This window comes from Heterocephalus glaber, unplaced genomic scaffold (assembly GCF_053883595.1).
Source record: "Heterocephalus glaber isolate CG9 unplaced genomic scaffold, H.glaber_assembly_v1.0 deba00001444, whole genome shotgun sequence".
In the NCBI taxonomy this organism is placed as follows: Eukaryota; Metazoa; Chordata; class Mammalia; order Rodentia; family Bathyergidae; genus Heterocephalus; species Heterocephalus glaber.
Genome location: NW_028258297.1, coordinates 16334518 through 16622875, shown reverse-complemented (window position 1 = coordinate 16622875; position 288358 = coordinate 16334518). Strand labels below are relative to the sequence as shown.

Genomic DNA, 288358 nt, shown 5'->3' with positions numbered 1-288358 from the left:
AGGAAGAAATTGAAGAAAATTATCAGCTACCTGACCTGTATTTTTCAGAGCTAGACAATACTTTGGAGATTATTTTGTTCAAAATCACAGTCTGACTTAATTGAGGCAGAGTTGTCTGGCCTGCTGAGAGTTGAAGCTAACAATACTTTTTAGGGCTGCAAAACATTGCATACCAAGGAGGATAGTTAGTATTCAAGAAAAATGCTGAGATAAAAATTTTCATTTAGTAAAAAATTGCTATAGTAACAGTTACTGCTAGACTTTGTAAAAGCTTGACTTTTCAACAGTGGTTCAATGCTGGGTGAGTAAACCTAAGAACAAACTGATCTTTAAGGTATTGCCTAACATATTGGTGAAAAATAAACATAAATTTTAGTTTTATTGTAGGGTGTGGATTTATGATTAACGAAAGGCCTGGGCTATGTTAGTTCTAAAATGGCAGTTTACAATTTAAAATACAGTCACAGGCACACAGTTGATACTTGCTGTTCATTTTGTTGGCTGTAGCAGGACTGCATTTCAGGGTTAAGTCATTGACATTCTATTTGATTTATTCTACTTGATTTTAAATTTTATTAAGCCTGTTTGTTCACTTGCTTATTCTTTCCCTCTGCCTGTCTCATCTGATGCTCCAAACCGAAAGAAAACTGTTCGCTTAATCTCTTTAATAAGGATGATCATTGTGTTTTAAACATGCGTATGGATTGCTGTTATATTCATAGTACCGTTCATGATACCTGCACACTGAGCATATGGACTTGTGAAAAATCTCAAAGCAGAACTCCAGTTTTCCTTCTAGCAGAGTCAGTGTGAGATTTAAATGAGAAAGTGTAAATGTACCTTTATTGCTGTTTTAATATTTTGAATAGCTAAATTTATTACCCGTTTATTCTGTGGTAAGGAGTTTATATTTAAACCTCATAACAACCGTGTGAGGGACCCATCATTATCACCACCTCCACTTTATTAAGAGTGCTTAATGTTCTTAACCACTTACTATTTCATTCATTCAACAAATACGTGTTGAGACTTGTTACCAAGATCTTGTGAAAAGTAAAGCATTACGGAGAGCATAGTTATTTAATTGACTCCTCGGTGCTCCTTCCCTAATGATACAAAGGGAATGAGATTATTGTGTACTCTGTCTCTGCTGTGAGGCTAAGACTCTCTCAAGAAAATTGACTGTGCTATATTAGTTGTTAGTCAGTATTCCCACTGCCCAGAATCATGCCTAGGACAGAATAGGCACTCAGCAAACATTTAGGAATGCAGGAATGAGTGAATGGGGAAAAAAGGGAAGGAATAAAACCAAGCAAACAAACCTCTTCTCAGACCTCTATTTTTTTTCTAACATTGACACATTTAAGAAAAATCACCGAATCCTCTGGTATTAAATTTTTATTGCAGTAAAAACTAGGACAATGAAATCAACATCTTCAATAATTTACTTCAATTAATATAAATCATACACCAAAAGACTCTTGTCTCTTGCTTTCACTCATCCTAATTCTAATATCTAATTATTCTGTTCTGTCATCCTACCATTCTCCCTTCACCTTCTCTATTATACATATACACCAGGTTTTCGTTAGTGCTTTGTTATATACCTTTGGCTGTGACATTTCTTTAGTGAAAAATCTGAGCCAAAACTAGTTCAGATTTTAAAATGGAAGGTGGGGGGAGGCACTCCTCTACTTTGTATAATGTACATAGATATATGAGACTTTTGACCCTAGCTAATAACTGGTCTTGTTTACCAGGTTTCTTTTGGAAAAAAAAGGGGGGGGTGGTATTACTAACTTCATCCTTTGATTTAAATCCTCTTCTATAAATATTAAAGAGAAGAAATGAAATTAATAAATGAAATCTAGAGATGTTGGAAAAAGTTCTTTAGTTTCTCACTTTCTTTTCACTCTTAACAAATAAGCATGAACAAATGAAACATGCAGGTCCTCTTTTCCTTGGTAAATGTTGAATGAATGGGATAAAAGGAAAAAAATGACTATAAATCATTAAAATATCTTTGTATAATATCAACTCAGTAGGTATAATCCAGGCTCTTGTGTACAATGAGCAAAGAATTACAAAATGCACACCCATAACAAGTTGGCAAGCAGCTACATTTATTGAAGTTCACAGGAAATTGTGCTCAGGGCAAGTCCATGCCACCAAAAGATATGGCGCAAAACAGAAAAGTGGTGCTGGGGTGACAGGAAAGCAGAAGCACTGCACAGAGAACACAGCATGCAGCAGCAGCAACTCCCAAATGAATCAGACTTTAGGAATTGAAAGGAACCTCAATCCAGATGCCTCCCTTGAATTTCTAGGTGTGATTGACAGGGAATTGAGTCATCTCAGGAACTCAACACGTCTGTCCCAGAATTCACTGACTTAATTATATGTATGAGATGTACCTTAATAAGGTTGGCATAGAGTAAAGGTGACTGAAGACTAGGCTAGGAGTTCCAATATGCAGGTACTGTCTCCTAGAGCACCAGAGATTTACTTGGTTTTTGTTAATTGATCCTATATATAATATATCCTACTACTCAGGAAGAAGGAAGTAACTTCCTCAGCTCTGTTGTATCTAACTGTACTATCACTATTAAAACGTTGTGGCTTGAGTAATATTTACATCTTCTGTTAGCAGTGGGAATTTATGAAGGGCCCGGAAACAAAACTTCAATAGAGACCAGTGTTATCCTCCCAAAAGAGCATTTTGCTTAGTCTTTATCTTATAATCTGAACAGGCAGCTGTGTAAGCTATGATTAATAGAATGTTAAACTTTCCTGAGGCAATCAGTTCATGGTCCCCATAACCTGTTGTCAGCTATAACTAATCCATGGTAATTGACTCTCTATTCAAATATATACACACCCATTGTTCATTGTTTAAAAAAAGAAGGATTATCTGATCATTCTTAGCATTTATTTCTTCTAAGTTGAAACTGTTGGAGCTTCATGGTTTGGCTAAGCCAAGTCCTTTTTTTTTTCCTTAGCAAGTATATTAAAATATTTCATACAATATTTTCTATTTGGATGAAGAATGAGAAGCAGAATTGTCTTTCATTTCCTGGCACTGTTTTGCCAGATATATTGGCAATCTTAAATATACCAACTATTGGCTAGGCACAGTGTCACACACCTGAAATCCTAGCTGTTCAGGAGGCTGAGGCAGGAAGATCACAAGTTTGAGGCCAACCCGGGGTTCTTAGCAAGACCCTGCCTCAGAATTTTAAAGGTGTGTAGGGGTCAGAGGAAGGGAACTGGGGATGTAACTCATTGCAAGGGAGTACTGCCAAAAACAAAAAAAACCCCAAGTATTATTTTTCCTAGTTTTAAGAAACTCTAGGGCTAATAGTTATAAAAATGAAGTTACATAAAAACAAAGTACAGAAAACCTTGGTTTTTGGGCATAATTCATTCTAGAAACATCCTAGTAATTTAAGCACTCAAAAGTGAATTGCCCCATAAGAAATAATAGAAACTTGGGTGATTCATTCTAAACCCAAAAATACTCATAAAATGATTATAATACTGTAATATAAAATAATAAAATACAATATATATAAAAATTAACCTGCACTTAGCTTTGAAAATCTTTGTGGCTGGTATGAGGGAGACGAGAGAGGAGAGTCATCATGTAGGACAACTATCACTAACAGAATCACTGCAGTCTATTGGCTCAATGGAATATTTTTCTTTTTGTACAACTTTAACAAGGAACCTATTCAAGGACACTTGCTTTTGCCTCCTTTTGAGGATTTTGCAGAAATGTGACCTTGCATTGTTAAACAGATTCATCTCTTGGATTGCTAGAGCCTTATTTGGATGGTGCTTTTCTACAAAATTTTGCACTGTTTCCTACATTTTACACAGCTCCTTAATCTCATTTGAAGCGAAGAATTTCTCTACTCTTTTCTAAAGGTGAGATCTCCATAACCTCTTGCTGTTGTACACAATTATGCAAAATCCCACAGTGAGAGAGAGAACCATTGGCTCAGTTGTGATCATGTGATACTGAGCCAGTGTCATGTAGTACTTGTATTGCAAGAATCACACATTTATGAAGTTGAAATTTATCAGAAATATTTGTTTGTCTTGCAGCACACTTCAGGATGTTATTCACAATCCTAGGTTTTGCTATACTTTGTAACATTTTATATTACTTTGAACCTTTAACATTATTTAGAGAGCATACAAACTATTCCAATGTTATGTAAGTTGTATTTTAGGGTATAGCTCCTTTTTATTGTTACTGATTTCTTTTGGTGACTTTCCCAGTTAATTTTTTTTTTTTTTTTAAATTTCTGAACAGTGTGTGGGTTTCAACAGACCATGATGAAATTGAGAATGTGGCCAAACAATTTGGTGCACAAGTTCATCGAAGAAGTTCTGAAGCTTCAAAAGACAGCTCTACCTCACTAGATGCCATCATAGAATTTCTTAATTATCACAATGGTACAAGTTTGTTTACTCATTTTAGAGTTTTATGTTATTTCTAACTTTATCATCTTACAAGATTTGTTTTAACATTTGAATTAAAGATCTTAGTATTGCTTGCTTGTTAGCAATTTTGACATCTTTTTTTTTTGTCTTCTTAAGAGGTTGACATTGTAGGAAATATTCAAGCTACTTCTCCATGTTTACATCCTACTGACCTTCAAAAAGTTGCAGAAATGATTCGAGAAGAAGGATATGATTCTGTTTTCTCTGTTGTGAGACGCCATCAGTTTCGATGGAGTGAAATTCAGAAGGGAGGTAATCTGTTATCAGTCTTTATTTTAGCTCATTTCACTAAAAATCAGATTCAGGAGACTAAAAAGTAGAGCATATTAGATTCATAACTGCAGTAGGTAATCACATTTATAATTATTTCTAAATCTTTGTTTTAGTCTGTGATTTGATATTCTAATCCTCTTTCCCTTTAGACATCTTCTTTTTTTAAATCAAATACTTTCATATCTGTTCTACACTTGTTTGATATGTTCCATATAAATCATATAGTAATAAAAGTATCTACCAAAGAACTCTGAAGAGCTTCAAGTATAAAATTGTGGGGCCAGGGATTTAGCTCAGTGGTTCCGCTGCCTGCCTCACAAGCGCAAGGACCAGAGTTCGATCCCCGGTACCAAAAAAAGAATAAAATTGTGGAATAGCCTTCCCAAATTTGTAACTCCATATATAAGAAGTGTTTCATAGGGTTTAGTGGGAGTTTGATTGATTTCTAGCTATATAAACTAACAAATTAACATACTTGGGGAAGAAAAAAAGTGATTTGTTAGGTTCAGTGGCATTTGTTGAATGCTTTGGCCTATCATGTGCAAGGTGTAACTGAAAAATACAATGAATGTTTAAGTTTTAAAAATGTGTTACAGGAGAAGGCATATTGCCATTAATCCCCTTCAGAATACCCTTTCTTGTTTGGAACACATCCCATGTTCTTGCCATTTTCTGAAGCAGTTTTGGAAGTCTTCTTTTATGAGTGTCTTTAGTTTTGCTGTCGTGACTGCCTTGATGTCCTGAATCATTCAAAAACTTTACCATACATGGTCATTTTGACTTTGAGGAAGAGCCAGAAGTTCCTCAGTATCAGATCCAGTGAGTAAGATGGATGAGAACACACTGTAATGTTTTTACCAGGCTCTTTTTCTATAAAATGGCCCTATGCAGCAATGTTCACTATATTTTTTGATCATATTTCATAAAGACACTCATAAAAGAGGACTTCCAGAATGTGACAAGAATGAAGTATTTGAAATGAGGGGGAATATTTTAAAGGAGAGTAATCGCAATGTGTCTTTTACTGTAATAATTTTTTAAATATTCACCATATATTTTGATTATATCTCATGTTTTAAAGGAGATAAGGAAGATGCAATGAAACTGGAGATGGTACACAAAAAGATTCCTTAAGATAATAAATAGGATAAAGATGGATGGAAAATAATGACTATCGGAGTGTGAAAAGTGTCAAATCTAGTTGTCTTTTTTCATTGCTGAGACAGAATACCCGACACCCACAAGTTAAAGGAAAGAAAGTTTATTTCATCTCACAGTTTGTAGAGGTTTCATTCCATTGTTGGCTGGCTCCAAGGCAGGGTGGCATAGCAGAGGTCTTCACAGAGGAGAAACAGTCAATAGTGTGGCAGGCAGGAAGCAACAAGCAGTAAAGGAAGCCTTTCTTTCCCTTTTATCCCGTCTAGGCTATAAGCCTTTTGGGTAGTGCCAAGCACACCTAGGGTGAGGTTATCATTATCTGCACCCAGAACTATGCTAAACCAGTCAGTGGGCTAATTTAGTACCACAAACGCTTAATCCCAGTATCACACACCCTAGATCCAGCAAGCTCCGAAAAGCCTCACCTATGAGCATGTGAGGGTCTATGGGGACATCTGGATACATGCCAGCACACCAGTAAAATATACCAATGAATATGTTTATTCATTGATTTCATTCAGTAAACATTTATTATTTTCTATGTGCTTAGTTCTGTTAGGCTACATGTATAATTTTCTAAATTTATTTACTAAATCTCAGAAATAAGATCTAGGAAGGATCTATTAGATTTTAAGAAAACAATTTTGAAGCAAATCAGGGAAACTCAAATTTAAACTAAATATTAAAGTTAATATGCTGTATGAATAAAGTTAGATAAACTCAAATATCTAAAGACTAGAAATCTGTAGTAACAGATCTGTAAATATCTATTAAGGAAATTAAAATTCTTTGTAAAAAATGTCATTTAACATCAAGAGTTAATGTTAGGCACAGTAGCTTTGTCTTTTTTTTTTTTTTTTTTTTTTTGGTACCGGGGATCAAACCCGGGTCCTTGCGCTTGTATAGCAGCCGGCGAAACCACTGAGCTAAATCCCCGGCCTCCAATAGCTTTCTCTTTTTATGTGATCTGTTTATTCCCTTGGAACCGCTTTGAAACAGAATGTTACTAAAGTGGCATTTCTAACCTAAACCAGACTGCCATTTCTTAGGATTCTTTTTGGTTCCTTGTGCATAAAATCATCACTGCTAAAAGTACTAGTGGTTTGATAAATACTTTAAAAAGTATTTATATTCTATAGCATTTTATATCCTTTTTTTTCTTTTTAGTTGCTATGCTAGAACTGTAAGGTGCCACTAGCACCTTACATTAACATTAACACTTGAAATGTTTATAGTGCCAAAGAGTAATGTACCATAAATGTAAAATCCATATTGCATTTCAGAGATTTAAGATGAAAACGTATTATAATACCTCAGTAATTTTTATATTTATTACATGTTGAAAAGATAATATTTTGGATGCATTGGGCTAAATAAAATGTTAAAATTAATCTTGTCTCCTTTTACTTTTTAAAATCTAGCCACTTGAAAATTTTAAATTACATACATGACTCATATTTCTAATGACAGCACTGCTCTAGAGCTTACACTTTATGCTCTTGTAGTCTACATAGAACTAGTATTTTTTAACTTTACAAATAATTAAGAACCTCACACTGGTATACATGTATTTATATCCTGCCTTTTTTACTATTATTGAAACAATCAACCTTTATATCTGTTATTTAAATATTTTCCTCTAATTTCTTTAACATATTTATAACAGGTATTTGAAACTTCCTTATTGGAGATTCCAACATCTGAGTCCTTTGTAGATCTGCCCCATGACTGCTTTCATCTTGATTATGAATCACTTATTTCTGCTTTTTAATATGTCCTTTATTTTATCTATGCCTGACAAAGAGACTGGAGTTATGTGTTTGATATGGAGGGAACATCAGCTTTTTGACAGGCAGATAGGATGAGAGGCTAATTATGTTGCTCCAGCTATGCGTTGAGCTGGATTGAACTACAATTTCAGTTCTCCCCTCCGTGCAGGTGCCTTATCAGAGGACTTACCTGACAGTACTGTTAACCGCCCCCCGACCTTTGCTAATAGGACTTTGAGATCTAAGTGTTACCATATCTTTCACAGCCCATTCCCAGCTTCTCCATGCCGTACTACACTCATTGCAGAAATCCTGGAAACAGAACAATTGGGGCTTTGAGTTTGGATGACAGTCTGCAACCCAAGTCCACAGGGCCATTAAAAATTCTTCTTGCAAGGCTCTGGGTTTGATCCCCAGCACACACACTAAAAAATCTTCTAGTTTCTCCTTGATCTCTTTCTCACCTTCTCCTCATACTCAGCACATGTTCCCAGGGAGAAAGAAACCACTGATCGTAGGAAAGACTTGACCTTCTTGAATTAACTAGTTATTGTTGTCCCTTGGCTGTCACCATCACTAGATCTCATGGGCTATCCATCACTGTAAAACTGTGCTACTGCTACCTGTAGATATTCAAAATATGTCTAGGGGTTTTTCCCTAGATTATATCAAATACTAGGATACAGTGGAACAGTGGCTGTTTTAGTTAGGAAAATAAATAAAGGTTTTTCCTAGAAGTTTTTACACATAGAAGCGACAGCCAAAACGGAAGAAAGATTCTGTAGAATTACAAGCTATTAAACACACACAATTGTGTGCATGTGTGGACATGTACACATATAAATTTAGCAAAAATCAGTATAACAGTGTGAAAATCTAAACCAATCCCAAAGGCTTTATTTTTTATATCAAATTTAATCATTAATGGTGATCTTGTTGAATCTTCATTCTCAAGTATAATGATAAGCATTATTATAGTTCATGTAATTTTAACTACTAGTAAAAATATCTAATAAACATTTACATCAGTATAAAAACTTAAAATTTGATAGGAAGATGCTATTTTCTATAATCTACAAAAGTAATTATCTGCATTAGATAAATAACACATAAAAATTATATTTTTGTAGAAATGCAATTTCTATAGATGCAAATAATGAGAGATTAACATACTCAGATATTGAATGTGGGTATTACATGACAAGTTCCATTCTTTTGATGCCACTTTAAGGCTGCCTTGATGTTCTCCCATAGCATTACATTAATATAAATATTTTAAACCATAATTATTCCAAAATTGTTTATAAAATATTTTTATGTACTATTACTACTTATTGGAAAGCAAAGATATATCATCAAATTATTAGAGATTTTGTTCCTTTAGTCATTTTCTTATTTATCTGGATGTGGAAATAAGTCTACATTTTGAATTCATTTTATTCTCTTTTTCTAAGTTCCTAAGTGAACATTTCATTCAAAGCAGTGTGGACTTAACCATAACATTTTGCTTTTAGTGAATGAAGTGACTGAGCCTCTGAACTTGAATCCAGCTAAACGACCTCGTCGACAAGACTGGGATGGGGAATTATATGAAAATGGCTCATTTTATTTTGCTAAAAGACATTTGATAGAGATGGGTTACTTACAGGTTAGTATATTCATTTTGCAGAATCCTTTTAGACCCTTTTGTGTTGACTCCCAGCAAAGAAGCATGATACAGTTCATACAAGAAAGTATCTACCCCCTGAAGCAATAATTTAGCAAGCTTATCACCTGAGGCATTTACCCCACAGTGAATATACAAAATAACAGCAAGATAAAAAGTGGATCAGATACTGAGTTTACAAATGTCCTGGTATTTTCACATTATTCCATTTGAAATTGTTTGTAATCCGTGTCTGTTTTACAGTTAGGTTGTGATTGTATGGTTGAATACTTTCCATTACTTTGAAAAGAAAAAATAACAAACGTAATAGAGATGAAAGGGCACCAACCTGAGCATCAGGAAAACAAGAATCTAGTTCTGACTAACTGCATAAGCTTGAATGTGTCATTTTACCTGTTCAGATTCCCATTGCTCATTTTAAAATAAAGAAGTTGAATGTCTCTCTCATCTTCAGAGCCTACATGGTTGGGTCATGTATTTGTAATTGGTTCATTTTAGTTATAGCTGTTATTTATTCAGTGCCTATATGTACCAAAGACTATATGAAATACTTTTCCTGGGCTGTCTCATGTAATCTACATAGCAGCTGAAAGAAGTGGACATTCCTATCCCAGTTTTACAGAGGAGAACGCAACTCTGAGAAAGGAAATAATTAGGGCAAAAAACAGCTAGTCGGTGGTACTGTCAGGATTTAGATTCCGGTCCACATGTCACTGGAAATAGCCTTTAAAAAAGAGGGGCTGTGGGGCGGGGATTTAGCTCAGTGGTTCCAGCACCTCCTCGTAAGCACAAGGTCGAGTTCCATCCCTGGTACCAAAAAAAAAAAAAGAGAGGGGCTGTGGGTGTAACCCACTAGAAGAGTGCATGTTTAGCATATGCAGGTTCCTGGCTTCAGCCCCCAGTGCCGCAAAACAGAAAAACCTCTACACTCTGTAGCAGAAATTCTCATGGGACTCATGCTCTGAGAAAAAGAGGGAAAAGCATTTTTTTCTTATATTCTGGCCAATATATAGGCAAACTATAAACTGATTTCTTGGTTGAGCTTGAGTGTTCAGGAATACTGTATTTCATACACAGAGATCTCCCCTCCCTGAGCTCTTTTCTAAAGAGGACTTTGGTGTTACCCTTTCCTCAAGTGCGGAGAACAAGGATGTTTATCATCGTAACATTTGAAAAGAGACAATTCTGAAAAATGAATTTTTCTCATAATTGATCTGGCCATCCAAATAATTACCATCAGAGGAAAGGCCCTTCCTTCCCCCTCCCTGGCCCGCGTGTCCCCAGTTAGCTGGCCGCTCTCCTGGAGCTCAGGGACCCCAGGTGGCTCTGTGCGGAGAGGCTGGCCTCATCCCCTCGTCCTGCCTGTTGCTTGCAGACTGGAACAAGGTCTGAAATCCATTACACTGCTGTTGGATGATTGTGGGAAAGACTGCCAGAAAAAAGGGAAATAGGATGTTTATACGGTCCCTGTGGTCAGAATACTGGAGGATGGGTATTATTTCTGCCTTTTTTTCAATCTTAGAAATACATTTAAAGAAACATAGGGAGCTTGCAGTTTATAGAAAGAACTTGAAAACTTAAAATTGTTTTGTGTAGATTTCCTCTAAAAAAAAGCATTCGTGGCACATTACTTATTTTACTAGCTTATTTTTTCAGTATGGTAGAAATGAATCCATTGTTCTATATTATAATAAAAGTTTTTCATATGTGTGAGTGAATGTTAAAAACAGTACTAACAACATTTATACTATCTTTAGGGTGGAAAAATGGCATACTACGAAATGCGAGCTGAGCACAGTGTGGATATAGACGTGGATATCGATTGGCCTATTGCGGAGCAAAGAGTATTAAGGTAAAAAAAAAAAAAGGCTAGCCTTTGCACTAGAACCTAACATTAGTTTTAGTAGATGTATTTAATCTTACTTCCAGATGCCGATCTTTGGCACTCCAGACTCTCAGGGTCTTCATAACTAGTTCACTTGTGTGGAAAAGACATATGTATAAAATATGCCTTTCCATGACATGTTCTGTAAATTGAGAAACACAGTCTGGCTCTACCGCACTATTTATGGTTTGTGGTTCTGGCCCTCTAAGTTGAAGTGTGCCTGTGAAGTAAGTTTGAAGAGTGATGTTTGAATATTTGGACAGAGAATGAGGTTTTTAGTTCACTGATACTGTCCCGATGAGAGGGGATGAATGGTACTGCCCTTGTATTCAAAGGTCTATTTTGGTTTCTTTTAGATTTGGCTATTTTGGCAAAGAGAAGCTTAAGGAGATAAAACTGTTGGTTTGCAACATTGATGGATGTCTCACCAATGGCCACATCTATGTGTCAGGAGACCAAAAAGAAATAATATCTTATGATGTGAAAGATGCTATTGGGATAAGTTTATTAAAGAAAAGTGGTATTGAGGTATGTGCTCCCTGAATATAGCAATATTTTGAAGATTTTGATTTAGGGTCAGAAAACATGTGAGAAACTATGATTTAAAATTTTAGTATTAACTGTTAAAGTAGGGACCAGGGATTTAGCTCAGTGGTTTCGCCACTTGCTGCACAAGCGCAAGGACCCAAGTTCAATCCCCGGTACCCAAAAAACTGTTAAAGTACCTGCAATTTAGCCTTCATGTGCCCAGAAAATTCTCATGCTTTCAGATGAGTAAAGTTAGAAATTTTTAAATCTACAAATAGTATTTCTTGTTTGTTTAATAAGTGAAAACATATTACTTTTAAATAGAAGCTATCTAGTATTTCCCATCTTGATCTTGGAACAAGAAATATTTCCGAGGTCATTGGCATTGGCATTGGCATTTAGAAAAAGGCAAATATTTTTGGATTTTTAAAATGTAGCATATTCTTATGAATGAAAATTCTAATTCAAAATAATGTTTATTTTTTAAATGAAGGCTAATATAATTACTAGAAATCTTAAGTATATGTTGCTGAGCATTACAAGAAAGAGACTGTATAACTCCTCCTGATAAATTAAATTTAGGAAAGTCTTAGATTGGTATCAGACAATGCATGTTCTGTTTTTTTACTTACAGATAGAATCTTCTCCATTGTAGAAAAATGTGTCTTATCTTTATTGAACTATTAGAAATAAAGTACGCTTTGTCTTAAAGTGCCGTTTTATTTAACTGACCTTTCAGGAGGGCAAAGGGAAATTTTGTTGTGAAAGGTTTCTGTTTCCTTTCCTTTCTAATTTTTCCCTTTTCTGCAGGTGAGGCTCATCTCTGAAAGGGCCTGTTCCAAGCAGACGCTCTCCTCCTTAAAGCTGGATTGCAAAATGGAAGTTGGCGTCTCAGACAAGCTGGCAGTTGTAGATGAATGGAGGAAAGAAATGGGCCTGTGCTGGAAAGAAGTAGCATATCTAGGTTGGCACCATTTTATTCAGCCATTCTAAAATGGACCAGATTTATTTATTTTAAGAACAGATTAATAGGAAAGAAAATTCCTCAGATTGGTTTGATGTAAGGAAGAGGAACTCTTCCCTAAGACAGCCTTTCTAGAAAGGTTAGTGCGATAGTAGTCAGCAACTGTAGCCTGGTAGAAAGATCACCAGCATGTAACTAGTCAGAATGCCCTACTGACCAGCCAGTTTGGGTAAGACAGTTCTTCTTCCTCCTCTCTAGGCTGACATACATATTGTCATAGGGCATTATAGACATTGATAAAATAATCTGGGTAGGTCATTAGATATTAAAAAGTTATTATTAATTTTGTGTTTGATAATACTGTGCCACTTTAAAAATATTATTTATTTAGATAATGCTAAAGAGTTTTTAGATAAAATGCAGTGTCTGGGAATCCTTCCTCCAAGAAAACTAGGGTGTAGGAAATAGAGAAAAATATTGATAAGTAATCTAAAACATTCATAATTTTTCACTATGAACTTGGATTCTTCTGTATGTTTGAAATTTTCTAAGTTTAAGTTGAAATAATTCGTAAGCCATACATAGAATTTCTGATAATCGTAACATGCATGGCAAGTACAACATACACTGCATTCTTTCTCTCTAGCAGGTAAGAATCTAATTCCTTAGGGAAAACCTTAGGCCTCAGTTATACTTTAAAATGTTTTTGTTTTGTTCCATCTGATCATTAGTATTCTTTTATGTAGTGCTTTGGATCTTTAACTTTGGTTACCAGAGTTACTTACTGTATTATTTCACAAGGACATTCTTGGTCTCTGACTGTTCCTCGGCCTTTCTTTTGCACAATAGGAAATGAAGTGTCTGATGAAGAGTGCTTGAAAAGAGCGGGCCTAAATGGCGTTCCTGCTGACGCGTGTTCCGAGGCCCAGAAGGCCGTGGGATATATTTGCAAATGTAATGGTGGCCGTGGAGCCATCCGAGAGTTTGCAGAGCACATTTTCCTTCTCATGGAAAAGGTTAATAACTCATGCCAAAAATAGAAATAAATGTGATGTTGTGAAAGAAAGAATACAGCCTTCTTCGGGCACTTTGGTTTTATGTTTGATCTAAGTACAGTTCCATGGTGTAATGTTGCAGAAGGTGTGATTTGATTTGTGATACATCTTAATATCTTTTCAAAGCAAAATCTGAAATTATCATTCCAAAACCTATGAAATAATTCTGCTCTACTTTTCGCTTTAAGCAAGATGACTATTTAGAGAGATCATAATGATCATAGTCTTTCTTAGATTTTTAGTAAATATAAGACATCATCAAAATTGACTTTGTATTGTACCCTGTAAACTGTGTATTTGTGTGCTTTCAATGATGCTGGGGTTTTATTTATTTGGAGACAGTGTGTCTGTAAGACATGCACTTCTGTTCATTAATAAAATTACATTTCATAAACTTGATGAAAACTGCCTTGTTGCTATGGAAGACATTTATCCAGGATTTCTTTTATTTTCTTTAAACACTAACCACCCATTCTTAGGGAGAGACAAGCCACTAGATCCAAAGTGTATAGCATCCGATTGTATTTTAAATATGTATACGAATAGTACATATCCATGAATATCCAAATAAACTCTCATACTCTGAAGGTTAGAGACTGATTTGAAGGAGGCAGAGATAGTCTTCTGCTGTTACCGCTGAGAAAATGGCAATTTTGTGCACTGTATTTGGCCATCATCACAATTTTATGGCCAACACAAAGTGCCTACCTGATTGGATTTCGAGAGTGGGGCACTGTCTCCTAAATGTAGGCACTTAACCACTTCCTACAGGACATTTACATCTCTCAGCAGTGAAAAAGAATTCATGTTCAACTTTGACAAGAAGCAGGCCATACAAGAAGTTCTTTTCCTTGGTCAGGAGTCGATTTGCACTGTTCCCAGTCTGTCCCTATAGGACAGACATACTGGAGGAAATAAAAGAACTATCTTCTACCTTAATTTCCTTTACATTCAGTTCTGGTTTTACTGTTGCCTTTCTGGTTTTCCCACTGTTGAATTTATTTTCTTTTGACCCCTTAAGGTTATTCCCCAGAGATTCTCACCCCAGTTCTTACTTTTTCCAAATGACACGTGTGTATTCAAGGTCTCCTGTAAACACACAGATGACCCTCAAATCTAATCTCCAGTCCAGTACTCCTGTGAGTTCTGGCTGCATCTCTGTTTGTGTCACAAGCGAGACTTGGCTTCCACCTCTCAAATTTCTAATTTTATCATTATTATCATGTTAACAACTTTCTCAAATTCTTTTTATTTGGATACCAAACCTACTAGTCCAGTGTCCTTCCGGTTTACACTATACTACTGCTGAGTTAATGGTTCATGTTTGCTGTTAATCTTTTCAAAGTTTTCTAATGACTCCATGCTGACTACAATACAACATTTTGGTTCCAACATTATAGTCTGACCACAGCCTAACATTACTGATTATTTTGGGTCCCTCCACTCCAATTAAACCTTTGGGTAGCTCTCCAGCAGTGCCTCTCTTGGCTAATTCTTGAGTCCTACCTTTATCAGCATGAGATTCCTCAAAATCCTGCTAAAATACCTCGCAGAGTAATTAGTGCATGTGAGTGTAGCTTATACTGGAGTTCTTATTTTATTTCAGTCACCCAAACCCAAGTACAAGGAGACATTGCTGACCTCACTGTTACTACTACGTCCTGTGTTCCCAATAAGAGAAAATTTATACTCAGGTCTCATATGTAAAGAACTTAAAAGGTTACCACTCCAATCCCTCCAACAAGAAAAACTGCAGAAAAATCAATGACTTCTTGGACTTAACCAGAGTAGAACAAGCAGCTTCTCCAAATCTGGAGAGATAGGCACATCCAGAGAGAAAATATGAGCAGAAGCTGCTGGATTCTACCTACCAACAGGAACACGTAGGCAGTAATTCTCGTGACTTTGGAAGTTGACTGGGGACTCACATGAAACTCTTGGAGGCCACTGGTTTGGGAGACAAGGATGGACACACACACACACACACACAGACACACACACACACACACACACACACACACACACACACACACACTCCCTTTCCCTCCGGAAATGTCAGCAGGTTCTCATGGGAGAATCCAAGGATCCCCATAGTCCTGACAGAAGGGGAGAAAGAAAAACGTGAAACCCTTCCAAACCCTCCCTTATACAAGACTGCTGTCCAGTAGGAAGACCTCCCCAGAGGGCAATATGAATTGTACCCCAGCTGGTAAAAGGGAACTTTACTCCAGCCTTTTAAAAATTTTAATGTAATACAAGTAGATATTAATAAAGAAAATAAAAACACTTTTATGGAAAATAAAATTTCAGGGCCAGGGATTTAGCTCAGTGGTTCTGTTCCTTGCCTTGCAAGCACAAGGACCCGAGTTCAATCCCCGGTACCAAAAAAAATAAATAAATAAAAATAAAATTTCATTACAAAATAACTAGTAACCAGTAAATACACTGTATCATGGTCTTAATATATTTTCAGTTAAATATGTTTACAGATAACACATCTAAGAAAACTATACCTTTTTTGCATAAAACGTTTTAATTATTAAAGTATCTGACACTAGGTATTATTTTGAGCAAATTTCTTCCTATTTCACAAATATCTATTATACATTTTGGTCCTTATGTACATTTTCAGTTCCTCATACCAGAAAGACAATGTGATACTTACACGTATGTTTTATTTATTTCACTTAAGAGTATGATCTCAAGGTACATCCATTTACCTAGAAATGACTCAAGTTTATCCTCCTTTATGGCAGAGTAGTACTCCATTATATAAATAAAAGCCTTTTTGTCCATTCCTCAGTTGATGGGTATTTGGGTTGTTTCTAGGATTTAGTTATTATAAACTGTGCTTCTATAAACATGAGTGCACATATATCGCTGTGGTACGATTCTTTTAATTCTTCTGGGAAGATACTCAGCAGGGGAATATCTGGGTCAAATAGGACCTCCAATTCTAGTCTCACCTAACAGGAAAAATCCATAGTCAACAGAAGTGAATGCTTAAGTAAGTCGGGAATGACAAGGCCATGAGAAACAATAGGGAGCAGTAAAGATCATGCTCCCAAGAAACAAGCCCACTTAAAGACCAAGAGAGTATTTTAGAATGTCCCCTACTTCTCTACCATGCACCATACCAAAAGTGTCCAGTACAGTAATAGTGAATTAAGGCAAAAAAATAAAAAGTTGCGGGACAAAATTTGTCAATGGAGAAATATAAAAAGAAACCTCATTGGCCAAAAATATGTTATCTATTTCTTCTATATGAAATTCTTCTTCTAAGTAAAACATCAGTACATTTGCAACTATAGGATTATAAAGGAAGGTAAAGGTAGTCTATTATACCCTGTTTATAGCCACATAAATAGTTTGGCAAATGTGGGCATTTAAGGCTCTAGGTAGCTAGAAAACTAGTCCAGAATATTTAAAAACTGTTACATCTGTGAAGTTGGAAATACTCTTGATTAAATGATGATTCTTTGAAAATCATCAGTAAGGCAATTTTATTTGTGGGGGCTGCTTACTTTTTCTCAGCAATGAAGTATCTAACATATAAAAGATGCTGATATTTCCTAAAAATAAAAAGATAATAAGACACAAAGGGTGGAATGAGTCTGGAAAGCCCTCAAAATCATATAGTACTTTGTGAGTTACATTAAGGAATTCTTGTTTTGTTCTAAGAATAATGATACAGAAGTCAAAGGGATTGAAACAGGAAAAGCTCTTTAGGAGGAGGTGAAATTTGAGCTGGACCTAAAAGACTGCATAAAATTTCATTGGTGTCAGAGGAGAATCCCAAAGAGAAGAGGTTGGCTGGCACACTGTATCATAGAATTAAAGAGGCCACTGCATACAGGGCCTACTGGATCCAGACGCAATGGTGAGAAAATAAACCAGAAACAATAGGACCAAATTGAGGATGACCTTTAAAGGATCTTTGTGTTGGCTTTGAAATGCCCAACATCTTTTTAGTCCAATCTGTACTGTGACCACATTTTTAAAAATTAATTTTATTGGTACATTGTAGGTTTACAATATAATGACCATATCATTGGAAATTTGCACATTTATATAATCTTTTTGGTTCTTATTTTGTCCCCTGCCCCTGCCCTCCCTTTAACCCCTTCATCCTTCCCTATTTACAAAGACTTTGTTTCCATTTTTTCATTTTCTCATATTAATTCCATTCCCTTCTTTCCTTTCCCCTACCCCTCCCATTTCCCCTTCCCCTTTGCCCCTTTTCTTCCTATTTCACATTATCTATTATACCTTTTAGTCCTTAATTACACTTTCAGTATCTCACACTAGAGAAACTATTCGGTATTTATACATGTGTGTCCTATTTATTTCACTTATGAGTATCACCTCAATGTGCATTCATTTAGCTATAAATGTCCCTAATTCATCTTTTTTATGGCTGAGTAGTACTTTATTTTATAAAAAAACCCCACATTTTCTATATCTAGTCTCCAGTAGATGGGCAATTGGTCTGCTTCCAACTTTTAGCTATTACAAATTGTGCTGCTATGAACAAGGGTGTACATATATCACTGTGGTATGATTCTTTTAATTCTTTGGGGAAGATACCCAGCAGGGGAATGGCTAGGTCACATGGGAATTCCAGTCCTAGTTCTTTGAGCTATCTCCATGCTGATTTCCACAGTGGTTGCTCCAGTCTACACTCCCACCAGCAGTGGAGCAGGGTTCCTCTTTCCCCACAGACCCCCCAGCATTTGTTATTGGTGGATTTCATGATAGCAGCCATTCTTTCTGGGGTGAGATGAAATCTCAGTGTTGTTTTCACTTGCATCTCTTGAATGACCAGTGAGGTTGAACATTTTTCCATATGTTTATTTGCTATTTCTACTTCTTTTTCTGAGAAATGTGTGTTCATTTCAGATGCCCGTTTTTGGATGGGGTCTTTAAATTTGGGTGGTCTGATTTGTTAAGTTCTTTATAGATTTGAGATAGTAGACCTTTGAGGAACAGCAGGTGAAAATTTGTTCCCACACTGTAGGTTGTCTCTTCACACTGCAGGTGGTTTCTCTTGCTGTGCAGAAGCTTTTTAATAAGAAGAAATCCCACTTATTGATTGTTTGTGCTAGTTCACGGTCAACTGAGGTTTTGTTCATGAAATCTTTTCATACACCGATGTCTTCAAGGGTTCTACCTAACCTCTGTTCCAGCTGGCTCAGCGTTTCTGTTTTAATATTTAGATCTTTAATTCATTTCAATTTTAGTTTAGTTCATGGTGAGAGATATAGGTCTAGTTTTAATCATTGGCAAGTTGAAACCCAAACTATCCAGCACCATTTATTAAAGAGGCTATCTTTCCTCCAGTGAGGGTGTTTGGCTCCTTTGTTGAAGATGAGATGGCTGAATGTGTCTGGAGTTATTTCTGCCTGTTCTAATATGTTCCACTGGTCCTCAGGTCTGTTTCTTTGACAGTACTGTGCTGTTTTTATTAAGTAGCTTTGTAGTATAGTTTCAACTTGGGGGTTGTAATACCCCCTGCCATGTCTCTGTTACCTAGAATTGCTTTTACTATTCTGGGTCTCTTCTTGTTCCAAATGAATTTTTGGATTGTTTTTCAAGGACCGTGAAGTATGCTGCTGGGATTTCAATTGGGATTGCATTGAATCTATATAGCAGTTTTGGAAGTATGGCCATTTTCACCATGTTGATGCTTCCTACCCAGGAGCAAGGGATGTCTTTCCATTTTCTGATATCCCCTTCAATATCTTTTTTCAAAGTGCTATAGTTTTCAGAGAAGAGGTCTTTGATTTCTTTTGTTAGGTTGATTCCTAGGTATTTCAGTTTTTTGGATGCTATTGTGAAAGGAATTATTTGCCCTATTTCTTTCTCAGTGAGCCTGTTGTTCGTGTAGAGGAAAGCTATTGATTTTTGTGTGTTGACCTTGTATCCAGCTACTTTACTGAATTTGGTTATTAAATCTAGAGTTCTTGGGGTCTTCTATATAGAGTATCATGTCATCTGCAAATAATGACAGTTTGACTTCTTTATTTCCTACCTTCATTGTGGGGAGCAGTGTCAGCCAAAGAAGCTCCATTTTAAGTTTACCCTCCTTTGTAAATACTTAGGAGATTATGTTATGGGGAACCATGCCCTTGCCAACTCCGATGCTTACCTTCAGAGGTTGCCTTAGAAACAAGATGAATGTTCTGTAACCTCAAGAAACAAAGTAGCCCTTGAGGGCGGGGAATGTTCAGAAAACTGTTAAACAAGGAAGCAGGTGTTTTTTGTATAAAGGTCATGATTAATGACCTAACTTACTGAGTGTATAAAAGAGAGGTGTACATAAACTTGCTTGCTCGGTCTTGGGAGCCCTCCCGACTCTGTCTCTTTGTCTTATTTTCTCAGTCTTCCTTTCCCCCATTCAGGAACCTTCGACTGGTGACGGCTGGTCCGTCACACTTCATTCCTTTTATTTCTTTCTCTTGTGTAATTGCTGTGGCTAATGTTTCCAAAACAATATTGAATAGGAGTGGTGATAATGGACATCCTTGTCTTGATCCTGATTTTACTGAGAAAACTTTCAGTTTTTGACCATTTAGTATGATATTGGCTGTTGGTTTTTCATAGATGGCTTTTATGAGATTGAGGTAGAGACCATCTATTCCAATTTTTTGCAGAGTTTTTTTTTTATCATAAATGCATGTTGGGTTTTGTCAAATGCTTTTTCTGCATCTATTGAGATGACCATATGGTTTTTGTTCTTGGCTCTATTGATAGAGTGTATTACATTGATTGATTTGAGTATGTTGAACCCTCCTTGCATCCCTGGAATGAATCCCACTTCATCAGGGTGTATGATCTTCTTGATGATCTTCTGCATTCTTTTTACCAATATCTTATGAAAGATTTTTGCATCTATGCTCATTAGTGAGATTGGCCTATAGTTCTCTTTTTTGGTTGGGTCTTTCTCTGCTTTGGGGATCAAGGTGATGCTTGATTCCAGGAATAAATTTTGGAGTATTGGTTCCCTTTCAATTTCATTAAAGAGTTTAAACAGTAGTGGCAGTAGTTCCTCTCTAAATGTCTTGTAGAATTCAGCAGTGAAGCCATCAGGACCCAGGCCTTGCTTAGTTGGTAAGTTTTTAATTTCAATTTCAATTTCCTTGGTTGATATTGGGTTGTTTAGAATTTTTAGGTCTTCTTCGTTCAACTTTGGCAATTCATGCTTATTAGCAATCTGTCCAATTCTTTGGGATTTTCCTATTATTGGCCTATAGGTTCTCGAAGTAGGTATTGATGATGCTCTGGATTTATGCTGGGTCCAATGTAATTTCATCCTTTTCATTTCTAATTGCATGGATTTGGGCCTTTTCTTTCCTTTTTCTGATGAGGTTGGCTAAGGATTTGTCAATTTTGTATATTCTTTTGAAGAACCAACTCTTGGCTTCATTAATTTTTTGTTTCATTCTCTTAGTCTCCATTGCATTGCTTTTTGCTCTGATCTTTATAATTTCTTCCCTTGTATGAGCTTTGGATTTATCTTGCTCTTCTTTTTCCAGAAGCTTGAGGTTCACCATCAGGTTGTTTAGTGCATGTGGTGCTGAAGCGAGCACATCATCAAGTTGTTTAGTTGAGCTCACTGTTTTCCTAATATGAGTATTCACTGCTAGGAATTTCCCTTGTAAGACTGCTTTCATTGTGTCCCATAGATTCCAATATCTTGTATTGACATTGTCATTTAATTGTAGAAACTGTCTGATTTCTTATTTAATTTCCTCTGTGACACATTGGTTATTCAGAAGTCTGTTGTTCAAATCTTGTTTCTTTTGCTATTGATCTCCAATTTCATCACACTATGATCTGATAATATACAGGGGTTAACTTCAGTTCCTTTGCACTTACTTAAACATGTTCTATGAGCAAGTATGTGGTCTATTTTGGAGAACAACCCATGTGCAGCTGAAAAGAATGTGTATTCTGATTTTGTGGGATGGAATACTCTGTAAACATCTGTTAAGTTCATTTTTTCAAGAGTTCGATTGAGTTCTAGTATTTCATTACTTATTTTTTGTCTAGTTGATCTGTCTATTTGTGACAGTCAGGTATTGAAGTCCCCCACTACTATTGTATTAGTGGTTATTTGATTTTTCATGTCCATTAGTATTTGTTTTATATAGTTGGGGACACTAGTGTTTGATGCATATATGTTTATGATTGTAATCTCTTCCTGTTGGATTGTTCCCTTTATAAGGATGTAGTATCCTTCTTTGTCTCTCTTAATCAGTGTTGGTTTGAAATCCACTTGATCTGCAAAGAGGATAGCTACTCCTGCCTTTTTTTTGGTTCCTGTCCCATGAAGTATTGTTTTCCACCTTTTAACTTTCAGTCTATGAGTTTCTTTTTGAATTAAGTGTGTTTCTTGTATTCAACATATTGTTGGATTTTGCTTCTTGACCCATTCTGCCAGTCTACTTCTTTTGAATTGAATTGACTGATGAATTGAATTGATTGTTGAATTGAGACCATTAATATTAATAGTTATAACTGATGCGTATTGACTTATTGTCATGAGTTTTTTTTTTTGTTGGATTCTCCACCTTTGTGTTTAATTTCTTGTCATGCCCGATGGATTCATTCTGCTGGGCTTCCTGTTTGAATCTGTTTTATGTATTCCATTTATTTCCTATGTTTGGATTCTATCATGTTCCTCAGCTCCTCTATTTTTTTTTATCTGTGTCCTCTCTGGGTTTATTAATCATGTCTTGCACTATGGGCACAATCTCTGCTGTTATCTGAGAAATTATTTCTGATTTCATTTTTTCCAGATCCTCTTTCATTGCCAGTTCAGGGAGTCCAGGTGGTTGAGTATCAGATTGTTCCATCTCATTTCCCTTTGGTATTGCTGTAGGTGATCTAGGAGTCTGGTTTTGGACTTGTTTATGCATCTTCTTATTTCAATGGGGGGGGGTGTGCTTCTGGAGCCCGCACAGCTCACCTCCTTGGCCCTGGGGGCAGCTCTGCTCCTCAGCGCTGGGGACGGTGATATGGTGGCCCAGAAAGTTCACCTCCTCTGGGCCTCTGTGACCATTTAATTGTCTACTTTGTGTTTTCAGTTCCCTTTGTAAACTTAGAGTAGCTTCAAACTGCACACAGAATAAGCTAAACACTTCCCAGTGTGAATGTCACCTTCCTCTCAGGTGTCTTTCCCCCCCTCTACCCTGATGGTGCAACTGGAAGAGCAGAGCACTGGTCCTCTCCTCCTCCAATGCCTGCCTATTATTCTCCCAAATTCCACTCTGCTCGCACACTCTAGGTGTTTATTGGAGTATCCATTTGCTTAATATGTATCTTTTAATTACAAAAGATCAGAAAGCCTATCTGTTTTGTTGTGGACAGTTGCTTCAGTGTCGTGGATATTTTGATGGGCATGCACATCACCCTTGGGACTGGAGGATTTATCTCCTCAACTGCTGGGGGGGCTGTCAGGAGATAAGCCTCAGCTGTCAGCACCCAGGAAATGCCCGTTCTCAAGGACAAAGCCCGTTCGGATGACTGAATGGTCACAGAGGATAAAAGTCTGCCCACTTGTCCCAGCAAGGGGCAACACTGAGAAGCCAGGCCAGCTTCATATCTCTCAGTGAGGTTAGCTGATGACTCATTGGGGGTGCTTAGGAGCCACCTCTTCCCTCTCCCTACCCGTCCTTGCTGTCCCTTCTGCAAATGTGATCCCAACAGCACACTTTCGAAAACTTCTTGAACATAATCTCCCTCTCAAAGTCTGCTCCTCAACCCAGGGCACCAAAAAGTATTTTTTGATATTCAGTAAGTGAATGAACATGCAAAATACCCTCTACCATTGTGGGATGGGTACTAGGGAAAGTCATCACTGTTACCTGAATTGCTAAACACATTAATTATTTCCTAATTATGTAGAGGACCACGTGTGACTATTGTAAAGTCTTTGATACACTTTCCTGGGTCTCATCTGTTGTTTATTTACTATCTACTGATAAAATCACTTTCTCTATGTCTAAAAGGTTTGTTTATGAATATGACCCCTTTGATAACCTGAAGTCCCTTGTTGGCCTGAACTGGATGGGAAAGTTTTACTACTGAAAATAGCACTTGTAGTTTGTCTGGATTTCACAGTGTTATTTCTGATATATAACCATTTCATGCTTTGTTACTGATTGCTGTCAAAACGTAAAGTACATAACATAGTATTTATAAGCTGAGGAAAATACTTATGTTTTAAAATTTCAATGGTTCACATTTTGGCCACTGGGTGTCATAACAGATCTAGCTTTAAAAGCATGGAGTTTTCACCAGCAGATTGGAAATAACTAATAGAATCTAATGAGATTTAATAACATGTTTTCATTGTTCAAGCGTCACATGGTAAATATCTATATCCACTGCAGGAAATTCTTTATTAAGGATCATTGCAGTATTTACAAGTCTTTCTTCACAACAAATCACATGGATGTAGCTTCTAACAATGTTGGAAGGAGCCTTAAGTGAATAAGGAGGAGGAGCAAGGAAGGAAGACATGAAACAACTGGGCTACTGCCCTAGAGCCCACTAGAAACAAAGACAGACATATTTCCAAAGCTACCAGCTCTGTCACCTGTTTACCTTAAGTCATTAAAATGGCCTCTGTATATATTAACTTCTTTCAAATCTTCACAAACTCTAAAAACTAATTCCTTTTATTTCTTCTATTTTACAGATGTGGAAATTAAGGCACAGGGAGTTTAATAACTACCAAAGGTCAGGCACTAGGTAGAAGATACAGAACATTCCTAAGACTCCAGATTGTACCTTTGGTGAAGGCCTGGACTAGGTGGTATTTCCTCAAAGCATGATTCCTCAGCCACCTTGATCAAAATCCAGTATAATAATCACTAAATATACTAACTGATAAAATATATATTCTAGTCTCACCCCAGAGCTACTCAGAATTTCTGGGATAAAATCCAAGAAATCTGCAGATTACTAAAATCCCGTTAGGTGACATTCATGCACACATGCTGAACTTTGAGAATCCTCTTGCTAGAAGAGTGAATCCAGGAGAGAGGATGGCCCTCCAAAGGTGCAGAGGAATAGAATCCAGGCTCAGAGACCATGCCATACCCTCTTCATCTTCCTCCTGAGTAGAAAGCTGGCCTCAGGTGGTCTCCTCTTGCCGACCCTCCTCTGAACCCACATTTGTTCATCTCGAAGGCCTTCTCTAACTTAGGTGTCCTCAACCCTGACTGCCCATTTGCCTTTATCATTCCGATGCCAGAACTAACCCAGACCAATTGCATCAGAATCTCTGGGGGTGGGGCCCAGAGAGTGGGAGCTCAAATTTCTTTTATCCTCTGTGATTCTCATGTACAGTCAGTGTTGATATGTGCAGTTCTTGAGCAATAATTCTCAAGCTGAATATTTAACAAGTGTCTCAGAAGTGATTGATTTTCATGCTGGTACTCTGCAAAACATACTTTGAGAAACTGTCTCACAGGATAAGAATACAGGGCAGGGAAAGGAGCGCCAAGGAAGGAAATGTGTAAATTAGCATAGTATTTTTCTAGGAAGAATTAAAATGTGGCTGGTTTTCTGGATCCAGGGAGAAGGTAGTATTGAACCAGATGTCAGGGGTCAAGTTGCAGTGCTGGTGAATCTTTGGCATGCATGCCACAGCTGGCTGTTTGTTATCACTGAAAGCTTGAAAAGGTTTGCCATCACTGATAAGAAGCCATCAGCTTCAGCCAGATTCTCTTTCCTAATGCTGACCCACATGGTCAGAAGGTCACATTTTGTGAAAGATGAGACCCCACTGACAGTGTGGACACCCGGGGTACACTTTACACCAGAACAGTTGTGACCCACCATGCCACTGCCTCCCAATTGCAATCTCTAGGGCCCTGTCCTGGACCTCATCCCTGAACCCCCCACACAAAGATTCAGGTCCCCAGAGCCCCATCATTACATATTTTCTGTGTCATCATCACTCTATCTCCAGATGAAATCTTTGAAAAACCAACATTATCTGGCTCATCCATCGGTATTTCTAGGATTTGGTACAGTGCCTGAAGTCTATTCCAAAGCACTCCCTGTTCTTCCTCCATCACCTGCAAACACAATGAGCTCATCTCCCACATGGAAAATCCTTTTCTGCCAGGTTAGCAGAGAGCCTGCAGCACTGATGGGAGGAGTGCAGAAGGGAAGGAATTCATAGCAAAGATGGGACATGAAGTGATCAAGGAGATGATGTACCTTTTGGGCGAGGTTTCTTCCATTCCCCCTTGGGCACCCTGCACCCACTCAAACCCACTCAGTCTTTCTGATTCCGGAAGTTGTGTCCCCAAGGAAGCCAATTCAGGGCGTCGACACCAGGGGTCACTTGGAGCATTCTTCCATCCTACAGAAATAGATATAATTGCCCAAGTTTCCTCTCTTTGAATTTTGCATCTTATGTTTCATAGCAGGAACCTGGACCTGGACAAACTTTAAAGAGCTAAAACTTACAACTGAGGCCAGGAACTTACTTGAGCTTACAGATTCCTGGCCCCAACAGGGTAGATACTGAATGAGACCCACTCTCACACGTACTAATCGCCCTTGTCCCTTGCTTGAGTGGCATCTTAGAAAGAGCACTGTGGCAAGGGTTGTCACCAGAGCCTCATCACTCTATGGGCCTCAGGTTTATTTGCATTTCATAGCGAGCTCAAGGGATTCCAACTTGGGTTTTATGCGTCTCAGAGGGAAAATTTCACTTTATACCACTGGGTACAGAAGCTTTATAACCTGAGTTGAAATCAGGAGCTGAATTCTCACAAAATGGGATAAAATTGATCATTATGATATAAACCAAAAAGAGTGAGATATTTATTGAATTGGCCAGAATTGCTCTCACAGCAACATTAATATAAACATTGCTAATATGTATTTTTACCTGGTGATTTAAAATATTGGTCTGGAGTGAATGAACTTCTTCATATCATTTTCTAACTCAGCTGTGTAGCACCTAGCAAGATTTAGCTGGTCACACTAATTTGTTTAATTAAAACTCCCTTTGGGCCAATTACTCAGAAATATACTGTCTCCCTGAAGTCATCAGAAAGATGTTCTCTTTCTGCCTGCTGAATCTTCCCTCAGTTGTCATTTTTATGGACAAATCCTGGTGGCTACAAACCTTTCACAAAATGAAAGAACAATCCACATGCTGGAGAATCTCTAAAGACCTATATTCTCATCTCTATGAGAGCAAATTTGATGTAAATTTATGTAAGCCATTGAAATAAACGGCAAATTTGAGTTGAACACAGTCATCATTTTAAAAATATACATACACATATTTACCATACACATAGATTGGCTCATATTTATTCTCCTGTTATGACTAACAGACTGAAAATTTCCTTTGCATCCCAAAGATAGTGGTAACAGCCATTCAACGATTAATGATTTGTAAACCCTTATAACTATATACTAACAGTGCTAGAAATTTTAAACTAGTAAGGATAATATTGCAAAGGAACACAAATTTGCTCACAGTTACTTACTCAAATTTGCTTTGTTATAGCTTGAGATGACGATCTTCATACTTTGGAATGGTAAAAATCCAAACCATCCTTATCTAAATGAAGAACATAGTGTTTGCCTCTAATTGGTTTTCTAATTGGCTACTTGTGGTACTAGCTGGATCGCTGGCTCATTGATTCATGTATTGCACAGCTTTTCATCCAAAGTAACCATAATGGCCATTTCCAACTATTTCCTATGCTGATTCTGAGAAACGTAGCTCTGTACCTAAGCATCTAGAAAAAGGACCAATAATCTTTTTATTAAACTGACGTAAAAGTACATAACATGAACACTATTTAAATGCAACATTATTCCCCTTTGACACTGATTTTGTTTCTGTTTAATTTGTGTTTTATAGATGCACGAAGAGTATTTCTATTTAATAGTCTTACATATTATAAAAATATATTACTAAGAAAGAAAAGGTTAACACACACACATTTGTGAACCCCACAAGACTCTCTAGCAGTTTTATTTACCCTGAAGGTGGTGTCTACATGCTATTCTTTTTTTTTTTTTAAGGATCATTTTTAATTACAGGCATTTTATTTTATTTTTTTTGGTACCGGAGATCAAACTCGGGACCTTGCGCCTGCGAGGCAGGCAGCAGAACCACTGAGTCAAATCCCCAGCCAACATGCTATTCTTATAATTTACAATTGATCTTTGCCTACCTTCGTCTTTGAAAGAGAATTGGTAAAGTGTTTCATTATGCACAGATTAGTTCAAGGAGTATATTATAGATAGCAACTGTGTATTGGATATTTTGTAAAGCTAGAAGAAAGGATTATGAATGGTTTTACCATAAAGAAGTGGTAAATGTTTGGGTAGAGACATTTGTTTGACCTGACTATACAATGAATACATGTATTGAACCATAACACTTTGTCCCATTTATATGTACAATTTTAATGTTTTATATATCAGTTCAAAATTAATTTTTTAAAGAAAAGACTGGATTAAGAGATATTGAAGAGCAAGAATCCATAGTATATTAGGGCTCATTTATTTGTAAAGTGGAAGAAAAGCAAATAATTAAATGACTGAGCATTCATGCTTACAGGACCCACAAGCTGAGCCAGTAGATAGAGACAGAAATATGTTTATTCATTCTTTTTTTTTTCGTATGGGGATTGAACTCCGATCCTTGTGCTTGTGCAGCAGGCAGTGAACCCACTGAGCTAAATCCTCAGCTGTTTATTCATTCTTAAATCATACACTTATTGAAAAATTTCAGTGGTAAAAATATTGCATCAGTTCCTGAAGAATCTTCCTATAAGCTCTCCAAGACTTTGCAACAAGATTGGGAAGGAAAGACTTGCACAATGTGAAACAGATTAAGCCATGATGGAAAGGAATATATGATTAGGTTTAAAAAAAAGAATTGACTAATGCACACATAAAGTACTAGGAGAATACAAAAATAGGATCGATGTGGGTTGTGGTATTGGAACTGAGTTTTCTGGAAGATGAATAATTTAAGTTTGCCCAGGAACCCAGCTCATAACCAGCATTTGCTAAAACATCCTTGATGAGTGCCATACTGGACTGTGTGTGGTGGAAGAGACAAAAATGAATAGGATCTGGACTCTAACTGGCAAGAACCTTACAAACTAGAATGGGAGATGGATATTTACCTGCTAATACAAGGTTCTAAACGTTAAGAGTGGGAAGTTAAAATGTAAGGGAAGAGTCACTGGAGAGTCAAAGAAAGAGAAATAAAAGATAAAGAAGGCAAGGAGCCAGGATTATCAGAGCGGGTTTTCCTGGAACTGGGTTAAGGCAGATTATGTAGCGAAATAATGAAAAGGCAAGCTTGGAAGTGAGAGACTACCAACTAACGAAACATTAAGAGTCTTTGGGAGAAAAACAAGTGACCAAAGGAATCAACAGAGAAATAGTGAGAGGCAGTTTGGATGAAGAAATGCATGTTGTTTTGCAAGAATCAAGGAAGTGAACAAGCTCAGGGGGAGGGATCCCGAATTTCTGGAAAGGGGAAAAACCCAGGCAGTCAGTCTCTGGGATAGCCAGCATTGACATAAACCCACTGGGCCACCCGAGTGGTGACTGGTTGTGCTCTGCAAAACGATCCAGGAAGTGGGAAAAGGACAAGTAGTAGGACTGGAAAAGAATTTACCACGGTCGATTTGTACATTCTCCCACCCTACTCTGTCCCACAGAAACAGAAGCACACGCACACCTAGTGCATGTGATTTAAAGCTGGACAGGACAGCATTCCTACGAAATACACATGCCCAGAGATTAAATGGGGCCTGATTACATCCACTCATAGCAGATCAAAGAAAAAGCACGTGATCACTTACAGATATTTTAGCTGTCTCTTGGCCTCTTTAATGAAAGAAACATTGAAAATGTATACAACTATTCCTCCTTTAACAACCTACCCTTTTAATGACTGTTTGAGTTTATGACCAAGGTGCGCTGTTCAAATTTATGACCCTGCCTGGACTTATGACCCTTCTGTATATCTTGTTTATAGACCCTCAATGTCTTCTTTTTGTACAATACACTTGGTTTGTACAGCACTGTAATTTTTGCTGATTGTATGTACAGCATTATACTGTTATACATTACCATACTGCATGTAAGAGCTAAGAAAATAAAGCCAAAATCATTAAGTTTCCTTTGACCATTTCTTTGTTCTGAATATTGCAATGTCCAGACTATAGGCAGTTTTTCATCTAGTGACCAATTCGTTTCACAGGAAGAGTGACTCAGTCATTATACGAGGAATGTCTGTACTGCTATATTTGCGGCACCGAGACACAACTTTTGAGTGATGTTTACGAGTACTGAACTCATGAGGACAGAATAAGCTTTGACAAAATACATTTTCTAAACTTTCACCCTAGAAACACTAATCGGGAAGGGAATTTTAAAATTACTTATGCAAATATTTTCATGACAACGAAGAAGGAATGGTGAAGGTCAATTGTCACCAAACACAGTTTAGACTATTAAACTGTTTTAAATGGAAGCAAGCCAAGCAATGGCCAGCATCTGCATTTACTGCATGCCCTGACTTGCAGGATCAATCCAGCTTGATTTATTTCCCAAACTCTCTTAGCCACTCTCAGAGAAGTCCACGATTCCCAGGCATTCCTCATACAGAGGCTCTTTCCACACTGGCTGTTAATCCTCTACTTTGACTCATACTTCTCTTCACCTTCTTGAACTTCCCAATGGACTCCAGTGAGGAATTTAACAGTCATCAGAGAGATTTTTATATCCAACTTCCTAGTTTCTGGTAGACATTTCCAATAACATGGCCAAAGCAGAAATCTTTATCCACGTACCTCTAGGCCCCCGTCATTTTATCAAGCCTTATATCTAAATAAATGACACTCTCAGATACTGAACTGATTAACCAAAAATCTAGTTTCCATGGTCTATTCCTTTTGTCTCTTTCTCTTATATTACAGTATTATAGTATACAGTACTATCGTGTCACCAGTCTTCAATTCTCTTACTTCAGTTATCATTTTAACGTTGTGAGAAGATATGCAGTCTCAGGGCTTGGTACCTCCATCCTACAATTATTGTTTTTCTCCTCTGCCAGCTTCATCAGATCTCATTTGCTTTACTCCCATGGCTTTGTCATTCCCTGGCCATCTACATGTGAAATTGCAGTTCCAACATAGTTAACAAAGACAACTTAGATCACACTGATTGTTTTTGTCATTCAGTAACCTCATTCATTTAAGGAAGGGAGATATGTCAGTAAGTCTCTAAACAGAGAAAAAGAGAAGAGAAACAAATAGGAAATTGGGAGCAGTTCAAATATATCCCCGAATTAACCCGAATTACATATTGTTGTTTCAAAAATATTTTAAGAAATATGCTTATCTTTTTCACTATGTCACTAGTTTATCTTAGTTCATTGAAAAGACAGTTTTGTGTTATTACCTATTTGTTTCTTTTTTGTAAGAATCTTTCTGGGGTTTTTTTGTATATCCTTTTATTGGTACATTTTAGGTGTACAATATAATGACATTCATTATTGGAGATACGCACCTTTACATACTCACTTGATTCTTATTTTTTCTCCCTTCCACCCCTCCATCCCTCCCTATTTACAAAGATTTTGTTTCCTTTTTTTCATTTTCTCATATTAATTCCATTCCCTTCTTTCCTTTCTCCTAGCCCTCCCACTTCCCCTTTGCCCCTTTTCTTCCTATTTCACATTATCTATTATACCTTTTAGTCCTTATTTACACTTTCAGTTTCTCATACTAGAGAAACTATTCAGTATTTACATGTGTGTCCTATTTATTTCACTTACCAGTATTGCCTCAATGTGCATCCATTTAGCAATAAATATCTCAAATTTCTCATTTTTGATGGCTGAGTAGTGCTCCATTTTATTAAAAAACCACATTTTCTTTATCCAGTCTCCAGTTGATGGCATTTGGGCTGTTTCCAAGTTTTAGCTATTATAAATTGTGCTGCTATGAACATGGGTGCACATATATCACTGTGGTATGATTCTTTTAATTCTTTGGGGAAGATACCCCGCAGGGGAATAGCTGGGTCAAATGAGACTTCCAGTCCTAGTTCTTTGAGGCATGTCTTATATTCTGAGTAACTAGTTTGAAGATAACGATACACTCTATTAACCATTGTTATTCTCTTATTATTTTGTCATGAAATTTTGTTGCATTTTTTCATAAAATAAAAAGTAAAAAATAAAGTTATACAAAAACCCCTCAAAATGTTAATTTTGAAGAAAAAAAATGCATGAAATCAAAAAGAATCTGTTTTATTTGTAACAAACATGAGCATACAGAAGATCTCTGGAGATGTAATTTCTTGTTGAATTATTATACACTTACACAAAGATTCCAGAATTGTCACTAAAAATTTACATTTTTAATTTATAATAAAAATTATATAGGTTCACAATACCCCAAGGTACAAAATAAAAGTGTTTGGCTGAATTAAATGACTCAACCCATTGCTTTGAATTCAGAGCTCAGAGTCATACACAACATATAGTTTTGACTTGCCTTTAAGCCTTGAGTTAGATATTATGACAATGCAAACAATTTGACATGATTTGTGTATTTGTCATTTAGATAATACAATCCTTAAGTAAATTCACTGAAATTTCTTAACAATGTTTTCTAAACTAAAGCTATAGAATAACACTCATTACAGGAGGGAGAGAATTATAGCGACTGGATTACTGTTGCAAATGATTCTGGAAGGAAGCATACACATTCAAAATACTATAAAGAATCATAAATACTCAAGGAAAATTAAAATTTTAAAATAGGAACATAAGGAAATATATAATTTAACTGAATCAAGATAAAGAAAATACTAGAATGCCAAGCCAGTGTTAATGTGAAAGAGTATCCATTTTTTTCATTTTTGATTTTTACCAGTGTATTGGAATGTGGTCGTTTTATATAATCTATCAGTTAGGTGTTTCCAGTAAGATGGTGTTCACCATTGTTATGACACTGGAGAATATTTCTACACAGATACCAGGGAATGTTGAGATAAAAATATTGGTCCAGAGGTCATAGTTATCCAAACAGGCAGAAAACAAATTCTTCTCAGATATCTGTTATTTTAGATAATCTCTCACTTCTTTTGTTGTACATTAATGCAGCTTATCCAACACCTACAGTAATGTGCTCTTTCTCAATAGAAGTCACCTCTGTGCCTTGTTACATATCCTGGAAACAGATATATAATTCAACCATTCAAAAACTGTAGTCTTCCTTTATACTTATAATTTTCTACTACACCAAATTCAATAATACTAGTCTCTCACGTGCGACACTTTTGACACATTCATGAACTGTTTCTCATTGAAAGAAATACAGTATCTGTTTTCCATGTGGGTGAAAAATATTTACATATTCTCCAAGTTCTGCACGGCAGAAAATGAAAATTGGTTTCATTTCCTATTTGTATTAAGAGATCTCCTCCAAGAATCTCGCCAGCTGGCTGTGTTTCATTTTCTCTGTGAATAGTTCATCAAATACTCTCTTCTGCTTTGAAGTAAAGTAGTTTATCCAATCACCCACCACTCCTGGAAAAATTGGAAATGTATCAGTCGAGAACCAATTCAAATGTACAATATTCACAAAAGAAATCAGCTTTATAATAAAAATATGTAAACCCTCATATGTTTTACTACAGCAGGCAAAGTAAACCCTAATCTAATGTAATAAAACCATAAATTAATGTGGACATAATGATATTTCATTTATTTCCTTACTTGGGCACCTGCTTAGCAGAAACTGTGTTGATAACATGCCACAGAGGTGAGTAACTGGTCTCACTGTAAGGAAATTTATTTTATAAGATTACTAATGGAGAATTGGAAAAAACCCCACCAAGTTTCAACATAAGGTGTTTGGTGACAAAATATATACTTCACATGGTCCACCAGCCTCTTCTATAGTATGAATCACTTTTCTCAGTCTTGTCAGCACTAAGCAGCTTCCCATGAGTGCTCAATAAATACCCGTATCTTACTAAAATATCAGACAATGCAACTAGAGCAAAGAAATATATTACAAGAAAGGAATTTTTTATGTTCTCAATAGCTGGTCCACAAAACTAAATTCAAGAAAGACCAAAGAGGAATTCTCCTATTTGAGGGGGAGGGAGGGAAGCATAGGAAAGAGTCCAGTACCTGGGGGAAGATTTCAAAGTTAGAAAAGGACATGGTCTCTAAAATGCACCAATTTGGACACAGGGCTGGCTTCATGAGGTCAACATGCCTGGACCATAGAGAGCAGTATTATTGCTCCTGAACAATTTTCTTTGGTCTCTCCTAGTTCTCCCTTCCAGTTTCTGTATGAGTTCAGTTGAACTATTGTTATTTTCTTTCACTTCACCTGATTTGGTTTGCTTGTCCTGCTTTTAGTTTCTTGTTTGTTCTTTAGGTTCTTTTTAGCTTTTCTTTTAAAAATAAAATCTAAATTAACATAGCAGTTTTATATATATATATATATATATATATATATATATATATGTTACAGGAAATACATATAAACAAAAGAGATAAAAGTCAAAGAAATAAACTCAGCTAATGAGGCTAAGAGATCTGTTGGCCTACATTTCCCCAGATGTTTTTCTTTGCATGCAAATACATCCATATAAACTACATTTAAATATCACAAAATCATAACCTGCTTTTTTCACATATTACACTTTGATTATCTTCCATGTTAGTACATAGACACCCGCAGTACAACTTAGAGTTCAACAGAAGATAAACAACTAATGGCTCAAAGAAGAAATCAAAAGGGAAACTGGAAAGTATATTGAGACAAAAAACAAAACCACCACACATCTAAAACTTATGGGATCTACCAAAAGCGATACTAAACAGGTAAGTGACAGATACCTACATTAAAAAAGAAATACCTCAAATAAACCACCTAACGTCATACCTCAACAAACTAGAAAAAAATCCACTAAGTGTGAAGTTAGAACAAGAATTAATAAAGATTGAAGCAGAAATAAATGAAATAGAGAAACAATAGAAAGCATCAACAAAACAAAGAGTTGGTTTTTATAAGAGATAAACAAAATGTATAAGCCTTTAGTTAGTCTAAAAGAAAAAGATAGAAAACTCAAGTAAATTAGATTTATGGAATTCAAATCTCGATTCCACTGTTTCCTAGCTGTGTGCATTTGGAATATCAGACACTTGATATCTCTATAAAATGTGGATAACATAAATACCATCCTCACATCTACTCTCAAGTTCAGGCAAAAATGACCAAGTAATGCACCTGTCCCAGAGTAAACACTCAATAAATGCAAGCTATTGCTATATAATTATAATTTCCATGATTCCGTAGTAAATGTCTGAATAAATGTGACCTGGCTTCTGACTAGCAGCCATTTAAGTGCATTCTAGGTTTTTAATGTTGGAAGAAATAATGCAACATCATCCTGTCCACATGTCTTTCCACACTCCTGCTTTTAATATGGACTTGGAGTTCTGACGCTTGTATCATTACTCATCACCTTATCTGCATGGTTACCACAATCACCTTCTCAGAAATCAGCTCTAATTCTGACATCAAAATAAAGACAACCACAGGCACAGATTCACCTCTGTAAAGTGAAGAATTTCTCTTAAGAAGTCTGGAGAAACAACTTCAGTAATTTATCTGAAATGATTACTTTCAAAGTGTGGATCCCCGACTCCGATCTCATCTTCCCCCAAAGGAGAGTAAAGTAAATGAATGCTATTGACCCCTTCTTGTGTTTAATTCCTACATGGAACAGCTTTCCTAACGGGTGGTCATGGTGACAAATGACAGTGAAGATGTTTCCACTGTTAGCCTTCTGTGTTTAGACCCAGCACACGAACTGGATAGAATTTAAATGCATTAGAGTTAATGTTGTTAGTTACGAGGATGTTGATATGATTTCATCTGAGGACATTTGCAGGCTTGTTAGTCTGGCAGGTCAGAGAATAACTTTATTCCCATACAGTAATATTCCACAAGTGTGTAGGATAAGAGGTGAGAATATTAATTGCTTTACTAATCACAATCTCAAAGGGCACTGACGAAATACTGGACTCTGGTAAGCATCAGAACTTCCTCATTTCTCACTCTCCTCTTTACCCTGGTCTCTCTCAATCTTTCTGTTTCTCTCCTGTGCTTATTTCACCTTCTCCGCGTGTATCCTTTTCCAAGTTCCTCTGTCTTCCCTGCATCCCACATCGATGCTCCCACGTCGTCTTGCTCTGGTCCTTGGAAAGGTGGCCCTTGTTTCTGCTCCCCTTCTTTACCTCTCATCTGCTTGACCCATCTGGCTTCCATCCCAACTGCTGTGGAGCCCGTGCTCCCAGAATTCAAGCACGATAAACACTTTGCCATGTTTATCCTGCCTTTTCTCCTAATTCTGCCTGATTTTTTTTCCCTTGGATTTCCTTGGGTGATTTCATTTTCCTGATGTTACATTGCATCTCCTGGTCTGTCTTCTACCACTTGCCCCACCAGCCATTTCCACAACCTTACCTGTCTACAGCCTGCTGGTGGGCTCCAGGCTCACTTTTCAGCTGAGCTCCACCCAACAGAGACTCCCCTCCATCACTTATCCTCAACATTTCTGACCTAAACAACTACAGCAATCTCTTTACTGGTCTTTCTGTCCCACTTTTACCCTCTTCCAAACAATTTTCCATCCTGACTTCATTATTTTCTAGCACACAGGTCTGAGCATTTCTAGTCCCTTCTTAAAATAACGAACAGGAAAAAGAAAAGGGAGCTCTTCACAATATCCATCAAAGCGTTTCCTCTCCAAGACCAATATGTATCTCCCTCGCTTTGCTTCACCTGTATACTACTCTCCATGTGAGACCAACTGCTCCTTGTAGAAAATACTACCCAATTGTATGGTGGTCTGAGCTTTTCCTCTTGGTGCTTGTTCTTCCTGGACTCCATTGCTTTCCCATTGTTGTCATGGCAATATATTTCTCATGCTTTTCATCTCAGATCTGCTCTATTTCATCACCCTGATTTGCTAAGGGAAATAAGTCATTCCCTTACCTGTGTTCCTAGTCACATTTGCTCCTGCCATGAGGATAGCTGTTAGTAACCTCTGTAACTCTCTAGATTATGATCCTTTGAAGGAAAAAGCTCTGTTTCATTCACTGTTTGAGTATAAGTTCCTAGAAATAAGGTCTTACTAATAAACATTTACTGAATGGAATTCTCACTTCCTTCCTAGCACTAGTTTTACAAGTATAAAGAAGTAGAAAATGAATCATAGAAAATAATTTGCAAAATTAAAACAATATCTGTTTTACATGGATTGGGAAATATTTGCTTTAAGGGGAATTATATTCAGGTGGGCCAAAGGAAGGAAATACAGTAAATGTTTGTCTTCTGGTGAAAAATCTGAATACATAAATGCAGAACATTTTGCCTCGTAAGTTATAGAATGGTCTCTTTCTACATCTGGATAAACGTTCGCACAGACTTCAGAACAATTCCATAGCTGGATGCACCTCACTGAAGAATTAGTGCAGGGCCAGGGACTTAGCTCAGTGGTGCAGCCGCCTGCCTTGAAAGTGCAGGGTCCTGAGTTTGATCCCCGGTACAAAAAAAAAAACAACAAAAAACCAGAATTAGTGCAGAAGATTTATTTTCTTCTCTTTGTGTTTCCTTGCTGAGAACACCCTTAGGTGACAGTCCCAGCTTTTCTCCCCACTCCTCCTCTCCTTCTGGAGGTGAGTTGTCTGGTTGAGTGAGTTAGGGAATGGAGCATCCATGCTCATCAGCTCCTTTCTCTCCTGAAAAGAATGGTAGTGTGCCCAGCTCTGCTCCAAGCTTTTGCTGCCTCCCCACTGGGGGAGAGGATGACACTTGATTGGCTGTGACTAAGTGCGTGTTTGTACAATTCAGGGTAAAATGTTAGCAAATGCACCAGGCTGCCGACCTGAGGCACATTCATCAAGCAGCGTTATTATTTCCATTACTTTGACACCTATGCAAGTCTCTCAGTTGGCTCTAATCAGGCATGGAAATCTCCGTTTTGGAAAGAATCAAGTCAAGGTTTCATTTAATACACATCCCCGAGGGGGTGAAAATGTGCAATTGCTGTGCAAGATTTGGGGACTGTGAAGGTAAAAGAAGAGATAAAAAACAAAACAGGAGCCATACGTGTGTCTCCATGGGGGACTGGCTACAGGACACCCCCACTACTCCTGCCACAGATGCCAAAGTCCTCAGATGCTCAAGTTGCTTATATAATATAGCACAGTATTTGCAGAAAGCCCATGCACATCTACCATATATTCTCAGTCATTTCCACATTACTTAGAAAATGTAATACAATGCAAATGCTAGGTAAACAGTTACAATACTGTATTTAGAGGATAACAACAACAAGATAATAACAATTCCCTATGAACTACAGTCACAGGTTTTTTCCAAGTATTTTTAACCTGCAGTTGGCTAAATGCAGAGATAAGGATGGTGCTGATTTGGAAGGACAACTGCACCTCCCAACTGAGCCCAGAGTCAAATCCCCGAATCTCTTCCTGCTTACCTTTCCTGAACACCAGGTTCCTGTCAGATGTGAGCGCACAGACGGTATGATTGGGATCGAAGTTTTCTTTGACCGAATTATTTTTCATCTCACTAAATGATGTTTTCCGAGCAATCTTATTAATTTCACTATCATTCACATTTATTTCAAGGAAAGTAGTTATTTTCTTTAAGCTCTTAGGAAAATCCTGAGCAAAAAGCAAAGTTTTTAAAAAATTGAGTATAACTTTTATCAAAGGACATTTGTTCCCTGAAACCTGAAAGCAGAATTCATTGATTATTTCCAGTTTTAACTTAATTTGATTTAAATTTTAATGGTTGAAACATTAAGGAGGACTTACTTTCTTCATTTCTTCATAGAATATAATTAGAATGTTTTTATCATTTCTGTGCTCTTCCCAGCTTAAAACATGATCGAACCAGGATCCATACACAACTAGAAGAAAAGTCAATTGTGTTGTAGTTAAAAACGATGGCTGGATTTTTCCCTCTTTAGCTAAGTAGCCAAAATGAGCCATCTTCTTACTTAGATTCAGGAGTGAGATTTTATTTAAAGAGTTCAATTTTACTACTTTTTCAACTAAATACAATGTTGTGATATTAAGCTAGCTGGCTGTATATTTTAACAAGACTGTTGGTGTTTTTTTCTTATGTCTACACTCTTTTACCATCAGGAAAAATGGCAGCAGAAATGGAGATACACAAGGGGTGATCAAAAAGTACTGTGAATATTCAAAATTTAAAAATGTATTATAGGCAGGACATGGTGGAGCACATTTTTAACCCTAGCCCTTGGGAGACTGAGGCAGGAGGATCACTGCGAGTTCAAGTCCAGCTTAGGCTACATAGTCAGTTCAAGGTCAGCCTGAGCTACATAGCAAGACCCTGTCTCCAAATATATATATATATATATATATATATATATATATAAAATTAAAAAATGAATTACAGTAAAAAACATATTAGCATTAATCTCTTCAAAATACTCCCCCTCACTTTGAACATATTTATTCCATCATTCTTATCACTTTCTGAAAGTCCTCTTTCATGAGTGCCTATGAAGTATGATCAGAAATATGGTGGATGATTAAAAACACAGTGAATGCTGCTGCCGAGTAAAACCCAACAGAAAGACAGGCAAGTAAAAATATTACAGTGCATCTTCATCCACATTATTCACTGGGTCTTTCACCATGCAATTTTTGGCTCTTTGCAAAATGACTATGAAAGACATCAAGGCACCCAGTACAATGAAATTAAAGATACTCACTAAGGAGAACTTAAGAATTGCTTCAAAAGGTGGCAAGAACAATTGCATAACTGTGTTCAGAATGACAGTGAGTATTTTGAAGGTGATAAATGGCAATGAGTCTTTTACTGTAATAAATATTTAAAAATTTAAACACACCATATTTTTCTATCATACCTCATACATTTTCTCAATAATTATGTTCTAATGAGCACATTGGCTCTTGAGAGAAATAGGGAAACACTGAGAATTTATTTTCTTTCTGTCAAATTACATGTTTTCCTATAATCATGGCTTCTAAGCATGAAAGTTCATAAACTTTAAGAAAGACTCTTGCAGTTGTTTTGTTGGTACTGGGGATCGAACTCAGGACCTTGTGCTTGTGAGACAGGTGGCAGCACTATTGAGCTAAATCCCCAGCCCTGCAGTTGTTATTTTTTATATTGGTTTTTGTATTGGTTAAATACATTTAACTTAAAAGAAAATTTAAATTTAAAATTTTATTAACTTATGTAGTTCAAAGCTGAAAACTATAGCCTTAAGGATTTATCTGTAGTTGATATGGCCTCTTTACTGTTGGTATTAAATTACAGTCTTTAAAAAACTTCCAGGGTTTAAAAGTAACATACAACCATGCAAAACAACCTCTCTGGCAACAATGATTAAATACATTTTGGCATCTCATGAAGTTACTCCCTTAAAGCATAATGCATAAAACACAGCAATTTAAAGAGAAAAATGAAAGGTAGATAGTATGAAATAAGGAGAGAGATCTTTTGCAAATGGGAAGAGGACCAAGAGATGAAGGGAGGGGAGAGGGAAGAGAGGGGAAAGGGAAGTATAAAGAATTAAGATATGTTACATTCATGTAGCAATTCTCTACAATAAATGTAATCATTATTTACTACAAACATGTACAAAAAAACCTGTAAAATAATTTTTTAAAAAATAAAATACTCCATATACATCATTCCATTGCATCCTTGTAATCCAAATTTCAATTTCTAATTTACACCCTAAGTATAAAAGACCTGCTCGACCAGTGATTTCCTGTAGATCTGCCAACTTTTGATTAGTTGAGCTAACATTTATTAAGCCATTCTTGTCTGGCAGACATTGTGCTAGACACTTTCGAACATTAAAGCTTGGAATTTTTGAAGTATAATTAACTCCAAACCAGCTGCAATTTTTCATAGCTTTGGTTTTTGAGGAAACAAAGGACCAGAATTAACTATGCTTGTTTAAATGAAGAATCTCTGGGATGGCTGACGTCATTACAGAATCAGCCCGCCATCCTGTGGACCCGTGGGTGACAGAGTGAACTCCTGGAAGAGCTGCCCGGACATGGCCCTTAGCTATCAGCAGTCTCAGGTTATTTCAGTGACTTACACAATACCTGCCCTAGAAGTACTCAGATTGCCATATCAGTGATAAGAGACTCTGATTCCAAGAATGGCCAGCTTTTTCCCAGACACAAACTGTTGCTAGGACGGAGATTGATTTTTCTCCCGCACAAATTTAGAAAGTTAAGTACTGTAGTCACTAGCGCCTCAGACTCCCAGGTCTAACCTGCCCACCATTTTGCACCAGAAGCCTCAGCCCTGTCCTCCTGGATGATATTATTGCCTAAAGCTGCTGAGGCTGTGGAGCCCTTGAGACCTTGAGAGAAGCCAGTGCTCCTGTGTCTAGGTGGCTGAGCAGAGACAGAGACCCAGAGTTATATTACATGCATAGGGGTGGCGAAGCTTGCCCACTATGGTTTTTCAGTGGGAAATACATTACAACATCCCCCAAAATACATTTAAGCACCGCGCACAGCTACTTGGGAGTCAGAGGCAAGATGGTCATGGGTTCAAAGCCAGCCTTGGCGATTCAGTGAGGCCTGGTCTCAAAAAGAAATAAGCAGGTACAGTGATTGGTACATGTCTCTAAGCCCAGAACTCTGGGAGGCTGAGGCAGAACGATCCATGGAGGCCAACTTGAGCAATTTAGTGAGGCCTTGTATGAAATGAACTGAACTGAACTGAAATGAAATGGGCTGGAGAAGTAGTTAAGTTAAACACTTGCCTAGCATGGGAGAGACCCTGGGTTCAATCCTCAGTGCTGTTAAAAAAATATTGAGAATGAGTTTTGGAGTTTAGACTGATCGTAATTTGAAAGCCAGCCTTTCTATTATTCACAAATTAATTTATTTCCCAAAAGGACTTATGTCAGCCAAAGACAGTGGCTGATTGTGACTTCCTTGTACTTCGGGAAAGTGTCTCAGTGTTATATTTGAAAAGTGATTTTTACTAACAGGTTGGAATTTTCAAGTGACAGTATTGTTTAATTTTCAATAAGGAATATTAATATCCCAGTTATTTGTAGACCTTAGCTCTTAGGAAAATTTAGCTTTCAAAATAGAGATTTGAAATCTTCCTTTTATGGCAAATGCTTTTTTCCACATCTTTCAGGAATTAATCCTAATTCCTACAGAATTATCCCACCACCTCCTGGCTTTACCCTTTTCCTGGCTTGCCTTCCTTCTGCTACCCTAAATCACCCTTTCCCTGAATGCTCCTGAGCAGAGATGACTCGCTCTCACCCAACGGATGTGTCCTGGATCTGGGGAGTGAGTCAGATTTCTGGCTTCTAGAAACTTCTAGGATATCTCTCCCTTCCCCTCTCCCACCACCAAGGAATCACTTCCCCTAGGATTCACACTTCTTTAAGACTCTTGAGACACTTTTCAACACATCACTCTTTCCCTCCTATCTCAGTCATAAATCACCCTGTTATCTCCTCTACCGTCACTGAAGACAGAGGGTCGGTCACCACCCAGGTCATCTCAGGTCTCACCATCAGCTGTCATGACTCCACTGGACAGCTCTCTCAACACCTTACTCTGAACATTTTTGTTCCTCGCTGTCTTCACTCTCTTCCCTCATTCCTTCTTTTAACCTTGCCAATACCTTCAACATCCTTGCCACCTTGATGCCAAAAAAGAAAACCAGAAAAAAATCCAAAGCAAAAAAATCCAGTATCAAATCAAAAGATTTTCTTTTCTTCTGTTGCTGCTGAGTGCTGCTCCCTATTTATACCATTGCAAATTCATTTTTCCAACCTTAGGGCTCCAAGGACCCCTAACCAACCTACTTGTTCTACAAGAGCGTTCCAATCTTCACAGCAGGTGTTTCAAATGTGCCATACTTTCTGCCAACCTTCGGCCCTATTCCAATTATAACGAGTGTTTTAGTTTCTGAGAGGTGCTCTGAAGATATAATAGTTGTGCAGAGGAGCAAATCTCTCTGGCCAGAAGTGGCCTAGGATTTATAGAGTGTTAATGCAAAACTTAGAGAGATATGTAGAAGTGAAAAAGGGCTGAATTGCTGAGATAGTTTCATTTCAACATTACTCTGGCATGCTATTACCAGCACACAACTTATAGTTATTGTTTAATTTGAAAGGATAATGTATATTTATACACTGTCTGAAAGGTAAATTAAATGATTAGATAAGTGTCTAGCTATGTCTCTATTGTCTTGTTATAGAAATCAGTCTATATTTGGATGTGGGTGTAAGGTACCATAATGCCTCAGCTGTAAAATGTCCTCTTTAGATAAATACCGACCCGCAACAGCTCTGTCTCAATGTGAAACTATTCTAAAGCCTTCTGTGACTAGTAGATTTCTACAGCATACTTCAGCCTTTGTTTAATTTGACCCTCTAAGTAATCCTACAAAGTAGATCATTTTATTGGCCTTAGTTTGTACTAAGAGTGTAGATCTTGGAACGGTTGTGCCAGTTGTCCAAGTCACATAGGGAAGGCAGTCCAACCAGGGCTTGACGCCAAGCCTTCTCTTTCTCTCTCCTGTTCTACTACACTGTGTCCTCAATTGCAAGAGAAATAATCCTCCCTTCAAAGAGTTGTTGAAAAAGATCTCTGAAATCCAGTCACAGACACATAATACACACACACCACACACACACAACACACAACATCTGTATCTTATTAACAGTGAAAAAGTGAAACTATTTCTCCATCTGAATAGATTTTTCAAGAAAGCTTTAGTAAGTAAGTGACTATTCCTGGTGATGACAGGGTTTGCCCAGCCTGGATCACCCAGATGCCGACTATTTCTAGACGAAATCTCTTTGCAACTCAATATCTATTCATTCACCTAGGAAGGTCAAAGAGAACTATCCAGAATATTTTTTCCAACTATACTCGGCCCTCTTAGATTTTCCTTCCTTCCTTCCTTCCTTCCTTCCTTCCTTCCTTCCTTCCTTCCTTCCTTCCATCTTCTATCTTCCCTTTCTCTCTTCTATCTTCTCTTCTATCTTCTATCTTCCCTCTTCTCTCTCCTCCTTTCTCTCTGTCCCCACTTCCCCATCAAATCCAGGGTACTCGACCACTGAGCTCCACCCCCAGCCCCTTTTCAATTTTATTTTGAGACAGGGTCTCACTGAGTTGCCCAGGCTGGCCTAAACTTGTGATCCTCCCTCTGTGTGGAGCACCTCTGGGTGTGCTTGCCTGCTGGCCCCGCACCACCATACCACCATAAAGATGTGGCCAATTAACAGGGAAGAGTGGAAGCCATGGTGTTAACAATGGCACGTATAAGCTGCATTTCTGGTCTTGAGCAAAAGCAGACTCAAGGTCTATTCTGAAAAAATAATTTATGTATTTAAACTCTGCTTATTCCAAAAATGGAATTGAGGTGGAGGGAGGCATGCTAACTATCTTCAAATATTTAGAAGTTATCATGTGGAAGAGGAATTAATGAGACCAGAGGGATTTTTTTTTTCTGGACAAATTATGGCACAGTGGTAAGGACAATGATTTTGAAGCTGACACCTGAATTTAAATCTTGACTCTGCTCCTTACTTGTTGTGGACAAGTTATTTGGCCTCCCAGTCTGAAATCTCTTCAGCTGTAAAATAAGGATAATAACATCTACCTCATGGTGTTCTAGTGAGGGTGAAATGAGTTCCTGTTTGCACAGCACTTAGCTAAGTGTCCATCACATGTAAGCACATGATAAATGGTAAGAATGAAATAAAATCTTAGAAGATGGAATGTATTATTTAATGGGGTTGGTGATCCCATTGTCAGAATTAAGATGTTCAAGAGCCAGGGATTTAGCTCAGTGGCACCATGCCTGCCTTGCAAGCCCAAGGTCCTGAGTTTGATCCCCAGTACTGGAAAAACAAAACAAAACAAAGATGTTCAAGCTCAATCTGCACAATTTGTAGGGATGTAAGATGGGTGATCCAAATGTCAATTTGGTGTTTAGACCAGATAAAAACATTAAAGTACCTGCCATTTCCTGTACATTATGATTCTAGTGTACCATTAGTTAAGGAGGAAAGTAGAGTAGAAAGAGAAATTGAAATATACCTGCCTGTCTGAAAGTAACAAATCAAAGTTGAAAAATATGTAAGGAAAATAGAGAAATTAGCTATTACCCAACAAGAGGCAGGGTTCTCTGAGGACTCCAAGTTTCTAACTTGTGTCTCTTTCAATTCCTGCATGGTTTTGATATATTACTTTTGTACAGTGTTTGTTTGGCAATTCAGAGAGTTTGATTTTTACAAAAGCACTTCTGACTCCACTTAGTCAGGGACAAGAAATTCAAAGGTTGTGCAGGGTGGTACAAACAAAGTGAGACATGCAGTTGAGTCAAATCACGATTCACTGTGGGGTTTTCATGATAAATGACAGTCTGATGTTTTCATGAAATCAGTTCTCTCACAATTTCTTTTGATTTCTTTGGGGAATTTGTGTGTGCACATTTATATTTTTTGTTTACTTTTGTTTTTTTATTCTCTAGGTAGCTACATTGAAGGTATGTTTCAGACTACCCATCTGCATTCCAGTCACTGTGTAATTATTTCACTGAAAAGACTAGTGGTATATGGGAAAAAAACAGTCCATATACAAAATTAATCTGTTTTGAAAACATTAAAACAATGCAATAAACATCACTAATAAGCTGCTACCCATAGGTGATTAGAAAGACTGTGAAGAGGCAAAGTGAGAAAGAATTTGCTTTAAAAAAATTAAAATAATCTCTTCATTGTATTTTTTTGGGGAAAAAGGCAGTTATGATCCACTTAAACTTTTGGAAATGCTTTTGTTCTGAGCAAGAAAGTTCAGTGTATGTTATAAATTTTAAAAAAACATTCGCTGTATTCACCTTCTCCTCGGAGGAATAGCTCGAAAAATGCAGACCATGTTTCGATGTAAGGAAGATTAGGGTTATCTCTGTAGTAGTGGAATAGGGAAACGGCTGTGTCTTTTGGATTTCTAATGATGTAGATAATCTGTTTTTTTAAAAAAAAATCAATTAACATCAATAACTTCAACAGAAAACATTTTCTAAAAGCAGCAGCTAAACTTACCTACGTAGATCATGATTTGGGGGCCAGCTCTTAGCTGATGATTAAACGCAGTCTTAGTCTAGTGTCTCTTAAAGCTTAATGTGCTAATAATCATCAGGGACTCTCGTTAAAATACAGATTTTGATTCAGGGTGCCCAGGAGGAGGTCTGGCATCCCACATTTCTAACAAATTCTTGGGTGATGTTTATCCTGCCAAGGCCATTCTAAATTTATGTGCTAAATTTGGTCCTCTGCTTTAGAGGCAGACATGGGAAAAATTCTATTCCTTCATGGAACACAAGTACCTTTGAGTTGTGCATGTATCACAAAGCATTTATATACAGTAAAGTTTCTTACAAGGTATCTATTATTTATAGGAGTAATAATGTTTTATGATTTCCATTTTCTACAACTGAATCTCCCAGAGTATCCTGAGATACCCTCCCAATTTCATGGACACTAAAATGCCAATTGAACTTAATTCAATGAATATTTATTTAGTACCCATTGTACACCAGGAAGTGGACAATGTTCCCGATCCAAAGACTATAATTATGAGCATGACAGAAATGGTTCTAGCCCTCTTGAAATTGACAGTCAGATAATTAAACGTGGTCTTGACAATGCAGTGTTGCAAGAGATATAATAGGGAAGATATAGAATGCACTAGGACCATATAAGAAGCCCCCAGAAGCCAATGTGAGAAGTTGGATCAAATGGGAGTATTTACATTCCCATTCAACATTGAATGACAAGCTGCTAAGTACAAGATGTTCTATTTGCTTTTTAGTTGACAATCAAAGTAGACACATTTACTTAGATGAGAACATATTTGCTGAGTCATTTTTAATACATAACTATCTCCCTATATCACGTTCATAGTTCAAGTCTTGCGTAGGTCCACATGCATGGTGCTTGTTCTTTAACTGAGAGATGTGTAAAGGTCACCGAGTAGAGGAATGAAGGACCACCTTTACTGTGCCCCACCCCATATTCTCTCTGTTTCCCAAGAACATTATGGAGTCACTCACACGTCAGGCCTTCCTGAGCAGATTCACAGAAGCCCAGGGCTCAGAGGACAGTTAAAGACCCACTGCCTTAACACAAAAGGGACACAGTAGCTGAATTTAAGCCCAGCCATTCAGTTGGACATATTTGTTTTGGTAAAGAGTTTTTAGGGCTTTTGGAGAATACCCGAAGTTGTATGTCTGCATTCTCTACTGGGAAAGAATGCATCCAATTTATTCATGTTTTGTCAAAGAATGTAATCTAAGAAATCAGAAGAATCACTGGAAGATGTTAAGGGATATAAAGGGAAGGCAGAATCACAGTTTGGGGAAAAATCAAATATTAAAGAAAACATCATGAAAAGATCTAGAAAGCATAAATGTTATGCCAGTGAGTTTTAAATCATAAAAAAGAAGGAACATCAATTAGGAAGAAAATTCATAATGCCAAAAAGTTTGAGCACTAGTAGGGAAAGTTTGAGGGAGGGATGTACTGTCCAACAGGTCCTACTGGAGACCAGGGCAAGCAGACAGCCTCAGTTCCCATTGAGGGTCACCCTAGAAGGGCCATATCTTAAGGCTGTAGCTTCATGCGGTGGCTAAGAAGTACCCTAACCTCTCTGTAACTCAGCTTCCTTCCATTGGCTTACAAAAGCCCAGTGAACTGCACTTGTCACAGCTGAGTGTGAAGCACTGTCGTATATGTCTATATACATATATGTCTATATGTCGTGTCTATCTCATAGACATTTGCTATTGACGTCATTGTGTTACCGAGTTACTGCTGCTGAGTTTAATCAAACTCCATTTCTCCTGTTATACCTCTCTCTCTCCCTCTCTCTCTTTCCCTCTCTCTCTCTCTGTCATCTCTTCATAGGTATATTATATATGTGTATTTATAACATATATACAGTGGATCCTTGATTTACAAACTCGATCAGTTCCCAAAGGCTGGTTATAACTAAGTCAATACAGCGGACAGCTGGATGTTTACCTGGGTACATGCTATAGGTAACAAGAGGCAGATGAATCTTCCACTAACCTAATTAACCCAAAATGTTCGTATGTCAGGCCAGTTGTAACTTGAGGGTCCACTGTATTTCTCTTTCTCCCCCTCTCTCCCTCCCTCTTGGTATTGGTTCTGGTTTCATCAGAAAGAAGTAGGAGGAGGAGGAGGAGGAGGAAGAGTAGGAGGAAGAGGAGGACAATGATATCTGAGAAGCATTTCTCTCAGTGTCTTAGAGTCTTTTTGCAAGGAAAATGTTGAGTGAGTGAAAGTGTAATCAAGTTAATATCCCCTCCCCTGTCTGACAGAGCTGTGGGGGGACAAAGACAAACCCTGTGGTGCTTGATTGTGGTTCACCATGTTTATACACACAGATTCGCACAGAGGAGTAGACAGTGTGCACAGAGCTCTGTGGTCACAAGAGGACAACGTGGGAAGATCGGCTCTGATGCAAGCACAGGTAACTGGCCAGTTGGTTGTGATTTAGGGTTAGAATGTGGCTGGAGTTAGAATTGGAAGCAGCTTCATTACTAGGAAACTTGTTATAACAGTCACTTGTGTCTTGTCTTCGCTTTTTAAACTTTTTTTTTCCTGACAAAAGCAGAAGTTTAAAATGCTCCCTATATGTAGTTCTCTAAAACAAAAATCAAGTTCAACCCTAATGCCATGCTATAGAAAATCACTGGACAGCTTGACATACTTAATCTAGTATTTTTACATATGTGTGTAAGTATGTTTTAATATTCAGTATATGTGAATTTAAAAATAAGGATTCTACCTAATCTTCTCTTCTAAGCATTTCTTCACATAAACATAAAATAAGAGTAAGACAGTTATGAAAATAGAACATATCCTTTAAATTACAACCCACCTTTAAAATAACATGTCAGCTTAAAAATTGCTTGAAGTAACTATTCTTTAGCATTTTACATCACAACTTACAATTTTTCCTTTCCTATAGTATCCCTTGCATAAACGACAGATAAAATAATTAAAATGTAAGTGGCGTTGTCAAGCTGAGTGACAGGAAGAATCCAAGCCAGTTTTGTCTCACTTCCAGGCTCTGCCCTTCACCCCAGCGCTCACCTTGCATTGCTTTTGTTTGATATTTGCAGGGAGCAGGTCATAGCATAAGTGCGTCGGGATCACTCTTCTCTGAGAGTACATTTTTAGCTCTTCAAGTTTAGAAATGTCTCCCAATTCAATAGAAGATGTGAGCGTGATTCTAGCGTTGGGAATGCTCTCAATGATCTCTGCAATCCAGTGAGTGCCTTTACACAAACATAAAATGCAGTGCAGCGTTAATTAAATGTCCCTCTTGGTGAAATGCATATAAGAAAATTAGCAAGTTATAAAAACAACAAATGCCTTGATTTTATTATAAACAGTACTATTACACCCATGGAAAGTGTTGAAGCACTAGAAATGCTAATTCACTTTACAGGCGGAATCACATTTTACAGAGTGAGGGGCGAGAACATTGTTCACACTGTTATCTTGAAGAACTCTATGGTATCATGCAGTTCTAGAGCCTTTAATTCACAAATTCACATGGACCTTTCTGTACATGAGTCTCACTAGTCCTGGAAGCTCATACATCTTCCTCTTTTACTCCCTTATCCTTCTTTTTTTTCTTTTTCTTTTTCTTTTGTTTTGGAGATTGAACCCAGGTGTTGCACATGCTAGGCCAGTGCTCTACAACTAACTGTACACCTCGTCATCTTTATTCTTTTATTTTGAGGTAAGGTCTGTCTAAGTTGCCCAGGCTGGCCTCAAATTTGGGATGCTCCTGCCTCTGCCTCCTGAGTAGCTGCATTTCAGGCACTTTCTTCTGCATCCTCATCCCCTGGTAGCATTGCTTATCTCTCCGTTTCCCCCAAAGGTACCCAGCTCCCACCTTCATTAGCACACGTCCCAAAGTACAATTGTAGGGCTGGTCTTCTTAGTTTATCTCTCTGTTTCCCCCTTGAAGATAAACACTGAATAGTATTTTTATTTTGTGTAGCTACATAGCAGTTGCACAAAGTATTTGGACGATGAGGCTAGACTATATTCAAACATCATAGAGTTATAAGCCTGCTACCATAGAATCTGGAAAAAGTATAACTTTATGTTGACTTTAAGTAAACAGTGAGCATGTTGCAGTGTTGTAGAAAGTAGTAAATTGGAGTAGAGAAATAAAAGTTTGCAAGAGCGATAGAGATGCCTCACTAATTTGAAAGCACTGTCCCTAAAGAGTTTAAATCAGGCCTACTCTCCATTTATCTCCTTATAATTTCAATGAGATACACCATTAACAGTTTTATAGTTGAATAAATATTTAGAGTTTAAACTGTTCTCATTTTCATCATGTTTTCATATTAAGAATATTTTAGATTGTAATGTTAATAAGTTTTAAATATTTATAATTATTATATTCATACCAATGTGACTCATCCTGTAAGGATTTTGCATTATTTTAATAGAATATATTGATTTATTTTGATGAAAGGGAGAGAATACATGTCGCTATGTGCTACTGAAAGGGACTTTCTAGCAGCTTCATATGACAGCAGATGTCAGCTTACAGGCAGCAGTATGTACAGTGGATGTCTGTGAATGATTATCTACATAGAAGATATGTTAGCTACTGCTCCAAGAACACTTAATATATCATACATTACTTTCTAAACTAACACATCAATTTAAGGTAAGATACATCCCCTCACAGAGCAATCTATTAATTTCAACTTTACCCTGAGGTATTCCAGGAGTAACCACTGACCTTGTCTTTGCAGCAATATTTTCCAAAATAAAATTTTTTTTTCAAAAAGCACCCTAGAAAATCTGAAATTTGGTCTTATGTGAAATCTGTATCTTTCCATAGGGAGGACCTCTTGGGCCTCAGATGATGACTCCACTGTACACACAACTCAAATGCAGCTGACCTTGTAGTTTCTGAACTTGTGCTACCAGGTGTGTGCCCTATATACCATTATTTGGGAAACAGAAGCATGTAATTGTACGTTATATACCCTGGCCACCTCTCCAAAACAAAAAGAACATGTAACTAATTTTGATAATTTTCAGAATGATATTATTCATAGTAATCATCCCTTCATGAGTGTATGTGTAAGAATAATCTTTGAGGTAAAATCCCTTTAACAATAAAAATATTTGTAGTTTTTATTAACGCTGAAGAAAAATATTTATAAATCAATCATTAAGTATGATTGAACAAATGCTATTTGGTTATTGCTATGTCTGATACAAAGTAATGATGAGAACTTTATAATGTTACAGGTATTAGACATTTATATATATATGTATTCATGAATGAATTATAAACAAAAGAATTAGTAAGTTTTAATGTTTTACAACTAAACTTTCTTCAGGGCAAATTTTTAAAATGTCTAATGTCATTTTTTCCAGGGGAAAAATTCTGAAAAATAAATGCATAAAAATGATTGTTGTAGTTTTACAGTTGCATTTCTACAGTTTAAAAAATGGATTAAAACAAACTCACCAGATTTTGGATAGGAAACCAGGAACACATCATCTTCTCTTGCATCAAAAGAATCTAAAGAATTAAGAAGTTCTTCTGAAGACATATTGGAGAAGAGGATCCCCTTGAATTTATGGAGAACACTTAGCTGGCTCTGGGATGACATCTTTCATCAAATCTGTCAAAAATTATTTACTGAACACTGACTACACACAGCACAGAGTGAGTATTCTCCAAGATCTCAACTTTAGTTGAGTGACAAAATAATCTTAGAATTACTAAGGTGGCATTCCAACCAGGGAGCATATATATACCACTTGCAACTCTTCACGGGAGTAATTTTTAAACCATAACTGAGCCAAAGTCTAGTGTAAAAATAATGTTATCTGACTTTTTCTGATAACACATTACAAAATAATTTACCAACTTGACTCTGCATAGTTTATGTACAAAGCCATTAAGCTATCAGAATGTAATCATTGTATGAAGATACTACAATTAATCAAGTCCTTTGACCTAAATAGGGAAAGGCTTTTAGTGGCTATAATTAATTACGTCAATGGAAAATGATTAGAAAAATTAGACTTCTACTTATTAACACAGTAAAGGAAATAGCTGGTATTGCCTTTTAAGGAAAGAGAGGAATAGAATGAGCAAAGAGAAATATGAATCTTTCTAAGAGTTGACAGATACACCTGTGACTTTAAGACAAAGCTTACAAGAAGAACTTTAGAAGAGAGAACATGGGAATCAGGACACCCACACCAGAAGAGAGATATGCTGGGGTTTTCTGTAACCAGGAAGTTTCAGATTGAAGTAAATAAACTCTTACCTTTTGTCAATTATACTGCAATATTCCTGATTCAATCACTTATGGTATTGATATGCCCAGTTATTTCAGTGAACCAATTAATTTTTGCCCAACAATCAAAGAAATGAACCACATCTTAATTCAGCACCAAAAAAGTGAAACTCTACTGTGGGAGAAATAAAGAATAAAGATATCTATGACAGTGACAAAAGTAAAATTCAGAATGATCATATACATAGAAAATTCCAAAGTATCCCTAAACAGAACAAATATGTATGTGCATTGGGCCTGGCTGCTGGATTAAAAAGTCAGTACATAAAAAGGAATTGTATTCCTACATTCTAACAAAAACTAATTTAAAAGTAAAGCTTGGAAAACAGAACTTTTTATAATAATATAAAAAAAACAAAACTCTATAAATAAATCTAACAAAAAATATGTAAGGCACTGAAAACTACAATTACAGAGGGGAGTTTAAAAATATTTAAATAAACACAGACATAGAATATTTCCATGCACTATATGACTCAATATTATTAAAATATAAAAATTCTCCTATTGATTTATGAATTTAATAAGTTTGCTAAAAATTCCAACAGATATGCTCTTATGTACATGCATCTGTTTGTGTGTATACGCACGTGTGTGTGTGCACGTAAACTGACAATTAAAGACCCCATGATAGCCAAAACATCTTGAAGAAAAAAGTTCTGTATGCTTATATCAGATTTCAAGATTAACCACAGAGCAGCAGGAATTAATGTACTGTAACTGAGCTCAAGGGCACACATACAGATGAATAGAATAGAATAGAATAGAACAGAACAGAATAGAACAGAGTAAGAGACTAGAGAAAATGACCCACATGTACATGGTTACTTGATTAATTACAAAGATAAAATTCAGTGAGAAAAGGAATTTTTAAAATGAATGGTACTCATTTAATTGGAGCCCTAGGGGAGTAAAAAAAAGATCCTACCTGACATTACATACAGAGAAAAATTCAAGATGAATCATAAGGAATTATTTTAAAAATAAAAATCTTCTAGAAGAAAACATAGAATATCTTTAGAATCTTTAGGAAGGCAAAGATTTCTTAAAAAGCTATGCAAAACTGCTAATCACTTAAAGATTATAATGGACTTCATTAAATTAAGAACCTCTTTTGATTAAAAGTCACCATTATAAAGAAAACCACACGTTTCCAGAAGATATTATAATACACATATTATATACTGTGCTCGTTTTCAGATTCTTTAAAGAGCCCCCTACTAATTAATGTTAAAAAATTAAAAGATCAGTTTTAAAAAAAGTGAAATGTGAAAACACTGAAATGGCATTCAACATTACTAGTCATTAAGAAAATTAAATTGGGCTGGGGATTTAGCTCAGTGGTTCTGCCGCCTGCCTTGCAAGTGCAAGGTCCTGAGTTCAATCCCTGGTACCAAAAAAAAAAAAAGTTTACCCTTCCTGGTCATTTTGACATTGGAGAAGAGCCAACGTTTATATGGTGCCAGATCCAGTAACTTAGGTAAATGAAGACTCACTGTGATGTTTTTACGAGCCTGCCTTTCTATTCAGTGGCACTCAGCATCAGAATTCACCATATTTTTTTTAATCACTCCTTATAAAGACATTCAGGAAAGAAGACCTGAGGAACTGCTTCAGAAAGTGGCAAAAACAATGGGATACACTTGTGTGAAGGTAGGAGTATTTTGAGGGGGTTCATGGCAATATATTTTTTACTGTAATAATATGTTTTAATTTAACATTTATCATATATTTTCATCGTTCCTTATATGTTCTCTCACTGCAGTGGAATTGAGCTAGAAATCAATAGCACTAAGAAGTTTGGGAAATTAACACATTCGTGGACTTTACACAACACGGTCCTCAATAAGTATTAGGCCAAAGAAATTAAAGGGAAATAATAAAGCATTTGAGATAAATAAAAATGAAAAGTAAAAAAATCTAAGAATGACATAACAAAGCTTAAGAGATCCAGTTAAAGCAATGCTTACAGAGAAATTTGTAGCTGTAAATATATATTGATAAAATAAGATATATTTTAAATCAGTAGACTAAATTTCCCCTTTAAAGAACTGGGGGAAAAAAACAAACATCAAACTAAACCTAAAAGAAGCAGAAGGAAACATAATAACTAGAAATTGATTAAATAGAGAGTACAAAGGCAATATAGAAAAAAGCTTAAACCAAAAGTTGGCTCTTAGAATAAAGCTGTCAAACTTTTAGCTGAACTAACAGACAAAGTGGGGTTGAGGGAAAGGAGACATTACCACTTTAAGGAAAGAAAAAATGTTACAAGTGATATATTAACAATCCTATTCTAGGGCTGGGGATTTAGCTCAGTGGTTTCACCGCCTGCTGCACAAGCTCAAGGACCAGAGTTTGATCCCTGGTACCAAAAGAACCCAACCAAACAAACAAACAAAACCCAATTATATTCTATCCAGTTAGGTAATTCAGTTAGGTAATTGAAATGAAGTAATTCCTAGAGAGAAACACACTACCAAAACTTGTCTCAAGAAGGGGAATAAAATACACTATAAGTGAATAGACTGAATTTGTGATAATTTTGTTTTTTCACAAATAAAATTCCAGATTCAATGGTATGCTTGGCAAAATATTTGAAAAACTGACAACAATCCTTCCAAAACTCTTCCAAAAAGTATAAGGGAAAGGAACCCTTTCCAACTCATTCTATGAGACTGGATTCCCCTATTACAAAAACCAGACAACAGTTACAAGAAAACTACATACAAATATCCTTTAGTAAAAATGTTCAATGCAATACTACCAAACCAAACGTAGCAACATAAAGGATTATTCTTCATGACCAAAGAACCAAATTCAACACCTGAAATTTTGTTAATGTAGTATACTATTTAAATAAATACGGTAAGCTGGACACAGTGACAAGCCCCAGTAATCCCGGCACTGAACGGAGCTGAGGCAGGAAGATCACAACTCTTAGTGCCACCAGGGCGACATGGTGAGAGCCTGCCTCAAAATCAAAAAATTAAAAGCATTGAAGAGGTAGTTCAGTGACTGGAGTTCCATCCCCAGTCTTGTCAGCGATGACGAAAAAATCACAGAACCATCTCAATAGATGCAGAGAAGCATTTGAAAGACCAAACTCTCCTTCAAGATAAAAACACTCAACAAACTTTTTCAATCTGATAAACACCAGCTACAACACACTAACAGCAAGAGCCAAGGGTATGGCTCCGGGGAAGAGCACGTGCCTAGTATGCACAAGGCCCCGCACTCACTCCTCTCCAGCATTGCAACCTAAACAAAATAAAACCACAAAAAACCAATGGCTAACATCATATTTAATGGCTTCCTATTAATATAGGTCACTAATAGTTCCTAGGGAAGGTAGCCTTTGGTTATTTAACAAGGGCTGAAAGATTTTGTTTTAAAACTCAGGAAGCCAAACAAAATATATCTCTCATCTAAATTAGAAACACAGGCTATTCATTTGCAGCCCTCCGTAGGAAGTCATTAAAGTTCCTAACAGAAGAATAACGCATTACGAGTTTACTTTGGGGAAATTATCTAGGAGAGTGTATAAAAAGAAGCAAAAGGGGCAGGTGGAGGCAGGCCCAGTCAATAAGGAAAAGCAAAAACCTTAGCTTTTTTTTTTGGTACCGGGGATTGAACTCAGGTCCTTGCGCTTGCGCAGCAGGCAATGAAACCACTGAGCTAAATCCCCAGCCCCCAAAACCTTACCTTTAATTGGTCTGTTAGCCAAGAAAATGGGGCAGTATTTCAGGTACAGGATGGTTAAGGAAAAATTTCCAGGCTGTGGCAGCAGGATATGAGGTTTAAAGGCAGAAAAAAAAAGCAAAATATAAAATGTGGAGATTGTTTACAGAAATAATAAATTCTTGGAAAGAGGTTATTTTTCTTTCTTTTATGGTTTTGCTGAAAGAAGAAGGTGTTACACTGAGTTGAAAGTCAAGATAAAATACCCCAAAACAGGAAATGTTAAGCAACACAAACAATAACTGGAAGTCAGATAAGGAGATTTCAAGAAAGTGTCTCAGGTGACACAAACAAATGACATCATTAACCGAGATGGAGTGAAGATATTGGTGAACGTGGAACAATATTATGATGCAAGTTGTTTTCATACATTAATTTTTCTTTTGAAACTCTTTGTATTGGAACAAAAGTTGCTCCATGACAGAAAATACTCTTCCAACATATTTTCAAGAGTGCTTAGAATGGGCCAGATATTATTCCAGCTATTGACCTTGGATAAGACTGAAAGACATATGCTTTCATGGAGAAAGTGGTAATTCAGAGAGATAGTTTTTAAAAAGTAGAGAAATTAGCAAGAAAATAGCAAGTAGTGATAAGTACAATGCAAAAGACAAAACCGTGGCAGAGCAACATAAACAACTAGGGGATTAGTCTAATTTGGGTAGTCAAGGAAGGCTTTCCTGATGCAGAGCTGGTCTCTACTTTTTATATCCAAGGGATATTTCTCATCTAGAATCTAACCGTGTATTGTTTCTTGAAGTGAAAAGAAATCGGCTCAGGGCAAGGAGCACAGGTATTAAAGAATTTTCCAAGAGAATTCTAATCCTATGAAATTGTCTTACCCAGGAGGGCAAATTCTTGGCTGAACAGATATAGATATGATTAAAGTGCAGTATTGGAGAGTGTCTCCTCATCCATGGTTTAAGTTAAAAGAGGCTTCCAGCAAAGGCAGAGTAATAGAGAACAGACTTACTCCCTATGACTTTAAGACTTTGGACATTAGGCAGTGATAGTTTATCCAATCTGCACTACCACATATTTCCTATGTGTATACAGCTAAAATGACTAAATTGAATGGGTTAAAATTAAAAAGATTGACGATAACAAGTTTTGATGCACTAGGCCTCTCAGCCCTGCCAATAGAAAGGTAAATTTGCATTTTGTAAACCAGCCTGGTAGTTTCTTAAAAAGTTAAGCATGTCCCTGCCACATGATCCAGTCATTCCAGTTTCAGGTATTTACTCAAGAGGAGCAAACTTCCACACAAAGACCTGTACATGAATGCACATAGCCATTTGATTTATAATAACTAACTCCTGAAAAAGTATCCATCAACAAAAGAATAATGTATGGATGTATCAGCACGATGGAATTCCATTTACTAACAAAACGGAATAAACAACTGAAATATTCAACTATATAGACAAACCTCAAAATAATTTTGCTGGGTGAAAAAAAGAAGCCAGATGATAAAGGGTAGGTGTGGTTTATTTTTGTTTACATGAAATTTAAAAAGTGCAAACCTGCATATAATGAAAGAAAGCAGATTAGTAGAAATCCAGGGGTAGGAACTTGGTAGGGATTGGCAGAAGTTAGTAACAAAAACAGGCACAAGAAATCTGTATATGACTGATGTGTTCTTTGTGTTCATTGTGGCAGTTTCACAGGTATGTACAAGTCAGCTGTATACTTTAAATGTGTATGATTTATCTTATACCAATTAAAATATTTACTTAGAATCCAACATCAAAAGGTTATTGCAACATTCTTTTGATTTACTGTGTGTGATCAATAGAGAGCTTAAAACTTGTTACTGAAATTATCTGATCAATGACTCATCTTTACAAATTGTTAGAATGCTTTTTAATTAGAAATTTAAATAGTAGTTATTTGATAGATATAAAACCTACTGGAAATATCATGTAACTATTTTGGGTGTCTTGTTTGCTAGAGTCATTATTTTTTTTGATTCTCCTCTCATTGTCTATACCTTTATTTTCTCCACCTTCAGTGCCTAGCACTTTCTCCCCTACCCACATGCTCATTTCAATGTGCCTTTTCCTTTCTACCACAAAATTTTATCATATCTGCCCCGACCCACACGGCATAGGGTCCAAAGCCAGGGAGAGCGGTGGAAGATGAAGAAAACTGAAAAACTACAAGAAATAAGGATACACATCAAGATTATGCTTCAAAGCTGGGACCAGGTGGAGCCATAGCTTGTCGTGAGCTAATGGCCACCAGGAGTCCCACGCACTCTTTATTTACAGTGTCAGACAAGCAGGAAGAGAAGGTGGGGCAAAATAGTGTTACGTGGCCTAGGCTGAACAGAGTGTGATTGTCTCGTGATCCGGGCATGCGCAGAAAAGGAACAAGGAAGGATACATAGTGTAACTGTCTCCTGGGTCTGTGCCATCCAGGGTCTACAATCTCACTATCTAGTCTGTGGAGGAGAAAGGAAGCAGGGAGGAGGCTAAGGGGCATCTTCAGGCTCAGCCTGCGGCAATATCAAAAGGCAAATTGAACAAACCATCACCAGCTTTGAATATCAGGGCTTTAGTTCCTCATTGGTTGGTTCGGAGACACAAGCTATGCATATGAGGCTCAGTTCTGGAAGCTATTTTATACCTGGACTGTGGGTGTTTCATTAGTTTGGAAGATTGTTTTTCTTCCTTTGAGTCTCACACATGTTTTGGTCCATAGCTACCAAGGAGTTGGCTATGAATAGATGTATTATAGGTATTGGATTGGGAGGGGCTATTAGGTTTGTCAATCAAGTAGATCTTCCTTTGTTGCATCAGCTTGATTGTACAATGTGTTGGGAGGTCCCAACGTTTGCTAAAAGCACCACTAACACCAACTGAAGTCGGGATCCAGGAAAGTATCAAAGAAGCAAACTTTCCTGTCATGAATCGTGAAAGAGGCACCTATGAAAAGCATGGGATTTTATCAGCCATTTGACAAAATCATTGATGGAATGTTCTCAGTACCATATCAGGAACCCAGAGAGAAAAACTAAATTTAGTAAATAAAAGCAATTTCTTCTGTCTCCGTTCTCCTTATAATCCTTATAATGCTTGATTATTCAGAATGCATTTAGTTGGAAAGGTACAACTAAACCTATTTAGTTATTTTTTTTCTTAAGCTCTAACCACTGACCCTACAATGCTGTTTTTTTCTAAGGGGAAAAGTTTTCCATACAATTGAGAGTGATTTCTTTGGAAGATACAGAAACCCTGTTACAGACTTTTAGTCATTGATAATAAAGTTAGAACTCATAACCTTTTGAAATTCCTACAAATAGTGTATTTCCATCTGTTTTTCAGTACTATGGATTGAACCCAGGGCTTCTGCACACAGGTACACCCTCGGCCTTTTTATTTTGAGACAGGGTCTCCCTAAATTGGTCAGTTACCCAGGTTGGGCTGCAACTTGTGATCCTCCTGCCTCAGGCTCACAGAGTGCTGAGATTATAGGTGTGGTCCACCATGCTTGGTTTATTTCTGTCATTTTTGAGGGGCTTAGTGAATTGGCACAACAATTAGAGCAATAAAACTATTCAAAATGAAGAATATATTTTATTTAAAATTAGAGAAGTTCTGTTTTATTTATAACCTTTATTGTGAGGCCATTTAACCCATGGCTACAAATAGAGCCCTAGTTAAAAATTTTAAAACCATTTCCCTTGTCTGATATCATACCAGGATACCACCAATATCCTCCTCCTGATCATTCCTGAGGGTTTCCACAGTATGATCCCAAGTACTCATGACTAATTCAAATTGTCTGCCACCCAATATCCACCAACTACATGTTTGCCTGGGGCAGCCCAATTCTACTTCCTGCTGCTGGGTTGCTGTTTGTGACTACCAGTACTATTGATTGTTCTGAGGCCACAGATGTGATAGAGGAGGATCTAGGGAAATTCTCTCAACCAAGCTGCTGGCCCCCAGGTCCTTGCCACACTGTCAAAGCTCTTCTCTTGATTTAGTGTGATGTGGGACAATTAGTGAATACTGAATGCTACATGTGGCATTAAATATAAACTATTGGTAGTTTCTATTCTTGGTATTGGATGATTAGGTTGCCTTAGATCTATTTCCTTACTGAAAGCAATGATAAAAGACCAATTTTTTAAAAATGCATTTAAGGGTGTAAGAAACTAACAAAGCAGTGAGAATTTTAGAGGCCAAAGTCTAGAAGAAGAGAGAAGTAATGAGAGATGAACAAAGGATCGGGGGTCAACTTTTCCCTCAATGCTGTGGGCAATTTTAAAAGCTAGCCAAGACAAAAATCTGAGCAGAGGTTTGTAGTTTCAGGAGAGTGAAAAGACAATTGTAGGTTAGGGTTTTCCAAAGAGAAAGGGCTTTTGATAAAGGTCTCTTACTCCATGAGTAAGGGTGACTTAAAGTCGATATTCACAAAGAAATAGAAAATAGTCACCGAAACAGAAGTCTTCATAAACTCAGTGTTTAAGGTTTAAGGTAAACTTACCTGTACCCTAACCTCCTATCAAAGCAAAATAAAGTACCCGTGAAGATGTTATAATCCCTGAGTTTAACAATAATTATCACTATAACGTTTAATGTACAATTTTCAGCACTCAATCCAATTAACCGACATACAAAAAAATGAGAAAGAAGGAAAAGAAGGAAACAAAGCTTACGTAAATAGGGAGAGGTGGAGAGGTCATAGGGAGGGAAAGGGAATGGGAAAAAATAAGAACCAAGATATATCATGTACAGGTACAAATTCCCTATGATGAATATCACAGCGTATACCTCAAATGTACCAGTAAACTTAAGGAATAAAAATTTTTTAAAAATTAACTGGCATACAAAAAATTAGCCAAAAAGCAGAGAAAAAGCAAAAAAGAATCAGAAGTATAGGAAACTTTGATACTGAACCTGTCAGACACGGTCTGTATGATTAATAGATCAAGATACTACATGAGTGAAGGGAGAATTCAACAGACAAATTATTCAGCAAATACATTATTTATTAAAAGGCCAATTGGAAATTCTAGAAGTTGAAAAATAAAAAATTGAAATTAAACCTCGGTGAATAATTTAAAATTAAATCACACAGAAGCCAAGAAAGAAGTAATGAACTAGAAGAGTGGGCAGAAATGATTCAGCTGAATCATAGGGGAAAAAAGGATGGGAAACACAGAAAGGAACATAAGAGACACATGAGATACAATGAAAAGATCCAACCTATAAAGTTTAGTTTCAGAAAAAAAGAAAGAAGATGGACCAGAAGCATTTTGAAGAGCTAATGGGCATTACTGTTTTTACTTTTAATGAAGACCTCAAGCTTCCAGTTTAAAAAGGGCTACAACTGCACACAAGATAAGAAAAAGAAAAGTATAAATAGATGCATCTGTTGAGAATTAGATTACTTTAAAAAATCTCACAAGCAGTCAGAGAAAGTTTCCCCCTTCTAGTAAAGTGGAGTGCTTCACAGAGATACCAAATATATGACTTGAAAATTCAGATACACTATACAAACCATTGAGCAAGAGGCCTGAGAGTGATAGAAACTATAAAGACTTGAGGGAGTAAAATTCCAAAGAGGTGGAGCCTTTAGAGGAATCTGGGTTCTGCATTTATTCCTGGAGCTACTTCTTAACCTTGGGGGGCCAGAGAAACCAGGCTCCTGTGTCTGAGAGGGGGAGTCCTAAGGTGACATGCTATTGGAGGTTCTCAAAATGGATTGTAAACTTAAATGTAATGCTAAAACTATATCCTTTTAAAATGGCCAAAGTAATATTTTAAAATTTATTCTTCTTTCTTGTTTTTAATTGACAAATAACATTTGTATTTTTGGGGGGAGTTTCATCATGACGTTTTTCTATGCGTATACATTATGGTAAAACTATAAATATTTTAGAAGAAAACATAAGAAAGTCCTCACAACCTTAGGATATATTTTCTTAGATATCACACAAAATGCGCAACCATAAAAAAGTATGTTAGATTTCATCAAAATTAAAACTTCTGCCCATGTCCTTCAGAACATACTGTAAGGAAAATAAAAGGAAAAGTACAAACTTGGAGAAAATACATGCAATCCATATATCTGACAAAGTGCTTCTTAAACCCTATAATGAAAGCAGCCAAAAAAATAAATTAGCAAGACATTTGAAAAGAAACTTCACAATAAAATATAAACAAGTGTTGCATTAAAAATTGTTCAAATCATCAATTAATAGCAACATGAAAAGTAAAACCACAGTGAGATACCTTTATACACTCACTAATTCTAAAATTTCACAAATTGTCCATAAGAAATGACCATGTAAAGAAACTAGAACTGGTGCCAGGGATTTAGCTCAGTGGTTCCGCAGCCTGCCCCACAAGCACAAGGACCTGAGTTTGATCCCTGGTCCAAAAAAAAAAAAAAGAAACTGGAACTGTCAAATATTGCTGGTAGGGATGTAAAATGGTAAATCTATTTTGGGAAGCATTTAGAAAGTCCTTATCAAGTTAGATATATATCTACAAAATGACCTGATAATTCTACTTCTCTGTATTTACCTAAAATAAATAAAATCAAATGTCAACACAAAGACTCGTTCATAGGCATTTAAAGAAGGTCTATTCATAATAACCCTAAATCAGAAACAAATAACACCAGTAAAATGAGGGATAAGCAAATTGTGGTATATTCACACAATGGGATGTTGTTCTATAATAAAAAAATATAAGAAATAAGAAAAATAAATTTCTCTTATATGCAGCAACATAAGTGAATCTCAAAAGTATTATCTAGAGAAACAGAAGGCAGACACTAATGTGTATGTACATTATTATTTCATTTATAAGAAACTCTAGAGGACACAAATATAATCTGTTATATAAGATCACAGAATTCAGAGGGGAGTTACTGAAAGAAGACTGACTTTAGAGTGAGGAACATATTCTATATTTTCCACGTTTCACAAAAATTCGTAACATTGTGTGCTTAAGTGGGTTTATTTATCGTTTTCTGATTCTACTTCAGCAAAGTTTATTTTTAAAAACTGCATCAAGATACTATTTTTCACCTAGCAAGTTAATAGCAAATTCAAAACTCTGACAACACACACTGTTGGTGAGGTTCTAGGGAAATGGGCACTCACAATGGGCACTCTGGGGAATAAACAGTAGCTTAATCTCTGAGGAGGGGAATCTTATACCTCCAGATATATTTTTAGAATACTTATCATTTCCACCAAAAAAGGAATGAACGGAATGTAATCATGTGAAAAAATCAGAAAGACTCAAACTCAGAGTCTTTGAGTGACTTGAACTCCTAAAACTATCAATGATAAAGATGAAGAATATGGAATAAAACCAGATGAAAGGAGATTAAGAGTTTGACAGCTAAATGCAGTGTGTGATCCTAGATCGAGTGACAGGAAAAAAATCACTCTAACGGGCATTCTTGGGATAACTGGTAAAATCTGACTACAGAGAGTATATTAGATAATAATAAATTAGTGTTAATTTTTGGACTTTAGCATCATACTATGGTTATGTAGGAAATGTCCTTATTGTTAGGATGCATACTTTGAAGGATTTGGGAGTATAGAATTATACTACCTCCAATTTACAAATGTTTCAGCAACAATAATTAGAGAAATAAACAAATAAGCAAACACTGCAAATCATGAATGGTTGATGGCCCTGACTAAAGTTTGTGTGGGAGTAGTCTTTCTGTAAACTTTTAAGTTTGATAGCTCTTTTAAAGTTTAAAAATAAATAAATAAATAAAATGAATCTTCACAATGCTACTTCTCTACCACCAAAGCTAAGAAGGAAAGACAGAATGAGAAAGCAGATTTTTTTTTTTTTTGCTTCAGGCTCCTGGAACATGGATTCATAACTTCAGATGGAATAGCGAGCAGAAGTAAGATGAAAATATGGCCAAGACAATGTGTGTGACAGTAAAGGAAGGAAGCCAGCTTACTGCCACTCTTCTGTTCCGCTACTTTTTTCTTTTCCTTTTCTTTTTTTAACCGCTCCCCCCCCGCCCTTGATTCAATGGGTTGTGAACATTCTCTTGCAATTTTGGCAATATTGGAAAATACACACAATGGTATTAATAAAGACTATCAGTAGCCACAATTATTTTCAGAGCAAAAGATGTCCCAGAATTTACGCTGGAGCTGGGTTGGGTGACTTCTATAATAATACCAGCCACAGGATTAAGACTATATATCAAAGTCACCACCAGTCATCATGGTGTGGAATATCTTGAGGAGGATGACAATGAAAGATTGAAGGGAGGACAGGAGGATAAAAGGAGGACTTGTGATGTGGAATCGCTCTTGTCCCCAGAACCACCTCAGCTGCCCCTCAAGGGAACTTGCAAGAAATGACTCTATCTGTTCTTACCCTGCCTACAAATTTCCAACAGGAGGATCCCTGAGGTACGGGACCTGGTAACTTCAATGGGGAGATGTTTACATTTTTTTCCAATTTAAAGAAATGAGCTGATGATCTAGGCAAGGATTCACCATTCTTGAATTTTTATAATTAAGTCCTATTTTCCAAGTTGTCTGATTTCTCCCTTTATTTTTACTTTCACACATGCTTTATCTCCCTCACAAAACTGTAAATCTATTAAAGGCTAAATACAGAATATAGTAAAACAAACAAAACGGGCTTTGACCTGTTGAGTGTTAGAGCCCTCTAGTGTACAAAGCACCTGTCTAAAGGAGCCCAGGTTAACACGAATAGGAGCAAATTGTCAAGGGAACAATCTCTGACTCAGTCCTTTAGTTCAAGATCCTTTTCTTTCCTTATCACTCTGATTTACTCTTCCGAGGAGAAAGAACAGTTTTAGGGTATTAAAACACATTCATTCTCTGTGATTGCAGCATTTACTTGTGCTTCAGCCTCCTTCCAAGCTGCCTTTTCTTCATCCCGACAGTGGAAGATAAAAGCATCTCACTGACTCTAAGATACACTTCTTTAATGTTTTAACATTACTGACACCAAATTGCATCTTACAATTGCCACTATTACTATTATACTTAGCTATGGAGTAATCCAGCACAGTAGTTATTTCCTACACAGGAATAAATTCAGTTACAGCATTTTACCTCAAGTCAGTTCAGTGATAAGGCATTTGTACGCATCATGTTTGTTGAATTTAACTGCCATTTCAATATCATTAAAAATACATACCACAAGAACAATCATCTCTATACACATGTATACATACAGAGAATTTGGCATTAAGATGTAAGGCTATTGAAAAAAAGACATGCTTATATATACTACTAGTTTAAAAATGCTCATAAAAATTACTATGTTAATGTGGGAATTCTCGGTTCTTTGCTTTTTCATATAAATTATAAATTAAATTACACAAAAAACTCTATAGGTTTTTAGATCAATTTTAGCAACAATGACATATTAAATTATTGAATCTATCCATAAATATAACACATCTTTTAATTAATTTAGGTCTTCTTCACTGTTTTTCAGTAGCTTGTATATTTATTCCATAAAGATTTTTACATTTTAAAAAAAGATTTTTACATTTTATTTTTGTTATAGACAAAAATAAAATATTTTGTTATTGACATTTCATTATATTTGTTGATATAGTAAGTAGTTTTGTTTTTCAAATTATATTTCAAGAGTTTTATTACTTTTAATATAAAATGAAAGTAACTTTCATGTGTTGATATCACATCTGGTGACTTTACTAAATTTGTATATTAATATTACAACTCTGTCCAATTTTGCAAGGTGAATTTACAGATAATTTGATGTTTCCTATCATCTTCAAAAAGAAGAGTTCCAGGGGATTTTATTCCCTTTCAAGTCCTTATATTTAATTTCTTTTTATTTTCTTGTTGTGCCATGTAGGTGCCCAAGGACAAGGGTGAATGAGACACTTCGCTCTTGTACTCTGGTTTGAACGTTGTCTCCACTACTTGCGTCTGAAATTTAATCTCCAACACACAAGTGTAGGGGTGAGGCTTGGGGGGCTGGAAATAAGCGAGCCCCAAAACTTTTGTGAGCTTTGCTTCCAGGAGCTGTATTGGCTGCTCAGGGTAATTATTTAAGAAAAGTCCCCGAGTGCTTCCACCAGTAGAGGAAAAATAGAACCATTATGAAATATGTCAGAGAATTCTGCTCTTCTTAACAAGTCCTGTCCACAGGGAAACAATTTAACCAGATAGTCTACTGGTAATTCATCAAGCACTAAATGAGCAAATAGGAAACATCTAATTCCAGCAGACTTTATCCAGCCTATTGCAGTGTTTTTCAGGGAAAAAAACTTGTAAGAATTTGTGAAGTTTAGCTCAGAGGCACAGGCTATCTATAGGATATACCTAACAAGACATATGGTTGTCATTTATCAATACATTATGTTCAGCTATCAAGACAGTATTACACAAAGCAGAAAACTCAGACTGAAAAGACAAAGCAAGCTTCAGCATCAGACCCAGATGTGGCAGAGATGTTGGAATTATCTGACCAGAAATTGAAAGCTGATATAAATAAAGGATAAAGCAGAGGGAGTATAAGAAGAGAGGGTCAATGTACGAAGAGAGATGGAAATTCTAGGGAAGAGCCACAAGAAAGGCTAAAACACCATAATATCATGATAAAAAGGAAGAATGGGTTTGAGCTGATAGTTAGCCTGGACATGGCTGAGGAAAGAATCATAAAATTGAGACACAAAGAGAAAAAAAAAAAACTAGGACAAAAAGACAGATAATAATATCCAAGAACTGTGCAACAGCTACAAATGTATAATATATATATAATGGAAATACTAGAAGGAAAAGAAGTAAGGAACAGGAAAAATATTTGTCATAGTAATGACAGAATTTCTCCAACTTAATGTCTGACACCAAACTACCAACCCAGGGAACTCATAGAGCCCCAAGCCGGATAAATGCTCAAGTAAATAAATAAATAAAATGATACCTAGGAATATCAGGTGCAAACTATAGAAAAGCAAAGAGAAATAATTCTGAAGGAAGCCAGAGGAGGGAAAATACTCCTTTTTCTGTTCCACCGCTCCCAGCCCAGAGGAAGAAGCCTCCGGGCTGCCATTCCATCTCTCCCAGCCCAGAGGCAGGGGGTTCTGGGCCACTGTTCCACCGCTCCCAGAGCAGAGGAAGGGGTCTCTGGGCCACCATTCCACTGTTCCCAGCACAGAGATAAGGGCCTCTGGGCTGCCATACCACCACTCCCAGTGCAGAGGAGGTGAGCCATGCAGGTGCCAACAGCAACCCTCCACTGTCGAAATGAGAAGACATGTAAATAAGTCTCAAAACTAGACTTCCAGATCACCTACAGCAACCCCAAAAGGAAATGAGATAGAACACTCTAATACTCAACCACCCAGACTCCCTGAACTGGCAACAAAAGAGGATCTGGAAAAAACAAAATCAGAAATAATTTCTCAGATAACAGCAGAGATTGTCCTCATAGTGCAAGATGTGATTGATAAACCTAGAAAAGGAGCTGAAGAACATGATGGAATCCCAACATAGGAAACAAATGGAATCCATAAAACAGATGCAAACAGATTTCCAGATTAAAAACTTCATTGAAAGTTTATGTGGCAGAACGAGCCAATGTGAGGACAGAATTTCAGATATACAAGATAAGATTGCAATTAGTGACCAGGAAAAGAAAAATTGCTTCAAAATTGTAAGGGAACATGAGAAATCAATCCAGCAGGTCCCAGACAATGCAAAGAAGAATAAAACAAGACTTTTTGGAGTCAATGAAGAAACATAAGAGAGTGCAGATGACATGAAAAATCTGTCACAGAAGTAATGGCCGAAAACTTCCCAAGCAGGGGAAAAGAACTTGACATACAGGACTCCAACTAGCCTTGATCAAAAAAAATCTACACATAGGCATATAACTGTTAAGATTCCAGAAACCCAACAGAAGAACAAAGTTCTCTAAGCAGTTAGAGAGAAGAAACAAATCACATACAAAGTAGAGCCCATCAGAATCACAGCAGACTTTTCAATGCAAACACTCAAGGCAAGAAGAGCTTAGAGTGACATATTTCAAGCCCTAAAGGAAAACAGCATCCAATCCAGATTGATGTACCCTGCAGAACTATCTTCCAAAATTGATGGAGAGAGAAGATACTTTCATGACAAAGAGCACTTTAGGAACTTCATGAATACCAAACCAGCATTCCAAAACATTTTAGACAATATCCTAAGAACAGACAATGAGGATTACAACCCCAGGAAGCACAGCAGAATGAATTCATCAGGTGTGACAACAATTTAAATGTAAAAGGGGAGAATCCAACAAAAAGAAAAAGTCATGACAATGATAAGTCAATACATATCAGTTATAACCATCAATGTTAATCATCTCAACTCACCAATCAAAAGAGATAGACAGGCAGAATGGGTCAAGAAGCAAAATCCTACAATATGCTGCATACAAGAAACACACTTAATTCAAAAAGAAACTCAAAGAAATGGAAAAAATGGAAATAAAGTCTTTATAAATAGGGAAGGGCGGAGGGGGTGAAGGGAGGGCTAGGAATGGGGAAAAATAAGAACCAAGATGCATCATGTAAAGGTACAAATTCCCAATGAGAAATGTAAATGTGTTATATACCTAAAATGTACCAATAAAAGAATTTAAGAAAAAAAAAAGAAACTCATAGACTGAAAGTTAAAGGATGGAAAACAATACTCCATGGGACGGGAACCCCCCAAAAAGCAGGAGTAGCTATCCCTTTGCACATCAAGTAGATTTCAAACCAACACTGATTAAGAGAGACAAAGAAGGACAGTACATCCTTGGAAAAGGAATAATCCAATAGGAAGAGATGACAATCATAAATATATATGCACCAAACGCTAGTGAACCCAACTATATAAAACAAATACTAATGGACATGAAAAGTCATATATGTGCTAATACAATAGTAGCGGGGGAACTCAATACCCCACTGTCACAAATAGCCCAACTAGACAAAAAATAACTAATGAAATACTAGAACTCAATCGAACTCTTGAACAAATGAACTTAATAGATGTTTACAGGGTGTTCCACCCCACAAAATCACAATACACATTCTTTTCAGCTTCACATGGTTCATTCTCCAAAATAAAGCACATACTTGCTCATAGAACATGTTTAAGTAAGTGCAAAGGAACTGAAGTTATCCCCTGTATATTATCAGACCATAGTGCAATGAAATTGGAGATCAATAGCAAAATAAACCGAAAGAATTTCATAAACACATGGAAATTGAACAGCACACTTCTGAATAACCAATGGGTCACAGAGGAAATTAAAGAAGAAATCAGACAGTTCCTTCACTTAAATGAAAATGACAATACAACATATCAGAATTTATGGGACACAATGAAAGCAGTCTTATGAGGGAAATTCATAGCAGTGAATGCTCATATTAAGAAAACAGAGCAAGCCCAATTAAACAACCTGATGCTGAACCTCAAGCTTCTAGAAAAAGAAGAGCAGGACAACCCCAAAGCTCATGCAAGGGAGGAAATTATAAAGATCAGAGCAGAAATCAACTCAATAGAGACTAAGAGAACGATACAAAAAATCAATGAAGCCAAGAGTTGGTTCTTCAAAAGAATAAACAAAATTGAAAAACCCTTAGCCAATCTTATCAGAAAAAGGAAAGAAAAGGCCCAAATCCATGCAATTAGGAATGAAAAGGGTGAAATTACAACAGACCCAGCAGAAGTCCAGAGGATCATCAATATCTACTTCCAGAACCTATACACCAATATGATGGAAAACACAGAAGAAATGGACAGATTCCTGAATATGTATGAATTACCAAGGTTGAACAAAGAAGACCTATAAATCTAAATGACCCAATATCAATAAGTGAAATTGAAAATGTTATTAGAAACTTACCAACTAAGAAAAGCCCAGATGGTAATGGATTCACTGCTGCGTGCTACAAGACATTTGCAGAGGAATTTCTGCCACTACTGTTTAAATGCTTCAATGAAATTGAAAGGGAAGCATTACTCCCAAATTCATTCCTGGAAGCAAGCATCACCTTGATCCCCAAAGCAGAGAAAGACCCAACCAAAAAAGATAACTACAGGCCAATCTCACTAATGAACATAGATGCAAAAATCCTTCAGAAGATACTGGCAAATAGAAAGCAGATCATCAAGAAGATCATACACCCTGATCAAGTGGGATTCATCCCAGGGATGCAGGGATGGTTCAACATATGCAAATCAATCAATGTAATACACTATATCAATAGAGTAAAGGACAAAAACCATATGATTATCTCCATAGACACAGAAAACTCATTTGACAAAATCCAACATGCATTTATGATAAAAACCCTACAAAAAATTGGAATAGATGGTCTCTACCTCAAACTGATAGAAGCCATCTATGAAAAACCAACAGCCAATATCATACTAAATGGTCAAAAACTGAAATCCTTCACACTCAAATCAGGAACAAGACAAGGATATCCACTATCACCACTCCTGTTCAATATAGTTCTGGAAACATTAGCCACAGCAATTAGACAAGAGAAAGAAATAAAAGGGATAAAGATAGGACATGAAGAAGTCAGATTGTCATTATTTTCAGATGACATGATACTGTATATAGAAGACCCCAAGAACTCCACCAAAAGTCTTCTAGACTTAATAAGCAAGTTCAATAAAGTAGCTGGATACAAGGTCAACACACAAAAATCAATAGCTTTCCTCTACACTAACAACAGACTCACTGAGAGAGAAATAGGGCAAATAACTGCTTGGACAATACCATCCAAAAAACTGACATACCTAGGAATCAACCTAACAAAAGAAATCAAAGACCTCTTCTCTGAAAACTATAGCACTCTGAAAAAAGAGATTGAAGACAATATCAGAAAATGGAAAGACATCCCCTGCTCCAGGGTAGGTAGGATCAATATAGTGAAAATGGCCATACTTCCAAAACTGCTATATAGATTCAATGCAATCCCAATTGAAATCCCAGCAGCATACTTCATGGACCTTGAGAAAACAATCCAAAAATTCATTTGTGACAAGAGACTCAGAACAACAAAAGCAATTTTAGGTAACAGAGACATGGCAGGGGGTATTACAACCCCAAGTTGAAACTATACTACAAAGCTACTTAATAAAAACAGCAAAAAAACCAGACCTGAGGACCAGTGGAACAGATTAGAAGATTCCAAAACAACTCCAGACACACTCAGCCATTTCGTCTTCAATAAAGGAGCCAAACACCCTCACTGGAGGAAAGATAGCCTCTTTAATAAACGGTGCTGGAGAAATTGGGTTTCAACTTTCCAAAGATTAAAACTAGACCTATATCTCTCACCATGCACTAAACTAAAATCAAAATGGATTAAAGATCTAAATATTAAAATAGAAATGCTGAACCAGCTGGAACAGAGGTTAGGTAGAACCCTTGAAGACAGTGGGGTAGGAAAAGACTTTATGAACAAAACCTCAGTTGCTGGTGAACTAGCACAAACAATCAACAAGTTGGATCTCCTCTTATTAAAAAGCTTCTGCACAGCAAGAGAAACCACCAGCAGTGTGAAGAGACAACCCACAATGTCAGAAAAAATCTTCACCTGCTCTTCCTCAGACAAAGGTCTACTATCTAGAATCTATAAAGAACTTAAAAAATCTGACCTCTCAAATTTAAAGACCCAATCCAAAAATGGGGATCTGAAATGAACAGACATTTCTCAGAAAAAGTAGAAATAGCAAATAAACACATGAAAAAATGTTCAACATCACTGGTCATTCAAGAGATGCAAATGAAAACAACACTGAGATTCCACCTCACCCCAGAAAGAATGGCTGCTATCATGAAATCAACCAACAACAAATGCTGGTGGGGCTGTGGGGAAAGAGGAACTCCGCTCCACTGCTGGTGGGAGTGCAGACTGGTGCAACCACTGTGGAAATCAATATGGAGATACCTCAAACAACTAGGACTGGAAGTCCCATTTGACCCAGCTATTCCACTGCTGGTTATCTTCCCCAAAGAATTAAAAGAATCATATCACAGTGATATATGTGCACCCATGTTCATAGCAGCACAATTTGTAATAGCTAAAACTTCGAAGCAGCCCAAATGCCCATCAACTGGAGACTGGATAAAGAAAATGTGGCTTTTTAATAAAGTGGAATACTACTCAGCCATACAAAATGAGAAATTACAGACATTTATAGCTAAATGGATGCACATTGAGGCCATACTCTTAAGTGAAATAAACAGGACACACGTGTAAATACTGAAGTTTCTCTAGTGTGAGAAACTGAAAGTGTAAATAAGGACTAAAAGGTATAACATAATGTGAAATAGGAAGAAAAGGGGCAAAGAGGAAGGGGAATGGGGAGGGGTAGGGGAAAGGAAAGAAGGGAATGGAATTAATATGAGAAAACGAAAAAATGGAAACAAAGCCTGTAAATAGGGAGGGGTGGAGGGGTTGAAGGGGGGGCAGGGGAAGGGGGAAAATTAAGAACCAAGAGAGATTATGTAAAGGTGCAAATTTCCAATGATGAATGTCATTATATTGTGTACCTAAAATGTATCAATAAAATAAAAATTAAAAAAAGAAAATACTCCTTCTTCACAGAGAAGCAATTATCATGTGTCTTCTTAGAAACCATGTAAGCAAGGAAAACAGGGTGAAATATTTCAAGTGTTGAAGGCAGAAAAAAACTACTCTAGCATTCTGTACCTGCAAAATTATCCTTCAAAAGTAAAGAAGGGTAAGGATATACCTCAGTGGTAGAGGGCTTGCCCAGCACACAGGAGGTCCTGGGTTCAATCCCCTGTGCCCTGTGCGTGTGGGTATACACACACAGACACATGAAAGTAAAGAAGAAACACTTTTGTAGACAAACAAAAATTGACAAAATTTATTGACAATAGGCCTGTACTCAGATCTACATAAAGGAAGAACAGCAAAGAAGAAATAATGGTAAAATAAGCATTTACATTTCTTATTCTTTTTTTTTTTTTTTTTTGGTACCAGGGATCAAACTCAGGTCTTTGCACTTGCACAGCAGGCAGCAAAACCACTGAGCTAAATCCCCAGCCCTACATTTCTTGTTCTTAATTCATCTTATAAAGAAAAGTTCTTTTCAAAGTTAGAATAGTTAACTATGTAGTTGATTATGTTCACCTGTATAAGCAAAATGAATGGCTGCAATGATACAAAAATAGAAGGGAAGAAATGGGATTTTTTCTTATAAAGCAATAAATACGTAGTATAGTGTTATTTAAATGTGGACTTGTGTTAGTTGGAATTGTTTATTGCAAACTTTCAAGCAACTACTAAAAAAGGAAAAATAAGTATACAAAGAAAAAAGAGAAAATGAAATTATAAGATGCTTAATTAAAACTATGGAAGACAGGAAAAGAATTCAAGATAAAAATAGAAAAGAAAGAACAAGGGCTACAAATAGGAAATAGTAATGAATATGGTAGGTATTACTGCAGCTACATTAGCAATCACTCTGAATATAAAATCTACCAATCAAAAGATGGAGCCGTCTCTGAGTAGATAAAAAAACTTAACAATAAGAATGAAACAACCCAATTAAAAACTGTGCCACGGGATTTAGCTCAGTGGTTTCACCGCCTGCTGCACAAGTGCAAGGACCCGAGTTTGATCCCGGGTACCAAAAAAAAAAAAAAAAAAATTGAGCCAGGGGCCAGGGATTTAGCTCAGTGGTTTCGCAGCGTGCTGAGCAAGCGCAAGGACCCGAATTTGATCCTGGGTACCAAAAAAAAAACAAAAAACTGAGCCAGATTTTAACATACATCTCTCCAAAGAAGATACACAGATGGAAAATAGCATATGAAGAGCTGCCCACGTGATTTTTCATTAGGGGTGCAAATTAAAATAACAATGCCACACCACTATACACCTATTTCAACGACCAACTTCAGAATGCTGACCTCATCTAATGATGGCAAGAATGTTGAGCAGCAGGAACTCTCATTCCGTGCTGCTGGGAATGACTGCAACATAGTAGAGACAGTTTGGAGGAGAGTTTGATCATTTTTACGATATTAAATATAGACTTATTATATATCCTAGCAGTTAGGTACCTTGGTATTTACCCAATGAAGTTGCAAACTTATATCCACACGAAAGCTTGCACTTCAAAGTTTATACCAGCTTTATTCATATTCAATGTTTAGTCCTTATTCATTGCCAAAACTTGGAAGCAGCTAAGATGTCCTTTACCAGTGAATAAGTAATAAACTTCTAAACATGCAATATTATTTAGTGGTAAAAAGAAATGAGCTATCAAGCCATGAAAAGGCTAACAAGTGAAACAAACTAATTTGAAAAGGCCATATCCTGCATAATTCACCTACATGACCTTGAGAAAAGTCAAAGCTATGGAGACAGTCAAAAGCTTAGTGATTGATGGGGGTTAAGGAGAGGTAGGGATGAACAGATGAAGCAGAGGGAATTTCGAGAAAAGCAAAAGTACTCTGTATAACAGAGCAACATGCGACCACGATGGACAGATGCCTTGGTACAAATGTATAGAATTTTTAACACCAACAGTGAATTCTAATGTAAACCATGAACTTGGACAATAACGATGTGTAGGCACAGGTTCATCAACTGTAGTAAGTGTACCATTCTTTTGGACTTGTTGAATATGGGAAGGCCATGCAAGTGTTGAGGAAGAGGGTATATAGGAAATATCTGTAACTCCCTCCCCCTTTTTTTGTGAACCTAAAACTCTGCTAGAAAAAATAAAGTCTGCCAAAACAAACACACGAAGGGCTCGTTTAGCTTTGCATGTTTTAGTGACAACCCAGAACTAGTAATGCTGCTATTTCTAAATCCAAAAATGAAACCTCTGTCAAAGTGTTGATATGTAAAGACCTGTTTAAAAAAAAATGAAAGAAGTTAGAGGGTGAAAGAAAAGCACACATGCCATATAATACAATGATGGTAATTGTAGCAAAATCCTCACCAGAAATAATGCAAACTGGAAGAAAATTGAATGATGTATTTAAAATACAGAAAGAAAAACTGTCAAGCTAGAATTCTATTACAGTAAGAATATACTTCAAAAATGAAGGTGAACGATGGACATTTTGAGGTAAATAAAAGCTGAGAGAATTTATTGCTAACACTACAAAACTAGCTAAATTTCATTAGGATTTAGAGAAATCAGACCAATTCTATGGGAAGGGTAAAAGAATGAAATTAGTACAGAAAGAGATATGTATACAAAAGTGTATTGTCATATGCTAATTTCTTTGAAAAAATACCATGTATCTTAACAACAATATTGCATTATGGAGTTTATAAAATATATAGCAGTAATATACATGACAGAAAAAACAGGAGGCACAGAATAAAGTAACCTATTGAAATTTCTTAAATGTATAACATTAATTCATTATACTGTGATTAATTAAAGAGACATACGATCCCTACAACAACTAAAAGTATAATTAAAAGACAACTTGATTAATCTTTTTAAAAGACAAAAAAGCAGCATGAAAGGCAAAAACAATAGAGGGAATCAAAAGAAGATAATAAGATGATAGACCTAAAATCCAACTACATATATCAATAATTACATTAAATATAACAGTGTTAAATGCTCCAACTAAAGAGCAAAAGTTATAATAATAGCTAAAAAATAAGATTCAGTTATATGCTGCTTACAAGAGATGCATTTTTAAAGTAAATACAACAAGCCAGGTGCAATGGTGGGTGTGTAGTTCCAGTTATTTAAGAGCCTGAGGCAGGAGGATCTTTTCAGCCCAGCCTGGACAACCTGGGGAGACGCTGCCTCTTAAAAGTACAAAATAAAACAAAAATGAATAAATAAATCAATGAGTGAAAGCAAAAACCTGGAAAAAGGGACATCACACAAGTGTTAACCATAAGAAATCTGGTGCTGGGGATTTAGCTCAGTGGCACCACGCCTGCCTCGCAAGTACAAGGTCCTGAGTTTGGTCTCTGGTACTGCAAAAAAAAAAAAAAAAAAAAAAAATCTGGTAAGGATTCAATAATCTCAAAGGAAACGTCAAGACAAGGAGTACTACCAGAAGTAAAAAAGAAAAATTCACATACTTATTTTTATATTGATATAATATTTATAGTTTTATAGAAGTTAATGAAAAGGTCAATTCATAAAGAAAATATAATAATCTTAAATGTGTATTTTAAGCAACCAAGTAGGGAGGAGGTCAATTAGGGCAATGAGCCAAGTTGAAACTATGCCTTTATTCACATATTACATTGTCATCAAGAGGCAAAAAGAGACTACTTCCTTAGAGTTTCATTTCTCCCAAGGAATGGTACTGGGTGACAATCTGGGAGATGCACTGTTGATGGGAAAATATCCTACCTCTAAGGAGCCCCAAACCAAAGAGTTCTGTCTCTTTATGGACCTGTGGGCAAGGGGGAAGGAGAAGGGAGAAGGACAATAGTAGAAGAGTACTGAGTCCACATGGAGAAAAGTGTGCCAGGTGAGACCCTTGATAAAGCAGCTTCCACATGGAGATGATGGGCTAAGAATGAGCATGGCTGTGCTGGGAACCTAAATTCTGGAACTCATTGCAGAAATCTCCAATGAATGTTGGTGTTGCTATGACAGCTTAAGGCTTGCAATTGTCTTTGGTCAGACATTAAAGATCACACGAGTTTGCTCTGCTGTTAGACTCCTCAGTGTATACAACTTACAACTGAATTTAAAAGTATATAAATATAAAAATTTAAAGGGAAAATGGGCATATCATTCTTAGAGATTTATACTCCTTTATTTTGTAGTTGATAAAACAAGTGGATAAAATATCAGTAGGATATATGTATTAGTCAGCTTTCTATTACTATAACAAATACCTGAGATTCACCAGCTTACAAAGCAGAAAGGCTTATTTTGGCTCATGGTTTTGGAGGTTTCAGCTCATGATCTGCTGGCCCTGTTTCTTTGGGCCTATGATAAAGCAGAAACGTGATGGCAGGGAGCACATCATAGAGCTGAGCTGTTTGCCTCATGGCCAGAAGTAGGAAAAAAATAAAAGAAGGGACATGAATTTCATAGCTTCCTTTGAGGACATGCTCCAACGACCTAAGCCCTTCCACTAGGCCTCACCTGTTAAAGTGTCCAAAATTTCCATGCTGTGAAACAGCTTCTAACACATGTGCCTTTGGGAGATAATCCGGATCCAAAGTGTGCAATGTACCTGAGCTAAAAACCATCCTTAGCACACTACAGCCAACAACTGGAATATATGTCCAGTTGAAGTAGGTGGGGGATCTGGGGCTTAAAACAAGTCTTAGCACATTCTTTAAAAGAGAATTAATTGGTGATATCAGAATTAAATTAGAGATAAAGAGATACTAGAATACTCCTATATTTAGAAAATTTTAAATATACTACATAATGGAATTAGAAAATATTTTAATTAAAACTAATAAAAGCACAATATAACACAACTTGTGATATAAAATATTTTGGATTGAAAAATAATAAAAGCACAACATATCACAGTTTTTACCTATCCCTTAGTTCCCAGATCCAAATATTCTAAATATAATCTAAATAGCTAATGGGAGAAATTGGTCACTGTTCAAAACATATCACACACCCTGCAAGATGGCACCCTAACCTTTAAAGACAGTGTCCCTTGGATGGTCCTTAAATGAGTCTCTATTAGCCCAGGCCTACTTTGTATGTGGCAGCGGCAATGAGATCAGTGATTCTCAAACTTTTTTTGTTCCACCTCACCCACACTGCCAAGGATACCTTTAAGATAGTTCCCCCTAACTTTTAGAATATCTAAGATTTATTTTGCTCCCCTGATCCAATTTTTGCTCCTTTGGGGAGCTATATCACTCCTGATGAGAATATATCTTCTATTATATAGAAAAGAGTAATACTAGTTAATTCCATTGATATGAGTTCCTTGCTGTTTCTTTTGCTTTTGAAATGCATGTTCCTTGGTCAGAAGAATACTGTATGCTATATGTGATATTAAAATGGTAAACAAGTCATTCCTGTAAGTTCACACATAGTGGTACTGATATAAGCATTGAGGTAGGAAAGGAAGGCCCAGAATAAATAACTATTTAAGTTAGAACAAATGTATGTTCCATGATGGAAAACACTGATAAGTACTCCTTATCATTCAGTGTCTCAGTCTTAACATTTAAAAGAGTTCCAGACAAAATAATATGTTGAGTGGTTATCAGGTAGGCCCTCTGTAATTATCTCACTACTCTATCGCTTATGGGCTTCTGTACAAAGTGGGTCTCATAGAAGGGATGGAGGGTATGTATGGATTATCAATAACCAGGACCAAGGATAATCTGCTTTCTATCACTGCTAAATCTCAAACCAACAATAGCAAAGCCCAGTGTCAAATGTTTGGTAGAGAGCCAAATTGGCAGGAAGTCAAGTGCAGTACAATGTCCACCCTGCCTACTCCTCACCAGTGAATCCTATTCTGTCTCCTTTCTCAGCACATGCAAAGATTGAAATCCTTTTGCCTAATGTCTAGACTGAGATCAATAAACTCTTGATTGCCTTTTAATAGCACTGTTTATCACAATAAAGTTCCCAAATATTGAGGCTGATTTTTTAATTCATGCCCAGAAACCATGACTTTTATGGAGGAAAGCCATAACTTTCATTCTGTCTGTATAAACAAAATAACAAAGGGCTTATTTTCCCATATTCAAAAGCCCTGGAAACTGCATGTGAATTATAATTGAATTCAGTCACCCTATATCTTCAATTCTTTTTACCAACAAGAATTTCACTGTATACCAAAAATAGTAAGTTTTCAAGCAAAAATACAGTCTTTTGAGTTATAATTATCCTCTTTTTAGGTTTGGCAGAGGGGATTCCCAGTATACGCGTTTGGATTCTTAATATCTGTTTTTGAGCACTTAAAACAAAGTAGAACAGCAGGACTCAGTAAAATCTGGAATTTTTTTAAAACTTAATGATAGTTGGTGAAAATGTTAAATCTGTTTTCCTCATATGGTTAGGGTAACCCATATTTATACCAAACCTCTGCTTTCCTCCCCCTTTAAATGATTCAGCTAAACATCAGGCAGATTTTCCATTAGGTAATAGAATATCCTTTCCTAAAATAGCTGCCGCTCAGAAGGCTATGATTTGTGAAAATGAAGTCAGAGGATGAATAAGATCTGTACAGCTCACCTTGATCAATTTCTGAGAAGAAATATACCATGAAGGAGGGACCAAGGTCACTTTTTGTGATGTCAGTCCTTCTGAAAAAGTGGGTGGCAGAACTGGGCCACCAGAGCCCAAGGGAGTGAGCAATTATCTAAATAATTTAGACACGAGGGTACATTTGGACTTCTCAAAGTCACCCACACGAGCAGAAGGAGAATCTAAACGTTTTGCACCTTGTTAGGAATTTATGGAAGTATCTCTAGGACACACACACTGAAACTGACTCATTACAAAAAGGAAAAAAAATGTTATGGTTGGGCAAAGTAGGCTCATTTACATTAATCACATTATATAAATGCTTAATTTTCCTTCTACTTTGCCCAGTAGGTACTTCCTTTCCTCTGAATAAAATCTATCAATAGTAGTCTTATATTATACTTATAGCAATCACAATTCTGTATCTCTAAAATAATTTGCTCACTAAGTAACATGACTTTTCATTCACAAAGGGAAAAAAAACCAGGATAGCAAATAAGAATGCAAAATAAAGCAAGAACAAAAAAGAAAATAGCATTATCAGTATACTTCTGGGAAAGAAAAAGACATCACAAGTTACTTTAAAAAATCATTTTATTCACAGGGTATATTTGCAAAATTTCTCCAAGTAAGGGAGGTAGAGAAATTAAGACTCACTGAACCATTCCACTGCCAGCCCTAATCACAATGAACACACGAAAGAAAAAGACATGTTTTTACAGCAGACCTCCTCCTATGACACTGCATTTAGATTCTGTGGCAAGAAACAATCCAGCAGAGCCAACAGAGATAGATACTATTTTTTTCAAGTCACACTATAAAAAGTGCCAATTAAAGTTTTTTCTTACCTGCTACATTTTATATGAAACTCTAAAAAAATAAATGAAGAGCGTTGATTTTCCCCACACTTCCCACCAATGGAGTTTGGCTTTAATGAGAAGCAGCAATTTCACATACATTTCAAAGGTGATTTCAACTTTACAGTCTAATCTAAAATCTTTTCCAGAATCATTACATCCATGGGCTGCTAGTCAGACTACACTGTATGAGAAATTAGAGTATCTGAGTTTTCTTATTTTCTTCTTACTTCCAGCCTCTGAAAATTTGCTCTGGAGAAGAAGCTTGCACACATGTACAATGATATACAACGTGCAATAATGGAATTAAAAAAGAGACCAAAGAGAAAGCTCTTTCCCAATGTTTTCCAGGCCAACTATGCTGTATGTTAATTAGAGTTCTAATAATATTCCACACTTTTGTTAAAGGCTAAGTAGGGTTTTCAATGGAGCTATCTGTGCCTGTTCACTCCCCTTCTCTCTAGTGTTTCTGACCAACAGGGATACCAGCAGCCATCAATCACCCTAAATTATAGGACAATCAGTCCTATAAATTATGAGGGGATTGTCTATGATGCTCTGCCAACGAGGAAGCCTGTAAGATTCGTGCTGAAGACTGCATGAGAAATTGTGACAGATTGATTTCTTCCTTCCATGAATATGGAATTTGCTGGAGAAACTAATATTCTTCATCTATGAGTCCTCCTGTAGCTATCACCTAAGGGGCTTCCTACCGGAAGGTTCTACCACTTCCACAAAGGATATTTACATACTGTTATCAGATTTCTCCAAGGTCTATCTTCTATTCTGCATTTCTAAAAAAGTCACATTTGCTACATTTATGAGAGTTCTTGCTGATGATAAAGGTACAACCTGGAAAAGACATGGTTACATCTGTAAAGTGACAGAGGTACATGAAGGAAATACATAAGGAAGTGGGAGCCAAGCCAAATTTAAGGCACCTTCTGCTTCTCCCCACCCATCTGCATTCAACCATCAACCTCTTTCCCATAGGCATAAACAACGTAAAGCGTGCGTGTGTGTGTGCACATGCATGCACAAACACGTAAGTGTGTCTTCTTGTATTCTAGAACACAGGTGAAATACATCTAAGCCTGCTTAAGTAAAAATGAATACAAGAGCCTGATATGGATGGAATAGTGGGGGCAGGAGACTAAAGCTCACTTCAACTATGTATAGCATGTGACGACCCTGTTCTACAGGTCAGGTTCAAGGTGACACTTCCTGCTATCAGGGTGTCATCATGACAGAAGATTTAATAAGAATCTTTGGGACTATGTGCCCAAGCGCAGCTGATAGATGGATATGAGACTGAGGTGCCAGATTCATAAGGCTCAGTGACCAAGGAAACCACTGCCTGAAGAAGGGCAGGAAATGGGGGTCCCGAGACTGCCAAGGGCCACAAGTGGTCAGCAGGTGTCTCTCTGTCCTCTCCTGAGCATCTCACAATCTGCCTCTCACACTGCCTCCTCTGGCATCTTCTCATCCTTTTCCATAATGACTGGATGACAAAAAGGTTCCATTCTTAGGACTGTGCATTTAAGCACAGCAGTCTCTTCCTTGGCCTCTGCTTAGGGACCTCTTCTGAGACTGCTCCCAGTGATCTTTTTCAATTGAAACCATGATTTCCTCTTTGTTTTCCATTTTGGTTAAACCTTTTAAAATCACCATCTTTTGTTTCTCTTGTGGTGCAGAGCAAAACAGACATTATCTAGCTCCTGATTTTCTCTACCTTAGATGCTGTGTGAAACATACATTTAAAAATGACAAGTATCTGGAGAAAGTCTAATTATATAGAAGCAGGAAGAGACAGGTCAATATATTTGGGGATTATTCTATAAAACTCCCAAATAGCTTTGCAGCATTGATTAGATCCCACAGCTTCAACCAAAAAGCAAAATCAGTATGAAGTTTAGTACAACGTAGGGATCAATAGGAACACAGAGGAAGCAAGTAAATAAGTGACCATAAAATGTAATTCTTCTTTTGTGCTTTAAAAGAGTCAAGGTCTTTTGCTATTACTCAAATGCTCACAGATATTATGTCAATTTATAATGTTATGTATTCTTTAGGTGTTACAGGAAATCACAAATGCTGGCACCAGAAAAAAGGAAATCAAAAGATATAAGCAAAAATATATTTTTTATTGCAGTGATGAACAGGGTTGTTTGAATAAGCTTTGCATTCATGCATGTGTTTCAATCTATCATCTCTAAGGTATACATAAAAATGCCAAAAGACGAGCCAAGACTGAGGATAAAGCGGTATCCATTTTCTTATAAGGGGAAGAAAAATGCCTATAGATTCAAGTTTCCTTCAGCTTAAAAAATAGGAATTTTATGGTGCTCAACCTACATATTGTGGCCTTGTAATTTCAGGAGTTTATAGACATTCTGGGCTTCAGAATCCCAGTCAGTTGGTTTCCAGGACTTTCAAAGAGGCTGTATAGTAATGAGTGGAATATGTTTTACCTCCCTAGTTTCAAGGACTCAGAAAGTCCTGCTAAATAGATTTTTTTTAAAAAGCCCTCCCTCCACTTTTCCTCATCACTGGCAAGGCTATAATTAGGTTAAGGTCACCAGACTCTTTTGCCACAGGGCACCCACATGTATTTTGCAACTTTAAGCAAAATAATTTAAGGCAGTGCAAAATTTTCAGCTTCTCAGCAAATTTCCATACCACCCCTCTAGTCAGTGTCACTAGCTCAACCTTAAAACCAAGCGAGCCTCTCTGGAAGGGCAGACACAGATGGTCCTGGAAGGCCAAGGGCAAGGGTAGAGACTGCTCAGACCGTTTGAATGCTACAGCTTGGGGATGGGTCAGTTCCTCCCTTCCACTTGCCTCACCCTCTCCTGAGCATACTACAGTAGCAAGTTGTGAAAATGGCTAGTTATATTCACTGCTGACTTCATTACATGCACTGATAAGAGGCTGCAGGGGCCTTGAAATTGTTAACTCACTTTCATCTCTGATGTGTGCTTGCTCAAAAGCCATATAATCTGAGAGTCAATCTCTGTACTGGGAACATGAAGAAATAAAAAGTGTAGCAATGCGATCAGTCCTTACTCCTCAACATGCTTGTCCTTGAGTTTCCACAAGAGTCTCACAGCTACTGATCTTTGGAACTCTATAAACAAAGAGTAGACATTACCTGGTTCTGGTGGGAAAGTATTTATACAACACAATAAACATTTGCTCGAGTTTTCAGTGGACTGGCCTCATTTTTCCTCCTTAGATTCTGTGGGGGAAATAAATCTCTTAATAAAGATTTGTCCTTTAAAAATGTCACAAGGTTGATATTTTCAAACATAGAAATTAAAAACCATAGATGGCTGACTTTCCAAAGAAATAGGAGGTTGTATATAATAAAGTTACAAAACTACCGTAGCTACTGAAAAGCAGTGTTATTGATAGTGTTTCCATTTTGGGTCAGCTACAGCACTCTTATAAAGGTTTTTGACAAATCTGAGAACATTTGTGGCACATTTAGAATCTCAGGTTTCTTCAGTTATTTTCCATTTTAAACCACAATGTCCAGATTTCTACAGGTACAAGTTATATTTAGTCTAAACAAAATTTTAGCCAAAAAAAAGGGGGCATGAGACACCACAAAGCCAAACAAAAGGTATTGTCTGAATATCTGCCACTTCAGATCCTTTACTTCCTACCCTGGTAAAAACAGCTAAAAAGTGAAATAAACAGAGACAAAATCCAAGTGAGTGCTTTCCCAGCTTCTTGTGTGAGAATTATGCAGTTTAGATGCACAATTTCATAGAAACTTTTGGTAAAAATATTCTATATAAAGAACACATATCCATGAGTCCTCTTTCGTATAGAAAATCTTTCATATAAAATGTTAGTTTTTTAACTTATGGAATGATTTAATCCACTTAATTTTACTGTGGTGTGATTATAATGAACATTGTCCTTATTCATGATCATTAAAATCAATGCAATTCTCAAAACAGTGGTAATAAAAATTAAAAGTCCTATCAGAATGTCCATTTCTACTCTCTCCATCCTTCCCTTTGATCCCATGAAACAACTTAATTTTTGTCACACACACACACACACACACACACACACACACGAAAAACCAATCTTAAAAATTAGTCTGATGGTAGAAGAGCATGCTCTCTCTTGGCAGATGCATTGAAAGCAATTAAACGTATTCTCACTCAATGTATCTGCCATAACCCAAATGTGTTCTGAGTCGAATCTTTTTTTTTGGTACCGGGGATCGAACTCGGGTCCTTGAGCTTGCACAGCAGGTGGCGAAACCACTGAGCTAAATCCCCGGCCCTCTGAGCCAAATCTTAAAGAGTCAGGAATACTAAAATAAACTTTCACAAATTTGGAAAGTACTCCCAATTCTAAGGGTCCTAATTTCAGATCAACAAAATTAACTAATGGGAGTTTATAATTCAATTTATTAATAGTAATAGAATATTCCAGAGTACTCTACAGGATAATTCTAAAGACATTCCTACTTAGGAACATTCAATAGAGAAAGATGCGTAACTTCAGGCTACACACACATTCACAAATACACACACACACACACACACTACATACTTCTTTAGTTACATCTAACCAAACACAGAAAAATGTATATATGTGGCATAACTATGAATTATCACTATAAAGTCACACCCAACCATAAGCTACCCTAAGAAAACACTCCCATTAAATCAGAGCCATACTTTGAATAGGGTGAGCATGTATGTGTATCCTTAAGCGAAGATTAAGGTAGAATAATCAAACTTTCATTTTGGTCTAATGCAGGGTTTCTCAACCTTGACATTTCAGACATTTCAGACCAGGCAATTATTTGCTGTCAGGGCCTATGCACCATAGCACAGTTAGCAGATCTGTGGCTACCCCCACATGTGCTAGTAGCAGCCTTGTATCATGATGGTGAAAAATGTCTCAAGACACTGTCAATGGCATTGGAAAGGGAAAGGGAATTGCCTCAGCTGACAGACACAGATTCAATCAAATATAACTGGCACTGGCCACTGCTGCTTTGCATTTCAGAACAGAATTTAAAAATTTACAGACTAGGGCTGGGGATGTAGCTCAGTGGCACAGCACCTGCCAGGCAAGCGTGAGGCCTTGAGTTCCATTCCCGGTAGAGAAAAAAAAAAAAAAAAAAAAAAAAAAAAAAAAATATATATATATATATATATAGACTAAACATTGTGCAAATCTATTGCATACATTTCTATCCCAGAAAATATACTTAGATGCAAAACTTCCAGATAGCATTTTCAATGGAAAGGTGACATATCGACTTTATGAGCTCATTGATTACATTTTAACAACTTTAAAATTTGATGTACTAATCTGATGGATACAGTTGATTAATTTATGTAAGTTTCTGTAGCCCTTTTACATTTTTAATGAAGTATATTGGTAAAAATGTATTCCTTTCCTAGGTAAATACTATAAATAATAGTTCATTAGAGGAAATATACCCAAAAGAGGGCTGTGCATGAATAAATATTTAACACAACTCATTCACAGTACCTTCCATTACACTTTTGCTGCTATATAAGATCAAAATAGCAACCCAGTTTACAAGGAATTACTCTCAAAATTTTAATTTTCCAAGTATCAGTATAATTTGTGTTATGGCAACCAGTCACCATTACAAAAGCTAATTTCTACAATAACTCAACATTCATTTAGAAATCCCCTACTCAAACAAAGCCTCAAACAGGGCTTTGTTATCTTGTTATCTCGCAAGTTATCTCACTACAAAAACATGACACTTGTTTTCACCTCCACAGTTTACTAAGTTTCTACCATTAAAATTGAAGTAGAACATTTTTGTATAGTTTACCTACATTTTAAAGATAATGAGTTTTAGTGTTTCCTTTTAGATTAGGATATCCTAAAGCACAAAGACAATGAGAAAGTTCCATTATCTTTATCTTATATGTAAACACATCTAGTTGCTTATAATCTGTCAACAGAGCTTTCTTGCTGTGTGTTAAGGCTGCTAGACCAAACTGCCTAAGTAGTCCTACCTGCTGCTAAAGAAAGAAAGAGTTATTAATTCATATCCCGTTACTTGTATGAACCATGACTTGTGTGACCTTGCTCTACCCAAAGCCCATTCATCAGATTTGGGTGGGAGTCAGAATGAATGAAACAATTCTGCTCATTCTGGATTAAGCATTTGGGGGTAAGACTTGCAACTCATGCTGGTATGCATATTATAAGCAGCAACCACAAGCTGGCTTGTCTCATATGAACATATACTGTGGCTGCCCAACATCGATTACAGAATTTTTGCCGTACCAGGTCATGTCAGTTCAGCTTTCATGGTTACATGAGAAGGAGCTTTAACTTTGTGTAATGTGTGTACACATCTGTCTGCATCTGGGCACACGTATGATTTATCTTGGAGTGAATACATAGAAAAATGATTTGCCTTCTAGTCTGTCTTCTGCAGAGACTCAGCTTCGTCCTTGTGCTTTACTTCATCTCTGAACATTAAATTTTTGAGGACAATTATGCTCATTTACAAGCCAATAATGCACTTACATTTGTAGTATTTTTGCACTAAAATAATAATAATGCAAACCTAAAATTGAATATCTGTCCTAATGCTGAGTAGGGAAAGTGGCTCATGTTACCCAGACAATGAATCAACACAGTCTAAATTCAACAATGCTTCACATCATCTAAACAGACCTGACAGAAGAGGAAGAAACACTTCTTACTTAAAATTTTAGAAACAGAAGAGAGGTATAGTTAATATAGAATTGGCTCAACAAATCACAATAATCAGCTGCAGCGTTTTGTATCCTTACTATTCAATAAGGTCTTTAAAAATCTACTCCATCACCCACTCTCTGCCCCTAAATAGGACAAAAAATAATAATAATTTTTTAACACCTACAGTGCTAATACCAGTCTTAATAAGACAGGTCTTTTTGAATTATTATTAAGCCAGTTTGTGTTGATCATCAGCAACACACTTTTGCCCTGGCATTTTCTTTATTCAACGTTGATAAGTTCGTCAGCCTCAACAGCTAGAGTTCACCTTGTTTCTGAATTGCATCTTCTGGATCTGAACTATACAAATATGCTTTGCCAACATCGTCATCAGGATTTTCCTAGTTGCAAATCCACCATGTGCTGTAAAATGCTTCACAGGACGTTTCATTTCTTATTTGTCTTCCAAGCCAACATTAAAAGTAAAGTTCTGCTTGAGTTTTTGTTGTTCTTTTCTCATCTTTCCAGTGGCACACATAAATCCATGAGACAACCTGATCACTGCCCTTTGAGTCACATGGAAAACCTAACAAATACCCTGGCTCAGTCCTTTCTTCTTCCACCATCCCTAGGAAGTAGCCTGGAATGTGGGCTCTTCACATGGGTCTAGCTGCATTCTCAGTGCACCAATTTTATGCAGATACCACAGCTGGAGAAATTCCTCTGGCATGGCGTGGAAGCCAGAAAAGGGCAAGACATTATCATAGTAGTGGTGGCTGATGGGCTGCTCATGCATATTCACAGAGAAGGGCCAGAAGCCATAGATAGCCACCTCTTCACAGAGGCCCAGGGCTGCGCTCACTAGAAAGAGTCCTGTGGACAGGCGCTTGGCATGGATTCCCCTACTTTTCCAGAACTTTCCAATGCTACGCAGAAAGTTGGGGTTGGCAAAAAGCACTGTTTGATTGGCACCAACATCTGACAGTGTATAATAAACCCGGAGGGATGGCTCTGTTCCCGTCTTCATAGAAAAGGCAGGCATGTAAATATAACTGTGGTTGTAGACTTTCATGTTGTCCACGAATGTCTTTCTGGACCAGAGGAGGTTCTGAAATCTATTAAAAAGAAGAGGCTCAATTAAATCTCAAGAAAAGAGAATCATTAAAATCTACCCTATTGCTTTCTGATGGAGGAAATCATCTCAGGAAAGCACAAGAGAAGCACTTCATTTGTATTTAAATTCCTCTGTGAACTTACCAATTATTCTGGCTTTCTTACACCCCAGTGCCTTAAACTCAAGTTTAACATTTCTGAATGGAGTTCTTCTGAGAAAAAACACTCTGTACAATTTGTTCTTTCCCAAAATGTATTTGGCCTGGAATGTAAAATGGCTTAGTACTCCCGAGTTCATAAAAGTTATTGGTTGGGATCTTGATAAAAATTACATGTGTGGTCTGATATAAGCACAGGGCTGGTTTCCTGATGTGCAAATCAAAGCAATCACTTCTCTGATTCCTCTTCCCACCAAAATAGGTACTCAGGTTAATCAATGTTGTTGTAGCTATATTACATGGAAAAACAAAGACTTGCTACGATTATTACATAATACAGAGAGTTGCCCACATTGCTTGCTCCAAAGAAATTTACTTTTCAGTGTGGATTACATAAAGATAGGACCTCTGGTTCCAATGGATTCAACTAAAATTTATGGTGCACCCATGATGTGTCAAGACATTGGGGAAATAAAGCATTAAAGAGCCAATTTTTCCTTCTCAAAAAAATTCAAGTCCAATTGTGGAAAAGAAAATATAAATGAGTATAATATCCTAGTGTACATTGATATTTATATAAAGTACTGCAGAATAAAGGTAAAAAAATAATCCTGCCGTGGAAGAGAGACTGAGACCCTTGAAAGCTGCAGAGAGAGGATGGCATTTAATAACCTCCCTTTAGGGAATCAACAGGAAGAGCAGCAACTACCCTGGAAGGCACGGTTTGGTCAGAGGCAAGAGCACATTAGTGTACTGCACCAGAAATGAGGGGCCACTATCCCTGGAATATAGGAGATAGGGATGGCTGGGACCATGGTCAAAGGAAAAGCATTTTGCAAAAGCTTTTTATGTCCCTGTAATTTGTTCAGACACAATGTGACAGTGACTGCTCACGTCACTTACTACAGTTGTCAGTCTGTACCCAAAAGAAGGTATAGAAGATAATCTTGGAAGAGGGTGGGCAACCTGGAGACCAGATAAGAGGCTGCTGAGATAGCTCAAGTGAAAACAGAAAACAGAAAAAACAGGGCGAGCAAAGTCAGGAAAAGGGCAGTGCTAGACTAGGGACTTGGGAATCCAGCTTTCTTCCACAAAAGGAAAGCTACCCATCTCAGACGACTTGCAGGTGGAGCAGCAGCCAGCAGACAGTGGAGTTTTGGCTATGAACAAAACTGTGCCACAACTAGCAGAGGGACATCTGGCTTGGCATGTGGGCAGGCTCATCGTAAATATGTGGAATTAAAATTCGGAATACACAAATCCACAGGATTGTACGTAGCAATCAGCATTATTTACTCTGCTTGCCAAGAAAGAAAGGTGCATTTCATAAACCCACAAGGAAGGGAAATCTTTCGGGCTTGCTTTAAGTCTTTAGCAATTTTCCCAGGCGGCCTGACAGAGAAGAGACCACATGGTCTTCTGGTAGAATCCCTTTACCTTAGCAGAAGCCCGGAAGCACCTCCAAGTGTACTCTGGAGGGTGGCAACTTCTCTAACACGTATTCCTGCTTCCCCTTGAACTTGGGAAGCACCAATTCCCTTATCTCTTCCCTTGCCTGCCCATTTGTTCTGCTCCCTTCCTAAATACATGAGGTTCAATCCCCAGGACCACAAGAAACAACAACAAAATAACACAAATCCTTTCCCAATCACATGGACACATCATCTACAGAAACTCCTGTTTCACTGAACCACGGTCTTCTTCCTTTAGTTAGAATAAGATGCAGAGTCTACCAGTGTCTCCTTTCCTGGATTCTGATGAGAGTGATCCAGGGGGATAATTTTTATTCCAACCGTCCCTGGAAGATCAAAGCGTCATCTCACCCTCTGCATTAACAACTCTTTCCTGGCAACTTCTAATTTTATCCCTGCTTCCATTTGAAGAGAAAAAAATGCTCCTTCTTTCCTTTTAGGTCTTGGGACAAGCTACTTCACATTTCCTAAAAGACCCATGGTCTAAAGTGGGTTTCTCCTTCTTACCATTCATCTCCATATGTACCAGAATCATTCTCTTCTGTACTCTAAACAAAGTTTGAACTCCCCCACTAGCTTTATTAAAGAATATCTGACAATTTAAATATGTATATATTTAGCCAGCTGTGGTAGGGCATACCTTTAATCCCAATATTCTGGGAGGCTGAGACAGGAGGCTCACAAGTTCAAGCCCAGCCTAAGCTACTTAGTGAATTAGCAAGAGCCTTTCTCAAAAAATTAAAAAAAGAGCTGGGGATGTAGCTCCATGCATAGGCCCTGTATTCAATCCCCAGAACTATAAAACAACAACAACAACACTGACAACAACAAATGTGTAGTTGAAGGTGTGCAATGTTTTATATATGTATGGTGAAGTGATTACCACATCAGGTTAGAACCTGAGACAATTCCTGATACAGTATATCTATACTGTTCCCAAAACTACATTCTGCTTCTATCATTTCACCATCAACAATCACAAAAGAAGCTAGTGTATTTTTACTGTTGTCCTTTCTAGCTGATGGCACTGGTAATCTATACCGCTGTAACGAACTACACACTAGGGGAGGATTACAGGGAGCTTCGATAAAATCAGAGCAATCAACACTGATCTTGTTCCCTTTGTGTGGGAGGAAGGGGAGAGGTAACAGGATTGAAGAAAGGGCCTTGTACTTAGCTACATCCCCATCCCTTTTTACTTTTTATTGTGAGGCAGGGTCCCACTAAGTCACTAATTTTCCCAGGCTGAGCTCAAACTCACCATCCTCCTGCCTCAGCTTTCTGAGTACATGGAATGACAGGCGCTCACCCCCATGCCCAGCATTGCTTCCTGTCTTAAAGGTGGCAGATGATTCTTGAAAGGGATAATCTTCCTTATTTGAGTTTTAACTTTAAAAACAGACATTACCCACACATCAGTATTTTTACTCGTTCATTTACAAATGACATTATTTAAAAATTCCATAATTATTTATGGCTTACCAAATATGATTATAAAATTCCACTAGAATTATAAGAGTAGTGCCCTAACTACTTTCCATGCCCTCATTCTATGTGTCAGCCATCCCTGTAAGTGGCTCCTGTACAGTGTTTTTGTTTTCATATACAGATTTCTTATTGGTCATCTGTTTATTGCCCCTGGTGAAGTTCTGCCTCTCAATTAAAACCCAAATTAAGCTTTGTCCTTAAGATTCCTCTGTTCTTCCAAAGTAAGCTTTAAAGATTCTTCTTTATCTCCTCAGTACAAATCAATCATACCCTTCAAGACTGTGTGCACCTTGAAGATTCAAGGCGAATCTTATTTATCCTTTAATATTCAAAACTAGCTCAGAAGAGCTGCAAACTTCACACATGAAAAACTATTAAATACTTGAAAAAGAAGAAAAAGGAAACTAGATCAGTCTATGAATTATTAAAATCATACAGTCCATGAATTAAGAAAAATGAATTAAGATAAGGCTATGATGTTAAAATAAGAACAATTAATAAATATGAATATAGGCATGAAGAAAGAATTTATCACCCGATGCAGACAGGCAGGTCTGCCCACGCCCTACCGAGGTCCTGAGTGGCACGGAAGATGCCGAATCACCCCGCTGCAGACAGGCAGCCACCTGATTCCACAATACAAAGACGCAGAGGACACCAGACCACCAGGCCAAGGTAGTGAGTCCCACTGCTCCCGGCCCAGAGGTAGGGGCTTCTGAGCCGTTGTCCCACTGCTCCTGGTCCAGAGGAAGGGGCTTCCTGGTCACCATCCCTCCCACTGCTCCCAGCCCAGAGGAAAGGGCTTTTGGGCCACCTTCTGTCCTGCTGCTCCTGGCCCAGAGGAAGGGGCTTCTGGGCCACCATCCCTCCCACCGCTCCCAGGCTAGAGGTAGGGGCTTCTGAGCCGCCATCCCACTGCTCCTGGTCCAGAGGAAGGGGCTTCCCAGCCACCATCCCTCCCGCTACTCCCAGACCAGAGGAAAGGGCCTTTGGGTCACCATCCCTACCACTGCTCCCGGCCCCTGTCTCACCTCTCCCAGCTCAGAGGAGTTAATCCGTGCAGGCGCTAACAGCCCCCCACCCCAGTCGAAATGAGAAAACATATAAATAAGTCTCAAAACCAGACTTCCAGATCACCTACAGCAACCCCAAAGGGAAATGAGATGGAACACTCTGATACTCAACCACCTGGACCCACTGAACTGGCAAATAAAAGGGGATCTGGAAAAAATGAAATCAGAAATAATTTCTCAGATAACAGGAGAATTTGTGCCCCTAGTGCAAGACATGATTAATAAATCTAGAGAGGAGCTCAGGAACATGATGGAATCCCAACATAAGAAACAAATGGAATCCATAAAACAGATGCAAATAGATTTCCAGGACATGAAAAACTCCACTGAAAGTCTACACAGAAGAATGAGCCAGTGTGAGGACAGAATTTCAGATATAGAAGATAAGATTGCAATTAGTGACCAGGAAAAGAAAAATTGCTTCAAAATTATAAGGGAACATGAGAAATCAATCCAGCAGCTGCTAGATGATGCAAAGAAGAATAACATAAGACTGATTGGGCTCAATGAAGAAACAAGACAGAGTGGAGATGACATAAAAAACCTCTTCACAGAAATAATGGCAGAAAACTTCCCAAGCAGGGGAAAAGAGCTTGACATACAGATAAGTGAGGCATATAGGACTCCTAATAGCCTTGATCAAAAAAAATCTACACATAGGCATATAATTGTTAAGATTCCAGAAACACAACAGAAGAACAAAGTTCTCCAAGCAGTCAGAGAAAAGAAACAAATCACATACAAAGGAAAGTCCATCAGAATCACAGCAGACTTCTCAACACAAACCATCAAGGCAAGAAGAGCTTGGAGTGACATATTCTAAGCCCTAAAAGAAAACAGCCTCCAACCCACATTGATGTACCCTGCAAAACTATCTTTCAAGATGGATGGAGAAATAAGATACTTTCATTACACAGAGCACCTTAGGAACTTCATGAATGCCAAACCAGCACTCCAAAGAATTTTACACAATATCCTAGGAACAGACATTGAGGATCACAACCCCAGGAAGCAAAGCAGAATGAAGCCATCTGGCATGACAAGAAATTAAATGTAAAGGGGGAGAACCCAACAAAAAGAAAAAGTCATAGCAATGACAAGTCAACACATTTCAGTTATAACCATCAACATTAATGGTCTCAATTAACCAATCAAAAGAAATAGACTGGCCGAATGGGTCAAGAACCAAAATCCAACAATATGCTGCATACAAGAAACACACTTAATTCAAAAGGAAACTCATAGACTGAAAGTTAAAGGGTGGAAAACAATACTCCATGTGACAGGAACCCAAAGAAAAGCAGGAGTAGCTATCCTCTTGGCAGATCAAGTAGATTTCAAACCAACACTCATTAAGAGAGATGAAGAAGGACACTACATCCTTGTAAAGGGAAGAATCCGAGAGGAAGAGATGACAATCATAAATATCTATGCACCAAACACTAGTGCACCCAACTATATAAAACAAATACTAACAGACATGAAAAGTCATATATGCACTAATACAATTGTAGTGGGGGACCTCAACACCCCACTGTCACAAACAGATAGATCAACTAGACAAAAAATAAATAATGAAATACTAGAACTCAATCGAACTCTTGAACAAATGAATTTAACAGATGTTTACAGAGTGTTCCACCCCACAAAATCAGAATACACATTCTTCTCAGCTGCACATGGGTCATTCTCCAAAACAGACCACATACTCACACATAGAACACGCTTAAGTAAGTGAAAAGGAATTGAAGTTATCCCCTGTATATTATCACACCATAGTGCAATGAAATTGGAGATCCACAGCAAAAGAAACTAAAAAAATTTCATAAACACATAGAAATTGAACAACACACTTCTGAATAACCAATGGGTCACAGAGGAAATTAAAGAAGAAATCAGACAGTTCCTTCAATTAAATGACAATAACAATACAACATATCGGAATCTATGGGACACAATGAAAGCAGTCTTATGAGGGAAATTCATAGCAGTGAATACACATATTAGGAAAACAGAATGAGCCCAATTAAACAACCTGATGCTGAGCCTCAAGCTTCTAGAAAAAGAAGAGCAGGACAACCCCAAAGCTCATACAAGGGAGGAAATTATAAAGATCAGAGGAGAAATCAATGCAATGGAGACTAAGAGAATGATACAAAAAATCAATGAAGCCAAGAGTTGGTTCTTTGAAAGAATCAACAAAATTGACAAACCTTTAGCCAACCTTGTCAGAAAAAGGAAAGAAAAGGCCCAAATCCATGCAATTAGGAATGAAAAGGGTGAAATTACAACAGACCCAGCAGAAATCCAGAGCATTATCAATACCTACTTGGAGAACCCATATGCCAGTAAGATGGAAAATGCAGAAGAAATGGACAGATTCCTAGATACATATGAATTACCAAAGTTGAACGAAGAAGACCTAAAAATTCTGAACAACCCAATATCAATCAATGAAATTGAAAATGTAATTAAAAACTTATCAACTAAGAAAAGTCCGGGCCCTGATGGCTTCACTGCTGAATTCTACAAGACATTTAGAGAGGAACTGCTGCCACTACTGTTTAAACTCTTCAATGAAATTGAAAGGGAAGCAATACTCCCAAATTCATTCCTGGAAGCAAGCATCACCTTGATCCCCAAAGCAGAGAAAGACCCAACTGAAAAGGAGAACTATAAGCCAATCTCACTAATGAACATAGATGCAAAAATCCTTAATAAGATACTGGCAAATAGAATGCAGAAGATCATCAAGAAGAATCATACACCCTGATCAAGTGGGATTCATCCCAGGGATGCAGGGATGGTTCAATATACGAAAATCAATTAATGTAATACACTATATCAATAGAGCCAAGGACAAAAACCATATGATTATCTCCATAGATGCAGAAAAAGCATTTGACAAAATCCAACATGCATTTATGATTAAAACCCTACAAAAAATTGGAATAGATGGTCTCTACCTCAAACTGATAGAAGCCATCTATGAAAAACCAACAGCCAATATCACACTAAATGGTCAAAAACTGAAATCCTTCACACTCAAATCAGGAACAAGACAAAGATGTCCACTATCACCACTCCTGTTCAATATAGTTCTGGAAACATTAGCCACAGCAATTAGACAAGAGAAAGAAATAAAAGGAATAAAGACAGGAAATGAAGAAGTCAAATTGTCATTATTTGCAGATGACATGATACTCTATAGCAGACCCCAAGAACTCCACCAAAAGTCTTCTAGACTTAATAACCAAATTCAGTCAGGTAGCTGGTTACAAGGGCAACAGACAAAAATCAATAGCTTTCCTCTACACCAATGACAGACTCACTGAGAGAGAAATAGGGCAAATAATTCCTTTCACAATAGCATCCAAAAAAGTGAAATATCTAGGAATCATCCTAACGAAAGAAATCAAGGACCTCTTCCCTGAAAACTATGGCACTCTGAAAAGAGAGATTGAAGATGATATCAGAAAATGGACAGACATCCCCTGCTCCTGGGTAGGAAGGATTAATAGAGTGAAAATGGCCATACTTCCAAAACTGCTATATAGATTTAATGCAATTCCAATTGAGATCCCAGAGCATACTTCACAGACCTTGAGAAAACAATCCAAAAATTCATTTGGAACAAGAAGAGATCCAGAATAGCAAAAGCAATTCTAGGTAACAGAGACATGGCAGGGGGTAACACAATCCCCAACCTGCAACTCTACTACAAAGCTACTGTGATAAAAATAACATGGTACTGGCAAAGAAACAGACCTGAGGACCAGTGGAACAGATTAGAAGATGCAGAAACAACGCCAGACACACTCAGCCATCTCATCTTCGATAAAGGAGCCAAACACCCTCACTGGAGGAAAGATAGCCTCTTTAATAAATGGTGCTGGAAAAACTGGGCTTCAACTTGCCAAAGATTAAAACTAGACCTGTATCTCTCACCATGCACTAAACTAAAATCAAAATGGATTAAAGATCTAAATATTAAAATAGAAACTCTGAACCAGTTGGAACAGAGGTTAGGTGGAACCCTTGAAGACATCGGTGTAGGAAAAGATTTTATGAACAAAACTTCAGTTGCCCGTGAACTAGCACAAACAATCAACAAGTGGGATCTCTTCTTATTAAAAGGCTTCTGCACAGCAAGAGAAACCACCAGCAGTGTGAAGAGACACCCCACAATGTGGGAAAAAATCTTCACCTGCTCTTCCTCAGAGGTCTACTATCTCGAATCTATAAAGAACTTAAAAAGATCAGACCTCCCAAATTTAAAGACCCAATCCAAAAATAGGCATCTGAAATGAACAGACATTTCTCACACAAAGAAGTAGAAATAGCAAATAAATACATGAAAAAATGTTCAACATCACTGGTCATTTGAGAGATGCAAATGAAAACAACGCTGAGATTCAACTTCACTCCAGAAAGAATGGCTGCTATCATGAAATCAACCAATAACAAATGCTGGCGGGGCTGTGGGGAAAGAGGAACCCTGCTCCACTGCTGGTGGGAGTGTAGACTGGTGCAACCACTGTGGAAATCAGTATGGAGATACCTCAAAGAACTAGGACTGCAAGTCCCATTTGACCCTGCTATTCCACTGCTGAGGATCTTCCCCAAAGAATTAAAAGAATCATACCACAGTGATATATGTGCGCCCATGTTCATAGCAGCACAGTTTATAATAGCTAAAACTTGGAAACAGCCCAAATGCCCATCTACTGGAGACTGGATAAAGAAAATGTGGTTTTTTAATAAAATGGAGTACTACTCAGCCATAAAAAATGAGAAATTAGAGACATTTATAGCTAAGTGGATGCACATTGAGGCGATACTCTTAAGTGAAATAAATAGGACACACTTGTATAAATACCAAATAGTTTCTCTGGTGTGAGAAACTGAAAGTGTAAATAAGGACTAAATGTATAATAGGTAATGTGAAATAAGAAGAAAAGGGGCAAAGGGGAAGGAAATGGGAGGGCTAGGGGAAAGGATAGAAGGGAATGGGATTAATATGAGAAAATGGAAAAATAGGAACAAAATCTTTGTAAATAGGGAGGAATGGAGGGGTTGAAGGGAGGGATGGGCAAGGGTGAAAAATAAGAACCAAGAGAGACTATGTAAAGGTGCAAATTTCCAATGATGAATGTCATTATATCGTATATCTAAAATGTACCAATGATTAGAATGAATAATCGATAATGTAAAATAGGAAGAAAAGGTCCAAAGGGGTGGGGGTAGTGGGAGGGGCAGGGGAAAGGAAAGAAGGGAAAGGAAAAATGATGAGAAATGGAAAAAATGGAAATAAAGTCTTTGTAAATAGGGAAGGGTGGAGGGTGTGAAGGGAGGGCTAGGAATGGGGAAAAAATAAGAACCAAGATGCATTATGTAAAGGTACAATTCCCAATGAGAAATGTAATTGTGTTGTATACCTACAATGTACCATTAAAAGAAAAAAAAAAAAAGAATTTATCAAAGAATTGAGTGGAAATCACAAAAATGCAGGACATTTTACAAATAAATTTAATATGTGATTGGAGACATAAAACCAATGAAGTTTAAAAAATTATTTAATAAAAATATCAATATAGCTAGCTACCAATTTGGAAACTTTTAGGGAAAATGCATTTACACATCAGAAGAAAATTACAAAATAATTTCAAGATAAGATAAGTATTTAAAATCTATATTGTGAGAAATACTAAGGACAACTTAGACATTTACAAAATAGCTTTTGGGAGAGGAAATTACTGACAAAATTGATTATGTCAAGATGTGAAATTTCTTTACTATGAAAAATAAAATAGCTAAAATAAAAAAGAAATTACTCTAAAAAATATTTACAGCAAATTTTACTAATAAAAGGCTCATACTGATAATCTTATAGACTAAATATACTGACATGCTGATATGAAAATTACAGAAAGAATTTAAAAGTTTTGCTTAAAAATACCAGTTGATAATCAAGATGCAAAGTACAGAGACTAATGATAGGCTGAAGGACCATTACTCGCCTCCTACAAGTCTCCAGAAATGAGACAAAAAGTGCTTTTAAAAAGTTCTATGGACTTTGAAAAAAGAAGAGAAAGCAAACCCTCAGTGGGCCCCAAATCGGAGTTACTCCTGCAAAACAGACTGTAGGAAACCAGAACATGAACTGACTTGCTAAATACCGCTCTAAAGGTGGAAGAATCCTATATCTAGAGTCAGGAGATACTGAAGAATGTATTGTCCTGGCACAATCAGCAAGGTTATTATTCAGACTATGGGGTAGTAAGGACATCCAGGTAAGTCACACTCTGCTCTGCAAGATCCTGCTCTGCTCGAGTACCACCACATGTGGGAGGGAGTCTCAGCCTCCAGCTGGGACCGTGGGTGTGGTGTGTGCCCAGATAGCTGGCTCGCCTGGGAAACCAGGAACTCTCAACTCGTACAACATCGGCAGCCAGGCTTATAGCTGCCAAGTGGACTGATGCCATTACCTGCCCAAGAGAAAAGTCCTGCAGAGAACATTTGGGAACCACTCAGGAGAACGCAACCTTGCCACTTGTTCAGCCCAGAGCAAAACCCACTCATGGACCAATCCAATCTCTTCCCAGAGGGTCCAATCCCCATAGGGGAAAACAGAGCCAAGGTCAGAAGACACCAAACACAAGCTCCAACATGTGAATCAGAGGACAAAGGGGAAGAAGAAAGGAACTCAGAAGAAACCAAAATCATTCAAGGGGCAGAGGCAAACTCTTAAAAATCTATAATTAGTTTGTTTTGAAATATTAATTGTGATTATATCCAGACTAGAATGCTATAAAAAGAAAAAAAAACATTTAGGTAAGAAGAGCTGTTGGCAATTTAAAAATATAGCAACAGATGGATTCTGGAGAAGGAAAGCTCCAGGAAATGGCTTCACAGAGGGGCAGAAAGCCATCAATCAGATTCTGGGGAGCAGAAAAGGCAGCTCCAGGATGGATGTCTCAACAACAACAACAGAAAGTGCACCCAAAAGAAAAATGAGTGTCTCAGTCAAGAAGGATGAGCTGTGGGTCCAATGGAGTCCAGAGATGAATTACTGCTGCATCGAGAGGCTTTGTTAGAGCTCAGGAAAAATTAAAAGGTGGACAGGATATAAAATGCCTGCAGTAGGTTTTTTGGTCTCAGATGTGAACTATGCTCATGCAGATGCTTAAGTAAATCCTGACCACTCATTTGACTGTGATGAACCAGAGAGAGGTCAGGGAGAGGCCCTAGGAGGGCATGTTAGGCAGCTACATCCTCACTGTCCCCTAAGAAACCATGGACACGCTGGAAATTTAAGCACTGTAAATAAGCATGCTGCTTTCAAATAAAACAAGACAAAAAGTCAGCTAATAAGTTGAAAGGAACTGATTTTTGGGAACACAACTTGGAGAGCAGAGATGTCTGACACAAGATTATTGCTTTTTCATTTTAAGCTGTGTTAGACTATTTGATTTAATAAAATTATGTACATGCATTATTTTTGTAAAAATGGAAATTTAATGATTAAAATCATAAAGAAAAAAACTATGTTGATCAAATGCATGACCACCAAGAAGATAACAATAGTCAAGAAACTGTATGTACTTAACAAGATACTTTCAAAATAAATACATACATATATATACATATATATATATGTAACAAAAACTGATAAAAACTACTGATAGAAATTTACAAGTCAATGACCATAGTGGGTCTTCAATTTTAAAATGTATGTATTGAAAACAAAATTTCTAATGACACACAGTATATTATAAAAGAAACATCAATATCTTAAAATCATTTTGCACACCACACTGTCATACAAATGTAATAAAATGAAATATCAACAATGTAAGACATACACAGTGCCACAGAAAAACCTTTAAAATTACATTCAAAGTATCTTTATGAGGGGAAATCTATTATTAATTATACATACAGCATATGAGACAAAACCAACTAAAAATTATTTATTAGAACCAATAGAGAGTTAGGCAAGATCATCTTTTTAGTTTCCCTACATGGCAGAAATCATATATTTGAAAAATATTATAAATACTTTATTTTTATTTGAAGCACAGACTCAAAGGACTTTGAACTTAAATATATAATATTTTTACAGAGACAATAATGAAAACTGAAAGATCTCTTCAGACAAATTTGTAGATTCAATATAATCTCCACCAATATTATTTTAGAGTAAAATTTGGTAAAATAATTCTAAATTTCAGGTGGAAGATATAAATTAGTATGCATGTTGAAGACAATACTGGACAAAAGAGTAACCAAGAGAAAAGGCTTAATTCACCAATATCAAAACTGATTATAAATTAATATTTACTAATATTTTTAGTATTTAATTTCATAGTAATAAAAATTCATGCAAAACCTGATAATATGTAATGGAACAGGAGGAGGAGTCTCAAAATGGACCCTGTGTATATTTGGTGATTTCCTTTATGATGAGTGACATTTCAAACTAATTGATAAAAAATTGACTATTCCATAAATTGTACTGGGGCGACTAGCTAATCAATAATAAAGCTAAGATAACTTTCTTTTTCATAATGTTCAGAATATTAAGTTCCAGATGGAATAATACTGTATATTGTAAAATGAGAGGAAAATATCTTTAAGATCTTGGGATACAAAAGGCATTATAAAATGAGGCATGAAAAGCAAAATCCATAAAGGAAAAGATTGATAAACATGATGGCTTTATCTATTTATCAAGATAAATCTGTAAGACAAAAGTTGTAAAATGAAAGAGACAAGCAATAAATTGGGAGAGAATGTTTACAACACACATAACAAAGAATTAGGACCCAGAATACAAACAATATCGAAGGCCAACATATAAATAACAATCAGAAAAATGGACAACTACATAGAACTGTCAAGCCCAAAGGACCAATATACTTTCTAAAATATGCATAACCTGACTAGCATTAAAGCTGCAATTATCAAATGAGAGCAAAATAAGTTTTCTACATATATAGCTGGTTAAAAATGGAGAAACCTTATAATAACAATGTTAGAAAGAGTGGGGGGGGTGATACAGATTGAGTACCCCTTATCCTAAATTCTTAGGACTAGAAGTGTTTCAGATTTTAGATGTTTTTCGGATTTTGGAATATTTATATAAACATAATGGGACACCTTGAGGATGAGACCTGATCTAAACATGAAACTCATTAATGTTTCATATACACCTTATACACATGGCCTGGAAGTGATTTTACACAATGTTTCTAGTGTGTGAGTTGTGACAGTGACCCACCACATACAATCAGGTATGGGATTTTCCACATGCTATATCCTGTCAGCACTCAAAACATTTCAAAATTGGGTACACTTCAAATTTCCAATTTTCAAAACTGCTTGGCTTGTATTTTCATGCTTCAGTGGCGGTATGAATTGTTACAAACAGTTTGGAAAGTGACTTGGCATTTCAAATATGCACATCTACTGACCCAGCATTTCTTAGCTCAGTATTTTTGCTCCCTTCTCTTGAGACCCTGGTTTAAGTGAAAGCTCCTTTTCTGGCTACCCATCTTCATTTTTGTTGTAATTCTTTATGGTACCTATGGTACCTATGATACAACATTTTATTATACATGTATGTCTTTGCTCATTGTTTCTGTTTTATTGAATGTCCATAAGGGGAAGAACTTTATTCTGTTTCCTGCTAAATCCACAGCACCAAGAAAGATGCCTGGCACATGGACTAAGTAAAGACCCGTATCAAGATAAATCTACTTAGAAGCAACACCAATTTTGGCTCACAGTTTTAGAGGTTTGGGTTCCTGAGCGCTTGTTTTCCTCCCTGGTGAAGGAGGTCTGTTTACCTCATGGTGCCCAAGAAGCAAGGAGAAAGGAGGGGCTGGAGTCCTAACAGCTCCTTCAAAGTCATAGCACCCAGTGACCTAACTTCCTTCCACCAGGCCCCAGCACCTAAAGGTTCCATCACCTTCTGGCAGTGTTACATGCTGGCAGCCAAGTCTCCAACACATGAACCTTGGCAGGGGTGGGGAGTAGGGAACATTCCAGATCCAAACTATAGCAGCATCTAGGGCTGTCTGCTGAAGTATGCAGAAAATTAGAAACCACTTAAATATCTGTCACTAGCAGAAGGCCAAACAAATTATTTTATATTCATACTAGGGACACACAGCAAATCCTTTTGAGGACCCAGCTCTATTTGTCTTGAAATGTTATCTAGAAAAATGAAGTAGTAAAATTATTACTGCTATTTCTATAGTGATTTATCATATATAAATGTATATCACATGAGATAAAGGGTTTTTTTTCTATAGGTACAAGTCCATGTACGTTGAAAATGTGGGGAAAAATACTGGAAGGATATACAGTACACTGCACATAATGGTTACCGCAGAAAACAGACGTGCTAGGGGAGGTCAAAGAAACAACCCTTCCATTTTTTAGAAAGTGAATATATTTATGTGTTACTTGTGTTATTAAAATATTTCCTTTAAAAGGTCAAGCTCCTTCATAATCACATAAGTGCAAAGTAAAAATCATTTTGAATTTCCAGTTTATTCTTTTCAATTCAACAACAAATTAGGATTATAGAGCAATTTTATTCTTTTAATATTATAAATGTTTGTACAATTTAGAACAATTAATATTCTTTAAAGTTCTGTAAAGAATCAAACTGATTTCTTCCGAAGAGCTTATTTCATTTTAAAGTCCACTTTTCCTTCGTTCGTGCTCATGTTTTTCTCTGTAATTAATTTTAATACTTTATTACTTCCTGTTCAAATGCCTCAGGAATTTTTCCAGTGGGTGAACTCATTTCCTAATATTATTTACTTGTTTTTCTACCATTTTTGGACCACACGCCATATTCACGGTTTCTCACAGTCATTTTTCTGTTTCTTTGAGCAGCTGCTTGTTTACCCAGCTGTTGCTTCCTTTCTTTCTGTCAATGGGTGTTAATTTTGTGTTGATTTATTATACTTTTCCTCCTTTGCACCTTCTCATCCTCTGGGGGTGTCTCTCCCACAGGAAAATATTTTATCAGATTGCAAAGAATACTTCATACCAAGTCATGGGAGTGATAGACAAGACACGGCAAAATGTCCCCTGAGAATGCAAACTTTCAAAATGCTTGGAGAATAGGGTATCCAAGCCCACCCTTGGAATGGTGCAAAGATGGAAGAGATTTAGGAGAGGCCTTTCAGATATGATATACCTGAAATCAATTTGGGAGGATGTTAGCTATGACAATGGAGTTGCTAGAGAAAAGGACTCTTGGCTGAAGGTAGTAGAGTGGCAAAGGCACAGATGTGAGAGAGGGTGGTGTGCAAGGAAACACAAATAATTTCATATGGGAAAGCCCCAGAGTCGTGGGAGCAGCTAGTGATGAGGCTAGCCTGGTGCACAGGGCCGAACAAAAGAGGGACCTGCGCCATTCAAGGCTAACAAATTCCCTAGAAGGGAAAGTGGAGACTGAGGAGCACGCTGTTAGTCCATGGAGTAATAACAAGGGTACTGCCACGGCATCAGGAGGGGAGGAAGGTGCTGACTTTGGTGACTGGGTGGTACAGGGCTGCTCTTCAGCTGAGAAGCAATGCTGAGGGATATGGGGCAGTGTCCAGCCTGTTTCAGTGCTTTTCCTGTGCCAATCTGTAAATATTTACCACTTCTAGTCATGAGAGTGGTTGCAGTTTAGGGACAGGATAGCTTAGATTTGTAGTGCCTCCTCTCATCGTGGTGTGGAACACACAGGAGAACTGTGTGTCTTCCAACACACAGCTAGAAGAGAACAACATTTATCTAATTTTTTGACATGTTGAGCCATGGACATCAGCTGTCCAGAGCGGTGGGCTAAAATACAAAGCACTGGCAAACTACAGCACTGAAATGGTGGGCAAATGGGGCAGAGGTGTAGCAAAGGACAGACGGAAGGAGCAGCTGGTGGGGGGCGGGGGGCGGAGGATGTGCAAAACAGACCAGGAAGGGGCTACAGGAAAAGTTTACTGCCAGTGTCAAATGCTGCGGAGAGATTGAGTGAAATACAAATGGAAAATGCTTTTTGGAGATTTAGCAACATCCATATTACTAATGCCATAGCTCTTCCAGTACAAATCAGTCTAGGGCATGAATTGGAAACAGCCTACAGACATCAAACAAATTAGGAAAACATGTGAAGGAATCAAACATAAGACAAGAGGGAGTAGACTTAGAAATGGGTTGTGCATGTTCAATGTAAATAATTTCAAATTTAAAAGAAAGGGGAAAAAGTGTTAGCCAAATACAAGAAATCTGTTGGCCAGATTTGGCAACAAGTTTGATGTCAATTCTCAAAGCATATTCAAAATTCCCAATGACAGTGAGACTAAGGAATCACAAGTCCTTTTAAACCGGGGTCGGGGGTGTGTGTAGCACAAGCGGTCTCTTGGTCATTTATGACATTTGTGATATTCTGAAATAAAAAATAAAAGACTTACAATCAAATTACAGAAATTCCCATTTTAAGATTCTAACTTAATGCAAGTTAACTTATTTAACCCTTGCAGTAACTTTGTGAAGAGGGCATTATCTCTTTTTTCCTGTTGAGGAAGTGGAAGATTGGAATGATTAAGTGATTAGTGATTGATAGCAGGAAGGAATAACACTTCTAACTCAGCTCAGCCTCTTAGTTCCATACTTTTTCAGTCATATCTCGCAGCTTTCCCCTGAGTGGAAGACACCTCCCTTCTGCCATTGTATACACCTATATCTGGTTCCACCCCTTCTCTTCATCTGGTCCACATCCTTTTTGTTGTCTTCTATCTTCATCCACTGCCTTTCATTGGTCCTTGCTCCATTGTGAGCTCTTGGCCAAGTCAGTCCCAAGTGAAAACAAAGAAGAAACAAAAATGCCTTCAAAAATACACCTTTAGCTACTTTCTAATCTCTTTCCTTCCTTCTGCAGCCCATTTCTTAATCTCATGTCCCTCATGCTCTCTGAAAGGTGTCAGTCACTTTCATGACCTAAACTAGGACCTATGTACCAGTAATGAGGTGGAAAATAATATTTTCACAACAGACACTAGAGTTCCTTGTGGAGAGGGAATTCTCATGGTTTAGGTGTACAGAATTCTTTGAGTGTTGCAAGTAGCAACGTAAGAGTATATCCCAGGAGTGGAAAAGGAAGTAAATGATAACTCTAAGTGGTTAACAGGAATTTGGAGGCAGAGGTGTCTAAGGGTGAGAGGAGGTGAGAAATAGGGAAAAGACTGAGAAAATACAGCACCATGGGAGGCTCGGACAACACACGTGGCACATTCTCAGTGATGGGGGTAGTCAAAATGCTTATAGGAAACAGATACCTAATGTTTGATTTTTATGTTCTTTGCATGTGCCTCCTTTCCCTCACCTCAAAATGTTTATAAAATCTGAAAATATATATAATGCCTTTGGTAATGGTATTCCAGAGAATTAAGGACAGGAAGCTTAAATTCTTGTCTGTGTGGGTGTGGGGCAGACTGGAGAGCAGTCACCGGAAATGAGATGAGATAGAAGCAAACAATTAATTCAGATAAGCAGATAAATGAAGCCAACAATGATCACAGAAATATAAACTTATGGAAATCCCCAAACTATTGGACAAAGCATTGAATTCCTTAGCAGATACAGGATAGGAATTCCAAGTCAATGTGAAAAAACCCTCAAGGTCCAGGGTGACCTCTCCTTGAGCGTGAATTTATCCTGATGATTTCTTAATCTCTGCCTTCAGCCTTGCTCCAGAGATTCCAGAATTAAATGCCAGAACAGCACAATCCTTCAGACTGTGCACTCTGAAGCACCAACACTTACAAAGGGTAAATCTCATCTCAAATATTTTCTAAGGTTGTAAATTTGGTCAGGTTTCTTAAACTGTATAAACTTCAGTTTCCTTATCCATAAAATAGGGGTATTACTTGTATCTTGTATTATTACATGAATTGATACTTGAGAAGTATCTAGAATAGTACTGTTCCAGAAAACACTCAATAAGTATTAACACTTATTACAGCCAAGAGTCCACCATTTCCATCTGAATTTATTCACATACTTAAGAATTATTTATTGAGTACCTCTTGTATGCGAGGTAATGTTCTACGAAATTGTGTTGAGGTAGCAAGAGGTGGTATAGGGATGAACAATACAGAGTTTCCTCCCTCATGAAGCTTTCATTCAAGTGAGAAGAGACAACCAGTAAACAGTATATGGATAATGGTATGAAGAAAATAATGTAGGGTGGTATGAAAAAGAAGAGTACAGGTGTTGCTATTTTAGTTGGTGTGAAATTTTACCAAAGGTTTGAAGTGAGGGAGCAAGTCCTATGGAGATTTGTGGGAAACATCTCAAACAACTAAACAACTTCCCATCACAATCTACGGCAACAACCATATTCCTCGCCTGAGCACAGTGCACAGCCGTGTGGCAGTGACTCGAGGGAAGGGGAAACACAGACTCTTTCCCTTCTTGTGGCTTCTGTATCCAGCTAGTCCTTGACTTGCATTTTTATGTCATCTCTTCAGTTTACCTTCCCATCTCTCTACTTATTACTTATAGATTGAGCCGCCTGAGATGGCCATTCATGTAAAAACCAGTTGCCTCCTGTCAGCAAGAACAGAATAAAGACGAGGATGCAACCTATGGTCCTAGGGGAATGGTGCAACTTCCGGATGGACAGAGTTTGGATCCACAAATAACAACCTGATGCAGAGCCCTTCCCGCTCTGGACACCCTTAAATTGTATGCGAGGCTGAGGAAGAATACTCTATTGTATTCAGCCATGGAGGTGTGGGTTCATTTGCAAACCCAAATGCATAACCTCAGTGCCGCAGACTAATCTCAGGTTACCATCCATCTTCTTCTGTATCACTGAAACATGATCCAAATGGCACTCTCAGTCTCCAATGCATACTTCCCAGGGCATCTCAAGCAACTATCGCCAGCCCCCAGCCCCAACCCAACTCCCTGTCAAGCTGGAGCACTTTGAAGCCTTTTCCTCACATCAGATACAGTCAAAACAATGCAGACATCCAAAGCTCTTCCTGATCCAATCTCTGCTAGCGTCCCCAGCCTCTCTTCTGGCCACTGATCTTCGTTTTTCTACTCTTGCTCCACCCAGTTACAGCACTTGTTCTACCTCAAACGAGTCCTGCTCCTTCCGGTCTCTAAATCATTCACAAGTTGCTCCTTCTGTCTGAAATGAAAAACTCCTTCACACAGTTAACTCCCACTAATCTTTCCAAACTCAACACATGGTATCTACTAAAGAACCTTTGTCATGACTCTGAGCCAGATCAGATATCTAATTCTGTGGTCTTTTAGTACTTAATTTTTATCAAGGTTCTTGTCTGGTAATTATTGCTCTCATTTTTATGTCTTATTTATTAGATTCCATCCAAAAAAGCTAATACCTTTGTCTCACTATAGCTGACACAAGTAGGCATTTGTCTTTGTTGAATGAATGAATGCAACAGAATTGACTCAATTTCTAAGCATTTTTGCACTTTGGTCACAAAGTGCATTTAATTTATTCTGAAGTATGCCACAGGAAAAAGCAAAAATGTTTTTTTAAACTTTTTTTTCTTTTACAGGAATACTGAGATAATACAAGAGATAGTATTGATTGCCTTCACATTTGTCAAGCAACGTTTTCTATCACTGGCTTTTATGCAAACTGTTCTGCTGCCTAAAACTTGAAAATGCGTAATTAGGAACTGAATAGCACCCTTACATAAAAATCCCTCATTAGGCACTAGTTCATTTTCTTGTAAACAAAATATGGTAATGGTATGATAATCTCCGGCAAACATCAGACCTTCCAAGAATCAAAAAACCATTTTTAATTTCAGAAACTACTTACAAAATCTCATTTTTTCCAGGAAATTAAAAATGGTGCTTGCTGACCACAAGTATTATTTGTTTCTGGTTTCTTCCTTTGGCAGTTCTCAGAATAGCAATTATATTTATTTCTCTAAGTTTCCATATGAAATTGAAGCCATGCTAACCTTTACAAACTGATATTGATTCATTTTGAGACATAAACTTGAGTGAGGCACTCTAATTTGTGAAGTCATCATTCAGCTAAAAATATTATACCAATGTCAACATAAAGTAATTATGATTTTGTCATTCTTGTATCTATGTTTCTAATATAGATAGTGGTCACAAAGGTAGCTTTCAATTCTAGAGAAGGAAAATTGAGAAGCCTGCATGTTCAGCCTCATCTACAGATAAAACTGTAATATTAAGCCAGCCAGCTATTTCATCACTTTATGCCTCAATTTCCTCATCTAAACAAATAGATAATGATAATACCTAATTAATAGGTCTGCTATGAGGACTAAATGAGTTTACATGCATGATGTACTTAGAATAGTGCCTGGTACACAATGTCTTATAATTGCTAGGTTTTTCTTTCTCCTCCTTCTTCTCCTTCTCCTCTCTCTTCCTCTTCTTCTTTCTTCTTCATTTGTTCTCTCTTCTTCAAAAGTCAAATGATGAGAACCTGAATCTTAACTCCTTTGGAGAATTCAATATTATTTCTGAGGAACAAAGTTATAAATTAACAGAAAAGCCACTTACAGGCAGGATATGGCTTCTACTGTACATGTGTTTATACCGGAATTCCTGAATATCAAGATGTATTGTAAATAAATTTTCATGTCTCATTTTTCATTATTTTAAAACAAAATCTAAATATGTGACCGATATTATAAACTGTGAGTTATAAACACTCAGAAATGATAAGGAGAAATCACTGCAGAAATCAATGAAAATGATGAATTTCATATAGGATGTTGGATATCCATTTAAAGCAGAAAGAATATCAAAGAATTTCTCTTTTCTGTATCAAAAGCTAGGTAGAAACCAAGTTTTATAGGAGAATGGAATATCTCCAAAATATAATAAATACCTCTATTTTATCACAAAGAGCATATCTAGGCACTGCATATACTAATTTAGAGTAACTAATGGAACTCTTTTCATTTATATTAACACACTGTACATTTACTCTGGGTATCACATTTATTTAATCTATGATGATTTCATTATTCAAATATTAGTTTTTGCCAATAAAGTGTCACAAATCTAAATTATACAGTGCTTCAATATAATTATAGTTCTATAATATCTTATTATTATTTCAATTCAAATGTTAAAAAATAACCTGAATTTCTCTTTTGTGACATAAACTGGAAATCTGGGGGTGCATTCTGAGCTGACAACTAGAGCAGTTGATACCACTGCCCTCGTCTGACTAAATCTAAACAAACAAGGGAAGACATAATGCTCTCCCCACCCTGTCTTTGGATTGGTGACTGGGAAGACTGAATGCTCAATATTACAAGTCATTTGGGGAGCCTCCTTGATGAGAATTCTTTTAAATAAAATGATCACAAAATAATCACTTACAAGATCCCTAAGGCCACTGAAGAGTGTATGTCCTGGCTGTGGGAGAGCAGATGGAAATATCTCCCTAGCATATTCCACCTGCACCACTTTGACTACATGTGGAGGCTTCCAGATGACATGTAAGGGTGACTATGACTGATCTGCAAGGAATTTTCACTGTAATTGATGTGATTTAAAAAATTTGTCCCGCATGGAGAATCAACTACCAGACTTGACTTTGATACGCACGTTTCTAACCCACTGGAATATCATGCTACTGTGTACACTTGCTCTACTTCTGAAGATCAAAACATGACAGTAAGTCTAAACTTCTGAATGGAAACATTTACTTGGGAATTAAGGTCCATCCATGCTCTACAGAATGAGTTTTGAACTCTGCCAAAAGACTTCTAGACTTAATTGACAGATTCAGTAGAGTAGCTGGATACAAGGTCAACATTCAAAAAACAATAGCCTTCTTGTACACAAATAGCAGACTCACTGAGAGAGAAAACAGGGAAACAATTCCTTTCACAATAGCATCCAAAAAAATAAAATATCTAGGAATCAGTCGAACAAAGGAAACAAAAGACCTCTAAACTGAAAACTACAGCACTCTGAAAAAAGAGATTGAAGAGGATGCAAGAAAATGGAAAGATATCCCTTGCTCCTGGGTAGGAAAAACCAATATAGTGAAAATGGCCATACTTCCAAAACTGCTATAGAGATTTAATGCAATGTCAATTGAAATTCCAACAATATATTTCACAGAACTAGAGAAAACAATCCAAAAATTTATTTGGAACTAGAAGAGACCTAGAGGAGGAAAAGCAATTCTAGACAACAGAGACATGGCAGGGGGTATATCACAATTTCCAACTTGAAACTATACTACAAAACTACTGTGATAAAAACAGCATGGTACTGGCAAAGAAACACACCTGAGGACCAGTGGTACATATTAGAACATTCTGAAACAACTTCAGATATACTCAGCCACCTCATCTTTGACAAAGGAGCCAACCACCCTCACTGGAGGAAAGATAACCTCTTTAATAAATGGTGTTGGAAAAACTGGATTTCAACCTGCCAAAGATTAAAACTAGACCCATACGTATCACCATGAACTAAGATAGAAGTGGATTAAAGATCTAAATATTAAAACAGAAACACTAAACTTGCTGGAAGATAAATTAGGTAGAACTCTTGAAGATATTGGCATAGGAAAAGACTTTATGAACGAAACCTCAGTAGCACGGGAACTAGCACAAAGAATCAACAACTGGGATCTTACCTTATTAAAAAGCATCTGCACTGCAAGAGAAACCACCAACAGAGCTAACAGACAACCTTCAATGTGGGAAAAAATTTTTAGCAGTAGTACCTCAGACAAAGGACTACTATCTAGAATATACAAAGAACTTTAAAAGAATCAGACCCCTCAAATTTAAAGTCCCAATTCAAAAATGGGCATCTGAAATGAATAGACATTTCTCAGACAAAGAAGTAAAAGCAGCAAATAAACACATGAAAAAATGTTCAACATTCCTGGTCATTTGAGAGATGAAGAGGTAAACAACACTGAGATTCAACCTCACCCCAGAAAGAATGGCTGCTATCAAGAAATCAACCAATAACAAATGCTGGCAGGGTTGTGGAGAGAAAGGAACCCATCTTCATTGTTGGTGGGGGTGTACACTGGTGCAACCACTGTGGAAATCAGTGTGGAGATACCTCAAAGGACTAGGACTAGGGGTCTCATTTGACCCAGCTATTCCGCTGCTGGGTATCCTCCCAAAAGAATTAAAAAGATTATACCACAGCGATATATGTGCACCCATGTTTATAGCGGCACAGTTTGTAATAGCGAAAGCTTGGAAACACCCCAAGTGCCCATCAACTGGAAACTGGATAAAGAAGATGTGGGGTTTTTTTTGTTTTTTTTTATAAAATGGAGTACTACTCAGCCATAAAGAATGAGAAATTAGAGACATTTATAGCTAAATGGATGCATATTGAGGCCATACTCAAGTGAAATAAATAGTACACACATATGTAAATATCAAATAGTTTCTCTGGTGTGAGAAACTGAAAGTGTAAATAATGATTAAAATGAATAACATAATATGAAATGGGAAGAAAAGGTCCAAAGGGATAAGGGAAGTGGGAGGTAGGGGAAAGGAAAGAAGGGAAAGGAAAAAACATGAGAAAAGGAAAAAATAAAATGGAAACAAAGTCTTTGTAAATAAGGAAGGGTGGAGGGGGTGAAGGGAGGGCAGGAAATGGGGAAAAAAATAAGAACCAAGATACATCATGTAAAGGTACAAGTACCTAATGATAAATGTAAATGTACTGTATACCTAAAATGTACCAATAAAAGAATCTAAGGGAAAAAAATGAGTTTTGAAAAGCTTGGAATGTACGTTTAGCTAACATCAAAAGTACAGACTCAAGAACTGAAGAGTCAACTCTCAGAGCCAGGTTACAACTCACAAGGTTGGACATGTATGACTCAAATACTACAATGAATGAACTGGATAGATTTGTTTTTAATGCCTAATTTTTTTCACGGTACCAGGGATTGAACTCAGGACCTTGTGCTTGCAAGGCAGGCACTGTGCCACTGAGCTAAATCCCTGACCCCGGATAGATTTATTTTTAAAAAACATTTCATTTCTTCCTTTTACAAAAGCAAAACATAGTAACTGTTCAATTATAGAAAATCAGGAAATAAAGCACAAAGTTGTATGTTTGGCATATAATAAATGTTTAATAAATACATACTGAATGACAAATGGAGAGAAAGAGAAAATTTTAAAAAACACCCAACAATTGTACCATTCAGAATTAGTCTCATTAATACACTGATTTCTATCATTCATACACACGTCCTTAATAGGCAGGGATGAAAAGGTACACAACTCACAGGTGAAAAAGTCTAGTACCCCCTACCCCACAATCACTTTCATCTTTCTCTGATGTTCCCATTTTCACTGGTGGCGGAAAAGAAAAAAGAAAAAGAAATTATCTAACTAAAAGCAATTCAGTGTCTTCTGAAATGAAAAGTACTTGGGGCTAAACATTTCATCCACTCATAATGCAAAACTTCTTCAGGACGGGTTTTCTCTCCCAGGAGGTCTCTCAGGTTCCTCCTCTCCCTACTAGGTCCTCACAGAAATGGTGGATTCCTATTCTGTGTCTGACCGTGCAAGGTTCACCCGGTCCTGTTCTTGGGACCCAGCTCTGGTGTCTGCTGAGATGCATCTGGTACCTCCGCACCCTTCAAACGCCAGGCAGGCAACCGCTATGCAAGTCTGTGGCCCCCTCTCTTTTCTCTACTTTGGGCCCCTTTCACTCCACCTGGACTTTTAGTGTTTTTCTATTTTGTAATGTGGAAATGTCAGGACTGCCAAAATACCACATGCAGGATATAAAGAACAAGAGGTGTCAAATCAGGCCCAGCCTTGGGCCCCTGAACTCGCCTCCTTCAGCTTTTAATTCCTTTCCAGGAACCAAGACGGCCTCTTCCCAAGTGGCCAGTGTTCCTGGAGAGGCCCACAGATGGCTCCTTCAGACACCCACCCTGCTTCTCTACTTCTCAACACGACTACTACCCCACCTCCATACACACCATCAGCTGGAATCAAGGAGATGAAGAGTGAGGGCAGGTGAGGAAGGATGGGAAAAGAACCAGAAAACAGAAGAGTAGGAAGCAAAGAGAAAATAACAGGAGGAAAATAAAAACTATTTTCAAAAACAACTGGAAAGACACAATTAGGCAACAAAAACCTTGGGCTATACAATGTTTGAAATGCAAAGAGAGGAAAGGAACAAAAAGCACTTTCTTTCCTATTAGGGACTCACTCTTCATCTGCCACATTGAAGGAAGATGGCACTCGGGGTGGGGTGGGGTGGGGTGGGGGGTTGAGCAAGACGAAGAAAATAACAAAGAAGAGGAGGTGAGAAGGTGTCTCGCTTGCTTCAACTTCAACCCTAATCATACACTCATTCCATTTCACCTCCACTTCTTTCAGATCTTGTACTGCAAACAGCCCCAAAGAAACCTCAGTAGACTGTAATACTGTTGATTCAGTGGCTAGGTAAAAACAGAGTCTAAGAGTTAATTATATTACAGTTGTTGAAAACAGAACATCTATTTTCATTCCATGCTGTGATTCAAGTGTTAGCGGATTACATCAGCTCTTAAAGTAAACCTTTCCCCTGCAAACACCTATATTAGATGTAGAGCAAGTAGCACTTTCTTCCCTTTCTTTCTTTCCTCAGTTACTGTCTGTCTAGCCTGAAAAGTACTTTGAGTAATAAACTTTATATATATATATATATATATATATATATATATATATATGCAACAGTCATTCTATTTCTCTAAAATATGGCTAATGCCATCATTCTTCACCCACCCTGCAAAAATGAAAGGGAAAATTTAAATAAAGAAGCAGAGCAAAGCATACACTGCAGTCTTCTTAATAACATGTCTTACAACTACAACGTGTTAGGATGAGACCAAAAATATTCATAATAAGGATGATTTTGAGAACAAAAAGTTTGGTAACCTATTTATCATTACATGTTTTAACTTATTAGTCCACACTAGCTTGGCATAAACCAGTAGGATAAATCATCAATCAAGATCTCATATGCCAAGTTAGAAAGGTTGGCACAGACAAAGGCTGCCTCACAAACAAGAATCATAAAAATCCTTTTTGCTCTACTTGAGTATTTTCACTTCAGAAATTGATTTACATTAGAAAATCTGTCATTTTCCACACACACACAAAATCTCTAACATGTAAGGAAAAGAGAGAAAAGACACTGAAGAACTTATGATTTTTGCCGCAGTTAATAAACAGTAAGAATTATTTACTTGAAATACTAATAGAATGTTAATTAAAAGTAGCATTCTAGGTAAAAGGAAAGTAAGTGACCAATTACTAGTTAACTTGGAAAAGGCCTTACACATAATGTACTTCCGAGTTTTGTTTGTCTTTGTAACCAATCACTATATTCATTGACTGACTTATGGTTAATAAAATGTTTCCTTACATATTAATATTAAATAAGATTCTATATAGTAACATACTTTCACATAAATATCAAATATACACCCACACATATATTTATATATCACCTAAAACAAACACATAAATGCATACATGCCCCAACTTCAAATCAAAACGGCTGTTTTGTGTTACTTCCACTACCCATCAGCAACTACAGCTCAGGCTGGCTGGGAAAAAGTTAAGTTTAGAAGGAACTCAACAAGTCTTTTAAAAATATCTCTTCCAACCCTAAAAGAGCAAGAGCAATAGCCATAAATGCATTTATTTTCTTTTCGTTCATATCCTCATTAATTCCTCTATTTAACCAACACTTTGTTTGCTTGCCTTGATGGAAACTGGGGCTCATAAAACCAATTTATGCTCAATTTAGAAGAAGTAAAATATGTAGTTAAGAAAACAAAATATTGCATGGTTTCATGAAAGTGCTTAAAGCACTGGCATTTTTCACAAGAGTGTTTTATTCTCTCTATATATATTTTTTACATAGATGAGATCATATATATGCCTCTATTTCTTGCTTTTTAAAAAAATGTTAAATTAAAAGTATTTCAGAGTCATTTAAAGCCACTGAATGTGTTTCTTATATTTTGGATGTAGTAAATATATGGACTGGATCACACAATGTTTAGTGGAACCTCTGGTGCCTTCCTGTTCTCCGAAGCAAAGCGGGATAGCAAAGAACTGCCCTTCTCCAACTTCTTCTGTGATGCAAATTCCAATTCCACCGATGCCATGCACCTGTGAGAGTCTTGAAGGACAACAGATGAGCAGTTGTGGTTTCCCCATGACGTGGAAGGTGGCTTCCTGATTCTGCGGTGTATTGATTGCCAAACAAGATCTGTATTGTGGCCACTGGAGTTGTTTCCTAGTCTGCCAAAGAAGATTCTGTTTCTTCTGTCTCCCAACAACTCTAAAATCCCTCCAAATGCGGCCCTTTATGCTTGGCTGGCTTTCATGGGTTATTATTCTCTGCAACATCCCCAGCCATACAGTGCGGCCAACTGTTCAAGATAATAGTTAGTTCAGCGATGCCTTCTTTTGCTTTCTGCTCTTTTATGCTTGATATGTTCCCACATTATTACCTTAGCTCTGGCTTTCTTAGAAGTGCTTTTACTGATTCAAAGGGTAGGAATATTTTTAATGTTCTTGATACATGTCAATTCTTTTGTTTTTCTAGAATAAAGTTCACACTAATTTATACTCCCATTAGCAGTGCAGAAGAATATATGACAGCATCATTATCTTTTCTCTTTATTTTTGCTACTTTATATTTAAAAATAGATAACTTGCTACTGTTTTATTGTTAATATATTTATTTAATAATATGGTTGAATGCTTTACTAATCCTTGGATCTACCAGTATTTATTCCTTTGTGACTTTTTCATCTCTATATCCAATTATCTTCAGAGACATGATATTTTTCATACCTACTATTGACATACTATCTTTATATAGAAAAGATATTTACCATTTTTCTTATAGCTGCCAAATGGTTGTGGATTTTTAAGTTTTTTCATGCTTTCGAAAAGAAATTTTAAAATTAGAGTCCAGTGTATAAATCATTTTTCTGAGGTGTTTGCCAGCCAAAAATATTCCAGCCTCAGAATGAGGAATTATCACCGTCAATGCTTTTTACTTTTGTGGTTTGATCTGATAGTTAATCCTTGTACTGGGTTGAATTCTTATGCTAGTTACTATGAAGTTCATATCAACTCAGAAGCTCAGAATGTGAACTTATTTAAAAATAGGGTCTCTATAGATGTAAGAGTTAAGTTAAAATGAGGTCAGCGTAGGTCAGGGTGAGCACTAATCCAATGACTGGTGTCCTTATAAGAGAGACAACAGTCACAGACTCAGGAAGAATGCAAGTAGTGACAAAGGCATAGATTAGGGGACTGAGGATTGATTTTTGGCCACCATCAGAAGTTAAGAAGAGGCAAGATAGGATTCTTCCTTAGAGCCCTCAAGACTTTTGATGCCTTGATTTTAGACTTTGAGCCTCCAAAACGATGACAGAATAAATTTCTAGTTTTTTATTCCATTCAATTTTGGCAATTTGTTAAGTAGCTCTAAGAAGCTAGTAAAATTATTATATAGCTGAGTTTGGTAAATGGTCTGAGATAAAGATTTATTTTTTTTTTTCCTAAAAGAGTGAACTAGCTGGCCCACTGAGGCTGAATCCTAAAGGCATGTAAGGGCCAACTGAACACATTTCTCCTCCAATGTAAACTAAAATGGACCCAGATCTGAGGAATCCAAGTAAACAAAGTCATCTAAGACACTTAAGTGACTGTTACCTTGTTCGATTTGTAAACTAAGTGACACTTACTGAGCTACTTAGTATAAGTGTCAATATTAAAGAAAATGAAACTTATGCTCAACCAATTAGAAACCACCAACTAACATATAATAGGAACTTTCCAGCAGGGAAGACCCTATAAAAAAACTGTGTAGTAATTGTAACCAATTGCAGCGGGGGATTTAGCTCAGTGGTTCTGCTGCCTGGTGCAAGGACTCGAGTTCGATCCCTGGTACCAAAAAAAAAAAAAGTAATTGTAACCAATTAAATATTTGCTTTGCTTTAATTCCTCATTAATCCTATAAAAGCCTTGCCTTTGTGTTCTTGTTACAAAACCTGCAACCATCTTTTTGTTTGATACTTCCTGATTCAAGAATTGTTTTCTCATATGAACTCTAAAAAATCTTACTGTGTCCCAGTTTTCCTTCTATTGCTCCACACTGATATCACACTGGTAATCAGAAATGGGTCACAGGCATAGTATTTACACTGAAGCAGAAAATAGTGTGGACCTCAGACAGACAACTCTTTAACACAAAGATAGGCAAAAAGAGGCTTTTAATGATACCGGCAGCTCAGCAAGTGACTCCTGTCAGTCTCAAGAGCCCCGAATAGAAGTTTGTGCTTCCTTATATACTTTTTTTTTTTACATCTACGAAGCCTAATTCCATTGGAGTTTCCCTGGGAATATAGCAAGCAGGATTTACACAAAGCAGAGCAGTGGAGAGGGAGACAGCAAAGAGTTCTGGCAGGACTTTCGGAGTCCTTTATGCTCCTCTGATGACAGATTACAGAAGTTGTCATGGCTACACAGGTACATTCTACAAAGAGCATAGTTACCCAGTTAACCCACAGTTGCCTAATAACTCAGTTAACCCACTGTTCCCTAGAAACACAGTTAACTCATGGTTGCCCAATTCCATATGGAGGGGTGGTCTGCTCTCTCAACACCATGGAAATTGGCAAACAGTTCCATTCCACACCCACCATCATAGCTGGTTTTAAAACATTTACCAGCATATCAACTATTTCAGGTTCTATATTTTAAATTCCCTTTGAATTTTACTACTAGTAAAAATCTTCTACTGTAAATTTCTTATTCTTGAGTATTTGCCTCTCACTTGTAGTACATATTCATGATATATACACATATGTATTTTAATACATAGTACATGACGTAAAGAAAGGCATTTCACAAATATGCTTTCTGGGTCCTTGTGGCATATACACAGGTCAACTTGGCTGGATAAAGGGTGGTCACTGTCAAATCTCTGTGCCTATTGTGACACTTGTCCTGAAATTTAGCAAGACAGGGAAGTCTGAGGAGGCTACCCAGATGTGTAGCTGACTCCTTTGTAGGTAAATCATGTTTTTCTGATAGGATGATTATAGAATTTTTTTTTATCCTTGAAGTATAAATGTTTATCACAATATATTTAAATGTGGGCCGTTGTCCACAAATTTGACCTGGAATGTGATAAGTATCTTTAACTGTACACCAGGTCCTAGTCTGGCTCTGGAAAGGTTTTCAGTTCTTAAAACATTTTTTTCTTACTGGTTCTAATGATTGTTTAGTGGTTAAAATTCTTTCTTGATTCTTCTTCAGAAAACCTGTAATTTATGAGACTTCTTTCCTTTGCCCGCATCTGATTTCTCATCTTATCTCTTCAGGGTTTTTTCCCCACACCCCCTACTTTCTTTTTCATTATGGGTAGAACCCAGGGCCTTTGTACTGAGCTAGCCTTTATTATTTCATTTTATTTTGAGACAGAATCTAAGTCATGAAACTGCCCAGGCTGGGCTCAAATTTGCGATCCTCCTCCCACAACCTACAAGTGTGTGCCACAGTTCTAAATCCTAATTCTAAGAAATTGGCTTCTACATTCTTAAAGTGGAAATATTAAGAATTTTACTTTCTGCCCTGTACTGTGCTGTCTGCAGCATCCGATGTGAATTCCACTGCTCCCCTGCAATGCTACTCAGACTCAGCCAGCCCCTTTCACCTGTACTTTGAATTTCTCTTCTGCTGCCCTAACCATTCCTTGCACCCAATGGCTCAATTCTTATTAAGCACATCAGGTAAAGGCTTTGCTAACTTTTCTTCTAACCCTGATACAAAATTCCCTTTATGTGTGTGTTTTTCTCTGAGTCTATAAGTCACTTTCTCTTGTGCTTCAGAATGTGTGGGGGTTTTTTCCCCTGGTACTGGGTATTGAACTCAGGACCTTGAGCTTGCCAAGCAAGCACCATGCGACTGAGCCAAATCCCTGGCCCAGAATGTGTTTCTGAGGGGACGATTCTTTGCTGAATCCTCTTCCTATTATTTTTCTTAAGTAGTGGAAAAATAAACAAAGAGGAAAGAACTTATTTCAGAACCATACTGGCTTCAAAATGGTGTGAATGTTATCCCTTTGTCAGCAGTTACAGATCACTCAGATGTACACCCATTTCCTTTCTTAGATCTAGACATGGAGAGAACACTGAAGTGTCGAGTCCAGAGCCTGGAGTCTGGAGTCCAGCAAACACTCATTTAAATATTTCTGCTGAGAGAAGATCTTCTACTGCAGCTGGCAGGTTGTCTGCTAGCCAGGGAGCCATGTGCAGAACTCAGGTCCTCATTCAGTGAGAGATAAAATGTGTACCTCCCCAACTGCACTAGCCAAGGGTTCTTCCTCTCATCTTAACTCCTTCAGTGTTTTCCTGAAGTGTAGACTTGTTTCGGGCTGCAAAGAGCTCCTGCCTTTCCTTCCACTATCTGCCTGCAGCAGGGCTGTGGATTATGCAGTGTGGTTTTCAAGTGAAGAAAGAGAAGAATCAATGAGGAGCTGGATGTGCATGGCTCTAGGCAGCCAAGAAAGGAACTTGTATGGCTTTGGGATTTTCTGCACTTTATTGCCATAAAGGAGACCAGGGTTGAGTCACAGCCTTTTCCCATCTTCTCCCAGATTTCTGTGCTATTCTGGTTCTGGAGGCTTAGTTTAGGATTATGACTCTCAACCCAACCCCCTCCTTGCTGCAGTCAGTGGAAATTCCCAGCAGATTCTAGCCTTTTGTTTCTCATCCTTACTTTTCACTTGTCCTGCAGGGATTTTTTTTTTTTTGGTCTATTTATTTATGGTGATTTAATTGGAACATTGGTATAAAGCATTTCTCAAAAATGGCATATATTGGCCCAGATACTTGGTGAACACTCAGTGAGGGTCAAACATCTGCCAGGCACTGAGAATAAAAAGATGAGAAAGACAGTCACTGCCTTTGGAGAGCTAAGCCTGTGAAGGACAGTGCAAGGACATTCCAGGCAAGGGACATGCTCAGAGGTACTGGTAAGCAGGTTCCTCAGAGTGACAAGTGATGCTGGAGTTTGGGGTAAATAGGAAAAAGAAGTGTGGGATGATAAACTGAGATTCTATTTAGGAGAAGGAAATAAGGAGCCCAGTAAAGAATTGAAGGGAGATCTTAGGACACTATATGAGTTCTGGCAAGGGATTCTTTGAGCCTGAACAAAGGTAATGGTGCTGAAAAAATTGAGACATTAGCAGTGGTCAAGAATAATGTGGAAGTAACATCTAATGCCAACAGGGTTTAGTAGTTGAGTAGATGTAGATGCAAAGAGGTATATGAATAACTGAAAGGTCACTGGTCTGGTGATGGGATGGAGGATGCTAATAACTGAAATAGGGGCTAGAGCAGCAAGCGGGGTGGACGGATAAGAAAACTGATTCACCATGGGCACAAACTGTGAGGTGCCCACAGGAGTGGTAAACAGAATTGCCTGTAGATGCACCATTATCTGCAGCACAGAAGAGAGTGGAAGTTTGGGACAGATCTGCACCAGAGGAAATGATGACTGAAGGTGAAGGTCGTGGATGAGTCCCCGGAGAAGACAACAGAGTGAGGAAAACAAGAGCCAAAAGGCAACACTGGGAATAGCAACATTAAGGTGGGAGATGAGGGGGAAAATCAACCACAAAGCTAATAAGAAACAGGGAAGAGACGTATGCTGGCACGCTAGGGGCAAATGGTTTCAAGGATCCAGACAGCAGCAGTGTCAAGCAAAACAGAAGCCATACAAGCACTAATAATCACTAGTTTCAATCCTCCAGACCTTTAAAGCTCCACTTCCAAATACTTATTTAATAATAACTGTTTGAACAAATAACTGCAAGCCCTTACACAATAACACAAATGCTCTCATCAGAAAACCTTTGCATCTAATGAGAATCTGTGCTATGAAACCCCTGCCTTCCGGGTGTTCAGTGATTTCAGGCACAAGCTATTATTTAGCAGAGATATGAGAACCACAGCTTCTTTGTTTCACAGAATGTGTTGCAGTGAGATGTAACCCAAGAAAAAAGCAAACTTATAAAAGCCTGTGGTCTTACAGGATAGCAGTAGACTCCGGATCCTGCCTTCTATGGGTCTCTGTGATACAAAAAGGTCAGGTCTGGTTCCCATTAGTTCTCCGAAGGCCATCATCAATCCTGAGGTAGCAGGGTCGGCCTGGGGAAAAACTAGCCATAAAAATGATGTGATACAAAGGACACTAAAAATTCCTTTTCAATCCTTTGCTGAAAATACTTCCCCAGCTCCGAGACAGTCAAGGTATCTGCAATTCCTCTAGATAAAGAACCATCCTGTTTTGTTAAAGCATTTAGTTTCCTCCGGGAGGCTCCAGTTAAGATGTAAAAACAAATAGAGGAATAAAATATTAATCCATCATCAACCATATTAATAAAACAGTAACCCTTTATCAACCATATTCAATAAAGATGTCTATCAAATGACTTGTTGTCATCTTAAGAAGAAAAGACTAGAGAAGAGGAATTAAGCTAAGAAGATCTGAATTATAAGGCACTGCCCTGGGAAAAACAGGTATCAAAGGACACCCTGTCACTGTGTCCTATGTGTAGGATGGGTACCAAATGGAGGTGAGGCAAATGGAAAGCAGAGTTACTCAGACTTTTCCTAAAACACAAATTCATTTTTAATGAATTGTAAGCTCTCTGGGGCCATCGCCATTCCAAATTCTGGTGCACTTCTAAGGAAAGCACGAAGACTCCCAACAATCACTACATGTGACAACCAAAGCTATGGTGCCAAGCTTGCATTTCTGTAGTTTGAGTTGTGAAAATAATGAACAAATTTTCAAAAATTTCAAAACGTGAGTATTTAAATATATAATGGCATTAGAATACTACTCACGGTTTGCCAAAAACTCACACCTTGCTGGAAATCATGATTTGGCATTCCAATGGATCCACCATTCTGCTCTGTCACTAACACCTTCATTCCAAGATAGGCAGGAGGCATATAATTTCATCAAGGTAAGTAGTGTAAGCCATTTTTTTCTGAGCTGAAAATAAGTACTGTAGGCTCCAAAAATAAATCAAATCTGCCCAGCCCAGAAGAAGAGGCTTCCGGGCCACAGTAGCACCGCATTCCAGTGCAGAGAAGGTGAACCTTCCAGCCACACCACTGCCCCAAGAGGCAAGCTAGCAGCAACCCCACCCCCACCCCCATCAAAATGAGAAGATACATAAACAAGCTTCACAACCAGACTTTCAGATCACCTACAGCAATCCCAAAGAGAAACTAGATGGAACACTCTGATACTCAATCACCTGGACTCCCTGAACTGGCAAAAAAAAAAAAAAGAGTATCTGGAAAAAATAAAATCAGAAATAATTTCTCAGATAACACCAGAGGTTGTGCCGATAGTGTGAGACATGATTAATAAATCTAGAGATGACACTTAAAAAAAAAACAGGAGCTGAGGAACATGATAGAATCCCAACATAGGAAACAAATGCACTCCATAAAACAGATGCAAACAGATTTCCAGGACATTAAAAACTCCCCTGAAAGTCTACACAGAAGAATGAGCCAATGTGAGGACAGGATTTCAGGTAAAGAAGATAAGATTGCAATTACTGACCAGGAAAAGAAAAATTGCTTCAAAATTGTAAGGGACTATGAGAAATCAATCCAGCAGCTGCTAGACGATGCAAAGAAGAATAACATAAGACTGATGGGAATCAGTGAAGAAACAGGAGCGAGTGCAGACGACTTCAAAAAACTGTTCACAGAAGTGATGGCAGAAAACTTCCCAAGCAGGTGAAAAGAACTTGACATACAGAAAAGTGAGGCATATAGGACTCCAAATAGCCTTGATCAAAAAAAATCTACACATGGGCATATAAAAGTTAAGATTCCAGAAACACAACAGAAGAACAAAATTCTACAAGCAGTTAGAGAAAAGAAACAAATCACATACAAAGGAAAGCCCATCAGAATCAAAGCAGACTTCTCAATGCAAACATTCAAGGCAAGAAGACCTTGGAGTGACATATTTCAAGCCCTAAAGGAAAACAGCCTCTAACCCAGATTGATGTAACCTGCAAAACTATCTCAAAATTGATGGAGAAATAAGATACTTTCAAGACAAAGAGCACCTTAGGAACTTCGTGAATACCAAGCCAGCACTCCAAAAAATTTTAGACAATACCCTAGGAAAAGAAAATGAGGATCATAACCCCAAGAAGCACAGCAAAATGAATCGATCAGGCATGACAAGAAATAAAGCACAAAGGGGGAGAATCCAACAAAAAGAAAAAGTCAACAATGATAAGTCAGTACATATCAGTTATAACCATCAATGTTAATGGTCTCAATTCACCAATCAAAAGAAACAGACTGGCAGAAAGGGTCAAGAAGCACGATCCAACAATATGCTGCATACAAGAAACACACTTAATTCAAAAAGAAACTCATAAACTGAAAGCTACAGGGTGGATAACAATACTCCATGGGACAGGAACCCCCCAAAAAGCAGGAGTAGCTATCCTCCATTCAGATCAAGTGAATTTCAAACCAACATTGATTTAGAGAGACAAAGGACACTACATCCTTAGAAAGGGAACAATCCAAGAGGAAGAGATGACAATCATGAAAATATATGCAACAAACACTAGGGTGCCCAACTATATAAAACAAATATTAATGAACATGAAAAATCAAACAAGCACTAATACAATCATAGTGGGGGACCTTAATACCCCACTGTCACAGACAGATAGATCAACCAGACAAAAAATAAGCAACAAACACACTAGAACTCAATCAAACACTTGAACAAATGAACTGAACAGATGTTTGCAGAGTGTTCCACCCCACAAAATCAGAATACACATTCTTTTCAGCTGGACATGGGTCATTCTCCAAAATAGACCACATACTCGCTCACAGAACATGTTTAAGTAAGTGCAAAGGAACTGAAGTTTTCCCCTGTATATTATCAGATCATAGAGAGATGAAATTGGAGATCAATAGCTAAAGAAACCACAAGAAATTCATAAACACATAGAAATTGAACAACACACTTCTGAATAACCAATGGGTCACAGAGGCGATTAAAGAAGAAATCAGACAGTTCCTACAATTAAATGACAATGACAACACAACATATCGGAATCTATGGGACACAATATGAGGGAAATACATATCAGTGAATACCCACATTAGGAAAACAGAGCAAGCCCAATTAAACAACCTGACGCTGAACCTCAAGCTTCTAGAAAAAGAAGAGCAAGACAAAACCAGAGCTCATACAAGGGAGGAAATTATAAAGATCAGAGCAGAAATCAATTCAATGAAGCCTAAGAGAATGATAGAAAAAATCAATGAAGCCAAGAGTTGGTTCTTCGAAAGAATAAACAAAATTGAAAAACCCTTAGCCAACCTTATCAGAAAAAGGAAAGAAAAGGCTCAAATCCATGCAATTAGGAATGAAAAGGGTGAAATTACAACAGACCCAGTGGAAGTCCAGAGGATCATCAATACCTACTTCCAGAACCAATACACCAATCAGATGGAAAACACAGAAGAAATGGACAGATTCCTAAATACGTATGAATTACCAAAGTTGAACAAAAAAGACCTAAAAATTCTAAAACACCCAATATCAATCAATGAAATTGAAAACATAATTAAATACTTACCAAAAGAAAAGCCCAGGTCCTGGTGGCTTCACTGCTGAATTCTACAAGACATTTAGAGAGGAACTACTGCCACTACTGTTTAAACACTTCAGTGAAATTGAAAGGGAAGCAATACTCCCACATTCATTCCTGGAAGCAAGCATCACCTTGATCCCCAAAGCAGAGAAAGGCCCAACCAAAAAAGAGAACTATAGGCCAATCTCACTAATGAACATAGATGCAAAAATCCTTCAGAAGATACTGGCAAATAGAATGCAGAAGATCATCAAGGTCGTACATCCTGACCAAGTGGGATTCATCCCAGGGAAGCAGGGATGGTTTAACATACGGAAATCAATAAATGTAATACATTCTATCAATACAGCCAAAGACAAAAATCATATGATTATCTCCATAGACACGGAAAAAGCATTTGACAAAATCTAACATGCATTTATGATAAAAACTCTACAAAAAATTGGAATAGATGGTCTCTACCTCAATACGATAAAAGCCATCTATGAAAAACCAACAGCCGATATCATACTAAATGGTCAAAAACTGAAAGTTTTCTCCCTAAAATCAGGAACAAGACAAGGATGTCCATTATCACCACTCCTGTTCAATATGGTTTTGGAAACATTAGCCACGGCAAATAGACAAGAGAAAGAAATAAAAGGAATGAAGATAGGAAACGAAGAAGTCAAATTGTCATTATTTCCAGATGACATGATATTCTATATAGAAGACCCCAAGAACTCCACCAAAAGTCTTCTAGACTTAACAACCAAGTTCAGTAAAGTATCTGGATACAAGGTCAACACACAAAAATCAATAGCTTTCCTCTACACAAACAAAAGAGTCACTGAGATAGAAATAAGGCAAACAATTCCTTTCACAATAGCATCCAAAAAACTGAAATACCTAGGAATCAACCTAACAAAAGAAATCAAAGACCTCTTCTCTGAAAACTATAGCACTTTGAAAAGAGAGATCAAAGACGGTATCAGAAAATGGAAAGACATCCCTTGGTCCTGGGTAGGAAGGATCAACATAGTGAAAATGGCCATACTTCCAAAACTGCTAAATAGATTCAATGCAATTCCAATTAAAATCCCAGCGGCATACTTCACGGACCTTGAGAAAACAATCCAAAAATTCATTTGGAAAAGGAAGAGACCCAGAATAGAAAAAGCAATTCTAGGTAACAGAGACATGGCAGGGGGTATTACAACTCCCAACTTGAAACTATACTACAAAGCTACTGTGATAAAAAACAGCATGGTACTGGCAAAGAAACACACCTGAGGACCAGTGGTACATATTAGAACATGCTGAAACAACTCCAGACACACTCAGCCACCTCATCTTTGATAAAGGAGCCGAACATCCTCACTGGAGGAAAGATAGTCTCTGTAATAAATGGTGCTGGAAAAAGTGGGTTTCAACTCGCCAAAGATTAAAACTAGACCTATATCTCTCACCATGCACTAAACTAAAATCAAAATGGATTAAAGATCTAAATATTAAAACAGAAAAGCTGAAACTGGCTGGAACAGAGTTTAGGTAGAACCCTTGAAGACATTGGTGTATGAAAAGATTTCATGAACAAAACCTCAGTTGACTGTAAACTAGCACAAACAATCAACAAATGGGATCTCTTCTTATTAAAAGGCTTCTGCACAGCAAGAGAAACTACCAACAGTGTGAAGAGACAACCCACATTCGCAAAAAATTTTCACCTGCTGTTCCTCAGACAAAGATCTACTATCTAGAATCTATAAAGAACTTAAAAAAAATCAGACCTCACAAATTTAAAGACCCAATCCAAACAGGGGCATCTGAAATGAACAGATATTTCTCAGACAAAGAAGGAGAAACAGCAAATAAACATTCAAAAAATTGTTCAACATCACTGGTCATTCGAGAAATGCAAATGAAAACAACACTGAGATTCCACCTCAACCCACAAAGAATGGCTGCTATCAAGAAATCAACAAATAACAAATGCTGGCGGGGCTGTGGGGAAAGAGGAACCCTGCTCCACTGCTGGTGGGAGTGTAGACTGGTGCAACCTCTGTGGAAATCAGTATGGAGATACCTCAAAGAACTAGGACTGGAAGTCCCATTTGACCCAGCTATTCCCTTGCTGGGTATCTTCCCCAAAGAATTAAAAGAATCATACCACAGTGATATATGTACACCCATGTTCATAGCAGCACAGTTTGTAATAGCTAAAACTTGGAAACAGCCCAATTGCCCATCAACTGGAGACTGGATAAAGAAAATGTGGGGGTTTTTAATGGAGTACTACTCAGCCATGAAAAATTTAGAAATGAGAGCTATTTACAGTGAAATGGATGTACATTGAGGTGATATTCTTAAGTGAAATAAATAGGACACACACGTGTAAATACCAAATAGTTTCTCTAATGTGAGAAACTAAAAGTGTAAATAAGGGGTAAAAGGTATAATAGATGATGTGAAATAGGAAGAAAAGGGGCAAAGGGGAAGGGGAAGTGGGTAGGGTATGGCAAAGGAAAGAAGGGAATGGAATTAATATGAGAAAATGAAAAAATGGAAACAAAGTCTTTGTAAATAGGGAGGGATGGAGGAGTTGAAGGAAGGGCAGGGGAAGGGGGAAAGATAAGAATGAAGACAGATTATGTAAAGATGCAAATTTCCAATGATTAATGTCATTATATCGTATAGCTAAAATGTACCAATAAAATAAAATTTAAAAAAAATAATAATTCTAATCAGAAAAACCAGCCCATGTGGGCTGAAAAAGGTAAGGAAGCACATGAGTTTAGGGTAGCTAAGTATAGACTAATTCTTCTACTTTGTGCTAGTTCAACATGCTTTATGCTTAGACTGGGTCATTGCTTTCACAAATACCAAATTATTAAAAGATAAGAATAAGAAGGCTGGGATTTATTTCAGTGGTACTGTGCCTGCCTTGCAAGCGCAAGGTCCTGAATTTGATCCCAGGTACCATAAAAAAAAAAAGAAAAGATAAGAATAAGAATTGGTTATCTGCATGTTGACTGGTTCAAGGTTTGAGGAAAACTGCCAGTTGGATTCAGTGACTATGGAAAAGTACTCTTGCTATGGAGCTGCTCATTGGAACTGTAGGGGATCAGGAAACCACAGGATGCCAGCAGAAAGGAGCTAGTCCCTTCTCTCTTCACAGCATTCCACAGTCTCTTCTTAGTGCTCCCAGTTGGGAGCCTTCACGGGGAACTAGCTGCACAGAAATGTGTTAGTAGAGTTCCAGTTCCAGTGTCACAAAGGGAATTTAGAGTGGAAAGACAATAATCTATTAAATGGCACAAGTGGTAAGGGAGGAAGCATAAAAATTCATAAGAAGATTATTACAATAACTCAGGGACATATTGTGGTGGCTTGGACCAAGGGAGTGACAGAAGAATAGATGAAAAATGGTGAAAACATTTCAAGTAGGTCCACCATAATTTGTCACTAGATTTACCAAGCCAGGGATACTGGACTTTTAAAACTGAACAAGTGAAAAATGGGATTTCCATTTTTCTTTCTTAAATTCTTTTCTTGGTACATCTTAGGTATGCATATGTTTACATTTATCATTGGGTACTTGCAACTGTACATAATGTATCTTTTTTCTTATTTTTTCCCCATTACCTGTGCGCCCTTCCCTATTTACATAACTTCTCTTCCATTTTTTTTCTTTTCTTATAATTTTTCCTTTCCCTTCTTTCCCTTCCCCTTCCCTTCCCACCACCCCTACCCGCTTTGGACCTCTTCTTCCTATTTCAAATTATCAATTATTTGTTTTAATCATCTTAATCCTTATTTACACTTTCAGTTTCTCACAACAGAGAAACTATTTGGCATTTACATATGTGTGTCCTATTTATTTCACTGAAGAGTGTGGCCTCAATATGCATCCATTTAGCTATAAATGTCTCTAGTTTGTAGTTCTTTATGGCTGAGTAGTACTCCATTTTATTACAAAACCACATCTTTATCCAGTTTCCAGTTGATGGGCACTTGGGCTGTTTCCAAGATTTAGCTATTACCAACTGTGCCGCTATGAACATGGGTGCACATATATCACTGTGGTATGATTCTTTTAATTCTTTGGGGAAGACAACCAGCAGGGGAATAGCAGGGTCAAATGGGACCTGTAGTCCTAGTTCTTTGAGGTATCTCCATACTGATTTCCACAGTGGTTGCACAAGTCTGCACTCCCACCAACAAGGGAGAAGGGTTCCCTTCTCCCTATACCCCTGCCAGCATTTGTTATTTGTTGATTTCTTGATAGTAGCCATTCTTTGTGGGGTGAGGTGGAATCTCAGTGTTGTTTTCATCTGCATCTCTCAAATGACCAGTGATGTTGAACATTTTTTCATATATGTATTTGGTATTTCTACTTCTTTGTGTGAGAAATGTCTGTGCATTTCAGATGCCCATTTTTGAACTGGGTCTTTGAATTTGGGGGGGTCTGATTTTTTTCACTTCTTTATATATTCTAGATAGTAGTTCTTTGTCTGAGGTACAGCTGCTAAAAATTTTTTCCTGCATTATAGGTTGGGGATTTCCATTTGTTGAGGTGGAGAAGACTGTAGAGTATCTAGGTTTGGGGAGTGAGAGAGATTAGACATATTGGTTATTTTAAGTTTGACATTCTTATTATATATGTAAATAGATTATTTTTGCTGTGAGTTGGGTACCTGAGTCTAGAGCTAAAAGAGTAAGTCTCCATTACATTGCAAATTTAAGAGCACCAGATACGTTTTGTATTTAAAGCCAAGAGACTGGATAGAATCCTGCTGAGTGAATAAACAGAGAAAAGGAAAGATATTGGGTAGATTACCGGACTCCAATGATTTTAGTTTTATGAGGTGAGAAGAAACTGACAAAAGCTATCAAGATAGAGTGGCTTTTGAAATAAAATCAAAAGAGAGTGCTAATTTAGAAAAGGACCAAATGTATCACATGATGCTGATAGGCCACGTGAGAACTGACCACTCTCCAGTGCAATTGACAATGTGATTAAGGAAATAACTCAAGAAAATTTCCGAAATATGAGGACGTGAGCTTGCAGATTGAAAAAGTTCACTAAGTGCTAGCTGTGTGAATAAATTCAGGGCAATAACAAGGCACATCATTGTGAAATTTCAAAATAGAGGGCAGGGAGGGGAAGAAGAGGGGTGACAGAGATGACCAGATTGGAAGCCAGGGGAAAGTAAAAATTGAAGTCAGATACAAAAGATCAGGATTCAGAATAACATCAGTTTTCCCAAACGAGCACTGAATCTAGAAAACACTGGGGGATGTCTTCAAAATGCTAAAGGAATTTCCAAACTAGAAATAAAATCCCAGTAAAAGCATCAGTCCAATATAAAGTAGAATAACCTTTACTTTCCTTGTACCTTTGCTCAGGGAGCTATTTCAGAATGTGCACCACTAAAATGACAAAATCACTCAAGAAAGAAGATGTTTCTAGGAGGGTCCAGTACATGGAAAAGGGGACAGGAATTCCTATAATGGTGGTGAAGGTGATTCTTAATGTCCTTGAATCAGGTGGAGACTGCAACATGTAAGATTTCAGGCATCATTCCTTTAAAAAGCTGAAACTGTTGACTGCTGACACTGATGAATGCTACTTAAACAAGTGGCTAAGATTTAAGTAGTTGTCGTAAAAATGGGAGAAAGAAAAGGAAGATGGGAAGGAAGAAGTGAGGGAGAAAAAGAAGAGAGGCAAGGAGGCAGGGGGCAGGAAGGAAGAGATATCCACTAACTCCAGGCAGGAGGGCCTGGGATACTGGCTGGGCTCAGAGTGACTATAAGTATATGGTCACCAATACAGATGATTTGGCTGATCCAAAGGTAAGAGCACAGCTGTTTCCTTCATTTCTATTTTTTCAGCAAAGTAGAAAGCAAGTGGTGGAAGGGGTGTGGGCGGATGGGAAGAAGGATCAAAAGAGAAAAAGATGTGGTACAGTCATCTAAAATGTAGAGAATGAATCAACTTGAGAAAAGCTGGGGGTTGCCTTTTTAATTCCTAATGCCATCCAAAGGAGTTCTCTGACTGCTATCACTTTGGATTGCTAAACGCAGTTAATAGAAGGTGGTGGAAATGATAAAGAGCAGAATCTATTGCAATATGGGGAGGCACCAAGCTGAGAAGCAGATCATAAGCTCCCTGTGGTCACTTACAAGAGGAGTGGGGGTCCGTCCAGTGGAGCTTGGCAGGGGTGGCCGGAGCAGGGCCGGCAGAAGGCACTGCTATGAGCACCCGAGGGAAGAGACTTCAAATAGAATATGATTCGGCCTCATGTGAAGTGGAGTCATTTCAAGAACTTAAAGAAGGCCTCATAGCCAAAGTATCTGGAGATAATTGGCTGTGAAAATTGACCAAAAATGGTGAATGACAATAGAAGTAGAGAAACTGGGAAGGAAAGTAATCACAATTTATCCTGGAAAAGAGTAATCATTGTTTATCCAGATAGGGCATGGTTAGGGTTTAGTTTAAAGCTACCACTAGGAGCAATTATTTGGTGACAGGATGCTTCTGTTTGAAATAGCTCCAAAACCAACTGGAAATGGATCTTGTCAATCTAACCTTAATAGAACAGTTCCCTGTATTAACTTGTAGCAGGCTATGGGTTTTTTTCCCCCTGCTGGCTCATAAACTTGGAGTTTACTGTACTGCATCTTTTATTTTCCAACCCCCCTTAGCTTTCTCTCTTATCAATGTCTGCCTAACTTTTAAAAAATTTATTAGCACATATAATTATACAGAATAATAGGTTTTATTAATGTTTATTGAGCGTGTATTCTTGCACCCTTACAAAGTCATGACTGGTCACTAAATACTCCCTTTCCCTTTTAAACGGTAAACTCATTACTGACTTCTTGGGGCTGTCCCTTCCTCCCCATGAATCAAGGCTAAACTGTGAAGCTACCTATAAACCCCTAGGTGGCATCTCCCCAACTACATCCCAAGGAAAGAGAGTTCAACACCCCCGTTCAAGGCTCTGTCCGGCCCTTTAACCTTCCATTGGAGCAAATCACACTGAGACTTCTGTCACATTTGTCTGCGCTGAAAAGCCGAGACAATGCTAATGCCTACATCCTGGCCTCCTCAGCATTATCCCCACCTATGTCAAGGTGGCTACCCAGGGCTTAGGGTTTGCTGTCCTGAGTCACTTTCTCTAAATGCGTGCTCACACTTTTATGTCCTACCTGATCATTTTTATTTCACAGTCATTGAAAGATACTGTTTATTTAAACAAAATTATATTTCATGACATCTAAGATACTGTACTATTTGGCAATCATAAAGGAAAAATAGTACTGCCAATAAAACAAATGATGCCTTGGGGTTTTGTTTTCTTTTGTTTCCTTTTGTTTTTTGCAGTAATGGGGATTGAACACAGGGCCTTTGCACTGAGGTCCATCCCCAGGTCCTTTGCAAAATTATTTAATTGTTTGTTTGTTTTTAAAATTTGAGATGGGGTCTTACTAAGTAGCCCAGGCTGGGCTCCAACTTTTTGTCCTCCTGCCTGCCTCAGCCTCCCAGACTGCTGGGATTACAACAGTGCTGAGAATAGTCCTGCACTAGGCTCTCAGTCTTTTCTACTTTCATCCATTCCGATTCTTGCTTTGCATTTGCATCCCTTGGCCTATGATATAGAGACACTGCATTCATCTTAGTAACTACTTCTAATAAACTTTCATTTACTTGTGAGTCTTTTTCTCTTTACTTGCTTCTGCAGAAGATATAAAACTCTTTCATTTTTCTGAAATAATTGGCTTATAAATCAAATTTACACTCCATTGCTCTTTCCACCTTTTTTATATGCAGTAAGTATTCAATCCTTTCAGAGATATTTTAGACGTCAATCAAACTCAACACATGCAGGTCCAACAATGCAAATAACTCAGCCGAGACAACAGCACAGGAACAGCTATAACCACGGGGACTCTAGAGTCTGGGTCTTAAGTGTCCATTGAAGGTTCACATGTGCATTAAAGTCTTGGTCCCTAGAGTACTTGCAATCGAATTTACTGAACATGATATCTGCTTCATCCATTTATATTCTGCCCTTGTCAATAATGTACACTGGGATTCTGATCTCTGAGATGCTTCTCTTCTTTGTTGTCTATGCTTGCAGGTGTGTATCATAGACAGCTCCCAATATGACCTAACAGTGAAAACGTAAGGTAAAAATGCATATCATGATTTAAACACCAATCAACACTAAGGCTGGAAAAAAGAAACCATGACAAAAGAGGAAAAAGTATTCTATTAAATACATTTTTAAAATTTAGTAATAGAAACTTACAGATATGTCCTTACAATTTGAGTTACAAAGCAAATCTTTTCCAATAATACATGATTTGATTACTTTAGCAGCTAAAGCCCATATAATCAAGTAATACAATTAGTAATTCCTGAAAACTATGCTCTATTTTATCCACATGATTTATAGTCACCAGTAAAATTAATTGCAAATATAAATTTAATAAAGTAATGTTCAGAGACTATAGAAATACTCGCATACATACTAACAATTATTACTCTCATCCTATTTCATAAGTATAATTAGGAAAGTTCACTAACAGCTGAACAATCTGAAATCACTGAGTACATAATCAACTCTGTGAAGGGAAGTCTGCACAGATGGTCAGACCCCTAGGATGCTGCCCATAGAAGCTCTTGGCACACATGGAATTTGTAAGAGAATTAGCCAGTTTCACACTTTACACGGAAGCTTGCCCCTTACAGTTAAGCTGGAGCACAATGTTTGGCTGGAACACCACATCTTTGTGAGTCAAAGGGTGTCTCTACATTCCGCAGGGGGCAGCAGTCAGTACAAATACAGTAGTTTCCAAGATTTCATTTGGAAAACCCTCAGGAGGGTGACATTTTCAAGATTGACTCTGCCCCCTCAGTGCCATTATCCAGAGCACAAACCACGATTGATTCCAGATGAATGAGACATCGCAGTCTCTTCATGATTTACACACACACACACACACACACACACACTCACACTCTCCTACACACAGAGCTGCCATGATTGACCCCAAATGAATGAGATGCAGCATTCTCTTCACCATTTACATACATACACGTACACACACGTATGCACACACACACTCACTCACAGAGGTGCCATGATTGATCCCAAATGCGTGAAACATACCAGTCCCTTCACCATTTACATGTGCACACATACACATGTGTGTACACACATGAATACCATATATAAAAATGCATGGACACATTACAAACCTGAAGAATCAAAACAGGTTAGAGAGGATTAAGAAGAGATAATCTCAAGACACATACTTTCTTAAAACCAATTTACAATTGATTTTCAACATTTCTGTTCTTTTCCAGCCAACCTGCCTACAGTTCCCAAAAAATTCATTCCTGGTCTTTTCCCTTATCTACTGCCTCTCTCTCCTCACTTCTTCTCTTTTGGCTCATTCTAACAATCTCACACTTCTGCATTATTCAGATCCAACACGGGAACCAACACCAAACCCCTGATTCTCTCTGAAATCCCAAAATTCAGTAAGAAATAGTTCCATACACACAAAGTACACTTTGAGGCTAAATATTAAATGTTTTCCTAGCATGTTACATGAAAGAGTGGTTAAGGAACTTATCTTTGATCACATAGCCAGTGCTCTCATTGGATTTCAGAAAGCTCTCTGTCCATTTTTTTCTTCCACTGGAACTGGAACTCATCAAACATGCTACTTACTGACCAGGAAAAATACACAACTGAGGCAAACATTAAAAAGAAGTTAAGGAGAGGTGCATGGAGAAAACAGGTCCAAATTATTGGTCCAGTGATCTGCATATATGACGTGTCAATAACATCTTATTCGAATTCAATCCAGTATGCCTGGTGGACCATACCCTAATGATTTTTCACTAGTACGCAAGCTTTCAGGGGGTCTGTATGGAAGTACCATGAGAACTTAGGCGATTCCAATATTTATTTAATAATTATGTAATAATGATGCTAATTTTTTAAGACAAGATCTCACTATGTAGTCAGGCTGGCCTCGAACTCACGGCGATGCTCCAGATTCAGCATCCCGGGTGCTGGGATTACAGGTGTGTGCCACCACGGCCAGGGCTGATCTTTCAGAGTAACATGTGATCACATCTGTTGTCCAAGGCCATGGTTAGAGTCTCACAGGAAGGAGATAAGTGAATGTTCTCCAGATAACTTCTCCCTCCGTGTCAGCACTGGGTGTTGAGGGCTGTGTTCACCTAGGTTGCTCTCTGAACATCTTACCAGGAAAGAACTTTCTGCTGAAATTCAGTGCATAACCTTGGGGGTCCAAGGTACTTTCACTTGCATCTGGAAGGTCAGGAACCCACACAGCAAGAACTGGGGCTTCGTTCACATTACTTGCCCCTCTTACTCACAGGGCTGCTATACTATCAGAATGAGTTAAGATTAGGGGAAAAATCTTATAACAAGAATGGGATTTTTAATGACATTTTTCCTATTATCAACTCTTACAGCAATTATGGAAAATATTGATTTATTTCCTTAGAGATTTCCCATGTAATTTTTATATTGAAGCATTACACCTTTAGATGCATTACACCTCAGTAATATGATGAGTATCTTATCATTTATTAAAACTATTCATGAATATTATTCTATATCATTGCATCCACCAATACATAAGTTACAAAATCACTGGTGTGTATTTTTATATGATTACAGATTATTTTTCCAAATTATCCATTGTGTACATTTATGTTTTATATATGTGTCTGTGTTATGTATCATGTGTGTGTATACACCAGGGTTTTTCCCATGGTGTTTAAGATAGATTCATAGAAAAAATAAACTCTATTTTAAAATAATTTTTATTTATCAGCTTTACCAATGCTTTATTAATTACATTAGACTTGTCAAAGAATCAACTTTGGCTTTCTGGATACTCTCTGCTGTATTTTTTGTTTCTGGGTTGTTCTTTTCTTGTTTTTATTATTTATGTCTCTTCTTTCAACTGTCTGGAGATCCTGGGCCCTTAAGTTCATGCTGTGTGCAATGGGTCTCAGAGGTCTTCACAGAAGGACTGAGTTTATTTTGAAAATGTGCGGCCTATAAATCGACATGGCCTGAGGGCAACCTGTGGATCGGTTATTTTTTCTCAGGATGAACACCCCCCTCATCTCCTATCACGTGTACTCGGCTGGCAATGTGATTTTGAAACTCCTCTGCACAGAGCTGGATCTGTGCTAGGACCCTTCTCCCTTGTACCTGGTTGGGATTTTGACTACTTCAACCAGTACAGCACGGTGAGAATGACACCCATGTCACTGTCCATTAAAAGGCCACACGCTTCCGACTGTTTTCCAGGGACACCAGCACTGGGGGACGACCACTACCATGAGAATAGCACAGCTGTCCCACAGCAGTCTTCTGGCTAACCTGTGTATCTGAGCTTTATAGTTTACGGTAATTGGTGTGGTTTTAGTTCCTCGATTTTCTGCTATGTGTAGCAGTTGTTGTTGTTGTTGCTGTTGTCGAGGGCCTGCGTAGATTTCCCTAAATTTGATGAGTTCAGTAATGCATTGCAAATATGTTTCACCCAAGAACAAAATGTTCTAGGAGAGTCCTCTTGAGTAACAATTTTGGGTATCAGTCCGAAAGACCTCCTGGAGGTGTCTACATATCTCATGTATACTTCTCAGCAATCCTCAAGGTAAGCAAGTTTATTTCAGTACCAGAAGGGAGATTAAGTAACTAAGGTTACATGGCTAGGAAATAAAAGCACCTACCGGCACTGGCACTAGAATTGGAAACACATCTGCCTAAAGCTAACACCTGTGTTCTTCACTACTATGTAATATTGTCACAAACTCCACAGAGTCATATCCTTTTAGGGACATCTATTTTCATTCTACTTTCTACCTCTAAATCCAGTTTTAAAACTTGCCTTCGAATTCTCTTATATCACTGCAGATGTTAGACTACACGGCTACTAGTGATTTCCTGTGAAGCCTTTGATTTTGGAGAAAAAAAGAAGTCCAACAGAAGAGATGGAAGTTTTAGGAACACGATCTGAAACATGCACCATAAAATTTTACAGAGAAAAGTGCTATAAATTTTTTTTGGATCCAAGTTACTTTTCTTAAAGCTCAAATTATTTTTTAAAAGCCCATAAATAAAATAAATAATTTTTCTTCCTGACATTATCTTCATGCTTCCAATTTCTTTAGTAAAATCAGAAGCAATAGTCATTGGCTAAAATCTCTTCTACTTGTAAGGCAAAGATCTGATTCAGTTCTTGTCCAGTTGGGTTTGCAACAGGAATCGTGGAGAGAATCAAGTCCGTGCACCACGGCCCCACTGTATATGACACTGGAAATCACAAAATAAATAGCGGATTCTCATATCATTTTTTCTAGTGAATTAAAAGCTACACATTTACAAATTGTAAAGCTTAACTCACCACAATTTTTACTCCATTTGTTCTAAAAGCCTTTATGTTTTCCTAATTCATGTCAACTCTTAAAAAAGAGTAACAAAGGTTTAAATAAGCATTCCAGTAATACTATTTTGAGATACTCGTTACTAAAATGAATTTCATTCACTCAAAAATATAAAACTATACTGACACCAAAAAAAGTCATTAACTTTTAAAAAATAGATGAACCGGAAATTCAGTTTGGGAAAGAATTTATAATGTATTCATTCAACCCCTAAGCTATCCATGTGCTCCTGTATGCCAAGCAATGTTCCAGAGTCTAAAAGCACAAGATACTCAGCCTCAAGTTGCTCATCCCCATTCTATTTCCTCTATTACGCCTGTAAGGAAACATATCTGACTCACCATTCTTTTTAACTGGGTCCAAATAACAATCATTTCCCAAGCTGGTCAGCCTCAAAGTTCAAAATTGAATTCTTAACGTCATAATAGGATAATCTATTCAATTTCAGTTTTTATTTAGCAGTATTTTGTCTAAACACATTTATCATCCCTGGGAATAAATATCATGAAGTCCTGATTTAGGCATAATGACTCAATGAATTTTCAGCTCCATTGAAAACTGAGAAACAAAAGTTTGAGGACTCTAATTTTTTCTTTTCATCGAGTTACCACAGGATAACTCAGGTGAGGCCAGAAGATGTTAACTCTTTTGTGAGTAATGGAGTGCTTGAAAATCTGATGAAAAATTTACGTACATGGAAATTTTAGATTAATTTTGGAAGGGGTCCCTGAAATTTATAAAGGCCCTTCCACATATGTAAAGACCATGGGTATTTTGGGTGACTTTGGGGCTTGAATTTCATTTCATTCAATTTGGTATTTCCTGTCCCAGAATAGATTTTAGAAAATATCTGTTGAAGGAATGAAATCTGACCTTATGGAGCTCCCTTTTTTGTGTTGTTGTTCTGTTTTGTTTTTGGTACCGGGGATCGAACTCCGGACCTTGAATTTAAGGCAGGCAGAGGAACCACTGAGCTAACTCCCCACCCTGGAGCTCCCTTTTTAATCTTCCTTCTTCCCATGATCTTCCACACATATACTTTTCTAAAATGTATTTGTTCAAGATTGACAATCGAAAAAATTATTTTCCAAACTCTACTTTCACAATTTTCTTTTTTCCACCTCACAAAAGAAAACCATTGCTCCTATTCCCTCAAATACTACAATGATACAATTGCCTAAGGTTAAAAAGCGCCAAAGAATTATTTCTAAAATACCTTCTGAAGGAATATCTCTTGGGGGAGATACCTCTAGAAGAGATGGAAAGCGACTGCTTTATCTTATCCAAGGGATAAACTCTCTGCAGCTCCCCATGCCTCATTTACATGTTGAATAATTTCACATCAGAAAGTGAGATGATTATATTGGGAGACACTGTAATACTTACTTAAATTTAGAAAGTCAGTCTTCTCTGATAAGAAGTTATCTTAATCAATTAATTTGACAAAAAGCATTGACTTTGACATGAGGATATATAACATCAAAAGAGCTAAATCTGCACTTGTGAGATTTTGACAATATGTACTTAAAGCATATGCATAATATATAATGTGCTGTAAATTTATACTTGGCAACAATTTAACCTTATGCCAAAAAATATGAGGTAATTTGAAAATTACCAAGGGAACGATGGATTTAAAAATTATTTTGGGGCCAGGGATTTAGCTCAGTGGCACCGCACCTGCCTTGCAAGCACAAGGTCTTGAGTTCGATCCCCAGTACCAAAAAAAAAATTATTTTAAGGCTATTTGAACAAACATGTTTGAAGTCCGTTGAGTTAGAGGTTATATGTTGTCTGTGTGTTTGTTTTTCCCAGTACCGGGGATCGAACTCAGGACCTTGCACTTGCCAGGCAGGCGCGGTGCCTCTGAGATACATCCCCAGCACCTACAGGTTATACGTTGAATTGATCCTTCCTGGGGCTTTCCCTTCACAAAACCCGGCAAGGGAAAAAGACAACAGCAACAGGTTTGATGACCAACAGACTGATACCAATCAGAGCAACCTCTCTTCTCTTTGTACAGCAAAACGCAGATGATTCATTCCCACCTAGGAGGACTGTTTTGAGGATAAAGTAAGGCAATGTAAATAAAGGACATGGGACCTGGCATAAAGAAATGTTAACCATTTCCTAATGTTCCTGCTAGCAGTTGCTGCTCGTTTGCCTGGTTTTTTTCCCCTTCAAATTGAACCTAAGTTGTTACACCAAGATGTTTACTTTCCTCTTCCATATTTCATTTTTTGACCCTGTCCTTCTTTTGTTTCTTTAATTTTTTCCTCAAAAACACAATCACTCATCTTCCTCCATCTCCTTCCCTCTCTCCCTCTCCCTCAGTCATCTTGCTTTAATGCTCTTTTCCACTTTTCTCTTTAAATTTTACTACCAACTCCACATATTCAGGTAAAAATGAAACAAAGCAGGATCTTCTGCTCTTGAATAGAATATGCTGAATGTTTTATCCCACTCCACAAGAATGTATATTCCTCCCTAGAAGTTATTTTATTCCCCAATCAAAATAATAGTCAAAGCAGTAAACTATGGTTCTAAAAGATGTTACCAACCTTTTTGGTGCATTTTTTTGGCAAAAAAGTTTCCTGTGAATCTATAGGTATTTAAAAATTAAAATTTTCTAATTAATTGAAGAAAAATATTTGTTTTATCTTTTTCCTTATACTTTTTTATTTCTTATAGTGAACATATATTTTGTCTTAAAAATAATACATTTAAAATGTGCCAATAAAATTAATTTTTAAAATTTAAAAAGTAAAAATAATATTCACATAGATTACATTTCTTGAATATGAAACATTAAATCATAAATGCACTACAAAATATAAGATAGTATTTTTAATGGGAGTGTCATAGGGGAAAGAAAATTGACCCAGAAAAGAATTTTAATAAAAAAAGTTATAAAAGACTAACAAATTTCATTGCATAAAAAATTTTAAACAATATAACATAAGTTAAAATATATATAACAGAATAGAAGCAAACATTTGTTACATATAATAAACAAAGACTTAAAGTCTACAACAAACAGTACCTACATACTAATAGGAAAATATTTTTTAAAGAAGGAAGCAAAAACAAGAAAAAATACAAACAAGCAATTCAAAGAAGAAATACAAATAGTCAATACGAACTCAGTCCATTTAATATCCAGAAAAAAATGCAAAGTAAGTAAAAAATGTATTACTTTTCACTCAAACACACTGACAAAATTTAAAAGATTGACAATACGTATATACTTTTGTTTTCAATGTAGAAAAACAATTTTATCCATTACTGAAAGTACACTGGGGGAGTATTTTGCAAAATTAAAAATCAACTGATTGCATTTTGTGAAATCTATTTTATTAGAATATTTACTTATGAACCAAAACACGTATAAACACATTTGCTGTCCACTTAACAGGACTTCTCTGATACCAAGTAACTGGCCCAGAACATCTGGATATCTCACTCCTCAGCACTAGGTACACAGGGAGATCTGGAAGACAATGTCTGACTCTTCTTTCCTCAGAAATGGACCCATTCTCTACAATAAATAGTCCTTAGAAACACCTGAGAGCTCAGAGCTGGGCTTCCTCAATGGGACTGACTCTTAGAAGCTCCCCTAGCAGCTGCAGAAATTTACGAAATTGATGCTGAATAAGAATTCCCATCAGCTTTCCAAAATTTGATATATGTAGCATAATAGTATTACATTATATATTTTATGTTATATACTATAATACTACTATATTATCACTATAATCACACATTCGTATATATTCTGACAATATTGTTATTTCAAAGCACATGAATGTGGTAGATTGGTCTTTTATTTTGTTTTGTTAATTCAGTTCACAGTAGACAATCAATAAATCGGGAATGAAACCAACAAATTGAAAGTAGTAGCAATAAGCAGGAGATTGTGCTGCTTCTTTGAGCAAAACCACTGATCCTCATATTAGGTGTACTATCTCTAACAGCAAGAAACAGAATACAGAGGGAACATGAAGTTCTGTTTGGATTCCCACAATCCTGCCTCATTTATTTACGATCCCCTTTCCTCCTTCCTGCCTGTACAAATAGTTTTCCTCTTTGTTTCCCAAACTGAATCACACTCTCTGCCTTTAAGATGCTCAATATTTCAAAAGCCTTCCTCTTTAGTTCCACACAGAGAGAGGTCAAAAGCTCTTACCTCTGCCGAATTATGCTGGGATTAGCTGTCACCAAATGAGTTTTGGATCCAACATCTTTAGTGTATTCACTTGACAAGGGAGGCAGGTTGCATCTAGAGACACAAAAACAAGCATTTCAGGGTGACTTAATACTTTTAAATCAAGTCAGCTATAATGGCACAAATAGGAACTTTAATTCTAGCTCAATTTACAAATAACTGTATTTTACCACCTTTCCCTTTTAATAGACATTAGATGACTAATTAACCATCAGCATTTTTAAAACGCTGTCAAAAAAAACTAGTCCTATTTTAGAAGAAAGAAAATGTCAGCTACAGAGGTAAAAGATCTACCAAACAAAAGAGACAGTAAGTAGAATGTATTTATTCCTTTTAAAATATTTGAGGTGGTAGGACAGGAGTATTAGGCTTGAAATTAGGGCGCGGGAGGTAGAAGACACAGAACCAACTGCTCTCTGCATAACAATAAACCTCAGAGACACAGGAATTATACTTGCCTATGTTGTCCTTTCTTCTCCAAACATATAAATTATAATAGTACATTCAGGGCGATGTAATGTTCACTTAAATCAATGTATGTCTGGCTTTTCTGACCAATGCACAGTTTGATTAGTGGTGAAGACATAATGTCACAGCACCCAAAGAACTGCAATGATACCAGTTCCTCTAAGGAAAAGGGGACTGGCAATGTTTTCCTAGTGAAGCGAACAGTCCCACTCCTCCCACCCCCAAAGCTCCACCCCTGCACTCTAATCATTTGCCTTGGCCACAATGTCTTGTGAACATGTACAACGAAAAGCTATGGCCATTTCAAGTCCGGACTCCATGGCTTTCTGCCTGTGGGACATTAGGCAAGTAAATTCATTTCCTGCCCTGAGTTTCTCCATTACATCCAATGAAGATAATGACTTTTCCTCTCTTACCGAGTTATTGGAGGGACTGAAAAACACTGTATAACAAGTCCACCTCTTGATGCCTCACACAGGGTAGAAGCTCAAGAATGTCACAACCAAAAATGTCGTGGAAATATAACTAAATATATATTTGTTATCTGTGAAAACCTCAAATAAGGCTACAGCTTTTCATTAGGTTTTTCTTTGGTTTCTGTCTCCTAATTTTTCCCCTCAACCTATATGTCTAGCTTGACTCCTGACACATCAAGTTAAATCTAACTTTCTACCACTTTAGCAAACCAAAGCATATTTATAGATAGAGATATCTTACAAATACTAAGGTCTCTGCCAGCTATTAAGAGGTGTGATTGAAAACCATGGTGAATTTTTAAATTTTTTAACTACAGTAAAAATCACATTGCCATTAATGCCCCCTCTCCCTCTCTCTTGCCTTCTTTGAATATACTTGTCCCATCATTCTTGCTACTTTCTAAAGCAGTTCCAGAAGTCCTCTTTCAAGAGTGTCTTTAGTTGCACTGCTGTTGCAGCCTCAATGTCCTGAATTAGTTTAAAACATGTACCATTCATGGTCATTTGTACTTTGGGGAAGAACCTGAAGCCATAGGGTGCCAGATCTGGTGAATAAGGTGGGCAAAGGCACACTGTAGTCTTTTTATGAAAGGGACTCACTAAAGAGGACTTCCAAAACTTCTTCCGAAAGTGGCGAGAATAATAGAATAAGTGTGTTCTAAGCAAAGGGAAATATTTGGAGGGAACTTAATGGTAGTATGTCTTTTACGGTAATATTTTAACAATTTAAATATTCACCATATATTTTATCATACCACATTAATTTTCCCTACACATTTGCCCCCAGGAGATGGAATTGGCCATGTGCTCACTCAGCTGATCAGCTGGAATTCCCCGATTTTGTTTTTGCTTTCAGCCTGGGACTCCTATCACTTCAGGGAATCCCAGGGAGAAACTTGTCTCTGTGGATTTAAGAGTTGTCCTTTCATCTCTTGGTGAGTAATGAGAGACTGGTTCTCCTGCCAACTACCCACAGGTCAGAGTGTCAGTCAGCTGACCACCTCACTGAGAGAAAAAAATAGGGGTCTTTGTGGGGGCCTGGGGAGAGCCTGTCACAGAGCCCCTGCAGGCCAGTGGTGGCATCACATCCTGTGCAGTTGCCTGAGGATCCTCAGGCAGGAGAGAACTCATGACTGGCTCGCCAGGCTGTGGTACCGAATGTAGTCTTGTGATTTGACAGATCTTTGTGAAGATAAAGATAAAACAGATTAAAAGTCAGATACATCTCTTAAAGAAGCTTTGTTGTTGATTGCCTTTGGTAACATCTGAGAAGCAACCACACTGTAGTACAACTGTGAGCTCTAAACATTGCCAGAGAGTGCCATTAATCTGTTTTGTCATTAGGAAATGAAATAAGATAGTTTTCATGAGTGAATACTTTGATTTTCTGTGTGTTCTATGGTTCATACGTCTGGATCCCTTCATACTTCCTACCACAGAGTATAAGCTCAAGAAAAACTTGCAGATGCTGATTTTACCTGATAATAAAAGAAAATGCTCACAATAGTAAAGTAGATAAACGCATTTCTAGAAAATAATGGCAATACATTTCAGTGTAAATATCTGCCTTAACTTCTTCTAGGTGAACTTTCTTTTTCTTTTTTTTTTTTTGGTACCGGGAATCGAACTCAGGTCCTTGTGCTTGCCTGGCAGGCAGCAGAACCACTGAACTAAATCCCCAGCCCCAAGGTGAACTTTCTTTTCAAGTGCAAATATCTAAGACAATTTCCTCTATCTCTTAGGAAAAGCACACTATAATTTTAGCTCCTCAGTTCCTAAATTGATAATTACATAGATTTACATAAAAGGCACATTTAATACAGTCAAATTGTTTCTAATGAGGCATAATTGTGTAAAAGTGTTCGAAACTTTGCATTGTTGCTTGTTGGCACAATTAACATATATTAATGGCTAAAGTGTCTCAGTAACAGTGCTCAAAATCCTAAAAGAGATCCAATCCCAAAGCTGGCAAGAAATAAATATTCTTTGAATTGGGAAGTAGAATGGGTGAAGACTGGGCTTAGTGGAGAGAAATTTTAAATAGAAAAATCACAAAATTACTCTAAAATTTTATATACATAGATTTAAGTATGCAATGCATACATTTGAGTATAATTCAAAAGGCACCAAAATTATGTTGTCTTCACTGTAACCCCGAACCCACCCAGTCTGTCTTCAGGATACAATCACTGTTATTTCTGTCTCACAGGCCTTCCAGCTATATTGAACTCAACAGTATTATTTTTTAATGTGTTGTTTTTGATTATACAGCAAATGTGCACTTTAAAAAATGGGAAATTGACTTTTAGCATTTTAGAAGATGGTGTGTGAAAACATCTAAGCAAAGAAAATTATGGAATCATTACTTTCTAGTCCTAAAAGTTTGACCTGTAATCTGGTATGACACTATGTAAGGGCAGTGCTATTTTGGGGTCTCCTTTCCCACTTAATCTGTCCATGTATCCTTCAATGTAGGATCACACTGGCCACATGCTTTTGGAAAATACGATATTTTCTCAATTTTCTAAATGTGTCCTCTGAAATGTGTATTAACCACTTATAAGTAGATCTGTAAATGGCCAAATAATAATAATTTATCAACATTTATTATTCCCATATTGGGAACCCTATATAAGCCTTTGTGATACAAAAATAGTCCAATTTGTGATATTAATCAAAGACATATATACACATAGCTTTAGTTGCAATGCTACCTTCCTTGGATTGTTTTCAGTCCTTACTTTTCTCGTCATCCTATAAACATTGTGCTCCATACTGTGTTGGGCACTCTAATCACAGGTGCTCATTAATTCCAAACTTGGATATATCAATAAAAGGCTGTACAAGGCCAACAGTCTCATTTATTTAAGATAAATATTGTCCTGCTAGATAATCCCCTATGATGCTTAGGCCTTGTACAAGTTAAACTGAAAATACTCATCTTCCCAAGGGAAGATACACACACACACACACACACACACACACACACGTACACACACACACGTCGGAAATAATAGAAAAAATATTTATTGTACTGCTTCCTTCTACACTATATCAAGGCCACTTGAAATCACTTCTCTGAACCTCTGAACTTAATATTATCTGTTCCTTCTTCCTTATATAATGTGTAGAAAGAGCAAATAAATTTATACAAAAGCAATCTGAAAATTTAAAGAAAGCTACACAACCTCTGTTACATTAGGGACACCTTCACAGAAGCACAGGTTGAAGCAGAGTTGCCACAACAGAAAGCATTTTACAAGGCTGAGCAACAGCGGAGGTCACATAACACACTGCAGGTCACAGGCCTGGCCAAGGGCAAGGACTTGTCCTCCTAACCCTCAGTGTTTCCTATGGGCTCCTCAGCCTCACCTAAAGCCACAGTCCTGGATTGGGGTCCTGGGCAGGCCCAGGGCCTCTGCCTGTCTCATCCCACGCTGCTCTCCAGGTGATTTCATCCAGTCCTGTGGCTTTAATCTCTCTCCAGTCCCTCTCCAACACACCATTGTCCTCATTTTCATGACACTGCAACAGGACCCAGTGTCTTCCCCACATTACAGCTATGGCAAAGGCCTCCTTCCTACCCTCAGAGGAACAAAGAGAGGACTCAGCCCAGACGATGCTTTTCCTCAGAAGCTCCCACTGCCTCCACCATTTATGTCTGCATTCTCCCGAAGCACATCCCCAGGATACCAGCCCATCTCAGAACTGTTCAATGTACCATTCCCCAACCCTCCTGAGGCCCAATACACAGAAAGTGCACAGTAAACAGAGTCTGCATTGAATTAAGAAAACTACTTTTTCCTCCATTTCCCTATTGCTTGTATATATTGCAAAAAAAATTATAATAGAGGTGAAAAGATAGTAACCGGGAAAAAATATGCTACAGCACCCCATGAAGGCAAGGTAGGTAAGGATGTCCCTACTCTGCCACAGGGTTCCCCAAGCGAGACTCTCTCTGCAGCCCCCTCTCCTCCTCTGAGAGGGAACCTGGCCTTCCCCTAAGACAAGGGTTTCCCCAAACCCCCCTGAAACAGTCCTTTCTATCCCATTTAGCTCAGTTCAGGGCTGGTTCAGGGTTCTTTCAGCGATCTTCTGCCACTTCGGTACTTATTCATCCTTTAAAAAAACAAAAAATCTCCCTCCTCCTTTTCTCAGCTTCCTGCCCTCCATTTACTGGGGTCCTCAGCCTTCCTGGGCATGGAGCCCCTTGGGCCCTGGCTGATGGTCCTTCCGACTTCATTGGGATTCTAGGGTCTGACCTGAAAGACCCCACAGAGTCTAACCTCAATTTTCCCTTTACATCCTCAGTCACAAATGTCCTGCTTTTCTACAACCTGTCTAATCATCCCCTGCACAAGACAAAGCTCTGAAATCTTAACACTCCAGCGGGCCATTCTTGGACTGTCTTCTCCACCCATTTCTCCCTCCTCTTCAACACCAGTCCCCTCGTGGCTCTGAATGCCGGCCATTTGGCCCCCTCCCCTTCTCCTTCACACAAGACAGAGCCCACTCCCTTTCCTGCCAGGCTGCAGGCCTGTTGCTTACTTCCCGGCCCTCCATGCTATCACTCCCTGTGCTTCCCTCTCACCGGATTTGAAACCTGCCCTAAGGCAATCGCTCGCTCTTTGCTCCCACACGGGGCTGTTGGGCACCTGTGCTCAAGATCACCAACAGCGCCCTCTGGTGGCCTAGAGTCTCAGGATCTCCTCCGCCCAGGGCCGGACCCTCAGCAATTCCTCATCTCGCCCCTGCAGGGGCCTCTTCTCCTTGGATCTCACTTCTCAGCACTTAGCTGAGGCCCGTGACCGAGCTCTCCTCTTCTTTGAGGCTGACTCCCCCTCCTTCTTTCCCATTTTCCTAGTCATGGATACATTGAATCCCTCTTCAAATCCCACCTGCCACTTTCAAATGTTTTTGTGAAAAACTAGGAAGACAAGGGTGTACCATAAAATGGATAAGTTAAAATACTTACTCATATGGAACTAGCTTTAATGAAAGAGCAATTTAAAAAGTTTTCAGCATCCGACTGTACCATCTAAGGGGAAGTCGGAGGAATGTTTCCGCTTTTCCTGGCTGCCCTTATTAAGGGACAGAGTGGGTACCTCTAAGACCCCTGGGCTCTGATGGCTTTGCACCTCATCCGGGCACTTTCCCTCGCACTCTCACGAACTCCAGAGTGTATGAGCCTGAGGGAAGCTAAAGAGTGTACTTCGGCTGATTAATGCCAAGTGACTAGTTCTGAAAGGCCCGGGGCTTGCGGGAGGGGCGGGGACAAGGAGAGAAGGCGAGGCGGCGCTGTGGTGCTCTCTCTTACCGCATGACAAAATTTGCTGCATCTATTTGCCGGCCACAGCCACTCTTCTTCAGAATCCCACCATTTCCCACCACCGCACATTTCTTCAATGGCAGCTGGAAGGGGGTTGCCTAGCAACAGAAAACAAGGCGGGTTTTCACTGCAAAGAACACACAACCTCACAAAAATCATTGTTTACAGCAGACCCTTTGGAGGAAGTTGAATGAAGGCTGGGCCGGGCAAAAAGACCATGTGGAAAGAAAGACGCCAAGAAATCTGTAAGGACCAAACTAGCCTGTTCCTTTGAAATTAAAAAGGCAAAACAAAAAAACTCCCCCAACGTGTATTTAAATACAATCTTTCTTCTCTTTGTCGAACTGGCCAAGCCCATAGTAGAGGGTGTTTGCTGGGGAAAAACAAAAAAAATCCAAACTAAACACAGGATTATTCTTAAAGGCATTAAACTGGGAACAAACTAAAATGAATTCTAGTCCCCTATCGGATTGCAATTTCATCCACTCACAGTCAGTCATTCGTTCCACATAGGTTTCTGGGCATTTTCTATGCTGTTGGGGATGTGAGTCGCAGCCTTGGAACTCACAACTTAAGACGTGAGGAGAGGAAGGGCAACAGCAGCGCTGAGATGCTGAAGTTGTGCAGAAGAAATGAGCATTACTTGCTAAGGCAGGTACCCGAACAGGGAAAGCTTTCTCACCTGAAATGAACCTCGAAGAAGGAGGATTTTGCAAAGCAGAGAAAGCAACATAAACAAAGGCACAAAATGATTTGCTGAGGGCAAACGCTGTATTTATGAGCACAGAAGCACTGTGCAGATGGTTTTGACCAGAAGTCAGGAGGCACTGACAGAGGGGCAAGTAACTTGCAGTGAACCAGCCAGCATGTGACTCTCCCCCTGCAAACAGTAGACTGGACTGGGAAGGAAATGTTGAACTACCTGAGTGTGCCTGGAGTGCTATTTATAGCACCAGGGAATATGGAAACCCCACACTTGGACCTGAAAGTAAAACCCATCATTTGGCCTCCTGGAGCTGGATCAGAAAGAATTGCAGGCTACAGAATTTCCTGCTTGCTGAAGCCACACCTAGCTACTGGAGTTCTTGTAGGAAGACCTTATGTATATATAAATGGTTCCGAAAATAACAGTACTGATAGTAAATAGTTTGCCCTGGATGAATCTCAAGCAAACAATATGGATTATACAAAAGAACGCATGGAATTGATACACGAATATACATAAGAAGGGCTTCACAAAGGTATGAAGTAATTAAATGAGTAAAAAAATTTCAGGAGGCTCTCCATTCATTGGTAGTGAAGGTAGGCACTTAATGCAGCCAAGAAGATTTTTTTTTTTTGTACCGGGGATCGAATTCGGATCCTTGGGCTTGTGCAGCAGGTGGCAAAACCACTGAGCTAAATTCCCGGCCCAAGCCAAGAAGATTTTATTCCCTTGATTTCTAGTACGTAAGAGGAATAGCCAGAGCTATGGAAATATTGTTGATAAATATGCAGTACTTAAAGCATAAAGTCTGAGCATCTGCAAGATGCAAGAGCATCAGGAATTCCCTGTATTAGCAGAGCAGAGACAGTCCAGTACCCCGCCGGGCAGAATATACAGAGGAGGGAGAAGCAAAGAACCAGCATTCTAACAGATTCAGAATGATACATGGCATTTTTCTCAGTCAGCCCTGAGAGAATAGATTGGGATCAATGTCAGAAAAACATTAGTTAGATCTGTAATTGGTTGGAAAATATTTAAGTATTTATATTCACAGAGTTGTTTGTTTATTCCACAAATATTTAGTGTCTCTTATGTGTCAGGCACTGTCCTGGGTGATAGGAACACAAGTGAAAAATCACTGTTCCCTTGGAAGTTATATCATATGGGAGAGACAGGTAAGAAATAAAGACACAGAGTATACTGGTCAGCTTTCCTTCACTGGGAGCAAACACTTGATAGCCACAGTTTAAAGGAAATGAAGTTTATTGTAGCTCACAGTTTCAGAGGTTTCAGTCAAAGCAGAAACATCATGGCGGAAGGGCATGGCGGAGCAAAGCTGCTCAACTCATGGCATCTGGAAAGCAAAGAGCAGGGATAGAGCCAGAGAGTAAGGGACCAAGGACCAGATATAGAACCCAAGGTCATATGGCCTACCCAGACATGCCCAGAAGTGTGTTTTACTAATGCGCTCAGTGGCTCCCAAGTCAGTCACATTGACAATCAAGACGAATCATCACAAATATGGGCCATGGAGAGAGTCAAGACACGGTTGTGGAGAGGAACTGCAATTTGAACAGGGTGTTAGGGGAAGAGTTCATAGGCTGCATGTGAACTTATCCCAGCAGGAGATAAGGAAATGAACCATTCAGATACTGTAGAAACAACTGATGCACAGACCTTGAGATGGGAACATTTCTGGGATGGGAAAGGAAGAGCAGACAGCCCGTGGTGTCTGAAAATGAGTCAGCAAGGGAGAGAGAAGTAGAAGTAGAAGTAGGTAGATTGGCAAGAAACTCTGTAGGGCTTTGTATGGTATTGGAAAAACTTCAGTTTTTATTTTAAGATGAGAATCAAGTCAAGCTGGGGAGGGGGTTGAAAAGCAGTGAGATTACAACATATGTTGGAGCGATCACTATGCTACTGTGCAGAGAGGCTGCAGGATGTCATGAGAAGAAAAAGAAATTGGTGAGGAGCCTCTTGTAATAATCCAGGCTGGGGATTTTGGTGACTTGGACCAGGGGTGTAGTGGGAGTGTGAGAAGAAGCCAGATTCTGATGATATCCTGGAGGAAGATCTGACAAAAAAAAAGGAATCAAGCAAGGACAATAGCCAGAGTTTTGGGCTGAATGACTGCAAAGACAGATTTGTCATTTCCTGAGACAGGAAGGTCATAGGAGGAGCATGTTTAGGGAAGTGATCTGAAACTCGGCCTTTAACACATCAAGTGTCTGAGGGCCATTTAGACACTCAAGTGGCAATGTAGAGGAGGCAACTGAGCCGGCAATCAGGGAACTGGTCTTTCCTGGAGAAAGTTGAGAGTGATCAGCATGGCTATTTAAAGTCAGGAGACTAGCTGGAGAGTGAGTATAGACATAGACAGCAAAGAGATTTAAGAAAGGCTGAATTTTTTTAAAAAGGAAGGAAGGAAAATTTGCATCAAACGCTGTTGATTGATAGATTAAGTACAATAAAAGCTTAAAATTGCCACTGGACTTAGCAACTGGTAACCTTGACCAGGATTTGGCTCAGCAGTAAGGGCAAAAGCCTGATCTGAGTTCAGTGAGTTAAACATATACATTTGCACATAGATTTGGATGCAGTTTATTAGAAAATGTGGATTCACGTGTCCTCAGCTAATATGTAGCTTGATTTATAAACTTCTTAAATTGCTAAAAAAGAGGTCCTGGAACCTCATGGGGTGGTGATTCCAGGTTTTAGACAGGACCGTAACAGACAGATCTGGGAATCAACAACACAGACTGGGACAAACACTGCCCCCTGACTCCACAGGGTTATAAGATTTGAGGGCGGCTGTAATGCTCCTCTGCGTTGGGCTTCCTGCCTCTGAAGGGGGATAATATTACCAGCAGTATGTGAGATAACCCACACAAAACCACTGACAGGGCGGGCTGTTCTCTTCTTCCTGCCTCTTTTCATTCCTTCCCTTCTTCCAGCAGAGTTCATGAACTTGTTCAATACCTACATTTCATGGGCTTCTGTGGAAGAAGGTAAAACAGTGATTTATCTAGCTGTTATTTTAATCATTGGGAATAATTTAATTAGCAGAAAATTTAACTATTATATACATGCACTATTAAGATGGTCCTGGGCTGGGGATTTAGCTCAGTGGTTCCGTCACCTGCCTTGCAAAGGCAAGGTCCCGAGTTCGATCCCTGGTACCAAAACAAAAACAAATAGTCCCAAAAGTCTTCAAACAAAAGTCCAGGGATTTAGAAAATAAAAAGGCCACTTCTGACTTTTTTCTGGTAACGTTCACTTGATCCTTCTTCATTGTGTCAACTGCTAGCCCTGGCACAAGCAATTTCATTTCAATGTATATTCTCAAGTTCCTGGGTACACTCTTCTAACCAATTGATAACACATCATTGAACAATAATAGCACACCAAAGCTTTTCAGAGAGGAAAAACATTAATTGAGGAAATGCTATGGATTTTTATTTTAGATAAACATCAGTAACTGAGATAATACTGTCATTATTCTCTTTTAGACACAGAATACACACTTGGCAATGGTCAATGCTTTTTATAATGATCTAGAACAAAGTATTGTTCTTTTTTGTTATGCTATGTAAAAGAAATTTTGGTCATCTATTGTCACATAAACATTATGATTTTTATGGGTTTTCATTAAGACACTGCATGCTGTCTTTTGAAATGCATCTCCTTGTACCCATGCAAGAAAGTATCTATTAGACCTGAGAATGTAGTATTATAACACTCCTGCCAAACTTAAAAAGTATCACTCTAAATGAGAGGACAGATTGAGAAAGATGGGAAAGATTGTAATGATGAACTCAAAATTTTTCAACACTTGCTCAGCTATTAATTCAGCTTATGGATTTTTTGTCCAAATTTTTTCACCCATAACTTTCTTCTGTTAGTGGCCAACTTTGTAATAATCATATAGTATTACCCATCAAGATTTTAATTTGCCAGGCCCCTCAACCCCTCGGTGACACTCTGAAAATCAGACTTAGGAAACTTAATGTCAGGAAGGTTAAAAAAAAAAAGCAAACAAAAATTAGAGTCATGTTTTATGGCATGCATGAGGGTGAAAAGAATTACCTGAGGCTAGAAGACTTTTTCAGAAATAAACTGCAAGTGCAAACTGTGAAAATATTCCTGGCTGACAATATGACTTCTGAAAGAATGCTATTAAAATCTGAAGAATTTAAACTGGTTTTTTTTTATGCCTTGGGTGAATAGTACCAGAGCATTCCGGAAAAAGGTTTACAATTAGTTGAATGAAACTTGATTACCAGAGTCATATGCAAAGCCTCCCCTTTTCCTCTCTTCCACATGCAATCCTCACAGGGCAGCCAGGAGCCAAGGAGCTGATCTGCACTCCCCCCCCCCCCCCAGCAGAGCCAGCTGAGCCACTCATCTTCCCAAACATAACTAGAAGTCTTGACCCACAACTGCACACGGCCTCTGTAAGCAACTGAGTTAACCTCCATAATCCCCAATTGCTTTGGAGTTTCAGAAATGTGAACCACTCAGTAGAAAATAAACTGGATTAACCAGTATTGTGATGGCTCTTTTCACAGGAATGTACAATATTTTATTAAAGAGCATCTCTGATTACAAATTAAGCTACAACAGTTTTTGAAAGAGGTCGCATTTGAGGCATGTCGACAGTTTTAAAAATTAGCATCATGAATCGACATAAAATCAGAATCTAAGAATAAAAAGTGTTCCACAGACCCGCTAAAGGGCAGAACTAGATATTAGGGATGCTGGCTCTTCGGTCTCTACATCTGAGTTATAAAAAGTATTCTTAAATCAGATTTCTTTGGGAACATCGGGAATCTAAAGAATTTGGAATCCCAGAAGAAACCCACTAAGATCCTATCGGTACTAGAACTCTGTTGAAACTGTCCTAAAGCCTGAGCAGACTTGAACAGGAGCTGAGGCTCCGGGGCTTATAAAAATTGATTCACAGATTCAATCAGATTAAGCACTATAATCAGTGGCCAATTCAATACCTTGAGTTCCAAAAATTATCTTAGCAACAAATGTGTATTTTTCATGTTCTTTCTGTCTTTGAAGGTGGCAACAAAAGAATTCATTGTTTTAAATTTAATACACAATGTTCAGTATCCGATTATGACTCTCACCATAATTCACTGCTTCACTATGACATTCTTAGGTGCACAAAGTATTTTTGCACTGCTTTGCTTTTGATTCTTCTTCCCCTGGTTTCCTTCTACTAATCCCTTGTTCCCATTTTATCTGTAGCCTATATTCCTTGCTTTGTTGCTCTTATACAGGAAGCATGACATCACTATTTATAAATAAACATTGTTTTAGATAATTAGGCTATCACGGTTCAGTTTTGAGGGTTTCACTGCACAAATAACTGTGTGATACTCTTTCAGCTAAAAGAGTTGATGCTTACTCTTAACACTTGACAATTGAGATAAAAATACAGTGAATGTTGAATTTTTAAATTATTCCTCCTGACAATTCTCCCCCTTGCTTCAAAAACACTTATCCCACTGTTCTTGCCACTTTCTGAAGCAGTTCTGGAAGTCCTCTTTCACGTCTTTAATTGCACTGTCTTGGCTGTCTCAGTGTCCTGAATTGATGCAAACTGTTTACCATTCACGGTCATTTTGACATTAAGGAAGAGCCAGAAGTTGCATGGTGCCAGATCTAGTGAGCAAGGTGGATGACACACTGTGATTTTTTCTTTTTACAGGCCTGCCTTTCTCTTGGGTGGCATGTTGTGGCAGCGTTCACTGTATTTTTTTTTTTTAAATCACACCTTATAGACACTCAGAAAAGAGGAGGACTTCTATAACTGCTTCAGAAGGTTGCAAGACTTACGAGATAAGCATGCTTGAAGCAAGTGGGAGCACTAGTAGGAGGATTAATGATATTGTGTCTTTTACTATAATATTTTTTAAATTGAGCATTCATCATATATTTCAATCACAACTTACACATAAGAAAATTGTTGTGTTTGGGTTGTGTGTGTGTGATTTTTTAGTTGATAGTAGTGAGGTTTTCTTGTTGTTCCTTAATCCTATTACTCTTCTCCAATCTCTCTATCTTCTTGGAAAGAAGGTGGAGCCCATCTTCCTTCTATCTTAAAGATAGAAAATTTACCCATTCAGCATTTAGAACACCATCAAGCAAAACTATGAAGAAGAATGAACATCAGTGTTAGATGTGGATCTCAAATCACATCAGAAAAGCAGAGGTGTTGCTTTGCAAGCCTTTAGAATGATCAAAAAAACCATCACTACATATCACCTGCTATTAGTCCCCATGCCAAATCTCATGCCTGCCCTTCGTGATGAAAATCTCCAGTTCTGTTCACAAGAACATCAACAAATACCTAACTGCACACCAACCTATTCATTTCTATGTACCCTCACCTATGGATTCACATGGACTCCCACATACTTATGCTTCACCCACACACATAATTTAATTTCTTGCCCATATGGTAATTATATCAACTTAGGCATCTAAATATAACCCCCTGCCTCACATCTAATTATAGCCCCCTCTTATGAATGTAATTACACCATTCAGCCACCCATCTAATTATCCCCTCCTTGACATACTTAGTTGTACTGCCCTGCTCAAGGACCTAATTACATTCTAACCAGTGCATCAATTAAACCCCCAACCCACCAATACTCCTCAAATGCAAGTCTCTTTATCGCTGTATCCAATCACTTCATTACTTCAACTATGGATTGGCAACTTCCCACAAGTGAATTCCTAGCCAACGTGGCACCCAGCTAACCAGGCCAAATAATAAAAGAGAGCTAAACCCAAAGCAGCTTCGGTCATTTCCAGTCAGTAAACTAACATCCATTTGTTTTTTCAGTTATTTAACAAGCCCCTTGGAAGTCCAAATTAAATTTTCAGCTGTTTTCTTACTTTGCATATGTAAATATTTTTATGATAAAAATATCTAGTAATTAGTTCATTTACTGCAGAGAAAAATGCTCCTCATTGCAGATATTCAGTTATTGAGCCCTTAAGAAAACATTACCCAAAACTTTCTCTGGGGATATATATTTCTAAGTGCTAATTATTGAATATTTGCAGATCCCTACAGTCAACTATTCTTCAATATAACTATTCTTCAATTATATGAAAACAATAACTATTCAAAACTATTCTTCAATTATATGAAAACAATTTCCCCAAAAGCTTCTAAGACTTGTATTCCCCACTCTACTAATAAAATTGTGATTTTAAAAAGATAAATTCAGTATTATTACGCTTTCTACAGAGGATGCATCTCTGGATACTGAATGATGTGAATATATACTAGGTGCTATTTGCCAACTGAAATTCATTACCCAATTGATTAAAAAAAATACCTAAGCATTCCAGAAAGAATTTTGTACATTTCATATATAATCTGTTATTTCTGGATATAACTCCATATTGCATCATTTCATGCAACCATAGATTATATTTATTAAACATTTTAAAATTAATTCCCAGTTCAATGAAATTTATTATTGATGTTGTATCTGACTCATGAATCCCAAAGGAGTGAACAAAGATTGTGCCTGTACTATACCAGAGGTTGGCCACATTTCAAAAATTCTCCAAAATGTTGGAATATTTTAGGGTTAAAAAAAAAAGTATGAAGATCATTTACATTTCAAAGGTAAGGGCAGAAAACAGAAGCAACAGCAGGAAGAACTGAGCCTCACACCACTGCTAGTCCTTGCGTTTGTACTTCCTTCATTGGAAAGACCACTGAAAGATTCTTTTTCTCTAAATATAGAAAGTTCTTCTGTCATTGAACTTCAACTCTGAACCCTGCCTGCTTGCATCTGAATCCTTGCTTTAACGTTTCCTCTAGGGCCATGGGCAAGTTATTTAACCATACTCCTTAAGCTTCTGTGATAATGGTACCACTCCATACAGCCGCTGTGAAGATTGAACAGTTATGTCTGGCACAAGCTACTTAATCAATAACTGTCATTTTTGTTTTTAATGAACCGAAATCGTCTCGTAACACACACTAGAAATCTTGGAGTCATTTCTGCTCAGCTCTTTCTTCAGATCATCCTAATACCTAACTGCAGAAGTTCTTGTACTCTTCACCTCTTTGTCTTTAATATAAGTACAGGAAGAAAAAATGGCTTCTTACTTCTGGTTAATTATGACTTCTGTTAGCTTCTGATTCTTGCTCTTCCTCAATCTTTCATTCTTATTCAAATTCTTCTTAAGCAAAGGTACAAATCACTTGGCTAGTAAAAACTATGCCTCGTAAAAATGATGCTGAGTTCCTTGCCTACATACAAAACATTTGAGATCTTCACTAAAGGACGCAGGACCCACCAACATCCCCAGCATCCTGTCCATTCTTTTCTCCCACTCCCATTACCTATATATACACCCAATATTCCCTCTATACCTTTTGTCTTCCTTGTGGTTTTTCACACACAGCCTGTTTCCTGTCTCCCTACCTTTACTGAAGCTGCTAATCCCTTCTTCCTCCCTCTATTTTCCCTGTTATCTACTCACCAAATTATTTTTCAACCCTTTAGAATCTGTGAAATGTCTTCAGTTATTGTGCACAATAAGATCCCTTACAAATTCAAGAGATGCTGAACAACAGAACCAAGTCAGAAGCACATTAGAATTCTTTTATGCTCAATGAGTCATGAGAATTACGTATTAAAGCTGTGAGCAATGGCTTGTAAATATAGGTGGAATTGAATCAAATCATTCTTTAATACTTCAGAGATTTTCAAACTCATTGCTGCTACCATTCCATTTTGTTTGGAAATGTATCTGTTCGTGTTTCCTAAACAAGGTGGTATGTAGAAAACCCCTATAAAAAACAAAAAAATAGGAAAACAAAAGACGATATTGTTTATAGTAGAGGTGGTTGCTCCTCTCTTGTTTTTACTTTTGGAAGTGGCACTTAGACACCCCAAAGAATTCTTTGGTGCAAAAACCCTTTCATCTAATCAAACTCCACTTTTTTTTCAGAAATTAAAAACTACAAACATCAAGTAAGTTTCAATTAAGGCCACATGGCAAATATGTAGTAAAGGTCAACCAACCATGTAACCATCCCTATACCAAGTACTAGGTCAAAAATCCTGACTTCCAGCTTGGCGTTTGTTCCAATAAATGGTTTGCAGCTGGGCATGGTGGCACATGCCTGTAATCCAGCATTCTGGGAGTCTGAGGCAGGAAAGTCATACCTTTGAACTTAGCCTGAGCCATTTAGTAACTTAGTGAGACCTTATCTCACAATAAAAAAGGGCTGGGGTGTAGCTCAGTGCAAAGGCCCTGAGTGCAATCCCTAGTACCACCCAACTATAAACAGTGAGTAATTACTCAGTAGAGTAATTTAGCATTAGCAGCAGACTGCTAGACTGTTAATTCAATTTAACTGATTAGGCAACCAAACTAGGAAGACTAGGATCAATTGCCTGCTAATTAACAACATGCATTTTTAAAAAGAGCAAGCCTGAGATTGATTGTCTCATATGTAACTATTTCATTCCATTAAATGATAAAGAAATCAAAGACTATTCTTTCGGGGAATAATGCAAAAGAAGCTGATTCAGAGCTTTCCTTTATTCCCATGTTGGGTCTCTTAGTTATCTCTGAGGGCCCCTGTAAGTCTCTAATCAGTGGAATGCTGTAGCCTCTAAATTTCCCACTCCCACACTTTTATGATTTCTCTCTACCTGCCTGACCGTCTTCTCTTTTCTCAGTGTGGCCTAGGATGGAATCGCCTAGGATGTACATTAAAGATGTGTACTCGGTCCATTTCACCTCTTCTCAAACAGAATCTCTGGATAGAGCTTAGAAATCTGAACTTCCCCACAGCAAACTCATGGGCAGAATTAAAATTGTACCAACTCACAGATATAATCTAAAGTCTCCCCTCCCCAGAACTTTCCCTGACCAATCCCATGTCCTGGGATTGGCATCCACATCTCATCCAACCCCCAGAGATAAACCTACAGCACTTATAGCCAGTCCTATAACAAGATACTCTAGGCACTTGGCATTTGACACCATCTTCCTAGCTACAGGTTTGCACATCAGCTGTGGTTTGGAGAAGGTTTAAGGGTGTCCTTCAAGCATTCATGTACTGGAAGCTTGGTCCTCAGGGTGGGGATGTTGGCAGGTAGAACTCTTAAGAGGCAGGAGTAGTGGGAGGATCTTAAGTAAATGGGGGTCATTTCCTTTGAAAGATAAAACTTCACTGTCTGGCTTCCTGTTTTATGATGGTATCTCTTCCTTACACTTCTACTCCTACCATAAAGGTGATACGCCAAGAGGGTTCTCACCAGTTGGGCCAATAGCACCATGAATCTCCAAAACTGTGAGCTAAATTATCTTTTTTTAATAAATATAACCTGCCTTGGGTATTTCATTATAGTACAAATCTAACATCCATTTTCCAAAAAGAAAGAAACTTTCAACTCCTAATGTTCTCAGAGCCTACCACAGTAGGTACATAGATGTTTCCATTGATTGACTGATTAATTTAACCCATATGTCTCCCTGTGGCTACTTAGAAAAACTCCAGAAACCTGCCTAGGCAAATGGAGCAAATTTGTCTACTCTTTCAGACAACTGATATAAAAATTAAGGAAATTGCTATATACAAGTGACCTCACTGGATTTTTTTTTTTTTTTAGAATCCAGCACATAGGAAAGAAAAAATTAAATCCCTGCAGGATTCAAGCAGATAAAATAAATGAGCAAAAGGCAGGCATTAGGGAGTCCTAGGGATTGTGGCAAATGGATCAGGATGGGCTTAAGACCTATGCCTACTTGATATTCTGATTTTTTTCCAAGTGATACTAAAAATCCAAATTTTAATGTGAAGTCTCATAGCTTTAAAATGTTGGCATTAGTTCAAATGATTTTTTAAAACAGTAAAAACCAAACAAAATCCATCTGAAAGGCTCACATAGGTTGTTGATAGCCATTTTGCATATTCTACTCTGGAACCCAGGCAGGGTCATGAAGACTTACATTTATTCAGAGTGGGTAGTCAGAGATGAGTATAAATCTTAAATTATTCCGAAAACAAGGAAAGACAATACATGTTTTAGGGAACTTTTATCCAAAGATCAGGAAAGATTCCCTTCTTCTCAATAGCCTCAAATGACCTAAGTTCTTTTATAAAACAATTAGTTTTTAAAATTCAGGGTTATAAGAAAAATCCAAAGGGTTTTTGAAAAGGCTCCCTAATTTCTGTCCAGAATAACACTGTTATACATCAGAATAGAAGCTACAGTGACTTCTCAGCCATCTGTTGCTGAGGCCTCTCGTGTTTGTTTTCTAATCAAATGGGATCATCTAATCCATACAGTTGCAATGCACATGTTCACTTAACAAGATATTACGGATATCTCTTCATCATGGTATGGCATGGAGTCCAATTTTATGGGTGGTTCATAATTTAACCATTTGCTTAATGCTGAATATTTGGGGTTGTTTTCAGTTTTCACTGTGATAAGCAACCCTATTATACCTATTTTTAAATGATGGCAGAACTGCGAAAGTAGGTAGAGGGAGGGTGTGTTAGCCCACTCTATTTCTCTCCTTTGATATGAAGAAAAAAGCTTGCTTAATTTTATGTAAGGCATCAGACAAAAGCCTCTTAAAAGCCTTCTTTCAATGAGGTTGCCATCGTTAACCCATTCTACACAGGATTTCTCCTCGCTCCTATTGCCTTGATACATAACACTGAACTGGTGCAATTATTCCCTTAAGATAAATCCTTAGACTTGGAATTACTGGGTTAGATGATAGCACACATTTAAGGCTTTTGATTCACACAGTTCAGTTACTCACTAGGAAGACTATAATACCAGTGTTCCTGCAAGCCCTGGGAATCTAGTTCTTTATCTGACTTCCTTCAAACAACTTGGGTAACATCAGTAAAAATTAAGAATTCAAACAGGCAGGCCTAAAAGTGCACACCTATAATCCTAGCACTCTGGAAGGCTGAGGCAAGTGGATTGCAAGTTCAAGCCCAGCTTTTTTTTTTTTTTAAAGGGATGGATATGCAGCTCAGGGTAAAGGCCTAGGCTCAGTCCCCACTTCAAAAAAAAAAAAAAAAAAAAAAAGACCTGAGTAATCTACTTCCATAAGAAAAACACAATGAGAATCTGCTTGCAATCGACAGCTATTTTACACATACCAGGGAAGAGACTTCATTCTGCTGTAATTATGTTGTAATTGCTTTGCTATGAATGAATCTGAGTGGGAAAGAAGTACAATTTCAATTGCTAACTTTGCACAGTGTGGCTTCAACAGATCTCAGTCCAAATCCCAACTTGGGGCCAGTTTGCAATCAGTTTGTAACTAGGAACTTCCAGGCATCTCTCAGCCTCAGTTTCCACATATAAAATGGAGACAGTAATTCCAGCTTTATAGGTTGGGATCATCAGACAATGTGTGCAAAACATTTACCAAAGAGCCTAGCAACAATAAATTCTCAGAGAACTACAACTGCAGAGTATATCCACAAAACTCAATTAAATTACCAAATCACAACCCATCACTCAGCTAGATTTTCCCTGACATATTTCATGTTCATCAATATTTCCTAGTCATTTTACTGAAAATGTTACATCCTTACCCACTGGATCCATTTATTTTAATGAACATATCTATTATTTCTAATTTAAAACAAAAACATCGCATTAAAATTCAAAAGTTCCATAATTTTTCCTTTCAATAGATATGCTAATATATTTCAATTAAGAAATTTGTGTAGGAGTTGTAAGCAGTTTATATTAATTGCTTTGTTTGTATATGTGCTGGCTATAGAGTCATAATTAGTAAATGGAAACATATTTGAAACTTCATTAACATGTTTTTTCTTCCTGTTTCATTGGCTCTATTCGCTGCCATCCACACTTCATTTCTCTTATAATCATGGCTGCTGTACATGAGGCAGGATAGATTTTTTATGTCTGCTTTCCCATACATGCATAGATTTCCTTTATCTTTCCTATAGGAGCCTCAAGAGAATGAAGCTTTTCTTGTTTTGATGGTACTAGCTTTGAGGCACCCTTTAGCTCACATCTCTCATAATCAACTCCACAAAAAAACAAATTTACATTGGACAGGGCGATCTTCTTTCAAGAGTACTAAGCATACTGCCAAGCCCACAAGAAGCACTGGCAGTAGCAAGTTTGGGGTTGGCCCATATAGTCCTCAGCACTTCTGAAGCACATCTGAATTAGAGAAAACTTCACAGATGGATGGAATAACAGCATACGTAAACTCTACATCTATACATTTAACATACTGAAATTACTCCTCAGTCATCTTCTAAGTGCCCAGGTCATGAAAATGACCCCAAGCTATGGAGAATATAAAAATTATGTACACCAATTATAGCATCAGACGATTTTACCATGTCACTTGGAACCTCTTAGTCTCAGCTTCTTCATCTGTAAAATGGGGGATAGAAGAAACTATCTCCAGGGTTATTAAAAGAATTAAGTAGGATAACAATTGTGAACAGCACCACTAAGAAGCCACAATGACAAGGCTGACACTTAGAAATCACTCAGGAAATATTAGCTATTCGTGGCTCCATTTCCCATTTGCCCCGAGAATACTCACCAATGGCACTCATGCCTGCAGCGTTCAACCCGAGACAACTCACTTCTTACAGTTCTAACCTTACCCTCAAAGTCTGCCATACAATTTTATTATTATTCTCGCACTGCTCTAGTATTTATTATTTTTGTGTCATTCTAGTATACTGACAGTCTTTGGAAACAAAAGACATCATTCATGTAGAGCAACTTCTTTTTAGTAGTGGTATTCTCATCAGTAAAATATAGTACTTCTTGATGGCTGAAAATTAAACAAACACTGATAGCAGCCTGTACTTTTTTTTTTTGTTTTTAATCAGGAGAGGGATTAAAATATGAAAGCTCCAACCTTTGAACCTCTCTAGTCTCTTCTCTTTTTATGCAACTCTCCCCATTCCCTCTTTCCTACCCAGGTCTTTCCTCCCCTCACGCACCATGAACCCTTCCACTATCCTTTTATCTCCTCTCAACCATCTGCAAATCTGAAAGGAAGTTTCTGCACATCAAGACCTCCATGGTACAATACAGCCTGTCATGGTTTAGAACTGAAATGTCCCCCCAAATTCTCCCGTTCTTGGTGGGGCCTGGTTGGCAGCGCCAGTCAATGGCGGTGTGACTTGGAGGGTGTGCTCCAGTCCCTGGCTCCTCCTTTCTCTCTTCTACCTCACTGCCATGGGCTGAGCACCTTTTCCTCCACCACGCCCCTCTGCCATCTTGTTTCTACCTTGGAGCCCTCCAACTGGGGGCTGACAGAGGGAGCCAAATTAAACTTCTCCTTTACAATGTAGGTGTTGGGTATTTCGTCCTAGTGACAAAGAAAGTGACTAAGACATAACCTAAAACACAAAATTTATGTTTCTTTGGGTACTCTTTTTTTTTTGGTACCAGGGATCGAACTCGGGTCCTTGCGCTTGTGCAGCAGGCAGCGAAACCAATGAGCTAAATCCCCAGCCCCGGTACTCTCTTTTTAAAGACATGACATAGCCTGTGACACTTTATGACCTTTACTTTTAGCAACATGATAACAGTTTGCCTTTTCCCACCCCAGGTCTCCTGACCCTCACTTCATCTACCTCATGTCTTACAATTTTTATCACTAAATGTCTATTTCCCTAAGCCTGAATCTTCATCTTCTAAAATCCTTCCTTGCTTCTATTTATCCATGATGTAAAAGGCCAGCAATAAAATTACAAAATGCCTGAGGAAGTGAAGAACTGTAATTTATTTTTTAATTTTTGATCTTTTACAGGTGACTATGGCAGAGCACTTGCTACCTCTCTTGCAGGACCATGTCCCTGAAATGTGATTAGAATCTGCAAAGTAGTCTTAGGGGATTACTGAGCCTGTGTCCTTTACTGATTCCAGAAAAGTCACAACATTTTCAAGTCCAAAGTGATTGTTGAAATTGTCCACATGACTCACTCAGCCTAGTATCTATAATCTGTCTGGAAACCTTTTTCCTGCTTAGAGTTCCAAGGGGTTAAAAAATGATTCCTCTCTCTAGCAAGAGGTTGTCTGGGAGCTGTATCGACTGGCTTGTTTCCCAAACATATTGGCTCCATAGTGCTACAAAGAAGAAAAAGAATGCTGTCTTCCACCAGCTGAGCCAAGAAAACTTAAAAACAAGCAGGGAGGCAGTATGTTAATTTAAAAATACAAATCTCACTCGTTTGTCTTGTGGGGAAATTGGTGTGGGGATATCTGATGGTGAGAAGCGTGAAGAAAAGATGGAGCAGCAGGACCTGCGCATTGAACTTCACGGCCCGGCCCGGCCCGGGGATGCCAGGTCATGGCCGGGAAGAGAGGTAGGAGTTAACTTGGGTTTGTTTTGCTCCATCATTCTGCCACTCAGCTCCGGATGAAAGGAGGGCAGAGGCTGGCCTGCTGACATCTCTGCCTGCGATGTTAAATCTTCAGAAACAGCAGCAATTTCTCCTTCACGGTGTCTCATAAAATTGATTTCTTTACACCTGCGACCTTGTATTGATCTATAACCCCACAGGGGTGGTGCAGCACAGCCACAGTAACAAAAGGGGCTCACTGTGATCCTGTTAGTTCATCACCACAGTCCCATCCTAAAAGCTTCAGTCTGGGGCTTTCCCAAGCTAACTGCTTATAATGCAGAAATTTCCCCTCCACTGTCTGATAATGAACTCGAGTCTCTTCACACTGAAACATGGGCTGTGGGTGTACCAGGATACAGGGGAGTCTGTACACAGCAAAATCAAGCAGGCCCACTCAGTCTTCCATTCATTCCACTAAAATGTGCTCAGTCTCTATCATATCCGAAGCATGATGCTCAGCACTGATACACTACAGCTCTCTGCTCCTCCCAATTAAATAGTGGCCCCGGGCAGCTTCCCAGCTAGAGAGTGAAAGAACTGTGAATCAAACACAACAAGATATGAAGTTACAATTGAGAGAGCTAGCTGGGGCTGTGAGGAAGGCCCCCTGCATCCCAGAAATGACACTCATACAGGATTTAAAGGATAAATGCAAGTCATTGAGGTAACAAGAGGCAAGAGCCTTCCAGGAAAAGAAACAGTGTGTCAAAAGCTCTAAGAAAAAGCATGGTGCTGGGGAGGACAGAGGCAGTGAAGGCACGAGGCTACGTGTGAAGGGTCCGAGGGAACACTGAGGAAACACCGTGGTTGCTGGAGCCGCTAGAAAGGGTTGGCCCTTAAGGAGTTTGTCTTTATCCTGAAATTTTAATGAGAAGGTAATTAAGGGTTTTAGGCAAAGTGAGTACAAGATCCCCAACTTGCAGTTTAAAAAACTAACTCAGGCTACCACAGGGAACATGGACTGGAGAGGAAGCCAGCTCGGACAAAAGACGCCTGTATCTCCATGTCAAGAAGCTTGTACCTAGATGTCCCCTCAAAGCCTCACAGCCAGAGCTTTGGGGCGGTGACTGAATCATGGGCATGTGACACTGCATAAGCCGGCTGAAAGGCTGACAGCTGGACATGAGGTTGGGAAGCGATGCCTGATGGGAAAAGGCGGGTCACTGTGGGTGTGGCCTAGAAAGGTTATATATCCCTCCTCTTTCCTTCTGCTCTGCTCTGCTTCCTGCCTGCTATGCCATGAGCTCTTCTGGCTTTGCCATGCCACTCTGCTTTGGAGCCAGTCTACAGTAGTGGGCCCTCAAGTTACAACCAGCCTCACATACGAACAACTTGGGTTATGACCAGAATTTTAGTTTTAACTTACAACCAAAGTCTTCAGTTACAACCTATACGCCAGCCTTTCCTGTGTGGGGTTAACTGAGAAATCCTGGGCCAATGTCTCTCTAAGGACCCTGAGATCTGCCTGGAAGAAAGTGTGACCTAAAATTATACAGGAGACTTTGAAGGCTGTGAGGAGGAGCTGAGCCTTCAGTTGACCCTGTGGTTGACGGCACTGTCACTATAGCAGCATCCATAGGCTTGCAGGTAGACAGTGGTGATGTTGCGGAACTGGTGGAGGGACACTCAGGAATTGTCTACAGAGGAACTTCAGCAACTTCCGGCTAAGCAACAGAGAATGGCAGCTGAGGAGCTTTCTGAGGAGGAGTGGGGAGTATCAGGAATCAGTGCAGCAAAGTTCTTCTTCTGAAATAAAGGAAATCCTGAAAAATGGACAGAGCTACAAACATTTGTAGAGAAGACCCACCCAGACAGAGAAAAAGCCAATTGTTGCACTCACTTGCTTAATGACAATGTCATGTCATACAACAGGACAGTGTTAAAGAAAAGACAGAAACAGACAACCTTGGACCAGTTTTTAGTTCTGAAAAGGTAGAGACCTAGTGAGCCAGAAGCAGGTCTTAGTGGGCTACAGACTCTCCCAAGGAGAGAAAGGACACCAGAGAGCCAGATTCCTGATGCTCGTATGGAAGGGAACTCCTTCCAAACAGTGACCACCTTCCATTTCGTCTTCCCTTCCTGCAAGCCAAAGACGTCAATCTGAATGGTGAGTACAGTATGAAATTGCTGTTTCTGGTATAACTTTTTGGTGAATACACTAGGAAAATTATTAGTGTTTCTGGTAAACTACACACATTATACAACCCTTATGTATTATGAAAAGTTAGTGAAGGGGAGCTTTGGGAGGTTGGGAATGCATTATGGGGATTCCCATTATTTCTTATGAAAAGTCTTGACTTACAATTAAGTTACAATCAGCCCTTGGGAACGAAGTGAGTTCATAAGTCAAAGGTTCACTGAACTATGGTCTGAATCCTCTACAAACTGTGAGCCAAAACAAACCTCTCCTTCTTTAACTTGTGGGTGTCAAGTATTTTGTCCCTGCGAGGAGAACATAACCAGGACAAAGTCTAATAAGAGACATTTGGAGAATTCTAGGCAGGAGGCTGCTGTCGCTTAGAATAGGATGGTAAAGAGAATAGCAGGAAATAAAACAAGGGTATGAGAAAGAAATTACCTACATAATCATTAAATTTTCCTTCAGCTCGGCTGTAGTTTCAATGTCCCCTCCAAAACTCATGTTGAAAATGAGTTTCCATAGTAACAGAATCAAAAAGTGGGCCTTCTAAGAGGTGATCAGGCGACGACCACTCTGCCCTCATGAGTGGACCAATGCTGCTGTAGAAGGAGAGGGTTACTTCTTCCCGGAGTGGTTTCCTGGTAAGATGGGCGAGCGAGTTCGGCACACTCTCCTCTCTGTCTCGTGTGCTACCTTGTCCTTCTGCCTTCTGCTATGGATGATCCTTGCCAGGTGCCAGCGCCATGCTCTTGGACTTCCCAACCTCCAGAACTGTGAGCCAAATAAGCTTCTATTGTTTATAAATTACCCAGTCTGTAGTATTCTACTACAGCAGTGAAAATGGACAAAAACAAGCTTTATCCAATGGCAACTTCTTAAGAATAATGCATCTCTATAAGTAAATAAGAACAGCAAACCAAAGCAAAACAAGAACAGTACATGTCTGATGCCAATATCATGGCTTGGCTTTAGGGTTTTATGATCCTGTCATCACAAGATCAGAACGAAGGCCTGAGCACAGAGAAGGTGACGGCTGACATACCATCCCACACTCCAGATGTTATCCTTAACATCTGGAACCTTTCCTTCCTCCATTCCTGCTGCCTGGAGGACTCTGATCCTGGGTCGCTCTAACACATGCAGTAATAACAAGCCAATGCCATGTAGGCGCAAAGACTGTGGCAGAGTGGCCATCCATTTATTGTTCCTCCAGCACACTTTCATTTACTACCTGTTTTTTGGGGGGGGGTAGGGGTACCAGGGATTGAACTCGGGACCTTGCGCTTGTGAGGCAGGTGGCAGAACCACTGAGTTAAGTCCCCAGCCCCTTGCCTGCTATGTTACTGCCAAGCTCCAACCAGGTGCTGCCTTCCAGGGGTTCACAGTCTGACCAGAGGAAAATATGTGAACAAATAATTCTTGTTTAATAGTGCAGTAAAAGAGATATGAGGTGTGACTGAAAAATATGGTGAATGCTTAAATGTTTAAAAATTTATTACAGTAAAAGACACACTGTCATTCATCCCCCTCAAAATATTCCCCCCTTGCTTCAAACACGTTTATCCTATTGTTCTTGCCACTTTCTGAAGCAGTTCTGAAATTCTTCTTTTATGTTTTTAGTTGTGCTGTTTTGGCTGCCTTGATGTCCAGAGCTGATTCAAAATGTTTACCTTTCATGGTCATTTTGACTTTAGGGGAGAGCCAGAAGTCACTCATTGTTGAACCTGGAGAATAAGGTGGATGAGGCCACACCATAATGTTTTTATAAACCTGCCTCTCTGTTGGATAGGACTTGGCAACTGCATTCACCATATTTTTGATCACATCTCTTAGAGACACTCCTGAAAGAGCACTTCCAGAACTGCTTCAGAAAGTGGCAAGAATGGCAGGGTAAGTGGGGTTGAAGCAAGAGGGAGTATTCTGGGCTGGGGGTTTAGCTTAGTGTTTCTGGCACCTGCCTCACTAGCACCAAGGTCCTGAGTTCAATCCCCGGTACCAAAAAAAAAAAAAAGAGGGAGTATTCTAAGGGAGATTCATGGCAATGCACCTTTTATTGTAATAATTTTTAAATTTTAAATATTTACCATATATTTTGACCACATCTTGTATATACAAATTTAGGAAGAGAAAAGAACAGATGTTTAATCGATATGTCCAGGGAGTAGATATTTGGAAGGGGCAACTGGGGAAGCTTTATAGAAATGAAGATGCTTTAGCTGGATCTTGAAAAGTAAATAAGAATTTATCATAAAGACAAGGAAACGGCATTCTGGGCAGGTAGAACAGCATGTGCAAATGTGAAGAGGAAATTAAAACAGCAGCTTTCTTTGGAAAATGTAAATCACTTGGTAATAACAGAGTACGAAGAAATGAGGAGCAGGGGAAAGTGGGCAGGTGGCCGCTGATAAAGTTCTATTGTGTATATTCCCAGAGAGTTCAGATCTTCAGATCTTATGCGCTACCTGAAGAAATTTAAACTTTATCCTCTGGGCCGTAATTAGGAAGGATTAGCCCATCCAAGACTGATGTCCTGCAGACAGGAATAGGAAGTATCCTTCTATAAACATCCATGAGAATCACCTGTGGCCCAGCACCTACAAGTCTCAATCCTGGTCAAAAACAAAGGTTGAATCTCAGTACAGTGGACCCTCTCCTTACGACCGGCCTCACATATGAACAACTTCGGTAATTAATGGAAGATTCTTCTGCCTCTTGTTATCTATAACATATACCCAGTAAACATCCAGATCTCAGCTGTAGTTACTTACAACCAACTTGAGTTGCAACCAGCCCTCAGGAACTGATTGAGTTTTTAAGTCAAGGTTCCACTGTACTCCATTCAGGCTGACAAGAGTCTAGCTCTTTCCCAACCACGAGCTAAAGTGTTGCATCTTCTTCCTAGCCAGAGGTCATTCAACTGCATCTGGAAGGCTGCTATCCAAGCTGCCAGTCATAGCTACAGGGGCTTTCTACTGCCCAAAGAGGCTGAATTGATAAGAGGCGCTGAAGCCAAGTTCTACGATGTCTCTGTGCTATTAAATCACAGTCTTAGAGTCATACCAAGGGAGGGGTTGGTGAATCCCTAACTGGTCAAATAAAGAGCCTAACCTGGTTTCAGGATACTCTTCCCAAAGTCTAGAATGGCTAGGGTTCCAATGGAAAGGCAACGGGATTCCTGCTGGCTGCTCCTTGTCTTTCTCCATGAGCTTCTCCACGACTGCTGCCGCAGCAGGTCTGGTGAGTGTCTGGCCATTTGCTCTTAAATACAAGGCGGATGGTGAAGAAAGATGTAACAGAAGTTGCATAAACAGTGTTATAAAGACCAAGTGGGGAACTAGGGGAAGATGTTCTAGGAGAAGTTCATAATAGGGAAGCTTTTTCAAAAGCTCTTGAATTAGTCCACAGAGCAGACACCAAGCCACAAACTAACACAGTAGCAGTGAGATAAGGAAAGAGGGAATGCAAACAAGAAACACCTATTAAATGAAATTGGATCTAGAGAGTAAAATTCAAGCATAAGACCTTGCAGTCCATCCCCAGTGACTGAGCAGTTGATAATGCCAAACTGTGACCAGGAACAGAAGAGGGGCAAGGAGTAGACTTTAAATCTGAACACGCGGACAGCAAGGAGGCTACAGGCCCCTGAGGACAGTACCCAGTAGGATCAGGTACTAGGTCTAATTTTCCTTCATTTTACTTGACATTATTTCCCCAAGAACTAGTGTAGTCCCTAGCCCACAGTGGTAGTTGCTCAATAAATACCTGATGCATGAATTGTCAAACACTTATGTTCCATGGAATCATCAGGATTTGAGAGAAGCATAGTTTTGCTGGCAGCGGGACATGTTCATTTAGGTGACAAGTCCTACAAATGTAAAAGGCAACTTCTAGTGCGTCAAATCCTTATTTTAAATTTAAATTTGACTTTGATTTTATTTTGTGGATTCTCAACTTATACTAAATTTTATAGCTCATACAGAAGTACTGTGTTTTTTTTTTCTGAATCCATAAATATCTTTGGCCTTTGGATTTTAAAAAGTCCTCCAACAATTTCCATGTCAGGCAGCTGGATATATCTGTGAATGACAGTTATTTCAGTTCTTACTGACTTTGGGTGTTGTAGTCAAAGTGTATGTCAGGCCATAACAAGAAAAACCAATTAGGAAATTTATAAATTAGAATTAACAACTAATTAATTAACAGTATTTTGTGTTCTCTGAACATGTTATATACATTACATGTATATATGATCAGAGTCGTCTGAACCCTAGAATTAGAGACATTCAAGCAAAATAATCAGATGATGCATATTTTATAAGAAACAGCCATTGCTTTATTCATAACAGACCACCCCAGGTAAAGAAATTATCAAATTAATTTAATTTACAATTTCCTTTCTCTCACCAGCTATTTTTTCCTTAGTAAACAGTTATCCAGTCTGAAGCTATAAGCAAACTAAACTTAGCAACAAAATCCTATGCATAATAATTTTCAACATTTTCTTTATAGCCAGCCAATCCTGACCTGTACCCCACCTTGCCTATATTTCTTGACCACACCTACCTACTCACCTTTTTTTCTTTTTTCTTTTTTTTTTGGTCCAGGGATCGAACTCCGGTCCTTACGCTTGCAAAGCAGTGGCAAAACCACTGAGCTAAATCCCTGGCACCTCACCTATTTTTTTTTTGAGAAGCTCTCAATAAAACTTCTTGGTTAGCAATTTATCCAGTTCTCTCTCCTACACTTGGTTTTCACCTCTGTGTGGTCAGCCTCTACAGACCTAGACAAAGGAGAGAGGAGTTTAGTGATTTGGTCTGAGAAATCTACCACTTTATCAGGTCTCATTCTCAACCTCAATACACATCATGAACCCAAATCTGGAGCAACTGCAGATTCAGACTGAGCCTTGGGAAATGCAGGTGAATCTTGGCTGTTGGGGTGATGACTGGGGCTGATCAGCCAAAGGTTGGGAGTCACCCTCAAGTCACACTTGCATTCTGGCCCCGGTGTCAAGTTGTGCCTGTAGTAAATAAGTCCATGTCTTATTTTCAAAGCATAGCTCCAAGTCACCCTTCCAGCTTCCTGCCTCCCAGCTCATTCCAAGTTCCAGTAATTACATTTCAGCCCCTTCTTCAAAAACAGTCCAATTGTGATCCCAACACTAAGACCTCTCATCTTGTCCATCTAAGTCCCTGAATTTCTCAGAAGCCGGTCACTAGCCTTCTTCCACCAGCACCTCTAGAAGCTTCCAGCTATCAAAATCTCCAGCTCAGACTGAGAATTTGAAACCAACTGCTCTCTTATCCTGATCTCTGAGTTCAGCTCCATCCAATCCATTCTTCATCCCTGAGTTCAGCATACTATGGCACATGATGCTATTTCTTATTATTGTCCAGTTATTGCTAACACTTTCTTATGGTGAGACTCTCAACACCCGTTTTACTTTAGCCTCCACAGCTACTTTCACTTCCCTGTTCCTACCTCCATTCTGTCCTTTCTCTTACCCTTTTGGAAAAATCTAGCTGTACGATCAGTCTCTCCAACATGCCCATCAGAATCCTGAAGATAACAGGGATGGTTACTCAGGCCATGAGTCATGAGATCTCACACATGATCTAAGAATTACCAACCAATTAGCAGAAAGAAGGCTGTGCACTGATCTGAACAGACACAAACACTGAGAAAATGTTCTGTACTTATCTATACCTCTTTATCCCTCAACTAAATTCATAAAGCCAGAGAAAATCCAGTCAGCGTGGATATGACACCTATCTCTAAATTAATCAAATATATCTATGCATTAAAAGACTCCTAATAGATTTAAGAATTACAATCGAGCACTTTAATAGCAGAAATGAAACAGAGGTATCTATACAAATGCTCAAAACTAAAACCCAATACGATGGAAATGCCTTCCTTTACCTTGGCCTTTGCCAGAAATTAAAAAAAAACAAAAAACAAATCACTAAGATGAAGAAACCAACCAAAGGAAAAAAAAAGGAAGCCAAGCCAGATTTTCTACAGGAAAATACCCTGTCATGTCACTGAAACTAAGAAGGAAATGTTATACGGAAGAGTAACACCTCCTGAGAGAAGTTATCTCTCCCATCAGACCTACCACATGAAATCTGACTCAGTAGTAATGGATGTCATGTGTCCTTTTCAGGTGTTTCCAGGAAGCAAGAAGTCTGGGCCTTATCAGTCTTTGAACTAAATTTTACTCACTGTCAAGTTCTTTAGAAAGATCCGCCTACCACTAAAGATGGATCAGTCCTCATATCTATTTCTTATTTTATTCTCAACCATATACAGCCCATGAGTTTTCATTAGAGAATGAACTGATTTTCAGTTATTTCTATGTTTGAAGAACAAACCATCTTTGTAGTTTACCTCCGGTTATACTACAGCGGGCAACCTCATCACCCTACTTCACTTATAATTGTTTTCTTTTCTCTACAAAGTTAGCAGATGTCAGGAAGTCCTGTGCGGTTCCGCTGGCCTCATCTTTTCAGTGACAGAGCAATGTGAAGAATAGTGGTCATGAATCCATTCTTCAGATAAGCAAGCTTAACTCAATGGAAATTAATAATCTATTTCACACTGTACTTTTAGTTTATCATAATTATTATCCAAGTGTAATGACAGGAATGTACAACTGAAACAGTCTGTAGCATTTTCTATTACCACCTTCCATTTTCCTGAATCTCAGGCTCAATAGGTTTATTTCTTTTCACTCTCCTGGAAAATTGATTTCACTCCTTTGCCAGTGGTATTTTTGCTTTCCTTCACTGGTTCCTGGCATTGCTAATGCCCATAAATGCTGAGGCAGATAAGATAGTAATAACATTTTCATGTGCTCGATCAAAACATTCATTATGAAGCACTTTTACCCCTATAATCTATTTTAATTTTGTTTCTCAAAATAGCCCTGAAATAAGAATACAAGATATTATTATTCATCCCAGTTTGCAAATTATAAAATTTAGGCTGTAAATGGTAACATAACAAATGTCACCAGAGTGAAGCTAATATATAAAATCTAAGTCTTTAGAGTCCACTCCTCATACACTTCTCTAATGCTGGCAATCGCCAAAATGATAGTGTAAATAACCTGAATTATTCAACAGTAGTAGGACAGTGTTCTGGATTTCTACAATAAAGAAGCAAAGAACAAAGGATAATTTTGCCTCCATCTGAGAACCTAGATTTCTTCTTATAAAAATCAAATCAAAACAATCAAATTGTTGTTATTTCTCTTTTCAATATGGGCTACTAGGGAGCTCAAAGCCAAAGAGGGACTACAGTTCGGTACAGGATCCTATAGCCTGTACATCTATATGTACTCTAGTTTTACTTTTTTTCCCCTGAATAGCTGCAAAAGCAATTTCTCCATTTCTTCTAAGAATATTCTTAGAAGGAAAATGAAAATACTTTAAATGATTTCAAGGTGACCAAATAATGAACTACTAACCCAGTTGAACCCAAGTCTTTTAAAGAAATAAACAAGATGATAAACAATAAAAACCTGTGAGGGGCTGGGGATTTAGCTCAGTGGCACCTTGCCTACCTCTTAAGTTCAAGGTCCTGAGTTTGATCACTGGTACCAAAAAAAAAAAAATCCTTGGAAATCAGGCCAGATTTTACATTCCAGCCTTTCTACCTACCACCTCTGCCACCTTGAATAAAGCTGGTAACCCCTCTAACAACCAAACAGAGGTGCTATAAGGACAGAGCGAAACTGAGGGAGATGGCATAGGACATCAAATTCATGCATTTTCCTAGAGCTGAAATGCTGAACTTGCCACCTCTCTTGCAGCGAGACACACCCAGATGGCGCAGTCATGACCAAAGTCACAGAAGCAGGCATCTGTCAGGATTTCTTGTTCTGTATCCTCTTTCTTCCTGCTGGAATCCTGGACCCAAACTGGTCATCTCCTTGGGCATCAGCTAAGGATGAAGGAGCAGGAGAACAGGATCTGGGTGTTTGATGGCACCACATAACTGGCATCCCACCTCTGAATGACCCACTCTGTAATTCCTTATTGCTTGAGATAAACAAGCATCTTTTGGTCTCTAGAGGTGATCACATTGCTGTTACAAAGCAGCCGGAAGCAAGCCTAACAATATCACCTGGCATAAGCCTGGCAGAGATGGCAGAGACCCATCCCTACCACACATCAGTCCCTTAGTGTCCTTCCAGGTGGAAAGGTATGTGCTTGGGAAAATGAGTACAATAGTATCATTGTTACGAGGTATGATCCAAATTTCACTAGGAAAAATTTTTTTGTGGGACTCAGGACTGTCCAGGGGCTCAGAAAATTCTACTAAGCACATCACTGTGAAGAGGGGGAAATGTGTATTTTCATTTAACAAGGGCATTTTGAAAAAACTATTTCCAAATGTCCTACCGGGCTTCCCGTAAGCCAAAGACACTGCAGGCCCTGGCCCAGTGGAATACAACAGACTCTATGGCCACACTGAGCAGCTAGAAATGAGCGTCCAGGTCGGGCGCATTAGTGACATTCTGTGATTCTGCACATGACATTGGGTGAACGCTCAGGAACAAGATGGGTTTGTGACTGTGAATGGTGACAGAGAATGATGCAAAAGAGTATTTTTCAGATTCTATCAGTTCAGATGTGGTTTCTAACATTCCAGCTACTCCCCTTCTCATTTCCAAGGAAAGTTATGCTCTTCCTGAGCAATGTATTTTAGGCCAAAATAGACTTTTACTCAGTAATCCCTGGAAACCCTGGACCATGCAAGGAAGCAGGAAAAAGCAAATCCTAATCCCAAGGATGTGGCTGGTGTTCTTAAAGTGAGAACACCACCACACTGTCCTCTCCAAAATCTCTCTCTTTCCCTCTCTCTCTCTTTCTCCGCATACTTTAAAATTTCTATGTGACAGTTAAAACTTGCACTTTGTGCCTAATAATATCCAACAAGTATTTCACCAAAGCATTTATATAAGGAACCCCTGACAAACATAAGTAGATAGAAACAAACAACCCTATTAAGTGGGAACCAATTGCATAAGCACAAAAAGGAAAAACTTCTTGCTCCTCAAAGTCTCACAAGATGGTAATGGTATCAGCAGTGAAGGACTTTAAGGAAACTGTAATGTATTAAGGTGTAGGCAGGCAGGTAAGCACAGTATGTGGCGGAGTAGAATAAATTTGATCAGGAGGCTACAGGAAGTTGCAGGGGATCCAAATAAGAAGCAATTCAACTGCAGTCACAGAGCTCCAATGTGGCACTTCAAAGCACACAGTGACTCTGCAGTCCCCTCCTGAGGACACAGAGCCCAGGACAGAACTGGTTATCACTCTACAGCATACACAGCACTTTTCTCCTTCTATTGCATCTTAGCAATAAAAACAACAAAAATGTTGGGTAAACGTAGGCAAAGGGATAACAGCCCTAACAACGATGGCTAACATGTTTTAAGCTCTTAGGAGAAAAGCATAAACATTTAGCTATACAATCTGAGTCAGAGAACGAGTGGGCATTGTGCTGAAACTCCAGGAATGGAGGGATGCTTTCTTCACACAGATAACAATGAACCAGGACCATTCAGCTACATTTTCCCTTAATCTGCACAGCTATTTTCTTCCCACAGGGAACAGGAATGAAGGATATTAATTAACTGGCAACTTAGTTTCCCTAAAACAAACTAGAAACATTTTGCTAACAAATGATAATGTGTAAGGACAGAAGGAAATACTTCATCCTTTCTGTGATGTGAATGGTTTCCCAGGATTTTTTTAAATTAGTCATTTCAGAATCTCCCCCCAAAAATACCTATGTAACTTAAATGTATACATTCACAGAATTTTTTTAGCCTTTTGTATTGACTCTGTACATGCACAATGCTGTGATGGCTTCTGGTTCTTAAGGGAATTTTTTTTCCTTTTTTATTCAGGGATGGGCCCTTGATCTTGCAATGGACACAAAGAGGTACAGAATTCATTTGCACATATTTTGTAAAGGAAATGTTTCCTATCATCCTGCTGCTGCAACCGACAGATAAGATGGGAAGCTAGTTTATATTCTTTAATCATCTCTTTCCTTCAAATCTATTTTTCAGTATAAAGTCAGAAGTCACTTGGTATGGCTGAAAGCCCTCATCTATTAAAAAGCCTCCTTTGAATTTCCCTTAACAGTTTTCTTGCTGTTAAAGAAGACTGCTTCCTTATCTCTTCTTCATTTCACAGCTAGTTAGTATCAATTTTTGTACACAGACGATCGGTGGACTGGCTTGCTCCTATTCCATCCCACCCTTTTTCCAGCTTCCTGCTGAAGCTTGAAAGTTAAGAATGCTTCTCCTGGACTTGGCTACAACTCGTGATTTGGATCCAAGTTCATCTTTACTTATTAGACACATCTTAAGGACACATGGAAGGAGGAGGAAAATCAGGACCCATCTTCTGGCCGGTTTCTGTTGGAAGCTATTGTAGCCATGCCAACAGCAAGGACAATTGGAACTTCCTAGCAATCGGACCACAGTTATGCCAGCAAGTTCTTGCACTCAGTAATCCTAGGATCCACCTCGATTCCAGCTTCTCCACTCTGCCAGTGGCTTTTTCAAGCACCAGTTCCCTATATGAAATATCCTTCTGTCAGAAGTATCTGAGGAGACTTTTGCACCTTGCCCAAACTCTGACTAACACAATCATACTTCTCCTCAGATTCAGGATGTACCATATGAACCAGAAAAATATTAACAACAATGTTTATATGATGCTTTGTAGCATACCAAGTACATTGGCATACATTACCTAAATTGATCTCTGTGAATAAATAGGACAGGCGCGCCTCTATCCATAATACAAATGAGAGGGCTGAGTTTCAGAAGATTTGGGTGACTTATCCAAAAAGCATTAGTAAGAGATGAAGACAAAATTCAATTTCAGATTTTATGACTCTTAGTCATTTGCTTTGACATGAGGAAGCCTCCTGAGGTCAAATGAACAATGTAGAGAGAAAGCACATGAATATTGGCATTTAGTTAAACTATTTCCTTAATTTTTTTGAAAAATCATCATTACATTCTGAAACCATTCAATTAGACTAACACGCATAAAGATGAGCTATTATATGCAAGCTATTTCATACAGACTGTTGACTTTGTATCTGGTAGGACCTGTACCTCAAATTTATAGGATCCAATAAGGACTCCGGCTATTTATTAATAGAGAGACAAAAGGTCAACCGCACTTTATAACTCTGACCATGAATGTTTTCTGTATAGTCATCTGGCCCACCCAAGAGTGGCTAAAGACCTGTGAAGGTCAAGATTCACATCTCAATTTCTCCCTAGTGGCAATTTCACTGAAGATCCTCATCCCCTAACAAGGATCCCTAGAATAAAGATTTCACAGCTAGTTAGTATCAATTTTTGTACATTTTTTTCTCTGCTTCTTGCCTACAATATATTCTAGTAAAAGATTTTATTTCAATGCTTGGGAAACCAAGAAGAAAAACATTAAGTAAATAAAGCTTGATGGAGCACTTTAAAAGTGGTCAAATTGAATTCTTTCTTTTCATATCCGCCACACCTCCACTTCCCAGCAGTCATATAACCATGGGGTTAAAATTCAAGAGTTCTAACAGACAGATTCTCACCATATGGTCCCCACTCGCAGAAAGCAAGAGAAGTCCTAAGAAGACATCCCAGTACCACAAATCATCATGGTCCTTCCACAGCCATCCTCAAAACATTAGAATTTCACAATTCCCTAACCATTCTCTGCATGCTTCCTTCAGTTTCACGTGACTTGAATATAAAGGGTCAGGAAAAGTGTAACTCTATAATTTCCTATTGTTCTATAACATCTTACTTCCATCCTTGCATCAAAACATTATGAGTTATCTACAACAAAAATGCCAGATGTAAGGAAAAGCACTTAAAATTAAGAGGAAAAGAAGGTCCAAAGGGTTAGGCAAAGTCAAGCACCCCTTTCCTATGATGTCAAGAAATATAAAAACTTCACTGAAATGCAACAACTATACTAACCTGAGGGAAGAGGGAATACGTTGAATTGTCGATGGTGAATGAGTACAAGAACTCCCCGTCATACCACATGCTCTTCCCCATGGGGGAATTCATTTTAGTCATAGCAAAGAGATGGGCGGGGTCGCAGCAGTCTTCCATTTGTTTCCTAGGAGAGAAAACAGAGAAAGAAAAGAACAGCAGGTTAAGTGAGCAGCAGACTCATTCACTTATCATTCCCACAGAGATGTGCAGCCTTAGCTCGGAGCCAGCTCACAGAAGCAGCAGCGTCTCCACGGTGATTAGACTACTATTAATTCCCTCTTCCAGCCATTGAAATGCATGACTGGAATATTTCATAACAGAAAAAAGCCTAAGAAAAATACACCACCCCTCAGGTGCAGCTGAAATATGTCTAAAGGGAAAAATAATCATTATGGTTGCCGATTCATTGATCGGTCCCAACATCCAGGTCCAGAAAAAAGACTGGAAGAACTGACACTGGAGAGTGCTGAACTAGTTAGCCACGGCAGAGATACACCTGTGTCCTGACTTAACAATCAGGTGAGTACGTTCAGTAAGGAGGGGCTTTGCATGAGCTATACAGAAGTGAGTGGCTGAAAAAGAGAGTCTGCTTCCCAAAACTGGGGACAAAATTATAGGCCTCATCAGAAGCCCCTCTGACAGAAACAAGAAAATGATTGATGTAGTCTCAGGTGGTAAGGAGCCGTCCAATCCTGTAGGCCTCTGCAGCTCTCAGGTTGGCCTCTCAGGAGTGCCTGGCAGAGATGGGCACCATGACCGACCGCTGCAATGGCCTCCCCTCCTTCCCTCTGTCTGAAGCACCAGCCTCTTCTAAGTCACCTCGCTGTGCCAAGCTGCCCGGCTGACTTAACCCCTGGTGGCTCCTCAACTACAGGCGCTGTCCCTGCCCTCTGGGGCAATCTCATACCCAACTCTGGTACTCACTAAATTTCCTTAGTACGAAAGCTTCCTCTCCACCGCTACCTCTAGAAGACAAATACAATGAATTGCTGACATAAGCCACTTCTGATGGTGTCTCCAAGCTCAGACATCTTTATCCACTCGTGGCACAGAAGCTTGGCGCTGAAAGGGGACAGCAGAGAGAAGCACTTGACTTCAAATCCAGGCTCTGCCACTTACTAACTCCAGGACTAGGGAGAGTTACTAGGCCCCAGAAACGCCCTTAAAACCCGTTTCTGAGAATTTGCTAAGAAGATTCAGGTAGAGCAGAGTAAAGGGTCAATGTGTGTTAGGTGCTGTGCTCCCTGAAAAACTCATGGTGAAATTTAACTGTCAGGGAAACAGTATTGGCAGGAAGGGTATTTAAGAGATGTTTAAGTCTGAGCACTCTGCTTTTGTGATCAATTAAGGCCAATAGCACAGGAATGAGTTACTGTGATAGTGGGCTCCATGGCTTTCTCTCCCTCACACGCCTCCTCCCTGGAGCAGCCTCACCACGTGATGCCCTCCACCATGATGTGAGGCAGCCAAAAAGCCCTCACCAAAGTCCGGACCCAGACATTGGGCTTCCCAGCTCCAGGACTAAAATTTCATTCCCTTTAAAATTACCCACTGTTGGGCTAGGGATTTAGCTCAGCCGCCCCGCACCTGGCCTTGCAAGCTCAAGGTCCTGAGTTGATCCCTGGTACCAAAAAAAAAAAAAAAAAGAAATTATGCACTCTATGGTATTCTACTACAGTAGCTGAAAACAGACTAAGACATTAGGTACTGTCATTATTATGCAGCCCCACTGGTGACAGGAATACGCATGGCTAGGGAGGTCACAATGTCACAACGTGGCAGCCTGGGACAGACCTGCCAGAGCTCTTCCCTCCTGGCTGGAACTTCTCTTTTTCTGTCAGAGGTCTTGGCTGACTTCCCCATCACAGAGGTTTCTGTGGGAAGGAGGATGGGGAGGGGACTCAGCAAGAGAGTCTCGGTCTCATCAAAACTGCTAGGATTTGTGTCACTTGTTGCACCTGCATTGTCATTCCATCCCTCCTCAGCTGCTCTTCTTTTTCCTTTCTCCTCCACTTTCATGAATTCTCGTCAGCATTTTTCCACCATGAGCTGAACACAGAGCCAGGCCTGCCAGGTCCGAGTCTGAGCCTTTTCCTGTCTACATGCTTCCTGCTCTGAGACCCTCTCACTCAACCCTCCCTCTCTCTATCCTGAAGGAATGCCCTGCAAACACTGGCCACACGCCTTCTACACACCAGCAGCTTTCACAGATGTGTTCCCACTTAACTCTGACAGGAATCCTGGACCTGGAGAGCTTTGGGATTCTTCTTTCAATAATTTATCTCAGGTCTCATAACCAGTAAAGCAGATGAACATGACTTCACTCTCAGGCCTTTACCTCATATCAGCACTTAACTTCCAACCAGGCTGTAGCTCTCACCCCGAGACCAAAGCAAATTTGCCATTTAGTGCACAGTGCTATGGGAAATTCATAACAAAAACTGGCCACAGCCATATGACAACACCTTTGCTTACAAACTGCTTTCATGTTTGTTTCCTCTTTCATCTCCCTAAGAAGAAGATAGAGCCAGTTACATTATTTGGAATTCACAGACAATGACACTGATGTGCAGCCCAGGAGTCCTCAAGTTCACTAAATTGATAAATGTTCTCTTAGTTATTGGCAAAATGTGTGTTAGATGATACAGAATCAAGTCTACATCTCTTAACACAGCATCTCCATACTCACGGCAATCATGCCTTTAGTAGAAAAAACCAAATGCTCTACCAAAAAAATGAACAGTGGTACATGTATACAAATATTTTTAAAAGTACAATAGGTATAATTAATTCATAATGATCTTGCTGCTACTCGCAATACAGGTTTTTCTATCCTAAATTCTCAAACTTTTCTCTCCACCCAGAATGCCTCCCCACCTTCCATGTCTCATGCTCATCTATAGAGGGGGGCCACAGAGGGACCACAATGTGAAAGTGTGCACGCAAACTCCTCCTGGCTAAAAGTGGCCTAAAACTAACTCCCCAGTTACACTGGTCAATACCAGCAGCATCAAAACCAGTACTCATGCTAGTACTACCAGCAGGGGCAGGAGAGACAGTAGAAGTAATGATTTTTACTGAGATCTTACCTAACACTGCGCTAGGTTCGTGGGATATAAAAGTGGACAGGAAACCAGACTTGCCTTCGAAAATATAATTAAGAAGAAAGCAACCAAGCTCAAACTACAAACGCCAAAATAAAAAACTGAGAGTTCATCAAACTTAAAAGCTCTGCACAGCAAAGCAAACAATCAACAAAATGAAAAGGCAACCTATGGATGGGGAAAAATATGTGAAAGCCACATATGTGATAAGGAGTTAATACTCAAAATTTATAAAGAACATTTACAACTCAACAGCAGAAAAACTAATAACCCAATTAAGAACTGGGCAAGGGCCTTGATCAGACATTTCTCCAAAGAAGACATAAAATGGCCAATGCATATATGAGAAGATGCTCCTCACTCATCTTCAAGGAAATCCAAATTAAAACCACCTCATACATGTAAAGATGGCTAGAACCAAAAGGTAGGGGGGCATCAGAGACGGTGTGGAGAAAAGGGAATCCTAAAGAAATTAAACTTAGAACTGCCAACTGATACAGTAATGCCTCTTCTGAGTATACACACTATGGAGATGAAATCACCTTTCATAACGATACCCTACATCCACTGCAGCATTATTCACAACAGCAAAGATGTGGAAACAAACTAAATTTCCATCAACAGATGAATGAAATGCAATATTATTCCACCTTTACAAAGAAAGAAAGTTTGCCCTTTGCCTCATGGATGGACCTGGTGGGCATTATATGAAGTGAAATAAGCCAGGTACAGAAAGGCAAATATTGGCATTATCTCACTTACAAGTGGAAGTGGAGTCTAGGGAAAAGAAAAGATTGTACAGATAAAGAATGAAACAGTAATTGGCAGGAACAGGGTTGAAGGTGGAGAGGAAATGGGGAGATGTAGCTCAAAGGATACAAACTAGCAGATATGTAGGATAAGCAAGTTTAGTAATCTAATATACAATATATAGGTAACAAAATTATAATGTATTAAGGATTTTTAATGTTGATTTTAGCTGCTCGTCACAAATAAAAGTAACTATGACAGATATACCTTGCTTCATATAGTAACCACTTCACCCTCTCTATGTATCCTGTAATATCATACTATAAACCTTGACTATATATATTAAATTTATTTTTTTAAAAAGAGGAAGGACCACCAACAATGAAGTTAGGACTTGTGTTCAGGAAGACATGCCAGAAATGTACAGGTATCTGTGGCTTGTTGTTGCTCAGGGGAAAAAAAGGTCATTAAGTGATATCCCAGGGTTCCAAAGAGAGTTTCCCACTCAGATTTGTGACCTGGAAGAAACTGGCAGCATGAAGGAGGAGGCAAGTCATCCAGGCTGGGAAGCAGTCACAGAGGCAAGAGAAAAAAAGACGCAATCCCAACAAGATTCATCAGAATACACAGTACAAATATTAAGACAGTGATCCCTAAGAAATTGTTGTGTTGAGTAATGCGCTCCAATCTTCTGGACAGAAGATTACAGCCTTTAGAATTTTTAGCAAACTTGTTTCCCATTCCCTTTCTTATACTTTGTGCTGATGATGTGTAATATCTGCTTCTCTTCTATGGCAAACAGAAGGTCAAAAAAGCAAAAGGGAATTCAGTTTTATGTTCAAATTTCAATTTGTAGATCATTATGTTTCATTTGCGTGTGAGCTGACTATTGGAATTAAAATCTAAATGGTTTTATTATGTTTATTTCACTCTCAGCCGTGGTCATATCTGATGATGCTGCAGTTGTACTACGAGGATAAATACGTATGAAGTGTGAGAGCCACTTGTTAAAAATCTCACTTGGGTCTCATCCCTCCTAATGGAAGCCATGTGGCCCAATTAAGCCATGAGATCCTCGTCTGTTTGTTGCTCCTATAGACCAGAGTAGACTGAGATTTTGCAAAATCTGAGCAAGCGAATAATGGTAAAAACGTATAATGCCTCATGTCAAAATGAACCTTGTTGAGATTTTTTTCAGATGCCAAAGGCAATGCTTTGGTCACAAGACATGAAGGAAGCTGGCAGGCTGCCACTCCAATGACTGACACTGTTATGCTCATTCCAAGGAATGACTGAGTTTGAGACAGGAGGGACAAACAATTATTTTATCTTGTTCGCATTATTTTGCCAAACTCCGCTGTTATTCTTGAGTTTTAGACTCAGCTTTGGGGAAGCTGAATGGTCGAGCTGACAACTGTCCTAATGAATGTCACGTTTAATATCTCTGAATATGCATGTGACAAATGATTGTGTGATCCTGCATATCATCACCATATCTAAATGGGGTATCGATGTGAGTAATCCAAACAGGTAGCATAATCAGAGTATACTGTTTATAACTTAATAGGCAATTAAAATTCTGAACAACATGCCAGAATACTCCACAACAGGTGGAGGAGACAGGTGGAGGAGTGGCAGACGTGTTCCTTCCTGCTCCCCCTCCCCAGTCTTAGCTCACTTGCCAGCTGTAAAAACTGTGAAAGAAACCACTGACTGTGATGTTTGGGGGGAGTCAAACACAATGCCACTCAAGAAGAACTGAAAAGTTTTACGCGAAACTGGCCTTGAAATACCATCCTGGTAAGAATCCAAACGAAGGGAGAAGTTTGCAGATTCCTCAAACTTGTGAAGCTCTTGCTGATGCCAAAGAAGGGAATTATATGACGAAAGGAGAGAACAGACAAGGAGGATAGAGCAAGTGGCAGTTGCGGCTCCCCCATGGATATCTTTGATATGTTTTTGGAGGAGGATGGATACAGAGAGAAAGGAGAGGTAAAAATGCTGGGCATCAGCTCTTGGTAGCCTTAGAAGATTTATATACTGGCTCTGTGATCTGTGACAAATATGAAGGCCAAGGTGATAAGAAAGGTTGTGCTCAGAGTGCTGCCCCAACTGTTGAGGTACTGAAATGCAAATAAGAATTCATCAGCCAAGACCAAGAATTGTGCAGCAAATATCAGTGCATGGAGTTCCAGGGCTATGGGGCATGCATCAGTCCTAAAGACAGATGTAAAAGGTGCAATGAAAGAAGACAGTCTAAGAGAAGATGATTCCAGAAGTTCATATTGACAAAGGAATAAAAGATAGCCAGAAGATAACATTCCATGGTAAAGGAGACTGTGCCAGAATTGGGGCCAGGAAATATTGTCATTGTGTTGGATCAGAACCATGCTGTTTTTATCCCAAGAGCAGTCTGGACATGTGTATGGACATATAGTTGGTTGAAGCATTGTGTGGTATCCAAAAGTCTGTATCTACTCTTACAACCAAACTACAGTCATCCCCTCTCATCCGGGTCAGATGTCAAGGCTGGCGATATCAAGGGTGTGCTAAATGAAGTCACAACAATTTGTAACAGGCTATATGTAAGAGTTGCCTAATCATCGAACTTAAGGTAAATTTTCCTGCAAATGGCTCTCTCTCTCCTGATGAAGCTCTCTTGGCTAGAGAAATTCCTACCTGAAAGGAAGAAAGTAGAAGAGACTGATGAAATGGACCAGGTAGAGCTGGTAGACTTCGATCCGAATGAGAAAAGATGGCGCCATTATGATGGAGAAGCCTGTGAGGATGAGGAGCATCATCCCAGATGCAGTGTTCAGAGTCCGTCAGACCTCTTTTTTTTTTTTTTTTTTTTTTTTTTTTGGACCAGTGATCGAACTCTGGACCTTCTGCTTTCGAAGCAGGTGGCAGAACCACTGAGCTAAATCCCCCGGCCCAATAATGTCAGACCTCTTAATGGGGCCAGCAAGTAACACTCCCTGCAGGCACTTTACATGCAGCAGTGAGTGGGTGAAGGACTATCTAGGAGGAAAGAGTAAAAATTTCCTTTGGTGCTTTACAGGTTGAGATTCTACTAGGTGATGTATAATGCACATTTAATATTCCAAGAGGAAAATGCTACAATAATTATGGAAGCTGTTAATTTTATGTACAAGAATATCAAGAATTATTGAGTAGATAGAAGCTTAAATTATCAGTAAAGGAAATACTAAGTGTGTGTTTAGAAGATAACTTTATGAAAAATATATCATCATCTTTCTACCACCAAACATTTATAAAATTTTAAATAATAATATAAGGCAGAATAACAGCTGAGATTACATGCTAATACAAATCCTTATAGAATTATTTTGTGTACTAGCATTCAAAACATTAAACAAAATAATATTTAAGAATATTTAATTTTCAGTTATTTAAGTTCATTTAGCACAGAGATGTTCAGAGGAAAAAATCCTATGTAGGAATTTTTCTTATCTTGTTATGAAGACTTAATGGTTAAACGTTAAGTTTACCCCCCAGAAGTTCCATGAGAAATAAAAACTCTAAAAATATACATGAGAAATCATCTCCAATCCAGTCATAAAAAAGAATTCTTCATATTTCCCTTCTCTGATTTATTCTTCTCTACAGCACTTAGCTCTATTTATAGTCTATTTATTTATAGTCTTGTGTACGGTCTTTCTCCCCAAGCCCCAGAATATAAACTCTATAAAGCAAAGGATTTTACTCTTCTGGTCACTGCTGTATTCCCATTTCTTAAAAAGGTGGCACATCCATTGCAAAGGTGCTGGATAAATATTGATTAAATAAATAACAAATTGGAAAAAAGACAGTGTTGAAGAAAAAGAGAATCTCGATGCACATTTTGATCTCACCAATCAAAATTCAGAGTTAACTAGCGCAATGCCTTATAGTTTTTGTCTAGGGAGACTAAAAACCAAAGCATTGTCAAAATAATTGCTATAGACTGACAACATTTCCAGTAGCAGACAGCCCAGCATTTTTTGAGATTTGCTGAGCAATGAATCCCAAGCTCTTTACTCTGTGCACTGAACAGTGGACCGGTTACAGTAAACAAGTCTCTAGGATGTCAGAACCAGAGGTACAATCCACCAGCTAATACATGACTTGTCCTTCATCATAATATCAGACATTCAAATTTGACTTTTAAAATTGTCTAAGAAGATTTCAAATTTAATCTTGTCTCCCTAAAGCTCTTTCTATCTTAGTAATATCTGATCAGTCAATTAATTTTTAACATTTGACTGTTGGCCAAAATATGTGTCTCATGTATTTCCTCCAGACAGTCCAATCAATAGTACTTATTGTAAACTGTCCTGAGCTGAGTTCCTAAAATTCCTTTTAGATTTAGTATATGTTGACTCCTTGGGTTAATGTCACAGAGCTTCAGAATCACTGCTGAATGTGCCCAAAATCCCAATGTCAGAGGGTGGTTTGAAGTTGAGATAAGTTATAGAGGGTCGTTAGTATATTATAGGATCTCAGCAAGAATTAATTTCATCCTCCTTCTTAATTGTCAGACACTAACTCTGCTTGCCTCACACAGCCCTAACTCATAAGTGTTTTCTGGACGTAATTACTGATAGTTCCTCTTCTATTCTCCTGTGTCCTTTTGTTTGCTTGTTTGTTTGTTTGGAGACAATCTTGTTGTTACTCAGGCTGGCCTTGAACTTTTGATCTTCCTTCTGAATAGCTGGGATCACAGGAATGAGTCACAGTGCCTGGCTCATGTCCCTGTTTAAATGATGAATCATCTGTTCAGCTTATTAAGGGTACAAGAAGAGCTGACATCCAATAAAAGAGGGCTTTAATTTAAGAGGAGAACCTGGTGGCCTACAGAGGACTCAGAAAGGTTTCTAGCTCTAAATAACTAAACCGTAGTTTTCAGAGATTATGGAAGGTAGTGTTTGGGTGGCCATAAAACTATCTTTCCCTTTGATTTAATGAAATCTTTGTCAAATCAAGGATGGTGGCACAAGACTGTAACCCCAGCACTATGGAAGGCTGAAGCAGAAGGATTAAAATTTGAGCTTAGCCTCAGCAATTTAGCAACCTAGCAAGACTTTTTCTCAAAATAAAAAATATATAGGGCCTGGGGATTTAGCTCAGTGGTGCCATGCATGCCTTGCAAGCCGAAGATCCTGAGTTCGATCCCCAGTACCAGAAAAAAACTTAAAAAAATATATATATATAGGGGATGCAGCTCAGTGTGAAATTTTAAAATTAAAGAAATAAAAGTCAAAAGTCACCTTTGACTAAGGGCTCAGACATTTATTCTGTAGGATCTAGAATAAGAGCTAGCACAGGCTGGGGATTTAGCTCAGTGGCACTGCGCCTGCCTTGTAAGCACAAGATCCTGAGTTCGATCCCCGGTACCAAAAAACAAAACAAGAGCTAGCAGACGTACTGAAGAATGCCAATGAACACTATGTTCAGCCTTTGTACTCAAGCTCACTAGTGGGTCTACATAGCTAGGAAGATTCTAATAATTAAGCTCTGAAAATTGAGTAGCAGAGCCCTGTCCGTGGCAGGAGAGTGGAAGCAAGTAATATCAGCACATTTCTCAGCAAAATCCAATACCTTCTGCTCACAATATGGTCCCCACTGAGGCTTACATCTTTGGGGGGGAGGGGTTTAGCTCAGTAGTTCCAGTGCCTGCCTCGAAAGCACAAGGTCCCAAGTTCGATCCCTGGTACCAAAAAAAAAAAATCTTTGACATAGATTCAAAATATGCACTCAATATGAGGCTGAAGTTTGTATTCATCTCATTTTTCTGTAAAAGTCTTTGGATTATGTGGAAGAAAAAGTACTTTCAATAGATTATTGCTTAAACTAATGTTTTCTGCAGAAATAATATGAAGCATTCTCAACTATTAATCTTCTGGATAATTTGACAGAATTATAAACACAGAGAGGAAAAAAAACAGCTGTTATCCACCACTTAAAGCAGCAAGTAATCTTGTATTTAGCAGCATTTTATTCTTCAAATTTGAAATGATTGCACAATGAAGGAAAAGTGTTCCAAAGAAAGGTAGATTAGTGCCATTCGTAATTTGCATTTCTCTAGAACAGGCAGAGCAAATTGAAAGGAGGAACTTTTGGAACACAAATATTTCAAGGATGATTTGTTTGTCCTGATACATATTTATTTTATAACTTATTTAATAAGCATACATGATTATTTGCATTGAAAGATACAAAATTTTCTAGGAAGAATTTCAATGAATGCTTATTTTCTGTCTTCCTATTGAAGCTCACTCACTGATACAGCTAGAAAGATTCACCTACTTGCTATTTTGGTAGCTGGAAGTGAGTGGGCTCCTTTGGATAGCATTTATTCATTCATTTGTTCACTCAGTCAGAAGACACTCATTGAACAACTTCAGTAAGTCAGGCACTAGGACTAGGACAATGAATAAACCAGGGGTCAAGTGCTCTCTTAAATTCTAATGAAGGAGCCAAACAAGCAAGATAAATAAACTGCACTGGCAAGTTGCAAAGAGTGCAATTTCTATTAAGATGCCCAAGTCCTCACACTGTCACCTGAGTAAAGACCAGGAGGAGGCAAGGGTCCAGCCACATGAATGTCTGAAAAGACAGGAGAGGATTCAATACCCTATCTCTTGCTCTTAGGTTCCTGGGTGGGTATGAGAATTACATTGACAGAAGATCGATTAACAGAAAAATATACAAATATATGTAATCTAAGGTTTATATGATGCAGGAGCCCTTAAGGAAATGAAGACCCAGAGAAGTAGCAAAACCTACTTCTTCTGTATGAGGTTGAACAAAGAGAACTCACTGTTGCAAAGCATTTAAATTATATGAAAAGGCTAAAGGAATGTAAGAATTATGGCAATAAGGTCTGTTTAGACAGAATTATTTCAGATAAGATGACCTATCATACACTTTCTTTTCCCCTGGTACAGTGAAGGCATCTGTCACATGGGACTTGTCCCGTTTTCTGGAAGAAGGGAAGATGAGAATGCCCTACTTGCATCTATTTGTCAAGTTCCTTTAGCTAAAAGAAACCCTCATGTCCAAGAAGCATACCTGGGGGTGGGGGCATTCTCAGCAGAGCCAATGGCCAGTGCCGAGGCTGTGAGCAGAAAGTACCTGGAACCCAAAGTTCCGTCGAGGAAACCAGGGAAGCTGAAGCAAAGCAAGCATGGGGTGGGCGTCTCAGGGGAGAGACCTGAGCTGGGCTGAGCAGGTGCTCTGACTCTCTTGTCACCCGTAAGCTTCTCGTGGCATCATCCACGGGCCATTGAGAATAAACCTCCCTCCCAAGTCACAGAAAGACGCTTGAATTGCACTAAAGTTGAGATGGAGAAGGTCTGGTTACCATGCTGCAGAAATTTCATAAACCTTCCCAGTGGATTTCTCTCTGATTCACCACATATCCCTAACATTTCCCCCAGCAAGACACCCATCCTCTCCACCTCATAGCCTCATGATTTTCTTGTATCCAGAGCAACTTCCCTCTAGCAAACTCTATGACTTTGATTCCTCTCATAACCATTTACTACTGAGGTATAAGAAAAACCACTACACAGTTTCCCCCCTTCCTTCGGAGAACAGAGAAGGCAAAGACACTTTTCCCATTATGTATGTTTAATCTTTATAAATAAAATTATTAGTCTATGAATAGCGTTATGACAAAACAGCAAGCACTGATTTACAACTGTGCCATTTCTCCAACGTACAGGTTTACATAGCAGGTGTCTTAACTATCACGGCCCGCTGTGCTTCTGAACTGCCCTGGGTGGTCAGACATTAAGTATCCACTCACAATGGGTTCCAGGACCCCCACCAGCACTTATGGTAACCAAAATCTAAGATGCTCAAGTTTCTTACATAAAGGGCACTGTATTTGCATATGACCTATGGACATCCTCCCTAAATACCTTAAAGCATCTCTGTATTACTTATATCTAATACAATGTAGAGGCTATGTAAAAAGCTATCACGCTGTATTGTGTATGGGATAATGACAAGAAGAAAGTCTGCATATGTACAGTACAGACTCAGGGTTTTTTTTCCCTTGAATGTTTTCAACCCATAGTTGGCACGAGTTAGTGACAGGCAACGGAGAAAAGAAGAATGAGAAAGAAACAGCATTATGGATCTTCCGAATTAGATAGCTTTTTCTAAGCTAGGAAACTGAGCCAGTGAGCTTTAAAATGAGCAGGGAACTGACGTATTTTATTGGATAAAGTCCTAGAGTCAAGCTCCATGGATTCAGCCCAAGTCCACTGCCTGCTAGATGCAGGACCTGACAGTAGCATTTGTCCTGAAATGTTTCCAGAGCATAACTGTCTCTTTCATGATTCATGGCACACACTTCTGGTATTTCTGTAACATTCAAAATTATTTTCTGAGAAAAATTTTGGCTCTGTGCTGTGACCCATTTTCACAGGAGAGAATTCTATGTAAACACAAGTCAGGGATTCTCAGTTTTCTTTACAGAATATTAACTGTGCCACCTGCTTGTCTAAAATATACGGGCCCCTCTTTACTCAGCACAGAATATCAGCATTTCAGGTTGTCAGCAACCTTTAATTGCCCGTCATCCAGTTCCCATTAAATGTGTAGTTAAAGGAATTGTTGGCTAGGAGAAACAAAGGGAAATATTAGCTGAATTTTCCCCCAGAAGGAAGAGTCTTTATACTTAATCTGTATCAAGTCAAATCACCAACAAGTTAGCTATTTGCATTACATAAAAGTAACTATTTTCAAACACGCACCCTGTAAATTCATAGGCATGAATAAAGCTATTCTCAAGGTCAAGGAACTCACCCAACATATTGTGCCAACAATCAGGAGTTTTTTATCTCATCCACCCATCATCCCTCACCTTATTGCTATGTTTGCTACATCGGTACTTAATCTTGAATTATTCTGTGAATATCCCCGACCTCCCTTCAGAGAAAAAAAAAGCACATAGGTATTGAGAGAATTGACAGAGGCAGTTAAGGAGAAGTATAGGCTTACAAATACAAATAAAAGAGATTTTTTTTTTAACTGAAAGCGCTGAGAAAATAAGAGATTCTTTCAAGTGTAGTTGGGATAATCTTTTGACAGTGAGTGAATAAAGAAGCAACAATTATAAAAAGTGACGGAAAACGATAGATGAAATGGAAATTGTTTTTAGTTGGTCAATGAGATAAGTAGCCACTGAGAACTAGAGACCAGATCAACGTGCTATGATACACCCAGTGCTTAGACATTAACAAGACTGCATATAACAGAAGTACAGAAACATCTGCATTTACTGCTAAAGCAAAACATAGATGTTAGATGTCTACTAACCCAAAAACTGAAGATAACAGTAGGGCATTACTGAAAGAAAATTTGAGAAATTGCAAGGAATCAAACTCAGGGCCTACCACTCTAGCACCAAGCTACACTTCCAGGCTCCTATATTACTAAAAAAATTAAATAAGTGGATGTTCAAGTACTATTCATGAAAAATGTGTCCTTTATGTTCAAGGCCACTGTGAATGTTGCACATTACAGGATGCAGGACAGCAGCAACTGCTATGAAATAGCTCACAGCATTTGAGGAGATCATCAAGGAAAAGTGCCCCAAAATCCTTCAATGCAGACAAAAATGAACCATTTCGGGAAACTGTGCCTAATTGGCTATAAACCGAAAAAGCTGAAGAACATGCTTCCAGGATATCCTGAGACTCAATTTTGAAAGAGGAATATAAGTTTAAGCCTTTCTTAGTCAGTTTGGAGCTGTAACCTATGTAAAAGTGAAGAGGCTCAGAAATAACTAACCTTCCTGTGGGAAAGCCTTCTCCAAGCTACATTATAAACTTATGCTTTCATTGAGGGTCAGTGTAAGAAACAGCTGCACCAAGAAATAGTGTTCAATTTTCTATAAAATTGAAGTTGAAGATAATGTCTATTATCTATACTGCTCTTACCTTCATGATAACGTCTTCCTTCAATTTAGTGTTAGGAAAATTTGACACTACATAAAAAAGTATGCTTTTGTTTATCAAACAGTAAGAATTATTTTGAATCATTAAGTATCCAATTGGTTTCAGTCATCAGGAAGCTCAGAAGTAAATTTAGTATAGTTATAGGACTATCTCAGCCCCAATTCTGTGGACTAAAATCCCTCTTTCTTATTAACGGTTGCTTCAAAAAATGTTAATGTACTATATTTTTTAATGTACAAAACTTTAAATAATTAAATTCAAATTTTGTATAAATTTATAATTTTAAATGTTAATTTCAGAATTTTTAAAAAATACAAGATGAGAGAAATAGGTTAAAAACAAATATCACAGATAATCCCTCTATACAGAAATAACTACTGTTATTCAGTTACTATTTTCCTACATGTTAATCCAATTGTTCTCTGAGTAAATAAGTATTTACTGAGTACCTCACATGTGTCAGACACTGTTCTAGGGGATGAAGATACAATCATAAAGAAAACAGGCTCAGTAGTTGCCCTCTTGAAATGGAAATTTATTCTGTTTACATTTACTGCAGCTACGAACAACTGTTTGATGAACATCTTCATAGTTAGATTTGTGAATACATCCAAGGTTACTTTCCTGGAATAAATTTTTAGAAGTGTATTTGCAGGATCAAAAGATATTTACTGTTGGAGTACCTCCTACTTCAATAAGCTATTGTACCATCGTTTTTCATCCTTGTTTTCACCAAGTAAAATATTTACAAAGTTTAAACTACCGTAATGCAACAAAAGCAAGGGTTCCCTTTCATGTTCCCCATCCCATCTCTCCATCCATAAAGGCAATGATTTTTGTATTTCTAGTTATCATTCAAATGTTATTGTTGGGCCGGGGTGCAAGGACCCAAGTTCAATCCCCGGTACCAAAACAAACAAACAAACAAATGTTATTGTTCTTTTCCAACCTTATATATTATCTATTGACCTACTATTATGCAAGATAAAAATACCAATGTCTAAGCCTATCCCAGACCTACATAGACTGTTCTTCACCCTATGTACCCTACAGAATTCCATAAAAAAATTTAGTTAAAGTAATATTATTTTTGAACTGCGAGTCTGTAAGTATGATTTAGTAATTGAGGCATGCAGTACACTGGTGCTGTATTTTTTTGTCAGTTTTTTTTTAATCTACTCTTCCTGGAATAACTAATAATCTAATATTTTTCATTTGCTGCCTTTATCATGTACCTTTCAATAATTCCTCTTAAATGCATCAAAGAACTGTAAAACATTCTCAATGTGTTCATACTGATCACACTGGAAGTCAACTGGGGTTTCTTTTTTCTTGGAAATATCTCTTTCTGGAGGGAAACTTTGTTTTTAATTTCATAATATAAGTATGACTCTATCAATGAGAATTACTTTGACTCATTCAGCGGTCGCTTTGGTGTGAGTCTTCACATCACTCCGATTTGGTCGGCTTGCTCTCTAGCCTTCCTGAATACCCATGGCCCTGGGAATTCCCATCACCTCTTTCCGGAATTAAATTACTCGTGTTCCTTTATCACTTTTTCCTTTTTAATAGTAACATGTCATTTTGGTGTAGCATATATTTTCTTCTTGAGAAAGGATATAAACGAAGTACTTTTCTTGAGTCTTTGTTGAAAACACGTCCTACTTTGGCTGGGTACAAAATTTTATAAAGATTAAAAACAATTTTCCTCAGATTTTGAAGACATTATCCTTTGTTTTTGGGCTTCCAGTATTTCTATTGAGAATTCTGACATCACTTTTACATCTAATCATTTGATTATAATCACTTTCCTTCTCTGAAGGTCTGTAAGATCTTAAATGTTCTGAAATTTTACTAATATGCCTTAGAAATGTCTTTTTGCATTCTTTGTGCTGGACATGGGTGGTCTCTTGCCATCTAGAAACGGACGTTTCAGCTCTGGATACGGTCTATTATTTCTTTAATAATTTGTGCCCTCCCTTTCTTTTATATCTCTATTTCTGGAATTCAAACTTCTCATTTGCTCACTTTTTTCTTTTCTTTCTCACTTTTTCTTTATTATTTTTATTATTTCATTTTATTTCATTTCTGTGATACTGGGAATCATTGAACCCAGGGCATTTGTACTGAACTAGCCCTTTTTTCACTTTTCAGTTTGAGACAGGATCTCACTATGTCCCTAAATCTCATTTTTAACCTCTATTTTTCCTTCTTACTTTTGGGGGAATCATTTCCCAAATCCATCTACTGATATCTTTGAAAATCCACCTACTGATATTTAAATTTCATTATCACATGTTTAATAGCAGAAACTTCTAAAAGCTCCATTTTCAATTATCTTCCTATCCTTTGTTAATATAGTATATATAATTTTGAAGACTCATAACTATATCATTAACTATGTGTCCTTCTACTTCCCGCGTTGTCTATTTCCTGTGTTTTTCTATTGATTTGTTTTGGTGTCTGTGTTTCATGTGAGAGGCTTTCTAAAAATATTTACTGATCCACAGCTGTCCACTGACATTTAAAACTGAGGCACAAAACAGCTGTCTGAGAGTTGCGTGTGCTTGGGCGGTGGTTACCAACCTCTGGTCTTCATCAGGGATGATCCCGAGGACCCAGTCTCTCACTGGGAACTCTCAAGAGTTGGTATCCACTCTTTTCACTTGGCCAGACAGTGCCCTAGAAAGAATCCTCCAGATCCTTGACAGGGGTTAAGCCTACTCCCTAACACTCTGGGAGTTGAGCGGAAAGGGTGCTGAGGTCTCCCTCTCCAGTACACGGACTCTGATTAATATACCTGTTTCTAGCTAATGCCCCAAGTCGGTCTCTATTCCGTCTCCAGGCTTTCCACAGATGGGAAAGGGCAGCTTCTCACACCTGTGGGAAGGGGAGACCTGGCTCACTCCCAGGCATGACTCCATTTTTAGTTTCATCACCACTCTCTCCTTTTAAGTCCTGAGTCTTCTGGGAATTCTGCAGCAGGAACTGATTTCCTTCCTGCTGGCTTCCCTGTTGCAAGTGCTCAGGTTTTAGATTTCCGGACTCTCCTAGTTAGACATCACAGGCCCGTCTGCTTTTCATCTCCTACAATTCTGTTGACATCTTCTGTCTGTTATTGTCTCCTCTTCCATTCTCACAAGTTTATGCCTGTTTATATTCTTCTCTTCTCATTTTACTAGTCTTTCAAGAGGGATCAAAAAACCAGAAGCCAGATGGTATTATCCTTTTCAACTTTTCACTTCTATACCTATGATTTTTCAGTGTTTTCTCATTTTAAACATATGTGTATAAAAGAATTACAGAAGGGCTACCATGAAATTTTTTGATGATGACTGCTTTAAAGAAATGGAAATGTGTCTTGGGTATGGGGAAACTTTTCATCATCTTATGTGTTTCTATACCTTTTTAGTGCCATGAAGTTATATTACTTTATTACTTTTGATTGAATTACTTTTTAAAAGCTACTAAAAATGAAATAGTAATAAATCCTTATTATTGAGAATCTAGAAGATATAAAAAGGTATAAAGAATAAATTAAAAGTTTTAAAATACAACTGTATAGAAAATATTAACAGTTTTCTCCCTGTGAGTTTATGTTCTCAGGCTTTCTTAGAAACTGACCTACACTTAGCAATTATCTCAGCTTTGACATCTTCAAAATCTCCTTTGTAATTCAATCCTAACTTCTGCCCATGAAACTGCTTATCTGTATTTTAAATGAAAGAAAAATTTCTTCAAATACACCCACCTTCTTGCAGTAAGATAAAATTTGAGGATTTCTGCAAACCAGATATTTCAAAATATTTACTGCCTGTTTTCTCACCATTCTCTCTACTTGCCTCTGGTCTAACACCTTTACTGAAACTGCCTTCTCGGAGATTTCAAAGACATCAGAATGAGCAAAACAAACCACACAGCCTTTCCTAACTTCTTACTCAGCCACATTACTCTTGTAATTGACGCTGTTGGCCACCATAGCCCATCAGAATCTCAGGCTCTAACTGCTTTTTCTCTTTCCTAACAAAATACCACTTCTTCCCATGACCTCATGTGGTTATGTCCCATGGCTAACACCTTGGTTCTTAGCATTTCTTACTCTAGTGACAATACAGGACTGAGTTACAGCCATGTTCCTTCTAACCATGTCCAGAGAGCTAATAATGGTACCCACTGCACTGTCTATCTACTCTAGCTAGGTACCTATCCCGCCCTAATCTTGTTTACCTGAAAGGACAGGATCCCTGAAGGCCAGAGGTCCCTCTTCAGGCAGTCTAGTTAAAACTAGTTGGATCAAAGATGGCTGCCAGAGTGACCACCACTTAACCTCTACCTTTATGATAATCTAATTTCCATACCAGGCAACACAACTATGAGCCGCCATGACAGGAAGGACAAGGCCATAAATGGAGCATGAATGGGTGGTCTCATAGTCCTGGGAAATCTCCACCTATTCCAGGAAAAGACATGATGAACATTCCTCCCCTTTATTATCCTAGCTCTCCCCTTTATTCCTTCACCCTGTTTATGACTTTCCCAACACCAACAGGTGGAGAAGTGGATTTGCAAGCCTATATTCTTGCTCCTCTGGCCAGCAAATAAACTTGCACTATTGGCACTCAACTTTGGTTTTGCTTTCTGGCTTTACAATACCCAATGGAAATAGGAGCCTTTTTGAGAGGGCTCTCCCTCACCCAAGGAGGAGGGGACAACAATTTGTGGGTAACAGTACCTCCAAAAGAGATACAAGAGAGAATAGACCTAGCACGGACCATCAGGACATGTCTAAAGGTGGAAGGTAGAGCTGGAGCTGTGGAGAAAGAAGGACCCACAGGAAAACGAAGAAGAAATTTAAAAAACATTCGTTCTTCCTATACACATCTTTTCACATACCTTACCCCCATTTACTTCTGAAAACAATCCTGCCAGCCAGGCCTGGTGGTGCAAGCATATAATCCCAGGCACCCTGGAAACTGAGGCAGGAAGATCACAAGTTCCAGGCCAGCCTGGGCAACTTAGAGAATTAGCGAGTCTGTCTCAAAATAAAACATAAAATAATAAAGGGCTGGGGATGTAGCTCAGTACAAGATCTTGAGTTTGATTGACAGTATTCCAAAAAACAAACCAAACAACCAAAAACAATCTGTGAGTTACTTCTCTCTTTACAGGAGGTGAGCAGCAACAGCACAAAACCACATAGCCAGGACCCAGGCTGGAGACAGGGAGCCCGGAGTCCTGGGAAGAGCGGAGATTTCAGTCAGCCTAACCCCACCACTTACCATTCTAGGGTTTCAAGTCAAATCACTCAGCTTTCTGGTTTTCACGTTTCTCATTTATAAAATGGGCACAAAATTAGTTGATCATACATGAAAAGATTTCAATAAGCCATATTTAAAGTCCCAGTACATAGAAAGGGGGTCATAGATCGTTGTAATGATTATCTGACTCTATAAATATGAATTCTTTTCCTTAGCAAAAGAGAACACTCCGGGAGTCAAAGGAAGGGAGAATTTCTAGAAGAGGCGCTAACGCTGCTTCCACAGCACCCGGGGCCAGGCACAGACAGAAGCCCAGGTACCCGACTGCACAGCCTTGGGGCGGAGCTGGCAGTAAGTAGCTGCACCCACAGGCGGCCGATGAGCCAGGCAGGTCTCCTTGACTGACTCATCCAGGAGCTGGGGAAAGCTCCACCCCGAACCTGTTATCGTCCGGAGACCGTCTGTTCCCACGAGAGTCCTTCTATCGCCACTCAATCTCAGGAGCGCTGCACCTGTGCTTTCCGATTTAAAAAAAAAAAGTAAGGCAAAAAACCATATGTGTTTTTGAAAGGAAAATAACAACACGAAGTCAAAGCATCATAAGCCTGTGTGGATTTAGAAAGGTCAGACCACCAAAACTGCTGATTCTCCTCGAGACTCACTTCATAGCGAGTCTGACATTCCTCTTCCCATAAGAGTGCGATAATCAACACGGTCACCCAAAATGAGGAGACTGAAGGAAAACACGAGCTGACCGGAAGAGCTGACGGAAGCAGTATAGCCGGTGGAAGTATTTGAGACAGCAGCTGCAGACTGTTCCAGACGCTATGATAACGGGGCACATAATTAGTTTTCCCTGGCAAAGGAAAACAGAAGAACTGATGAGGTCAAACCCCGTACATTAATTCAATTCAGTGAGTGCATTTGTTTGGATAAATCCTATGGGCTTGAAGCTGCAGGTCACAAAGGACATACAAGACACAAAACATGAAGGGTGTCCAGGCGATGAATCATGCACTCGTTCACTCATTCGTTCACTTATTCATTCATTCATCTATTAAATATCTATTATGCCCTGGGTCTGTGTCAAGGATGGTGTGCTAAGCTTTTCGAATGGAGGTGAGTAAAATGTAGTCTCTGTCTTCAAGAATTTCAGTCTCGTGTCAAAACAGAGCAGCAAATAAACAGCCCCAGCCCCTACCAGCAGCACTTGGAAGAGGACCCAAAGACTGTAACAGAGGAGAGAACTGGAGAGATGGGTGGGGTAGAAGAGAACAGGTGGAGGGAGGGAGAAAAATTTCTCAGATAAGGTAAACACTGAGAAAGAAAGGAGGAGGCGGATTTATTCAGGCAGGCAAAAGGCTGGCAGAAGGAGAATCTCTATGATAGAGGGAATACCAGGCACAAGACATACAGTTCCCAACCCCACTGGCCAGTATTTGTAACTATTTTATCAACAGTCTTTGGTGAAATGAGGAAAATGTAGGCACTGAGTGAAGCTTTCAGATTTTAATTTAATCTCCGTATTTTGAGATTATGTCCTTTCTACCTTTTGTTGTTTGTTGTTGGGGACTGAACCCAAGGACCTCAGCATCATACTAAGCATTTGTTAACTACTGGGCTACAATCCCCAGGGCCCCCTTTCTGCCTTTTGATGTTAGTATATAAAGTCTTTAATAAAATGGTGGATCTTTTTATTTTTTATTAGAACATGTTTTATATGCACAATGCATACAGTAATTGCAGGCAGTTGGTGCATATCTATATGGCATCTGAATCCTTTTTCCTTTTTCATCCCGTCTCCTCTCTCCATCCTTAGATTACTCTCCACTGGCGCTTCATAATTTTCTTACTGCCAAAATAAAAGCTTATCAATACTGTCCATGTTTTCATTCATTTGGCAGTTTCCTAGTAGATTAAATCCCTACATCTTGGAAAGTCTCCATTAACATGATGCATTAACACAGCCACCAGTACTTGGTGTGGCCAGTAGGGAGGGTACACATGGCAAATAAATACCCAGCAGTTTACCTAGGAGATTAAATTCAGCAAGTAGACAGGGCCCAATTACGAAGGGCTTTATTTATACGACTAAGAAATTTAGATTTTATTCCACAGACAAAAAAAGAGGAGGTGACCTTCAAAGGAGTGAGAAATGACCAAGTATCATGCTGGGCAAGTCACTTAGTCTTTTTCTTGGACATTCCTGTGTAAAATCCTGCCATTTGGTAATCAGCCCGCCTACCAAGACTTAAACCAAAATCACGACAAATAGATGAAATTCTCCCATGAATGCTAATGTCTCATTCTAAAGCACTAAGATTCTAGAGCATAATATTCTAGGGCACTAATATTAATAAGATCTTCCTCCTCCTTTAAATAAATGCATAGACTAACCAGCTTTTAAAATCTCCTGACTTTCTCCTGGATCACTTTTGAGCACGATACTGGGCCACCAGCACCCTAGTGATGAGACACAAAGTGATGAAAACAGACTCTTCCTGGGTTCCAACAGGGGAATGGCACATCATTCCATAAATTAGGATTTCTATTTGTGATGGGACCACCTACAAATCATCTACCATGCTAGTTTTCAAGAGTTCTAATTTTTAGTTTACCAAGGATTCTCATTGGCATTGTACAAAGAAGGCTGGCTTCGAGAAGCACTTGGCAATATAACAGTGCTCCTTTTGTGTGTGAACACATGCTGAGTTCTGAAATCCCCGCAGTTGTCAGAAAAGACGTTTGGTGCATCATCAATGCTGTGGGGAATTGGATCTGATTTTCCAATTGATTACTGGTCTTGTTGGTAAATATAAATTACTTTATTTATAAAAGTTTGGTTATTTGGTTAATCATTGCTGGATTAACCAAAAGCAAATTATGTTTGCATCTGGCGCACCAACCAAGTAGGAGCATTCCTATGATGGAAAAACCCCCAAATTTGTAAAAGTAAAAAAATAATAATTTTGGTGTCTAAATTTCTTAAAAAACACTGAAGTAGTTATTTTGGGCAAATTCAAAACTCTGCCATACCAAGTATGTTACATTCTTTTCAATGCTTATGTCTTGCAAAAGTTTTCATCAGAATTTTTTACTAATGTAGCAAAAATCTTTACTTGTAAGTTATTGGCCTAACACTTTGGTGTGTAGCAACGGGAATTTTTATTTTTGAACAAACTTTAATTTGAGATATGTATATCATTCACAGTTCAAATGCTAATCATCCATAAATCTGCCGGTATAGTTATAGCTCATGGTGAGTGCACTCTGGAAGCAGGCCGTCCTAAATGTGAATTCTAGCCCTATCTCCTAGTACATATGAGACTCTGGAGATGTCCCATTACTTCTCTACAACCTCTGTTTCCTCAAGTGGAAAGCAGAAATAAACTAATACCTACTCAATACACTGTTGTAAGATCACACATATAAATCCTTTTGCACGGAACCTGTTACATCTCTCAATCAAAGTCATTATTATCTATTGTTATTATTATCTGAATTTATATTTTTCAACATAGGGTAAAAGTAGGTCAAATAAAAGGAGAAGAAAGCTCTGTACTCTAAAGCCACCAAATGAATATACTTGAGTTTTGCCAATAAAGAAAACAGGAAAAGCACCGAACAAATGTAGGAGTTATTTCCACACAAAACCCATCAGGGATAGAAAAATGGAGTCATATCCAAGGGAGCTGAAAATGAGAAGAGGATTCTAGCCTGGGCCAAAGGCCCTGGGGAACCACTTGTCCCCAAATGTCACCCTATTTCAGTCAACCTAGACAACTGAGCAAGATTCCTCCAACGTTCAACAATGAAGAAGAATCATTAGAAAAATAAACACTTAACTCTACCAATATTGATGAATTTAAGCAGAAGTTTATTTACCAGCTTTTATGGGAAGCAACTTTTCACATGGGTATTGTTAATATCTGGAATATGCTACAAATATCTAAGGAGCCAAAGGCACACAGCTGCCTTGTGGAAGGTGTCCCCGGTCACCATTGATAGACCAGACCAGTCAGCTGTCAGATACCTGGCACCAGCAAATAAATTCAATTTAGGCCATAGTATTCGCTCATAATGCAAATTTAGTGATTTCCAATTTTTAAAAATGTTTGCCTCTTGAAAAGATATTTTTGGTTGTATTTGCTCCGTGTGTGTGTGTGTGTGCATGTGTGCATGTGTGCGTGTGCGTGTTTGAGTGTGTTTCAGGGCAAGGAAAGCATGAGAATCAGTGTTTTGTGGTCCTGAAAGAATTAGTTGGTTTAGGTGAGCAGGATAAAGGAAGGGACCACGATAGCAGGAGCTAGCCCTGTTTGTCTGACCCCTGCTGGCTCTGGACCACAGTGGGCCAGAAGACAGGAAGTGGTAGAGGGGTGGTGTGGAACTGGTACAGCCATGCACGCTCCCCTCCCTTCTACACGCTCATTGCGTAGTACTAGCACTGACTGTAGATCAGCAGCAGCCACCAAAGAGCTCTCAAATACACTCATCCCACATTACCACAATATGTCAACCAAAACGAGCGGAGGATGCCAGCCACTGCATCTCCAAACACAGGTGTTCAAGCTCCTCCCGAACAGGGCCATCGAACTTTTCACTACTGGGAGGATACCTGAAAACAAATCAACATAACTAATAAGAGAACTACTGGAACACATAAAGAATCTCATCTAACAACTGGAAGAAAATGTTAGAAAAAAAAACCAATGATGACTGGCTCAGCTGAGAGAAGAAAACTCAATTCCAGCCCACATACCATGATGAAGGGTAGAGTACCTAGACGAAGTCAAATCTCCTTGTCCTGTTTTGAACTGCAGCACTTGAGATACAAATTTTATTTACTGTGTATCTTCCTCTATCCCATTAACTTCACAAAAGCATTTCCTTGTTCTGCAGGTTTTTATGCTGAGTCTCTTAGATAGCCCATTCTATACTAATCTCATTATCTGTACCCCAGATTGGGCTCCTGGCATGACTTTCTCTTTATTTTTATTAACTATTAATTTAAATATAAAAATACTAATAGTTTAACATGTAGAAACTTATGAGATACAGTGTGATCATATGCATATATATATATATAGACTCACGCTCATATAGACTAACTGCTCAAGATTTTCATTCATTTCTCCCCCAAAATCCATCACCTTGTTCAAATCAAACATTCAGTACTCTTATCTTTCTTTGAGTTCTCTCTCAAAGCCTACCAACATAGCAGAATTTCAACAACAAAAGAAAATGTTAGACAGACGAGTAGCTGCTATCACTTCCAAGTAAGAAGTTTTTATTTTTGCTACTTTTTCCTGCTCCTTATCCATCCCCATTCCAACTACCCATCCCAGACCTGTGCCACAGTAACAAAAGACTTAGTTTAGGGCAGCCTATCTTTATCTCAAATAAGATTCATGCAGTATTCCCACTGCTAGAGAAAATATAGCAAAATTAACACAACAATTTTTTAAACCGACATTTTCTCTCTTCTGAACAGAACATCTATTTAGCCTCTTGCTTTCCATTCCCCCACAAAAATCCAAACTATTTTCCTTCCCTCCCTCCCTCCTGTGCTCCCTCCTGAAATAATGACATTTCCAAAAACCAGATCCATTTGATTTAAGCATCTCACAGTGAGGTGTGTTTCCTGTCAGTTTCCTGAAGACCTTAGGGTCAGGAAGGGCAAGCAGAGAATCCACAGCAGTAGACCATGAAGTAGTGAAGAAACCGAGTGGGAAGAGCAAACAAATTCACACACACACACACACACACACACACACACACACACGCTCCCCTCACAGGATAGTGCTGCACAGTGAAATGTGTTATCCTTAAAGTCAAGTCCACTAGGCCCTGCCCAAAGTCACCACAACGACGGATCTTGATACTTCTCGTATGAACTGCAGATCTCGAACCAGTGCCTGAAATAAGGGCCTGGTGGGGAGAGGTTTGGTGACTAGATTTATAGTATCAGAAACAAAAAGGAGGAAGCAAGAAGGAGGAAGGGAAAACTGGAAGGAACTGTTCATCCCGAACCACAAGATGGTCCTTAGAGAGTGGGTCCAGCAGTCAGCAATTTGAATCTGAATCCAATTTGAATTTGAATCCTGCCTCAGCCACTCACTACCTCCCTAAGCTTCCTCTCTTCTTGCGCCAGTCACACATCCAAGATAAGAGAGCTAGCAAATGAGGAGGAGTTAGATTCAATTGAACAGAGAAAGAGGGAGGAGCAAGAAAGTCAGCCTTGAAATGACTGAAAAAAAACATTTAAAAAGTGCACATTAAAGAATCTCAAAACATAAGAAGTCAATACTATGAAAGAGAACAAATTATCACCATTTATAAACTGTGTAAATATATAAGGGCATATGTGGAAAATTCAAGAGGACCAACTGGAAAAAATACACTACGAAAATCTAGTAAGGTGGCTGGCAATAAGTAAATTTAACGACTTTCAATATATAAAGAATAATCATTTCAAAATAATGATGAAAGTAAGATGGTATTGGGTAAAACAGGAAAATAAAATCACATGAAATATCTAAGAGCAGTCTCAATAAAAATGTGCAGAATTTATGAGAAAAAAATGAAAATATTCTTTATGAAAATAAAATAAGGATTGGATATTCAAGGAAATAAATCTTATTCTTTTTTTTTTTTTGGTACCAGGGATCGAACTCGGGTCTTTGCACTTGTGAAGCAAGCGGCAGAACCACTAAGCCAAATCCCCGGCCCTAAATCTTATTCTTGTACAAGTTTCAGTTTTGTAATAATAATAATATGTAAATTAAGGCAATCAAAATCTTGACAAGAACTGCTCGACCTGAAAAACTATCTCAATTCTACCTAAAAGAAAAATAGGACAGAATATCAAATAGAAAATATTGACAAAGGAGTAGCTCCAGGTCCTATCAGATAATAAAATTTTACTGTAAAGCTATCACAATTGGGACTGCATGGTTTTGGAATGGAATTAGTGAGATAAACTTATGGAAGGGAAGTCATACTTTCAAAATAGACCCACATGTATAAGTTTCCTGAGTACAGACAAACGTGGCATTTCAAATCAGTGAAGAGGGTTGATCTTTTGTTTTTCTTTTAGTAATGATGCTAAAAGATACGGTGGGAAGAATCAGATCTCCAATTCGCTATATTAAAAAAAATGACAGATTTCAAAAAGTTTAATCATAAAAATACCAGATGAAACTCTCAGGCTCCAGGCATCAGGACACAAAAGCTCAACAGCCATAAAAGAAAAAACTGATGAAACTGATTTCCTCCTGAGTTTCTATAAGCAAAATCAAAATTCAAAAGAGTGAGAAAAATACCTGCAACAGATATACGCTGTACTACACATGCTACATTAGGTATCTACTGACAAGTATACTGGGAGTCAGAAAGAAAAAGGGTTAAAAAACCAACTCAGAGCCAGGGACTTAGCTCAGTGGTTTCACCACCTGCTGTGCAGGCACAAGGACCTGAGTTCCATCCCCATACCAAAAAAAAACAAAACAAAACTTGCTACAATGATTTTATTTTTATTTAAAAATATGTTATAACTATTTATTACTGTATAACAATGGTAGTCATTGTTGTTTGGGGTAAGTTTAGCAGCTTAAAACACCAACTTTTCTCAGAGTTTCTGCAGGTCAGGGGTATCTGAGCTGAAAGGCTGCAGGGAAGCCGTCAGAACCTAGCTGATATCGTCACATCTCCCTTACGCAATTGTCGGGGGCCTCAATTCCTCACTGAAATTGACCAGAACCCCAATTTCTTACCACGTGGGCATCTTCACAGACTAAGGGCCCTCCAGGCATGCAGGTGGCGTTTTCCAGACCAAGCCATCCGAAGGAGGGAGAGGAGGACACCCCAAAGTGAAGCCATGGACTTGTCACAACCCAATGTCAGAAGTGACGTGCCATCCGTCATCACTTCTGCAGTGTTCTCTGCCGCTTTGGAAGTGAGTCACCCAATGGGGCCTACACCCAAAGAGGGAGGGGGATACAAGAGTGTGAATATCAGGATGGAGGGATCTCTGGGAGCCATCTCAGCAGTGTGCATCTTGATAAGTGACAGAGGGACAGGTAGATGACAGATAGATGGATGGAAAGACAGGGAGGCAGGCAGATAGGATACAGATAAATAAATTCATACTGCAGGGGGATTATACATCCCTGATTGTTTAAAACAGTCCTCAATTATGACTGCTGTCCCGGCATAAACATAGTATTTTACTTCAAGTGTCCCTGTTTGGATAATAAATTATACTCTGAAGAGGAAAGCATCCAGAAGGATACACATCAAAACACTAACATTGTTTATCTCTGGAGACTAAGATTGAGAAGGCTTTTGTGTTTGCTTAATCTATTTGCATAAAGTTGTAACTCTTACAACAAGAATGCATGGGTCTTATTTCTTAAATGTACTTTGTATCTCTAGGTTAGCTTTCTGAATAACTCAAAACATGATCATACAGACTCCATTTTAGAGATAGGGTCTAAAGGCAAAAGTACCTGGGGATTTTCACTCTGGAAAGAAATGCAAGAAGTTCCCTTTCTAAATAGCACAGAAAAAGTCTCCGCAAGTTTGGCTTCTGTTTCTCACAGTGGGACGGGATTTAGTTCCACTTGCTCTGGTTGGTACATTTTCTTGGCATCCAACTCGGATACAAACAGCAGGTAAACAAGTGGGTTAGGACAGCCAGAGTTACAAGAGCAAGTGGATCCCAAAACTAAGCCGTTGGGATGAAGCAGAGATCTCTGGCGGACCCAGAAAGGAAGGAAACACCCTTTTCCCCCCTGATGTAGGCTCACTGCTTTATTTGTAGAGCCCTTGAAGAGTGAGTGGTATCAACAGCCCTGACTTTAACAACAGTGAAATATCCAGGCTGAACCTTTATCACCTGAGGTTCATTCCTTTGTGTTAAAATGGTGCAATAGGAGGAGACATCAGGCTCTGGCTTGAGCTCTGAATGGTGGCTACCTGTCCTACTGCAATGGTCCAACATAACAAGGACGTCCATGAGCTCTAGAGCCAAACTGTTTACTAACAGCACAACCCTAAGCAAGGTCTTTAAGCTTTTTTTGCTTCAGTTTCTCCATCAATAAAAGTACCATCTTATAAGGCTGCTATGATCATGTTAATGTCCATAAAATACTTAAATGAAGTAGACATGCAGTAAGCATTCATTAAATGCTAGCTCCTAGCACCACTGACCACTGAAATGGCCTTAGGCAAGTAATTACAGCTTGTTTCTTTGTAAAGTAAGGATAATATCTATCTCAGTCTGTACTTGGAGTGTTGAATGATAACACTGTGTAAAGTGCTTAAAACAGTGCCTAGCATATGGCAGACACAAAATAAATAACAACTTTATTACTAAAAATATCGTCATTATTGTCTGAGAGATTGAGCCGATCTGAAGAGCTAGGGTTCCACTCGCGGATGTACTTTGCAAGGCAGCCTCTTGCAGCAGGCTCCCACATCATTGGTGCTCAGTAAATGTTAATTAAATCTGAACTTAATTTTCCATATTGAATCTCTATTTTAAAAATTTAAAGAGAATTTTTTGGATCTCTTACAAATTATAAATCTTGAAATCTGATACATGAGGAGCAATCTTTTGGCTTCTTTATTGGTTCTTTCCTTCCATAACAGGATTTTCAGTGAGATTTTGGGCTGTGATTTTGGCTTACATCTAGAGCTGGACACACAGCTGCTAGGTACCCCCATATGCGCTAGCCCCTCAGAGGGCTTGTGGAGGGATCTGATTAGCACCCCAGCCCCAGCTCTGGCCAATAAGAAGGGAAAATTGGGGGCAAAAGGAATGTGCTGAAGAGTGAGGATTCTTCTCTTCCCTGAAGAAGTGAGAGGTCCCCAGGGAATGAAGATTGGGGAACCTGGCCAGAGGGTCCTCAATGCCCACTTGGCTAGGAGATATGTTGGTCTGCTCCTGAGCAATAAGAAAAGAGGAAGAGGAAGAACTGGGCCTAGAAGAGAGACTGACTATAACTGGTAAGGAAATGGTGAGAGACATTCATGATCAACACAGGCTGGGGGACCTGGATGCCTCGCCTTGGGGGAAACCTCCTCCTCCTGCTGGAGAGGAGACTGAACTGGCTCACGGAGCACATCCGTCTCTGGGGCCCATGGCGGTCCTTTTGAAAAACGCACACAGGGACTCAGTGCTATGAGGGCTCAGTGCTATAACTTATCCAGGGGATGGTGGCAATGAAATGTGAGGGTTTTCTTTTTGGGTTTTGTTTTGTTTTGTTGTCTAACCTGGGAATTACAGTCAAGACTTCCTTCACACTGAGGCCAACATATGCTAAGCTGCATATCTTTTAAAGTTCAGAAAGCCACCAGATTTTAGAGCCAGCCCTCTGTCAACAGGTTTTCTAAAAGGTGCCAAGCCATAGAACCAGTCCTCCCATAGCCCAGCTGACTCCCACTGGGGAAGGACTGGGGGCAGTCATGGCCCTGGGAGAGCCATCCTCTTAAGGTGCAGCTCCTCTCTCCGGCCCCGGGGAAAGGAGACGAAGGCTCTCTGTCCTGCCAACTGTGAGACTGAACAACAGTTACTCCATTTTGTAATAGGGCCCCAACTTGTCTGCTTCTGTTACGGATCACCAGGTAGACATTGAGTTCTACGGATGTGCTTGTTGTTGTGCCAGGAAGGTCTGTTGTGTGCGTAGTGTTCCGTCATGCTTGTCCAACTCCATATCTGAATATGTTATCTTAAGGACAATCTGTAAAAGGTCTGTTTTATCTCTCTCCTCTGCTTTCGTATTTCTGCTTGCCAATTTTCCCTGCGAACCCCTATAAAAACAGCCTCGGACTCTGAGCCAGTTGCCTCTCTAAGCTACTTTGCTTTGGGAGTGCCGTCTGGCCAGATTAATAAAGGTCTGTTTTACTTTCCAACTTGTCCAGTGTGTTCCTTCTCGGGTGTTCTTCGCTGCAGTCAGCTCCTCGGAGCGTTTGGTAAGGCCCTCGGACTTACACCAACAAAGGAGGGGAGCAGGCATAGTGCCACACCCATCACTATGGACACCAACAGAGCCTGTACAGTGCACAGGCCCGTCATCCCAGCTACTCCGGAGGCTGAGACGGGAGGATTACAGGTTCAAGGCCAGCCTGGGAAATTTAGTGAAAGCTTGTCTCAAAATAAAAAAGGAGTGAGGATGTGGTTCACTGTTTCCAGGGTTCAATCCCCAGTACCGAAAAAACAAAAAACCAAGAAAGTCTGCAATAAAGAGAACCAAGCATGTTGTTCTTGGATTATCCTGGGCTATGGAGAGATGGTGAAGCTGAGAGAGGGTGGACAGGGAAGAGCCCCTAGCTTGGCAAAACTGGGGGGTCCCCTGTGAATGTGATATTGACCAGGACTCTGCTGAAGAAGGCTGCAACCAACTGAAGAAGGCAGTGAGCAGTCACAGAGTCCACCAGGGAGACAGCAGTCCTCAGCTGTGGGTATTTCACCTCCTCCTACCAAGCTGAAGTCGCAGCTCATAGAGGGGGTGGGCAGGACTCTGTATCGGAGAACAAATGGCCTTTATACCTTCCAAGCAAGCCCCAGAGCTTGCAGGGAGCCCCTGAGTTGGATGTCCCTGAATAGGCACAAATAATGTGCTTTAAAATAAATAAAACTGGGCCGGGGATTTATCTCAGTGGTTCTGCCACCTGCCTCGCAAGTACAAGGTTACTGAGTTCAATCCTTGGTACCAAATAAATAAGTAAGTAAAACTGAGCTAAATGGCAGAATGGGGCTCTCCCATTAATCAGGCAGATAAGAATTAATAAAAATCTGGCCAAGTTATTGAGAGATTCATTAGAGTCAGCTAAGTGAGGTGGGTGGTGGGTGTCAAAAGGTATACCTGAGATGGCATGGTTGGAGCAGTTATTAGGAAAAATTGGAATAATTTTTTGTTGTTTTCATCCCAGTTTGAGGCTCTCCACCCACAGCTTCCATGGTTTAACTGCCAGGTACCCTCTTCCTTCCCTCTGCTACTGCTCGGTGTCCGGCTGAGTTGACAGCAGCTGCTTACAAAGAGAGCAATCCAAGCAATCCACATCCAAGCCAGCCTCACACTCAGCCGCTTTGATTCCACCCATAGCTGAGCTCTGTTTTCCCCCACGGACTCATGTATCTTCCAGCAATGTTTTAAGGGGCTTTTACTCTCTAACATTTCACATGTTGCAAAGGTTAGCAAGAGTCAAGAGATAGTATCCCTTCCCCGCAAGTCACGATGCTAGCTAGCCCCAAGGAGTGGACCCAAGGAGGGACTGCGGGCCTTCCTGGACTGCCCCAAATATACACATATACATCTAAGTTCCAAAAGGGAAGTTTAAGCTGTATCTGTGCTTTCTGTCGCAAAAGAGTGAGTGAAGAGACTGAAAATATTGCTGCTTTTATAACGTAAGACTATGTGTAAATTATGTTCTGTGAGAGCGAGTCCCGTGTCTTTCAGGAGTGGTACTCTATTCTCAGCAAGTAGCACAGAGCCTGACATATAGAAGGTACCGAACAGATATTTGTTGAACAAAAGAATGAATAAATGAAGGAGTGAACAAGTGAACTGGCCATGAATATTTATAGCAGAGTGTTAGGCAATAAATGCAGCAACTCCTAAAAGTTATTCAGATATCTGTCCAATGGCCTCTGAGACAATCTCACATTTTCATTCATCCCACAAATACTGCTTATACACTTAGTAAGACTGTGATCACAAAACAAGACTCAATCTCTTGCCTCAAAACACCACAGACACAGCGCTGATTGCCACTGTAGGCAGGGGTGGTACAGGCTCTGGACATCACACTCACCAAACCTGAACCTCCAAACACCGGCCCCGATAAATATCATCATGGGGTTTTGGTCCCTTTTTATACCACTTTTCCCCTCCACTGGGTGGTTCTAACCTGTCCCAGACTCACGTTCAAGACTTCTAATTTTAGTATACAGGAAAATGACTTAAAATTATAGAGTCACAAAATATAATGTCTTTGTTTTATTTAAGATGTTTTTCTCCTTCCTTGAAATCACAATCTTATTATAAAGTAAAAGTTCATTTTTCCCTTTAAGTTATAGTTTTACTTATTTGCTTAAGTCCTAGAAAAATGATGTAAGTGGTTCTAGAAAGCACTGCATTTTAAATGGTGATGGAACATAGTGCTAAATATCAACTGTACAGCACTATAATGGAGACAACAGCCATAACAGATACATGTATTGCTGTCCTAAATAATTCTTCATAGCTAGGTCTCCACATGTTCAGTGAAGGAACACTGCCATATCCAGCCAAATGGAACCATTCTTAGTTGCTTTAACCTCTTGAAAATTTCCCTAAGAGAAATTTCATCATTTACTGTTAAAATCACTGTGTGCTCACTCTTTTTAAAAGGGGGAAAAATCCAAATCTGCCCTTAGACAGTCTAAGATTTTCTATAAATAGCCAAAGAAGCCACTTATAAGAACTGCTGGTAGGAAAAACAACCTGTAACACAGTAATTCCAAAATCTTATACCAAGAAAATAGAGAAATGTTTAAGGTATTCATAAAAGAAAATTCATCCTATCATTATTTACAAAAGTGAGAAACTGCAATCATACAAATATCCAATAATACAGGATTAAGAAATTTTTCATCTTGCCTAACAATAGAAAATCTTACAGCCATTAAAAAAGGGATGAAGTTGAGCTACCAATACTATTACCAGAAAATTATTTTTTGTGTACAAATTAATGATAGTTTTGTTTTATTTATACACACAAAGGCATTAAATGTCTGCAAGAATATGCCCCAAAATATCAGCAATGTTTGTTAAATGTTACAAATGAGAATAATGTTGCTTTTATCATTTAAATGCTCATTATAAGAAAACAGATCTCTGCTTTTATTTTCTATACTCAGTTATTCACCAAATATATACAAAGAGATGTTCAAAGGAAAAAAATCTAAAAAACACATTTGTCAGCGACATGAATAATCTTTTTAAGAAAGTAATTTGTCCCAACGTGGTAAATATATTGCAAAAAATCTCTCAATAAAGAATGACTTTTCCAAAATGAAAATCATAAAACTACTTTATCATGAGTTTGAAAATTAAAATTTGATTGTATATAAAAATGTTGCACTCTACTTCTGAATGACTAAAAGAGAATATAAAACTATACACACAAAATGCAATTCAGTAATATACACACATACAAACATACACAAGAGACTATACAATAAATACTTTTGATGGGATTATAAGGGATTTTTAATCTCCTTTTTACTCCCTTTTCAATTTTTATACAGTAAATACGTATTATTTCCAAAATCAGATGAATAATCAGATGAAACGCTATGAATTTTTAAATGGACATGGGGGACATACAGTTATGCATATATTTATTGTATCTATAGTAGAAACAAGAACTTTGTTCAAAAACCCTACTGTCATTACAATCACTGGGAAATCTCTAATTGTATAACTCTGTTGCTTAAAACCTGGAAAATGGAGAGTGTGTGACTCTGAATTCATTTCCACTTCCACCTGGCACCTAATTACAAAAGTGACACAGCTCTTCTGGTCTTGGCTGTTTCCCTGTCACAGAGTGTCACAGTTGAGCAAAAAGGGAAAACTACCATAAGTATCCAGAACAAACAAACTATCACCCATGGCACACCCCACTATTCAATATTCTACTGACTTAGCTAATGTCACCAGGCTAGGCTGGAGATAGTATGAAGCTGGGGACCCTGAATTGTATTCATCACTACATTCCCCACATCTCACTGGCACACAGTAAGCATACAGTAAGCATTCAGGAAGCACAGCAGAATGAATGAATGAATGAATGAATGCACAGGTGGCAATACTGGGCTCTGCTGTCTTACTCAAAGTTCCCCAAACCACAGAATGCACCCACTAAACTAACAATATGGAAGAAGAGGGTGTGTCACAGGCCACCTTTCATCTGGATGTCCCTTTACCGAGGTACAATTATAAGCACAGAACGTACCCCAAGGCCCAGCTTTTCTTAGTATACATGAATAATTAGCAACTACTCAGTGCCTAATCCTCTCAAGGTGACTGTTGCTACCAACAATTAAGGCTCAGAAAGTCCACATCAATTGTTCAAGGTCATAAAATGAATAAGTGACAGAATCCAGCTAGGCTGGACATGGTGGCACATAACTGTAGTCCTAGCTTTCTGGGAGAGTGAGGCAGGAGGATCCCAAGTTCAAGGCCAGCTGGGCAATTTACTGACTTTGAGAGATCCTGTTCCAAAATACTAAAAATCTTTAGAGGGCAGGGCATGTGAAGGTCCTGGGGTCCATCCCCAGTAGGATGGATGGATGGATGGATGGATGGACAGACAGATGGGTGGACCTGGCTCTGAACTTGATTTTCTGGGGCCCAAAAGCCAAGACTCTTTCCAGCCAGGAACAAGCTTTCTGTCAGCTCATCTCTCTGGGTAAGGATGGCTATGGCTTCTACATTAATCATCTGCCTTATTCATCATCAGAAGCCCATAAAGTGGGTTAGCATATTAGACTCATTTTTCAAATGACAAAAGTATAGAGAGGTTACATAACCTGCCTCTGATCACACAAATCCCAGCAGAGCTAAATTAGAATAAAAGGTGAAAAAGTATTGTATTTTACTACAAATTGATCAACTCCATTAGGTCACATTACATTATGATAGCATCACTTGCAAGATTCACTACCTTGTCAAAAGATAAATTAACGGGCCATACGTTATCACCTAACATATATTATAATTTGATTGATTCGACCAGTTTCATGAAACACTCCTCTCTCAAATGAAGATCAATAGGCTCTATCACTGCAAAAAAAAAAAAAAAGTACAATATTTCACTTGAGCATTGATCCTACAGTACACACCAAAGGCATTCCATCCACCCCTTATTTGCAAGGCAGAAGAAGTAAAAATACATCTATCTGGGAGTTACAGTGAAGCCAGCAAACAGATAAAACACATGGTATCCTCCTCTCTGGACAAATATGCTGCATAATAACCTGCAATGCCAGGTTGGATCTTAGACCACTGAGACTCTAGCAAGCTTGCTACTGGAACAAGGGTACGTAGGGAGAGGCCACCACATGTGCACATGTGGACCTCAGGGCCCCATATCCATGTTCCTTCCACAGCCTCCCCTCCCCTGAAGCACCATGCCTTGGTGAAGAAGTGCACATCAGGGGGATAAGCCATGCTCAGGAAAAAAGGCAGGGAAATGGAGGGGGTCAGGCTGCAGAAGTGGGCTGGGATCACTTGGACAGATAATTCCAGGATCTAGAAAGATCCCACTGACACCATGCCCCTTGAGAAGGCATAAGAACAGAGGATGAGCAAGGTGAGGCTCCTAAAAGCATAAGAGGCAGAGCATGGAGTCCCCCTGACCAGGGATAAAGAGAGGATGTGCTATAACCTTAAACACATCTCTCATTAGCTTTTGATAGAGACAGCTGCTAACAGTCAATATCCAAAAGTGCATCTCCTCTCCCAAACCTTCCCTAACCTTGGAAGATCTGCCCGTCTGTCAAGCACAATTCATTCACTCCTCTTCCAGGAAGCCAGCCTTCAACTAAGGGAGCCTCCTGAGATGCCTCCTTTCTAAATAGCCAAAGCATTTATAATTTCTAGTTTGCAAATGTAGTTCTCAATTGCAGATATTTTCAGGGTTTTTAAAATCCTGTCGACTGGGCTGGCTGTGTTTCTCTAAAGCAGTAGTTCTCAACCAGAGGATATTTCACTAAGTCTGGAGAGGTACTGCCTCAGTTAGTGAGCAGAAGACTGCCCTCTGCCACAAGGAATATCCAGCCCCAGGGTCAGCAGTAACGACAGCAGGAGCCTTCTGCAGAGTAAGAACTATTTGAAAATAGAGAAGATGCCATCTCCTCCTCTGATCCCCCACACTGCTGGTGGTGCTGGACGCACAATAGCTCCCCATTAAATGTCTGATTTATCTGACTATGTGATCCCATCCCTTTCTAACACTTCCAATCAGGCAATAACTAAACACAAATTAGTAAGCAAGGGGCCGCTGTAGGCTATGGGAATGCAAAGTGAAAAGGAACTTAAAATTGAGCAGAGCAGACAGACAAACTGGTACTTTTAAAACAGCATGATTAACACATCTCTCACTACTAGATATCTGTATATGCATCTGCTTATTGGCTGTCCCCTCTCATTAGCCTAGAAATTCCAAAAAAGCAAGAATTTTGTGCTATAGTCCCACAGTCTTCCCCGGTAGTAGTGGTGGACACACAGTAGTAGTCATTTTTGGATAAAAGAAAGAAACGCAATAGTATGCTTATCAGGTGCAAAGAAAACTAAAGAGAAGTTTCTAAAAGAACCTAGGGAAGGAGGAGGACCAAGTAAAGCTACATGGTGGGGCAGTCACAAAAACTGAGCACTAGTGGAGGAGCAGAGCCGCCCCCAGCAGCGAGGAGGTGACCCTTCCAGGCTGCCCTACCACCACCCCCAGTGCTAAGGAGCTGAGGCACGGGCACCAAAAGCAAACACCCTTCACCCCCATCTTGGAATGAGAAGACACGTAAACAAATCTCAAAACCAGGCTGCCAGATCACCTAACGCAAACCCAAAGGGAAACAAGATGGAACAATCTGATACTCAACCACCTGGACTCTCTGAACTGGCAATAAAAAAAGACCTGGAAAAAATGAAATCAGGAATAATTTCTCAGATAACAGCAGAGATTATGGACATAGTGCAAGACAAGATAATAAATCTAGAGAGGACACACATTAAAAAATAGAGGAAAAGAGGAGCATAATGGAATCCAAACATAGGAAACAGATGGAACCCATAAAACAGATGCAAACAGATTTTCAGGTTAACTCCATTGGAAATTTGTGGCAGAATGAGCCAATGTGAGGACAGAATTTCAGATATAGAAGATAAGATTGCAATTAGTGACCAAGAAAAGAAAAATCTCTTTAAAACAGAAAGGGACCACAAGAAATCAATCCAGCACCTGGTAGACAATGCAAAGAAGAATAACATAAGACTGATTGGAGTCAAGGAAGAAAGAGGAGAGAGTGCAGATGACATAAAAAAACTGTTCACAGAAGTGATGGCAGAAAACTCCCCAAGCAGGGGAAAAGAACTTGACACACAGATAAGTGAGGCATATAAGACTCCAACTAGCCTTGATCAACAAACATCTACACATAGGCATATAAAAGTTAAGATTCCAGAAACCCAAGAGAAGAACAAAATTCTACAATGTTAGAGAAAAGAAGTAAATCATATACAAAGGAAAGCTCATCAGAATCACAGCAGACTTCTCAATGCAAACACTCAAGGCAAGAAGAGCTTGAAGTGACCTATTTCAAGCCCTAAAGGAAAACTGCCTCCAACCCAGATTGATGTACCCTGAAAAACTATCTTTCAAAATTGATGGAGAAATAAGATACTTTCATGACAAAGAGCACCTTAGGAACTTCACAAATACCAAACCAGCATTCTGAAAAATTTTAGACAATATCCTAAGAAAAGACAACAAGGATCACAACCCCAGGAAGCCCGGCAGAGTGAACCCAACAGGAAGGACAAGAAATTAAATGCAAAGGGGAGAGAATCCAACAAAAACAACAAGTCATGACAATGACTTATCATATGTCAATACATATCAGTTATAACCATCAATGTTAATGGTGTCAATTCACAAATCAAAAGAAACAGACTGGCAGAATGAGTCAAGAAACAAGACCCAACAATATGCTACATACTAGACACACACTATTTTCAAAAAGAAACTCATAGACTGAAAGTTAAACGGTGGAAAACAATACTCCATGTGACAGGAACCCGAAAAAAAGCAGGAGTAGCTATCCTCCGTGCAGATCAAGTGGATTTCAAACCAACACTGATTAAGAGAGACAAAGAAGGACACTACAACCTTGTACTTTATGAAGGAAACAATCCAAGAGGAAGAGATAACAGTCATAAATACAAATGCAACGAACACTAGTGCGCCCAACTATATAAAACACATACTAATGAACATGAAAAATCATATAACCACTAATACAATAGTAGTGGGGGACGTCAATACCCCACTGTCACAAATAGATAGATCAACTAGACAAGAAATACTAGAACTCAAACAACCTCTTGAACAAATGAACAGATGTTTACAGAGTGTTCCACCCCACAAAATCAGAATACACATTCTTTTTAGCTGCACATTCTTTTTAGCTGCTCATTCTCCAAGAAAGACCACATACTCGCTCATAGAACATGTTTAAGTAAGTGCAAAGGAACTGAAGTTTTCCCCTGTATATTATCAGACCATAGTGAAATGAAATTGGAGATCAATAGCTAAAGAAACCACAAGAAATTCATAAACACAAAGAAATTGAACAACACATTTCTGAATAACCAATGGGTCACAGAAGTGATTAAAGAAGAAATCAGACAGTTCCTTCAATTAAATGACAATGACAATACAACATATCGGAATCTATGGGACACAACAAAAGCAGTCTTATGAGGGAAATTCATAGCAGTGCATGCCCACGTTAGGAAAACAGAGCAAGCCATATTAAACAAACTGATGCTGAACCGCAAGCTTCTAGAACCCCAAAGCTCATACAAGGGAGGAAATTATAAAGATTAGAGGAGAAATCAATGCAATGGAGACTAAGAGAATGATACAAAAAATCAATGAAGCCAAGAGTTGGTTCTTCGAAAGAATCAACAAAATTGACAAACCTTTTGCCAACCTTGTCAGAAAAAGGAAAGCAAAGGCCCAAATCCATGCAATTAGGAATGAAAAGGGTGAAATTACAACAGACCCAGCAGAAATCCAGAGCATTATCAATACCTACTTGGAGAACCCATATGCCAGTAAGATGGAAAATGCAGAAGAAATGGACAGATTCCTAGATATATACGAATTACCAAAGTTGAACGAAGAAGACCTAAAAATTCTAAAAAACCCAATATCAATCAATGAAATTGAAAATGTAATTAAAAACTTATCAACTAAGAAAAGCCCTCATCCTGATGGCTTCTCTGCTGAATTCTACAAGACATTTAGAGAGGAACTACTGCCACTACTGTTTAAACGCTTCAGTGAAATTGAAAGGGAAGCAATACTCCTGAATTCATTCCTGGAAGCAAGCATCACCTTGAACCCCAAAGCAGAGAGAGACCCAACCAAAAAAGAGAACGATAGGCCAATCTCACTAATGAACACAGGTGCAAAAATCCTTCATAAGATACTGGCAGATAGAATGCAGATGATTATCAAGAAGATCACACATCCCGACCAAATGGGATTCATCCCAGGGATGCAGAGATGGTTCAACATACACAAATCAATAAATGTAATACACTATATTAATAGAGCCAAGGACAGAAATCATATGATCTTCTCAACAGATGCAGAAAAAGCATTTGACAAAATCCAACATGCATTTATGATAAAAACCCTACAAAAAATTGGAATAGATGGTCTCTACCTCAATCTGATAAAAGCCATCTATGAAAAACCAACAGCCGATATCATACTAAATGGTCAAAAACTGAAATCCTTCACACTCAAATCAGGAACAAGACAAGGATCTCCACTATTACCTCTCCTGTTCAATATAGTTTTGGAAACATTAGGCACAGCAATTAGACAAGAGAAAGAAATAAAAGGAATGAAGGTAGGAAACGAAGAAGTCAAATTGTCATTATTTGCAGATGACATGATACTCTATATAGAAGACCCCAAGAACTCCACCAAAAGTCTTCTAGACTTAATAACCAGATTCAGTAAAATAGCTGGATACAAGGTCAACACACAAAAATCAATAGCTTTTCTCTGCATGAACAACAGACTCACTGATAGAGAAATAGGGCAAGCAATTCCTTTCACTATTGCATCAAAAAAACTGAAATACCTAGGAATCAACCTAACAAAAGAAATCAAAGACCTCTTCTCTGAAAACTATAGCAAACTAAAAGAGAGATCAAAGACGGTATCAGAAAATGGAAAGACATCCCTTGGTCCTGGGTAGGAAGGATCAACAAAGTGTAAATGGCCATACTTCCAAAACTGCTATATAGTTTCAATGCAATCTCAATTGAAATCCCAGCAGCATACTTCACAGACCTGGAGAAAACCATCCAAAAATTCATTTGGAACAAGAAGAGACTTAGAATAGCAAACACAATACTAGACAATAAAGACAAGGTAGGGGGTATCACAATCCCCAACTTGCAACTATACTACAAAGCTACTGTGATTAAAAACAGCATGGTACTGGCAAAGAAACAGACCTGAGGACGAGTGGAACAGACTAGAAGATGCAGAAACAATTCCAGACACACTCAGCCACCTCATCTTTGACAAAGGAGCCAAACACCCTCACTGGAGGAAAGATAGCCTCTTTAATAAACGGTGCTGGAAAAACTGGGCTTTAACTTGCCAAATATTAAATCTAGACTTATATCTCTCAGCATGCGTTAAACTAAAATTGAAATGGATTAAAGATCTAAATATTAAAACAGGAAAGCTGAAACCAGCTGGAACAGAGGTTAGGTAGAACTCTTGAAGACAGTGGTCTAGGAAAAGATTCTATGAACAAAATCTCAGTTGCCCATGAACTAGCACAAACAGTCAACAAGTGGGATCTCTTATTAAAAAGCTTCTGCACAGCAAGAGAAACCACCAACAGTGTGAAGAGACAACCCACAATGTCACAAAAAATCTTCACCTGCTTTTCCTCAGACAAAGGTCTACTATCTTGAATCTATAAAGAACTTAAAAAAGTCAGACCTTCCAAATTTAAAGACCCAATCCAAAAATGGGCATCTGAAATGAACAGACATTTCTCAGACAAAGAAGTAGAAATAGCAAATAAACATGAAAAAATGTTCAACATCACTGGTCGTTTAAGAGATGCAAATGAAAACAAAGCTGAGATTGTACCTCACTCGAGAAAGAATGGCTGCTATCGTGAAATCAACCAATAACAAATGTTTTGGGGGCTGTGGGGAGAGAGGAACCCTGCTCCACTGCTGGTGGAAGTGTAGACTGGTGCAACCACTGTGGAAATCAGTATGGAGATACCTCAAAGAACCAGGACTGGAAGTTCCGTTTGACCCAGCTATTCCCCTGCTGGGTATCTTCCCCAAAGGATTAAAAAAATCATACCACAATGATATATGTGCACCCATGTTCATAGCAACACAATTTGTGATAGCTAAAACTTGGAAGCAGCCCAATTGCCCATCTACTGGAGACTGGATAAAGAAAATGAGTTTTTTTATAAAATGGAGTAATAGTCAGCCATAAAAAATGAATTAGAGACATTTATAGCTAAATGGATGCACATTGAGGCGATACTCTTAGGTGAAATAAATAGGACACACGTGTGTACATACCGAATAGTTTCCTCTAGTGTTAGAAATTGAAAGTGTAAATAAGGACTTTAAGGTATAATAGATAATGTGAAATAGGAAGAAAAGGGGCAAAGAGGAAGGGGAAGTGGAAGAGGTAGGGGAAAGGAAAGAAGGGAATGGAATTAATATGAGAAAGTGAAAAGATGGAAACAAAGTCTTTGTAAATGGGGAGGGATGGAGGGGTTGAAGGTAGTTCAGGGGATTGGGGAAAAAAATAAGAACCAAGAGAAATTATGTAAAGGTGTAAATTTCCAATGATGAATGTAATTATATTGTATACCTAAAGTGTACCAATAAAATTAATTTTTAAAAAGACCAAAAAAATGTTTAAAAAACTGACCACTAGTCATATGTTGGAAAGGAGTAAACGTTTTCAACACTTTAATTCTCACAACAGTCCCACAGTTTATAGAACAATGAGGAAATGGACAATGAAGGCCCATGAAGAAAGTTGATGTAAGATATGTTGCAGAATAGAAATCAGGGCCAGATTATAAAAGATATATATAACACAGCTTCACTTATCCAAGATTATCAGAAAACAAGCAGGAGGTTTAAATTCAATCGTTCAGGATTAGAAATGCAACTATCATTTTATTCATGGATCTCTCTGAACTTTGACATCCTCAACTATAAAATAAGAAATATACAAAAACCTACTTTATAGAATTGCTTTGAGACAAAAGAAGACACATAAGAATGTTAAGAACTAGGCTTCATATGTTTTATGAGTCAATGAAAGTGAACAACATAGTTTTGCTCTTGTGATTATTGCTGAGTTCCTCTACGTTTGGAAATCTGCAGCATAAATGTGACTTATTTTAAGTATCAAAACTTACTATACCATTTTTTCCTAAGCTATTTCTTCAAGGTAAATCCCACAAATCTCCAAGTTAAAGACACTAAACTTCTGTCTCTCACACAGATGGCCGCACCAGCCTGTCATTCCCTTTGTCCCCAAGGTGGATCTCTGGCCATCACAGCAAATGCACATGTCTCAATGTTTACAGAGCCATAAGGAAAAGGAAAAGCCACATAAGGCAGAACTGCCCAGATCAGTGGCTTGCTCAGAGTTTGGAAATCAAAAGGAACATAACTGCTCCATGTCATCGTCACTAGTTAGTAAGTGAACAAAATCTTCAAAACAACCATTTCGCTGTATCACCCTGGGCTCGCCATCCCCAAATCCACTGGTCACGGTAATGTGCATTGCCTTTCCTGCCGGGAGCTGTGCCCGCTGGTGTTTGTCCATTTCTCGGGAGCCCCACCTTAGACACATTCAAAGCTTGGGACGTGGCTTCCTCTTATCTCCCAGCCTACCTTTCAACCAAGGTCTCCGTGGGTGGCTGGATAACTTTCCATCCCGAAAACTTGCCAGGCACTGCCAAACCCCCTGCCTTCACTGTTCCTGCTTTCTCTGCCTATAACATTCTTCTATTCTCACCTAACACTGCCCCATCTTTTTTTCTCAATTTTTATTTTTTATTAATACACGTTTGCAGTATAGAAAGCTTACATGCCTCGTCGGGAGTTGATACATGTACGGAACACATTACAACTCCTTTTTCATCCCTTTCCCTTCCCGCCCTCCCCCTTCCCTTCATCTCCTTCCCAATTGCAAAAGATCTCACTCCCTACTTCCTATCTTTCATTTTGTTCTTTATTTATGCTTTTGGTTTCTCACATAAGAGAAACTATGTGATATTTAAGCTTGTGTGTCTGAGTTATTTCACTTAACATTATGGTCTCAAGGTGCATCCACCTTCCTACAAATGACTCGTTTATCCTTCTTTACAGCAGAATGGTACTCCATTGCATTTAAACAGCACATTTTCTTTATCCATTCATCTCCTGGTGGACATATAGGCCACTTTCAAGAGTTAGCTAGTATGAACTGTGTTGCTATAAACACAGGTATGCATGGATCACTGTAATATGATGTCTTTAATTCTTTTTTTTGGTACCGGGGATCGAACTCGGGTCCTTGCACTTGCACAGCAGGCGGCGAAACCACTGAGCTGAATCCTCAGCCCAATTTCTTTAGTTCTTTGGGGAAGATACCTAGAAGAGGAATAGCTGGGTTGAATGGAATTTCTATTTTTAGTTTTTGAGGAATCTCCACACTGATTTCCATAGTAGGTATACTAGATTACATTCCTATCAATAATGTAGAAGGGTTCCTTTTATCCCTATAGCATAGCTAACAGCAAACACGATTTCCGTTCTAAAATCTTATTTCTTCCCTTCCAGTGGAATTACCATGTTCTGTGAACTTCCCCAACTCTTTGCTTGTGTTTTTATTATAATGACCATGAATTAAACAGACATGGCCAACATCATTCTAGGTGCTTTCTGTATGTCTCAGGTAATCTGCACTACAAATCTGTGAGATACTGTACGAGAAACTTCATTTCACAAAAGGGGAAACAGGCTTTGCAAGTTGAACTCACCGATGACTGCACAACCAAACAGGGTCACAACCATAACCCAACCACACTGTGACCCACACGTGTTCCCTAAACCTGTCACTCTGCCACGTTGTCTTTCTAGGTCACAAAGTAAATATATATATTTATATGTCTAATCTGCCCCTCCCACGGGATTATAGAAAATCCTTTGATGACAGGGGTGAAGGCATGTTCATTTTTATAAATGTGGATAAAATGCAAAGTTCCTATGAGGATCAAACATGGCGATCCATATAAAGCACTTATGCCAGGCAGCTAGGAAGCATCTGATAATCTATTGCTGGCGTTGTTGTTAGTGTGTCAGATGCCAAGAATATACATATAGCCTTGTACATAAATCCAAAGCTGAGGTTTATTTTGGAGGAACAAATGAAATGGGTATCTGATGGAAAAGACAATAGCTGCTTTGGTTTGCCATTTCTCATATTACCTAACTCCTTGATCAAAAGCAACAAGAGTTAAGAAAGCTTCTATGCTGAAATCAATTGATTTCTTTACCTTCCTATCACCGTATGATTGTCAGGAAAACTTTCCATTTAGTTCAAACACCTGCAGCTTTGTCACCTTCTCGGTCATCTCCTACGCAGTTTGTCTAAGTTCCCCATCTAAGAAGTACTCAGGTTGACTTCTGTGGTTCTGAGCTCAGAAAAGAAGAAAATCACAAAAGTAAATAAAACCACACATGGTAAAATAAAATCTAAATGGGCTGAGACTATATAGCTCAGTGACAGAGTGCTTGTTTGCATGGTTGAGTTCCCGGGTCCAATCCCCAGCACTCCAAAAAATAAAATAAAATAAAATCTGAAATTCTGGTGCTTGTAAACATAATGGAACACTCTCTTTTGTCTTCATAACATTGAAAAGTACAGCAAATCAACATTGTTTTCTTTTTGGTTATTGTCAGTCATTCCCTAGCAAAAAGTCAGCTTTCTTAGAGGAGACAATTTTCCATGCTATATACCCTTACCTTCCTGGACTTAACACCTATGTGGTAGGTAGGTAGTAGTCACTCACTAAATACTGCTCAAGTAACTAACTGCAAATATTTGGATGTATGCATATGCCTCTACATGCAGATGACAAAATTTCCTTGTTTATAAATAAAACTGCATCACTCTCCACACAGAAATACATATTATACACATGTACAGATATTTGTCTTGACCAGATACTTCAGGCTGGAGAAACACACGTACTTGCTTGGCAAAACTGTGACTCGTTAGCATAATAAAGGCTTTGGGCTGAGCTAATACTTAACAAATATACACTTGTACTCATATGTTAATAATCCATGTGTTAAAAAACAATGAATTTTACTAAATGTGCAAAGTAATGAAAATATTCTTTTCACTTACCAAACATGAAGCTTAATTTTTCAAAACTCCTATCTCTGGTCATTAGCTTAAGCAAAGTGAGTGGAGAGGTGGGTGTGGACAAATAATGTTTCTTCTATCAATCTTTTAGGGGAAACATTCCAAATTCTTATGGTCTGGCCCAATGTCCTTATTTAAATTGTAGCATATACAGAAAATTATAACTATAACAATTATAAAACAACCATTTTTGGGGGATGCAATGTATCAGACATCTGGTATTAGTTATTTATCATCATCATTATTACTATTATTATTTAAACCTTATAACAGTCCTACAAGAGAGATGTTATCATCCTTTTGTTATAAATAAGGAAGCTAAGAGTCAAAGAGATACAGTAGGTTGCCAGCGATATTATGCTGTTTATCTGTTCCTGGTAAGCAATGGTGCCTTTTACACAGTTCACAGACACTAAATTTGATGGGTCTGTTCGGGTACTCTTTGTAGTGTATGGATTTCAGTAAGCCATTCTCTGCACATAGACGTGAAGCACAGACTAAAGGACAGTTACGCACACCGAAGATTACCTCAGGCTGTGGAGAGCAAGGGACAAATGCGTCCCAGCAACAGTCTGTTGATCAGAATATGAAGCATTTTCCACTCAATTGTGTTCTCTAAAAACAAATTTATTCTCTAACAGAGCTTCATTATTTATTCTCCCATGCAAAACAATGGGAGTCTTTCATTGCAACCCAAAGGGAAGTTCTTAACTGATTTTCATATATTACTTGAAATAAAAGCACAAGGACAGAAAGCTGGGTGCTATACCTTTTGCCTTCTTTTGAATCCAGCAATCAATGTTGTGAGGCAAGAGACAATTAATCTTTATGTATTGTTAGGGGGCTGGGGTTATTTTTAAAGTTGATGGTATAGTTACAAAAAAAAACAAAGGAAGAGGGAAAATCTCCCCTTCCCAGCTTTAAGGAGAATTTTGCTGCCTTCCTCTGAGAGAATTGGCTATATCGTCCCTGTGACCTTCTTTCCAACAGTAGGCCTGGGAAAATATATATTCAAAAGTTTGTTTCAATGTATACATGCTTGTGAACACTTGTAAATAAAGCAGTGAAAGCGTTTACGTTGACTCTCACCTGCCCACACACTGACTGGAAGATCTTCTAAAGAGCAGAGTAAAACCCTCCTTAGCCAGACCCTCTACTCTCAGAAAAGCCAAAGGCCGCATCTTCAGACTGAAGGTGAAAGGGACGCTCTGGCTGTACTTTGAAGAACCAGAGGCAGCTCTACCCTCCTTCCAACTACCTACCAACCCCTACCGCCTGGAACTTCTTTTCCGACCCTTAAACTAACATTTCCCCCAAACAAAGGGAAACTACAGCTTCTCAGGGATCCTCAGAGTTCTGATTTCCAACCTGCTTTTGTTTTTCGTTTCTTTTCTGATTTCAAGTCTCTCCCTAAAGGACATCTCCCACCTTCCGGAAGCATCCACAAGTTTAAGCCCCAACAAAAAGAACAAGAAGCTTTTCAGTGGTGAAAATTCCAGCACCCACGCTTCAAAGGTACATGACCTTGAGCAGGTAACTCATCCTTCCAAAGAGTTGGTGGTCGGTAAGAGGAGAAAAACAAAAACCCTGTTATCAGAAAGTTGTTGCGATTTCAACGTACAAATCGCACCGTTCTGGCTCTTGATAAGACGTCAGTCGGTCCTGTCTAGGTGCGTTGGGCACAGTGTGTAAAGCAGCAGGAAGCTGGCTGGGTGTCCCTGTCCCTCCCTGCCCAAGGTCTGCTCATCAGGCCCTCTCTGATGATTTGTGCTACCAACTGCTCGCCTCCCTCGGGAAGACGCCTCTTACCTGCCTTTAGTTCTCTTTAGCTTCGGTCTGCAGAGCCCAAGAAATAAATTCTCATTAAGTACGAGGGACTGAGTTAGCCTGGGTCCTCCTGTCCGCCCTTCTCATCCGCAAATTGTTCAGGACAACTCAGGCTTGGGAGGACCCGAGCTCAGTCTTTACCTGCGCATCTGTCCGAGTAGGGAGGGCTGGGGAGGGGTCCTGACTACAATCTCCAGAATGGGAATGTCACCAAGGGCACTGCGGGGCCGTCCCGGCCGGCCGGTCGGTCGAGACCTGGGCCAGCAGGAGGGCAAAGGCCGAGAGTACCTGAAGAGCCTGGCGGCCGTCTGGTTCCTCCTCCACGCCGTGCCCTGCTGCAGCAGCCCCTGCACGATCTCCTTCTCGTCGGGCAGCCGGTACACGGGGAAGACGTAGAGCCAACAGAGGACCACCACGCAGAGGGCGCTGGCGCCCACGGGCAGCCGGATGCGCGGGAACTTGCACCCCAGCACGGCCATGGCCCCCCTGGACGTCTGTCGCCGGGCCCGCCCGCAGCGGCTCATAGCAGTCCTGACGTCCCGGGCCGGGGGCCGGAGCGCGGTTCCGCGGGGCGAAGGGGCAGCCGGAGGTCCCCGCGTGGCCGGCCCCCCGTGCACACGCACGCACCGCCGCTACGGCCCCCACGGCCCCAAACGTCAGCGCGAGGATTTCGGAAAAGGCAACTTTTTCGAAAAAAAGGGGAAGCAGCCGGCAGGCAAGTCACGAGCTAGACCAAGGTCGTCTCCCCTGCAGAAGGCGGGCGCTGGGGTCTCCGGAGCGAGCGGGACGCGGCGGCGGCGGCGGCGGCGGCCGGGAGCTCCCGCCGGATCTGCAGCATCACGGTCGTCCCGGGCGAGGGTCCGGGAAGCGGCGCGGCGCCCCCTCCGGAGCGGTGCGCTGCCCTCGGCCGCCTCCCCGCCTCCCGCGCTGCTGCGCCCCCGACACCCCCGGCCACCCCGACGCACTCTCCGCGCCGCGCCAAGTCCTCGGAAATTTCCACGGCGGCCCGGGACCGCTAACCCGCGCCCGGCTCCTCCGCCTCGCCCGCCGGGACCCTCACTCCCCTCCCCGCCCGAAGAAGAAAAGAACTCGCTCTCATCGGTGAAGCCCGCGGCGCGCCGCAGCCTTCCGCTGCGCCCCGGACTCCGCGGACGGACGCCCGGGATTGGTGGAAATAAAGGTCTCCCCCGCCCTCCCCCACCTCGAAATCGCCCAGCGCACCCCGTGCAGATCCGCCGCGTCGCCCCTCGCCTGCCCTTGGTCTCCGGGGAGAGAGGCAGACAATAAAAAAATAAATTAATAAATAAATAAAAGAGCAGCGCCCGAGTGCTGCAAAGACCGGGGGATGGTGAACCCGACCCCTCGATCCCCGGCCGGCCGGCGCGCCCGGGCTGCTGTCTCTCCCGTCTCTCTCCAGCTGCTCGGTGCTGATTAACCCGTAGCCAGGCGCGAGGAAGTGGGCAGAGATTTATTCCTTCCTGGGCCCCTAACCCCCTTAGCTGGTCCCGGAGCCTCGGCTCTAGGATACACCCGTCCGCGCGCTTGCGCTCACACACACACACACACTCACACACACACAAATACACACACACACACACACACACACACACACACCCTGATCTCCGGACGCGGGCGAGCGCGCGCACGGGGCGGTGCGTGCACACCGGGGTCCTCGCCTCCGCCCTGCCGGCAAAGGCGCCGCAGCGTCCAGATCAGCTGCTTCCCGGGGCACGGATCTCTTGCGATAAAGCCTCCGGGGCGCATTCGTTCCCTCCGCCTTAAACCGGCTGTTTCTTCTCAGAAGTCCTGGCTGCACCGACGAGCTGATCGCAAGCCCGACCTTGGAAAAGCGCCACCCGCCTGGACCCGCCTAGCGGGGGGAGCCGCTGTTAGCCATTTCTGCTCGCCCGTACGCAGACACGAGGCTCGGGTACCTCCTAGCGGTTGCCGGTTCACTTTGCTTAAGCATCTTGTCAGGCATGAAGTGTGCAAGGACAAAGGAGCCCTGAGGCCTCCGAACCTGGTCAGCTCAGTCATCACGAAAGCAAAACCTAAGACTGCCAAGCTGATTGAGCTTCGGCATCCCGGACGGTGTACACTGACTGCTAGGAGGCCTGGTGTCTTTCGAGCGGCTTTCCTCCACTGAGAAGAGGAGCTTGAGAAGTTGGTGCAAAGTTATTTACCAAACACAGAGTAGGGTACCGAGTGACTGGAGTGTCGTTCTCCCACCATTACTAGTGTACTGTCTTAGGCCAAGACCCACTGCCTTCGGCTGGCAGGCACGTCCAAAAAGTAATATTCACCCCCACCCCATCAGAGATAGTGTTCCCTATTTAAAATCATTCTGCCTTGTGCAATATTTTTCCTTCTTCCCTTGGTGACCCTTTTCCCACCTTGCAATCCAACCTTATTCCCTAATTTTCCTTAGTATGAATAGCAAATGTAATGAGGCCATTCACTTCATTCTTCCAAGTCCCAGCATTGGAAAAATAACAAGGGGTGGGGGAGCTAGCACTAAGACACTAAGTTTGACGCTTAACATTGTATTTATTCACTCATTCAATCCTCACAGCAGCCCTATGAGCTGCTACATATTGTTCTCCGTATTTTTCAAAGGAACAGTTGGAGGCACATGAGATTAAACATCGTACATCATTTTATTCTTTTTCAAGAGCTGCCTAGCCTAGGAATATCTTGGGAGAGAGTTGTTTTTTTTTTAATGGGAGCTGCCCCTAAGCAACAAAACAAAAAGGGCTTGGGGTATTATTCTTTCCACATGACTTAATAAAAGTAACTGCTAACTTTCTTACACTGAAAACAATATCTTGTTGACTAACTTTACATTTATCTTGACTAAAAGTCTAGATCCCTAGGTTATAGGTAGAAAGAATGAAACATTGGTGAGCCGTAGTCCTCTAGCCAGTTCTAAGTTCTGCCAGTTCTTTCTTTGTTGTGTCTTCAGAACACCATCCCACTTGCCGCTATTCTAACCCTGCTTCTGATTTTCCTTTTATCTCCTACATTCTTCTTTCACTCCTCCATCTCAGGTACTTAGCCTGGAGTGTTTGTCTTTCTATGATGCTTTGTCTTCTTGCTGGGACTTGTGCATTTTAGACAGATTCTTTACCACTGAGACTTGTGTGTGTGTGTGTGTGTGTGTGTGTGTGGGTGCGCGCGCGCGCATGTGTGTGTTAACCCAGGACCTTCATATTGGGCTACACCCCTACCCCTCCTCTTATTTTTTGGAGACAGGATCTTGCCAAGTTGCTGTGTTGCCCAAGGTAGGCTCAAACTTGTAATCCTCCTGCCTCAGCCTCCCAGAGTGCTGGGGTTGCAGGGATGCCCCAGCACACCTGCCGTCTAAGATTATTTTAATCGTCCCATCCTGCACCTGAACAAGGACTGCCAGTTGCCTGCATCTATGTGCCTTGACTCTGTAGGCGAACAGCCCAGATGCACCACTATCTCAGCGACACTGAGTCTCAGCCGACCTCCCCATACACACAATTGCCTCCAGCCATTCTGTTCTGTGTCCTCAGCGTTTTTGTCCTCGCTTCGTTCAAATGAGTCTCTTCATTTGAAATTCTGATGCACTTTCTCTGCCTACCCAGATCTCCTCCATCTTCAAAATCTCATCCTTTTCATAAATGATTATTTTCCCCCCACATTTCAGTCTTGGCCACCTCACCCCAGGTGATTGTAGGTCAGTGTTTATAAACCCTTAATAGTGGTGCATCAAAAAGTATTGCACCATGATTTCATTTTTCATTTTGTTTTCTTATCAGCATATTGAATTTATAGGAGTTGATGTCTCAGTTATATTTTAAACTCCTTATGAACAGATAACAATCGAATACAAATGAAAGGTCTTTATTTTTTTTACTTAAATTCTTTTATTGGTACATTTTAGGTACACAACAGAATTACATTTCTCATTGGGAATTGTACCTTTACATGATGCATCTTGGTTCTTATTCTTTCCCCATTCCTAGCCCTCCCTTCACCCCCTCCATCCTTCCCTATTTACAAAGACTTTATTTCCATTTTTTCCATTTCTCATCATTTTTCCTTTCCCTTCTTTCCTTTCCCTGGCCCCTCCCACTTCCACTACCCCTGTGACCTTTTTTTCCTATTTTGCATTATCGATTATTCATTCTAATCATCGGTACATTTTAGGTATACAATATAATGACATTCATCATTGGAAATTTGCACCTTTACGTAGTCTCTCTTGGTTCTTATTTTTCACCCTTGCCCAGCCCTCCCTTCAACCCCTCCATTCCTCCCTATTTACAAAGATTTTGTTCCTATTTTTCCATTTTCTCATATTAATTCCATTCCCTTCTTTCCTTTCCTCTACCCCTCCCACTTCCCTTCTCCTTTGCCCCTTTTCTTCCCATTTCACATTACCTATTATACATTTTAGTCCTTATTTACACTTTCAGTTTCTCACACCAGAGAAACTATTCGGTATTTATACGGGTGTGTCCTATTTATTTCACTTAAGGGTATCACCTCAATGTGCATCCATTTAGCTACAAATGGCTCTAATTTTTCATTTTTTATGGCTGAGTACTACTCCATTTTATAAAAGAGAACCACATTTTCTTTATCCAGTCTCCAGTAGATGGGCAATTGGGCTGCTTCCAAGTCTTAGCTATTACAAACTCTGCTTCTATGAATATGGGTGCACGTATATCACTGTGGTATGATGCTTTTAATTCTTTGGGGAATCTAGCTGGGTCAAATGGGACTTCCAGTCCTAGTTCTTTGAGGTATCTCCATACTGACTTCCGCAGTGGTTGCACCAGTGTACACTCCCACCAGCAGTAGAGCAGGGTTCCTCTTTCCCCACAGCCCCGCCAGCATTTGTTATTAGTTGATTTCATGATAGCAGCCATTCTTTCTGGAGTGAAGTGGAATCTCAGCGTTGTTTTCATTTGCATCTCTCGAATGATCAGTGATATTGAACATTTTTTCATGTATTTATTTGCTATTTCTACTTCTTTGTGTGAGAAATGTCTGTTCATTTCAGATGCCCATTTTCAGATTGGGTCTTTAAATTTGGGAGGCCTGATCTTTTTAAATTCTTTATAGATTCGAGATAGTAGACCTTTATCTGAGGAAGAGCAGGTGAAGATTTTTTGCGACATTGTGGGTTGTCTCTTCACACTGTTGGTGGTTTCTCTTGCTGTGCAGAAGCCTTTTAATAAGAAGAGATCCCACTCGTTGATTGTTTGTGCTAGTTCACGGACAACTGAGGTTTTGTTCATAAAATCTTTTCCTACACCAATGTCTTCAAGAGTTCTACCTAATCTCTGTTCCAACAGGTTCAGAGTTTCTATTTTAATATTTAGATCTTTAATCCATTTTGATTTTAGTTTAGTGCATGGCGAGAGATATAGATCTAGTTTTAATCTTTGGCAAATTGAAATCCAGTTTTTCCAGCACCATTTATTAAAGAGGCTATCTTTCCTCCAGTGAGGGTATTTGGCTCCTTTATGGAAGATGAGATGGCTGGGTGTGTGTGTGGTGTTGTTTCTGCATCTTCTAATCTGTTCCACTGGTCCTCAGGTCTGTTTCTTTGCCAGTACCATGCTGGTTTTATCACAGTAGCTTTGTAGTAGAGTTGCAAGTTGGGGATTGTGATACCCCCTGCCATGTCTCTGTTACCTAGAATTGCTTTTGCTATTCTGGGTCTCTTCTTGTTCCAAATGAATTTTTGAATTGTTTTGTCAAGGTCCGTGAAGTATGCTGCTGGGATCTCAATTGGAATTGCTTTGAATCTATATAGCAATTTTGGAAGTATGGCCATTTCACTATATTAATCCTTCCTACCCAGGAGCAGGGGATGTCTGTCCATTTTCTGATATCATCTTCAATCTCTCTTTTCAGAGTGCTACAGTTTTCAGAGAAGAGGTCTTTGATTTCTTTTGTTAGGATGATTCCTAGGTATTTCAGTTTTTTGGAAGCTATTGTGAAAGGAATTATTTGCCCTATTTCTCTCTCAGTGAGTCTGTCATTTGTGTAGAGGAATGCTATTGATTTTTGTGTGTTGACCTTGTAACCAGCTACTTGACTGAATTTGGTTATTAAGTCTAGAAGACTTTTGGTGGAGTTCTTGGGGTCTTCTATATAGAGTATCATGTCATCTGCAAATAATAATTTGACTTCTTCATTTCCTATCTTTATTCCTTTTATTTCTTTCTCTTGTCTAATTGCTGTGGCTAATGTTTCCAAAACTATATTGAACAAGAGTGGTGATAGTGGACATCCTTGTCTTGTTCCTGATTTTAATGTGAAGGATTTCAGTTTTTGACCATTTAGTATGATGCTGGCTGTTGGTTTTTCGTGGATGGCTTTTATCAGTTTGAGGTAGAGACAGACCATCTATTCCAATTTTTGTAGGGTTTTTATCATAAACGCATGTTGGATTTTGTCAAATGCTTTTTCTATGTCTATGGAGATATCATATGGTTTTTGTCCTTGGCTCTATTGATATTGTGTATTACATTAATTGATTTTCTTATATTGAACCATCCCTGTATCCCTGGGATGAATCCCATTTGATCAGGGTGTGTGATCTTCTTGATGATCTCCTGCATTCTATTTGCCAGTATCTTCTGAAGGATTTTTACATCTATGTTCATTAGTGAGATTGGCCTATAGTTCTCTTTTTCGGTTGGGTCTTTCTCTGCTTTGGGGATCAAGGTGATGCTTGCTTCCAGGAATGAATTTTGGTGTATTGCTTCCCTTTCAATTTCACTGAAGAGTTTAAACAGTAGTGGCAGCAGTTCCTCTCTAAATGTCTTGCAGAATTCATCAGTGAAGCCACCAGGTCCCGGGCTTTTCTTAGTTGATAAGTTTTTTAATTCCATTTTCATTTCATTAGTTGATATTGGGTTGTTTAGAATTTGTAGGTCTTCTTCGTTCAACTTCGGTAATTCATATGTATCTAGGAATCTGTCCATTTCTTCTGTGTTTTCCATCTTCTTGCCATATAGGTTCATGGTTGTCAAAATATACAGGGGAATTCAACTTCCTTTAAGAGAGAATGGTGAATGTATGTCAATCATTTCCATGCAAAAGGAAATTTTGCCTGCATTTCTTCTAAGATTGGAATATAAAATTAAAAATTATCAAGACTGTCTTGGCATCCAGATCACTTTAGCCTGTTAGATTTCCTAAATGGCTTCCCCCGTTTCTTACAGGATAGGACATATGATGGATCTACTTGAGTTGAGCCACAATAAACAAGTTAGTGTACATAGTCAATCACCCAATTTTTCCCAATTTTTCCCCACTGCCAGAGTGGATGACTATAAAGCAGGCTCTTGGGAATTTATACCCTTCTACTACATTTTTAGTATTTTTAATAAATTATATGTATTTTAGGTTTACAACATGATTTATGTTATCTATGTAGACCGCCAAATGGTTACTATAGTGAAGCAGAGTAACATATAATCTCACGTAGTTAATTTTTGCTGACAAGAGCAGCTAAATTCTTACTTAATAAAAATCCCTGATACAATTTTATTAACTGCCCTCCTTATGTTGTACATTAGTTCTGTAGGCTTGCTCCTCTTATAGGTCTGCTACTTTGTAGCCTGGGACCTACATCTACTATTTTCTCTTCTTGTCCCCACCCCTTATCCTTGGTAACCTTTGTCTTATTCTCTATAGCTCTATATTTGACCTTAAAAAAAATCCACTTGTAAATGACATCATGCAATATTTTTATTTCTGGCTTATCTCACTTAGTGTAATGTCCTCTGGGTCTATCCATATTGTACCAAAAATGTGTTTTTAAGGCCAAATAGTATTACATTGTGTGTATGTTCAATAGTTCCTTATCCACAGTTTCATTTCTCATGACTTTGATTTTGGTTTCAGTTACTTTTCTCATTGCTGAGACAAAATACCCAACACTCGGCATGGCCTTGGCAGAGGGGGTCAGTCTGTAACTCAGGCTCAATCAGTGGTCGCTGCAGCTGCAACAACTCACAGGTCGAACTTGGCAGAACAGGGAGGCACAGAAGGGAAGGGGTGTGTAAGGAAGGCCATGAGTATATTTGGTGGTGGGAAGAAGGACCTCGAAACTTGTTCCTGCTACTTGTGGATTGTAAAAAAAAATTTTTTCGGTGGCAGATTCCGAAAATACTTGGTGTCTCCATTTTCAAGGTTTTCTGACTCTCGTCAGTTGATTTCATAGCTTGAAATGCATGGGCATGGAGGCTATGACCCTGATTTTAGTGATGTTGAACATGGTGGAGAATCTAGCAGAAGGAAAAAAAGGAAAATTGAAGAGGATTTATTTCTCAAAAAAGTGGCCAGTAAGCAAGTTGCAGCAGAATTGCTGGATAAAGAAGACGCAAGAAATAGAAGGTTTCACCTCATAGCTATAGATGCTTATCAAAGGCATACAAAGTTTGTAAATGACTATATTTTATACTATGGTGGCAAGAAAGAAGACTTCAGGCATTTGGGGGAAAATGACAAGACAGACTTAGATGTTACATGAGAAAATCATAGATTCCTATGGAATGAGGAGGATGGAATGGAGATGACTTGGGAGAAGAGACTTGCAAATAAATATTATGATAAATTATTCAAGGAATATTGCCTAGCAGATCTCAGTAGATACAAAGAAAATAAGTTTGGATTTAGGTGGCGAATAGAAAAAGAAGTATTTTCAGGAAAAGGTCAGTTTTTTTGTGGAAATAAATGTTGTGATACAAAAGAAGGCTTAAAGAGTTGGGAAGTTAATTTTGGTTATATTGAGCATGGTGAAAAGAGAAATGCACTTGTTAAATTAAGGTTTTGCCAAGAATGTTCTTTTAAATTAAATTTTCACCACAGGAGAAAAGAAATCAAGTCTGACAAAAGAAAAGCCAAAACCAAAAAAGGCTATGAAAAGTCATCACATAAAAAATTCAGATTGTCTCCAGAAGCTTCCAAGAAGAAAGATAAAGGACATTCATCTTCAAAGAAATCAGAAGACTCTGTAAATAAAATCTCTGATGAGGAAGAAAGTGCTTCAGAATCTGAGCTTTGGAAGGGTCCACTACCAGAAACAGATGAAAAATCACAGGAAGAAGAATTTGATGAATATTTTCAGGATTTGTTTCTGTGAGACAGGAGAGAAAAACCTGCATTCTTTAGTGTGAAAGCTCATTTTGAAATTTCATAAAAGTTTTATCTGCAAGTTGCAGCTAGAGTGGTTGGTCTTTGGAAATAAAAATTTAGCCACTCTCAGGATGTCAGATGCTTCAGAAGTTTATTAGTTATGTAAGAGACACATTTTCCTGTCCCTTATGTATCTTATCTTTTCAATTGCTTATCTATAAGTGTTTCATCTCTAGCCCTTCAATATACAATGTACTATTTTAAATGAGATTTAAACATGGGATGATTAGTGAAGGACCCTAGTTAGCAAGACGGACTCCATATTGCTGCTTGACCCACCTGCCTGCCCTTTAGATGAACTCAGAAGGAGGAAGCTTAAAAACCTCCTCCCCTTAGAAAGTCTCTTTAGAAATAACAATTAATCAACTATTGTTTTACAAATGTTCTAACAGCAGGACATTCCACTTCTGTACCTTTTGCTTGCTTTACTAGTTCTATCCCATAGGGGGGCCTAGAAACTGTTGGCCTCAAAGGTGTATAAAACATGTTTGTCAACCCCCAGTTGAAGCTTGAGTCCAATGCTCGGCTCGGGTCCTGGCCGGTAATAAACTCCTGTGTAGATTTAATATTGGTCTCTGGTTGGTTCTGTCTCACTGGGTGTAACAATTAGCATAATAAATTGCAAACTAAAAACAAACAAACAAACAAACAAAATACCCAACACTCAAAGTTAAAGGAGGAAAGATTTATTTGGCTCACAGTTTGCAGAGGTTTCAGTTCATAGTTGGCTGGCTCCAAGGCAGGGTGCCATGGAAGAGGAGAAACAGTCCATGGCAGAGCAGGCAGGAGACAGAAGTCAGCAAGGCAGCAAGCAGCAAGTGAAAGCAACAACCCTCTTTCTGTCCCTTATATTCTATCCAGGCTACCCACCCTTAGGGTGGATAGCATTTATACCCACCATGGGGCAGCCTTAATCCTAGCATCACACCACAAGTCAATCACAGCATCACATCCTTGATCCCAGCATCAAACACCTTAGATCCAGCCACCTATGGAAAGCTCCACCTATGACCACATGAGGATTTGGGGGGACATCTAGACACAAACCATAGCAGCATTCCATCCCAAAGGGACATGAATCATCTCTTTGTCCAGAATACTTACACTATATACACTACTCATTGGTTAGTCACTTAGTAGCTAACTACGTAGATTATCAGATCAACTGTTGCAGTATCATAATGCTTGTGTTCAAGTTAGCCTTATTTTATTTAATAGTGACCTGAAAGCACCATTGTAAAGTAACAAATATATTGAATTAGTTACCATCTTTGGTTTCAAGCACCTACTGGGGTTCTTGGAATGTGTCCTTAAGGACAAGAGAGGATTGCTGTACTTACAGTTACTTTATCCATTTGTCTATTGACACTTAGGTTGGGCACTTAGATTGTTTCCATATCTTGGATTTTGTGAATAATGCTGCAGTGAACATGGGAATGTAGACTCCCTTAGGAGATGGTGACTTCCTCTATTTTGGGCATATAGCCAGAAGAAGGATTGCAAGGTCACAGGGTAGTTCTATTTTTAAGTTATGCACAAAGCTTCAAACTGTTTTGCATAGTAGTTGCACCTGTCTACATTTCCACTACCAACACTGTGTATTTAAATTAAAGCTGAAATTTCTTGTTATAGTCCTGGGATTTGACACTGGTTATTCTTCACTCTGGAGGAAGGTTGGGGAAATTCTAAAATTTTCTAATTAACATGACCAATTAAAATCAGGGAAAGAGTAAAACTGCCAGCAATGGCAAAGCCCTCCATTCACAGTCACATTTATTTCAACTGTGCCCTTGGGTATGGATAATGCTGTTGTTGGTTTTTCATTTGGCCTTTAGGGATTTGGTTTGCTTTTCACTTCCTAATCAGTGGATTCATCATAACCCTAGTACTTAATGTCACACCATCATACTTGCTTTTGGTTTCCTGATATTTTCCTCCCACTACATAGCAGGTATTATAGTGCAGTGTTCACTGGTATCTAATAATTCCATCACTAAAACAATAACCAGGGGATTTATTTCTGGCCATTTCTCCCTCATTCTGTTTCTCCTTTTCAATGCATTTTGCCAATTCTCCAAGAGTTAAAGTTTTCTCATCCAAATTCCCTCAGTAATGTTTGTCCCTGGTTATCTGCCACAGACCATTTACTACTTTACACCTAAGGTGAGTAGGTAACCACACTGGCTTCAACATTTTGTAATTATTTCTACATTGGCCAAAAAAGAGAGAAATCTCTTATAGCCTGCTTACAGCTATGCACAAGATTTTTTTTAAAGTGAGAGTTTTACTAATTGAATAGCTACTCAGAAAGCTTATGCAGGAGGATTGCAATCTTGAAGTCAGCCTTGGCAGCTTAGTGATACCTTGTCTCAAAGTAAAAAATAAACAGAGCTGGGAACGTAGCTTGGTGCTCCCTGGGTTCACTGAGGTTCCCACTAGTAACAGGCTGATTGGGAAATGAACTGGAGATGGAGGAAGATGTGGCCTTCTCTGGACTCAGGATCCATATCAGTGTGTTTTGCCAGGGGCTCCATTAAGTGGAACATAAAAAGGGCTGGATTTTCATCCGGTCCTGAGTAATCTCTCCCACTTATCATAGTGTACTGCCTTATATGTATTCTTTTACATACCAGCCAGGAGGCCCCTAGTCATGTGATCACACCTCTTGAGGTTGATTCCCCTCCTGGTAAGTCCAGGCAAGGCCAGTGGGGGTTCTTTTGAGGACTGCCTGAGCTGCCACTGTGTGTATTGGGTTGTTTGTTGGTAGAGTTCATCCGTGTAAGTCTCAGCTGCCCACCAAATGTGTTCTCTCTCATCGGGAGTGAGAGTTGAGAAAATGATTAGATATATGTCTTGCCAGGTGAGGCTCAATGTCTGAGTTACACGGAGGCATGCCTTTCCGTATTTACCAGGGTTTTCAGAGCAGGACCCTGATCACTGTTCAATCTGTGCCAAGTTATTCATGGAAAGGGGAACGTGGACAATAACTGATCCCTCAACCCCCACCACCTGCCAGAGTAGAAGGATTGTAGAAGGGGAAGGGGCTGGAAGGGAGCAGGTAACAGTGGGGAGGTAAGGGAGAAGGGGCAGAAGGTTGAGATGTCTCTGAAGTTCCCCTCCTCTGCAGTGGGAGGCAGCACTGGCTCAAGAGGGCAGGAGGAGGAGGAAACTGATATGGTAGAGGTTCATCTGCTGGGTCAGAGTCTGAGGAGTTAAGTGTGAGTTTTCCCCACAGTAGGATTATCTGGTGGGCAGAGCAAGTCTGGCAAAGGACATGAGTGGAGAGCAAAGAAAGCTTGGGCATAATGGGCCTCCTGACACTTGCTGCTTCTCTGCAAGTAGTTATCAAGGTCACAAAGAATTTGGAAATCAAACAAGCCACATTCAAGCCACTGGCTGCCATTGTCTAGCTTGCACCTAGGCCAAGCCATGAGAGAATAAAATATGAGACATCTAGGCCGAGTATCACCATTTAAACTGAGGGGCAAAAGATTTTTTAAGAGACCACTCAAAGGGGTATCTGCTGGAATGTGAGAAATGTGGGAGCCCATAGTAGCTGATAAGAGAGTGGCTAGGCGTCTGTAGCCTTGTGCTGAGGCATCCCCCAAACATGAGAAGGAACACAAACTGAGTCTCTAGTGGACATGGCCTGGCTATGTCAGAGAATGTCTTTCCTGAGAGACTGGGCAGGCATCCCAATCCCAGGGGTTCTGGAACAGCAAACCTACACCCCCTGGGCACCTAGGGGAAAGTAGAGGCTGATCTTATCAGTCCAGGGCTGGATAAGGAAGAGCCTGGTGTTGAATGGAGGGTTAGCAGGAAATGGCAAATGACCTCCTGGAGCTTGTGAGGAAGGGGGGGGGGGAGAAATAGGCAGCCCTACGGAAGGCATCTCTTGGCTCCTGGCAGGTCAGTTTAAGCTCCTGACTGGGTCTGACAAGGGGTTGTAAGTCCCTGGAGAACTGCCTTATGCTTTATGAGATCACCTCAGTGGCTGTGCCACAAAAGGAAGAGGTAGGGGGATACTGGAGTAGGCCCCACGACCTTTCCCTATATGAGCCACCAGAATGTTAGGGAAAAGGATGAAAAAAAACAAAGGTATGAGCCCAGCAGGACAGATCAATTCCAGAACAAACCCGAGGGGACCGCACTGGCACTTAAACCTGACTGGTATCTCTCCTACAGGTCTGTAAGGTCTTTTATAAGGGTCATGAGCATAAAATAAAGGAGGGCTGTCAAAGGAAAAGATCAAATTGGGACTTCCAAGGGTGAGGGTTCAGTGGAGTTGTAGCTAGCTGCCAGGGGCAAGACTTGAGAAAGTACAGGCAGTGGTGGTTGCCTGTCAGCAGCAGGGCTGAAGAATGTGATGGGAGTTCTGGGTGTGGCCATGGTTATGTACCCAAGATTTTACATCTTTAGCAGGTGTAAAAGCATAGCAGGATGTAAGAGACTTACAGTGGTCTCTGGTCAGCCTCAGATGGCAGTGGTCGAACTGCTTCTGTCTTGACACATCTTTTCCTTCTGTCTTGACTCATCTTTCTTGACACCATGGCAGCTGGGGGTGGGGGCTCTCATTATTCCTAGGTAAGTATGAAACTGCCAGTGTCCCCCAGGGTCCCCGCTCAGCTGGGGCAGAGCAGGAACTCATTACAGCCAAATGAGAATGGGCTTCCTCACTGAGCCCTGCTGAAAGGGAAGTGGCCCTGTTTATTTTGTGTTTTAGGGATTGAATTAAGAGTGGTTAGGTCCAAAATATTGTGTTCTTTTTAGATTGCCAGTTTCACCATCCTTTAATAGAGGGTCTCAGTTTTCGTTGGGAATTTTTTGGTTTACGCCCATTGGTTTTTCCGGACCACCCCCTTCTTTAGCACCCAGTTCAAGGCACACAAAGAAGCAGCAGCAACAGAGAAAAACCAGGGAACTAGCCGGCCTTCGTATCCCAGGTCCCTAGCCTGTATTTTTTCTGCTTTCCAAAATCTTCAGTGTTTGCTTTATAGTAAATGTCCAGGATTTATAGCTATACTTAAAGGGAGGGCTAGGGAGGAGTTTGTCTACTTCATATTGCCTTACACGAAAGAAACACGTGGGCTGGAGATGTAGCTCAGAGGTAGAGCACTTGCCTAGCATATGTAAGGCCCTGGGTTCCATCCTTAGTACCACAAAACAAAACAAACAAACAAAACAAATTTTCAAAATAATTATCTTTTAAAATAAAACAATCCACTTTTTCCAGAGAATTTTAACAGGACTCAATGGTTCATGCTATAATATTCAAATTGTTCCAGCTGAAATATAAAACTACTCAAAATACTAAAATGGAGGAAAATGTGCACAATTATTGAGGGGAATACAAGAGATAGGCTAAGACATGGGAGCTATCATAAAAATGCATTAAATCAGGTATTATAACCCTGCTCTATGAGATAAAGGTGAAAACTCTTGAATGAAAAGAGAAAATTTTGGCTGAGAAATAAAAAGCATGAAAACAAATGAAATGGGGACTTTGGAACCTCAAAACAAAATATTAGAAATAAATCTATCAGTGGATAGGCTCAACGCCAGGATGGAGATAAAAATAGGAAGAGTGAGTTAGAACATAAATTAAAGGATTATTCAATCTAAAGACAGAGAGAAAAAGAGATTAAGAATAAACAGCAATTTAAGGACTTGTGATTATATGCTAAACAGTTTAATTTTGAAGTCATTGATACCACAAAGGGACACTAACGAAAAAATAACTGAAGAAATAACATTGAAAATTTTCCAAATTTGAATAAAGTCATACATATGTAAATTTAAATAGTTTAGCAAACCATAGCCAGGTAAACTCAAAGAAAATCAAACCCAGATATATAAGAATAAAATTGCTGAAAACAAAAGATTAAGAAAAGCAATAAATAAATCATTTTTTAAATCACATGTTACATACAGGGAAACAACAGTTTCAATGACTTTGGATTTCTCATCAGAAACTAGGAAGATCAAAACGCTGTGGAACAAATTTTTAAAGTACAGAAAGAAAAGAACTATCAACCCATAATTCTATGTCCAGTGAAAATATATTTAAAAAATGATAGTAACGACTTTTGGGAAGATGGCAAAGTGATAAACAGCAACAAATCAGCCTCTCCAATATTCGGAATCCAAACACTGGAAAATAACTCAGGGAAGAAAAGAGAGAAGTAGATCCCTGGGTCCCAGGAAGGATCTGAAGGAAAAATCAGGGCCTGTCTCTGAAGACACAAATTGCAATGCAGTAAAAGGAAGGGGAATCTTCGCTGTCTCCCCAGCTCCTGGCTCATGGCACAAGAAAGGAAGATCAAATCAACAGAAACACAGTAAAAGTGGGTGAATCCAGTGGCCTCCAGGGAGAAATGCACCAGTGGAACAGAGTAGTGAATGCTGTGCACTACAACAGTGGATGCTGGTGAGTGACTCCAGTCCAAGAAACTGCCATGTCCCCTGGAGAGGGAATGGCCAACTAAGCCCAGGACTCAGAGTAGCCATGGATCTGCTTCATCTCAGGGGTACCAGTGTTAAACTACCTCAGTGACTGGGTGAGGGACAACTATGGGAGATGTCCTTGGTCAGGGAGCCGTGGTCAGGCCAGAAAGAGATGCCCAGAATGTTATAAGCTAAATGACTCAGGCCCCAACCCTATGACCAGAAGTTAGGTTCAGTCTGAATATCTGTGGATTTGAAGATCCCATGGATCTGGGCTCTGACTGCCTCCTTTCTCTACCAGTGATAGTAGAATCACACCTTGAATTGGACACTGCCATAAAACTGTAGACCCCAGAAAATAACCACAGGCTTGAAATCACTTCTTTTCTCTTTTTTCTTTTTTTCTTTGTACCAGAGATTGAACTCAGGACCTTGGGTTTGCAAGGCAGGCAGCAGAATCACTGAGCTAAATCCCTGGGCCTTTTGGTTATTTTTTAAAAATTTATGCTTGTTTTTTGGGTATGTTTTTCTGATTGTTTTGTTTCTTTGTGAGGATGAACCTTTTGTTGTGTTTTGTCCTTTTTTATTTTTTCCATTCTTCCCTTCCTTCTTGTCTTCTTCACCAGTGTTCTGAGCTTGGGTAATCTTCCTTTGTCCTTCAGCCTTGCTTCTAATCTCTTTTCCTTCTTTTATTTCTCTATTTTTTCCTCTTCTCATTTTTAAATTTTCTCCCCTTAGGATAAAATTGCTCTCTCTACTGAGTGGATATTTACTGTATATAATTTTCTGATTTGTTTTAGATTACATAATATAACTATAAATCTTGTACCTTTAGTTAAAGATGGCAAATTATTAGTTATCATAGTTTGTCACTTTACAATCTATGTTTGATGCTATTGTTATTACTTATTGTACTACTATAGCCAAGGTGACATAGCTGCTGTAATTAATTGATTTTCCTTGTATGCCGATACCTAGATTGTCTGGGGGACACAAACAATACTACAGTCCAGTACCAAAGAAGTGGGTGCTAGGACAAACAGGCTACAACCTTTCATCCCTAATAAACAGAAGAGGCTGGATCCTGGGACAGACTCAAAAGCCGAAAGCCAGCTATGCCTAGAAGACATCTCTGAAAAGTAGTCATCTCCTAAAGAGGCCTCAATAGTAGTAATAAAGCTACCTACCATAAGCAACTTACAAGCCTCAACACAGAAAACAAATAAACAAAAAAAAAAGAAAAGAAAAAGAAAAAACACAAAATCAAGCTCCTACCCCAGACCCCAACTCACCCAAGACAAATCCAGGGGGCACTGAGATGGAAGAAATAAAAATCTACCCTGCTGAATTTTCTGAAATGATAACAGTGGAAGTAACAAACTAGATGAATAAGTCTCTAGACCAAAAACAAAATAGAAATAAATACACAGATAATTAAAGAGATGATGACCATAATGAAGGAAATGGTAACTGAATCTAGAGAACACACACACACACACACACACACAAATAGAAGAGCTTAGGAAAGACAGGGAAACCATGAATGCCCAATAAAGGAATGAACTGGACCCTATAAAATAGGTTCAAAGAGATATCTAGGGGATTAAAAATTCTATTCAAAGTATACACAGTGGAATCAACCAACATGAAGATATAATATCAGATCTAGAAGACAGGGTTGCAGTTGGCAATCATCAAATGAAAGATTTCTCAAAAATAGTGAGAGACCATAAAAAATCAATCAACATCTGCTAGATGATGCAAAGAAGAATAACATAAGATTAATTGAAATCAATGAAAAATCAGAAGATAGTACAAAGAAGTGTTTTTTAAAAAACACTGTTCACAAAAGTAATAGCAGAAAACTTCATAGCATGGATAGTATGGATAAAGAATTTCACATACAGATAAGTGAGGCATATAAAACTCCAAATATCCATGATCAGAAAGAAATTACCCCAAAGCATTATAACAATCAAGGTTCCAGAAATTCAACATAAGAACAGATTTTTTAAAGCTGTTAGAGAAAAGAAACAAATCATCTGTAAAAGAAAACCCATTAGAATCACAGCAGAATTCTCAACAAAAACCTTTAAGTCAAGGAGAGTTTGGAGTGAAGCATTTCAGCCCCTAAAAGAAAACAACCTTTAACCCAGATCAAAGTACCCCACAAAATTACCTTTCAAAATTGATGGAGGAATAAGATACTTCCATTACAAAGAACATCTGAAGAAATTCATGATCACCAAACCAGCACTCAAAAAAGTTCTGAAGGATATTCTAGAAAAAGAAAACAAAGACAACAATTCCAAGATCCCAATAGAATGAATCCACCAGAAAAGGTAAGCAATTAAATAGAAGGGTAAGAAAGGGAACCAACAACAAGAAAATAATATAATGACAAGGACAAATTAATACCTATCAACTATAGCCATCAATATGAATGATCTCAACTCACCAATCAAAAGAAACAGATTGGCAGAATGAATCAAGAAACAAGCTCCAACAATATGCTGCATACAAGGAACACATTCAACTCAAAAAGAAACTCATAGACTGAAAGTCAAAGGATAGAAAACAATACTCGATCCAACATGAAACTAGAAAAAAAAGGAGTAGCTATTCTCTTTGCAGACAAAGTGCTCAAGCCAAGACTGATCAAGAGAAACAAAGAAGGTCACTACATACTTGTTAAAGTAGTAATTCAAGACTAAGAGATAACAATCATAAATATATATGCACCAAATACCAGTACACCCAATGATACAAAACAATTACTAACAGATATGAAAAATCAGATAATCACTAATACAATTGTAATGGCAGATCTCAATACTCCACTGTCACAAATAAACATATTAGCTACACAAAAAAATCAACAAAGAAATATCAGAGCCAAACCAAATCTTTTTACAAATGGACTTAGTAGATATCTACAGTGTTTTACCCAACAACAACATAATACACATTCTTCTCAGCAGTACACAGGACTTTCTTCAAAATAGACCACATAGTCGCTCATAGAAGATGCTTAAGTAAATGCAAAGGAATCAAAATTATCCCATCCATATTATCAGATCATAGTGCAATGAAATTGGAAATCAATGGCAAAAGAAACCACAAAAACTATATAAGCACATGAAAGTTAAATAATATCCTCCCAAACAACCAATGGGTCACAGATAAATTAAAGAAGAAATTAGACAGTTTCTACAATTAATAATGCCAATACAACATACTGGAGCTTATGGGACACAATGAAAGCAGTCCTACAAGCGAAATTTATAGCTGTGAATTCCCACATCAGAAAAACAGAGCTACCTCAAATAAAGAATGTAACATTGAGCCTCAAGTTTCTAGAAAAAGGAGAGCAAGTTAAACCCAAAGCTCATATGAGGAAGGAAATTATAAACAGCAGAGGAGAAATTAATGAAATTGGAACTAAGAAAACAATTAAAAATGAATTAAAGAGTTGGTTCTTCAAAAGATTAAATAAAATAGATAAACCCTTAGCCAACTTTATCAAAAAAGGAAAGAAAAGACCCAAATCCATGCAATTAGGAATGAAAAGGATGAAGTCACAATGGATCCTGCAGAAATCCAGATCATCAGTACCTGCTTTGAGAAACCATACTCTAATAAGATGAAAAACACAGAAGAAATGAACAGATTCATAGATACATGTGAGTTACCAGAGCTGAATCATGAAGATATAGAAATTCTAAATAATCTAATACCATTCAATTAAATTAAAGAAGTTGCCGCAGACCAGCTGCAGTCGATGTAGGGTAGGAAGGGGAGATGTCCTGGGACGGCGATGAGAAAGAACCTCCACAAGCAATGTCCAGGTTCCCTCTGAGAAGTCTCAGGGTCTACTTTATTTTTATATCTTTAAGCAATAGCTGGGAGGCATTGGGCGGAACATGTTTACATTTTAAGTTGCCTTAGCAATTTCTATTGAAGTAAAGGTTATTTTTTTGCTAAACAAAATACAGTTCCTCTAAGCTGTTTCATCATGAACACGTATTTAAAAATTACACTTGTCCCCTTATTTACCCACACCTAAACAGAACAGAAAGTAACAATCAAAATCTTTATATCAGCGGGGGTACAAGCAAGATTTATTCAACTAAGTGTCAAACTTGTGGTCACCAGCTGGCCCTTGAGAAACTGCACAATGGTTGATATAGTTCGCTACTAGCTCTCTATTTTACTTTACCTCTATTCATCTTAACTAAATGTCATTTAGGTTCATAGTCCATGAGCAGGAGATATTTACAGCACTTTGAGAAATACTGAGTAACTTGTCTCCTTAATACATTTACCTGTCTTAACGTTCTTTCTATTTTTCATTTCTCACTATTTCTTTCATGTAAAGTCTGTCTTTCCAATCCTTTTGTAAGACCCCTTTAGTAAATAGAATGTCAACAATAAGAGGGGGAGTCATAGTAGTGGGGGAAACAGAGGGGGTTTTAGGAGAGGTTTCTTTAGAAGTGGATGTGGCAATAGAACTAAGAGAAATTGAAATTTGGGACTTGTGAGCCAGATCAGATTTCAATATATCATTACCAATTTGCCTCATGGAGAGTTTGTTGTTAGTCACAAACACAATGACTCCTGTGATCAGAGTAACAATTATAAACATTATGGCAAGAAAAAATAAAACATGAGGTTACGATGTGTTCCACCCTTTCTTTCCCCCAGCTGGAACTTTGTCAAGCAGCAATAGAGGTCAGTTGGGCTTCGCCAAGAAGTAATTAAAAAAAAAACTACCAACAAAGAAATGCCCAGGTCCTGGTGAATTCACTGCTGAATTCTACAAGAACTTTAGAGATCTAATGCCACTACTTTTCATACACTAATGAGACTGAAAACTAAGCAATACATCCAAAGGGATTTCTGGAAGCAAGCATTACCTGAAACCAGAACCAGAGAAGGATTCAACTGAAAAAGAGAATGCTAGGCCAATCTCCTTAATAAGCATAGATGCAAAAATCCTCAATAAAATACTGGCAAACAGAATGTAGCAAATCAACAAAAAACTATAAACCATGACCAAGTAAGATTCATCCAGGGATGCAGGAAAGGTTCAACGTACATAAATCAATAAATGTAATACACTATATTAAAAGAACTAAGGATAAAAACCACATAATCATCTCAATAGATGGATAAAAAGCATTGGACAAAGACCACCACCCATTCATGATTTTAAAAAACCCTACAGAAAATTAGAAGGTCTTTGTCTCAAATTCATAAAAGCCGTCTATGACAAACCAACATCCAACACCATACTATATGGTCAAAAGCTGCAAGCTTTCACTTTAAAAACAGGAACAAAACAAGGATGCCCACTATCATCACTCCTGTTCAATGTAGCCCTGGAAACATTATCCAAAGCAATTAGAATTAAAGAGAAAGAAATAAAAGAAATACAAATAGGAAATTAAGAAGTTAAATTATCATTATTTGATGACATAATACTCTACATATAAGACCCTCCAAACCCCAACAAAAGATTCCTAGAACTAATAACCAAAGGCAGCAGTGTAGCAAGATACAAAGTCAACACTCAAAACTCAGTAGCATTCTGCACATGAATAACAAACTCACCAAGACAGAAGTGAGAGAAAAAACACCTTCACAATAGCATCAAGAAAATGAAATACTTAGGAATCAATCTAACAAAGGAAGTGAAAGACCTTTACATTGAAAACCACAGTACTATGAAAAGGTGATTTGAACAAAACCTCAGCTGCACAGGAGATACTACAAAGAATCAACAACTAGGATTCACATCAAATTAAAAAGCTTTGACACAGCAAAAGAAACCACCAACAGAGTGAAGAGACAACCTACAGAAAGGGAAAAATTTTTACCAGCTACAAAGGACTATATATAAAGAACTCAAAAAAATAAGATACCTCAAATTCAAAGACCCAGTCCAAAAATGGGCACCTGAAATGAATATACACTTCTCAGATGAAGAAGTAGAGCAAATAAAAAAAAATGTTTGACATCACTAGTCATTTGAGAAATGTAAATTAAGACATCGCTGATTTCCATCAGCTGTAAATACTAACTCTAAGAAGGCTATGAAAAGTTAGGTATATTATAATTCCTAGGGCACATATACACATGCATGCATGCACACACACAAACAAGATATATAGTGTGGAATATTAAAAAAAAATATTCCAAAAGAAGGTAGAAAAAGTAAAAAAGAACACAAAAGTGCCCTGTCTATAAATATGAAAATGTAAATAAAATAGAATAATTCTCTAATGATAGAAACTGCCAACATTCACTCAAAAAGAAATGAATAAAATTAATAATCATATACCCATTAAAGTAACTGAAGCTTTTATGTAAATAGGGAGGTACAGATGGATTGATGGGCAGGCAGGGGAATGGGAAAAAAAATAAGAACCAAAATATATCACATACAGATACAAATTCCCTATGATGAATGTGATCATAATGTATACCTAAAATACACCAATAAACTCAATACATTAAAATATCCATATTATTCAAAAAATAAAAATAAAGTAACTAAAACTTTATTTAGAATCTTTCCCATGATGAGACTCCACACTCAGAGTATCTGACTAGAAAAATAGAAGCCAAGTATCCAAACAAGATATAATACAAATTCTACACAGTCTTTTCCAGGAAACAGAAAAGAAAGGAACAGTTTTGAATTTTTTTATAAGATCAGCATTCCTTTGATACCAAAACCAAGCATAGATGTTACAAGAAATACAAAATGTAGAAAATAATCACATGAATATGGACACAAAAAATTTCAATAAAATATTAGCAAATAGAATCCTGCAGTAGGTGTAACATGTTAAGCAGATAATACATGATGATCAAGAAGGATTTCCCCAGGAGTCAAAGGCTGATTCAATATTAAAATATTAGTCATTATAAATTGGAATATCAATATTAAAAATCTATGTGGTTGGGCCGGGGATTTAGCTCAGTGGTTCCACTGCCTGCCTTGCAAGCGCAAGGTCCTGAGTTCTATCCCCGGTACCAAAAACCAACCAATAAACAAAAAATCTATGTGGTCATCCCAATAAATGAAAAAAAGAGTGTTTTACAAAATTCAACAACCATTGCTATAAACTTCAAGCAAAAACTTCATTAGCCTAATCAAGGACCATAAAAAAAAAATCTCTGAACCAGGCATGGCACAAGCCTATAAACTCACCAATCAGGGAGACTGCATCAGGAGTATGACAAGTTTGAGCTCAGCTTTGGCAACTTAATAACTTTGTGAGACTCTATATCAAAATAAAATTTTTTAAAAAAATTTAAAATTGAGGAGGACAGTTCAGGATTAGTTTAATGCAAAGGCCCTAAATTTAATCCCCGGTTCTGAAAAAAGAATCTCTACATCCTAGATCATACTTGATGATGAAAGAATAAATGCTTTATCCCTAACATTTAAAAAAAAACTATTAGGGCCAGGGATGTAGCTCAGCGGCACTACACCTGCCTGGCAAGAGCAAGGTCCTGAGTTTGATTCCCAGTACCACAAAAAAAAGAAAAATGACTAGTCAATAAAAAAATCTCTTACTACATTACATTTATTATAACAGACTGGCAGCTCTCCCTTAAGGTCAATAATGTGGCTTCCATCCCTCCTATTCATTATCATATTGAAAGTTCTAACCAGTGCTGTACAGCATGAAAAGAACAAATGACCTATGAATAGGAAAGGAATAAATAAAGTTAATATAACTCTCTTTGCAAGTGACATGATTGTGTACATAGAAAATCTAAAGGAATCTATTATGAAGCTTCTGAATACTGATTTTAGGCAGGTTACATGATACAAGGTCAATATAGAGAAATTACTGTTATTTTTATATACTAGCAATAAACAACTGGAAATAAAATTCAGGAATGGAAAGTGCCATTTAAAACCAGGGGCAGAGTAAAATGGAGGCATAGTAAGACCTTTCAGTAATCTTCTCCTCACAGAAATATCTATTTGAACAGCTATCCATGCACAAAACTACTTAGGTAAAAGCCATGGAAGCCAGGGGAGATTACTCTGTAGCTGGTATTAATATAATAATAAAAGGCCTGTTCAAGAAAGCAAAAATCCTTTCCTTAATTCTAAGCAATACATCATGGAGAGAGACATTCCCAGCATCAGGGAGATTGAGGGAATTAAGTACAAGCCACAGGCTTGGAACCAACTCTCACCAGGTCTGCCACAGTGAAACCAATGCCAAGCAAAGCTGCCACCCCTCCCCAGGGAAGAGCCCTTGGATGGAGCCTCTGGACCCCTGTCGGCCTAGAAGCCAAGAGACTGCTTCTACCATCTTTCCCACAACTTCAGGTAGCACAGTGCAGGGAACGATCCCATCCTCTGGGAAGTAAGGCAAAGAAGTTAAGTGCAAGAGTTTGCCTTGGAATCAGAAGCTGAATGATGAAATCCAACAATGGGCTGATCCTAGTGGCTCTGTTTCCAGGCCAGTGTCCAAGATCAGATCCTCTGGACCTCTTTGGGTACCATGCAGAGACCCTGGGTCGCAATGGGACAGACTTGTGTTCTGGCCAGCATTACCTGCAGCTGGCTGCAGCAGTCTCAGGCCACTTGAACAGCACAACAGCAGACCATTCACAGCAGCATAGGCCTTATGCTCTTCTGCTCTTCACTTTCTGTAAGCCATGGGCTCTGAGTGCAACCCAGAATTATAGGATTGGTGGACCAGGAACTGTGTACCCCATAACTTCTCACAGCCTTGGGTGGGATATCATAAAGGGAGTCATTATCCACTAAGGAGAAGGAGAAGGAGAAGGGGAAGGGGAAGGGGAAGGGGAAGGGGAGGGGGGAAGTGGTGGGGGATGGCGAAGGGGAAGGGAAAGGGGAAGGGGAAGAAGAAGGAGGACAAGGAGGAGAAGAAGAAGGAGGAGGAGAGGGAGAAGGAGGAGAGGGGGAAGGAGGAGGAGGAAGGGGGGGGAGGAGGAGGAGGAGATGCAAGTTGTTGCTTAGAAACCTAGGACAAGTTGCTCCACTGTGAGGTCAAGTGCTGGACAGAATCAAACAGAGCCTGACCATAGGCCGGTGACTATGGATGAAGCATCTGGACCAACTCTGACCCCAGGTGAAGACTTATGGGGATGGACTCCCCTTTTTCCTTTTCTTTTGCAAACTATATTTGTTAGCACATATTAATTGAATAATATTGTGAAAGTTTGACCCTCCCTATTACCCTACCTTATCTCCCCTCCCCTGATCTTCTTCCCCTTCCCTAATAAACAAGCATTCTTCTCAACAGTACATGAAACATTCTCTATGATAGTTCATATGATAGGATATGAAAAATAATTTTTAAAAAGACTGAAATCATATTGAGTACCTTTACCAACCACAAAGCAATAAAACTAGAACTCAATAACAATAAAACTTCAGAAACTATACAAACTGTACATGTAAATTAATAACATATTACTAAACAAATAAGTATCAGTGAAGACATTTAGAAGGAATTTAAAACTTTCTTGAATGAAACTAAAATGGAAACACAGTACACTGAAACATATGAGGTACAGTAAAAGTAATACATAAAGGGAAGTTTATAGCAATCAACACCCACATTTAAAAAGCAGAAAATCTAAAACAAACAAGCTATCACTGTACCTCAGAGAGACAGAAAAACAAGAACAAATCAGATTCAAAATTAGGAGAGAAGTCACCAAGATACATCATGTACAGGTACAAGCATGCAATGATAAATGTAAACATATTGTATACCTAAAATGTACCAATAAAAGAATTTTTCAAAAAATTAGGAGAGAAGTAGTAAAGATCAGAGCAGAGCCCCACCATTCCATCTGTAACTGTGTGCAGATACTGAGGAGCATCTGTGAGGCCCAGACTGGCCCAGCTGCAGGCAGATCCCAGCCAGGGCTCTGCCCCAACCCCAGAAGCACCTGCACACCCATGCAAGCCAAAGGCCTGCCAAGAAATGAACTGCACAGGTGCACAAGCTTCAGCCAGAGGCGCGCCATACCATCGGCCACAGCCAAGAACCCAACTAGAAAAGAGCTACACAGGCACACAAGCAATACCCAGAGACTCACCCCCATACCATTGATAAGTGCATGGAGACCCTAGCCAAAGCCTGCTCAGTCAACAGGAACTGGGGTACACAGGCCCCAGAAAAAGACCCTCCCAGAAAACAGCTACATAGGGGACCCAGTGAGAGGCACACCTAGATACCATCCCAAGTGTGCACAGGCCCCAGCCACAAGCCCACCCAGACAACAGGCCAGCTCAGGGATCCAGAAGGCCAACACTCTGAACCCAGGAATTGGTGTATTGTTGAGCAGCAGAGTAAAGGCTGCTCGGTGGCTTCCTGAGAATTCAAGACCACTGGGTGAGCAAAACGTCCCCTCAAAAAAGACACAGCAGGCTGCATCTCTTGAAATGAGAAGACACATAAGTAAGTCTCAAAACCAGACTTCCAGATCACCTAAAGCAACCCCAAAGGGCAATGAAATGGATCAATCTGATACTTAACCACCTGGACTCCCTGAATTGGCAACAAAAAAGGGCCTGGAAAAAATGAAATCAGAAATAACTTGTCACATAACAGCAGAGATTGTGCTCATAGTGCAAGACATGATTAATAAATCTAGAGAGGACACAGATTAAAAAAATAGAGGATCTGAGGAACATGATGGAATCCCAACATAGGAAACAAATGGAATCCATAAAACAGATGCAAACAGATTTCCAGGAGATTAAAAACTCCACTGAAAGTTTACACAGCAGGATGAGCCAATACGAGTATACAGTTTCAGATATGGAAGATAGGATGGCAATTAGTGACCAGGAAAATAAAAATCTCTTAAAAATAGTAAGGGACCATGAGAAATCAATCCAGCAGCTGCTAGATGATGCGAGAGAATAATATAAGATTGACTGGAGTCAAAGAAGAAACAGGAGAGAGTACAGATGACATAAAAAAAAACTGTTCACAGAACTAATGGCAGAAAACTTCCCAAACAGGGGAAAAGAACTTGACATACAGATAAGTGAAGCATATAGGATTCCAACTAGCCTTGATAAAAAAAAATCTACACATATGCATATAATAGTAAAGAATCCAGAAACACAAAATATGAACAAAATTCTATAAGCTGTTAGAGAAGGAAACAAATCACATACAAAGGAAAGCCCATCAGAATCACAGCAGACTTCTCAACACAAACCCACAAAGCAAGAAGAGCATGGAGTGATGTATTTCAAGCCCCACAAGAAAACAATCTCCAACCCAGATTGATGCACCCTGAAAATGTACCCTATCTTTCAAAATTGATGGAGAAATAAGATACTTTCATGACAAAGAGCACTTTAGGAACTTCATGAATACCAAAACAGCACTCCAAAAAATTTTAGACAATATCCTAGGAAAAGACAATGAGGATCACAACTCCAGGAAGCCCAGCAGAATGAATCCATGGGGCACGACAAGAAATTAAATGCAAAGGGGGAGAATTCAACCAAAAGAAAAAGTCATGACAAGGATAAGTCAATACATATCATTTATAACCATCAATGTTAATGGTCTCAATTCACTAATCAAAAGAAATAGACTGGCAGAATGGGTCAAAAAGCAAGATTCAACAATATGCTACATACAAGAAACACAATTCAAAAAGAAACTCATAGACTAAAAGTTAAAAGTCAAAAGTTAAAGGGTGGAAAACAATGCTCCATGTGACAGAAACCTGAAATAAAGCAGGAGTAGCTATCCTCTTTGCAGATCAAGTGGATTTCAAACCAACACTGATTAAGAGAGACAAAGAAGGACACTACATCCTTGTAAAGGGAACAATCCAAAAGGAACAGTTGACAATCATTAATATATATGCACCAAACACTAGTGCACCCAACTATATAAAACAAATGCCAATGGACATGAAAAGTCACATATGTGGTAATACAATAGTAGTGGGGGACCTCAATACCCCACTGTCACAAACAGATAGATCAACTAGACAAAAAATAAGCAACAAAATACTAGAAGTCAATCAAACTCTTGAACAAATGAACTCAACAGATGTTTACAGAGTGTTACACCCCACAAAATCACAATACACATTCTTTTCAGCTGCACACAGGTCACTCTCTAAAATAGACCATAAATTCACTCATAGAACATGTTTAAGTAAGTACAAAGAAATTGGAGTTATCCCCTGTATATTATCAAACCATAGTGTGATAAAATTGGAGATGAATAGATAAAGAAACTGCAAGAATTTCATGAACAAATGGATGGAACAACATATTTCTGCATAACCAAAGGGTCGCAGAGGAAAATAAAAAAGAAATCAGACAGTACCTACAATTAAATGACAATGACAATACAACATATCGGAATCTATGGGACACAATGAAAGCAGTCCTATGAGGGAAATTCAAAGCAGTGAATACACTTATTAGGAAAACAGAGCGAGCCCAATTACACAACCTGATGCTGAACCTCAAGCTTCTAGAATGAGAAGAGCAGGACAAACCCAAAGCTCAAACAAGGGAGGAAATTATAAAGATCAGAGCAAAAATCAATGCAAAGGAGACTAAGAGAATGATACAAAAAAAATCAATGAAGCCAAGAGTTGGTTCTTCAAAAGAAAAAACAAAATTGACAAACCCTTTCACCAACATCATCAAAAAAGGAAAGAAAAGGCCCAAATCCATGCAATTAGGAATGAAAAGGGTGAAATTACAATGGACCCAGTAGAAATCCAGAGGGTCACCAATACCTACTTCCAGAACCTATACGCCAATAAGATGGAAAACTCAGAAGAAATGGACGGATTCCTAGATACATGTGAATTACCAAAGTTGAAGATGACTTAAGTATTCTAAACAACCCATTATCAATCAATGAAATTGAAAATGTAATTAAAAACTTACCAACTAAGAAAAGCCCAGGTCCTGATGCCTTCACTGATGAAATCTACAAGACATTTAGAGAGGAACTACTGCCACTATTGTTTAAACTCTTCAGTGAAATTGAAAGGGAAGCAATACTCCCAAATTCATTCCTGGAAGCAAGCATCACCTTGATCCTCAAAGCAGAGAAAGACCCAACCAAAAAAGAGAACTATAGGCCAATCTCACTAATGAACATAGGTGCAAAAATCCTTCATAAGATACTGGCAAATAGAATGCATAAGATCATCAAGAAGATCACACATCCTGACCAAATGGGATTCATCCCAGGGATGCACGGATGGTTCAACATACACAAATCAATAAATGTAATACACTATATTAATAGAGCCAAGGACAGAAACCATACGATCTTCTCAATAGATGCAGAAAAAGCATTTGACAAAATCCAACATGCATTTATGATAAAAACCCTACAAAAAATTGGAATAGATGTTCTCTACCTCAATATGATAAAAGCCATCTATGAAAAACCAACAGCTGATATCATACTAAATGGTCAAAAACTGAAATCCTTCACACTAAAACCAGGAACAAGACAAGGATGTCCACTATCACCTCTCCTGTTCAATATAGTTTTGGAAACATTAGCCACAGCAATTAAACAAGAGAAAGAAATAAAAAGAATAAAGACAGGAAATGAAGAAGTCAAATTGTCATTATTTGCAGATGACATGACACTCTATACAGAAGACCCCAAGAACTCCACCAAAAGGCTTCTAGACTTAACAACCAAGTTCAGTAAAGTATCTGGATACAAGGTCAACACACAAAAATCAATAGCTTTCCTCTACATGAACAACAGACTCACTGAGAGAGAAATAGGGCAAATAATTCCTTTCAAAATAGCATCCAAAAAACTGAAATACCTAGAAATCAACCTAGCAAAAAAATCAAAGACCTCTTCTCTGAAAACTATAGCACTCTAATAGGAGAGATTGAAGACGATATCAGAAAATGGAAAGATATCCTTTGCTCCTGAGTAGGAAGAATCAACATAGTGAAAATGGCTATACTTCCAAAACTGCTATATAGATTCAATGCAATCTCGCTGGAAATCCCCACGGCATACTTCACGGGCCTTGAGAAAACCATCCAAAAATTCATTTGGAACAAGAAGTGACCCAGAATAGCAAAAGCAATTCTAGGTAACAGAGACATAGCAGGGGGTATCACAATCCCCAACTTGAAACTATACTACAAAGCTACTGTGATAAAAACAGCATGGTACTGGCAAAGAAACAAACCTGAGGACCAGTGGAACAGATTAGAAGATGCAGAAACAAATCCAGACACTCAGCCACCCTATCTTTGACAAAGGAGACAAACACCCTCACTGGAGGAAAAATAGCCTCTTTTATAAATGGTGCTGGGGGCCAGGGATTTAGTTCAGTGGTTCCACCACCTGCCTTGCAAGTGCAAGGGTCCTGAGTTTGATCCCTGGTACAAAAAATAAATGAATAAATGGTGCTGGAAAAATTGGATTTCAACTTGCCAAAGATTAAAACTAGGCCTATTTCTCTCACCATGCACTAAACTAAAGTCAAAATGGATTAAAGATCTAAATATTAAAATAGAAACACTGAACCTGCTGGAACAGAGGTTAGGTAGAACTCTTGAAGACACTGGTGTAGGAAAAGATTTCATGAACAAAACCTCAGTTGCCCATGAACTAGCACAAACAATCAACAAGTGAGATTTCTTCTTATTAAAAAGCTTCTGCACAGCAAGGAAAACCACCAACAGTGTGAAGAGACAGCACACAATGCAGGAAAAAGTTTTCACCAGTTGTCCCTCGGACAAAGGTCTACTATTTAGAATCTATGAAGAACTTAAAAAAATCAGACCTTTCAAATTTAAAGACCCAATCTAAAAATGGGGATCTGAAATGAACAGACATTTCTCAGACAAAGAAGTAGAAACAGCAAATAAACATGAAAAAATGTTCAACATCACTGGTCATTTGAGAGATGCTAATGAAAACAATGCTGAGATTCCACCTCACCCCAGTAAGAATGGCTGCTATCATGAAATCAATCAATAACTAATGCTGGAGGGCCTGTGTTGAAAGAGGAACCCTGCTCCACTTCTAGTGGGAGTGTAGACCGGTGCAACCAGTGTGGAAATCAATGTGGAGATACCTCAAAGAACTAGGACTAGAGGTCCCATTTGACCCTGCTATTCCCCTGCTAGGTATCTTCCCCAAAGAATTAAAAGAATCATACCACGGTGATATATGTGGACCCATGTTTATAGCAGCACAATTTGTGATGGCTAAAACTTGGAAGCAATGCAATTGCCCATCAACTGGAGACTGGATAAAGAAAATGTGGTTTTTTAATAAAATGGAGTATTAGCCACAAAGAATGAGAAACTAGAGACATTTATTGCTAAATGGATGCACATTGAGGCCATACTCTTAAGTGAAATAAATAGGACATATGTGTAAATACTGAATAGTTTCTCTAGTGTGTGAAACTGAAAGTGTAAATAAGGACTAAAAGGTATAATAGATAATGTGAAATAAGAAGAAAAGGGGCAAAGGGAAAAGGGAAGTGGGAAGGGTAGGGGAAAGGAAAGAAGGGAATGGAATTAATATGAGAAAATGGAAACAAAGTCTCTGTAAATAGGGAGGGGTGGAGGGGTTGAAGGGAGGGCAGGGGAAGGGGGAAAAAAGAACTAAGATCGTTTATGTAAAGTGCTAATTTCCAATGATGAATATTATTATATTGTATACCTTTAATGTACCAATAAAATTAATTTTTAAAAAAGAACAGAGCAGAAGTAAATGAAATAGAAACTTAATGATACAAAAAAAATCAATGAAGTGGTTGGTTGAAATGGAAATGAAATTAAGTTGGTGTTTTGAAAGCAGAATCAAAGTAACAACTTAGAGTTAAAAAAGAGAGCATAGTTCAAATAAATAAAATCAAAGATGAAAAAGAAGACATTGCAGTTAAAACCACAGGTCCACAAAAGGATTATTAAAGATGATTATGAACAACTATACACCAACATACTTGATAACCTAGAAGAAATGAACAAATTCCTAGATATCTACACATTACCAAGAGAAGCATGAAGATAAAGAAAACCAGAACATATCAATAATAAGTAATGATATCGAGTCAATTATAGTTGTTAAAATCTCCTGTCAAAGAAAAGGAAGGCTAGTACCAGATGGGATGGCTTCACTGCTGGATTCTACCCAACATTTAAAGAATTATGTTAGTTTGCTACCACTGTGACAACATACCTGAGATAAGCAATTTAAAAAGAGAAAAGATTTGTTTTGGCTCATGGTTACAGAGATTTTAGCCCATAGTTGGCCCAGTCCACTTCTGAGCCTGCAGTGTGGCAGTAAATCATGTTACCAGGAGCCCGTGACAGAGGAGGCTGCCTGCCTAGTGACAGCTGGCAAGCAAAGAGAGACAACAACCTCTCTCTCAAAATCGTTAAGTTACGAATCAATAAATGGGTTAATTCATTCATGACGTCAGATTTCTCATGATCAAAACAACTCCCAAAGGGCCTGCCTCTGACCACTGGTGGGCTTGAGACGAAGCCTTCTTCAGCACTTGAGTTCTTAGGGAACGGTTAAGATCCATGTCATAATAAGAATTAATACCAGTTCTTCTCAAAGCATTCCAAAAAGTCAAGGAGGAAATTCTTCAAATTCATTCTTCTCTACCAATATTACTCTGAAGCCAAAACCAAACAAGGACATGACACAAAAAGAAAACTACAGGCCAGTATTGCTGTACAATCGGGAATAGGCAAGGTTGCCCCACTTCCACCAATTTTACTCAACATAGTGCTGAAAGTCCTAGTCCGAGCAGTCCAGCAAAAGAAAAATATAGGGCCGAGGATTTAGCTCAGTGGTTCTGCTGCCTGCCTTACAAGCGCAAGATCCCAAGTTTGATCCCCGGTACCAAAAATACATATATATATAGGGCAGGAGAGGCGGCGGCAGCGCCAGGGAGGTGGTGTTCCTGGAAGCTTTGACAAGATCAGAGTCTAAGAGAGACGGAGGTTTTAAAAATAATGGGAGCTTTGATCATGAAGAAGAAAATGAAGGAGATACAGATAAAGATGGGGCAAATCTGCTCAGAGTAGAAGACGATAAGGATTCTGAAACCTGGAGAGGAAGAAAGTTAAATTGTCCATCTGAAACTGCTGCTACTAGTTCTGGTGATTTCATCTTGAAGACATATGTGGGATGAAACAAGAGCAAAAGTTTTAGAACTTCGAAAGGCAATCCAATTGGACTTAACATGTTGAGCAACAATAAGAAATTGAGTGAAAATACACAAAATGCGTCATTATGTTCTGGAACTATAGTTCATAGTAGACATTTTCATCATGCTCATGTACAAATACCAGTAGTAAAAAAGGCAGCCCAAAGCAATCCGGACCGAAAAGAAAAGTAAGGTTAATACTGATGAAATGAGAGCATGGGTATAGAAGTAAAAGTCTAGATTATTTATATGCATTGAGAAATATCTATTGCATTAGACTTTATCATTAGAGATGGTGGTGGTGGTGGTGGTGGTGCCAGTGATGATGATGATGATGAGGAGGAGGAGGAGGAGGAGGAGGAGGAGGATGACTGCAGGGATGGGGATGGTAGTAAGGCCTTGTGCATGGTAGGCAAACACTATACCTTTGGGCTGGATCTCCAGTTCTTCAGGCTTATTGATTAAATGCAAGGAAACCTATTAATATTACAACATATTTGGCTTCATGGGTGGTGTTTTAGTATAATTTTCTACATATATTTTTTCATGAATAATTACTACTTTATGTTAAAAGTGGACTATTTCCATGCCTTGGTAGTAAAGTTGCTTTCAGTTATATCATCAAAATCTTTTTTGCTTGGCCCCACACCTGCCTCGCAAACACAAATCCTGAGTTCAATCCTGGTACCAGGCAGGTGGAATCTTTTTTGTATTTCATTGATAATGCTTCTGTTTTTAATACTTTACTGTACTGGAGAGCAGAGGGAGAATAGAAGTAGAATACCTTAAGGCAGAGCTAAAACCTTAAACATCAAATGTTTTCTATTCTGACCAAAACATGGTGACAGAATTTTATGATCAGCTCTCTCCTCGCTCTGTATTTGTTCCCTTTGTGAAAACACTGGCAACCATGTAATCTTTTAGGAGAGAGTTGAGTAATATAATAACACAGTAAAAGGATTTTAAGAATATACATTTCTTTGAATAGAGAAATGATGATAATTGTTCTAAATCAAATGTCTCTGAGAGTAACTGTCCCCAGTAATAAGTATGAGAGATCTGTTGTGTAAGTATTTGCTCCATCTTTTCATGAGATTTGCAGAAGTCTTTTGTGAACCCTGCCTTCCCAACTCCCAGATAGGTTAGGAGCCCTTGCATTAAAGCAATCCTCTTGGGTAATTGGTGTCAAAAGAAGGGACATTCTATAATTTTGTTTAATTCTGTAATTTCAACCCTATCATTTTGTTTAAAGATGTAGAGGAAATAAAGAGAAATCTGCAATAGTTTGTAAAGTGTATTACATTTTACTTCATGAACACTGAATTTGAGAAATTTGATCCTTCTGGGCCAGGGATTTAGCTCAGCGGCACAGCAAGTACTGGCAAACTCGAGGTCCTGAGTTCAATCCCCAGTACCAAAAAAAAAAGAAAAAAAGATGATCCAGTAAAAAGATTTAAACATTTTGTAATTCTGAAATATTTCACATCAGTGAGCTTTAACTGAATGGATTGTGCAAATATTATATCTTTAATTTTTGACTTATCAGTGACTATGTTTTTAGTAAGGATGCCGTAATGCAATATATTTAGTAAAATTGCCAGAAATATACTGTACATTAAATAACTTTCCATATAATTATACATATGACTCTTGTTTTATCGAAATGAACACATTCATCTTGTATGCTATGCTGCAGTAATTAAAATGTAGGTACTGTTATATTAGTAGGATAAAAAGTTCTTAGGTTATTTTCTTTTTTGCAGTAGTCATGTTTTTATACTGATTCTTTTCCACTGCTTTGATGTTTTACGCATATTTATATAGTGGGAGTTTATTAACTGATACATGCAGCAAATATTTAAATGCCCATATGTGCCAGGTGCTCTTCTAGGAGCAGAGAGAAATCTGTTTACCCTCTTGTAGCTTATATTCTCATTGGAACAATGCTAGAATAGTGGTCAGAAGATTGATATACCGGCATAACGAGTAAGTAGGCTCTTTGCTTGCTTTAAAATGGCAATGACAATATTTATCCAATGTTGAGGGAGTTTTGTGAGGAACAAATCATTACTTAAAGTTGACTTACTGTAAACATGTGAAACTTGGGCCGGGTATTAGCTCAGTGGTTCCGCCGCCTGCCTCGCAAGCGCAAGGACCCGAGTTCGATCCCCGGTACCAAAATAAATAAATAAATAAACAATCTACAGAATGAGGGGGAAATCTGAAAATTATATGCCTGAAAGGGGTTTAAGATCTAGAATATATAAAGAACTTAATAGCTAATAATATTAATAAACCAATTTTAAAATAGGCAATAGAGCTAAGTAAACATTTCTCTAAAGGAAGAAAAAAATATATATGCAGATAGCCAACCAGTGCATGAAAAATTCTCAACATCACTAATCATCATAGAAATACAAATAAAAACCACAATAAAGTATCATTGTACACTTATTTGCCTATGATCCAAGAGAAAAAAGATGACAGGTGTGGGCAGTATGTGGTGAAAATGGAACACTTACACCCTAAATTGGTGGGACTATAACCTAGGACAGCCATTACAGAAAACAGAATGGAGGGTCCTCAAAATATTAAAAATAAAATTACTATAGAATCCAGCAATCCCACTATTGTATATATCCAAAAGAGATGAAATCAGTGTGTCAAAGAGATGCCTCCATTCCCACATTCATTGCAGCACTATTTACAACAGCCAAGAAATGGAATCAACCTAAATGTCCATAAACTGATTAACTGATAAAGAAAATATGGTATCTATAGACAACGTTACATTATTCAGCCTAAAAAGAGAATGAAATCCTCCAAGTTGTGACAACATGGATGGGACTAGAGGTCATAATGATAAGTGAAAAAAGCCAGGCAGAGGAAGACAAGCACTGTATGATCTCACTCTTATGTGGAATCTAAAAGGATTGCTCTCAGAGAAGTTGATCATAGAACAGTGGTTACCAGAGGCTAGGAAGAGAAGGAGGACAGAGTGGTGGGGAAACTGGTTAGCAAGCACTAAATGTTGTTTCATAGGAAAGATAAGCTATAGTTTTTGACTGCACAGTAAGGTGACTATTGTTAATGATAACGTACTTTGTATTTCAGATAAAAAGCTAAAAGTAAATTTTGAACGTTTTCACCCCAAAGAAATGATAAATATTTGAAGACATTTATTTCCTTATTCTCATTTGAACATTATATAACATATACATGTATAGGAACATCACGTAGTACAGCATAAATAGGTAAAATTTTGTCAATGAAAAATAAACATGGACTAGAGATGTAGCTCCATGGTAGAGCTCTTACTTAGCCTGTGTGAGGTTCTGGGTTCAATTTCCAGCCCCACAAAAAATAAAATAAAATTTTAAAAGAAAAAATACATAAAATAACCCCAAAATATGAAGTGTGGTAGAAAAATACAGTGAATATTTAAATTTTAAAGATTATTACAATAAAAGACACATTGCCTTTAATCTCCCTCAAAATACTCCCCCTTACTTCAATCACTTATTTCACCCTTCTTGCCACTTTTTGGGGGCAGTTTTGGAAGTCCTCTTTCATGAATTTTTTTAGCTGCATGGCTGCCTTCATGTCCTGAAGCAATTCAAAATGTTTATCAAATTTTGACTTTAGGAAGGAGCCAGAGTCTCACAGAGCCAGATCTGGTGAATTAGGTGGGTGGGGACTCACCAATATTTTTTTACCAGCCTGCCTTTCTGTTGGATGGCATGCAGCAGCAGCAGCATTCACCATGTTTATGTAAACATGGTGTGTTAGTTACTTTTCCCTTTGCTGAGACAAAATACTTAACAACCACAAGTTAGAGGAGGAAATGTTTATTTAACTTAAAGTTTGTAGAGGTTTCAGTTAATAGTTGGCTGGGTCCAAGGCAGGGTGGCATGGTAGAGGGACATCGCGGAAGAGAAATAGTTCATGGCAGTCAGAAGACAGCAAAAGCAACGAAGGGGACCAACAAGTGACCATGGCAGCTTTTTTCTGCCTCTCTTATATTCTATCTATCTAGGCTCCTGGGCTTAAGGCAGGTACCAAACCAATCGGTGGACTAATTTAGTAATCACATACCCTTAAGCCCAGCACCTTTAATTCTAGCATTGCACCATGAATCAATTGCACACTCTAGATCCAACACCTCTGAAAAAGTGTCATCTATGACTGCATGAGGCTTTGGGGGGACATCTAAACACAAGCCATTACAATGACTATGCATATTTCACAACTCAGGACTATACATGATAAAGTATAAACTTTACTATATGCAAAGTTAAAATGGACATGAATTTCATCTTGTTACCTCCTTTCTCCGTGTAGTTTTTAATCACCTCAGTGTGCTTTTATCTACTAACTAGCCTCAATTCTATTACAGTAGGTGGACAACGATCAGTGTTATCACTGTAGAAAATTTAATTCTGCAAGGGATTATTCCCTAGTGCAAACTCTTTCAATACAGGCTCATGATAAAAAGATTAAAAATTCTCATGTGACAAAATAAAAAGTTTGTAGCAATTCTCTGCTCCATATAGAAACTGAGCACAGTCATTGCAGGCTGTTTGGTAAACTATTAAGATATAAGAAGACCAACCCCAAGGGGATAGAGCACAAAGGAAACCACAGACACATTTTCAAAAAGAAGAATATAGTGGAAAAAGAGAGAGACTAGGCAGAGGGGGAAAGAGAATATAAGATTAAAAGAGAGTAAAGTAAAATAGGAGAAATGAGGAATATATGAGATCTTCGTAGCTTTCTTATGCAGAATACATTTCCCATGGCTACAGCTATAAAAGAAAAATAAAATCAGTTGAGTACCATATGATACTTCTGTTTGGTGAATTAAATTATTTTCCTTACACAATGAAACAAATTGCTTAAAATTTCTCTCATTGCAAAATTATTGTCAATTATTTTCCCTTAGTGTTGGCATATACAATATCACTGTCTACTTCAGAAAATGAAATTGTCTAAATATTCCTTTATGAAATCTCTAGTGCCAGTTCTCATATTCTTTGAATGTAGAAAAACAGCTTTCTCCTTGGAGGCTAAGTTGAAAATAACATTGAAATGAATTTATAAGCCAGATAAAGGTTACCACAATGTTATCAATAATCTTTGTGATGTTTTAACATTTATAACAGTACAATATGACATGAGTATTTTCATGATACAGGAAATAATCACTTCCATTGCAATAAAACATCAGACCCTTCTAGTTCAATTGTATTCATTAAAATACCAGTGCAAATGCAAAAATACAGAATGACAAAAGCACTACAAATTAAAGGTTAGAAGAGACAATACACCAAATTCAGAAGATTTCTACTTCATACATTGTCTATTGGGATGAATTGAGAATAGCCTTGAACTATACAGTGTTTTTTCAATTTATAAACTGAAATATGGCAGAATGTTCATGTGAACCACTGATCCCTAAAAGCACATCCTCCTCATATTGCCAATGTGGCTGCTTGACATAAAAATTTATGTCTGCAGTTTTTTAAAATCTCTTACTAAAAGTCAACAATCCCTGTCCATCCCAAGCAAGCAGAGGACACCATTGCCTGGAAACTGGAGATCAGCCCCTTCTCTGGGATACTTGGGCTCCTCTGGCCTCTCTACTGACCTGCAGCTTTGTGTGGAGAAGCAGACCCCTGTAGGCCACCTCTTCAAGCAGTACTATCAAGGAAAGAGAAGCCTTTAAGAAAGTTTCCACATGAGTCTGATTCTCTAAACAGCAACATACATTGGGATTATAACATATATTTATCAGTGGTCTTTAATCAAGGGGAATTTTTTCTCCCAGTTTGGCAACATCCTGAGGCATTTGGGCTGTGATAGTGGCCAGGGTGCTGCTGGCGTCCCATGGGTTTGGGGCTAGGATGCTATGAAACATTCTACAGTGCACAGCACAATCTTCCACAACTAAGAACTATTCTGTCCAAAATATCAGTAGTGCCAAGGTTGGGCAAGCTCAATCTGTGTCTATATCCTTATCTGTATCTACTTTTAAATCAAGTACTTGTTTGGATTCTGGCAGTTTTCCTAGTTCAGCATGTTTGGAGTTTTCTGATCAGCATGCTTAGTTCTGGGTAAGAGACTGCAGGATCCATGAGAAGACTCATTAGAGGACTTTCTTCAGTAACATTGACCGTTCCAAGTCACTTTGCGCCTCGTTTATGCAGCCATGTAACTCTGAAGAGGTTATGTTTAAATCAGATGATCAGGTTGGGAGTGGAAACTTTCACAGTTGTGACGATTGCACTCTTTGTCCCCATGAGGGGAATAATCGTATTTCTGTGCACTTATTAAAATTAATAGCAAAAGGTAGGAGGGGGAAAGAGGGAGCTAGTTTTACTCATGAAATACAGCACAATTATATCTTCAAACACTTAGATAATTGCATTTACTTGGCATAACAGTATGTTAGCAAATTTAATGTACTCTTAAATGGTTCTTCAGACTCAGGTAAAATTGTTCATCTCTGAGAAGCACTAAAAGTACCAATTTTACCCTGGCAAGGGGACAAATAATTTATAATATAAAATAAATCAATAATAATATAATATAAAATAAAATATTTCTTCTTTAAAACAGTGTAAGTGATGCAAACTAATTTGATAAGGGTTCAAATAGGGAGGGAATGAGAGAGAAGCTGAAAGTTTTTTCTAGTTTGCAAGTCTTCCAATTTTCTCTGTAAGAGTAAAAAAGCTAAGTTTTAAGTCATCATATTAGCACTTTAAAAACTGATTTTGGCATAAGTGTAATGAAAAAAATTGTAAACATTGTGTTGTTTTAGGAGCTTTTTGAAGACTTCAAAGCACTTAAAACTTGCTATGTTAAACTTCTGAAAACATTAAGAATATAATCAATATTTACATATTTGGAAATTCTAATTGGTTACATTAATAAGTTTTGGTTTATAGTTACTTAAAGAGTTTGTGAATATTTGCAACAACATGAATTAAAAGTTAAATAGACACTAGTTGACCTACAAATAAAAGTATTCCTTTACACGCATAGCACATTCTCCACAGAACTGTTTGTTTCACAAAATGTCACAAGATGTCTGCCCCTCAGTTAGGTCTCTCTGATGGTAAGTTACTAAACATAAAGAAACCCCACAGAAGAAAATCACTGGTCAGGCTGGGGATTTAGGTCAGTGGCACTGCGCCTACCTTACAAGCACAAGGTCCTGAGTTCAATCACCAGTACCAAAAAAACCAAAAAAAAAAAAAAGAAGAAAAGAAAAGAAGAAGAAGAAGGAGAAGGAGAAAAGAAAATATAAATAAGTATATTACATATAAGAAGATTTAATTACTAAATCCACCCACTTCCTCGACACATAAACAAAAGTCAAAGACCAAATTATTCAGCCATGGATTCTGTCAAATAATAAAAGAGTTAACACCAATCTTTCACAAAGCTCTTTAAGGAAAACAGAACAAGAGAGAATACATCAGAGCTCATTCTGTGAAGCCAGTATAATTCCAATAATAAAACTAGACAAATATATCACACGAAAACTACTTGTATAGACTAATATGTCATGATTAATATAGATGCAAATTTCTTCCACAAAAGACTACCAAATCTTGCAATGTATCAATCTAATAACATATAAAAGAATGATATAAAATGTAAGTCCAGCTATAACGACTTACCACTTTATACCTGTCAGGATGGTTACTACAAAAAAAGAAAGAGAGCTGGCAAGGTTGTGGAGAAATCAGAACCTGGAATGTAAACTGGTACAGCAGCTATGGAAACCAGTGTGGAAATTCCTCAAAACTTTAAAATAGACTACCATGTGATCCAGCAATCCAAAAGAGAACATGTATAAAGAATACATATCCATATTCACTTCTTTTGGTACATATCCAAAAGAATTGAAATCAGGATCCCAAGAGAAAGATAAGGTATTTATAGTAAGGATGGAAAAAAATTAAACATCTTAATAAAATGAAGATTTAAAACAAAGGCTACCCAATATTTGAATAATGCACCCGCTAGATTGAAAAGCACACTCTTTCAAACATTAATGAACCATTACCAAAAAAAAATTGATCATGATTTGCCTCCAAAACAAGTATCATATAATTTCAAAATTTTTCAATCATATTGATGATAAACTTTGGTCATAACTCAAGTACAGAAGTATATTTGGAAGTACAGAAGTATGTTTGGAAGTAAAGAAGTATGTTTGGAAGTAAAGAAGTATGTTTGTATTTGTAATTACTAAATCATAGTGAAATTAGACAATAGGAAAGTAAAACTCTCTACTGAAAGTGGAAAGAAAGGATTTTGTAGTAACATAATAAAAGAGGAAGAAAAGAAATGAAAGATCACTTAAAAATGTAAAAAATCTGGAAAAGAAGATACTAAGTAGGGGGAATTTAGAAGCAAACATAAATAACAGAAGTAACCATTTCTAGAAAGAAAAATAAAACGGATAAAATTTGCCATCTGATCTTGATTTTTAAAACTCAATAAAATAGGAATATATAGACATTCTCTTAATAGACGCACACCACTAGCCTGGCTGACTTCTTGCCAGAACAGAAACAGCAGAACAATGAAATAAAATCAAGAAACAACTTTAAACTGAAGAAGAAAGGGATTTTCTTAGGCAGAAGGATAGAGAGCAAACTAAAGAGGAAAAACAGGCTTTTAAAGATTTGAACAGGATATCTAAAATGCAAAAGGAGATCATCCAAGGGTTGGAGAAGACAGATACAAAAGTTGTAGAGCATAAAGGATGATTGGATCCCTGTAAATTTGAGAAAGGAAAAGAGGTGAGGCACCTGGAATAACCCACCCCTGTCCTCCAGGGGAACCGGAGGTGTGTGTGTTACTATTCTTGAACGTACAGTTAAGACATAGTGAGATCAATTAAGGAAACCATCCTTGAAGACTAGGAAAGATTGCCAAACTGCTAAATGAAATTTGTACAAATAAAATATTGAGAGAATTATTGGAAGAGTGTCGAAGATACAGAACATTTATTTTAAAATGATGATAGAAGCATTAGCCATTCCCCATAGGGGCGCACACACACACCACACACACACACACACACACACACACACACACACACGAAGTATGGGAAAAAGTATGGGAACAAGAAAAAAGTATGGAATTGGGACTCAAATGGAAGACAACCAAGATAGGGCAAGATAAAAAGCCAATCAGGACAGCAGATCAGGTACAGGCCTGTGTTAGATGTCCATTGGATAGAAAAATACCTTTTGTGTCAGACTAACCAATTTTAAAGAATAAACATGGATGAGGTTTGTTTCAACAGTTGATGCTTTTAGTGAATGCAGAACTAATGAGTCCTTTTTCTTACAGTAGGAGGCCCCACAAAACGCATTCTACAAAAGCATGTCTGGAAACAAACACACAGCCTAGGAAAAAAGAAAAATTAAAAACAAATATGCCTTCAATTTGGGATTTTTCTATAGTAGAGAAGTAAAAGGTATGATTTTAAAAGAACTTTAAGTATAAAGAATTCAGTTGATCCTTTCTAGGAGTAGGGAAAGAGTAAAGGGAAAAGAAATACTACAGATACCTCCACTTTGGGAAAAATAACATAGGAGGAGAAAATAGTCCTCAAGGCCCGAAATGTTCAAAGGTTGAGGAAGTGGGGTCTTGAGGAGCACGTGAAAGAGGTACCCATCCACCATATACCCCACATACCCAGGTACATGCCTGAGGGCCAACAAGGAGAAGGGCAGCTCAGGAATCTGCTGAGGCCCATTCTCCAGGTGGAACAAAAATGGAGTCTAAGTAGAAATCTTCTGGAGGAGTCAGGAAGTGGGTTTCATAGGCCTTTCCTTAACAAGAGGTCTTAGTGGCCTTGGTGGCATAAACTAAACTTGTTGGCTTCTTTTGAAAAATTAAAATTAATTAATTAATTAATAAGTGAGTAGGAGGTGCTGCCAGATGATGCCCACACTGGAAACATAAATGGGATGAAGAAGTTTTGAATATTCTTGTTGAGGCAAAAATAGAGATCTACGAAAACCTGCCGGAGAGGACTACCACTACTAAGAAGTGTGAATCCTTGAGAGGTATGTTATTAGGCACAGGTGCATTTTTCCCCCTTCATGTGGAAATACAGACTCCTAATTACCTTTGCTGAACTGACATTCACAGATCATGATATCCAAACAGCTAGCTTAGACACACTGGCCTTCTGGTGAGTTTGAACTCGGTTTTCTCTCCTCTCTTTCTGCCTCCTTCACCTCACAAAATTCCCATCTTTGGAGTTCACCAAGAACTAGGTTCTGGGAGCTGCATTTGCTGAAGGTAGATCTTCTCTAGGAGCTTGAGGTTACTTTTGCTTTTGCATTTTCAGGTGGGGTAGAGGTGAAGAGTAAAACTGTATCTTATGTATCCTGTCATTTAAAGATGAGTCACATTGAAATTAATCTTCTGATCTCCTGAAACACACCCATGACTGTTAAAGTCAATACTTGGTGAAACACTAAAAGCAATAATTTTCTCAGTCTTGATTTGTTTTAAAATCAACTCAGAACTTTTTAAAATAATGCCAGTTCCCCAATTCAGTGATTGCCGAAGTGTGGTCCCCTAGACCAACACCACCAACATTATCTGGGCACTTGTCAGAAATGCAAAGTAGGTAATGAGGCCCAGAAATCTGTTTTAATGTCTTTCAAGAATGTCTAATAAACAGTAAAGTTTGAGGACCACTATCCAAGGCCACCTTGAGCAAATGAAATCAGAGCTGGTGGTGGAGGCAATATCAAATTAAAATCATGGAGGCAAAGCAACACTGAATCTATGCAGCCATTGGTTCCTGGCTGAGGTTGAAGAGAAAAAAGATTGGAAAGGTTAAGGAATTTACATTATAATTTCTCTGGACTATCAAGGACTTAGAAGTTTGATTAGGACTCTAATTTGTTTTTGATTTATCACTCACAAAAGCAAAATAATTTGGCTTCAGATCCGTGCAGGGGTATGTGTGTTACTATCCTGGTCTTTTTTTTAATTTTTAGTTTTGGGACAGGGTTTCATACTAAGTCACTAAATTCTCAGGTGGGACTTGAACTTGAGCTCCTTCTGCCTCAGACACCCAGAATGCTGAGTTTATAGGTGTGTGCCACCATGCTGGATGGCTTCAGATTTTAAGTCCTTTGAACTTCAGCTAATTTGCCATACTTTAAAAAATAAATGTTAAGATGAAGTTGTGCAGTGTACAGAAAAGTATAACAGATAAATGCCATACATGTTTATCAGATTAAATAATGATCAATATTTTATCCAAATTCTCTTCAACTATTATTTTTTGGTGTCATAGAATTTTGGGGAAAATATTTGAAAATTATATACTTACACTACTATATGTTTCACCAAAAGTAGGGACATTTGGGGTTAGGGTAATAGTCCAGTGGTAGAGCACTTGCCAAACATACATGAGGCCCTGAGTCCAATCGCTGGCACCACAATGATTTGATTAATTATTACTTAATTAAAACATTTTCTGGCATAACCACAATCCTATTTTTATTCCTGAAAAAATTAATAATTTTTGGTATCAGCCCACAATCCTGTTTATAGTAACATTTTCTCAACTGTTTTAAAAATATCTTTTGTTGAAAGACTTCTAGACTTAATTGACAGATTCAGTAGAGTAGCTGGAGACAAGGTCAACACTCAAAAAACAATAGCCTTCTTGTACACAAATAACAGACTCACTGAGAGAGAAATTAGGGAAACATTTCCTTTTACAATAGCATCTAAAAAAATGAAATATCTAGGAATCAATCTAACAATGGAAGCAAAAGACCTCTACACTGAAAACTACAGCACTCTGAAAAAAGAGATTGAAGAGGATACAAGAAAATGGAAAGATATCCCTTGCTCCTGGGTAGGAAGAACCAATATAGTGAAAATGGCCATACTTCCAAAACTGCTATATAGATTTAATGCAATGCCTATTGAAATTCCAAAAATATACTTCACAGAACTACAGAAAACAATCCAAAAATTCATTTGGAACTAGAAGAGACCTAGAATAGCAAAAGCAATTCTAGGCAACAGAGACATGGCTGGGGGTATCACAATCCCCAACTTCACACTATACTACAAAGCTACTGTGATAAAATCAGCATGGTACTGGCAAAGAAACACACCTGAGGATCAGCAGAATAGATTAGAAGATGCAGAAACAATTTCAGACACACTCAGTCACCTCATCTTTGACAAAGGAGCCAACCACCATCATTGGAGGAAAGATAGCCTGTTTAATAAATGGTGTTGGAAAAACTGGATTTCAACCTGCCAAAGATTAAAACTAGACCCATACCTATCACCATGCACTAAACTAAGATAGCAGTGGATTAAAGATCTAAATATTAAAACAGAAACACTAAACTTTCTGGAAGATAAGTTAGGCAGAACGCTTGAAGACATTGGCATAAGAAAAGACTTTATGAACAAAACCTCAGTAGCATGGGAACTAGCACAAAGAATCAACAACTAGGATTTCATCTTATTAAAAAGCATCTGTACTGCAAAAGAAACCACCAACGGACCTAACAGACAACCTATGACGTGGGAAAATAATTTTAGCAGCTGTACCTCAGACAAAGGACTACTATGTAGAATATATAAAGAATTGAAAAAAATCAGACCTCCCAAATTTAAAGACCCAATACAAAAGTGGGCATCTGAAATAAACAGACATTTCTCAGACAAAAAAGTAAAAGCAGAAAATAAATATATGAAAAAATATTGAACATCACTGGTCAATCAAGAAATGCAGATGAAAACAACACTGAGATTTTACCTCACCCCAGAAAGAATGGCGGCTGTCAAAAAATCAACCAATAACAAATGCTGGCAGGGGTTTGGGGAGAAAGGAACCCTTCTCCATTGTTGGTGGGGGTACACACTGGTACAAGCACTGTGGAAATCAGTATGAAGATACCTCAAAGAACTAGGGCTAGAGGTGCCATTTGACCCAGCTATTCCCCTGCTGAGTATCTTCCCAAAAGAATTAAAAGAATCATACCACAGTGATATATGTGCACCCATGTTTATAGCGGCACAGTTTGTAAAACCTAAAGCTTGGAAACAGCCCAAGTGCCTATCAACTGGAAACTGGGTAAAGAAGATGCGTTTTTTTAATAAAATGGAGTACTACTCAGCCATAAAGAAGGAGAAACTAGAGACATTTATAGCTAAATGGATGTATATTGAGGCCATACTCTTAAGTGAAATAAATAGGACACACGTGTAAATACCGAATAGTTTCTCTAGTGTGAGAAACTGAAAGTGTAAATAAGGATTAAAATGATTAAAACAAATAATTGATAATTTGAAATAGGGAAAGGTCCAAAGGTGTAGGGGTGGTGGGAGGGGAAGGGGAAAGGGAAGAAGGGAAAAGAAAAATTATGAGAAAAGAAAAGAATGGATATGAAATCTATGTAAATAGGGAAGGGTGGAGGGGGTGAAGTGTGCACAGGTAATGGGGAAAAAAATAAGAACCAAGATACATCATGTACAGGTACAAGCACCCAATGATAAATGTAAATGTATTGTATACCTAAAATGTACCAATTAAAGAATTTAAGGGAAAAAAAAATCTTTTGCTGGGCCAGGGATTTAGCTCAGCAGCACAGTCCCTGCCTGGCAAGCATGAGGTCCTGAGTTCAATCCTGGTACCAAAAAGAAAGAAAAACTGACGGATTAGGATTCTCCAGAGGAAGAGAACCAACACAATGTATGTATGATTAGAAGGGGGGATTTATTAGATTAGGCTACCTAATCAGAGGTGGGAGAGTAAGCAATGGCCTCATGCATGCTGGAGAGTCCAGCAGCTGCTCAATCCAAGAAGCTGGAAGTCTCAAGAAAAGAGAAACCAATGATGCAGTCCCAGTCCAAGGCTGGTGGATGGAATCCTCTGGAGAGTCTGGAGAGTTGCTGGTGCAAGTCCACTTTCAAAGGCTGAAGAATCTGCAGTCTTATATGGGTGATGAAGCAGCAAAATCAAAACAAAAACACACCAGTGAAGGAGTTCAATGCATGCACATATATGAGCTTCCCCGTATGCTTTTTGTTCCATCCAGGCCCTCAGACTATTAGATAGTGCCAGCCCAATTCAGGGTGGGTGTCCTCCCGACAACCCTGCGTCAGTTCACTGACCCACATACCAATCATCTCTGGAAAACTCTCACAGATGCACTGGAAACTGATTTCCAATTCTTTGGACATCTCTCAATCTCATCAAGTTGACAACCAAAATTAACCCTCACAGAGACACACTGGAAACAAGAACCAATCAAGGTCCACATGGAATTGGTCGCATTACTTTTCTCCAGTCGCCATTCACATAGAACCATCACATTGCTTTCTTAATTCTCCATTAGCTTGTGGATAAGGTAAGGTGTTCTTTTACAGACTGTTCTATGTTCTTGATTTGTCTTATAGCTTCCTTTGTGCTGTTTAATTGTTTCTTGCTATTGCCCTCTCCTCCATAAACTGAAAGATAAATTTACAATCTTAGTTAAATTCAAGTTGAAGCTTCTTTGCAGGAATATTTCAGGTGTTGCTCTGTGTACTTCACGAAATCTGGTTGTTTAACTGTGTGAATACTAAGACTAAGAAGTAATTTAAAATGGTGGCTATCTGATCCTTGTATTATAATTATTAACTTTTTTTATGATGTTGAATTTCATTAATTATTACTGTCTGAATCAATTATTATTCTAGAGGCTGCAAAATTGTGCATTTCTAATGCTGTCACCCTGACTATAATTCTATCTGATATTCTTTAAAACCAATTTCTCTCGCCAACTAAGGCAACTGAGTTGGTTACTGAGAAACAAAGTATATACAGAAAAGTATGAATACATGCTTAGCTTTTTCTCTGAGAAGAGCTACCAAATTTTTAAAGGAATATATCCTTCAAGTCAATAATTATGCCTCTAAGAATTTTTCCTACACATATACAAGTGCAGAAAGTTATATGTGCTAAATTTGTATTGCTTTTTTATAATAGAAAAACAAAGTTATAAAAATAACCAAAATGTTTCTCAGTAAAAGTCTACTTTAAAATGATATTCTTGTGCAAATACAATGCAATTATTTAAAAAGGTATACTTCTCTTAGAAAATTAAGTGAAAGGAACCTCCTTAATTCAATATAGATTGAGCATACATAATGCAAAAATCTAAAATCTAAAATGCTCTGAACTCTGAAACTTTTTGAGTGCTGACATAATACCACAAGTGGAAAATTCTGTACTATTAAATTTTGTTTCATGCACAAAATTATTTAAAATATTCTATACATTCATCTTCAGGCTATATGAATGTTGTGCTTAGACTTAAGTCCCATCCTTAAGATATCTCATTATGTATATGCAAATATTCTAAAAATTCATACATGCAAATATTCCCAAAATATCTAAAATCTGAAACACTTGTGATCCCAAGCATTTCATATAAGGGTTACTCAAGCTTCAGAAGCTAATACTGAAAAGTCACAGCAATCTTTGGATTTCATAAATAAACTTCAGGTATATTCTGTATTAATTGAGATTAAGATACTATCTACTCTCACATTTATTCTTTAAATTATCAGACCTAGCCAACATAATGAAGTAAGAAAAGAAATAGGAGAGAAGGTGAGCTGGTCCCAGCACCTGGAAGGACACTCCCCCACCACCATCCCATGCTCCTAGGACAGAGAAGCAGAGCCAGTCCCAGCACCTGGAAGGAAGCTCCCCCACCACCATCCCACACTCCTAGGGCAGAGAAGGTGAGCCATGTGGACACCAGAAGCAGCCCCCCATAGAAATGAGAGGACACATAAACAAGCCTCAAAAACAGACTTCTGGATCACCTCCAGCAACCCCAAAGGGAAACGAGATGGAACAATCTGATATTCAACCACCTGGACTCTCTGAACTGGCAACAAAAGAGGATATAGGAAAAATGAAATCAGAAATAATTACTCAGATAACAGCAAAGATTGTCCTCATGGTGCAAGACATGATTAATAAATCTAGAGAGTACACAGATTAAAAAAATAGAGGATCTGAGGAACATGATGGAATCCCAACATAGGAAACAAATGGAATCCATAAAACAGATGCAAACAGATTTCCAGGAGATTAAAAACTCCATCGAAAGTCTGCACAGCAGAATGAACCAATGTGAGGATAGAATTTCAGATATAGAAGAAAAGATTACAATTAGTGACCAGGAAAAGGAAAATTGCTTTAAAATTGTAAAGGAACATGAGAAATCAATCCAGCAGCTGCTAGATGGTGCAAAGAAGAATAACATAAGACTGATTGGAGTCAATGAAGAAAAAGGAGAGGGTGAAGATGACATAAAAAAACTGTTCACAGAAGTGATGGCAGAAAACTTCCCAAGGAGAGGAAAAGAACTTGACATACAGATAAGTGAGGCATATAGGACTCCAGCTAGCCTTGACCCAAAAAAATCTACACATAGGCATATAATAGTTAGGATTCCAGAAATCCAACAGAAGAACAAAATTCTACAAGCAGGGAGAGAAAAGAAACAAATCACATACAAGGGAAAGCCCATCAGACTCACAGCAGACTTCTCAATGCAAACCATCAAGGCAAGAAGAGCTTGGAGTGATGTATTTCAAGCCCTAAAGGAAAACAGCCTCCAACCCAGATTGATGTACCCTGCAAAACTATCTTTCAAAATGGATGGAGAAATAAGATACTTTGATGATAAAGAGTGCCTCAGGAACTTCATGAATACCAAACCAGCACTCCAAAAAATTTTAGACAATACCCTAGGAAAAGACTATGATCACAACCCCAGGAAACCCAGCAGAATGAATCCATTGGGTGTGACAAATTAAACACAAAGGGGGAGAATCCAACAAAAAGAAAAAGTCATGACAAGGCTTTTAAAACGTTTAACTTCATCTCCCTAATAAGTGTATAATTCAATCTTGTTATTGTACTGATTAGTATTTTTCTGATTCTAGAGTTGCACACCTTTCCTTGTGCTGTACTGGCTATTTATCATCTTCTTGTGTCTACTTTTTAATTGGGTTGTATATTAAAGAGCTCTAATAATTCTTTATGCTGGTCATAGGTTATATGCATTGTAAATATGGTCTGTTTAAGGACTACTTTTCATTTTAATGATGTCATTTAAAGTTCTAAATTTTGATGTGATCTCATTTATCAAGTATTTTCTTTTTATACATCATGTCTTTTATATCCTAGGTAGTTCTTGCCTACCCTGAATTCATAAACATTTTCCCTTATAATTTCTTTCTTAAAGTTTTATACTTTTAGGCTTTCATATTTAGGTTCATTAGATCCTTTCAAGTTATTTTCATGTATGGAAATAAACGGGTGAGGTTAATTTTTTATATATGGATGCCAGGTGTTCTAGTACCATTTACTGAAAACACTATCTCTTCCTCGGCTCTTGAATTGAGTTTATAGCCTATAAAATCCTAATGTTAAATAATCTTTCAAAACTCAGTGGACCATATATGTGTGGTTCTATTTCTAGATTCTCTGTTTTATTCCAATGATCTATATGTCTTTACTTACACCAACACTGTCTTGATTACCGTAGCTTTAGAAGAAGTCTTAAAATTAGGTATTAAACGTCTTCCAATACTGTTGTTGACTTTTTTTTTTAACTTTTCTAGGTCCTTTGTACTCCTTCATAACTTTTAAATTTCAATATCCAATTCTTCATTTATAGCAAGTATACACAGACCTGAATTTTTATATATACCTTGTGTTTTCTAATCCTGCTAAATTCAAATACAAGTTCTAGGGCCTCCTAGAGATTTCTTAGTATTTTCTCTGTAGATGATCATCTCATCTACATATAAAGATTTTACTCCTACCTTGCCAATCCTATCCTAATTGTGTCATTTTATTGCCAGACTATTTTGGTGGGGACTAGGTTTCAAAGTTTAATGGACAGATAAAGAGTAAGCATATCTGCCCTTGTTCCCCACTTTAAGGAGAAAGCATTGTATCTTCTCCATTCATACAAGATGTTCTCGCTGGAAGTATGGAGTACATGTCTTTAATCTGTTGACAAGGTTCTGTTCTCCTTCTAGTCTCCTGATAGCTTTTACCATGAACAGCTGTAGAATTTAGTCCAATACTTTTTCTCAACTAGTGACAGGATAATATGGCTTTTTCCTTTCCTCTGTTAAATGATGACTTCTGGGGGTGGATCTTCCAATGCTGAACCAACACTGCCATTCCTATAACAAAACCACTTTCTACATACTGCCATATCTGACTTCTAATAGTTTGTTTTGTTAAATAAATTTCTATCTATGTTCATACTTTTTTCTTCTATTATCTTCATCCAGTTTTAGGATTAGCACAATGTTGAGTTCCTAAAATGAGGGGAGAAGTGTTCCTTCTTTTCCTGCTTTAATTGTTTGATATAATTTATCAGTTAAAATGTATATGAGCCTGTTGTTGTCATATAGGTAGGTTTTCAAGCTAGGAATATACTTTCTTTAATAGGTGCTATTCAAATTTTATATTTCCTCCAGAGTTAGTTTCATTAATTTGTCTTCCAAGGTACTTCTTAGAAGTTGTTAAATTTATTTCAAAAAAGATTTTTAATATGCTTTTTATATCCTTTTAAATTCTGTAAAATCTGTGGTAATGTCTCCTAGATCTTGATATTGTAAATTTAAAAATATATAATTGATATTGTGTAATAGGAGGAAAAAGTCTGAAGGAGCAGGGGAAGTGGGAAGGGTAGGAGAAAGGAAAAATGGGAAAAGAAAAAATATGAGAAAAGGAAAAAAATGGAAACAAAGTCTTTGCAAATAGGGAAGGGTGGAGGGGGTGAATGGAGGGCAGGGGAAGGGGAAAAAATAAGACCATGATACATCATGTAAAGGTACAAGATCCTAATCATGAATGTAACTGTATTTTATACCTAAAATGTACCAATAAACTTAATGAGAAAAAAAAGAAATAAGAACCAGAAGGAAAGAGACAAAACACCAAATACTGATAGAAGAGAACCTCATTAGAATAGGAGAGATCAGCAAGTTTACTCAACACAAAGCCAACATATAAAAATGAACAACATTCGTGCATAGCAGTAGCAAAAAACTAGAAAATGTACTAGGAAATACAACATCCTCCACAGCAGCAACAAAATTAAAATACATAAGAACTAACCTAAAAAATGAATATATAGAATTTTATGGAAAAACACTTTTAAGCTCTATTAAGGATTTAAAACTTTTACTAATGGAGAGATAACCACGTTCACCGCCTCAAAACATAAGGTTGTAAAAATATTTTTCTCTACACACAGACACACACAAATAAAATAATTATAATTTTTTTTATGATTCCAATGGGTTATGAGAGAAAATGACAAAGATAATCTCAAATTTAGAGGAAGGAATAAATGTGTAATAAAAACCAATAATTTTGAAAAGTAAATAGTTAATTGTCTATTCAAAACTCTGGCTAAAGACATGTGAGGCAGCTTGCTAGAGATGTGGGGAAAGTTTCTGCACCTTTAAAGAGACAAGAAAAGACAGCTCTTTCTTTGATACTGTGCCTTTCCTGTCTGAATGTGATCACTGCTACTACTGCAGCCGTTGTTTAACCAGGAGGAGAAAATCAATATGTCAATGATAATGTTAGAATGAATGAGGTCTCTATAGATGATACTGCTGCGCCTTTGAATTAACCTGCTCTGGACCTTTCTTATCACAAGACTGCTTGTTTATAACTTAATAAATGTGCCTTGGTGTATTAAAAATAGCATGAGATTGGGCCGGGGATTTAGCTCAGTGGTGCCATGCCTGCCTTGCAAGCACAACGTCCTGAGTTCGATCCCTGGTACCAAAAACAAAGAAAAAATAGTATGAGATTATATGTAGTAATGTGAAATGACACTGAAATACATTTCAAATGTAAAAAACAAATCCAAAATAGTTTTCCATTTCTATAAAAGAAAAACTTAACAAGCATAGAATGTTTTTTCCAAGAAAACAAAAGAACGTCTTGACACTATCTAATTCTAGTGTATGACTTCAAACTTGTACTTTGTATTGGTTTTTGAAAATGTGGATTTTTTGTCATTGGCCTGTACTTGCATAAAATGGGGAGACAAGGAGAAAAATGATGATAGTAGAATGATAGCCAAACTGACTCCATCTTGTGCCTCAATGCTTGTACCTATGCTTGGGCAAAGCACCCTAAACCCCACATCCTGTTTGGCAGTAAACTTGCTGCAGTTGCAGGATGTTTTGTAGCTCACCTAGTGTGTGACACTTCCTTGTTCTCCCCCCCACCCTGCCCGCCCACTAACCTGGCATGGTTCTGCTTGCTCTCTCCTGAGCCCCCTGACCCCCGAACTGAAAGCATGATTTAAAAGGGAAAAATCAAACTGCTTCCTGTTGCTGAGAGAACTTTCCAGGCACTAGGCCCCCTCAGGTGCCGGCTTTCATAAACGGACTCAAATCTGGCAGAGTGTGGTGCTTCTCCATTGTCTCTCTCCTCCATAACAGTAGCTGACACTACTTCTCCCAGGGAACAGAGAAAGGGGTGAACAGTTTACTGAGTAAAGGAAGGCACTTCGAGTGAGAAGCAAGAGAACAAAGAGTGAAGAGGCCAGAAGTCAACATCTAAACAATGACACCGATTTGGCCCAGGCTGATTCTGCTGCTAACTGAAGTTCAGGTTTCAGGTAGAGCCGGATCCTTGGAGTGGCCCTGAGTTCTGGGGCCAATGAGAGGGGAAGGAGAATACAGCCCAGGTGGCAAGGACTCTCCTCAGATCTGCCCTCAATGAGCCAAGGAGACCTTTGTGTTCACAGCACTGGCTCATCTCACGGAACGCCATCTGCATCGGGTACCATGAGGTAGATTTGGTGCCACAGGAGACAGGTTTTATGCTTATTAATTATACCAGATGGTGGCTGAAGACTTAATAGATGACATAAATCTCTAGAAGAACAAACATCAATAAATCAAGGCAGGAAACAGTGCATGTCCATACACTGCTATGGACAGTCATCAGGTTTGCCACAGCAGGTATCAGCCGGCAAAGTTGGTCAAGTAGTCATAAATTAAATCACCCAGAATCCAAATAGGAAATCTCTATTACTACAAAACATAGAAACTCATGATGATAGAATCCAAGTAAAGAGGAAAAATTAAGCCTCCTTGTTTGAACAAAAATACTACTCACTATAATGTGGTCAGAGTGCACTGCTCATGAAACCCCATGAAAGCAGAAAAGTGATTAACAATGTAGTTGTTTTATTGCTAGGTACCCAGAATCTGTGGCAGAATTGCTCTTTTGAGTGGGAAATGGTTCTAATTAACTAGTAATGAGGTCCAAGTTGTGTGTTCAACATCTGAGTGGGTCAATTTTCCTTGTTTTCAGGTTATGTTGTGCAATTTCTCCTTCAACAAGACCCAAAAAGGCCAAGTTGGTACTGTGATCCACCTCTATTACTGCAAACCTATTTAAATGGCTTCTCCTCAGGTGTGGGTCAGTAAAATAATCTTTAAAATGAAAGATGGTTGTGAGCAAAGAACACACCATTAGTGGTGGCAAATGCTAAGTATCATTTCAATCAAGGTAGCCTACTGCTGTACTTCTGATATGAAATAAAATACTGTTAACATCTGGTGGACACAGTAGCACCTCAGCTGACACTACTTTTCACAGAAAATTGTGTCTCTTTTGTTATTTTCCTAGGTCATTATTAAACATTAAAATACCATGATAGCTCATGGAGGAGAAATTTTTTTAATTAATTTTATTAGTACATTTTATTGGTACATTTTAGGTATACAATTCGTTTACATTTATCATTGGGTGCTTGTACCTGTACATGATGTATCTTGGTTCTTATTTTTTCCCCATTATCTGTGCACCCTTCACCCCCTCCACTCTTCTCTATTTACATAGATTTCATTTCCATTTTTTTTTCTTTTCTTATAGTTTTTCCTTTCCCTCTTTTCCTTTCCCCTTCCCCTCCCTTCACTCCTTCATCTTTGGACCGTTTTTCCTATTTCAAATTATCAAATATTCATTTTAATCATTTTAACTCTTGTTTACTCTATCAGTTTCTCACACTAGTGAAACTATTCTGTATTTACACATGTGTGTCCTATTTATTTCACTTAAGAGTATGGCCTCGATATGCATCCATTTTGTTGCACCCAGTGAGAAGGAACCAACCAGAGACCGATATTAAATCCACACAGAAGTTTATTACCGGCCGGGACCCGAGCCGAGCATCAGACTCAAGCCCCTACTAGGGGGAGACAAACATGTTTTACACACCGTTGAGGGCAACAGTTTCTAGCCCCCCTCCGCCGTGGGATAGAGCTAGCAAAGCAAGTAAAAGGTACAGAAGCAGAAAGTCCTGCTGTTAGAACATTTGCAAAACAATAGTTGATTAATTGTTGTTTCTAAAGAGACTTTCTAAGGGGAGGAGGTTTCTAAGCTTCCTCCTTCTGAGTTCATCCAAAGGGCAGGCAGGTGGGTCAAGCAGCAATATGGAGTCTGTCTTGCTAACTAGGGTCCTTCACATTGAGCTATAAATAACTCTAGTTTTTCATTATTTATGGCTGAGTAGTACTGCATTTTATTTAAAAAACCATATTTTCTTTATCCAGTTTCCAGTTGATGGGCACTTGGGCTGTTTCCAAGCTTTAGCTATTACAAACTGTGCAGCTATGAACATGGGTGCACATATATCACTGTGGTATGATTCTTTTAATTCTTTTGGGAAGATCCCCAGCAGGGGAATAGCTGGGTCAAATGGGACCTGTAGCCCTAGTTCTTTGAGGTATCTCCATACTGACTTCCACAGTGGTTGCACCAGTCTGCACTCCCACCAGCAATGGAGCAGGGTTCCTTTCTCCCCACAAACCCACCAGCATTTGTCATTGGTTGATTTCTTGATAGCAGCCATTCTTTCTGGGGTGAGGTAAAATCTCAGTGTTGTTTTCATCTGCATTTCTTGATCGACCAGTGATGTTCAATATTTTTTCATATATTTATTTTCTGCTTTTACTTTTTTGTCTGAGAAATGTCTGTTTATTTCAGATGCCCACTTTTGTATTGGGTCTTTAAATTTGGGAGGTCTGATTTTTTTCAATTCTTTATATATTCTACATAGTAGTCCTTTGTCTGAGGTACAGCTGCTAAAATTATTTTCCCACGTCATAGGTTGTCTGTTAGCTCCGTTGGTGGTTTCTTTTGCAGTACAGATGCTTTTTAATAAGATGAAATCCTAGTTGTTGATTCTTTGTGCTAGTTCCCATGCTACTGAGGTTTTGTTCATAAAGTCTTTTCTTATGCCAATGTCTTCAAGCGTTCTGCCTAACTTATCTTCCAGAAAGTTTAGTGTTTCTGTTTTAATATTTAGATCTTTAATCCACTGCTATCTTAGTTTAGTGCATGGTGATAGGTATGGGTCTAGTTTTAATCTTTGGCAGGTTGAAATCCAGTTTTTCCAACACCATTTATTAAACAGGCTATCTTTCCTCCAATGATGGTGGTTGGCTCCTTTGTCAAAGATGAGGTGACTGAGTGTGTCTGAAATTGTTTCTGCATCTTCTAATCTATTCTGCTGATCCTCAGGTGTGTTTCTTTGCCAGTACCATGCTGATTTTATCACAGTAGCTTTGTAGTATAGTGTGAAGTTGGGGATTGTGATACCCCCAGCCATGTCTCTGTTGCCTAGAATTGCTTTTGCTATTCTAGGTCTCTTCTAGTTCCAAATGAATTTTTGGATTGTTTTCTGTAGTTCTGTGAAGTATATTTTTGGAATTTCAATAGGCATTGCATTAAATCTATATAGCAGTTTTGGAAGTATGGCCATTTTCACTATATTGGTTCTTCCTACCCAGGAGCAAGGGATATCTTTCCATTTTCTTGTATCCTCTTCAATCTCTTTTTTCAGAGTGCTGTAGTTTTCAGTGTAGAGGTCTTTTGCTTCCATTGTTAGATTGATTCCTAGATATTTCATTTTTTTAGATGCTATTGTAAAAGGAAATGTTTCCCTAATTTCTCTCTCAGTGAGTCTGTTATTTGTGTACAAGAAGGCTATTGTTTTTTGAGTGTTGACCTTGTCTCCAGCTACTCTACTGAATCTGTCAATTAAGTCTAGAAGTCTTTTGGCAGAGTTTCTTGGGTCTTCTATGTAAAGTATCGTATCATCAGCAAATAATGACATGACAGTTTAACTTCTTCTTTTCCTATCTTTATTCCTTTTATTTTTTTCTCTTTTCTAATTGCTGTGGCTAATGTTTCCAGAACTATACTGAACAGGAATGGTGATAGTGGGCATCCTTGTCTTGTTCCTTATTTTAGCATGAAAGTTTTCAGTTTTTGACCATTTAGTATGATGTTGGCTGGTTTTTCATAGATAGCCTTAATCAGGTTAAGGTAAAGACCTTCTATTCCAATTTTCTGTAGGGTTTTTATCATGAATGGGTGTTGGATTTTGTTGAATGCTTTTTCTGCATCTATTGAAATGATCATGTGGTTTTTGTCCTTGACTCTGTTAATATGGTGTATTACATTTATTGATTTACGAATATTGAACCATCTTTGCATCCCTGGGATAAATCCAACTTGGTCAGGGTGTATGATCTTCTTGATGACTCTCTGTATTCTGTTTGCCAGTATCTTATTGAGGATTTTTGCATCTATGTTCATTAGGAAGATTGGCCTGTAGTTCTCTTTTTCAGTTGGGTCTTTCCCTGGTTTTGGAATCAAAGTAACACTTGCTTCCAGGAGTGAATTTGGAAGTATTGCTTCCCTTTCAATTTCCTTGATGAGTTTAAAGAGTAATGGCATTAGTTCTTCTTTAAATGTCTTGTAAAATTCAGCAGTGAAGCCATCCGGACCTGGGCTTTTCTTTGTTGGTAAATATTTTATTACATTTTCAATTTCACTCATTGTAATTGGGGTGTTTAGAATTTCTATATCTTCTTCATTTAACTTTGGCAATTCGTATATATCTAGGAAGCTGCCCATTTCTTCTGTGTTTTCCATTTTATTGGAGTAGAGGTTCTTGAAGTAGGTATTGATGATCCTCTAGATTTCTGTTGGATCTGTTGTGACTTCACCTTTTTCATTCTTAATTGCATGTATTTGTGCCTTTTCTTTCCTTTTTTTGATAAGGTTGGCTAAAGGTTTATCAATTTTATTTATTCTTTCAAAAAACCAACTCTTTGATTCATTGATTTTTTTGTATTGTTCTCTTAGTTTCCATTGCATTGATTTCTGCCCTGATCTTTATAGTTTCCTCTCTTGTATGAGCTTTGGATTCATTATGCTCTTCTTTTTCTAGGAGTTTGAGGTTCTGCATTAGGTTATTTATCTGAGTTTTCTGTTTTCCTAATATGGGCATTCACTGCTATGAATTTCCTGTGTAGAACTGCTTTCATTGTGTCCCTTAGATTCCTGTATGTTGTACTGGCATTTTCATTTACTTGTAGAAACTGTCTAATTTCTTCTTTAATTCCTTCTGTGACCCATTGGTTGTTCAAGAGGGTGTTATTCAGTTTCCATGTGTTTGTTGGGGTTTTGCAGTTTCTTATGTTATTGATCTCCAATTTTATTGCACTATGGTCTGATAATATACAGGGGGTAACTTCAATTCTTTTACATTTACTTAGATATGTCCTATGAGCTAGCATGTGGTCTATTTTGGAGAATGACCCATGTGCAGCCAAAAAGAATGTGTATTCCAATTTTGTGGGGTGGAACACTCTGTAAACATCTATTAAGTCCATTTGTTCAATAGCTTGGTTCAGTTCTAGATTTTCCTTGTTAATTTTTGTCTAGATGATCTGTCTATTTGTGATAGTGGGGTATTGAGGTCCCCCACTACAATTACATTAGTGCTTATTTGGTTTTTCATGTCTATTAATATTTGTTTTGTATAGCTGGGGTCATTTGTATTTGGTGCACATATATTTAAGATTGTCATCTCTTGCTCTTGGATTGTTCCCTTCACAAGGATGTAGTGACAATCTTTGTCTCTCTTAATTAGTTTTGGTTTGAAATCTACTTTGTCTGCAAATAAGATTGCTACCCCTGCTTTCTTCTGGGTTCCTGTGGTGTGGAGAACTGTTTTCCATCCTTTTACTTTCAGTCTATGACTTTCTTTTTGAGTTATGTGTGTTTATTGTATTCAGCATATTGTTTCAGTTTCCTTTTTTTTTTTTTTTTTTTGGTACCGGGGATCAAACTCGGGACCTTGTGCTTGAGAGGCAGGTGGTGGAATCACTGAGCTAAATCCCCAGACCTGCATTTTCCTTTTTAATCCATTCTGCCAGTCTATTTCTTTTGATTGGTGAATTGAGGCCATTAACATTGATGGTTATAATTGATAGATATTGATTTATCCTTGTCATGATGTTTTACTTTTGTTGGCTCTTTTATTTCTTATTTTTTCCCCTTTCCCTTTAGTGTCTTACCTTGCCTGGTGGCTTCCTTCTGTTGGGCCTCATGGATATGTGACCTTCATTGCTTTTTTCTAGGATATCGTTTAGAATTGCTTGTAGTGCTGGTTTGGTGTTCATGAAATTTCTCAGGTGTTCTTTGTTGTGGAAGTATCTAATTTCCCCATTGATTTTGAAATATAATTTTGCAGGATACAACAGTCTAGGTTGAGGAGAAACTTCTAATGATCTTGTTAGCTTGCATTTGATATTTAAGAACATCATGCTGTTAACTCTTTTCCATAACTCTTATTATAACAATACTTTTAACACTTGACATTTCCCTCTTGAGTAAAAAAATAGCTATTATGTTAGTATTTATTTGTTATATTTATCAATGGCCCTTTAATTGGGGTACCTTGAAAATCTTTGCCAATTTGTCAGGATTGCTACCTAATCAAACCTTCCAAATACAGATGTTTAAAGATTAACAGTTAACTTTATAAAATAGAAAACTTGAATCTTGAATTCTGGTCCAAAATTGAGAAAGAGAATTTACCTTGGGAAAAACTGATGCTTTCTGTAGCTTAAAAGTCGAGCCTTTGGCTGGCCATAGTGTTACACACCTATAATCCCAGAACACTGAGAGGCTGAGGCAGGATCATAAGTTAGAGCCCCAGCTTGGGCTATATAGTGACTTAGTGAGATCCTATCTCTAAATAAAAATAAAATAAAGGACTGGCAATATAGCTCAATGCCAAGGCCCTGAGTTCAATCCCTAGTACCCCCCACCAAATCCAGCCCTTGGTTGCTTATTAACTATAGATAGAGAAATGAAGCCTAAGGAATAAGGCAGAAAAAGAACAAATTACCACTAGATTTCTGGGATAACCAAAAAATGTTCCTCCTAGGCGAGTCCATGTTCAGGTAAAGCAGACTAACTGCTATAGCAACTCAAGATCCCAGGGCTTTAATCCAGTAGAGGTCTGTTTCCTGCCCAGTCCTTCTTGGACCCTGAACATCACTACAAGTTTTGAGAGTTGAGTCAAGGCCTTGGCCATTCTCAGGTTATACCTGCTGTCAGCCTTGAAAGATTAGACAGATGAGCAAAGCACAAGCTTGCTTCTGCTTACTATAAAAACAGTAGATCCCTTCAAATTTCTTCTCCCATAATTCAACCGTTACATTTCTCATGGACCCTGTGTTGCCTTAATGGGACTTGGGAGACAAGAGGAACAGATACAAACCAACACGTAGCTCTGGCTACTGCTTTTCTCTTGAATAATAAGGTCCTTCCTCTCTTCACTGACAGTCATGTCTTCTGCCAGGACCATTGAAAAAGGAATAGCCTAATTTATTAGCTTGTGAGTAGGATAAACTCTCAGGCACAATTCCTACCTGGTGAAGGGTTGGGCTCTGCTTCACATAATCATCTGGGGATCCGAGGATATTCCATGTAGTGGCACTTTCTGCCAAAAAGTCCTTTCCTGGATCTTCATCTAAGTGGCAGATGAGGGAGGGTCTGACAGGGACTGTATAGGAGGTTCCAGGACCAGGCCTGGAAGTGTGTGCTGCACTTCCGTCCACATTTCACTGGCTAGAATGAAGCCATCTGGCCCCACCTCAGGACTGGGGAGCCTGAGAAATGTAATTTAACTGTGTTCCCAGCAGACTAAGAAACAGGGTATGGAAAAGATATAGCAATGTCCTTGCCACAGTACAGGATGCTGAAATAATCAGTAAAGTGCCAAATTCATTTTGGAATTGGAATTTACTCATCAGAAGCTAATGCTTAGACCAAATAAGATTAAGAAACACACCTGGAGTTTTGTTTTTCTGTAACGAAATCAATTTTCTACAGATGAGGAAAAAAGAGGTAAGAAAGATGATGTGGCATTCTTTAGTCTTCTGGAAATTAAATAAGTCCTCATTTTGACCTGAAGCTCCTTATCATGGTAATGGCTAAAAGCAGAGAGGGGGATTAAACTTACCAGTTAAAGAAGGTTTAGGATCTTTTAAAAGTCTGTTCTGGCTTGACTGCAATTATTTCAAGTAACTGCTCAAACATTCAGGTGTTTCCTGTATCACAAGAAAATGGAGTCTGGGTGTTTGCTGAGGAGAAAAGAATCCTGGAGTCTGAAGCTCTAATGACGAGTCCTTCCCTGACCATGGTGAGGCTGTTGGCTTACCTGAGCATCTTTCTGGGTGTCTTTCTGGCATTTGCCTTAGAAGCCCACCGGAAGTGGAACTAGTGTCCTTTCCTCTTGCCTGACCAGATCATTGTGCTGATTGGCCTTAGTTGAGTGGAAGAGGAACTAATTTTGACCCTCTCCTCTGTCAACAGGCCCCTCAACCATTGTGACCTGTCACCAGGAAGGTGCCTTGTGGGTTATTCTGCTTCTCCATGGAAACATGGAGTCCCAGGCTATACCCAGGAGAATCAGGCAAGTCCCACCTCTCCCATATTCCTGAACTGTTTCTGGTTTTATTGCTGCTGTGGGGCTTTAAAAAACTGCAATAAAGTATATATGATGTAAAATTTAACATCTTAATCATATGTAAATGTATGGTTCAGAGGTGTTAACTATATTTATAATGTTGAGCAATCCATTTTGAAAACATATTTTTATTTTTGACTTTGAGGAACAGTAAGAAGCCACATGGTGCCAGAACAGGTGAACAAGGTGAATAGAGACACATCATAATCTTTTTATGAGCCTGCCTTTTCCATAGATGGCCCACAACAGCTGCATTCACCTCATTTTTTGAAAAATCACATCCCATAAAGACACAAAAGAACTTCTAGAACAGCTTCAGAAGGTAGCAAGAATGATGGGACAAGTCTTTTCAAAGTGAGAGGGAATTCTGAGGAGGATTAATGGCAATATGTCTTTTACTGTAATAAATTTTTAAAATGTAAATATTCATATATTTTGATCATCCTTTGTATATGTTTTGTTTTCTATCTTTCCTACTATGATAATGTTTCATTTGTAAATTAAGCACAGTAAGGAGCAACAACAATAACTAATAACAAATTAACTAATTGAACACTTGCCTTGGATGGTATTTTTTCACCTTAATCAACTGCTTCAACTCGCTGGAAATGTTACTGCAGTTTCTTCTTTGGTGGATACAACCTCTCTCCTAATTCTTGTACTTTTCCACCTAAAGCTATCCCTGAATCTGTGAAATCATCCCTTACTTGATTCAAGTGGCATGGTGTCACCTGATTTCAGTAATCCTTATTCAAGTCTTCATACAAGCTTAGTGCTTTCTGGTGTAACACATTGCCATCAGTTGGAACACATTTTCTCTTCGTGTCTTCCATGCACAAATGTAATGCCTCTTATATATTATCTGAACACTTATCATGTACTTTAGCCATAACTTCTGCAGTTTCAGGTGTGATGGCAAAACTAGCACCAATTTATTTTTCCTTCACAATTTCACAAATAGATTTGTTGTCATCACAGATCTTTCAAGCTCAGCATACAATTTCTCCCCCCAG

The 288358-nt window shown here is 38.4% G+C and overlaps 3 protein-coding genes, 1 long non-coding RNA gene and 2 pseudogenes across 8 annotated transcripts in view; 3 read left to right on the top strand and 3 right to left on the bottom strand.

Moving 5' to 3' along the window:
• Positions 1 to 14212, top strand: part of Cmas (cytidine monophosphate N-acetylneuraminic acid synthetase) — a 19169-nt gene extending 4957 nt beyond the window's left edge. The window contains exons 2-8 of the mRNA XM_004845768.4: positions 4319 to 4461; positions 4606 to 4761; positions 9224 to 9357; positions 11133 to 11227; positions 11617 to 11788; positions 12599 to 12752; positions 13602 to 14212. Of these exons, the coding sequence (XP_004845825.1) occupies positions 4319 to 4461; positions 4606 to 4761; positions 9224 to 9357; positions 11133 to 11227; positions 11617 to 11788; positions 12599 to 12752; positions 13602 to 13792 (1045 nt within the window). The 3' untranslated portion in view covers positions 13793 to 14212. The remainder of the gene's footprint in view (positions 1 to 4318; positions 4462 to 4605; positions 4762 to 9223; positions 9358 to 11132; positions 11228 to 11616; positions 11789 to 12598; positions 12753 to 13601) is intronic.
• A 17907-nt stretch (positions 14213 to 32119) lies between these two features.
• On the bottom strand, positions 32120 to 51823 carry LOC101697339 (sulfotransferase 6B1-like). The gene is made up of 6 exons (XM_004845767.3): positions 51543 to 51823; positions 49124 to 49308; positions 45841 to 45967; positions 38754 to 38848; positions 38414 to 38600; positions 32120 to 33419 (listed from the first exon to the last, which is right to left on the bottom strand). Exons 1-6 carry the CDS (start codon positions 51685 to 51687, stop codon positions 33301 to 33303), a joined length of 858 nt encoding a protein of 285 aa, XP_004845824.1. The 5' UTR covers positions 51688 to 51823; the 3' UTR covers positions 32120 to 33300.
• Positions 51824 to 79912: 28089 nt separating this feature from the next.
• Positions 79913 to 227399, bottom strand: St8sia1 (ST8 alpha-N-acetyl-neuraminide alpha-2,8-sialyltransferase 1). 5 transcript variants are annotated; one of them, XM_004845766.3, is made up of 5 exons: positions 225802 to 226037; positions 178312 to 178456; positions 147996 to 148105; positions 141696 to 141788; positions 79913 to 88034 (listed from the first exon to the last, which is right to left on the bottom strand). In XM_004845766.3, the coding sequence occupies exons 1-5, from the start codon at positions 226035 to 226037 to the stop codon at positions 87548 to 87550; spliced, it is 1071 nt and encodes a 356-aa protein (XP_004845823.1). In that variant the 3' UTR covers positions 79913 to 87547. The 5 variants fall into 5 exon arrangements, with proteins under 5 accessions (XP_004845823.1, XP_087070148.1, XP_087070147.1 ...); XM_087214022.1 differs by lacking the exons at positions 147996 to 148105; positions 225802 to 226037 and adding an exon at positions 227128 to 227399; XM_087214021.1 differs by lacking the exon at positions 147996 to 148105 and having other exon boundaries at positions 225802 to 225941.
• On the top strand, positions 183687 to 224991 carry LOC106009440 (dnaJ homolog subfamily A member 1 pseudogene; annotated as a pseudogene).
• A 6189-nt stretch (positions 227400 to 233588) lies between the features above and the next one.
• LOC101696597 (protein FRA10AC1 homolog pseudogene) lies at positions 233589 to 234824 on the top strand (annotated as a pseudogene).
• A 29195-nt stretch (positions 234825 to 264019) lies between these two features.
• On the bottom strand, positions 264020 to 287145 carry LOC110349318 (uncharacterized). The gene is made up of 3 exons (XR_002395182.2): positions 287037 to 287145; positions 286839 to 286926; positions 264020 to 264072 (listed from the first exon to the last, which is right to left on the bottom strand). It is a non-coding gene; the product is annotated as an uncharacterized LOC110349318 (long non-coding RNA).
• Between the last annotated feature and the right edge of the window lie 1213 nt (positions 287146 to 288358).

What these genes read in the sequence shown, in the direction of transcription:
- LOC101697339 (XM_004845767.3), bottom strand. Translation starts at nt 51,687, where the DNA reads ATGTCATCCCAGAGCCAGCTAAGTGTTCTCCATAAATTCAAGGGGATC. An exon ending in TCAAACAAAAGCAATGCAAG is followed by an intron (nt 45,968 to 49,123) that starts GTGAGCGCTGGG and finishes TTAAAAAAACAG; the next exon opens with ATTATCTACATCATTAGAAA. An exon ending in GCTATTCCTCCGAGGAGAAG is followed by an intron (nt 38,849 to 45,840) that starts GTGAATACAGCG and finishes CTTTTCTTCTAG; the next exon opens with TTGTGTATGGATCCTGGTTC.
- St8sia1 (XM_004845766.3), bottom strand. Translation starts at nt 226,037, where the DNA reads ATGAGCCGCTGCGGGCGGGCCCGGCGACAGACGTCCAGGGGGGCCATG. An exon ending in CGTATTCCCTCTTCCCTCAG is followed by an intron (nt 148,106 to 178,311) that starts GTTAGTATAGTT and finishes TTCTGTTGCTAG; the next exon opens with GCAACCCCCTTCCAGCTGCC. An exon ending in CCCAGCATAATTCGGCAGAG is followed by an intron (nt 88,035 to 141,695) that starts GTAAGAGCTTTT and finishes TCTTTTTAATAG; the next exon opens with ATTTCAGAACCTCCTCTGGT.